The sequence below is a fragment of the Panthera onca genome, chromosome D2, assembly GCF_046562875.1.
Source record: "Panthera onca isolate mPanOnc1 chromosome D2, mPanOnc1 haplotype 2, whole genome shotgun sequence".
Lineage (NCBI taxonomy): Eukaryota > Metazoa > Chordata > Mammalia > Carnivora > Felidae > Panthera > Panthera onca.
Window position 1 is genome coordinate 76,247,149 of NC_138349.1, and position 288,358 is coordinate 76,535,506.

Below are 288,358 nucleotides of genomic sequence, written 5' to 3' on the forward strand. Positions count from 1 at the left end.
TCTCACCTGGTTCCATTGAGGACATTCCCATCACAATGGGATTTCCTGCTTATGGACCATTTAATTCTGATTACAAACTATTCCTACACACACACACACACACACACAAAGGTGTAAGAATAAAGAACATTTGAACCAATACAATGGGAGCACATCAAGGAAGGGCATTTCAACCCCTCTTCATTATAATCCTGGGAAGAAATGTGTCCTACTAATGGCTGAGTGGCCCAGGGGGCAAAGGGCTGGCCTAGAAATCATGAGTGCCAACGAACATGAAAACCAATGGGTTGTTAAAAGTATTCTCTATATCTACCTAGTGAAAGCCTGCTGGGAAGTTCCTCTTCCTTCCTTCATCTGCTGCCTGGGATGCAGATGTGCTAGCTGGAGCTCAGCAGTTGATTGAAACCATGAGGTGTGAAACCATGAGGGAGAGTGCTGCAAGCTGCAAGGACCCCAAGGACTGCATGGACCCCCACTGCCTGCACTGGTGACCTCTGGACTTCTCTCATGTGAGAAAAGAATCAGAGTGAAGGGCCGAGTCCAACAAAGGGGATCAATCACAGAGAGTCTCTTGCAGAGTGTACCCCAACCCCTCATAGCTGATGGCACAAGCTTCCTCTGCAGGGTACATCCTGATTCTCATCTTTTCCAATGCTTGCAGGTTGGAGCTGGACTTTGGTCTGATAGGAGGCCTTGTACAGGATCCGGTCTGGAATGAGGGTATGGTAGAGGGTATGGTAGAGAGGAAACAACACCTACACGGTCACTAACGTATTAGTGCAGGTGCCTGCCTGGAGGAGAGCTTTTCAATCTGCGCATGGGGAAGGATTAGCTTTTATTTTATTTTCCTTTTATTTTTTAAAAATATTTATTTATTTTTAGAGAGAGAGAGACACAGAATGCCAGCAGAGGGGAGAGAGAGAGAGAGAGAGAGAGACAGACAGACAGACTCAGAAGGAGGCTCTAGGCTCTTAGCTGTCAGCACAGACCCCAACGCGGCGTTCAAACCCACGAACCATGAGATCATGACCTGAGCTTAAGCCAGATGCTCAACCAACTAAGACACCTAGGTGCCCCAAGGATTAGTTTTTAAATGCCCGATCTGTAGTGGACTGATACTTCTATTTTTTTTCAATTTTTTTTTTTTAATTTATTTTTTTTGGGACAGAGAGAGACAGAGCATGAACGGGGGAGGGGCAGAGAGAGAGAGGGAGACACAGAATCGGAAACAGGCTCCAGGCTCCGAGCCATCAGCCCAGAGCCTGACGCGGGGCTCGAACTCACGGACCGCGAGATCGTGACCTGGCTGAAGTCGGACGCTTAACCGACTGCGCCACCCAGGCGCCCCACTGATACTTTTATAAAAAACAACGAAAATGAAAAAATTTTTAAGTGCTAAAACTCATACTTTTAATTACTAGATTGAACAGATACAAAATTACTCCATCAAATTGCTATAAAACTTTCTAATCACAGATGCTCTCAGGTTGTGTACTTGTATCGCTGAGTACTGGTCACAATCCACAGACTAATTCTGGTCTGTAGACCACACTTTGGATAGCATGGACCTTTTAACCTATACCCAAAAGGAATACCGTGTGTGTGTGTGTGTGTGTGTGTGTGTGTGTGTGTGTGTGATGTATATTAATTGAAATGTCTCATCAAGATAGAGTGAATAATCCTATGTTAGATCATTTTTATACTGAACAATGCTATAATAAATGTAAGTAATCTGACAAGGTCACCACTGGTTAGTTTTCACCAGCTTGTTGGAGGCAGTGAAGTGAGTGAAAGACAATTCACTAAAGGTCTTAGACTCCCATAGCTAAACACATTGTTGGGCCAATGAATCCACCCGCCCTGCCTCCAGCTTTCTGGTTATGTGAGATAATATAAATTACCTTTTGGCTCAAGCCATTTTGAGTAGGGGTTTCATTTACTCGTAGGCAAAAACTTCTTAAAAGTTCTGGATGCTGACCTTCAGTCCATATGCTGATCCTTAAATAATGTGGCCATGCCCTCAGTCGGTAGCACTAAAGGTCTGCTTATAGTCTCTCTCAAAGAGAGAGGTTTGCTGGTTAATAGTCAGGAGCCTGGTTGAAAGTTGTGGTTTTAAGGCTGGGTTTTCCTACTCATTCTTCTGATAACCTTGGAACATTCTGGAACATCAGAAAGCTGTACACTTTGATCAGGTTGTTTGGACCCATACATGGTTGTTCCCACTGTGTTGTGACTTGGCTTAGATATAGTTGTCTCTGGCTCACAAAAGGGGATTCTGGAAGAGACACCTGTAGGAATCACTCACATTTATCACCTGTACCTTGTTGAGGATATGGCTTACAATATTACCCAGAGCCTTAGATTGCCATTAAATCCAAATGCCAGGAAAATCTTCATCTTCCCTAAGGTACTAATATGGGTTTTCTTCCAGAAATTTAACTATTTTCTTTTTTGTTCCATCTGCTCAAGGAACTATGAGGGCAAAATATAAGGTGCAGACCTTATATTTATAACTGCAGACCCTACGTATTAGCTCCTTTAGCATTTCTCCCATCTTGATCTTCCACTCCCATCTATATTATTCTCATTCTCAATTTTCAAATTTGTTGTAATTTTAATTGTAAAGCTCCTCAGATCAAACCTGCTAACCCTCTTTTCAATTTCTGACTACAGATTAAATCAGATTACTATGAAATTCAAGGGCAGGTTTGAAGAAAAAATAATTCATAAACATAAGCCATCCTTAAGGGTGTGGGGAGGGCAAAGGGATGATTTTTGGTGATGGAAGGGGGATGGAAAATAGATGTCAGGTGACAACTTAAGCAGGTCCTCTACCAAAGAATTGGAAACCATCTGATGGGCAAATGGATTTGTTACCTACAGTTAAAGCTGTAGGCCCCCTTGGGATGCCTGGGTAGCTCAGTCAGTTAGGTGTCCAACTTCGGCTCAGGTCATGATCTTGTGGTTCGTGAGTTCGAGCCCCACGTTGGGCTCTGTACTGATAGCTCAGAGCCTGAGGCCTGTTTCAGATTCTGTGCCTCCCTCTCTCTCTGCCCCTCCCCTGCTCATGCTTTGCATACCCTCCCCCACCCCCACCTCAAAAATAAATAAACATTAAAAAAATTGTTTTTAAGCTGCAGGCGTTCTTAATACCATACTAGTATTTTAAGTATTTACTTGAAGCCCAGAAGGTGTTCACACTCCCAAGTCGATACACCAAAGCAGGCTTTGGCAAAGGTGAAGAGAATGCCTTCCTTTTGTAAAGTGAGAGGATAGTAGTTTTGAAAAGATTGCTAGAAAAGGAAAACTAGTGTGTATGGGCTGAACTGTATCTCCCCCAAACTTCATACGTTGAAGGCCTAAGCCCCAGTATATCAGATATGACTATATTTGGAGATAGGGCCTTTAAAGAAATAATTAAGTTAACATGTGGCCATTAGGATGGACCCTAATAATGACTAATGTCCTTATAAGAGGAAATTCGGACACCCAAGGAAATACCAGGAGTGCACAGAGGAAAAACCATGTGGAAAGGCATCACGATGGCAGCCATCTTTAAGCCAAAGAGAGAGCCCTCGTGGGAAACTAACCGTGCTGACGCCTTGAACATTTCCTCCAACATTTCCAGAAATAAATGTCCGCTGTTTAAGCTCCCAAGTGTGCTAGCGAACTAAGACACAGTGTGACACCTCAACTTTCTGAGTTTTCTCAGTCACATCTTTCTTTTTAAGTCTGTGCATTATGACTATGTAAGAACATATACCAAGACAAAAAAGACTGGAAAGAAATCAGCCACATGCTAACGACGTATGCATTAGGATGTATATACGTACACAAATTATTTTTATATCTTCTATTTTTAAAAATGTGACATAGTTGTATTCTTTTTCCTGCTTTAAAAATAACTTATTTCAAAACTGCTTAAAACTCACAAATAGGTGGATCATTTTTTTTTTAAATTTTTTTTTTTAACGTTTATTTATTTTTGAGACAGAGAGAGACAGAGCATGAACGGGGGAGGGTCACAGAGAGAGGGAGACACAGAATCTGAAACAGGCTCCAGGCTCTGAGCTGTCAGCACAGAGCCCGACACGGGGCTCGAACCCACAGACCGTGAGATCATGACCTGAGCCGAAGTCGGACGCTCAACCGACCGAGCCACCCAGGAGCCCCATAGGTGGATCATTTTTAAAAAGGAATGCAATGGAACTGGAGGATCTAGCATGGATTCCTTTGAAACCACCCAAGTTTGTGTAGGCCTTGGAGGGTATACCCGACACAAACCCCAGTTGGAGGCCCTGCCGATTACATAACTTATTTGACCCATTTTGACCCATTTACTCTTTACATCCCATTCTGCATCCATCTGATAATAACCACTTGGACTGCTTGTCCAGCCACTTTCACCTGTTGTCAGCATCTTGCTCATTCTAGGTCTAGATCTTATGCTCTGAATCCCATGAGTCTTGATCTCCCCCAACCCGGCAATGAATAGTCCTACCTTGTCCTACCTGTCTTTTATAGTGTGATTACTCTGATTTGTATCATACTTAGTTCTCTATGTTTTTGTGCTCTCTTCATTGCACAAATGTTTGCTGAGTAGCTACTATGTATAAGCATGGATCTGAGGAAATAGGGAACAAAACAAAGTCCCTCCTCTGATGATGCTTCTTACAGGTGGGAAGACAGATAATAAACAAACGAAAACCTACAGTGTCCAGTAGTGACCCAGGCTGTGAAGAATAATGGAGCAGGGTGAGAAGCCAGAGAGAGGGAGGTGTGGGTAAGAAGGCATGCTAGTTGGATAGGGGCATGAGGAAGACCATGCTAGTTGGATAGGGGCATTGAGGAAGGAACCCCTAATGAGGGGACACTAGCCCAGTGGTTTTCGAAATGTGGGACCAGCAGCATCAGCAGCATTTGGGAACTTATTAAAATGCACATTCTCAGGGCCCTAACCTAGACCTAACGAATCAGACACCCTAGGAGTGAGCCCCATATCTGTGTTTTAAGAAACCTTCCAGGGCATTCCGATGCTGGCTAAAGCCTGAGACCCACTATGTAAGTCCATAAGACTCATCAGCTGGCATTTACACAGCCATCTCCGAATTATCCTCTAGAATTCTCCTCTGGTGCAGGGCCCTGCACACATATCAGGTGGTCCATGAATGTCTTTAGGCTGGATGGAGTAAGGCACTTTTCTTTGCTCAAGCTGTTCACCCCAGCCTCCATGAGGAATAGTGATGCTTTTGTCGCACATCCATGATGCCTTGGTTTCATAATCTCTTCTCACTTTTCCTTGCCCTCTTTCAATTCTCCTTCTAATTTCCCTTTACACTATTACCTTTTTACTTTTACTCTGTTTGACATGTACCTTCTCTTTCCTCTCATATTCTCTAATAAACAAGAGACATACCCACGTACTTCCCCTTTGATCCAGGTAATTCTGAAAATCAAATTCCTCCTAAACACAGCCACACAGTTCCTGTTTGAGTTCAACTGAAAGTAAAATCGTAGTCATTCAGTCATTCACTCATTCATTCATTTGTTCTTTCAGCATCTACTATGTGCTGGACATGGTTTCAGGCAGGGGTAGATAAAATCTATCTGTAAAGGGCCAGAGAGTAAATATTTTAGGCTTTGCAGGCCAAGAAGCAATGTCCTCAACTCTTTTTTTTTTCAAGATTTTTATTTTTAAGTAATCTCTCCACCCAACATGATGTGGGGGGGGGGGATGGTTCTGATCTACAACCCCAAGATCAAGAGCTGCATGCTCTACTGAGCCAGCCAGGCGCCCCAGTAATGTCCTCAATTCCTGAAGCAGCTTCTCTCACCAAAAAGCCAGTAGTGGTTTTGTTTTTGTGTGTATGTGTGGTTTTTTTGTGTTTTTTGTTTTGTTTTGTTTTTTTCAGATTTTAAAATGTAAAAACCATTCTTAGCTTGCTGGCTACATAAATACTAGGTTTGGGCTGGATTTGACCCTGGGCTATTGTTTGCTGACCCCTGGTTTTAGACACTGGCGATACAACATTGAATGGGATAGATGAACACGACTTCTGTCATGGAACTTACATTATGGTTGAGGGAGACAGGAAATAAATATAATAAATTAAATAATATGTAAGAAATGCTTAGTGCTATGGGGAAAATAGAGAAAAGTGGAAACACTGGGAATGTGACGGGAGGGAACTATGAATTTTAAATAAGGTGGTGAGGAAAAGCTTCAATGAAAAAGTGTCAATTGAGCAAAGACTAAAAGAAAGTCAAGGAATGATCCATGAGGCTGTGCAGAGGAAGCGTATACCAGGCGGAGAAACAGTCAGTACAAAGGTCCTGAGGTTAGAGTATGCCTGGTATGGGAAGTGGCCAGAGGAGCCAGAGAAAGAATGAGAGAGGAGAGTGGTAGGTGAGGTCAGTGTGTATAGTCATGTGTTGTATGTGTGCATGTGCTTGTGTGGTGTTTGGGATGTGAGCAGAGGAGCAGTTGTTGAAAAAGGGATGTTCAGGAGCACCTCCTGGTCCCTGAACTCTGTCTTACATCCTGAGCCTGATCCCAGTTTGCTCCTCCCAATTAAATCAGAAAGGATCTGATATCAGCCCCTGTCCAGAGTCATTCCAGCTGATTCTCTGTCATGGCTGAACCCGGGCCAGCGGTGGGAGTACAAGCTGCTGAACAGGGCCTCGGTTCTAAGGGAGAACTGAAAACTCCACTAGAACATTCAGGTAACCTCTCAGATTTGAAATGAAGGGAAAAAATAAAGGATTTCCTGTTAGAGTTGAAAGGTTCTGGCTTTGAAAGGACCACATCGGAAAGGACTGGGTGTTTTGGGTGGTTGTTTACAGGATCTTTACTGGAGGAGAGAAAATAAACCACTTCCTAGGAAAGGAAAGACCTCCCCTCCACCCCCCAATCAATGTGCATCATGAGGAAGGGAACGCAGGTGGCTCTGGTTTAGGGCATCCTTAGGCATATCCAGGCCAGCTGTGACTTGGCTTGCCAGAATTCAGGCTTAAGAGGGCGCGCTCTTACGCTGAAATACAAACAGAAATGGACTTTGGGAATTGGGACCCTCGTTAACTCTGGTCTTGATCCTAAGTTATCCCCAGTGGGCCCACTACCACCCATCCTCCATACCACTGCCAGCGTGAGCTTTCAGACAAGACAATCCAGTTCCCACGATTCTTCAATTGTCCCCTCCTATCTCTTTTAGTGACTCCCAGAATTATAGAATTCCTAAGCCTGTGAAAGTTTAAGCAAAAATTGAGGGGGCCAATGTTGAATTGCCAATTTTTTATTGTTACTATTGCTTACTGATGGGCCATTTTACCACCAAAATAGAGGAATGATGTAATCTCAAAATAAAAAAAGAGTCTTTTTTAATTGAATATGGTTAACCACGAAACATTGGCTTTATATAAACTTGCTTTACTTACATAAAATTCACCTATTTATATGGATAACTATGTGATTATACACATATAATATGCAATGATAATGCATGTAATTTTAGACAATCTTACAGATAGAGTAGGCAGTTAGACATGCGCTAGAGGCTACAATCGTGATAAGTTACACATTAGAAACCTGGGGACACAACATCCTGATTTTGAGGCTTCCAAGACCTCAGTGCTAAAAGACCAGGAGCCACAGATGCAGAACATGTACCCTCCTCCTCAACCTTTGTCCCAGGGTAACCTATAGCTTCATTATATTTACTTGGGGTTTCGACCTCCCCCCCCCCCCCCAGAAGGGGAAGTTGGCCATGACACTTTGGACAAGGACCTTGTAGGGCCTAAAGCTCCCCCACCCAACTGGTGGGGAGGCGTCCCTGAGATGATTGGAAACAACCTAGCTATGACCCATAACCTGTGCAAACATATAACCCGGTGCGGACGCCACCTCTGGGCCTGCCCGCTCTCCCACCTTGAGAATGTACTGTCCTTAATAAACTGCTTTGTGCTTGCCACCTTCTTTCTGGTTGTCTTTACTTGAGCGTGGATGTCACATAAACCTTTCCTGGGAAATCCAACAACCAAGACCCGAACAAGGCCGGCCCCAGAACAGTGCCTGTGAGCACTAAGCCCAGCGTGAGCTCGGTGACAGCCCACGAGGCCCTCCCCCAGCCCTCACGACCCACCCGTCACGCTAGACGCACCAGCTATTCTGCACCCCTGTCTGCCAGATTCCTGAGCTTCACCCTTTCTCCTCCCAGCCTTTGGGTAAGCTCCTGCTCGTCTCTCAAACCCTGCTCAGTTACCTTATTGGGTTTTCTTTGTTTCTGCCTCTTAGAAAACAGACTTGATTGGGCAGGTGCTCGGCGTGCTCCCGGCGGGCCCCGCGCGGCGGCCGCGTGCTCCCGGCGGGCCCCGCGCGGCGGCCGCGTGCTCCCGGCGGGCCCCGCGCGGCGGCCGCGTGCTCCCGGCGGGCCCCGCGCGGCGGCCGCGTGCTCCCGGCGGGCCCCGCGCGGCGGCCGCGTGCTCCCGGCGGGCCCCGCGCGGCGGCCGCGTGCTCCCGGCGGGCCCCGCGCGGCGGCGGGGGGACTTGTCCTGCTTATACTTGCGCGTGAGGAGCCCTGGCCAGCTGTGCGCGCCAGAGGCCGCGTCGCAAGGTAAGATATAGTCCTAATCACCAGCTAAGGAGGCAGAGAGAGGGTTGGGTGCCTGCCAGACCTTGGAAAGCGAGGGCCCTTTGGACCAGCTTCCCTTCAGAGACCCAGGGTCTCTTAGCCAACGTGCTGTTGCTGTCAGGCAAGGTTCTGTGAGGGGCGGCCCCGCGCGGTCTAGAATGGTTAGCAGCAAACATGGTCACCACCCGCTAGATGCCGGGCAACCACAAATGCCCCCAATTTTGCCACCTGTCACCAATTGCTCCTTCCCTGGAGAACGACTGTGGTGGGGTGATGCAAGCCAAACACTTCTAGTAGGATCTACTGGTGTTTAACTTTCTGGCACCGGCTTGCTTGACCAGACCATAGGAGTCCAAATCCACTGGCAATCTTGAGTAGCACTCGTTGACCTCGTGTTGTGTAGCAGTGAACCCTGTGAAGTGGGCACTGGCATCTTTTATACACAGGAAGAAGGAAAATAGCCTGACGCCCTTAAATCAACTGAGGAAGTCGTTGAAGACAAGGCAAGGCTATCCTCTCCTACCTTGGGTCCTACTTTTGAGTCCCCGGAGGTTCAACCAGGGGTGGGAGCCTATTTAAAGGGTAGAGCCTGGACCCAACTCAGGTGTGATCCCAAAGGCCTTCTGTTTTCTGGTTCTAAAAGTGTGAATATTTCTTCTGTATAACAGCATAAGGATATATCTTTTATAGCACTGATTAAAAGGTGTTTGGAAAATAGCTATGTACTCCTGCTTGTGTACTGAACAGAGAGCATTAATTAGAAAGCCTGGCAACTCCACGGAAAGACCGTTATAGGAGTATTACACTATTCCAATATGTTAGGAAAAAAGTGCTTTTCTGCAACATAACTACTTTTTGAAGTATCATTTCTTTGCCTAAAAAATGCATATTTGGAACCTATTGTATATCACAACCTAGAAGTAATGGTATGCATGCATATTTAAAAAAAATTTTTTTTAATGTTTATTTACTTTTGAGAGAGAGCACAAGCTGGGGAGGGGCAGAGGGAGAAGGAAACACAGAATCTGAAGCAGGATCCAGGCTCGATGAGCTGTCAGTACAGACACAGGCACGTGAACTCACAGACCGCAAGATGGTGACCTGAGCTGGTGGGACGCTTAACTGACTGAGCCACCCAGGCACCCCCATGTTTCTTTTTTTTTTAATGTTTATTTATTTTAAGAGAGAGAGAGAGCATGCACAAGTGCATGTGCAAGTGGGAGAGAAGCAGAGAGAGAGAGAGAGAGAGAGAGAGAGAATCCCAAGCAGGCTCCACAATCACCATGGAGCCTGATGTGGGGCTCAATCCCATGATGGGGCTCTGTCCCACAACCATGAGATCAAGACCAGAGCCGAAATGAAGAGTTGGACGCTCAACTGACTGAGCCACCCAGGAACCCCTGCATGTATTTTTCTATAAATAATTACACAAGACTGCATGCCTCATTGCACATTGTTTTGTATATTTAGCTTAAGAAACCGGGTTAGTGGACCCGGGTTAGTGGAAACCACAGTTAGCAGACCTGACTCTTCTTGTGAGGCAGGACATGGTAACCAAGGCGGGAGACCCCTGTAGCCACACCACTTCTGCAATCTTCATCCACTATCACAACTGCTGAGGGGTCTTGCCTGAAGTCCTACCCAGAGTCTCCTGAGAACACACCTCATCCTACATCAACAGCTCCATCATCTGGATCACAGCACTCAAGGAAAACTGCATCAGGATCCCAAGGGAATGGGAGTGCTGGGTAAGACTCCACTAAAGCCAAGCAAAGGAAAAGAAAAAAGAGTGCTTCAAGCCTGTGTGGTGTTGAGGCTTACGGCGATGCGAGCCAGCGCTGCCACATCAGAGCGGCCGTTGGATGCTACAACCACAGTGTGGGTTCCCTTTCCCCATTCACAAGTGCTTACTACAGGAATGGGATGGCTTTCCTGGCCTGTTGATGGGACTGTGACTGCAACAAAGGAAAGGCAATGTTATATTAAGGTGATTTCTATCCCCCTCTTTGCACAGAATACATACAAGTTTACCTTTTCTGTAATAAAAAAAAAAAAACAACCCACAAAAAACAAAACAAACCCAAAACATAAAACTTTGGTAATATGTCTAAACAGTGGGGTGCCTGGGTGGCTCAGTCAGTTAACTTGATTTCGGCTCAGGCCACAACCTCGTGGTTTCTGAGATGGAGCTTTGCATGGGGCTCCGTGCTGACCGTGCCAGAGACTGCTTGGGATTCTCTCTCTCCCTCCCTCTCCCTGCCCCTGCCTTGCTCGTGAGTGTCCCCCCACTCAAGATAAATAAATAAACGTTAAAAAAATCTAAACATTAGCAAAGTATGTAACATTCAGAGTATCATAAATGTTGGCGTTTTAAAATGTTATATCACTCTTTGAAAAATATTGAGATAAACCTAAATTTAATGGTAGTTTGAAAACTGTCAACATCTATGTTAAATTATATGAGTAAATTAATTAAAAGACAGGAAAAAAAGATTTTTAATTCATGCCCTAGAATAGTATCATTTTTATATCTTTGTTATCATGTTGATAGAAAAAGAGAGTCCTTTTCCCTGACTAGACTCAACATTCCAGGTTTATTTCTAGGTCCTGTCACAGAAGGAGCATAGTAGGTGCTCATGAAATTCATACCAAACTGAACTGATTTTGAGCGAAAATTATCCTGTTCAAAGCAAAGTTTCCTTAATGAGAATGACTCAGACACGAGTCCATTAGGTAACAAAACCACCTCCCTGGGGTATTAACATCAAATCCTACATGAGAGACCAAGTAACTATTCTCCATCCAGAAGGGTCCTGAGAAAAAAATGATAGGTGTCCATACAGGTTACAAGCAAATACAGTTTTAGGGTGCCTTGGTAGCTCAGTTGGTCAACTCCAACTCTTGATTTTGGCTCAGGTCATCATCTCACGGTTTGTGGGGTTTGAGCCCCACATCCGCTTGGGATTCTCCCTCTCTCTCTGCCCCTCTCTGGCTCTGTATCTTTCTCTCTCTCAAAATAAATAAACTTTTTAAAAAAATTTAAAAATACATAATTTTAAATTGTTGCCCACAAAATAGAATCATTTGGTAAGATGATATTCCATAGATAATGCTAAGAAATAAAACACAGCTGATTGTCATATTGTTGGGGGAGGGGAAAGCAAATGAGTAAAACAGCAATCATGAAACTGTTGCTAACATCATCTTTAAAAGACATAATGTGTTATGGGTAGAGTTTTTTAACCTAACGTGAAAACCTAAAAAGAAAATATCATTTTCTATAAGTAGTCTAACCTAGGTGCAAACTGTAGTTTTCACTTAAAACCTGCTGGCTTAGGGCTTACATGGGCTTCTGTGTAGTGCGTATGCATTTCCTGTCAGCCAGGAAGCCCTGCAGATAAATAAATGCACAGAAACTCCTAAGTGCTGTTAGTCTTGCAAATCCAGTAACTGTGTGGACTTAATATCCTTCATTCCAGTTAGAAGATCTGAAACTAAAACAATCAGCAAGCCACTCTTTTCAGTTCATATATGGTGTGACATTTTGTCTCGGCACACCCCCCGCAGAGTTGTTATGCAGCACAGGAGGGTTTACAAAAGGCAAGACTCATCTTCTTCCAGGAACTAGAGGGCTAAATATTTACAAACGCAAAGAGAGACTGTATGTCTGAGACCCTCTCAAGGGAGGAGTGGTTGACTGAGAGGGTCTTTTTTTTCCCCTTTCTAGGTTTACGTTGAAGATATATCATAGCAAAACAAATGATGAAAAATGAGAAATGTGTCCAACTGCTTGTTTGGACAACAGCAGCATCAGCTGGCTGGTTTGGCCCATCTGTGGAGCATTTTCAGACTTATTCTGCTGTCTTTGCATCAGATCCGTTCTTTACCAGTGTCTTGTGATATTAGGGCTCAGCACAGATCAGCTTTCCTGCTGTCTTTGAGCCTGAGCAATTAGGCCTGAAAAGTGAATTTTTTCTTCTTTTTATGAGTTTTATTTTAAGTTAATGACACCACTACATTGTGGTTATTTTTTACCAAAATATCTAGATTTAGAAAAAAAAACTTTTATAAATTACAAAAATAATGCAAGGCTGTTATAAAAAAATTCAAACATTCAGAAAAGCGTAAAAAGGAGACTTTTTCCTTTTCCCTCCATATATTCCACATCCAGAGGTAATTTGGGATTTGTATTAGGAACATAGCCTCTGGAGTGCGTGTCCCAACTCTGCCACTCTTATTGGGAGACCTTTGGCAAGTTCCTTGGCCTCCTTGTGTCTTAGTTTTCTCATCTGTAGAATAGGGACAGTTACGGAACTCAACTCATAGGGTTGTTGTGAGGGTTAAATTCGTTATTACATGTGAAGTACCTGGAACAGTGCTTGGCACACAATAAGCACTGGATGTGTGAGTTACAGTTCTCAGTAGTGGTAATACTGTCAACGTGTTCTGTGTTACTTAGGATACAGGATTAGCTGCTGTAACAGAGACTCCAAACTACAGTGGCTCAAACACTATAGAGGTTTCCTCCTCTTTCTAGAAGCATTTGGAGGAGTGAGCAGGTAGTTGCCTCTGTTCCACGAAGGGGTTCTGGTCTGCATCAAAGGGTTATCTGTGGGTCCAGCTGCAGGAAGAAACAAAGGAAGTGAAAGACAACCAGCTTCCTTTTGAAGGATGTGACCTTTACTTGCATGCATCATTTCTGCTCACGTCCCTTTGGCCCGAATTTAGACCCTCTGCCAAACCTGGCTAAAGAAGGAGGCTTTGGTCATCCATGTACATGTAGGATTGGGCTACATTGCCCCCTGGGATCTCTATACCCACCCAAGCTAATGTAGTCTTTAGATGCCCATTTAAAACGTACAGGATTGGCAGGAGACCAGAATTCTATTACTAAATGAAATAAAGCAGGGATGCTGAAAAACAATTAGCAAGCTCTGCCCCACAAGCTTTGTTTTTTTAATGGTATCATTTCACGCATATTGCTCTACACATAGATTTTTCTCTTAGCAATATGTTGGGCAGGTCTCCCTATGTCAGTATGTAAATATTTATGTTGCCTGTCAGTTCATTGTATTCCGGGAGCAGAGGTCTCTTAACTCACTGAACCAAGCCTTATTGATGGGCATTAAGACTGTTTTCAATTCTTACTCTTATGGAGTTTCCATGTGCATCCTTCTACTTAGATATTTTTTGCAGGTTTTTTGCTGGCACTTCTTTAACATAGGTTTGTAGAAGTGTATATGGGCTTAAAATTTTGTTACATACTATAAAATTCTACTCTGAAATTATTGTGTCAATTTGAGCTTTTCCAATAACGTATGATAGTCTTCTTATCTATAGAGGAGAGAACTCCCCTTTAGAGAGACAACCATTTCTATCTGACAGCCTTGTCTGGAGGGACTGTGGTAAGAACCCCCACCCCACCCGTAAATGATAGTCCTGATTTATAGCTGGCTCAGTCTTATGGTACAGAAAAGGGACAAAAGACAAGAGGAAGAAACCTGACATTTATTGAGGACTAGGTATTATTATTATATATATGGAAATAGAGACACAGAACTGTTATGTAACTTGCCTACTTCACCTACCTAGTAAGGCCTTGCTCCCCTCTCTTTGCTACCTCTTTTTGGGAAGCTTTCTTTATGTTTTCTCCTCTTAAATTAGCTTTATTGATGTATTACTTACATGCAGTACAGTTCAGTAACCTTAAATATGCAGTTTGGCAAATTTTAACAAATAGATACAGTCATGTAACCACCATCACAATTATGCTATGGAACATTTCCATCACGCCAAAAAGATCCTTTGTGGTTTTTGTTTTTGTTTTTGTTTTACAGTCAGTCCCTGTCTTCCACCCAGCCACTTCTCCATCTCAGTTTCCTCTTTTGTTAAATTGGCTAATAATAGCGCCTACCTTCTATGGTGTTTGCAAGGATTAAGTTATTCCATATAAAGTACTTAAAACAATGCCTGGTCCTTTAAGCATTAAGGATGTGTTTGGTATTCTTCTTTCATGATCATCCTTATCACTTGTTACTGTGTACCTGTAAGTTAACTAAACTTGGTTTCATTGGCACTCTGAGATTTCCTTGCCCAGTACCAAATATAACTGTCTGGATTATACAGAGGAGGCAGCCTCAGGAAAATGGGGGACAAGGGCTATCGTAAGGCAGCTACCCCAGCCTTTGATTCTGGGACAAAGTTGTCTAATCCATAGAGGGAGCTATTGGGAGCATTTTTTGCAGATTTGCACTAATATGCCCTTTCATCACAGTGGGGGGGGGGGGGGGGGGGCGGGGTGGGATTTGACAAAGGTTCAGGAGAGTTATAGCTCTACACTAACCTGCTGAGTTAGTGAGCAAGTATTAAGTGTCCCCATCCACTAGTTCCCACTCAATCTCAGAACATGTGGCTCTCTTTGATTAGATTACATGAATCCAGCTTTTTGCATACCCTAGACATGTATAGCACATTGTTGCAAAACTAGACATGCTTTAAAGTTAATTTGAAATCCATGTATCTTTTTCAATGCACAAGATTGTTGTTAAAGTAGCTACATTACATTCCCACAGACCTGCAACACTTACTTCCTTCCTGGCCAGAGTATTTGACTCACTTCTCAAAGCACTGGCTGTGTGGGGCAGTGTGCCACAGTAGACTGGGAGGAAGCTCTACAGAACCGGAAGGCAACACAGGACATCTGGTCTGGCCTGGCCCCACCACATAATGCTTTCCGGAGACCTGCTGTCTACACGAGGGCTGAGCCCGTGTGTAGCTACCCTATAAGCAAAGACAGAGATGGGCAGAGAAATTGCAAGTGAAAATTATTTATTCATAAAGAAGAGAGAAGATGGAAAAGAGGCAACTAAAACAGAATTGCAGTCCATTACAATGTGGTTTTTGAAGCTCCTGGAGCTTTCCTGTAAGTTCTGTGAGGGCCAGGCTGGTGTCTTACTTCTCTTTATGAGCTGCTCAGCAGAAAGCAGGCACACAGTGGGTTCTGGGTGAACTGTCTTCTCCCTTGGAAGCACTGCGAGTGGACAGTCTCCCTCTTCCATCTGCGACAATCCCCAGGATCCTTGTCCAGCGCTCTTCTTTGTACCCCCTCTACATGTTGGTGTTCTCTGAGTTTCCTCCTCTTACTACTCTAATACCCCTTTTCAATTGATTATACATCTTCTACTGATTTAAATGTCCTTGTTTGTGCTGTGAATCCTCTAAATCTTCCTCTCCAGCCCCGATCTCTCTACTGAATGCCCAGTGGACATTTCCATTCCTGTCCCATAGACATCTTAAATTCAACATTTCCAAAACTGGAAATTAAAATTCTTTCCCTCAAGTGTGTTCTTCCACCTGATTCTTCATCTGGGTCCGTGACACCATCTTTCCCTACTTAAAGGGAGTAGGTAAAGATGCTTTGTCTAGAAACCTAAGTCTTCGATTTCTCCTTTTCCATCTCCACTCCCCACGCCTAATCAGTAGTCATAATTGTAGCTAATATTGATTGAGCACATCCTATGTGTCAGACATTATACTAATCCCTAATATTTTAATTTAGTACACTAACTATATGAGGTAGGTACTCTTAGCATCATTTGATAGGTGAGGAAACTGAGGCACAGATTGCTTGCTCAAGGTCACAGAGTGAATGGATAGCTGAACTGAAACTTGGATCTGTTTAATTCTAAAACTTGAGTTCATCATTGCCACTGTGCACCACCTTTGATCACATGTCCTAAACCCTCCTCACATCTGCATCTCTCTCTCCAACCCCTGCCCTGGGCTGGCCTTTTTGATACTTGCATCATTTCTCATGTGGACTAATGCCACCTTCTATTAATGTCTGCAGCTTCCAGCCTGCACTTCCATATGGCTAATGCAGAGTTCTAAAACTTTTCAGTGGTTTGGCATTGCCTGTAGGAGACAGCCTGACCTCCTAAGAGTGGCAAAAGGAAAACAGAGCTCTTCACCCAGATTTTTGCCATCATCTCTCTGCTTGCCCACACATGTCCTGTATTTCCATCTACTCCATGATGGGTCATGATCTTTCATTTCTTAGGGACTTTGCCCCCTTTGTTCTTTTTTGTGGACTGACCTTTTTACCTACACATCTGTGAATTCTACTTGTCCCTTAAAATTCAGCTCAAATGGTAACTTCCCTATAAAGACATCTGTGATATTGTGCTTTATAATAAGAAATATATTACTTAGTCTTTGTCCTTTTTCTGGCACAGAGCTCCTTAAACCCTTGGAATTTCCTAAGTGATAAGAGTCATAAAGATCTCTTTGTTATTCATAACAAGCTCTTTTCAACCACACTGGGTTTATGTTAATAAGGTGACTTTTTGAAAGACCCTGAGGATGGGGGCTGGATGCCAAATATAACTAGATTTGGAACTTTCAGTCCCACCTCCAGACCTTTGGGGACTCCAGTGGGACTGGAGGTTGGATCAATCACCAATGGCCAGTGATATAATCAATCATGTCAACATGATGAAGCCTCCATAAAAATTCCTAATTTAGAGTTCATTCATTCATCTGATAAACATTTAACACTTGCTCTGAACATGTCTTACACTAGGCATTTGGAGAGCTTCTGGGTTGGTGGACATAGGGAGGTGTTGGAAGGGTGTGGGAGCATCATGTCCCTTCCTCCATACCTGGTGCTGTGTGTCCCTTCCTGCATACCTGGTGCACATATATATTAAGCAGCCTGTTTTCCTGTTCTTCAAGCTATTCTAGAAAACTATCAAACTTGAGACGGGGGAGGTGGGAGGAACCTCTGATTTTATAGCTGGTCAGAAGCACAGGTGACAACCGGGGCTTGCAATTGGTATCTGAAGTGAGGACAGTCCTGTGGGACTGAACCCTTAACCTGTGGGATCTGACATTATCTTCAGGTAGATAGTGTCAGGACTGAGTGAATTGTAGGACACCTAGCTGGTGTTGGAGAATTGCTTGGTGTGAGAACCGCCCCCCCCCCCCCACACACATGTTTGATGCCAGAATTATTGACAGTAGAATGGTAAATAGAGGAGAAACAATGAGTTCCTCCCTTTCGACATCACAGCCCTCCTAGGCACAATGAAATGTTCTTTCCTCTGTGCTATGTTCCTCTTATTTCTTTAATAAGCTGCAGCAATAACTCCTTTATTTGCATGTTACCACAGAGTCCTTGCTGAGAACATACCGTTGCCATGTCCCGTCTAAAGAGGACGCATTGCCATCGTTACAAGTGGATTCTTAATCATTGGCCATTTATTCATTCAATAAAGTCTTACTGAGCTCCTTCACTTAAATCTCAGTGCTAAGTACAGGGGGTAGAAAATTAGTAAGACCGGGAACCATGCATTAAAGAGCTCTTAGCTCGTTAGTACACTTTCATTATTATGTACCTTATCTCTTAGGGCAGGGACCAGGTTCTAATCATACATGTGTTTCCAATTCCTAATATAAGGTGTGCTCAGGGCAAGTAAATGTTTGTCAAATGAATGAATGAACCTGAACTCTACTTCTGTTCCAACTTATGGATTAAAAACAGAAGTGAGGAGTAAGGATAAAATCTCTCTCCAGAGCCTGACATCTTGCTTTCCAGTGAACATCCTCAGAGGATTCCAAAAACCCAAAGCACACTTCCAGAACCAGCACTTGCAGCATGGACCCCACCCACATGATCCATGTAGGGGCCCCTGGCTTGAGGCCCAGATAAAATTATTGTGATCATGATGCTAATGGATAGGACTTTCATAAACCATGGAAGGGTAGGATTTTGTTTTCTCCTGTGTCTAGAACATATCAACCTTAGTGAAGCCTTTAACATAAAAATGGGACCTGCATGGGGTCCCTGGATGGCTTAGTGGTTAAGTGTCTGACTCCTGATTTCAGCGCAGGTCATGATCTCATGGTTCGTGAATTTCAGCCCTGCATTGGGCTCCATGCTCAGCATGGAGTCTGCTTGGGATTCTCTCTCTCCCTCCCTCTCTGCTCCTCCCCGACTTGTTCTCTGTCTCTCACAATAAACAAGTAAACTTTGAAAAAAATGGACCTGCAGTTTACTTCCAACCCCTGAAATTACTGCCTTGGTTCTCATGTTCTAAAAACCCAAAAGGAATTACTCATTGGTATTTGTGGGTCATTATCGGAGTCATTATGTGGTCATTATCAGGATAAACAGTCATTGTCAGAGGAAGAAAGAGAAGGGTACATGAGGATGACAGTGTGGGTCACAAGCAGAGTGTCCTCTAGATTAAGCCAGTTGAGGGGCACCTGGGTGGCTCAGTCGGTTAAGCTCCCGACTTTGGCTCAGGTCATGATCTCGTAGTTCATGAGTTTGAGCCCCACGTCAGGCTCTGTGCTGACAGCTCAGGGCTTGGAGCCTGCTTCTGATTCTGTGTTTCCCTCTCTCTCTCTGCCCCTCCCCTACTCGTACTCTCTCTCTCTTAAAAAAATAAATAAATAGATTAAGCCAGGAGTTTCTGCCATCACCATGGAGCAATTTCAGTGTCCACTGTCCCATCTCCAAGAAGGTTGGGAAACCCCAGGAAACATAGAAGTAACTCCCAGGACTATAATTCATCAGGCCCCTTGGTTCCAGAAACTAGGCAGAGCTGCCACACTGGTCCAAGCCAGTGACACCAGATAGCCCCAGGCTTGGTCCTAGCAAAGCTCAAACAAGGCTAGAGTATGGAAAAATAGGAAGAGACAGTCCTTTGTCATCCCTCAGTTTTGGAGAAAACCTTCATGAATCTCAGCATCGTCAGTAGCAATGTGACTTGCTCCTCAGGTCTCAGGTGGAGGCAGGCCTCTGGAGCAGCCCCAGGAAAACTGAGGATGGAGAGGGTCTGAGGGTCTTCCTCTGTGAGTGTGTATGTTTGTGTGTGACTGAGGGTAGGTGTGTGTGTGGGTATAACTTTCTGATCCCAAATCATCCCTCACATCTGCTCTTCCACTTAGAGGCCCTATTAAAGGCCACCTGAGCACTCCTCTGTCCCTCCCCTGCCAACCAAAGGGACGTCTCTCCTCTGTGTCTCCTAGCACACTTTGTCCTGTGATAGCGACCATTTCCTGCTATGCGTTGTGGCCATTTAACTTCTCTGCCTTACCTGACTGAAAGCCCCCTGAAGACGGTATGAGATCCAGTCTGGCTTAGGGCTCCCAGCACATAGTAGGTATTTGACGAGTATGTCATGACACTTGAATCAATCCCATGCTCAGCTGCCAGTGTTCTTCAGTACAGACTTGGAGAGTTTTCTCTCCCTACATCCGTCCCTTCAGCTCCAGAGAGCACCTGCTCAGGCAGCCTGGCACGGGGATGGGAACAGCAGCTGGCCCAGGCTTTGTCCTTACCACTGCACACAACGGAAGCCCCACCTGGCCCGGGGTCTTACAGGGCACCGGGTGACTGAAGGCCCAGCCTGGGAGCCAGAGGTGCTGGTCTGTGGGGTCTGGACAACATATCAGCCCTCCTGGAGCCTTAGTTTCTCTTTGGTGGCTAGAAGATCAGCCCCTTTCTACCTTCCTCACAGGGTATTGGGAGGTGACAGCAATGGCAGCTTTTAAAAAGCATTAAGCGAGGGGCATCTGGGTGGGTCAGTCAGTTAAGCGTCTAACTTCGGCTCAGGTCATGATCTCATGGTTCATGGGTTTGAGCCCCATGCTGGGTTCTGTGCTGACAGCTGGGAGCCTGGAGCCTGCTTCGGATTCTGTGTCTCCTTCTCTCTCTGCCCCTCTCCTGTGTGCACTCTCTCTCTCTCTCAAAAATAAATAAACGTTATAAAAAATGTAAAAATAAAAAGCATCAAGTGATGCACTAATACCAAGTAATATTACGATGAAAATAATTTTGGTCTGACCTTTTTGGGGAGAGAAAAGTGTAGTTATCAGTGTCCTACAAATAAGCCATTGAAAATGAATGTGAATGAAGTAAAACTCAAAAGAGGAAGAAGAGAAAAGAATCCTGAGCCTTTCTGAAGCTGCTCCTTGGTGTGGAAATGAAGCCAAGACACTTAGCATTAACAGATCAGGCTCCCCAGGTGTGACTTGCCCAGACCAATGGTGAAGGTCTGTCCCTGACCCAGGAGGCCCGGACTATCGTGGGGAGAAACTTTCCAGCAAAGCTGCTGCTGGGTGTCTGGCTTGTTGGTACACGCAGCTGGCATATCTTTTCTTGTTGTCATTTTTTTTTTTTTTTTTTTTTTTTTTTTTGCTGTGGTTATCTCATGTTAGAAGTTGCTGGAAGTACATTTTTCTCTCTCTCCTGAGAGAGAAGGTTATGCTGGCTTTGCATGTAGAATCACTTCTCAGTTTCTCCAGACCAGTGGCCTTTCCTTTTCCCATTTTTCTTTCTCTAGTCTTTGGCTATTCTACTAGATGTTAGTATTTGAAGGGAGGGTAGATTGGAGGGGAACGTAAGTAGAGTTAAAATTACATCTGACAGTGGATTTGATAAATGTTCTAGTAGGGGAGAAGTTAGTATTTAACTAATGTTTTATTAAATTTGTTTCCCATATTTTTTCTTTTTTTAAAAAAAAATTTTAATGTTTAATTTTTTTCTATTTTTTTAAATGAAATTTATTGTCAAACTGGTTTCCATACAACACCCAGTGCTCATCCCAACAGGTGCCCTCCTCAGTGCCCATCACCCACCCCTCCCCTCCCTCTCACCCCCCATCAACCCTCCGTTCTCAATTTTTAAGAGTCTCTTATTTTTAATGTTTAATTTTGAGAGAGAGAGACAGACCATGAGCAGGGGAGGGGGAGAGAGGGAGACACAAATCTGAAGCAGCTCCACAGGCTCTGAGTTGTCAGCACATGCAGGGCTGGAACCCACGAACCTCGAGATCATGACCTGAGCTAAAGTCTGATGCTTAACTGACTGAGCCGCCCAGGCACCCCTCCCATATTTTTTCTTATAGGAGATTTTCAAAATTGGCCATTTATCAGAGAACAGAATACAAAATATCCATCGTATCAACTTTAGTAAATTCATACATGGCATGTAAAAACAGGAGCTTCCAGAAGGTGGTGCCAAAGTCTGCCTTTTCTCCACCTCCTTCCTCACTCTTTAGAGTTTCAGTCTGCACATTTCACTCTCAAGAAAATGAAGTTTCTGTATCAGCACAGCCCAGCTCTAGTGAGAGATCCACAGCAGAAGATGTTGAGGGGGGAAAAATAGCCTCAAGAGGCGTAGCCGTAGTTGACACAGCTAAGAACTTCCAGGTTTCCCGATTGTTGATGGATTTTGTGCCAATTTAGGTTTGAAGAAATGTACCAGCAGGTGAAGGTCAGCCTCGCTTCCCATCTGCCACCTCTGCCTCCCACCGACCTCAGGGAGGTCAGATGTTTTGCTTAACAGTGAGGTACTGGGACCCCAGGGTAGAAGAAGGCTCTAAATTTGAGAGTAAGAGACTGTAAATGTAAGACAGGAGATCCTGAGCCCCAGTGGCTGCCACTGTTGTCTTCAGGCTCATGACTCTGCCCCAGGCCACGGCAAGGACACAAATGGAGATGAAAGAAAGGGAAACCATCCAAGTGACAGGATTGTCTCTATGCATTCCCTCAAGTCTGGGGAAAAGGGCTGTGCAGGTGAGGAAACCAAAGAGAGTGAGAAATTGCAAAGCCAGGCTAACTAAACATTGACACCAAGCCTAAGCATCTGTTAATTGCTATCTAGGCACGTGGCATTATGAAAACGGAAAAGAGATGCAGTCCCTGGCCTCCAGGAATTAATAATTAGGGGGAAGGAAAGATTATTCCATCCAGGAGTATGTTAAAGCTAGCTGGCACCTGTGTGCTAAGTGTGGCCATCTGTGTTCAGTAATACCGCGTCAGTAGCTTCATATCAGCGGTGGTGGGAGTATTTACACCAGGGAAATCAGTCAACACCGCAAATCATGGCTCCCCCTCACCCAGAGCTGAATGTTAACCATTTACCAGCACACAGATTATTTGTCCCACAGCACAAACTGCTTAAATAAAGGGGGAGCGGGACATGCCAAGGCCGGGAAGCAATGGAGAGTGTTGTGGGTTTGCATTCAAGGTCAAGCTCTCCCACTTGTTGACCGGCTGACCCTAGCCTCAGTTTCTATCTGTCTTTGGGACTAAAATCCTATGCTCATTACCAAGGTGACAGGGGTGACCTTGTAAAATTTGTGAAATGATGCATGTCTCATCCCAGTTTTATGAGAAATACAGAAGATAATGAACATTTATTTTTTCAATTATTCAATAATGTTCATTGATTTTTCCTATATGCCAGACATTGTGCTACCTGGGCAGTCATAAAACATAAAAATACTTTGTAGATTATAAGGCTTTTGTACAAAATCCTTTATAAACTAGAAGGTGTCATCCATGGTTTTTTTTCCTCCGCTTTCTTCATGTCTCCCAGTCTGGATACACTCAAGTTTGCCCTATGACACATTCTGCAACTCATTGTACTCTGATGCCTTCATTTAAACTACAACACATGGCAGCCATCAAGAACAATGGTATGGAGACAAAACTGAGCCAAGAAAATATCCTTGAAGTATTTCATTGACTGGAAATACGTAATAACAAAATTTGTACCAAATTATCTCTACATGTATATATGAACCCAAGAGAATATACATTAAAATATTCACAGTAGCTTTCTCTAGGTGGTGAGATTGAGGATTTTGATTTTTCTTCCTTGCTTAGATGTAATTTTACTTTTTCTACAAAAATTACCCATGTAATTTTTGAGTTAAAGATGAAGAAAAACATAAAAAATTTTCATTTAGCTATTTGTTTTATAAAATATTAAATTTAGATTTGAAAGGAGCCTTAGAGATCTTTACAGACGAGGAAACTGAGGTCCAGGGAGATGAGAACTGAACTAGTTGAACTTCCTTCTCTAAATTGGACATTTTCTCTCCCCTCTTTCCAAATGTGTTTGCAGAGCTCTTGATTATTAGTCTGAATCTATGCACTTTGTAATTAGATTCTCATCTTTAATTATCTTTCTGACTTTTTGATGTCTCTCCTTACCCTAGTATGGTAGTTTTTCTTTGACTTGTTTCTTTCTTTTCTTTCTTTCTTTCTTTTTTTCTTTCTTTCTTTCTTCCTTTCTTTTTCTTTTCTTTTTTTTTTTTTTTTTTTTAATAATGTTCAAGTGGCTGCTTGGTTTCTTTGACTTTTGTCTTTGAAAGACTCCTGAGGTAAATAAGCATTTTATCCTAATCAGTAGCCTCTTTAATTATATCTTCTCACATTTGCCCTTTCGTCTCTACCAACTAATTTTCTCAGAAATTTCCAAGGATGAATCATAATTCCTCAAAGCCATCATTCCTGGAATCAGAATATTTTTTTTCTTTATCTGATGTAGGCTCAAGTAAGAGTTCTTGTATTATTAATACAAAGGTTTTTGCCTTCTGGGCCTCAGTTTCCATCTGCTAAGTGGATATTTTCTCTACTCACTTGATGACTATTTCTTACTGAAAACATCTTGGAAAATCTGAAGCCCCTCCAGCTTCAACTGACAGACACTTGACTCCTTAGATTGCATCTGAGTGAATGGATCTGGGCCAGGGGTTGTGATGGAAGCTAAAGAATCAGAGCTGCCTCTCAAGATGGGGAAGCTTGGACTGTACGTGGGGGAAGCCCAAAGGGCCACAGACAGGGTCAGAGCAAGTGAATTTGAATTCGACTTTTTTTTTTTTTTAACTAAAGCCTCTTCTCTGACTGATGTCCCACACCCACTTACCCTGCTCAGGCCACCTGTGACTACAGTTTGCTCCCTTTTCTGTGGCCATTCATGAGACTTAAAACACACACACACACACACACACACACACACAGAGAAAATGAATTGATGTAAGCTTTCAGGTTTTCTCTGAGAGTCAAGGGTGACAGTGTCAAGTACAAATATATTTCTGTATATTCTATATATATGTTATATGGAGAATATGTAGGTGTTTATATTATAGATATTATATATATTTAATATATATAATGTGTAATGAATCTATATAATTAACACATATTAAATTAACATTTATATTTATATACTATGTACGCAAACCACAAAGGTAAGCTGCATATGTAATTTCAAGTTTTTTTTAGCAGCCTTGTTAAAAAAAAAGGAAAATGAGATGTGACAGTAATTTTAGTAATACACTTTATTTAACCCGGTATATCCTAAATATTATCATTGTCACATGTAATGAATAGTAAAAAAATATATAATCAAGATAGTTTACATTCTCTTGTTCCTACCAAGTCTTTGAAATCCAGTGTTCATTCCACATTGAGAGTACCTCTCAATTCGGACATTTTAAGTGTTCATTAGTCACATGTGGTTAGTGGCTACACATTGGAGAACACAGTTTGGAGGTGTATCTATATGAATTGCCAAGGTTTGTAAGATGGAGAAGAATATAAAATGGGACTTCCAAGTGCATTTAATCTTATTAAAGGTGCCCCTCTGTGGAATTGGATACAGGGAATGAAGTTTTATGCAGTTATTTTTGTGTATAAATCAAAACTCCCAACAACCGTATAAGACGAGTAGAGAATGCTTATTTTACAAGTGAGGAAAATGAAACTCAGGTAGTCTAGATGGCTACCTAAAGGTGCCCCAGCAAGCAACTGGAGGAGGCAGGATACAAACCCAGGTCTTTGTAGTGCCAGAGCACAGAGGTTTTCCCTCCCCCACACCCTCAGTGTTCCAAGCACACAGATGTCCTGGGTATCTGGTGGGAGACAAGCAAGTAACCAAGTGTGGTAAGGTTGCTCAAGGCCAGTGTGAGAACACTAAGAAAGGGCATCCAGCTCAGACTGGGTCAGGAACAGCTTCTTGAAACCTACTGAGTCTGCTGAGGGTGACGGGGCTGAAGGAAAGGCCACCTCAGAGAGCTGCTGCAGGAAGGTGTCAAGGGTGGCTCTTTGGGGACCGCAGATGTCTCCAGGTGGCTAGAACAGGGCCTCCATGTGCTGTGGCAGATACATGGGCTGAAAGCAGAGAAGTCAGTGAAGGGTATAGAACCAAGGGATTTTACCCCCCAACGGCTATGGGGTTTTAAGCATGTGATTGATACTGAAGGGATTTGACTTACATGGCCCAACACCCTGGACACAGAATGGAGGGTGAACGAGGGACCCTGCCTGGGTATGATCCCACTTGTACGTTTCTTTTGTAAATTTAAATTTCAAGTCTAACCAAAGGGGGTAACCCCCAGAGGTTAGGACCTGCCCGATCAACAGAATGAAGCAAGAACTCTGGGAGGTGCTTGATGTTCATGCCAGGATTTGGGGCCAGACAAATCTAAACTCAAGTCCTGGCTTTGCTATTCTCTAGCTGTGCCACCTCCGCCAAGACTCAATTTCTACATCTGTAAAGTGGGAACCACACAGGGACTAACCCGGTAGAGCTCTTGTGAGGATTAAGTGAAACAGTAGTGGCCAAATGTTTAGCAGAGTAGCTGGTACCTGGCCAAGGCTGAATCAAGCGTGCCCGATGGTGTCACTGTTACCAAAGCAGTGACACAGCCAAGCATCTAGGACCATGGGTGGATGGCAGCACACGGTCTTCCCAAGTCACTTCCTGTGTCACATGCACCTTGGCATGTAGCCAGGTACAGGATACCTGTCCCATGACTGAGGTTAGTTAAATGATACAAACAATATGTAAAGTACAACTGTGGCCAGTGTTTCAGGGGAGAACTGTGCTCTAGTTAGAAGTGAAGAAACGTGCTCAGTGTAGTTTGCCAGGGCTGTGGTAACAAAGTACCACAAACTGGGTGGCTTGATACAACGGAAAGGTTTTCTCCCAGCTCTGGAGGCTGGAAGTCTGAAATCAAGGCATCCACAGCCATGCTCCCTCTGAAGGCTCTAGGGGACAATCCTTCCCTGCCTCTTCCAGCTTCTGGTGGTGGCTGGCGACCCAGCATTCTTGGCTTGCAGCGCCGGCTGCAAAGGGTGCACCTGCATCCCATTAGCAGGTGTGGGCGCAGAGGCTCGAACAGGTGGAGGAACATGGCGGCTCCTGTTCTTCCTCTCCTGTGTCCTGTTTACACTTAGTTCTGCCTTCTCTCCCTCTTTTTTTTTTTTAATTTTTTTTTGAAAGACAGAGAACGTGACCAGGGGAGGGGCAGAGGGAGAGGGAGACACAGGATCTGAAGCAGATTCCAGGCTCCGAGCTGTCAGCACAGAGCCCGACGTGGGGCTCGAACTCACAAATCGCGAGATCATGACCTGAGCCGAAGTCGGACACTCAACCGACTGAGCTACCCAGGCGCCCCTGTCACTCTTTTTAATATCACCCAACATGGAGTCGAATATATTTTAAAATATTTTTGTACTTGCTGAAAAAAATCATCATGCCCTCTTCTCTAGCTATCTGGTGCATGAAAAAAGTGAGTTAGCTTTCAGAATATACGTTGCTAATCCTTCCCTGCAATTTGTCAGGAGATATCAAGAAACTTGGAGGCAGGAATTTCAGTCTGGGGACCTACTCTGAGGATAAAGATATGTTCATTAAGATGTTTTCCATGTCAATATAAAACTTTTTTAGGAAGTGTACTTTATCTTTCTTTTAAATAAAACAGCTTTATTAGGCTATAATTGACATGAAGTAAACTGCACATATTTAAAGCATACGGTTTGATAAATCCTGGCACATGAATAAACTCATCATTATGATAACATTTTGTAACTTATTTTTGTCCACTAGTTTATAACGTAGAATGTGCATTTTGTCAAGTTATGAAATATTATTTTAGAAAATTATTTAGATGGATAGGAAGATGGCGGCATAGGAGGACGCTGGGCTCACGTCGCATCCTGCTGATCACTTAGATTCCACCTACACCTGCCTAAAGAACCCAGAAAACCGCCAGAGGATTAGCAGAACGGAGTCTCCGGAGCCAAGCGCAGACGAGAGGCCCACGGAAGAGGGTAGGAAGGGCGGCGAGGCGGTGCGCGCTCCACGGACTGGCGGGAGGGAGCCGGGGCGGAGGGGCGGCCCGCCGGCCAAGCAGAGCCCCCGAGTCGGGCTGGCAAAAGCGGAGGGGCCGGACGGACTGTGTTCCGACAGCAAGCGCGACTTAGCGTCTGGGAGGTCAGAAGTTAACAGCTCTGCTCAGAAAGCGGGAAGGCTGGAGGACAAAGGGAGGGAGAGCTGCTGAGCCCCCGGACGACAGAGCTCACTTTGGTGGGGAACAAAGGCGCTCGCCAGCGCCATCTCCCCCGCCCATCCCCCAGCCAAAATCCCAAAGGGAACCAGTTCCTGCCGGGGAACTTGCTCGCTCTGCGCAAACAACCAACTCTGTGCTTCTGCGGAGCCAAACCTCCGGCAGTGGATCTGACTCCCTTACTGCCACAGGGCCCCTCCTGAAGTGGATCACCTAAGGAGAAGTGAGCTAAGCCTGCCCCCCCTGCCCCCGTGCACCTCGCCTACCCACCCCAGCTAATACGCCAGATCCCCAGCACCACAAGCCTGGCAGTGTGCAAGTAGCCCAGACGGGCCACGCCAACCCACAGGGAATCCCGCCCCTAGGAGAGGGGAAGAGAAGGCACACACCAGTCTGACTGTGGCCCCAGCGGTGGGCTGGGGGCAAACATCAGGTCGGACTGCAGCCCCGCCCACCAACTCCAGTTATACACCACAGCACAGGGGAAGTGCCCTGCAGGTCCTCACCACTCCAGGGACTATCCAAAATGACCAAAGGGAAGAATTCCCCTCAAAAGAATCTCCAGGAAATAACAACAGCTAATGAACTGATCAAAAAGTATTTAAATAATATAACAGAAAGTGAATTTAGAATAATAGTCATAAAATTAATCGCTGGGCTTGAAAACAGTATAGAGGACAGCAGAGAATCTCTTGCTACAGAGATCAAGGGACTAAGGAACAGTCGCGAGGAGCTGAAAAGCGCTTTAAACGAAATGCAAAACAAAATGGAAACAACGACAGCTCGGCTTGAAGAGGCAGAGGAGAGAATAGGTGAACTAGAAGATAAAGTTATGGAAAAAGAGGAAGCTGAGAAAAAGATAAAAAAATCCAGGAGTATGAGGGGAAAATTAGAGAACTAAGTGATACACTAAAAAGAAATAATATACACATAATTGGTATCCCAGAGGAGGAAGAGAGAGGGAAAGGTGCTGAAGGGGTACTTGAAGAAATTATAGCTGAGAACTTCCCTGAACTGGGGAAGGAAAAAGGCATTGAAATCCAAGAGGCACAGAGAACTCCCTTCAGACGTAACTTGAATCGATCTTCTGCACGACATATCATAGTGAAACTGGCAAAATACAAGGATAAAGAGAAAATTCTGAAAGCAGCAAGGGATAAACGTGCCCTCACATATAAAGGGAGACCTATAAGACTCGTGACTGATCTCTCTTTTGAAACTTGGCAGGCCAGAAAGGACTGGCATGATATCTTCAGTATGCTAAACAGAAAAAATATGCAGCCGAGAATCCTTTATCCAGCAAGTCTGTCATTTAGAATAGAAGGAGAGATAAAGGTCTTCCCAAACAAACAAAAACTGAAGGAATTTGTCACCACTAAACCAGCCCTACAAGAGATCCTAAGGGGGATCCTGTGAGACAAAGTACCAGAGACATCACTACAAGCATAAAACATACAGACATCACAATGACTCTAAACCCGTATCTTTCTATTATAACACTGAATGTAAATGGATTAAATGCACCAACCAAAAGACATAGGGTATCAGAATGGATAAAAAAACAAGACCCATCTATTTGCTGTCTACAAGAGACTCATTTTAGACCTGAGGACACCTTTAGATTGAGAGTGAGGGGATGGAGAACTATTTATCATGCTACTGGAAGCCAAAAGAAAGCTGGAGAAGCCATACTTATATCAGACAAACTAGACTTTAAATTAAAGGCTGTAACAAGAGATGAACAAGGGCATTATATAATAATTACAGGGTCTATCCATCAGGAAGAGCTAACAATTATAAATGTCTATGCGCCGAATACCAGAGCCCCCAAATATATAAAACAATTACTCATAAACATAAGCAACCTTATTGATAAGAATGTGGTAATTGCAGGGGACTTTAACACCCCACTTACAGAAATGGATAGATCATCTAGACACACGGTCAATAAAGAAACAAGGGCCCTGAATGCTACATTGGATCAGATGGACTTGACAGATATATTTAGAACTCTGCATCCCAAAGCAACAGAATATACTTTCTTCTCGAGTGCACATGGAACATTCTCCAAGATAGATCATATACTGGGTCACAAAACAGCCCTTCATAAGTTTACAAGAATTGAAATTATACCATGCATACTTTCAGACGATAATGCTATGAAGCTTGAAATCAACCACAGGAAAAAGTCTGGAAAACCTCCAAAAGCGTGGAGGTTAAAGAACACCCTACTAAAGAATGAGTGGGTCAACCAGGCAATTAGAGAAGACATTAAAAAATATATGGAAACAAATGAAAATGAAAATACAACAATCCAAACGCTTTGGGACGCAGCGAAGGCAGTCCTGAGAGGAAAATACATTGCAATCCAGGCCTATCTCAAGAAACAAGAAAAATCCCAAATACAAAATCTAACAGCACACCTAAAGGAAATAGAAGCAGAACAGCAAAGGCAGCCTAAACCCAGCAGAAGAAGAGAAATAATAAAGATCAGAGCAGAAATAAACAATATAGAATCTAAAAACACTGTAGAGCAGATCAACGAAACCAAGAGTTGGTTTTTTGAAAAAATAAACAAAACTGACAAACCTCTAGCCAGGCTTCTCAAAAAGAAAAGGGAGATGACCCAAATAGATAAAATCATGAATGAAAATGGAATTATTACAACCAATCCCTCAGAGATGCAAACAATTATCAGGGAATACTATGAAAAATTATATGTCAACAAACTGGACAACCTGGAAGAAATGGACAAATTCCTAAACACCCACACTCTTCCAAAACTCAATCAGGAGGAAATAGAAAGCTTGAACAGACCCATAACCAGCGAAGAAATTGAATCGGTTATCAAAAATCTCCCAACAAATAAGAGTCCAGGACCAGATGGCTTCCCAGGGGAGTTCTACCAGACGTTTAAAGCAAAGATAATACCTATCCTTCTCAAGCTATTCCAAGAAATAGAAAGGGAAGGAAAACTTCCAGACTCATTCTATGAAGCCAGTATTACTTTGGTTCCTAAACCAGACAGAGACCCAGTAAAAAAAGAGAACTACAGGCCAATATCCCTGATGAATATGGATGCAAAAATTCTCAATAAGATACTAGCAAATCGAATTCAACAACATATAAAAAGAATTATTCACCATGATCAAGTGGGATTCATTCCTGGGATGCAGGGCTGGTTCAACATTCGCAAATCAATCAACGTGATACATCATATTAATAAAAAAAAAGAGAAGAACCATATGATCCTGTCAATCGATGCAGAAAAGGCCTTTGACAAAATCCAGCACCCTTTCTTAATAAAAACCCTTGAGAAAGTCGGGATAGAAGGAACATACTTAAAGATCATAAAAGCCATTTATGAAAAGCCCACAGCTAACATCATCCTCAGTGGGGAAAAACTGAGAGCTTTTTCCCTGAGATCAGGAACACGACAGGGATGCCCACTCTCACCGCTGTTGTTTAATATAGTGTTGGAAGCTCTAGCATCAGCAATCAGACAACAAAAGGAACTCAAAGGCATCAAAATTGGCAAAGATGAAGTCAGGCTTTCGCTTTTTGCAGATGACATGATATTATACATGGAAAATCCGATAGACTCCACCAAAAGTCTGCTAGAACTGATACATGAATTCAGCAAAGTTGCAGGATACAAAATCAATGTACAGAAATCAGTTGCATTCTTATACACTAACAATGAAGCAACAGAAAGACAAATAAAGAAACTGATCCCATTCACAATTGCACCAAGAAGCATAAAATACCTAGGAATAAATCTAACCAAAGATGTAAAAGATCTGTATGCTGAAAACTATAGAAAGCTTATGAAGGTAATTGAAGAAGATATAAAGAAATGGAAAGACATTCCCTGCTCATGGTTTGGAAGAATAAATATTGTCAAAATGTCAATACTACCCAAAGCTATCTACACATTCAATGCAATCCCAGTCAAAATTGCACCAGCATTCTTCTCGAAACTAGAACAAGCAATTCTAAAATTCATATGGAACCACAAAAGGCCCCGAATAGCCAAAGTAATTTTGGAGACGAAGACCAAAGCAGGAGGCATCACAATCCCAGACTTTAGCCTCTACTACAAAGCTATAATCATCAACACAGCATGGTATTGGCCCCAAAACAGACACATAGACCAATGGAATAGAATAGAAACCCCAGAACTAGACCCACAAACGTATGGCCAACTCATCTTTGACAAAGCAGGAAAGAACATCCAATGGAAAAAAGACAGTCTCTTTAACAAATGGTGCTGGGAGAACTGGACAGCAACATGCAGAAGGTTGAAACTAGACCACTTTCTCACACCATTCACAAAAATAAACTCAAAATGGATAAAGGACCTGAATGTGAGACAGGAAACCATCAAAACCCTAGAGGAGAAAGCAGGAAAAGACCTCTCTGACCTCAGCCGTAGCAATCTCTTACTCGACACATCCCCAAAGGCAAGGGAATTAAAAGCAAAAATGAATTACTGGGACCTTATGAAGATAAAAAGCTTCTGCACAGCAAAGGAAACAACCAACAAAACTAAAAGGCAACCAACGGAATGGGAAAAGATATCTGCAAATGACACATCGGACAAAGGGCTAGTATCCAAAATCTATAAAGAGCTCACCAAACTCCACACCCGAAAAACAAATAACCCAGTGAAGAAATGGGCAGAAAACATGAATAGACACTTCTCTAAAGAAGACATCCAGATGGCCAACAGGCACATGAAAAGATGCTCAACGTCGCTCCTTATCAGGGAAATACAAATCAAAACCACATTCAGATATCACCTCACGCCAGTCAGAGTGGCCAAAATGAAGAAATCAGGAGACTATAGATGCTGGAGAGAATGTGGAGAAACGGGAACCCTCTTGCACTGTTGGTGGGAATGCAAACTGGTGCAGCCGCTCTGGAAAGCAGTGTGGAGGTTCCTCAGAAAATTAAAAATAGACCTACCCTATGACCCAGCAATAGCACTGCTAGGAATTTACCCAAGGGATACAGGAGTACTGATGCACAGGGGCACTTGTACCCCAATGTTTATAGCAGCACTCTCAACAATAGCCAAATGATGGAAAGAGCCTAAATGTCCATCAACTGATGAATGGATAAAGAAAGTGTGGTGTATATACACAATGGAATACTACGTGGCAATGAGAAAGAATGAAATATGGCCTTTTGTAGCAACGTGGATGGAACTGGAGAGTGTGATGCTAAGTGAAATAAGTCATACAGAGAAAGACAGATACCATATGGTTTCACTCTTATGTGGATCCTGAGAAACTTAACAGAAACCCATGGGGGAGGGGAAGGAAAAAAAAAAAGAGGTTAGAGTGGGAGAGAGCCAAAGCATAAGAGACTGTTAAAAACTGAGAACAAACTGAGGGTTGATGGGGGGTGGGAGGGAGGGTAGGGTGGGTGATGGGTATTGAGGAGGGCACCTTTTGGGATGAGCACTGGGTGTTGTATGGAAACCAATTTGACAATAAATTTCATATATTGGAAAAAAAATTATTTTAATGATTACATAGTATCCTATGGGATATAACTTATAATATTGAAAAATGATAGATGATTGAAGTATCCAACAAGAGAGAATTGTTATTGGCGAGTGAATATACACACACAAGCATGCACACACATACAGAGGAAAAGACTGAAAAAAATTTTAACTGCTAACAGTGACTATCTAGGTGGTAGGATTCCAGGAGGCTTTTTCTCTGTTTCTGTTTTTCTATGTTTTATGCACAGAACCATCATAATTAATTTTAAAAAACAAAAATAATTCATTTTTTTCTGAAAATTAAAAACTTAAATGTCTAAAAGTAGAATTTTACACACATCAGTGGGATATATTGTCATTTAAAATGTTTAGGTGACTCAGTTAAGCAGCTCACTTTGGCTCAGGTCATGATCTCATGGCTCAGTGAGTTCAAGCCCCTCGTCAGGCTCTATGATGACAGCTCAGAGCTGGAGCCTGCTTTGGATTCTGTGTCTCCCTCTCTCTCTGCCCTTCCCCCATTCACACTCTGTCTCTCTCAAAATATGAACATTAAAAATAATAATAATAATAAATTTTTAAAAGAATATTTCATAATATGAGAAAACATGTTATATTTAGTAAAATAAACAGCTTACAAAATAATACAGCTTAATTAAAATTTTTCAATGTTTATTTTTGAGAGAGAGAGAGAGGCAAAGCGCGAGAACTGCGAGATCATGACCTGAGCCCAAGTTGGATGCTTAACTGACTGAACCACCAGGCGCCCCAATAGTTTAAAGAGCATTGAAAAGACAAACTATCATTAATATGCCAAATGATCTCTAGACAGTGGGATTATGGGAGATCTGAATTTCCTGTATTTCCCAGATTTTCAACAATGGATATAAATATATCAACTGTAAGAAAAGTTATTAAAAGTCATGTTATAAAATTCAGTATTTTCAGGTTGTGAAGCAGTGGTTAATTTTTATCCTATTTGATAGGTTTCTATATTTTCAAATACTCAGTGAAAATAAAAATGAGCTTAAACTGTATCAGTTACTGCAATACAAAATAGTAAGATCAGGGGAACACTAATAATAACGTACCTCATGATCGTTTGACACGCATTGTGTTATCCAGTGTTTTCGTGTATAGCTTCTCACTTGACCTCAAAGGAAGTCTGAACAGGTGAAAACAACCGTGTGGCTCTGAAAAGATGCTGCCTCCCTGTGCTGGTTGCCCAGCCAGCATGTCCTACAGGACATGTCCAAATCTGCAGCCGAAGGCCGGTGCATGCTGCTTCTAAGCCTTCTACATAAGTAAACAAAATTGTACGGAATGCTTCAGTTTTCTGTAAGCTGGGTTTTTTTTTAACCTGTTAAAGATCGAAATAGATACAACATAAAATTTACCATTTTCACCATTTTTTAAAGTGTACATTTCAGTGGCATTAAGTGCATTCACACTGTTATGCAGCTGTCGCCTCCATCCACCCCCAGGACATTTTCGTCCACAGCCAAGGGATCGTAAAGGGTTCTGAATGGATAGTCACATAACACATTTTACTCCTGTCCTAATGGTCAGGTAAAGAAACCGAGATCTTCTAGCTGTCCTTGCCTTGCCTTTCCCATTTTCTTCTCAACACCTGCAGTCTGGCTTCTGCCCACAGCTGCCTTGGAACTGGTCCCATCACAGGGCTGTCAGCATGTCCTGGTGGCAGAATGTCCTGGGCTGCTTACTTCTGGTCTGCAGGATTGGAAAATCTGTTTTCTAATCCCTCCTGGAAATTTTCTCCTTCTGAAATTTCTTTAACACCCTCTCTCCTAGGTTTCCTCTTACCTCTTGGATCTTTCTTCTGACTTCTCGTCCTGGCTCAGGAACTCACCTCCACTCCCAGAACCACCTGTCTGGTTTCCCTGCCTCTAGGCCTGCCCTGCCAACCAGTATGATATTTCTTAGAGGGAAATCGGATCCTGCCTCAAGTCTACAAATGTGACGTGAGTTGACAGGATAAAACCCAAGCTCCTTACTTAGATATAGAATGCTCCTTCTAACCTGGCTGTCCATGACCTCAAACACCGTCCTCAGTAGCACCCCTTTAAAGTCTGCAGCATAGAACCATTTGTAGTTCCAGTGTTGGAGAACTAGGCTGCTTATACATCGTCAGCATACGTGTAGTCCCTCTACTCTAGAATGTAAGTTATGATTGCTTGTGTGGCTGTCTCCCACCACAGGGCAATCTCCTGGAGGGCAGGGATCTTGCTTGCCCTCTTATATCTCAGTGTTTAGTATGATACCTTATAGTTGGACAAAAAGTTAATAAATGTAAGCAGCTCTAGAAAATAGATTGATGTCTTGATGGAGATCTCAAAATCATTAAAGGGTACAGCTAGGACTGAAAGCCAGGTCTTCAAAAGTCCCGCCCTTCCACTATAAATATTCTTAGTACTGAGCGACCTGGTCCAGGGACAAGATGCCGAGAGGAAATGGATGCAGTTCCTGCACGGTCCTAGGAAAATAAGAAAACAGAGTAAGTGCTGTAGCCCTAGACTAGGGTAGAAAGACTTACTACCAGAAATCATTTTATAGGCAGCCCAAACTGAGGAGTTTTATTATAGCTGGTATTATAAAGCCACACCACAACAGTGAAGAAGACCAGCATCTGGTGGGAGCCCCTCTCCCACCTCCTGCTGTATGTTCTGGAACAAGAGCCAGCACTGTGCTTCAGCAGAGGATGTCACTCTGTCCTCCCCCAGACTAGGGGGTCTGCTTGTCCCCGATCACAGCCTACAAGAGCTTGTGGCTGCATATGGGCTCACACAAGACAGAAAGGCAGAGTGCTATAGCTGAAAGAGATCTTAGCTACATCGGGGTCCTCAAGTCTTCTTTTCTAGATCGGCCACTAACTGGCTGCATGACCTCATAATGCCCAGGAGCCTTCTTCATGTGTACACCAAAGGGATATTTAGAGATCTTTCAACTCTGACATTCAGAAAGAGGAAAATATTGGCAGTTAAAGATTGTTCAGTACTTTTAAGGTTGAACTGATTCACATTTTCCAAACTATCAAAGGAATGGCTGAATCCTCTTAGGGTGCGGGTAGTCACAGACTTCTCTCCACTCGCCCATGACTACGACCCGAGTCTTGATTACTGTTGCTTATGTAAATGCCCAATTTATTTGAGGTGCTTCTTGGGAAGAAAGGACTTTCACTGCACTCTTGGTTTTAACTATTTTCACATGTTATGAGTTGGGATAAATGACATAATTGATTCATCTGTGTGATATAGAACCTGCTCAGAGTTCTTTGAAAGATGGCTGTACTGAATGAGAGATCTGGCCAGCGCCACTGCTGAGAGGGAAAGGAGAGAGAAAAACAGAGAGAGACAGATTACCTCTTACAAACCCAGATGGTTTCCTTAGTGGTTGTGAGCAGTTTCCACAAAACCCACCTATCATTTAGTCAAGACTGTTAATTAGGGGGCACAGATTTGGACTGCTGTCTGTACCCCCCAAGCTGGTTATTAACCAGGAGGCTGAGCTCGTGGCTGCAGCAAACACTGGAAATTCACCAAGTGCTGCCCCAGGGGAGATGGTCCACCTCCATGTCCTAGACGGCCATGGGGTTCAGGCATTTCATTGTCCACAGTCCTACATGTATCTTACGTTACTTAATATTCACAACCACAAAAGGGGTAGAAAATACAAGATTTAATCGCCAGATTAGGAAACTGAGGGTCAGAGAGAAAAAAGAACTCACCCAACATTACACAACTGGGGATTCAAAACCATTCCTGACCCTAAGACCATACTCTGCCTCTCCGATAGCCTGATCCACCTGCTTCCTTTCCCTGCCTGCTAGGTTTTCTGCATTTCACCATCTACCAAACGAATACAGCCACTTACATCCCTCCTTCTGTCTCCCCAATCTCATGATTCTCTCTGACTCTGATTGTTTCATGGGTTACTTACCACCTGGTAAGTTTCCTGAGGCCAAGGAGCATGGCTCCTACTTCATTTTTCATCCCAAATTACTAGATAGCAAGCTGGGCACATTTGATGGTCAATGGGGCAACACAGAACCCACAAATGACATGTTCAAAGACCACAGATTTTTGACTCATGGAATGACCCGTCCCTTTGTGTCCTCAACTTTTTTCTTTCCCACAATCTTGTTTGTGTTTCACAGACCCTCCTGCAGCTCTTTGGATGTCAACCAAAATGTCATTCCACCAGAGTCTTCCCTGACCACTGGATTTCAAGTTTTACCCTGGTTATTCCCTTTCATGGTCTCCCTCTGTCTCTCTCTCTCTCTGTCTTTAATTTCTCTATAAATGTATTGTTCTTTGTTTATGTTATAGAACCCAAAGTTCTAAGCCACATCTTTGAATTATTCTGTCCCATGTACATGTGAGATGTGAGATATACATGTTAATAAACTTGGGTTTGGGGAGTTTTATTTGTTTTTGCCTTGTTAATCTTGCTTTTATTATACAATGTCATCTGAAATCTATGATGAGTAGAAGAAAATTCTTTCCCTACTGTGTGTCCCGATTGTTTTTTTTTTTTTCATTTGTGTATTTACTTGATAAGCTCCTGGTTGTCCCGAATGGCCTCTGCTGTAACAACAGCCTCCCTTTCTAGTGTTGATAGGTTTCAACCGTAGAGTGCTGGGGTCCACTGCAGTATTGCTAATAAGTACAAAAAAAACTTTGAATTTTCTGCTTGGGAAAAAAAAAAATCTCCCAAGAAATGTGTTTAGGCCTATTAAGTGTCACTGTCTGTTGACATGCTAAAAGTCTCTTCCTTGAAACCAGTTGTCACAGATCAGGATGCCAGCCCCATTGCTTCACTCACCTGTGACCATGACCTGCATCTAGATTACTGCATTGGACATAGATTTGCTTTGGTATTTTTTCAAGGCATCTCAACATAATAAATTATGTTTTTATTCAAGTATAATTAACACAGTGCTATATTAGTTCAGGTGTACAATATAATGATTCAACAATTCCATAGAGTTCTTAGTGCTCATCAAGATAAACGTACTCTTAATTCCCTTTATCTATTTTACTCGTAACTCCTCCTACCTCCTCTCTGGCAATCACAAGTTTGTTCTGCATATTTAAGAGTCCGGTTTTTGTCGTTTCTCTTTTTTTGTTTGTTTGTTTTGTCTCTTTAAATTCCACATGAGTGAAATTACATGGTATTTGTCTTTCTCTTACTGATTTATTTCACTTAGCATTAGAATTAGACTCCTAGAAGATTCTCGGTCCATCCATGTTGTTGCAAATGGCAAGATTTTATTCTCTTCTATGGCCGAGTAGTATTCCATTGTATGTATTACACCACTTCTTTATCCATTCATGTACCGATGGACACTTGGATTGCTTCCCCATCTTGACTATTGTAAATAACACTGCAATAAATATAGGGGGGCATATATCTTTTCTAATTAATGTTTTCATTTTCTTTGGGTAAATAACCAGTAGTGGATCGTATGGTAATTCTATTTTTAATTTTTTGAGGAGATTCTAGACTGTTTTCCACAGGGGCTACACCAATTTGCATTCCCACCAACAGTGCATGAGGGTTCCTTTTTCTCACATCCTCACCAACAACACTTGATATTCCTTATATTTTTTATTCTAGCCATTCTGACTAGAGAAAAAAAGTGATTTTCATTGTGGTTTTAATTTGCATTTCCCTAATGATTAATGATGTTGAGCATCTTTTCATGTGTCTGTTGGCCATCTTTATGTCTTCTTGGGAAAAATGTCTCCTATTCACATCCTCTGCCCATTTTTTAATCAGATTGCTTAGTTGTTGTTGTTGTTGTTGTTGTTGTTGTTGTTGGCTTTTTTGGTGTGGAGTTGTATAAATTCTTTAGATATTTTGAATATTAACCTCTTACCAGATATATCATTTGCAAATATCTTCTCTCAGTAGGGTGCACTTTTGTTGGTGGTTTCCTTCACTATGCAGAAGTTTTCATTTTGGTGCAGTGTCTATAGTTTAATTTTGCTTTACTTTCCCTTGCCAAAGGAGACATACCTAGAAAAATGTTTCTACAGCTGATGTCCAAGAAATTACTGCCTATGTTTTCTTCTAGGAACTTTATATTTCCAGGTCTCACATTAGGTCTTTAATCCATTTTGAGTTTATTTTTGTGTATGGTGTCAGAAAGTGGTCTAGATTCATTCTTCTGTATGTAGCTATCCAGTTTTCCGAACACCGTTTGCTGAAGAGACTGTCTTTTCTTCATTGCATAGTCTTGCCTCTTTATCATAGATTAATTGACCATATAATCGTGGATTTATTTCTGAGTTCTCGGTTCTGTTGATCTATGTGTCTGTTTTTATGCCGGTACCATACTGTTTGGATTACTACACATTTGTAGTATATCTTATAGTCTGGGATTGTCATACCTCCAGCTTCATTCTTTTCCAAAATTGCTTTGGCTATTCAGTCTTTTGTGGTTCCATACAGATTTTAGTATCATTCATTTTAGTTTTGTGGTGTATGTGCTCAGTATTTTTTAACATTTTTAAAAATGTTTATTTATTTAAGTAATCTCTACACCCAATGTGGGGCTTGAACTCACAACCCAGAGAATCAAGAGTCACATGCTCTTCTGACTGAGCCAGCCAGATGCCCTTATACTATTGGTATTCTGATAGAGATTGCATTAAATCTGTAGATTGCTTTGGGTAATATGGACTTTTAAACAATGTTAATTATTCTAATCCATGAGCCTGGAATATCTTTCCATTTATTTGTGTTGTCTTCAATTTTTTTAAATCAGTGTTTTATAGTTTTCGGAATATAGGCCTTTCACCTCCTTGGTTAAGTTTATTCCTAGATATTTTATTATTCTTGGTACAATTGTAAATGGGACTTTTTTTTTTAATTTCTCTATCTGCAACTTTATTATTAGTGTATATAGAAATGCAACAGGTTTCTGTACATTAATTTTATATCCTGTAACTTTGCTGAATTTATTTATCAATTCTATTAGTTTCTTGGTGGAGTCTTTAGGGTTTTCTGTGTATAGTAGCATGTCATCAGCAAATAGTGAAAGTTTTGCTTCCTATCCAATTTGGATGCCTTTTATTTCTTTTTCTTGTCTGATTGCAGTGGCTAGGACTTCCAGTATTATGATGAATAAATGGTGAAAGTGGATGTCTTTGTCTTGTTCCTAATCTTAGAAGAAAAGCTCTCAGTTTTTCATCATTGAATATCATGTTAGCTGTGGATTTTTCATATATGGCCTTTATTATGTTGAGGTGTGGTCTCTCTGAAACTACTTCGTTGAGTTTTTTCATAAGTGGATGTCGTACTTTGTCAAATGCTTTTTCTACATCTATTTATATAAATCATATTGTTTTTATCCTTTCTCTTGTTAATGTGGTTGATTGACTTGTGAATATTGAACCACTATTGCATCCCTAGAATAAATCCTACTTGGTTGTGGTGAATGAGTTTTTCAATGTATTGCTGAATTTGGCTTGTTGATATTTTGTTGAGGGTTTTTTATCTATGTTCATCAGAGATACTGGCTTGTAGTTCTTTTTTCATAGTCTCTTTATCTGGCTTTGTTGTCAGAGTAATGCTCATAGAATGAATTTGGAAGCTTTTCTTCGTCTTCTATGTTTTTGGAATAGTTTGAGAAGAATAGGTATTAACTCTTCCTTAAATGTTTGGTAGAATTCGCCTGTGAAGGCATCTGGTCTGGACTTTGGCTTGTTGAGAGTTTTTTGATTACTGATTTGATTTCTTTGCTAGTAATTGGTATGTTAAAATTTTTTATTTCTTCTTGATTCAGTTTTGGAAAGTTACACATTTCTAGGAATTTATCCATTTCTTCTAGATTCTTTAATTTGTTGGCATATAATTTTTCATAGTATTCTCTTGTAACACTTTGTATTTCTGTGTTGTCAGTTTTTATTTCTCCTCCTTTATTTCTGATTTTATTTAATTTACTCCTTTCTTTTTCTTGATGGGTGTAGTCCAAGTTTTATCAATTTTGTTTAATTTTTCAAAGAACCAGCTCCTGGTTTTATTGATCTGTTGTGTTGTTTTTTAAATCCTGATTTCATTTATTTTTGCTCTAATCTTTACTGTCTCTTTCCATCTACTGGCTTTGGGATTTGTTTGTTGTTCTTTTTCTAGCTCCATTAGGTATAAGGTTAGGTTGTTTGAAATTCTTCTTGCTTCTTAAGGTAGGCTTGTATTGCCATAACCTCCCCTCTTAGAACAGCTTTGCTGCATCCCAGAGGTTTTGGACTGATGTGTTTTCTTTTTCATTTGGCTCTATGTATTTTTTTTTTTTTTTATTTCCTCATAGAAAGAAATTGTTTAGCAGCATGTTAGTTAGCCTTGATGTATTTGTGTGTTGTCCAGATTTTTTCTTGTAATTGACACCTGGTTTCATACTGTTGTATTTGGAAAAGTTGCATGATGAATTCTTTATTCAGTGTTTTTGAATTCACTGAGATTTGTTTTATGGCCTAATGTGTGGTCTGTTCTGGAGAATGTTCCATGTGCACTTGAAAAGAATGTGTATTCCACCGTTTTCAGATGGAATATTCTGAATATATCTGTTAGGTCCATCTGTTCCAATGTGTCCAAAGCCACTGTTGTCTTGTTCATTTTCAGTCTAGATGATCTATCCATTGATGTAAGTAGGGTGTTGAAGTCCCTTACTATTATATATTACTGTCAATTTCTTCCTTTATGTCTGTTAATAGTTGCTTTATGTATTTAGGTGTTTCTGTGTTGGGTGCGTGAATTTTTGTAGTTGTTGTATCTTCTTATTGGATTGTTCCCTTTATCATTAGGTAGTGGCCTTCTTTGTCTCTTGTTACAGTCTTTGTTTTAAGGTCTATTTCGTCCAATATAAATATTGCTACCCCACCTTTCTTTTTGCTTCCATTTGCATGATAAATGTTTTCCCATCCCTTCACTTTCAAGCTGCATGTGTCCTTAGGTCCGAAGTGAGTCTCCTGTAGGCAACATATAGATGGGTCTTGCTTTTTTATCTATCCAGTCACCCTGCCTTTTGACTGGATCATTTAGTCCACTTACATTCAAAGTGATTGTTGATTGGTATGTTCTTATAGCTATTTTGTAACATGCTCTATGGTTGATTTTTAGTTCTTTATTCCTTTCTTCTCTTGTTCTTTTCCTTTGTGATTTGATGGCTTTTTTTATTGATATGCTTGGATCTTTATTTTTTGTACATCTATTACAGTGTTTGACTTGTGGTTACCATTGGGTTCATATATAACATCTTATGCATACAGCAGTCTGTATTAAATTGGTGGTCACCTAAAAACACTACATTTTTACTCACCATCTTATGTTTTATGTATATGATACTGTACTTTACATTCTGCTTTTTTGTGAATTCCTTGGCTGATTCTTACAGATATAATTGATTTTACTGCTTTTGTGCTTTAACCTTCATAGTGGTATTGTAAGTGATTAATCTACTACACCTGTGATATTTTTTCTTTTCCTAATTTTCTTACTCCTGATTATGACCTTTTCTTTCCACACAAAGAATTCCCTTTAACATTTCTTGTATGGCTGGTATAGTGGTCATTAACTCCTTTAACTTTCATTTGTCTGGGAAACTCTTTATTTCTCCTTCTATTCTAAATGATAGCCTTACTAGGTATTCTTGGTTGCAGGTTTCTTTCCTTTCAGCACTTTGAATATATCATGACACTCCCTTCTAGCCTCAAAGTTTCTGCTGAAAAATCCACTAATAGCCTTATGGGATTTTCCTTGTACATAACTGTTTTCTTTTCTCTTGATACTTTAAAAATTCTCTCTTTATCACTACTGTTTATCTTGGTGTGGATCCCCTTGGGTTGATTTTGTTGGGGGCTCTCTGTGCCTCCTGGATCTGGATATCCATTTCCTTGCTCAGATGTGGGAATTTGTCAGCATTATTTCTTCAAATAAATTTCTTGCCCCCTTTTCTCTCTCTTCTCCTGGGATCCCTATAATACAAACGTTATTATGCATGATTCTGAGTTCTCTTAACCTATTCTCATTTTTTATTATTCTTTTTTCTTTTTGCTGTTCATGGTTGCTTTCCATTACTGTCTTCCAGCTCACTGATGCATTCTTCCACCTCCTCTAATCTGTTTGATTCCCTCTAATGTATTTAATTTCATCTCTGAAATTTTCATCTCTGATTGATTCTTTTTTATATTTTCTTTCTCTTTGCTTCACTGGGATCGTCCACTCCACTCAAGTCCAGTGATTACCTTTTTTGTTTTTTCCCAGTGACTATTTTTATGACCATTACTTTGAATTCTTTATCAGGCATGTTGCCTATCTTTGTTTCTTTAGCTCTTTTGCTATGGTTTTGTCCTGTTCTTTCATTTGGGACATATTCCTTGGTCTCCTCATTTTGTCTAACTTTCTGTATTTGCTTCTGTGTGTTAGGAAAATCAGCTGTGTCTCCTGATCTTGAAAGCAGTGGCCTTATGAAGAAGAGGTCCTGGGGTGCCCTGTAGCACAATGTCCCCTGTTCACCAGAACCACGTGCTTCAGGGGTGTCTCCTGTGTGGGTTGAGTGCGCCCTGCTGTTGTGATTGAGCCACATTTGCCTTCAGGCTAGTGGCCTGCCATGGCCCACTTTGCCTTTCATAGGCACACTGGGCAGGGTTTGGAGCCTGTGCTGTTAAGGGGCCAGCTTGGGGCTGTTGTGGGCTTGTAGTCGGGTGATGTCAGCAGTCTGACCAGAGGCCTGCCCCTAACCTGTCTGCTGGGGCTGCAGTCGTAGTGTTGTGTGAGGTCATCTTCCCCTGTCCCCAGGGCAGCTGTCACTTTGGAGTGGCACTGAACCCCACCAGAGCTGTTTTCAGGATGTGTTGTAGCAGGAGTCACTTCGGGGGGACACCTGCTGAGTGAGGTGAGTTGGATAGAGCAGACACAGAGGAGAACACTGGGTCAGGGCTGTGGTGTTGGCAAGATGGGTGGCGGGTGTTCACGCTGGTTTCTGGAAGTGTCAGTCTATCCACGCGGGGGTTGGATGGGGGAGAAATGACCTCCGCCAGCTCTCTTGTTCTTGGAGAAGTCTCCAAAAGATCCCTTTCCTTCCAGCACACATTCTGAGATTAGTATAAATCAGTGTTCACATATACCACAAGTGCTTTTCAAACTGTGCTTCTAATGCTGGATCGTGGTAGAGCTGTTTGTTATGCTTTTTCTTTAAGAGCAGGGACTCAGTTTCCTATCACTCTCCAGCTCTTCTAGAGCTAAGCCCCCTGACTTTTGAAGTACCCTCAGTTAAGCCCCACTGATTGTAAAATCTCGCAAAGCTAAGCCCCACCAGTTTTCAAAGCCAGATGTTATGGGGACTTGTCTTCCCAGAGCAGGTCCCCTGTGTCTGGGATGCTGGGGGTGGGGTCGGCTCCTCATCTTTCTCCATGCTTGGGGCGTCCCTCCTGTTTGTGGTTAGTCCTTTCAGAAGTTTGCTTCCTGACCATGTTTCTGCCCCTTCTACCCTTCTCACCTCTTCTCTGCGAGTAACCGTAGAAAGTCTGTTCTGTCAGGATTCAGGTCATTTCCTGAGTTTGTTGCACTGATGTGCGTGTTTTCCACATGTGTCTGTGGGTTGAGGTGACCTTGGGATCCTCCTACATTCCACCATCTTCTCCCCTGCTCAGTGCATCTCTTTTCTTCTTTGTAGAACTTACCACCACATGTAATGATATGCTCACTTGAGTCTCTGCCTGTTTTTCCCCCTAGAACATAAACCCCCAAAGGTCAGGGACCGTGTACATTTTGTTTGCCAGAGACTCAAAATGTAGTTGTTGAATGAATGATGATGGTATCTTTCATTATCTTCTTTCTCTAAGGACCAACTAGGTATGTGGTGAGGAGGGGCCCAAATTAGAAATCGGAGAATCAGGCCCCCAGTTTAGGCTCAGTTACCCCCGTGTTGAGTGATCAGTGCACACACTCTCTCTTGGGCTCAGCTTTTTACCCACAAAGCAAGGATAATGGTTCCAGTCACACACGTTCTGAGGCTACTGGGTGAAGAAGGTGGGATAATTTTAGATTTACCTCACTGTTAGTTAAAGCCTGATCTTTTATTATCACTTTTTAAAAGTTTTTAAATGTTTATTTATTTTTAAGAAAGAGAGAGAGATACAGAGAGACAGAGCACGAGCTCTGAGAGGGGCAGAGAGAGAGAGGGAGACACAGAATCAGAAGCAGGCTCCAGGCTCTGAACTGTCAGTGCAGAGCCCGACACAGGGCTCGAACCCATGAGCTGTGAGATCATGACCTGGACCCAAGTTGGACATTTAACCGACTAAGCCACCCCAGTTAAAGCCTGATCTAAAAGTGACAAATTATAGATGCCTTGGTGGGATGGGGAGGGAGGCAGGGGGGGTGCAGAGCTCACATCTAACTTTTATTTATTTATTTATTAAAAAAAATTTTTTTTTTAACGTTTTTATTTTTGATACAGAGAGAGACAAAGCATGAACAGGGGAGGGTCAGAGAGAGGGAGACACAGAATCCAAAACAGGCTCCAGGCTCTGAGCTGTCAGCACAGAGCCCGACGTGGGGCTTGAACTCACGGACCGCGAGATCATGACCTGAGCCGAAGTCAGCCGCTTAACCGACTGAGCCACCCAGGCGCCCCACATCTAACTTTTTTTAACCTAATTTTTGTGAATAGGCCATCCAGATATATGGTTCAGAAAATATCAAAACCTACAAAAAGGGATACAGTGACAATCCTCCAGGCCTCTGTTACCATGGGCCCAATCCCACCCTCAGCTAACCATTGCTATTTGTTTCTTTTATAGCATTCCAGAGTTTCTTTATCCATATACAAGCAAACATGGAAATATTTCGCCCACAGGATTATGTCTTATACCTGCAAGTTTTCTAACTATCTTCCTCTCTGCCCAGTACTGAGTAAATCTTCCATAGATATCTGTTGATGAAAGTGATTAACAGGTATTATAACAAAAAAAAATTGGGCAAGAAGGAGTATGACTTTGCAGTGTACTTTAAGGAGGGCAGTCAATGTACGTGCTGAATATGGACCATTAAAATGAACAGTCTGCCTGCACCATTCCTGCTCTCTTCCAAGACCATTGCCTACATCTGAGCCTTTGTTTGGTTTTGCTTTTTGTTTTTTATTTTTTTTTAACGTTTATTTACTTTTGAGAGACATAGACAGAGGATGAGTGGGGGAGGGGCAGAGAGAGAGAGGAAGATAGAGAATCCAAAGCAGGCTCCAGGCTCTGAGCTGTCAGCACAGAGCCCAACGTGGGGCTCGAACTCACAAACCGTTAGATCATGACCTGAGCCGAAGTTGGACGCCCAACCGACTGGGCCACCCAGGCACCCCTTGCTTTTTGTTTTTTAATGGATGTCAGAAGTTTATTGGGAAATCGTAATTCATTGATTGTTACAAGGATAAAATTAGTTACTTCATGAAAAGGTCTTAGTCTTACAACAGTGTCTGGCACAAAGACAGAACCCAATGAGCACTAGAAATTGATATCATGTGCATTCTTACCTCCTAGTCACAATTCACCTCGGATGCCCTGTTATTCCTGTCCCCCCCGAGAGTCATACGTGCAAGTCCTAACCCCCTGTACCTTAGAATGTAACTGTATTGGGAGGTTGGAACTTTAAAAGGGAAAATGAGCTCATGTGGGATGGTCGTAATCCAGTATGACTCGTGTCCTTAAAAGAATAGGACACAGACAACTCAGAGGAAGACCATGTGAGGACACAGTGACGAGTGGCCATCTGCCAGCCGAGAAGAGAGGCCTCAGAAAGAAACTAACCCTGTGGACACCTTGCTCGTGGACTTCCTTCCAGCCTCCAGAAAAGTGAGGGAACGAACTTCTATGGTTGAAGCCACCCACCCTGTGGGACTTTGTTTCAGGGGTCAAACGTATCCAACTAGAGAAGTTCCTTGTCTTGTGTTTTAGAGCCAGCCGCCACGCCACCCTGAGGCACAAGGCTCCGCCAGCCACCTGTGAAGGAGTTTCTGCCCAGAAGGGGAGGGAGGAGTATGTGTCCCCACTGTGCCTGGGGACAGAAGCCATCTTCCCGGCCAACTCTTAGAAGGTGCGTGTGCACAGCAGCAGCCACAGCCCTGCTGTGGGGAGAAGCTGACCTGCGATGAGGGGACCTCCGGGGGCCCGCCCAGGCTTCACCCCAACACCCTGAAGGCCAACCCCACCTCTGCCCCCCTAAGCTCTGTTCATTGGACGTGGTTTGGGATGTTCGCAACTTAGAGCGTCCTGACTAATGCCGTCTCTGCAGAATGATCCTAACTCAGCAGCTCCTGGTCAATGCTGCTGGCCAGGCTCCTCTCTCACTGCTGCCCCCTCTCTAGTGCAGGGGACGCTCCATGGGCTGGACAGACGGGGGTCTGCTTTCACCTCTGAGCCCCCAGATGGTTCTCCAACCAAAACCGCCACCCTCAGCTCTGCAAGTTCCTGCTGACACCCCCCAAGCCACCCCGGCTGGAGAGTCCACCCAAGTTCCCCACCCGCAGGCTGAACCTCCCGCCTCTGAGCTTCCCCGGCTACGTGGTGTTTGTGAGCATCTCTGCCTTGGGCTCCTCAAGGCCAAGGCCTGTGTAGTAAATACCTCTGCATTCTCAGAACCTGCCTCAGTGCCTGATGCCTGTGTTGCAGGTGACCAGCTGGGCGGGCCTGCTGGGGACCGGCTCGTCCGTGGTGCTTTGGCCGTTAGCTCCTGGGAGCCCACCAGTGCTCACAGAGATGCAGCCTACAGGCCAGTTTTGAGTCTCCTACAACTTGCTGTTGCAGAGTCATGTGGGATCCAGACTGAGGCCGAGCCCGAAAAGCAGCTCATAGTTAAAATGCCATTGCCAAGTGGTCACTTGAGCAGCTCTTACTGAAGCGTGACAGATTGGGCTGCCCCCTGGCCCGGGGGCTCGCTGCCCTTGCTGCGCTGACCAGAGTCCAGCACGTGGCTACATATTAAAGGAAGCAGGCCAGGTGGGGCAAGTTACAGTTTATAAAGTCACCTGCCCTGGTGCTGGGGTGGTGGGGGGTGGTGTGTGTGTGTGTGTGTGTGTGTGTGTGTGTGTGTGTGGGGTGATCATCACTGTGCTTTTGGGCAGAACTGTACAGCATTTCAGAGCTAAATGCGAGACTTCCCGGGCCGGCTCTGCCCTCAGTGAGCTGTGTGACTTCAGGGACTCTCCTACCCTCTCTGAGCCTTTCATCACCCAGAGAGAACAGTATGTTAAATTAACGGGAATATGCTTAGGAATGCATGAAATGCTATGCCTGAAAATGTTTTCTTTTAACACCTTAGAGATGATCGTTGTTGGTTTGTTTGCCTGTTTGCTTCTCCTCAAGCATTTTTAATTCCCATGCTCAGCCCTCCTCCCCCCGCCTTCTCAGGTTCCAGCCTCCTCTGGTGATCCCAGGGCTGCTTCCCATTCCCCCTAACAGCCCACACGACCTGTGAGACCGGACCCCTCTTCTGTTCCGTCCGCCAAACCTTGTTCTGTGTACTCCTCGTTCTTCCGTGTCCCCTGAGCCTTCCCTCATGCTGCACTTCCTTCTCTTTCCCTCTTGACCTTGTGGTTCTCAGCCCTGTTGCTGAGGGGTCATACGTCTCCTACGTGACTGCTCGCTTCAGGGCACGTGTGGCTGAGTCACTTCCATCACAGTGGGAATGAGGTCGGAGGGGACCGACAGAGCGGAATACACCTCTCACCACTGACGGTCCCCCATCACCACCCTGGAACTTTCAACAGCAGCACCGTTCACTGCTCCCAACTGGCGGAATCTTCTAGATACAGGGCTAAGAGCTCACATGCATATTTTATTTCACTTTTTCACAGTAGCCCTGTGGGTTGATCACCTAGTTTGGACAGAAGAGCCATGGTTATCAGCAAGGCTATGTTTATTAAAGTTTATTTATTTATTTTGACAGAGACAGAGAGAGCATGAGCTGGGGAGAGGGGCAGAGAGAGAAAGAGAGAGAAAATCCCAAGCAGGCTCTGTGCTGTCCGCGTTAAGTCACAAACCGTGAGATCGTGACCTGAACTGAAATCAAGAGTCAGACGCTTAACCAACTGAGCCACCCAGGCGCCCTAGCAAGTCTATGTTTCAAGCAGTGAGGCACGGTACTTGTCCATCCCACACAGGTTCCAGAGTGACCCATTTCTGGCCTCAGCAGCTTAGCGCTGGGCTTGCGAATGTCCTTCTTCCTCCTCTGGGGCTTCCGTGTGCTCCAGAAAGCCACGCGGCTCAGCCATCTACTCAGCTGACGGGCAGGGGCTCAGGCTGCATGCCCTCTGGTGGAGGGCTCTCACTGCATCGTCATGGGAGATTGTTCTGAAGCTTGGTCATTGAGTTCGTCCAAGCAGAGGGCTGGCGCTGTTCCCATGACCCAGATGCGCTGAGGCAGCATGTGGTGGACGGGCCAGGGCCGCTGTGGCTGTGGTGTGGCTTTGTGCTGTTCCTATGGGCAGAGGGGGGCAGCTCACCCACCCGCTAGCTCCCCAGACTGGCTCTCACTGCCTGTGTGACTCCACTTCTCCCCCACTCGTTTGAGCCCTGTGATTCCCTGGGCTTTACCCTTTCCTTCATTTATATGCTGCTATGAACTGAATGCTGTCTCCCCCAAAAGTCATGTGTCGAAAGCCCAACCCCCAGTGTGATGGTATTTGGAGTTGGGGACTTTGGGAGATAATTGGGTTAGGAGAGGTCACGAGGGTGGGGCTCTCATGGTGGGATTAGTGCCCTTATGAGAAGAAACACCAGAGCTTACTTTCACTCGGGCATGTGAGGACACAGCAAGAAGGTGACCACCCACAAGCCAGGAAGAGTCCTCACCGTGGACCCCTGGCCTCTGGGACCGTGAGAAAGTCCATTTCTGTTGTTTAAGCCACATACTCTTTGGTACCTTGTTATGACAGCCCGAGCAGACGAACACTGTTAGTTTCCTTATCCTCAGTTCAGGACAAGCGATCGGGCATGACTGCTGTTAGAATTCTTCTCCCCAGTGCTGCTTCCCCCTTCAAGAGCCCAGTTGGCAAGCATTTTGTTTAGGATCTGCTGCTAAATACTCTTGTGCCAGGTTTCAATTCTCTGTCTACTCTAGAAGGCATCCGTCCAGATCCAGGCCTCTGCTGGTGACGTCCTACCATCCCTGACCGCGCGGCCCGGCCCTGCCCACCGCACGGTCCTCAGTTTGCCTTCCGTCCTCCTCTTTCGCTCCCTCCTGCCCTGGTCTCCAGACGGCTGATGGTGGAGGCCGCTCCCTGGCACCGTGGGCCGGGAGCTCATGCTTCCCTCTCCAAGCACAAAGCATCACTATGCACTGCCTCACAGGAGAAACGCAAATGAATCTCTGGGTGTGGCCCAGCCTGGGGCCCCAAGTGCCGGCCTGCATTTTTTCTTACTGTGGCCTTTGTTTTCCCTTCCAACAGGCTGGACCTGACATATAAAGATAGCCTGAAATTTTAATACACCCCAACAGGGACATCACAACCAACTGGGTAACGAGGGCCCTTGATTCAAAGACCACTTAACATTCAGCACTGCACAAGAAAGCTTGAGATGCCCTACAAGCTATGGATTGTAAGTGAAAGAAAAGTTCATTGAAGTTTTCCCAAACGGACAAGAATCTTAAAGATCTACATGACTAACATTACCAAGTGAGGAAGCTGAAACCCCCCTGAACTTTGGTAATAAAAACAGTATTTGATTAATCATGTTCGAGGAAAGAATTATCTTTCTCTTCTCTCCACAGAAGATTATACTGCAGAATCATTCTTATGTGAAGAGGCGTATACAGCCAGAAAATAAAGGGAACAAAGTATTTAGAAATGCCTCAGGCAATTAATTAGTAAAATCCCTGCATTGTTCTTCTGGATTTTGTGATATTTGTGGTGCTGATTGGCTTCTTAAATTTTGTAATTTGTTGTTCAAGTAAATATTCACTTTACCTGGTTTTGTATTAGTAGTTTTGTTTTTCTTTCCTTAAAGAGGGTTTCCAACATTGAGGAAGCTTCAGGCCCCACAAAACCTGGATCGAGCCCAGCCTCTGGAACTGCTTTCTCAGAATGACTCCGAACACACACCTCTCACCCTTTTGCCCTGCTCTGTGGCTATCGGCGAGCCATTCTACAGAATTCGCTGGAACAGACATTCCAGCCACCCTCCATGGCTAAATGTGTGTGTGCCCAGCAGACCCGTGGTCTAATCCTAATAGCTCATTCTCCCTGCTGTGCACGCACCTTCCACTCCTGAAAATAAGATATGGTTATTCCCAGGCCCTGCGGAATCTGCTTTCGCTTCTCCGTGTCCTGTTCAAGCGCTACGTTCTCCGGAGACGATAATGGGCTACAAAGAGGAATATGGAGCATAGCAGGCAGCTTGGGTGCCTTTCCAAGAAATCCTGGAAGGAACTGGATCTAGTTCCCCTCCCCACCAAAACTTGAGCAAACCCCTGAAAAGTACTCCCCTGGAGCAGAGTGTGATGTTGCCAGGCTTTTGGGGATTCACTGGTAGTTCCGTTTCCAGGCAAGTAGGCAATATTCCATGCTCTTGAGCGCTGTGGGCCTCAGTGTGCACTAAGTTCCCTTTTTGCCCCAGATCCACTTAATGCCAAAGTTTTAATGCGGTTACTGAATAACCCCGGGAGGCCTGCACCATCTGCCTGTTTGCTTAGATACCGGTTCAGCATTGTCCTAGATTTGGAGTTTGTTACAAATAATCCCACTCTGGCTACCTGACTGAATTTAAATCTGATACGCTGCTTGTGGGGGAGGGATGAAACATTCGAACACAGTTTTATGGAGATGGTTGCACTGCGAGGTGATGAAAAATCACTGAATTGTACATTTGAAATGGGTGAATTTTCAAATCCACTCATTTGGTGGATCCAATAAAGTCGTTTAAAAAAATCTGATATGTTTTGTAGTCTTTTAATTTAGGAAGTACAAGCATGAGAGCAAAAGAAAAAAAGAGGTGTGTAAGTCACTTTTTGTGTATTTCACAAAAAGTGAGATTTGTTTGCTGAAATCTTGCCTAAGAATAATCTCAGCTTACAAAACCCTTCTCATTCATGGTATTTCACCTACTCCCCCATGAATGTCTCAGCGTTCCTGAAATGTTTGAAACTCTTAGCTTTCAAAGTTTAAGAATGCAAATGAGACCAGAAACCCACAAGAAATGGCTAAGAACAAACACTGCAGCCATCAAACATCTAATACGTGCTGATCACGAAAATGAAGCGATCACTATGCTTTTCTGTAAGTTTAGGTTTGCTGAGGCAGGACAAACCTATCATCTCTTACAGCAAAACGAAACCTTTCAGGAGTGGAATGTAGAGACTGACGGCCACATGACACAAAGTTTTCAGGCGCTGAGTTTTAAAAATGTGAAACGACAATAATTCTGGGGCTACTGGAACCAATGAGGTAGTTTTCACCTAACAATTCACATCTATTAATGTGAATAAGGATGGTTTCTGTTGCCTCGAGGGCCATGCCTTCTTCAGTTGACTGCTTCTCCCCGTTAGTGTGTGTGCCTTCCCAGGGCCTTTATTAATATGGTCAGGCTGTGGTGGTTATGTGGTTTCTAACTCTCATGCATTTCCGTAGCTGCAATCATCAGTACCGAATAGGACAGCGTGCATTCTCTCAGCAAAGTACCAGCAAGGATTTGTTTAAGTGAGCTACTTACTACCTTGGAAATTCTAGTCCTCTGAAGTGGAACACAGATGCATTTTATGGGGCTTGGAGCATGGGGTGGGGGGGGGGGGTGGGGGGGTGCTGGAAAGGCCTGGAGGGTGGGCACGCTGTGGTCAGTAGGTCTGGGGCAGCTGTGCGGCTGCAGGTTCCTGGATACCTGCACCCTCAGTCAAGACAGAAAGTACAGAGCCGGAAGAGAAGCCTGGTGGTAAGCTGGACCTCAGCAACAAGCCAAGGTGCAGAACAGATTTCCTTCTTTGGAGTGCTGCCTTCTCACCCTTTAAGTATTTAAAAGAATATCTGAGGACAGCTGACAGATAATTAAAAAATAATAATTTCATGCAAATATTCTGTTTCCCCAAAAAAGTTCATTCTAAACTTGTAACTGCATGCAGACGATAATCTGGGAAGGTCTACAACGATGTAGGAAGGAAGATGTCTGTCACCGTTGGGGCCCCTCCAGCATCTGAACTCTCTTCCTACATTGGGGAATGTCCTGCTTTAGGAAGTAGAAACTCCCACCTTGGCCGCTCGCTGAAGATGCTAGATGCTTATGCTTCCAGCCGCCATTGCTGCTAGGATGTGGGAACATGGCCAAGGCTCTACCAAACAGATGGCCTTGCCCCAGACTTTGACTTAGAAGTTCTTGACTCAAAGAAGCATGAGCTGCATAATCTATTCTAGAGAGAGATTCCCTCACCCAACAGCCCTGTACAGCCTTTACAACCCCTTGCCTGCCCCTACTATATAGAGCCTGGTCCTGCCAAGTATGTATGTTCTCAGATTCCTTTTTGTCACTAGATGACTGTTCGGCACACTTCTGGCCAGGCTAATATAGGTGGAGTTTTGTCTTGAGATTTCTGGGAAAACTCTTGCCTTCCTGATATGAGAGTCACGCTTTCTGTCTTCTCCCAGTTTCTGCCTTGACAACACAAATGTCTTATCTGGGGCTTCAGCAGCCATGTTGCAACCATGAGGTTGCAACCACGAGGTAACAACTCTCAGGATTGTTAGAGCCAATATACTAAGGGTGGTAGAACAGATCCAAAGAGCCAGAGTCCTTGGCAGATTTTTTGGATACTTGAATCCATGCTTGCAACCACTGACTTCTAGATATGTGAGAAAAATAAGCATTTATTTGTAACCTATTTATTAACCAGGTTTTCTGTTATCTGCAACCGTTTTCATCCCCAGTGGATACAGGCAGCTTCCAGTGTCCAGCATTGGTATAGCCTGTGACACAAACTTCCACGTCAAACTGACACCAGGAGTGATGGCAGCAACATACCCTCGGGAAATGGGAGAGAATTTGAGACTGATCATCTAGCCTGTTTGGATCTCATGACAAAGGAAATTCAAGCAGTATTAAGACAGTTCATGTGCAAATGATGCCTTGTTGTCACTTGCAGTGGCCGTCCAGTACAGTGAAGGTCCCACTGAGGTTAGGGCATTGAGAAACCAAGCCATTGCTTCCAGAAAACAGCAAGAAGGGAGCAAAGAATTCAAGAACTGTGGGGTGGAGTGGTTGATCCTAATGGCTGGAAAGATTAAGAAGCAAATGGCAAGGTCTTAACTTCTCGTCCAAGGCACAGTCTGAAAACAAGGGGCTTTCAATGACTACGGAAAGAATACCTTATCTTTTTGCAACCGCAACTGAAACCAGCAGGCAGATTCTGTGGGTTCCTGATTTGCAACATCTGTTAGCTTCACAACCTCCTCTCGTCTCTCATTGGTAGTTAAGGGACTGGTTGGAGAGAGTGAGAAATGGGACACACGGGGCGGAGGACTCACAGAACACAAAGCTTCCCTTGTTTTACAAAGTAGCCTTCTCCCTGCTGTTCATCATGTGCTTGAAGACCTATAATGTTCCTGCCTGAGAAGTCACTTTGCCACCTCTCATGGTCTTCAGACCAAAACCAGAGCTAAATGCCAACACGTGTCTCATGTAATAAAGCCAAACCTGGATGGAAGAGACTTCTACACCAAAGTAAGTGCAAGATTTTGCTCTTTATCTTGGCAAAAGTCTTGGAAATACATGTGGGGATCAATTCTGAGGGTGTTAAACCGGGGAGGGAGGAACTGGATGTCTCCTTCCCAAGAGATTCTCGCCCAGTGTGCTTCCTGGAGCAGGGGGAGTGGTTCTAAGCCTTGGCTTGCTTGCTTGGTTGAATGAAACCCGGTGGCCCACACCAAGAGAGGTTGAAAGGCATCAATTCCTTTGGCATGGTGGAGAAGCGGGAGCCCAAGGAAATAGGAACGTCGGTGTGGATATCCTGCGTCTGAGCCATTCACCAATCCCCTAACTCTGTTCCCTAAGGGGGACCAGGAGATACCCCTTTCATCGAGGCACTGAGAAATACACGGGTGGGGGAAATGCCACCACCTCTCAAAAGCACTGCCATGGCCGTTTTATGTACATCAGGGATGCTGTTCAGAGCTGCTGGAGTCAAATCGACTCCCTCACATTTGCCAGGATTCCGGGCGTCAGAGGTCAGTGGGGGCACAACCACCAGGAGAGGCAAGGTCATCTCAGTGGAAGGGCTGCTGACTGGCTCAGGGCCAGTCTGGGAATCAGAATTATCTACGCATCAGATCTCTCTGGCAGAAACTAATTGACCATGAGTCCTAGCACCGAAATAGATGGGTAGTCCTCCATGGCCCTACGCAATCCACACCAGGATGCTCCAGCTTGGACACGTCATCAACAGACAACTTGTACCCATATGCAATTCTTAGGCCTGAACTTGAACGCTTCAGAAGTGGTAACTTCCGACAACGTCCACATTTAACAGTCCAGCTGATGTAGAAGATGGACGGGTCTTAGCGATAATGAGTCATCATGAGCTTCACAAGGTGGTAACTTTGTACAGCAAATCCACACAGCTCCTGGAGGAAGATGCTTTTTTCTCATTCCCATTAAGCAAAGAACTCCAAAACTGCTTTCTCTCATCTGGCAAGGACGGCTTCCCATCTTGCTTCAGTATTATGTCAACTCCGACTCCACATCACAGTTTGGTCTATAGAAATTGTAATCAGCTCAACATTCTTTAGGACAACACAGTGATTACTCCATTGATGATATCATGCTCGAGGGGCCCAACAGCACAAATCATATATATTCTAGATGTGTTGGTAAGAAACATGCAAATCATAGTGTGGGAAATACGTTGCATGAATATACAGGGACTTGTGACCTTAGGAGACAATTTTATTTATTTTTAAAATGCTTGTTTATTTATTTTTGTTTATTTTTTATTTAAAAAAATTTTTTTTAACGTTTATTTATTTTTGAGACAGAGAGAGACAGAGCATGAACAGGGGAGGGGCAGAGAGAGAGGGAGACACAGAATCTGAAACAGGCTCCAGGCTCTGAGCTGTCAGCACAGAGCCCGACGCGGGGCTCGAACTCACAGACCGTGAGATCATGACCTGAGCCGAAGTCGGACGCTTAACCGACCGAGCCACCCAGGCGCCCCTTGTTTATTTATTTTTGAGAGAGAGAGGAGAGAGAGCAAACTCGTGCAAGTGGGGGAGAGGCAAAGAGAGAGGGAGACATAGAATCTGAAGAAGGCTCCAGGCTCTGAGCTGTCAGCACAGAGCCTGATGCAGGGCTTGAACCCGTGATCTGTGAGATCATGACCTGAGCCAAAGTCGGATGCTTAACCAACTGAGCCACCCAGGCGCCACCCCACCCCCCTTTGGAGCCAATTTTAGAGAGTCTAGTGATCTCAGCAGGCTGAGATAGCTTCTCCAAAGCGAAGGATGAGCGGTTGTACCTTACACAACCTCCTATAGGAAAGAGAGACAATGCTTTGAAGTCCTCAATGGAAGCAACATTTGTCACATTGGGTGAGTTAGTGGGTGACTCAAAGGGTGCTAATTTTGAGGAATGGCCCAGAGATACAGAACACTCTCCATCTTGTTCATGCTGCAGTACAATCTGTTCTGCTGCCTTCGACTCAGTGGATCCAATGGTGTTCCAAGTGCCAATGGCAGATTGGACATATGTGTGGTACTCGTGACAAGCCCTATTAGGAGAATCACAGTGTCAACTCTCAGTGATACCTTCTTTGTCAAATAACTATTTTCCTTTTGAGAAAAACACTTGGCTTGCTACTGGGCCATGAAAGAAACTGAATGCCTTATGAAGAAACTCAGATTACCATGGAGTCTAGAGCTGCCCATTTGAGCCTAATGTTATTTTGGTCCATCAAGCCACCAAGTCAGGTCACCAAAAGACCCAGTTACACTGGAGACGCTCAGTATTCAAGAGGAGAGGTTAGCTAGCACCATGAATGTAAGTCAGCTTCTTTCCCCAGCTAGTCCACTGCTTATTCAGTGGGTTCATGGACACAGTGACCGTGTAGGCAGAGACTTAGCCTTGTTTTAAGCAACTTAGACTTCCCCTTCCACGGTTGACCTGGCTTCTTTCCAGCATCACTAACCAAATGAGTCTTGCAAAAGGCACCAAATTCAGAGGCGGTCCTACACAGACACCTGGAAGCAGATTATTATATAGACTTCTTTCATCACGGAGGGGGATCCGTGATTTGTCCTCACTGAAAGAGACAATGCTTCTGAACTTGGACTTCTTTTCCCACCATGCCTATGCTATCATGCTCAGACTTTCTGAATGGCATGTTCATCATCGTGGTATTCCACACAATATTGCTTCTGACTAAGAACCTCACTTTGTACCAAAAGAAGAAATAAGGTGGGCTAATTTCTGTCCCTTAGAAGCAGCTGGGCCTAAAGAATAATGGAATGACAGTTGTAGACTTGGTGATATTGCCTGCTGGAAGACACACCTGCAAGGACAATATGACTGTCCTACACACATAGGATATCTTCTGATCTCAAGGCCAATATATGGTGTTTCTCCTGCCAGGATACGTGGGTACAGGATCCAAGGGGATGGCATCTCTAATATGCCAAATGACCCACTTGCAAAGTTTTTGTTTCTGTTCCCTTCTCCTTTGGGCTTTGTGAGTTTGAAGGTCATAGCGACTGAGGAGGAAGTCTTCTCCCAGGGGACTCCAGCATAGCTCCCTTGAGATCGAAATGGAGATACTGGCTATTCCAGACTCTTCATGCCAGGGGCTGAAATTGCATGAAAGGTCACTTCTACTGTTGGCTGTGATGATAGTGACACTCAAGGGGATGTAAGATTGCCATCACACAATGGGCAAAAGGAGGCCCATAGAAGCTAGCCGTGCTGGTGTCTCTTACTGTGAGATGTCCAATGGGAAATAACTTTTTGTTAAAAAAAAATTAACATACTCAGGGTGCCTGGGTGGCTCAGTCGGTTAAGTGTTTGGCTCTTGATTTTGGCTCAGGTCATGATCTCATGGTTCGTGGGTTTGAGCCCTGTGTTAGGCTCTGTGCTGACAGCTCAGAGCCTGGAGCCTGCTTTGGATTCTTTGTTTCCCTCTCTGTCTCTGCCCCTCCCCCACTCATTCTCTCTCTCTCTCTCTCTCTCTCTCTCTCTCTCTCTCAAATAAATAAAAAAACCTTAAAATAAAAATTAACATACTCAGATCCCTCAGACATGAGGGTTATCTCCGGATTAGCTGAGATGCTTGATAAAGAGAAATGGAGATTTTGTAATATGCATTGAAGAGAGGAGTCATAAATTGGTATCGTTTTATGACTTATAGCTTTGTGACGAGTTGCAAAAATAATGAACTCTAACTTCTACTTATATTTTCTTCCTTGCTGTGCCTTATGTGTGTTTATATCTATTTTAACTAATTGCCTTGTATTTTTATTTCTCTTCTGTTTATATAAGATAAATTAGGACTAGACAACTTAATCTAGATCAGAATATTGAGATGGGCAGTGGCAGAATGAAAGGAAGAATGACTGTCCCCCACAGGTGCTGGACTCCAAGCTGGACCCAGGAAATGGCCTTTCAGTGTGACCCCTTGGTGAGGAGGAGTGAAGGTATTTTTCAAGTGTACAAGGCATGTTGCATTCTTTTAAAAAAATTTTTTTTTAATATTTATTTATTATTGAGAGAGGGAGAGAGGGAGAGAGACAGAGCGACAGAGCAGGAGTGGGAGAGGGGCAAAGAGAGAGGGAGACACAGAATCTGAAGCAGGCTCCAGGCTCTGAGCTGTCAGCACAGAGCCCGATGTGGGGCTTGAACCCAGGAACTGTGAGATCATGACCTGAGCTGAAATCGGACACTTAAAGGACTGAGCCACCCAGGTGCCCCAGGCATGTTGCATTCTATTAAGTGCAAGTATTTTTATTTTACATAGTTTTTATTTTCAAAAGGGTTAAGAATAGTGAGAAGCACATTTGATGCTGGTAGAGACTGCTAATTCCTCCCCAAATCCATTCTCCTCTTCATCCATAATCACAGAACCTTGACTTCTAGCTGTGCATGTTGCCATATGGAATAAAAACTACATTTCCCAATCTCTCTTGCAGTTGCCTCTTTAAGGTAACTAAGTTTTAACAATGAGGGGAAAGCGGATGCATTCTGTGGTATTTCTGGGAAGGCTCCATAAACAGGAAAGGACAAGGGCCCTCTAGTTCTCCCCTGTTCTTCCTAAGGCCAGCCTGGGAGGTGGATGCAATGGTTGGAGAGCTGGCAGCCATATTGGGTCCTAAGGTAGTCTTGTGAATAGAGGTCTCACATGGTGAAAGAGAAATATCAGAGCCTGGGCCTCTGATGACAAACTATATTCTTTCAGTATAATAAGGTAATAACAGATATTTTTTTAATCTCCAGGCAAACACAGGGAAGACATTGATAAACAAGGCATCATTTCTAGCTGAAGGAAACTTACAGACAACTGGGGTGACTGACAAATTGTGCAAGGTTGCTCTGTAATCACACAGGTGGTGCATTTAATCTAATCCTGAGCAGATGGTGGGTGGCATAGTCTGGGGAGACTTTCAGGAGGAAGTCACCTCCTTATACATGAATAGGATTTGGCTAGTTGTTGGAGGAAAGGGTGGAAAGAGTTTTCTAGGTGTAGGGGAGTTAAAAGTTGTTTAACACTCTGTAACACCTGTTAGAGAGACAAGTCAGGGAGGTACGCTTGGGTAGGGGTGTGGGCTTTATCCTCAGATCGGTGAGGGACAAGTGAATATTATTAAGCCTGGGAGCAACATGGTCAGACTTACTCTTCAGAGAGCTCACTCCAGTTGCTCTGTGCAGAAGGGATTGAGGGGAACAAGATGACAGGTGGGGGATTATTTCCTCTCTACTTATTTTTTATTTTAGAGAGAGAGAGCATGAGCACGTGAGCAGGGGAGAGGGGCAGAGGGGAAGAGAGAGAGGGAGAGAGGGAGAATCTTAAGCAAATTCAACGCTCAGTTCAGAGCCTGAGGTGGGGCTTGATCCCACAACCCTGGGATCCTGAACTGAGCAGAAATCAAGAGTCTAGATGCTCGACCTACTGAGCCACCCAGGCACCGCGGTATTTCCTCTTCAAATGGCGATGAGAAGGGAAAGTTGGAGAAGCTGGAACAGGAGCCTGACGCACCTGGAATATATCGGGAAAGTGTAAACACTAATTTGAAGGAAAAACAGGGCTGGATCCAGGCTCCGCGGGGCCAGTTTTAGAAAAACCCACAATTTCGCTTGAAGTTGACTCTACAGATGAGAAAAGGAGTCACAAGAAATTACTGGAGCCTTGGAGATTCGGGCCTCTTTCTTCTGTTTACCCGAACTGCTTGTCTGGAGTGCTTCCAGGGGTCAGCCTGGCCTCCCCTCTCTGTCCCCAGCACTCCACGACTGCCGGCATCCCGGGGTAACCTGGAGAGATGGCCTGGGGTGTAAACTAAGTCAAGTTTCCTGGGAGCATCGATCCTCTCTGGCGCCACAAATGAGGGGTCTGGGGGTCTGGCGGACAGAACACCCCGCTGGCTGGACTGGAACGTGAGGCAGCACACCCAGGGCAGTCACGCTTCACTCCTGAGTCCTGTGGCCTCCGTGGCGCTGACCCAGCCTCCCCCCGCCCACGCTCCTCCTGTCCTAACTGCGCCGTTGGGAGGCGAGGGGCGCTGTGAGGGGCGCAGTGTATGCATCTCCGGGAGAAAAATGCCCCGGTTACCAGGTTACCGGGACCAGGCAGCAGCCACAGAACCATTCCCTTCCTCACTCGCGGTATACGTGACCTCAAAAACACAAACTTTATCTTGGGCATTTTCTGGATTTAGAAATAAATGTCACCCCAGCCTGAGATTTCCAAGGAAAAGCGCCACCACTTCATAGCCGGAGTCGTACAGTTATATATTTTAATTTAAAAAAAAGACTGAGTTTGTTGTTTTGAAATAAAAGAATTAACTTGTGCGAAACAAATAATCATCAGCAGGTAGCGGGAGGCAGTGAGAAGCACCAACCGAGGGCAGGCGGTTGGTGGGGGGGCTTCGGGTGCTGGACGGAGCGGGGGAGGGGAGCGGGGTGGCGTGCCGTGCCGCAGGCAGAGCCTAGAGTCCGCCTGGCGGCGGTGCGGAGTGGAGACCCAGTGGCGGAAGGCAGTGCGGTGCTGGGGCGCGCGGCGCGGTGTCTGGCCGGGGGCTCTGCGGTGCTGGGGCGCGCCGTGCGGTGTCTGGCGGTGCGGGACCAGGGGACGGGTGCGCTGCTGGGGCGCGCGGGCGCGGTGTCTGGCCGGGAGGGCTGTGCGGTGCTGGGGCGCGCGGAGCCCGGCGGGGCAGGGGGCGGTACGGTGATGGGGCGCCCCACACAGTATCCTGCGGCTGGAGGTGCGGTGCTGGGGCGCGCGGCGCGGTGTCTGGCGGGGGCGGGGCAGGAGGCGGTGCGGTGCTGGGGCGCGCGGCGCCGACTCTGGCGGGGGCGAGACAAAGGGCGGTGCGGTGATGGGGCGCGCGGCGTCTGGCGGGGGCGGGCAGGGGGCGGTGCGGTGCTGGGGCGCGCGGCGCGGTGTCTGGCGGGGGCGGGGCAGGAGGCGGTGCGGTGATGGGGCGCGCGCCGTCTGGCGGGGGCGGGCAAGGGGCGGTGCGGTGCTGGGGCGCGCGGCGCGGTGTCTGGCGGGGGCGGGGCAGGAGGCGGTGCGGTGCTGGGGCGCGCGGCGCGGTGTCTGGCGGGGGCGGGACAGGGGGCGGTGCGGTGCTGGGGCGCGCGGCGCGGCGTCTGGCGGGGGCGGGACAGGGGGCGGTGCGGTGCCGGGGCGCGTCGCGCGGAGCCGGGGGGCGGGGCAGAGTAGTGGCGCGGTGTCTGGAGGGGGGCGGGGCGGCGCCGGGGACGCGCAGTGCGGGGGGCGGGGCGGGGCCACGCGGGGCGAGAGGGCGTGCGGCTCGGGGCCGCGGGGTGGGCGCCCGCGGGCGCGCGGGGCGGCGCAGGGGCGCGCGGGGGCGGCGGGCGCGGCGCTGCCAATCGCAGACAAAGGCCGCCCCAGTGAATCATGTGGTGCCGGGGGAGGAAGTGCGGCTTGTTTTCTTTCCTCCAGTCGCCGGGCTCCGGGCGGAGCGCGATGCTCGGAGACCCCCGCGGGGGCGGCCGCGGCGGCGAGCCCCGATGAGGCCCGAGCGCCCCCGGCCCCGCTGCAGCGCCCCCGGCCCGATGGAGGCTCCGCCGTGGGACCCTCTCCGCAACGACTCCCTGCCGCCCACGCTGACCCCGGCCGTGCCCCCCTACGTGAAGCTCGGCCTCACCATCGTCTACACCGTGTTCTACTCGCTGCTCTTCGTGTTCATCTACGTCCAGCTCTGGCTGGTGCTGCGCTACCGCCACAAGCGGCTTAGCTACCAGAGCGTCTTCCTCTTCCTCTGCCTCTTCTGGGCCTCCCTGCGGACGGTCCTCTTCTCCTTCTACTTCAAAGATTTCGTGGCGGCCAATGCGCTCAGCCCCTTCGTCTTCTGGCTGCTCTACTGCTTTCCCGTGTGCCTCCAGTTCTTCACCCTCACGCTGATGAACTTGTATTTCACGCAGGTGAGTCGCGGAACGCAGCGCCGCGAGCGGGAGGCACCTGGGCGGGCGCTCACCTGGCAGGTGGCTCCCCGCCCTGCTCGGCGCCAGATGCCGGGGCGACGGCTGCCAGGGGGCGGTCACGGAGCCCCAGGGCTGACAGTGTATGGGAAAAGGCACTGGGCTGGGGTCACCCGAGCCCTGTCCTACCTGCAGGCCATTCTCTCAGGTATCGCCCTCCTATTCCCAAAAAAAGGCGAAAGCGAAAGGAAGTCAGGGCCGGAGGCCACCACGTCTGTCTCTGCCCTTGGCTCAACATGGTCCAGTGGGTGTCGGGCCCTCACTGTCCGGACACAGCCGCATCTTCCCTCACACACACATCAGGGTCGGTACCGTGGGAAGCGTGTCCGCCAGGAAGACTTGAACTGTAGAATTTCTCCTCCATCCCGTCATCCCAGGGCACCTAACTCTGAGCCTGGAAAGGTCATCCGCATGTTGGCCTCCAGATTTGGGCCAGACGCCGATTTTTTTTTTCTTTTCTTTTTTTTTTTTTTTTCTTTTGAGTGATGGCGGGGTGGGATTGTCCCGTTTCGGGTAAGATGTTTTTCATCTCCAGCTTAGGAGCCCTCTTGAATGAACTAGAGCTTACTAATTCATTTCACAGGGTTGCTAAACAGCAGTCTGGGGTTACACCCAGCTCCCCAGCTGCTGCGGCAGGAGGTCGGGCTTGCTGTCTGAGCCGGTCTGAGAGGCCCCCAAGAAAAAGCCATAAAGTTTACTGGGTTTCTTTTACGGGCACAGAGGAACCAGTTTATGAGGCATGTTGTTAATAAGCTAATGGGAGACCATGTGAATCGACTTGGCTGCTGTGACGGCTGCCTTGAGAAAAGGACAGCTATTGTAAAGTGCTGTGCAAATACCGTGTAAAGAATTGCATAAAGGTTTAGTAGCACAATGCCATCACCATCATCTCTGATTCTCATTAGCTTTCCAAGCACTAAAGCATGCATTTTCACTAGGACTCTGCCCATGTCACCTGTTGATTTAAGAGCTCTCTCATGGGCAGAGGCTTTGTGCAAGCAGGCATTACATTCCTTTTCACAGCGTCCCTGTTTCTCTGAAGAAAATGCCCTTGCTTAAAAAAAAGAAAGGCCAGAAAAGGTAGAAGCAGCCCATGACTGGAAATCTGGTGGAAATACGTTCTGACTGCAAAATAGCACATGTACCATTTAGTAGCTGTTATAACCTTATAAAAATGGATCCACACTTGAAGTCTGCTGATATGTTCTATGTAGCACCCTGTTTTCCAGTCCACAAGTGGTGGGTTTTATCTCTCCAGCTACTACTTTTAAGCTCCCAAACTGGTTGAGGCAGTCAGCTACATTGCAGACTACTCCAGCTTTTTAGTGGGATCAGAAAGAGATAGTTCCTGCAAGATACAAAAGTCAGATGGGTTGATGTTACTTCCAGCACTGTGACAGCGATCGTGTTTTGTACTGAGATCGTTTGTGCCCCTTTTTGAAGAAAAAAAAAGAAAAGGGAAACGTAGGGCAGTGCCATAGCTCTCTGCTAATCACATGCAAATCCTCCGCTCGGCTGGATTAGGGCCAGGGCCACAGTTTCTGCACCATCTGCTGGTTGGCAAGTAAATGCTGAGTGAGGGAAAGAGTGACCAGGCAGACAGAGCTGCTCAGGCCAAGAGGCCTCAAGCTCTGGCCTCTTTATATCTTCCCAGTCTTTTTTTCCCCTTTATATATCCAGGGTGGCTGGCGGAGGAAGGTGGTGCCTCCGTGCTGGCATCCGAGACCCTGCAGAGCCATCCCTTGGCTTCCTGACAAATGCTCTGATATTTCTGGGGAGTTCTAAAGGGAGTCACCCTTTGGGGCTCAGCTCGGCGCCCAGCTCTGACGTCACTCTCTTCCTCTTCCCTCCCGTGTACCTTCTCTTATTTAAAAAAAATTTTTTTATGTTTATTTTGGAGAGAGAGAGAGACAGAGCATGAGCATGAGCGTGGGAGGGGCAGAGAGAGAGGGAGACACAGAATCCGAAGCAGGCTCCAGAGCTGTCAGCACAGAGCCCGACACGGGGCTCGAACCCACGAACTGTGAGATCACGACCTGACCTGGAGCCGGACGCTTAACTGACTGAGCCCCGCAGGTGCCCCCCTCCTCCATGTGCCTTCTCTTAGACAAGGTTCTCAACCACTGGAATTGCCAGGAGAGAGAGCCTTAAGAATTCCTGCTGCCCGGTCCCATCTCAGAACAAGTACATCATATTTTGGGGGTGGGGTAGCAGGAAATAATTAAGAAGCGCCTACTGTGTGCTAGGCACAGTTCTGAGTGGTTTGCCTTATGCTTCACGGCAGTCCTCAGATAGTGTTCCCTTTTTGGGGAAGGTCAGAGAGGTTCAGTGACTCACTCAGGGTCACATGGTCAGTGCACGGAAGAGCCGGGAGACCCACCCACACTTCTGACATCTGAGTGTCAGGCCTGTCCCGTGTGGTACAGTATTTCTGGGAGAACGTAGCCTATTGCGTACGTGACACCTGTTCTGCGAGGGCGAACACCTGGCTGGGGAGACACAAAATGTACTGTGTACCACACAGTTAAGCAATGATCTTCAGGGATCTAGGGGAGCGTATGCTTAAGCTTCAGGAGGCTTGAGTGGGAGCCGAGTCCTCAGAGAAGAGGTGGGTTTGGGGCAGTTTGGGAGGCTGCTTGGGAAGGAGAGGGCAGTGGCAGGCGACCGGCGTGGCAAAAGCCTGGGGAGGAACTGGAAGGTGGTTCTGGAGCTGGAGGAAGTTTTTACTGTCGTTGTCATCTGTGTCTGGCCCTGCGCCTGGGGCTCAGTGACGTGTCTGTGGATCCTCCTTGACGACCCGTGAGAAGGATCTTCTCACTCTCTCCTCCGAGGGTCGGAGAGGTGAAGACGCAGCCTGTGCAGCACCCGGTGAGGTGCCCTGACCATCCGAGTGCCGCGGTCCGGTCCCTCAGGGGCTGCACTCTTAAGTCTCTCCCCTTCCGTCTTCGGAATCTGGCTCTTCTGGGACTGGCCCAAGGTGGGGGTGGGGGGGTGGGGCGTGGACAGGGTTGTCTCAAGTGACTCCCTGCCTGTTCACCTCCAGCTTGTTCGCCTCTGGCTCTGTGGGTAACCCTGCCATGTGGCCATGTGGCCATGTCTACATCGTGGACTTGGTTTTGTCCTGGCCCCCTCTGCCCGCCCCCCTTCCGTCCAATCCTGGCTTTGGGTGGGGCCACACAGGTCATGGGCTGGTGCCCACACGAGGTCTCCTCCCAGGCCCCCACCTGCCCCTTTCCTCTCTTTGCCCGCCTGGGGGCCCCGCCACCCACACAGGTCCCAGGTGGAGGCAGGTGCTGCTCCTGAGTCCCTGGTGTCCTCAGACCTCCATGGCACAGGCTGGCCTCTGGCAGGACTCTCTCCACAACCCGTTTTGTTCTCAGGTCTCCACCTCTTAGGACTGAGCGTTCCCAGCGCGGCTCCTGCCCGGGGAGCAGGGTGGCCAGGTCCCCTGCTTCCTGATCCCCCTGAGCAGTTCCCTTGGAGTTTTGTCTCCAGTGAACTGGGGCGACGGTCACATCTTCCACCATGAATGCTGCCCTCCTGCCGGCAGGCTGATTGATGACTCCTTGTCTCCACTCTCTGCCCTGTCATATGGCCTGGAAGGTGGGGAGTCGGCTAGTGGTAGTGGTGGTTGTGCCCACTCTGAGCAGGCCCTGTGAAGGGTGTGAACGGCCGGCCCAGATGTCTGGGGCTCTCTTCAGAACACGGAGTACCTTTCGTTTCTGGCTCCGGGCCCCAGCAGCCGTGCCGGCCCCCACCAAGCTCCCCCTCGGCTCCTTGCTGGCTCGGAAGGGGTGGGGCCGAGGCATGAACCGAGGCCTTTCCTCCAGAGCCTGCTCTTCTAGCACCATTTGCCCTTCCATTTGCCCTTCACATAGGGGTTTCCATCAGAGCAGGACCCTGACACCCGAGGCACGTGGGGCTGAGGTATTGCGGTGCCTCCCACCCCAGCTCCTGGGCCAGGGCAGCCCCTGGGCAGGGCGGGTCTGTCTGCAGACGTGGTGGTGTGGCCGTGGGCTCGGTGATCCCTGGGCAGCTGTGTCTTCCAGCCATTCTCACTGGGAATTACGAGTCTGGACCCCAGACTCTTGGGGGTCCCTGAGTTTGGTTGAGTGGAGGGGGCTCAGCTTCTTGCTGCTACAGCTTTGTCTTGAGCCCGGTGACAGATTCCTGCCATCACAGTAGGGTGGTTTGAGGAAGGAAAAGGAGAGGTGCGCTCTCTCGGTGGGGGGAGATGTGGTGTGATTAATGGATGCTGAGGCAGGAGCCAGGACCGTTGCACGTCTTACGGGGCAGCTGGAAAGCTGCAAGGGGGGTTTGGGGGGGCGGGGCGCTGAGACTCATGGGAGGTGTCGGAGTCACCGTGGGGACCGGGGCTCATCCTGGGGGTCTGGGGGCCGTGGTGGGTGTCGGAGCACATCGTGGGGGCCTGGGGCTCGTGATGTGCCAGTAAAGGCCTATGAATCAGGAGGCATCACTGGGAATGGAAGGAGCAGGGACTCTGGGCAGAGCTGGGTTCGAATCCTGGCTTCACCCCGAGTGTGGCTCCCGTGGCCGGTTATTGACCTTCCTCCCTGGGGAAGCGGCCACCATGGTGCCCATCCCCCTGGTTGGAGGTCAAAGGAATACTGTCTGTGCGGCATCTCTCTGCACCTCAGTTAAGGTCCTCTTTCTGCCTCTAGCGGCAGGGACCACACCCCAGTGCTGGCTCTCCTTTTATCACCCCATCGGGTCACCAAAATGACTTTGACCACCGCGTGGCGGCATTTGTGTTTGTAATACGGTCGTGGCGCATGGCCTGGCCTCAGGGAGAGTGTGGAAGAGCCAGGAGCCGGGGAGAGTGGGAGGCTCAGCCGCCCGGCCCTTCATTTTGCAGGTGAGCCGACCGAGGCCAGGAGAATTCTAATGACTTGTCCAGGGTCACCCAGCCTGGCGTGAAGAGCCGGGATGAGACCTAGGACCTGTGAGCCTGTGCTTGGTGCACACACGCCCCCCAACTCAAAATGCATCCCTGTCCTCGGCCCTGCTGACAGGAAGCCAGGAGGCAGCCAGAATCGAGTCCAGGGATCCTCTCTCCCCCCGCCTCCCCCACCAGGAAAAGGGAGGTGTTGATCTTAGGAAGAAACAAGTCTTAGCACATTTAATCAAGAAATATTTACTAAATACCTGTTGTGTGCCAGGCTCTGATCCAGGAGTTGAGCGGGGGGACGCTTGTAGGCTTGTTGGTGATTATGAAGAAGTAAGAAGCTTAGGAACACACAAGGCAAGCCTTTCACAGCCCCCAGGTACCTTATTTCAAAGCTGGGACCCGTCACACCAAGGCAGGGCATATGCTCGGCCTTACCTCTGTGCACTGCACCCATGATCTCCTTGTCCTTGGCACAGGCTCCTTGTGGTCAGTCAGTGGACTAACAGCCTCCAGAGCTGTGTGTGTACCTGTGTGCATGCCTGTGTGTGTACATCTGTGTGCATGTCTTTCTGTGTGTACCTGTGTGTGCGTGCCTGTGTGCATGCCTCTGTGTGTGTATGTACCTGCATGTCTTCCTGTGTGTGTGTGTGTAAGCGTCTGTGTATATGTCTGTGTATGTGCCTCTACGAGGGCATGGGCACACAGAGCCCAGGACAAGTTTCCTTATTTACCTTGTGTACCGCCCGGCACCAGCCTCTCCCAGGAAGTAGCTTCCCAGCTTTCTAAAAATTTCCCCCAGGAAGAAGGCTTCTAATTCCACAGCCTGGCTTCCAAGATCTCTCCTTGCAGCCCAAGCTTTTAATTCTCCCTGCTCCCATTATTACTGCTTTGGTGCCGACCTAAGGTGAACCATATTTCATTAATGCCCTCGGCGCTCCTGGGAATGGTTAGACTCACACAGTATATGTGAAATCAAACCCCACTGACCACGAAGCCTTGATTTCCCAACAGCAGAGTCCGACCCAAGCGCTGCCGGCTTCATCCGTGTGCACCGAGCCCAGACCTGCGGCTCCTGTCCCCACTGGGAGCTTTGGTCTGGGTCCCACACACCCTGCTACCTACAGGGTTTTGTGGCATCTTTTTCCTCCCTGTCTTTCCCCAGGTCAGATGAGCAGGGCCTGTGGGGTTGGGGGTGGAGGCAGGGAGAGAGCACTGTCCCCAGGTGGGTATCATTCCTTGGCGGGTGCCCTCCCCAAGGACAGGGCTTTCATGTGTCCCCCATCTAAATGCCTGAGGCTTCCAGTGCCTGGGAGGGGCTCTTCCTGGAGGTGCTGGGCTGGGCAGTGAGGGCCGGGCTGTCTAGACGACAGACACTGACGGGCTCAAAGGCTGCTCACCCCCGTGACATCACCCTGAACTTCTTCGGTTTTCGAGAACAACACATCATGTGATCTGGAGCGCTGCTGTCGGCCGTCGGTTCCTGTTCTTGCAGCTCCAGTGAGAGGAGAAGAGGCTCTTCCTGGTTTGTGGGCCTGTCTCAGCCCTGACGTTCCGGCAGGTCGGTTTTCCTGGGACAGAAATAGCCTCAGCAAACAATTTCAGCCCATACCTGGCACGTTGGCATTCACGGAGGTTTGCAAAGGCTTGTAAATATTTTACCGTTTATTTATCCTGGGGCTGAAGTGTGGAGTCTGGTAACCAGTGGGGACAGATTGAGGCCGAGTGGTTTTTCTCTACAAGTGGGTTGATTTCCTCAAATTTGTGCGTGGAGGGCCCCGAGGAAGGAAGTGGTGCTGGGTGTGCACGTCAGTGTTTTAGGCCTTTTGAGCTGCATACGGTTTCTGCTGCGTATTCTTTTATTTATATATATATATATATATATATATATATATATACACACACACACATATATATGTGTGTGTGTGTGTGTGTGTGTATATATATATATATATGTATCTTTTAAAAGGTAAAAGCTATTCTTAGCTCACAGGCCATACAAAAACAGACCGCGGGCTGCATTTGGTCCTTGGGACGAGGTTAGAACAAACCCAGCATTTACCACCAAGCTCCCGCCCCATCTTTATCTTGTTATTTTTGCTGGGACCCATTGGAAATGGACTCAGATTTTCATATGTCTCATGGTTAGAGAGCATCATTCACTCTCCCCTCCCCTGCCAGGGGCTGGGGAGAGACAGATGAGGGGCCTCGACCGGCTCGATGTCTTGTGACATCATCGGCTCTCTACCCCTTTAATTGCAGACATACTTGCTAAACGTGATCCACGGAGTAAAATTGCACACATGCAACGGAATCGGCTCCCAGGCTGCACCTGCCTCACGCTGCTCTCCTGGGCTTGCTGTTGGGGGCTGTGTCGTCCATCAGGCATGGTGCACGAACGGTGGTCACAGGGAGAGAAGGGTGCAGAATGTGAACACCACCAGCTCCCCTCCACAACCCCTCCCCCCCACCGTGGCTAGGTGGCTAGGCCCCCGTCAGGGCCGCACTCCTGTCGTGAGGGGACAGCACAAGCACAAAGCTGTGTCCACATACAGCTTTCACACACCTTTGCACCGGAACCCAGAGATTCACTTCATTCATTCAACAAGGTATGTTTTTAAAATTAAGGTGGGGAGCACCCGGGTGGCTCTGTCACTTCAGCGTCTGACTTCAGCTCAGGTCATGATCTCGCAGTTCGTGGGTTCGAGCCCCACATCGAGCTCTGTGCTGACAGCTTGTAGCCTGGAGCCTGCTTCGGATTCTGTGTCTCCCTCTTTCTCTGCCCCTCCCCCACTCATGCCTCTGTCTCTCAAAAATAAACGTTAAAAAATAAAATTAAGGTGAACTGCACATAACATACAACTAATTTGTGTTGTGTACTGTTTAGTGGCATTTAGGCCATTCGTGCTATGCAGCTGTCATCTTTCTTTAATTCTAGAATGTTTCCATTACTCCAAACCCATCGGGTAGGCGCTCTCTGGGCAGCCACGGAGTGCCCTCTGTCTCTGCGAGTTGACCTGTTCTGGATATTTCTCATCAGAGGAACCACCCAGCAAGTGCCCTGGTGTGCCTGCTTCTCTCACCGAGCATAATGTTTTCGGGGTTCATCCACGTCATAGCTGGTATCATGACATCATTTCTTTCTTTTTTAAAGTTTTTAAATGTCTTTTTATTTTTGAGAGAGAGAGAGAGTGGGGGAGGGACAGAGAATGAGAGGGGGACAGAGGATCTGAAGTGGGCTCAGCGCTGACAGCCGACAGCACGACCTGGGGCTCAAACTCACGACTGCGAGGTCATGACCTGAGCCAAAGTCGGACGCTTAACCGTCGGAGCTATCCAGGTGCCCCACGACATCATTCCTTTTCAAGGCTGGATAATGCTCGGTTGTGGGCGTCTGCCACGGATGGTTACCCTTTCCTCTGTGGATGGACGTTGGGGTTGCCTGGTCTCATGTTTCTGAGCACCTGTTACTCTCTAGATGCCGTGTAGACAAGATTAAGGTCGAACATGGCTCCTGCCTTGAAGGAACTTGGTGTTGAGGGGGAAGCAGACTACCTGACGAACATCTCTCGTGCCATTGGCCGACATTACTTGGTCACAGTCCTCACAGCGGTGACGCAAAGTGGGATGTCTCCAACAGAAGGTTGAACCAGTGGCTTTTGTTACCGTTGAAGTGTAGGGCAAATCTTGTTTGCTCCGGTTTGTTCATGGTGGCAGCTTCCTGGGGCCCAGAGCAGTATCGGGACAGAAGGGTGGTACTTGGGGGGGATGGCTGGTTAGCTCCCATTTCTCCCCATGGGGTCATGCCGAACAGATAGAGTCCTTCCTCCCAGGACAGCCCTTCACAGATGTATCCTCCCGGGTCCTGTCCACTTGGGGTGGGACATTCTCAGTTCCTTTCATTGTTTCTGATGGGATGTGGGTTTGTCCCTCCCCATCCTGGTCCCTGTCGGCCCCGCCCCGTGTCCCACGGTGAGCGGTGAGCCGGGGTGGGGGGGGGGGCAGCTCCAGGAGCACGAGGCCGCCCTCCCCTTGAGCCGTTTCTCCCTGCCAGACGGCATTGCTTTCTTAGGACAGACGGATGGCGGCTGTCTCCGGGCAGGATGCAGGGAGCATCGTCTCTGCCGTCTTCGTGTGCTCAGGCTGCAGGAACAGAACCGCACCGACTCTGCAGCTTGACAGAAATTTGCTGCTCACGGTTCTGGAGCTGGGAGTCTGAGATCAGGGCGTCGCTGTGGCCGGGCTGTGGCGAGAGCCGCTTTCTGGTTGCAGATGGTGACTCCTCTGAGTCCCCACCTGGCGGAGAGCAGAGAGAGCTCTCTGGGGTCCACTGAAGGAGGACCCTGCTGACACCATCACATTGAGGGGCAGGACTTCAGCACGTGAATTTGGGGGAACGCAAGTTGTCAGTCAGTAGCAGGTACCGCACTGCCCCCAGCAAGGGCCAGAGTTCCCAGGAAATGTCAGGATCCTCCTCATTTCTGAGGCAGAAGGTTGTTCTGTGGGGGGAACCCCCGAGGCATTTTCACCGCTAACCTATTCTGTAGCTCTGCGTACCTTCCTGCAAGGATCCGTGGCGTAGCGAGACGTGGTGCACTGGAGGGGCGCGGGGACCTGCCTTCTTGGAGCCTTTGGGCCCGGCCGGCCGGTAACCCCCGGCTGAGCTTCCCGTGCTGGACAGAGTGGCCTCCGCGCTGCTGAGGTGTTACTTATTTCAGCACATCCGGAACAATTACAGGCAGGGCCTTGACTGGCAAATCGGGAATGGCCTCTGTTGCCAGGGGAGTGGTTCAGAAACCTAGTAACGATAATGGCGCCTTATGTGGCCCAGGTCATTCCTATACATGAGGCTGAAGAGAGAGAATCCTGCCAGGGAGGCCGATCCGCATTGTCAGTCCCCGCCTGTCCCACAGGGAGGGAGGCCGCCTCTCCCTGTGGCCTCTGCCCAGCGGCCTTGGCAGGCCAGGGTGGGTCTCTGCTGCTGGGGGCCGTGGGACCCACCTCCTTCCTCCCCTGCAGGTGGGGCACATGTGCACCTGGACGCAAGGCTGCAGCAGTCACGGTGGGCTTCCCGGGGCGGAGGACGCAGGCTGCCCTCCAGAAAGGCACTTCATGTTCCAGAGTTTCTTTTCTTTCTTTCTTTCTTTTTTAACGTTTTACTTATTTTAGAGAGGACGGGGAGGGGCGGAGAGGGAGGGAGACACAGAATCCAAAGCAGGCTGTAGGCCCTAAGCTGTCAGCAGAGAGCCCGACGTGGGGCTCGAACCCACGAACCGTGAGATCGTGACCTGAGCCAAAGTCGGTGGCTTAACTGACTGAGCCACCCAGGCGCCAAGTCCTAGAGTTTTAAAGGTAGAAGGCACCTTCGTGGATGTTGGGACTTTGTCTCACTGATAGACGCGGAAGGTAAAGAGGGGTCCTCGGGGCTGAGCAAAGCAGGTTCACGGCCATCTGGCCAGCTGCGCCCCTGAATCCAGATACTCAGGTGACAGACGACAAGGAGAGGCGGTAAAACTGAGGGCCAGGGTTCGGTGCGTCGTCAGGGGAGGGCCTCCGGACAGAGGTGCACGCTCCCGGGCACCGCTGCCCCTCCTGGGCTGCCTGCCAGCCTGCCTTAATCAGTGTGGGGCCCGGAGCCTTCTGGAGCGGCCTGGCCGGTGTGGGCACTGTCAGGTGGAAGCGAGGTTGTGTTGACGAAGGACAGGGAGGGGTAGAGACGGAGCAGACTCGGCCTGACCAGTGGGAAGTGCAAACAGGAGAGGAAGGGAGGAGGCAGGTAGAGACGGTGAGGCCTTTCCCCGAGCCGTTCAGAGGAGGGCCGAGTGTCGGGGGCAGTTTAGGTGTGAGGCCCGGCCCCTGCCGCACAGAGCTCCTAGTCGGGCTGCGGGGGTAACACAGACACGCACGTGCATGCACGCGCAGACGCCCGGAAAGGCATCTGTGGCTCTGGGTCCGCTGGACAGGACAGGACAGCACAGCAGACTCTCAGGGGACCGACCCACTGTCGGTACTTGCAGGGAGTTCTGGGCTTTACAGACGTGCAGACGGGGAGGCAGCATCACTGTCGGTCCTGAGATCACGTAGGAAAGAAGCTTGCCTGGTGCTGGGGGCTCCCGTGTTCCTCAGGTCAGCGTGAGGCTGAGCAGGACTCACTCCTGGGGCCGTGAGCTTGCCAAGTTCAAAAGCAGGCGTTGGGGAGGTGGAGACCTGACCCTGGCCCCCTGTCACCTCCCTGCGGGTCCCTCACAACCTGGCCAGCCCAGGACCCAGACGGAGCACACCTTGCCTCCAGGCTACCGCACCCCAGAATTACAAGGCACGAACAGCATACACCTTTTTCTTTCATGGGGTTCTGTGGCTTTAAAGACACAGACAGCGGGACGCCTGGGTGGCCCAGTCAGTTAAGCGTCCGACTTCGGCTCAGTTGTGATTTCGTGGTTCGTGAGTGCAAGCCCTGCATCGGGCTCTGCGCTGATAGCACAGAGCTTGGAACTCTTTTGGATTCTGTGTCTCCCTCTCTCTGCCCCTCCCCCACTGGCACTGGGTCTCTCTCTCTCTCTGTCTCTCAAAAATAAACGTTAAAAAAATTAAAAATTAAAAAAAAAATAAAGACACGGACAGTCTCTGCAAAGATAGAGACACCGTGCTTGCCCTTGTTTTCATAGAGAGCAGACCTGAACAGCTGATCTCCCTAGAGCTGTCTTTTGCTCATCTCCAGGATTGCCACAGAAAGGGAGAAATCCCACATTTGGGTCTCAGGGACTTTGTCCTGTCACCCTGCTCTGGTGAATGAGGGTGCTCAGCATGGGGAAACACTGAGGCAGCTGACTAATGACTGTCACCTGGGGAGAACAGGCCCCCGGGTTTGCATAATTTCCCCAATATGTCAGGAAGTGGGCACCACAGAGGGACCTTAATAAGAGCAAAGAGCGAATGTGTCATGGTTCCTAATCTTTTCGAGTGTGAAAGTTCCTTTTATGGTCAAGAAAGCCTCCGTGGTCACAGTTTAGAAGTTGTGCATTTAGAATCGTGGCTTGAGAACATAACACAAGGACTAACAATAGTAACAGCAGCAGGGGGTAGCAAACACACAGTGCCTGCAGGGTGGCCACGGTTGTCTAAGTGCTGTGTGTGTGTGTGTGTTAATCCACCTAACCGTCACAGAAACCTATGAGGTGGGCACTGTTATTAATTTCATTTTACAGATGCGGTACATGAGGCACAGAGAGGTTAGGTGACTTTTCCAAAGTCACCCAGCTGATAATTAGTGGAGCCATGATTCAAGTCCAGGGGAGCCAGCGCGAGTCCACACTCTTCACCAGCTTTACATGTCTCTGTGCCAGAGACAGACACACAGCTGTGGCCTGTGGACAGTGGGATACCCGGCCGTAGGGAGAATGCATGAAGCAGGGTGTGTGTTTCAGCCTTCGAATGTTGCAGACACGTCACAGCGGGTGAACAAAGAAGTTGCACAAAGGTAGGGAAGGTGGTAACATGTTCAGATGAAGTGAAAAACCAGGCAAGAAGGTACTATGTATTCATTATATGTGATAGGTGTTACTTTGTGGACACGTACGTATTTATTTATATGCGATGTGTTATTTGGGAATACCTACCTACATAGTAAAAGTATAACCTCTCCTGGGTATAGTAATGCTAGATTCAGAAAGCAATGATCTGTGCAGAGGAGGGAGGGGTCAGAGTGGGGGGGAGAGATGCTGGGAGCATCGTGTTTATCTTTTTGATTTATTAAAAATAAAACAGACCTGGAGCAAACCTTGCAGGTCGTAACAGGTGGCCTGACCTGCGTGGTGGGTACATGAGTACTGGCTGTGTTACTGTGTTACTTCTTTGGGTATACGTGACATATTCTGTAATGAAGCTTAAACAGCCGTAAGTTTGCGAAGTTTTCAAATGAACGTGCCTACATGCATTTAAAAGTAGTGCGTGTGTGAGCGAGAGAGACCTCCTGGTTTCTTCCGACCTCAGCCTGCGTGGTGCACACAGTGTCAGCCCCACTCCGTTCCTGCGAGACTCTCCCAGGGACCACGGCACTGAGGATCCGGGGTGCAGCTGGGGCGGTGGGGTCTGGAGGCTGTTATGGGTGGGAAAGTTGGGGGGTGTCCGCCCTGCGTGTTCATTTCCAAGCGGCAGAGCTTCCGGGGATATGGAGCCCCGGAGACACAGGTCGTGTTTGGTGGGAGTTCATCAGGCGGGATGTCTGCATGAGACTCTGAATCAGGTGCACGTTTGGAAGTTCAGTCGGTCGTCGCAGACGGTTCCTCTGGGGCCAGAGAGCTTTTGTTTAGTTTCGCTGAATGCACAAGGGAGACCGTCCTACACGCAAAGAGTAGCATGGGGAGTTTCTGCCAGAAGCAGCCAACGTGACATTAGGAAAAATGATTGTAAGGCAGCAAATGCCAACTTGAGTCAGTAGGAGGAAAAGTAGGCAGGAGTTCAAAAGGTCGAGCGGGGTGGGTGAGAGGGTCAGGGACTGTAATTTACCAGGGGAAGGAGGCAGAGGTCAGCAGCCGCTCTCGAGCCTTTCTGCTTCTGTCCAAGCAAGTACGTCATCTATAGCCCTCCTGCGTCATCTGAAAGGTGATGCAAAGGGCCTGGGGTTACCAAGGGGACCTCGGAGGGCCCACAGTGGGGGGGGGGGGTCACATTCTGCCCCAGCCACAGGGGCCAACTGGGGGACAGCTTCCAGCTTCACCCCATGTCTACCTGGAACTGGGTCTTAAATCAGAATCTGAGGAGCCAGGTTTGCGCAGTGACGTCCGCAACCCCAGATGACATCTTGGGAAAGTCCGCTAGCTTTCCTCCCGTGGGCACCCGTTCTGGGCAGGACTTTCTACAGTGGTGAGAATGATGCTGAGCCCGTGGGGCGTCTGCGATGGGAAACACTGTATTTCTGTGATGGAGCAGCCACCTTCCAGGGCAGCAGCTGTGTGCTCCTGCCCTACCCTGTCCTCCCAGCCCTCACCGCCATGGGGCCCCCCTGAAAACCCTGGTGTTTTCACCGACTGTGTAGACACCAAAGGGATGTCGGGGAAAGGAGACCTGACCCCTTCGTTCACCCTTCTCATTCCCCAAGAGGCAGCTGGGGCTCTCCCTTCATCAGAGCTCTAGCCAGACCTCACAGTCCCCCGGGGCCACCACCCCCTGCTGTCCCTGTGATACCATGCGGCCCCTCCTTCCTGTCTCAGTTTCTCTGCCATGGGCCTCCCTCTGAGGGTGCCCTCCACCACCCCCCATCATCTAGCCTCTCTCTCACACCTCCTGTCTCCAGGCCCCTCTCCCTGGGGCCTGTCCCCTCCCCAGGCCCCTCTCCCGTGGCCTGTCCCCTCCCCAGGCCCCTGTCTTGGCCTGCTGCTCGCTTCCTTCCTGCTCCTGCACTTGGGTGGGGACACAACCCGCTCCACACGGCCACCGCCCTGTGAGATTTACAACACTGTTACCACTCCTAAGGAGACCCCTATAGCCTGAAGCTCCCTGTGTCTCCCCAGATGCCCAGACCTGGGTCACCAATTACCTGCCTTCTGCCTTGCATTTGCCTTCACTTTCACCTCCCCTCTCAAGCCCCCGGCGGGCCCTTTGCTTCTCGTCCCCCTGCTGCCCCCACCCCGATTCTCGTCATCCCTGCTGCCCCCCCCGCCCCCTGAAAGCACAGCTCCCATGTCCATTTCCCCCGGTGAACACCTTCTGTGATGTCCCACCCGGGGACACACGTGCCTTCCTGCCCACGGGCTGCTGCTTCCCAGCCCTGCCGCTGTGCCACTGCCGTCCTGGAGCCGTAAGGTGCCCCCCTCGGCCGTCCTCCTCTCCTCACGTCATCTCAGGTCTGCTCCTGCCTCCTCGTGCCACATCCTGCCTCCTCATAGCCACTTGCACCCCCTCGCACCCCCTCATACCTCCTTACACCCCTCACACCCCCTCACACCTCCCTATACTTCCCTACACCCGTTCACACCCCCTCAAATCACTCATGCCTCTCCACACCTCTGCCCTCCTCACATCACTGGCATGTCTGTGTCTGGTTGTGAGTTTCTGGAGGTCAGGGGCCAACTTTTCTCCATCTCACAGTTCTTGAGTCCGGATTCCGTGCGCCATGTCCGGTGACCTGATGTGAACGCCATCAATCTGAAAGCGGGAATGACACGGATTTTTGTCTGGTCTCAGATTTTCCTTAGCTATTCACACAGTCCCTGACTTCCTCCTCTCTGATTTTATGGGTCTGGCTTTGTACTGAGCAGGCAGGGCCTCTGCCGTCAGGAGCACCATAAAATAGGCAAGGATAATTAATCTTTGTGTGCCTGCCCTTCAGGAGCTGTCTCCTCTCCCGACCGAGTTCCTGGCCGAGGTCAGCGGGAGCTAGCAGTGGCCTGGAGGAGATGGGCAGCCTGATAAGGGATCCCTGGCGGGCCAGAGAGCAGGGATTACCCAGAATGCTTAGCTCCACTTCTGGGCACTAACCAACCTTTAATGACGTCTCTTGGAGCACAGATTGGATTAGGGGTGAGTGGAAGAGTTTGGATTTATTTTGCTGGAAATTTGGTCCGGACATTTATGCACTTTTCATTAATGGAGGCAGAAACTGTGCTGTAAAAAATATACACGTACGTGTATTTATATGCACACGTGTGTTTGTACGTGTGTGGGGGGGTGATATATAATAATGGAATGTATATATTGCGCTTTAAAATGGCAGGAATTTAAATACAGCTTTAAGGAACTTGACTTTTGGAGGATTAACTTGAAGGATAAAGGAAGATGTTCTCAGCATGGCTTGACTAGATTCAATTGCATTCGAGGCACACACTCATCACAAATTGTCAGCAGCGGGTTGAGTTTTTACAAATCATGGACAAGCCTTGTATTTTGATGTGGTTATCACCTTGGCTTTGAGTTTAGAGAGGATCAGATGATTTACGATCAGATTGTGCCTTTCCCTGGTGATGACCTTGTCCCTCCGGGCAAGGCGGGAGTTTGAGTTTTGTGGGGTTTCCCCCTCTTTTATTGCACAAGTCATTCCGTGGTCCCTCAGGGTGGAACCCCTCACCCACGGGCCCCCGTGCTCAGCGCACTCCTTGGCTGCTGTCTGTGTTTAAGGGGAAAAAGTCTGAGTATCATTTAAAAGTTATCCTTCCTTCTTGTTTGTTGTGACTATTATTATTGCCATCATTAATCTTACTAAGTCCGCAGTGAACAGTCCATGCTTAGTGCCGAACTCTTTTCCCGAACTCTCTTCCCGAACTCTTTTCCCTGGAACACTCATTCAGAAGACCTTACGTGGCCAAGTAAGTTTGGAAAACTGTTGCCTACCGTATGTTTTGCTCAAAGATTTACAGCAGATCGGAGTCTTTTCCAGACTCTGGGACGTTCCTGCAGGGAAAAACTGTTTAGCCTAGCAGTTCCTAAACGTGTTTGATCCCGTGACATTTATTTCCCTAACACTGATGAATTCTCAGTTCTGTGGGAACACCTTGGAAAGCTGTGCCTCCGAGGAAATTTCTTAGAAGCGGAACTGTTGGAGCAAAGCGTGTGACTGCTTATGAGGCTTGCATCCTGGACCGAGTTTTTGATGGTCGCGGCTGGGCACGCCGCCCTTCACCACGCTCCGAGGGGGGTGTTCTGGGGTCCAGGCTGGCCTCGGAGGCAGTCCCCCCGCACCTGACTCTGTGCAGTCTACGAACGTATGCAGGCGAGCTACAGAGGCAGGGGGCTGTGGGAAGTGGAGAAACGTCTGTTTGGTTTGTAAAGAAGGTGGGCAGGTGGGGACTCCTTCCGCGCATCCAGCCTGAAGACCCAGCACTGGCTGGTGGTGGGAGCAGCAGGGAGCCCTGGTCGCCTGAGTTGACCCTGATCCACCCAGACTCCCTCCTGTTGTCTCTGAGCCACCAGGAGCTGCAAGGACCAGAGGGGGCAGTACTCCGGGCGAGACAAGAGGAGGCCGAGGTGCCCACCGCTGGAGCCCATGGCTTGCATGTCGGCTCCCAGCGCTCAGACCCGCTGAGGCCAGAGCCTCTTTCTGGTCTGCGTCCCATCTTGTCTCCTCTGGGTGTCTCCCCTCCAGCTGTAGGCCTGTTGAAGGCACTTGGCACAGAGCCGAGTCCACAGGATGCGACCACCTAGTCGTGCCCCGTCCGGGGGACGCTATCCCATGGAGTGCCCTTGGGCCATGCCCGGGAGCACCGGGATAGGCCCGGTGTGTACGAGTAAACTGAGTCACTCAGGCCGAAGTTACCTGCCGCTGACCAAGCCCCACTAAGTGTGGCACAACGTTAAAAATATTTGCACATTGACTTGACAAGGTCAGGCACTTTTTCAAAATATTGTAGTTTCGGGACACCTGGGTGGCTCAGTTGGTTCAGGGTCCAAGTTTGTGAGTTTGAGCCTGGCATCAGCCTCTGCTCTGACAGTGGAGAGCCTGCTTGAGATTCTCTCTCTCCTCCTCTCTCTGCCTCTCCCCTACTCGTTCTCTCTCTCTCTCTCAAAATAAGTAAATAAACTTCATAAAAAAAATACTGTGGTTTTTTCCACACTTTGATATCTATGAATTCTTAATTTTTATTATTATTATTATATTTTTAGATGTATGTTTATTTTTGAGAGAGAGACAGAGCACAAATGGGGGAGGGGCAGAGAGAGAGGGAGACAGAGAATCTGAAGCAGGTCCAGGCTCTGAGCTGTCAGCACAGAGCCCGATGCGGGGCTCGAACTCACAAGCCATGAGATCATGACCTGAGCCGAAGTCAGACGCTTAACCGACTGAGCCACCTGAAAATGCGTTTTAAAAGGAGGGTTGGTAGTTCTGCTGATTGTAAAGCCTGTGGGAACAGGTGTGGTCCCTCCTCCCCCAGATACAGAGTCTGTGCCTGAGGGTCCCCGTTGGCAGCCTGTTATTGGAGACTTGAGGGAGGGCAGGAGTGTATATGTCTGGGGGGCTGTCCACGGGCCCTGAGCATCCCCTGATCTTTGTTCTTTGCATCATACCTCTCAGTGTCGTGTGATTCTCGTGGTGGCCTCTTCCAGTGTGTTTTAAATTAATGATTGCCGAGCTAGTCAAGAGTAGCGCTTTTTCTCAGGAGGTGGTCCTTGGACGAGCTGGATCAGAATCACCTGGGGTCGGGAATGTATTACAATGCGGATTCCTGGGCCCCTCCCCAGACCCAGCAGGTTGGCACCTCTAAGGGTGGGGCTGTGGGATTTGCATCTTTAACAAGTTCCCTGGGTGATTTTTTTTTTCCTTTTAATTGAAATATAGTTGACACACAATGTTACGTTAGTTTTCCAGAGTACAACATAGTGATTTGACAAGTCTCTACACTACTCTGGGCTCCCCATGGCGAGCATAGTGACCGTCCCCATACCACGTTATTACCTCATTTACTGTCTTCCCTATGCTGTACTTTTCATCTCTGTAACTTACTAATTTTCTAACTGGGAGCTTATACTTCTGAATATCCCCTTCACCTATTTTGCCCATCCCCCCCCTCCACCCCAAGTTCTCTGCATGTAAGAGTCTGCTTGTCTGTTGTTGTTTTGCTTTCTCAGATTCCACATCTGTATGAAATCACACGGTGTTGGTCTTTCTCTTTTCTCTGACCTATTTCACTTAGCATAATACCCTATAGGTCCGTCCATGTTGTCGCAAATGGCAAGATTTTATGCTTTTTTATGGTCAAGAAATGTTCCATTGTGTATGCATACCACTTCTTTATCCGTTCATCTGTCAGTGGGCATTTAGGTTGCTTCTGTATCTTGGCTATTGGAAATAATCCTGCAGTAAGGGGTGTGTGTTATCTTTTCAGAGTAGTATTTTTGTTTTCTTTGGGTAAATACTCAGTAGTGGAATTAGTGGATTGTATGATACTTTTTTTAATGTTTTGGAGGATTTCTACACTGTTTTCCACAGTGGTGGAGAGAGGGCATTAACTACTGAAGGTCCTCAGAAGAAGGCCTTTTAGAAGGCTCCCAGAGGGAAATTGCATACGTGTTCTGGGAACTGGCCCTTAGAGCCATCACGGAGGCTCCGTTGTGACATCTGCATCCGCAGAGTTGGCCAGGCACTTGGGATCCACCGAGGAATTTCCTGGGATTACTTTCAGATATCCCTCTTGCAAACGGGTTTCTCACTGCGTCTTCCTCAGACCCGGGGGTTCGGGGGGGGGGGGGGGGGGGAGGCGCCAATATTTAACCTGTGTGACCTCTCAGATCCCAGAGCTGCCCCCGCACCCCCCCCCCAACTATGCCCACCCCGTTCTCCCTTTGCCCCTCCTTCACTCTTTCCAGCTCTGGCAACGTATCTGCCCCTTAGATATTTTCAGGAACTGAGCAAAATCCACGAGACGTCCCAAGTACAAAGAGAGCTGCAAAGCTGGAGAGCATGTTCGGGAGCTCGGTGCAGAGGGGTCGCTCGGTAGCGGGGAATGCGGGGCTTCCCATACTCCCCATCCACGGCAAGGTCATCCCTGGAAAAGGGTCCCCCCTTCTCTACTCTCCCATACCCTCCCTTCTCCCAGAGTCACCCCCGCCCTGCAAACACCAGGGGTCCAGGAGAGCCAGGGCATGAGCTCGTGTGCTGCAGTGTCCTAGCCCCGCGCGGTACCCGGCACCCGCCCGAGCTTGTCCCCGAAGCCCCTGCGCGCATGCGCACTATGTGTCGTGGCCGTGTCACGGCTGGGCTGAAGGGAGCTGCCGCCTGCTTTCTCTGCTCATCGCCTCTCAGAGTCTCTGCCAGGACGGCCGCTGCACCCTGCATGGACGCATTAGCAATTGTGCAGGACGCAAAAGTTGTGGTGAATCCCCAACACGTGACCTTTCTCCTATAGATAATGGTTGTTTGATGCTTCTAGAGACCAGGGACATTAACAAAGTGGGCTGCAAAGTGTGAGGCCTGGGTGCGTGGATGCTTATGTTCAGACAGCATGAATTTGGTGCCAGTGAAAATTCTAATAAAGGGTAAGGGTAGACTGTTTATCTCTGGTGAGAGTATGGGCTCAAATATGAGTCTTTATTAAATTTTTTTAATGTTTATTTTTTAGAGAGAGAGAATGCGAGTGGGTTGGGGCAGAGAGAGAGGGAGGCACAGAATCCGAAGCAGGCTCCAGGCACAGAGCTTGATGTGGGGCTCGAACTCACGAACTGTGAGATCATGACCTGAGCCGAAGTCGGCCGCTCAACCAACTGAGCCACCCAGGCGCCCTTCAAATATGAATCTTATCATAAGAGAAACACCTTGGCACCGGTAGACCAGTAATACCTTTACATTTTCTCCCCTTTTTACCATTTTCATCATTAAAAAAAATTTTTTTTAAGTTTTATTTACTTTTGAGAGAGAGAGAGAGAGAGAGAGAGAACAAGGTTGGGGGCAGAGAGAGAACCCCCAGCAGGCTCCATACTGTCAGCATGGAGCCAGTTGCAGGGCTTGAACTCACCAACCGTGAGATCATGACCTGAATCAAAACGAAAAGTCAGATGCTGAACTGACTGAGCCACCCAGGTGTCCCCCCACCCCCATTTTCACCATTTTTAAATACCTTTGTCTTGAAAATTGTATGGATGGCTTAAAAAATCTTTAGCTTAACAAACATTCTCACAAAGCAGATGTCTGCATTTCAGAAGCTGTGCCCCGGCACCTGGGTATAAAGGGAAAGGGGCGTTCAAGCGATGATGTTGGTTTGTTGGTGTCAATGTATCGCATCCCCAACCCGCCATGTTGTTCTGTCATTGCAGGTGATTTTCAAAGCCAAGTCAAAATATTCTCCAGAATTACTCAAATACCGGTAAGTACCCCGGGGGAATTTCCATCCGCGTCCAGCAAATATGTTTTTGACTAGTTAGTACTCGGCGAGGCACCCTGAGGCAGAAATGTGGTCCTCGTCCTTGAGAACAAAACACTCTGTAAAGAGGTCCTTAAACAACACAAAAACTCACAGAATCAGGCAAAGCAGTGGTTGTTCAGGAGCAGGAGCAGTCTCTGCCTCGGGCTCTGTGCACTGTGAGAGTCACGGGAATTTTGTGGAAGAAGTCAGTCTGTGCTGAGCTGAGAGGAGAGGCTCATAATCTGGAAGGAAATGCCTTAAATCACATGCCACGTTTACGTGAAGAGGTCGATAGGCATGTTTTTCTGTGGAGAGGGCTCATGGGTTTCCCAAAATTTTCAGAGAGGTCTGTGACCCCAACACCCTCCACCCCAACAGCAAAGAACCAGTGGCTTCAAGAATGGGAGACTTGGTCAGAGGGAAAGGGAGACCAGGCATTCGGAAGGGGTGAGGCCAGCATACGGTGTTCTGATGTCCTTGCCCAGGAGGGCCCCACTGCCATGGGCGGACGTTTCTGAAAAGGCGACTTTGGCCAGTTACCTCCTTGAATCAAAATGAGAACGTATTTCCTTTGTTCCTTGAAAAGTGTGTAAAAATGTGTGCCTATTATGTTTTATGTAAATATATAATTTTAAATGTATAAATGCTTTCTGTTTCAAATTCCAAAGATGTACTTTTATTCAGATGTAATTGACATGCAATGTCGTATTAGTTTCAGGTGTACCACAGAATGATTTGATATTGGTATATGTGTATTGCAAAACGATCGCCTCAGTAAGTCTAGTTAACCTGCGTTACCATCCATGGTTACAAAAATTGTTGTTTCTTGTGATGAGGACTTTTAAGGTCATGGAAGTGCGTATTTTGATCTCCCCTTTTATATCCAAGAAAACTGAAATCGAGGAAGTGATACGACAGTACTCAGATCAAGAGACAAGTCTTGGCCACGTTTCTTTTTTTTCAGCTCATCTTGATGTCTTTGTTCACTACTTTGTGCATGTTTCTACCAGACTACTCAACTGGGATTTTAGGGTCCACCATGAAATAATGTTATTATTATAATATAATAATAATAATAATAATAATAATAAATGTTATATAATAGTAAATGTAATATGATATGATATGATATAATATAACATAACATAACATAATATAATATAATATAATATAATATAATTAATATAATAATATTATAATAAGGAGAACCATTTAAAGGAGCAGTTCCCAAGTTAACTTCTCCGGAAGCAAAGTACCTGGCCTTTCCTCCGCACCCATAATCTCTGCCTCCATCCTCTTGACTCTGGAAATGTAGATCGGCTTTGGGGACTGGGGAGCCAAGAATGGATGAAGATTGGGGTGGAGGAAGAATGTTCTGATTGGATCACGGAGCTGGTCTTGTCTTGGAAGCAGTTGGTTGAGCCTGGGGTAGTAAGGTGTCTTCTCGAAGTGAAATCCCAAAGCACCGGTCAGAAAATTTTCAGCCTGAGCACTTGGGGGATGGGATTCCTTTCGGTCAGAAGACGAGTGTGTGGGGACTGTACTTGATTCTGGAACCAAAGTGCAGACAGTAGGATAGGCTGTTTCCAGTGGGAGGGGATTTGCGGAAATGAAGGGAGGGGACCAGGAGAAACCCGGCTGGATGCGATGCTTGGGCTGGAGAAGGCATAAGAGTTTCTTGAAGCCAGGAAGGGTAAGGTTTCAGTGGGAGGAGCCTGTTAACTCCGGTCTAATAATAAATCCTCAGAGTTATTTGCGTGTATCTCTTCTACCTCCTCTGCTTGATTCCCCATTTCCTTAAGCCAGATGCCCCTGAGACATTTCAGGCCATGATTTATCCCTTGAGATGCTTTGATACATTGGCTTGTAAATAGACTGGCTTTTCTAATTGAATCATGACTCATTTGAAATGAAACAGTAGCCCTTAGTCTAGAACTAGTTGCAACTCCTCACCCCAAGCTGCTCCCATAGCAGTTCGATGTTGTTGTTGTTTCTTAAGTTTATTTATTTATTTTGAGAGAGAGGGAGGGAGGGAGGGGCAGAGAGAGGAAGAGAGGAAGAGAGAATCCCAAGCAAGCACTGTCAGTGCAGAGCCCGATGCAGGGCTTGAACCTACGGGGCTGGGTGCTCGAGAACGCTTTGACTTTAAGCCTTTTATTTATTTTTTTTTTTAATTTTTTTTTTAACGTTTATTTATTTTTGAGACAGAGAGAGACACAGCATGAACGGGGGAGGGGCAGAGAGAGAGGGAGACACAGAATCGGAAGCAGGCTCCAGGCTCCGAACCATCAGCCCAGAGCCCGACGTGGGGCTCGAACTCGCGGACCGCGAGATCGTGACCTGAGCTGAAGTCGGACGCTTAACCGACTGAGCCACCCAGGCGCCCCGACTTTAAGCCTTTTAAACTGTTTTCCCTCCACCTTTGATTTTTTTTTTGTTGTTGGTAAGTAAAAATGTAATGAGCCAGGCTTTGCTTTTCCGGTTCTGTAAGGAATCTGAGATCTAAGAAGAGAAATGGAAACGACGCTCTCTAATCTGTTAGCGCCATCCCCTCCCCGAAGGAGGTAGCCAAGGTAGCAAAGTTCTGTCATGTTGCATTAGCTGGCACTTCTGTCCCCAGGCCCGTGTGGGCAGGACTCTAGGAGCCACCTCAAAGGCTCACCGTCTCTGCGCTTGGGGACTAGCCAGAAGCTGATCCCTCTGGGTTCATGAGCAAAGTCGTCTTCCCAGATGCAGGGCCCCACTGATTTTCTTCTCCTTTGGCCTTTTTTCTCATCATAGGCTGTTTATCCTGACCCTATGGTTTGAATTGAAAGGCAGTAATTCTGGGGGAGAGTGTACAATGTTGTTGCCATGGAAACACACATTTGCCCTAGGATCTGTTCTGCACCCCTGCCCACCACCTAAATCTCTTTTCTGCAGAGCTGCAGACCCAGGAGGAAAAGTGAAGTTTTGTAAGCGTTCTTTTTTTTTTTTTTTGTAAAAAATGATAAAATAGAAAAAGATTGAAAGTTTGGAATGTGGACCTGTGGAAAGAAAGAAACCAAATCTACTGAGCTCCCCCACTCTCCTCCCCACATAACCCCCCTCCAGCCCTGAGGAAACACAGTGATGTTTTCCATCATAGGTTTTCATATACATTTCCCAGGACGGAGTTGTTTTACCACATTGACGATTTAGCTGACTTTTACCTTAATGTTGGAGCAAAAGTACTTTTTCCATATTGTTTCACGTCTCACAACACAGCTCATTTAAGACAAAAACAGGCTTCGGTGCATCTGGGTGGCTCAGTCGGTTAAGCATCGGACTTCGGCCCAAGTCGTGATCTCACAGTTTGTGGGTTCGAGCCCTGCATGGGGCTCTGTTCTCTCAGCACAGAGCCTGCTTCATATGCTCGCTCTCTCTCTCTTTCTGCCTCTCCCCACCCCCCGTCTCAAAAATAAATAAACATTAAAAAGAGAAAAAAGACAATAACAGGTTTCTGTTTGGCAGGTGGTCTTAGAAGCACTCAGAGCAGGCTGGGATAGAAATTACGGGGCAGGAAGGTTTTAGGCAGAAAGATCAGCTTGGGTAAAGACAGGGGGAGATGGGGACATCTGTGGGCTTCACGACAACACACAGACTGGCTTAATTAGCATGTGGGGCACCCACCGATTGACCTGGCTCCGTAGACTGATTGGGAGTGTGGCGGAGTAGAGGGTTTAGGGTGGGGTTTAGGGTGAGGGTCAATCTGGACACCAGCTCGTTGGTTCTAGACAGAAGGCATGGGACCATGTGGTTGGTGAGGACGGGGAGGGGGGCACACCGGGGAGCAGGAATAAAGAATCTGTTGACTTTGACAGCTCAGTAAACCGGGGTTGTAATCAAGGAAGATCTTTATAGTTTAGGAGTCTGCAAAAAAAATGACGGTGCCTTTCATAGAAACAGGAAAAGAGAGAAGTGCTGGAGGAGGACCGTCGGGAATTAGGCTTGGACACGGTCTGAGGTGACAGGGTGGCAGCTGTTTGGAATGTGGGTCTGGTCGTAGGACGGGGGCAGTGGCTCAAGACAAGATCTTTATGAACCTGGTCGTACAGAAGCTGTAAGAGTGAACGTATTTCCCAGGGAACGGGGGGTAGAGGAAAGAGCCAAGGATGTCATCACTTTGGGGGAGGAAGGGGAGGAAGAGGAACCAGGGGCTATCCAAGGGGCAGGCTCAGACAGGGGAACGTGAGGCAGGTGAGGGCTGTGGAGTGATGGACAAGGGAGCACCAGGAAGGTGGGGCAAGATGGCGGCCGAGAGTTGGCTCCTTTGGGTTTGATGAGTGGGTCATGGGGGCCTGGGAGAACGTGGGGTCAGCAGGGGAGGACCTGCGGAGGAAGGAATGACAGGAAGAGGTGAAGACTCTGTGGACAATAGGAGAGGCTGGGGTGAGACCTTGAGGCTCCGTGGGGTGAGGACAGAGGAGAAACCAGAAGGGGCAGGACCCTTCTGCCGGATTCCCACAGCAGCTCTTTGAGGCAGAATAGGAATCCTCACCTCTGTTTGTCGGATAAGGACACGCAGCCCAGAGTGGCCCAGAGACTCGCCTGACGTCCCAGCTCCATGTGTCGCCCACACCCTTCTTCTCTGGGTCACGCCAGGCAGGTGAGGGCAGGGCAGGGTGATGGAAAGGAGGGAGGGTGTGGCGGAGGCTTGGTTGCAAACCCAAGGTGGAAACGTGTGGCAGGGAGGCACCCCATACCAGCTGCCCTGGGTGCCACACGGTCAGTGTTGAGTTATGTCTGGCTTCCTCACCCTTTACTTACACTCTCTTTCTCCCTCTGCCCCTCCCTCCGTGGGTCCCGTCAGTGCCATGAGGTCCGGAGCTGGGACTACGATCCGGGATTCTGGGTCCCGGTCTGTAACAGCTCTTGAAGACACCGGTGTCATTCTGTAGCTTCCAGACCACTTGGAGCCGACGGTTTCCATCTTTTGGATTTCCAAATGTAGTCCAGTTAGACCAGTCTGGTTTTGAGCCAAGCAGGTCCGTTCCTTGTTTGCATATCTGCCGAAGGAAGTGAAGGGTATGGACAGTCTTGAAGATAAGTGTGAGGCTGCTGATTTTGGTTCTAGTAAATCCGAGAAGTCTTTCTGTAGACCTTGCACCAGTCACCCAGGACGTGAGGAGATCTGGGAAGCTACAAGGTAAAACTGACAGCGACCTAGGCATTTTGCATCCGTTCAGCCTCGGGCAAGATGCTTGGGCAGATTTGCATCGCCGCAGAATACTGCCTCAGTAGTGAGTGTTTCCGGGTCAATGTGAGCACCACCCAGACTCCCCCCTCCATCCATGACTTTTTTGGGGGGTACAGCCTTGTATACACACACACTTAGTCCTCAGCAACACCCTGCAAAGCAGGTGTTATTTAGTCTGCGTTCAGATGACGAGGCTAAGGCTCCCACAGGGTGGTTTTGCCCAGGGTCACCGAGCGCAGCCTTGTTGGTGCCCCCCTGAGACCCTCCTCTGACCTGGAGCCCATGCGCTTCACTCTCAGCGTGTCCTCGTGAGGAGTGAGCGCTCAGCGGGGGCTTCAGTCCAGACGTGCACTGTCCCACCCAGTCCGCATGGCCTCCCGGACGCAGGGAAGGGTGGCTCCGAGGGCACCTTCCTGAGGGTACAACTTGTAGTTTTATCTGTAATTTGTTATTTTTTTGTTATTTTTTTTTAACCTTTATTTATTTTTGAGACAGAGAGAGACAGAGCATGAACGGGGGAGGGTCAGAGAGAGGGAGACACAGAATCTGAAACAGGCTCCAGGCTCTGAGAAGTCAGCACAGAGCCCGACGCGGGGCTCGAACTCACGGACCGCGAGATCGTGACCTGAGCCGAAGTCGGACGCTTAACCGACTGAGCCACCCAGGCGCCCCTTTTATCTGTAATTTGAATCGTGGAACAGCCACCTCCGAAATCTGCCCTCGTAGGTGTTGGATAACTCTGGTACGTTCTGCTTCTGGCAGCCAACCAGAAAATACCGCGGTTTCCTTCTGGATGGATCCAGAACGTACAGCCAGCGTGCAGGCAGCGTCTGACGTTTCTCACTGGTCCCTTCCAGGTTACCCCTCTACCTGGCCTCACTCTTCATCAGCCTCGTTTTCCTGTTGGTGAATTTAACCTGTGCGGTGTTGGTGAAGACGGGAAACTGGGAGAGGAAGGTCATTGTCTCCGTGCGTGTGGCCATTAATGACACTCTCTTTGTGCTGTGTGCCGTCTCGCTCTCCATCTGTCTCTACAAAATCTCGAAGATGTCCTTAGCCAACATTTACTTGGAGTCTAAGGTAGGTGGGATGACGGTCGAGATCCCCTCAGTAAACTTACTCTGAAAATAGTTTCCTGGTTGCAAACAGACAACTCAACAAATACCTTTCACACCTGCCCTAGAAATGATTAGCCGTGCCGTGGTTGCCAAAACACAGAGCTGTGTAGTTCGTGAACTTTGTATGCGAGGAGGGTTCCGTTCGAGCTGGCTCAACGGAACCAAGAGTGCAGAATTCCTGGCAGAGACGTCATCTCTGGCTTATAGATACAGTGTTTAAAGGACTTGGCAGGATTGACTGCGCTGATAATATTGGTAGAAACACACACCCAGTGGCCCCTGTGCTCCAGGCACTTTTATAGAAGATAAGCGTTCTACACGGGGAAGCTAATGTAATCCTCACAAATCCCTGGGGGGAGGTATTATCCCCACTTCATAGACCGGGGGACCAGGGCGCAGAGGTCAGGAGCTCGCCCTGGGTTGCACACTCAGTGGATGCTCAGCTCAACTTGGGACCCGGCAGGCTGGCCCCGGGGTCTGTCAGGTGCGATTCACGCTCCCCTCGGGACCGGCCTGCGTGTCAGGGGATGGTGGACATCCCAGTGTGGACAGCGCCCCCTGGGGTTCAGAACAACGTCTCTCTCCTGCTGACTGGTCAGGGATGGAGGCAGATGCTATGAGAGGGAGGCTCCTGGCCCCTTCCCTCGCTTTGCTGCTGTATGGCACACCCTCCAGTCTCTGTTTTCTCCTTCCTTTCCCTGGAGTTAGAAAGGACAGGGGCGCCTGGGGGGCTCAGACCGTTGAGCTCAGACCGTCTGACTTCAGCTCGGGTCATGATCTCGCGGTTCGTGAGTTCGAGCCCCACGTCGGGCTCTTTGCCGACGGCTCGGAGCCTGGAGCCTGCTTTGGTTCTGTGTCTCCCTCTATCTGCCCCTCCCCCATTCACGCTCTGTCTCTGTCTCTCAAAAATGAATATTAAAAAAAAAGGGGGGGTGTGGATATGCTCCTGGGGCTGTGGTGCCCAGGTGCCCCTGAGCGGCTTGATCCCAAGTTTCCCTTTGTCGAGAAGCTCAGTGAAGTGTGGAGGCTGGGGAGGGGCCCCAGCACACCAGTCACTTGACCTCTGTGGACCTTGGCTTTTCTCATTTGTAAAATGGTTGAGTGACTTCTCACCTTCCGCGACCGTGTCCTGCGGCAGACCCCCTTGGCTGCCTTCTGTGCCCCGAGGCCCAGCTGGCTGCGGTAAATGTTCGGTCTGCAGACCGTGAGGCAGCTCTGTCTCCACAGTGTCGTGTCCTCAGCAGTGACCAATAGATTAAAATCTGTGCCTGACTTCAGAAATATAGAGCCGTGGGGCACCTGGGTGGCTCAGTCGGTTAAGCGTCCGACTTCGGCTCAGCTCATGATCTCACGGTCCGTGGGTTCGAGCCCTGCGTCGGGCTCTGTGCTGACAGCTCAGCCTGTTTCAGATTCTGTGTCTCCCTCTCTCTGACCCTCCCCTGTTCATTCTCTGTCTCTCTCTGTCTCAAAAATAAATAAACATAAAAAAAAAAAAAAAAAAGAAATACAGAGCCATCACCAGGCATTCTGTGAGTGGCTGACCTCTTGCAAAATCCCAAAAGACTTTGGTACAACCATAGTTCCCACTTATAAGTTCTCTCCCTCCATGCTTTACCTGTGCATTCTCTCTCTTTCTCTCTCTCTCTCTCTCTCTGTCTCTCTCTAAATAAGTAAACATTAAAAAAATTTTTTTTACAGAAAAAAACCCCACAAAAATCAGAATTGTGGTTTTTACAGGAAGGGTTAAATTTCAGACTGCCAAAAGACCATTTAGGTCACCCCTGTGGCAAACAAGCGAATAACCTACTACTGACAAAATAAAATACTATCTCGTTAACTAGTGACTTCCAAATGCAAATCTCAAAAATCGATTTCAGTTTTTTGGTTATGTTTGTCAACTGTGTGTTTCTAGCTGGCACCCATTGACTGTAAATCGACAGCTTCCTAAATTGGGGCACAAATCACCAATTTCCATGTACTTCCAAGTCCAGAGTGACACTGCGACTCCAGAGCTTCCGGCTTAGAAGATTCTGGACTTTGAGGCAGCACTCCCTGCCCAGAGCCACCATCAGCGAGATCGCACTCTCCCAGCTACCATCCTGCTGAGATGGGCTCTCCCTGGGCCACAGGCTGTGCACTGGGCTCATAAGTCAGGGGTCGTCTTGCAAATTGAACAACATAAGCCACTTGACTTTGCATTAAGCAAATAGCCCATATTTAAGGCATCTCCAAATTGACTTCCAGATTTTGAAGCATCTATTTGAAGATAATCTGAAATTTGCAGAGGGGAGGGGCACCTGGGTGGCTCAGTCGGTGAAGCGGCCGACTTCGGCTCAGGTCATGATCTTGCGTTTGTGGGTTCGGGCCTCTCATCAGGCTCTGTGTTGACAGCTCAGAGCGTGGAACCTGTTTCGGCTTCTGCGTCTCCCTCTCTCTCTGCCCCTCCCCTGCTCATGCTGTCTCTTTCACTCTCTCTCAAAAATACATTAAAAAATATTTTTTTTAATTGAAAATTTTTAGGGGGATGTGGGATGCAATGAAGCTTGGGCTTGGGTCTGACGTCTGAGGGTGGAGGCTTTGATGGGGCTCGTGGGCACCATAGCGCATGCCTCTGAGGCATTAGGCTGAACACAGGCCGGGTTCCGGGAGGAGGCCGGTGTCCCGGACCCGGATCGGGCGCAGCCCTCATGGCTCCCGCTCTTCCAGGGCTCCTCCGTGTGTCAAGTGACTGCCATCGGAGTGACCGTCATCCTCCTGTACGCCTCCCGGGCCTGCTACAACCTGTTCATCCTCTCGTTTTCTCAGAGCAAGAACGTCCATTCCTTTGATTACGACTGGTACAATGTATCAGACCAGGTCAGTGGGTGCCGGCGATCTGTCACCTGAACGGCGACTCTTTGCTTCGCAGCATCCCATGTGGCAGAGAGGTATAAGCTCCTTGCTTCTGCGGCTAAATAGCTGGGTGACCTTGCCGGTCGCTAACCTGTGTGGTATCTGCATCCTCATCTGTAAAATGGGATCGTAGCACCTGCCTTGTTCCAGCTCACATTTCTGAGAGAACTAGGGTATATATGTGCACACACACACAGAGACATGCACACGCAGACATGCAGGCACACACATGCATACACTTCTCCTTTCTCCTTTCTCCTTTCTGGGGCTCTTGTCAAGCAGTACTTAAAAAAAAATTTAAGTGCTTCCATATAAATGTGAGATGGTTTCCTTAAAGGGTGAAATTTGCCAAGGGAAAACAGTGTATGCAGGTTTCAGAAAATACATAAAACCATGACTTAAAAAAAAAAAAATGGAGCCTATAAACAACAACATTTGAGGAACTCGAGACAAAAATGACTGGGGTATTAAGGTGTTAGTAAAAGCTCCTTTTAGCAGTTGTCTCCATCTGATATTCTTCTCATTTAATATATCCTAGAAGCTCATAAATTATAAAGCCACAAACAAAGGTAGCGACGTATCATTTGGGATTCTTGTCCAAATGAGAAAGACTGAACGTAAGTCATCCCCTCACTTGGGAAATAGCGACGCTTTGTCCAAATGAGAAAGACTGAACGTAAGTCATCACCTCATTTGGGAACTAGCGACGCTTTGTCCTCAGCCGTGGACGGGGTGCTGGGGACACAAACGTTCACAGACTCCCTCCCTGCCTGGGGGAGCGACTTATGTCCACTGAGGAGAACACACACACAGGCCATTACAAGAGAGAAACAGAACTTCTGTTTTATGACAGGAGTCTACTGGATTGAATTGCAAAAGCCCTTAACTTTTCCTGGAAAAATACTGAATATTCAACCATATACAAACGCACTTCTAAAAATCCCAGCGGTGCTCAGAACCTGGGCCGGATTAAGACCCTGGAGGAAGGCACTAAATGACCACAATAAACACGTGAGGACAAAGGGAAATTCAGGACAGGCACATGGAAGGTGTCATAATTAGAAAAGATTAAAACAGCCACCACCACCCAAACCAATTCCACACGTGCAGGATGGTAGAAAGTTGAGCACTGCTGAAGGTGCTCCCTGTTTTGAGAAAATCAAACATAAAAATGTATTTTTCCTGTCGGTGAATTTAACCTGTGCAGTTAGCCAGTGTGTTAGCTAAGGGCAAAGTGGGTTTAGGATAAAATCTAGACAGAGAGGTGTGCCTGGGTGGCTCAGTTAGGTTAAGCGTCCAGCTCTTGGTTTCAGCTCAGGTCATGATCTCACGGTTTGTGGGTTTGAGCCCCACATCGGGCTCTGTGCTGACAGCGTGGGGCCTGCTTGGGGTTCTCTGTCTCCCTCTCTCTCTGTCCCACTCCTGCTCTCTCTCTCAAAATAAATATACTTCAAATACACACACACACACATAAACTTTAAGCAATAATAAATTAGAGACTTATTCGTAAGACAAAGGCTCTCATGGAGTAAAATATACATAAAACTTACAATTGTAACCATTTTTAAGTGTACAGATCACTGGCATTAAGCACATTCCCATTGTTGGGCAACCATCACCACCTTCTGTCTCCAGAACTTGTTCATCTTCCCAAACTGAAACTTCATATCCATTAAACAACAGAGATTAGGTTTTAACAAAATAATTATTTCAATTTTTCTTTCAGTTAAGGGCTTCTGGTGATAACAAATTTAAAATACCACGACCTTGAAAGCTCTGTTGTTTTTTTAGGGGGATGGTTGTTCATGAGTAGCTAGACCTGTGGGGTTGCAACTGAGAGAATCTAGGCGCAAATCTAACAGGTGGCCGCAAGCTGCCCGCTATTCGTGTAGAATGAATAGAAGGACAGCGTGCTACGGAGATGTAGCAGAGATGGGACTGGAGATGCAAAGCTCGAGAGGGATCCTTCCGAGAGTGGCATGGTTAGTGCTGGTTACTGTACTTCGAATCCCACGTAATGGAGAAGGCAGAAGGATCGAGTTGAGGTGATCGGCCAGCTGTGGCCCGATTTTGGCACACTGTCTAGGTTTGAGATGCTGGCCTCTCTGGTGGAGTTGCCCAGACACGACCATGTGTGCTTCTCACAGGCCGTGTGCCCTGCGGGAAGGGAGGGACGACGCACCAGGCCCATTCAGCTGTCTCACTGGTCCGGACAAACGTTCTGGACTCTGAACAGTTGTTTCCAGACAATCTAGCCTGCGCAATTGATGGGTTGGGGCTCCTGGGTGGCTCAGTTGGTTGAGCATCCGACTCTTGATTTTGGCTTGGGTCACAGTCCTGGGGTTATGGAGCCCATAGGGGATTCTCCCTCTCTCTCTCTCTCTGCCCCTCTCCCCCGCTTAAAAAATTCACGTGTTTATCCTAGGGATGAGACAAAGGGTCACAGTTACATGCTGCTCTTAAAAATTGAGGAGGGGGTGACATAACGTCTCATGATTTGATTGCTGAAGGAAAGAAAATCAACTTAAATTCAGGAGACTTAATTAGGATATGAGGAAGATTTTGGAGGCTGGAGTACTAAAACATCAGAGACGGGCAGTTTCTGTCCTTGATTCTCTTGCAGGTGATAACTGTCTCTCCTGTGTGGCTGAAATAAGCCCCCACCTGAGGTCTGGACCATTAGTTTTGCCTGATTTCAGCACGCACATCGTAGCATTAGAATTAGTCTCTGTTCACGTTAGGAAGAATCAGATGAGACTTCTTTCCTCCGCCCTCAGTCTGGTGACTCCATTTCCTCTCTTTTCCGCAGGCGGATCTGAAAAACCAGCTGGGGGATGCCGGATATGTGGTGTTTGGAGTGGTTCTTTTCGTGTGGGAGCTCTTACCCACCACCTTGGTCGTCTACTTCTTCCGAGTTAGAAACCCTACAAAGGACCTTGTGAGTAGACCATTTGATGTTTGCAGAAAAGATCTGCCTCTAGTCACAAAACACGCAATCAGATTTTCTTCTCAGATTTTCAGTAGCGTGCCTCTTCTGTCCTGTCGTGTTATAAAAATTTCCCATGTCTGTCTGTGACTGTCTCTTTGCGTAACTCTTTTCGAAGCAAATTCATTCTTCAGCTAATGCTTTTAGTTGTATCTCAGGCCTTGAGCTAGTGATCAGCTGTTTTTCCTAAAGCAACAACAGTGTCATTAGTATCTTAGCCTTGCCTTGGGGCGAACCCCATCTATAAGCTTTGATTTTAGCAAAAGGGAAATAGAAAATGGGGCTCCAGTTCCTCACCCCGTGTTATGCCGGAGGCGCGGTGATACGGAAACACCGTGAGGAGTGTTGACCCCACTGTCCCAGTTTGGTCCCATTTCTGCTCAGCCAGCTTCATATAAATGTCTTTATGAGGACGGGACAGAACGTGCACGACTTCCCAGAGTGAGGAAACTCCTGGGAGTGTCGGCTTCGTGAATTATTCCAGCCACGCTAACCGGCGCTGGAATTTTGAGTCGCTGATCTATGAAACCCGTGGAAAAGTAGAGTAAGTGGGTCTTGGCCAATGTGAGCCAAGCGTGGGCGGTAAAGAAGGCAGCGATCCGATAACCAGCCCGCCGTGTTTCCCCCCAGCACAGCCTGACCGAGGCCCCCGCAGACCAGGCAGGTGGGCAGTGTTTTTTAGGCCTCGGGATCCGTTTCCTCCCCTTGCATGATTTTTTAGGAAGCCGCCCTGCACTTCCTCTGACCTTTACTTGATTTGGGAACAGCCAGAGGCGTCTGTACGGTCAGACCCTAAACACTTTGGGGTCACCGGCGAAGAGACAGGACCGGACGGGCAGGCAGCGGATTCTAGGCCGGGAGTCCAGCTGCATTGCTTTGTCTCCTTTCCTGAAGTTTTCTGGGCGCCTTGCTTGCCTGACTGAGGGACAGGGCGGGGTCTCTTAATCACACTCCCGTGCCCAGCGAGGCCTCACCCAGGCATCATGTGCCTTTTCGTCACTTCCCTGTGTTTCAGGGACTTCAGAACTGGGCTCCCTAAGCCCAAGGCAGCCTGAAGGAGAGAGTAGGTGTCCAAATTTAACGAGAGAAAGGCTAACGCGATAGTGTTCAAGGTACTATTTTCTTAAATGAATGCAGAATAATGTCTCAGTTTGTACTCTCAGATCTCAGTGTCCAGGGAAATAGGTCACCCTTAACATACTCTGTGTAGCTGGGGTTACTTGGTTGTAGTGCCTTGAATAGCTCTGCTGTTGAGGGCATTTTCTAGAGCAGTGGTTCTTTTTTTTTTTTTTAATTTTTTTTCAACGTTTTTTATTTATTTTTGGGACAGAGAGACAGAGCATGAACGGGGGAGGGGCAGAGAGAGAGGGAGACACAGAATCGGAAACAGGCTCCAGGCTCCGAGCCATCAGCCCAGAGCCTGACGCGGGGCTCAAACTCACGGACCGCGAGATCGTGACCTGGCTGAAGTCGGACGCTTAACCGACTGCGCCACCCAGGCGCCCCTAGAGCAGTGGTTCTTAAACTTTTCAGTCTCAGGATACTTTACACGGATTCTTTTTTTTTTTTTTTTTTTTTTTTTTTACTGATCTGTAACTGACATATCAATATTTCAGGGGTACAGTGTAATGGTTTGATATCTGCATATATTGCAAAATGATCACTGTAAGTCCGGCTGACATCCATCACTGTGTAGTTACAGGGTTTTTTTTTTTTTCTTGTGATGAGAACTTTCGAGGTCCCTGCTCTGAACTACGTTCAAATACGCAGTCCACTATTAGTAACTCTGGACCCCGTGCTATGCGTGACATCCCCAGGACTTACTTCATCACTGGAAGTTTGTACCTCTTGGCCCCCTTCGCCCATTTTGCCCACCCCCTATCCTCCACCTCAGGCCAGCACCCGTCTGATCTTTACATCCATGTGGGTTTTCTTGGTTTACTTTTAGAGTCCACCTAGGTGAGATCTTATGGTATTTATCATCTTCTGTCTGACTTATTTCACTTAGCATAACGCCCTCAAGGTTTATCCATGTTGTTGCAAGTGGCAAGATTTTGTTCTTTTTCTTGGTTGAGTAATACTCCAGCGCGAATAGCTTTTCCTTAGCTTTTCATCCATTGATGAACTTTTAGGTGGTTTCCATGTCCTGGCTATTGTCAATAATGCTACAGTGAACACGAGGGTGCATGTGTCTTTTCAAGTTAATGTTTTTTATTTTCTTCAGATAAACAGGTAGAAGTGGAATTGTGGGATTGTAGGGTAGTTCAATTTTAATTTTTTGAGGAACCTCCGTACTGTTTTCCACAGCTGCACCAGTTTGCATTCCCACCAGGAGTGTACAAGGATTTCCTTTTCTTCACATCCTAGCCGATACTTGTTACTTTTTGTCTTTTTCATTGTAGCCATTCTGACAGGTGTGAGGCGGTCGCGCACTGTGGTTTTGATTTGTTTTGATGACTAGTGAGGTTCACATCTTTTCACGTGCCTGTTGGCCATCTGTAGGTCTCTGGGAAAATGCTCAGGTCCTTTGCCTGTTTTTAATTGGGTTTTTGCTATTGAGTTGTAGGAGTTCATATATTTTGGAGATTGGATATATGATTGGATATATTGGATATTTTGGATATTGGATATATGATTTGCAGAAATCTTCTCCTATTCAGTATGTTGTCTTTTCATTTTGTTTATGGTTTCCTTTGCTGTGTGGAAGGAAGCTTTTTAGTTGATGTCCCGCTTGTTTGGTTTTGCTTTTGTGTCATTTACTTTTGGTGCCAGATCATTGCCAGGACTGACATCAGGGAGATTACCACCTGTGTTTTCTTTTAGGAGGAGTTTTATGGTTTTGATTCTCACATTCAAGTAGTTAATCCATTTTGAGTTAATTTTTGTATTTAGTATAAGATAGTCGTCCAGTTCCATTCTTTTCCATGTGACTGTCCAGTTTTCCCAACACCATCTATTGAAAAGGCTGTTCTCTTTCCATTATGTATTCATGGTTGCTCTGTTATAAAGTGATTGACCATGTAAGCATGGGGTTCTTTCTGCGCCCTCAGTTCTGTTCCATTGATCTAGGTGTCTGTTTTTTTTTTTTTAATTTTTTTTTTAACATTTATTTATTTTTGAGACAGAGACAGAGCATGAACGGGGGAGGGTCAGAGAGAGAGGGAGACACAGAATCCGAAACAGGCTCCAGGCTCTGAGTGGTCAGCACAGAGCCCGACGCGGGGCTGGAACCCACGGGCAGTGAGATCGTGACCTGAGCCGAAGTCGGACGCTTAACCGACTGAGCCACCCAGGCGCCCCTCTAGGTGTCTGTTTTTATGGCAATACCATACTGTTTTGATTACCGTATCTTTGTAATATAGTTTGAAATCAGGGAGCGTGACACAGCTTTGTTGTTCTTTTTCAAGATTGCTTTGGCTCTTAGGGGTTACACCGATAAATTATTGAGCACCCCAGAGGCTCTTGTTTGGAGGTGTGTGTGTGTAATTTAAAACCAGCGGAGCCTGGGTGGCTCAGCTGAGCATCCAACTTCAGCTTAGGTCATGATCTCACAGTTCATGAGTTCAAGCCCTGCATCAGGCTCGCTGCTCTCAGCACAGAGCCTGCTTCAGATCCTCTGTGCCCCCTCTCTCTGCCCCTCCCCCATCTATCCTCTCTCTCTCTCTCTTTCTCGGTCTCCTCTTTCTCTCAAAAATGAATAAACATTAAAAAATGCACTAAAAATAATAAACATTACCCTAATTTTTTTTATGAGAAAGAACATTATCCAAACCAAAATAGAAGAGTAGCATTGTTTTAAACTTGGGGGGGGGTTTGACCTGCTTTTAATAGGAGACATCTGGATTCTGCTTCTGTTGTAATAGGTTGTTTTCGTTGAGTATATGAAGAAAATTCCCCTCACAGAAAGATGTGGTTGCAGTGAAGTGGAGTGTTCTAATAAGTTTGAACGTAATTGTGGATATTTTTCTTTGATACACATCAAAACTGACAAGTTGTGGTTTCTTTTTTTTTATTTTTTATTTATTTTTTAATTTTTTTTTTTAACATTTATTTATTTTTGAGACAGAGAGAGACAGAGCATGAACGGGGGAGGGTCAGAGAGAGGGAGACACAGAATCTGAAACAGGCTCCAGGCTCTGAGCTGTCAGCACAGAGCCTGACGCGGGGCTCGAACTCACGGGCCGGGCCGTGAGATCATGACCTGAGCCGAAGTCGGCCGCTTAACCGACTGAGCCACCCAGGCGCCCCCAAGTTGTGGTTTCTTAAAAGGTACCTGCAGTGTGGACTCTAGAACCATACCAGTGAACTTTCTGGATTGTTGGACACGGACATCCATCAGTTTGTCTTGTGCTTTCAATGGATCTCTTACCCACGCATCGTTTGTAATATGCATCAGTCATCAGGAAAACACTGGCTTACTGAGTTATGCAGATCTTCTAAAATTCATTCATTAAATATCACCACTGATCTCATCAGGAAACTCTTTAAGTATTGGGATGCCCTCTAGCTCATGGTGGGGAATACAGGTTTTCCAAAGCTTTATTGGGCTTAAAAGCTCAAATTTGATCAGTGATAACAAATTCCATCCACACATTCTCTTTCATTTACTTTCAAGCGTCCGTCACATACCCACGTCCAAAAAAGCATGGTCTGAGTTAAGCTGCACAGAAAGAGGTAGTTAAACTCACACTGCTGTGAGTCTATTCCCAAAAACAGCTCTCTCACAGCAGAAGCGCCGTGTGCATATGTCCCATTTTGTCACATCACATAGTAAAATGACAGGTCCGAGGGGCACCTGGGTGGCTCAGTCTTTAAGCACCTGACTTTGGCTCAGGTCATGACCTCATGCTTCATGAGTTCGAGCCCCACATTGGGGGAGCACGACACCTGCTTTGGGGAAAAAAAAAACACGATCCCTGCTTCAGGTCAGCCCCACTTCTCTCTCTCTTTCTCCCCGCCCCCAAAATAAAAAAGGCCCAAGGGTTAAGATTTAATACAACTAATAACTTCCTCTTTGTCAAAGGCAATCTTTTTTTTTTTTTTGAGGGAGAGAAAGCGGGGTGGGGGGCAGAGAGAGAGGGGGGACAGAGGATCTGAAGCTGGCTCTGAGCCATCAGCACAGAGCCCAGTGCGGGGCTCGAACTCATGAATTGTCAGATGCCCTGAGACAAATGCTCAACCGCCTGAGCCACCCAGACGCCCCGAAGACCATCTTCACTGGACCTGCTTTACCTGACTGTGCAGTGTGGGGAAGGACGCAGTGATGGCCGGTGCAGTCGATGCCACAGCACTTTGATTCTCCATTAGTGCCAGTGTTGAGACCACGGAAAAGGCAGATTCAATCTTAACACACGAGTTATGAAAACAGTCATGACCTTGCAGAAGAAGATCTCCGGGACTTCGAGTCCGTGCACCACACTCACGAGAAGCTCCCACCGACAGTAGCAGATTAGTGAGTTACAGCGACCCTTTATGCCCCCAAGGATATTTTCTCCTAATTTACCACGAGGAAGTGACTTCAGTACGAACGATGCATGATCCTGAATACAAAAACACCCTCCCTTTTCTACACACGGACTAACTCCAACGAGCAGGTGGCGCGAGTGTCAGACTGGGCTTGGCAAAGCACCAGTGTGCCTAAAACATCCTCAGGCAGAGGACTGCAGAGTTAATGCCATTATCGCGTGCAGAGTTTGCTGGAAGTAGCTGACGGCTGGACGGTGCAGTGCATGTGCGTGCTGAGCCCGATTCTGATCGGTGCTTTAATCCTTTACCCTCTGTAAACCAACAGTTTACAGTATGGTAAACTGTTACCATACTTAGATGAGGACACTGAGGCTCAGGGTCCACACGGCCAGTCGGAGACAGAGCCGGGACCAAATGCAGTCTGGCTCCCGAGTCCATAATGCTCATTACTGTGGTGAGCGGTGGCTCTCCTTGGCATACGGTTTGGGGCAGCTACATTGCTAATATGCATGGCTCAGTAATAATCTGATTACTGTCTGTAATTCCTGTCGTTGCTTGGAGAAAAAACAGTCTAATGTTGCTTTGGGGCCGGGGGGCGGGGGGGAGGGTTGGATTTAAAATACAACTTGTGTTTCGTTGACTTTAAAAGCACACGCTGCAGGTGGAGGCATTTCTTTAAAACGTTATCTACCGCTTGTACCTATCGTCCAGTCGGTATAAACAAGCCTCTGCACTAAAGCCAATGTGACCGTCCTCGCAGTGTGGCTCCCTCCCGTCCCCATGGAGTCCCAAGGGCGCTCAGTGTCAGCACTGACTCTTAGGCCACGTTCCAGACCCAGGTGAGGATCTCCCGGGTAGGTTCAGGGAATCCACGTTTTCAATAAAAAGCACCCCAGGTGATTTGGATGCACTGTGAAGTTTGAGAATCTCGGTATTTTTGTTGTTGCTTAAACAGCTTTAATGGGCTAGAATCCCCATAGTGTGCAGTTTCCCCATTTCGTGTCTACAGTTCCGTGGTTTTTGGTGTATTCAGATACGTACGTCCGTCACCACGCTTTTGAGAACGTTTTTTATCACCTCAGAAAGAAACCTGTACCCATTAGCTATCACTGCCCATCCCCTGCCCCCAGCCCCTGAGCAACTGTTAATCTGTGTCTATTCATCTCTCTCTTGTGGACTTTCACAGGAATGGGATCATACCGCGCGGTGTTCCGTGACTGGCTTCTTTCCCTCGGCATGATGTTTTCAGGGTTCATCCGTGTTGCAGTATGTGTTAGTACTTTGTTCCTTTTTAGGGCTGAATAACATTTCATCGTATGGATAGATCACATCTTGTTTATCCAATTACCCATTGTTTCCATTTCTTAGCTTTATAAAAACATTTTTTAATGTTTATTTTTGAGAGATGAAGAGAGAGAGAGTGCAAGCAGTGCAGGGGCAGAGACAGAGTGAGACACAGATTCCAAAGCAGGCTCCAGAGTCTGAGCTGTCAGCACGGAGCCTGACGTGGGGCTCGAACTCACGAATCATGAGATCATGACCTGAGCTGAAGTCAGATGTCCAACTGAGCCACCCAGGTGCCCCTCCGTTTCTTAGCTCTCAAGAACAGTGCTTCTGTAAACATTAACGTACAAGTTTCTGTGTGAACATAGGTCTCTATTTCTCTTAAGTATATATCTAGGAATGCAACTGCTAGGTCATGTGGTAACTCTATGTGGAACTTTTTAAAAATTTCAGTATGGTTAACATATAGTGTTGTATTAGTTTCAGGTGTATAATATTGGCAGGTTGACATTCCATCCGTGTCTTAGTGCCCATCAAGATAAGTGTACTTACAATTCCCCTCCCCCATTTCCCCCATCCCCCACCCATCTTCCCTGTGATAACTGTTCTCTATAGTTAAGAGTCTGTTTTTTGGTTTGTTGTTCTTTTTTTCCCCCCCCTTTGCTCATTTGTTTTGAGTGAAAATCACATGGTATTTGTCTTTCTCCGACTGGTTTATTTTGCTTAGCATAATACTATCTAGCACCATCCATGTTGTTGCAAATGGCAAGAGTTCATTCTTTTTTATGGCTGCATAATATTCCACTGTATATATATACCACATCTTCTTTATCCATTCATCTGTCAGTGGATACTTGGGCTGCTTCCATAATTTGGCTATTGTAAATAATGCTGCAGTAAACATAGGCTTGCATATATCCCTTTGAATTAGTGTTTTTGTATTCTTTTGGTAAATGCCTAGTAGTGCAATTACTGGGTCATGGGGTAGTTCTATTTTTAATTTTTTGAGGGAACTTCCATATTGTTTTCCACAGTGACTACATCAGTTTGCATTTCCACCAACAGCGCACGAGAGTTCCTTTTCCTCCACATTCTTGCCAACACTTGTTTCTTGTGTTTTTGAGTTTAGTCATTCTGACAGGTGTGAGGTGATATCTCATTGTGGTTTTGATTTGCATTTCCCTAATGGCGAGTGATGTTGAGCATCTTTTCATGTGTGTGTTTGCCATCTGGATGTCTTCTTTGGAGAAATGTCCTTTCATGTCTTCTGCCCATTTAAAAAAAAATGTTTATTTATTTTGAGAGAGAATCCCAAGTAGACTGCACACTGCCAGCACAGAGCCCAACACAGGGCTCAATCTCATGAACCACGGGATCAGGACCTGAACAGAAACCAAGAGTCAGACGCTTAACCAGCTGAGCCACCCAGGCACCCCTTTAGTTGGATTGTTTGGTTTTTGGATGTTGCATTTTATAACTTCTTTAAAATTATTTTTTTAACGTTTATTAATTTTTGAGAGACAGAGCACGAGGAGGAGAGGGAGACACAGAATCCAAAGCAGGCTCCAGCTCCAAGCTGTGAGCACAGAGCCCGACGCGGGATTTGAACTCACAAATTGCGAGATCATGACCTGAGCCCGAGTTGGTCGCCCAACCCACCTAGCCACCCGGACGCCCCTATAACTTCTTTATATAATTTAGATAGTAACCGTATCTGTTGGTTTTGTTGGTTGTTTCCTTTGCTGTGCAGAAGCGTTTTATTTTGATGTGGTCCCAATAGTTCATTTTCGCTCTTGTTTCCCTTACCTCAGGAGGCATATCTAGAAAAATGATGCTGTGGGTGAGGTCAGAGAAATTACTACCTGTGTTCTAGGATGTTTATGGTTTCAGGTCTCACATTTAGGTCTTTACTCCATCTTGAGTTTACTTTGTGTATGGTGTAAAAATGTGGCCCCGTTTTCCTAATACTATTTGTTAAAGGGACTGTCTTTTTCCTATTGTGTATTCTTGCCGCCTTTGTTGAATTTTAATTGACCATATAATTGTGGATTTATTTCTGGGTTTTGGCCTATGTGTCTGTTTTGTGCCAGCACCACGCTGTTTGGATGCCTACAGCTTTGTAATATAACTTGTCTGGAGTTGTGATCCCTCCAGCTTTGCTTTGCTTTTGCAAGATTGCATGGACTGTTTGGGGTCTTTGTGGTTCCATACAAATTTTAGGATTATTTGTTGAGTATTCTTGATGGCAGATTTTTTCCTTTGAATATATCATGCCATTCCCTTCTGGCCTGCAAAGTTTGTGTTGAAAAGGCAGCGGATGGCCTTATCGGGTTTCTCTGGCATGTAACAGTCCTTTCTTTTGCTGCTTTTAAAATCTTTTATCACTGTTTTGCCATTTTGATCACCATACGTCCTGGTGTGGACCTCCTTTGGTTGATTTTTTTGAGGGATCTGTACGCCTCCTGGATCTGGGTATCTGTTTCCTTCCTCACATTACAGAGGTTTCAGTTATTATTTCTTCAAATACATTTCCTGCTCCCTTTTCTCTTTCTTCTTTTTCTGGGATCCCTGTCATGCAACGTTATGATGCTTGATGGAGTTGCTGAGCTTCAAACTCTGTTCTCATTTTGCACAGTTTGTTTTTTCTTCTCACCTGCTCAGATTGGTTACTTTCCAACACTCTGCCCTCCGGTGACTAATGTGTTCCTCTGCTTCCTCTAGCCTTTTTTTTTTTTTTTTTATGTTGAGAGTATGAGTGGGGGAGGGGCAGAGAAAGACTCCCAAGCAGGCCTGGTGCTCAGAGCAGAGCCTGATGCAGGGCTCAGTCCCCCAACTGTGAGATCATGACCTGAGTTGAAATCAAGCATTGGATGCTCAACTGAGCCACCCAGGTGCCTCAGGCTGGCTACTTATTAAATCTAATGTATTTTTAGATTATCTTGTCTTATCTCTGATTGATTCTATTTTATCTCTGTGTTAAGGGTCTCACTGATGTTTCCCACTCTTTTCTCAAGTCCAGTGAGTAGCTTTAAGATCATTAAAGTTTCTATGAGGCATATGACATATATTGGTTTCGCTTAGGTGTTTTGCTGAGGTTTTGTCCTGTTCTTTCATTTGGGACATGTTCCTATCTCCTCATTTTGTCTACTTCTGTTTTTTTTTTAATTTTCATTTTTTTAAATATTTATTTTTGAGAGAGAGCGAGAGCACGAGCAGAGGGAGAGGGAGACAGAACCCGAAGCAGGCTCCAGGTTCCGAGCTGTCAGCACCGGACGAACTGTGAGATCATGACCTGAGCCAAAGTCGGGTGCTTAATTGACTGAGCCACCCAGGCACCCCTGATTCTGTTAGAAAAGTCAGTTACTTTTCCTGCCCTTGAAAGTAGTAGTGGGCTGTGTACTTTTAAGAAGGTGGAACTGGCCCTTTTACAGAGGGGATGTCCCTCCACCGCCAAGCCCCGCCAGCCTGGATTGCTCCGCAAAGTGCACAAGTGGAATGTGCGTTGCCCGTGCAGTTTCGCGTGCGGGTCCTCTTCCACAGGGGACACGCAGCCTTGCGGAGACAGGCTGGCCAGGGCCGCTCTGCAGTGTGTACAGAGGGCAGGACGTGCAGCTTCCACGAGATGCAAGCATGCTCCGTGGGGGGTGACCCACCACTGCTGCCAGGACCCAGGCCCTGCCAAGACACACAGTAGGGACACTCGGCTTTGGCAACGTTTGTGACTGTCTTCTGGAGGAGGGGACCCGCGGCACCAGGGCTGAGGCAGGCCGTGGGTGCTGGCACGGTGCTGGCTCCCCCAGGTGGCTGTTTACTGGTGGGGGTGGGGGTGGGATAGGGAGGCTGTGTCTGCAGCCCCTTTGCTCCTGGAGGCGTCTCCCAGTGAAATCTGGCCCTCGGGTACGGGCCCTGAGGTTAGTGACCAACTGTCGCTCCCGTGAGCCCCAGGCAGACTCTTTTCCACAGTAGGTGCCCCATTTTACATTCACACCTGTCGCGTGTGAACCTTCTGGCTCCTCCACCTCTTCCCCAGCGCTTGTTATTTGGTTTTTTGATTCTCGATACCCTGGATGGCTAGTACCTCGCTGTGTCTTTTGATTTGCATTTCCCTGATCACTGACAATGTTCAGCATCTTTTCACATGCTCATTGGGCATTTGTACATCGTCCTTGGAGAAATGTCTATTCAAATCCTTTGCTTCCCTTGCTTTTATAAAATAAGGAATCTTTAATGTTTATTTTTGAGAGAGAGACACAGAGTGTGAGTGGGGGAGGGGCAGAGAGAGAGAGAGACAGAGACACAATCCAAAGCAGGCTCCAGGCTCTGAGCTGGCAGCCCAGAGCCCGACACGGGGCTTGAACTCACGGACCGCGAGATCATGACCTGAGCTGAAGTCGGACGCTTAACCGACAGCCACCCAGGTGCCCTGATCCTTTGCCCATTTTTAAATGGAGTTATTATTGAGTCGTAAGAGTTCTTTGTGTATTTTACATACAAGTCCCTTGTCATATAAGGGATTTTGCAAATATTTGCTCCCATTTTTGGGCTGTTTCTTCACTTTTTTGATGGTATCTTTTGAAGTTTTTAATTTTAATCATGTTTTTTTCTTTTGTTGCTCATGCTTTTGGTACCATTTCTGAGAATCCTTTGCCAAATTTCCTGGGTCACAAAGATCCGTACCTTTATTATTCTTCTCAACAATTTACAGGTTTTACTCTTACATTTAGGCCCTTGATCCGTTTTGAGTTACTTTTTTTATCTGTGTGAGGTTAGGGATCCAAATTCATTCTTCTGCAAAGACATTCTTGAACTGCTACAAATTGATACATTTTCAGGCATCCCACCTTGTGTAAGTTGTTTCCTGTATTTGCTAGATTAGTCTTAGAAAAGGAGGCATTTCCATATAGATACCATCATATAGCAACCTTGTTTCAGACTCTTGTTTAACTCTAAAACAGACAGTAGTGATACGCACAAGGATGTCAAACAAATTCTGTATTTTATGCCAGCTTTGGTTTGCCATATGATGCAGTTCTGATCTTCTGCTTAATGAAACTAGTCATTTGAAATCTTTTGAAAGGTGAGCTCAGCATGGGGAAACAGGATGAAAGGATTATAGAAGCAGGATATGGAAACTGGATACAAAACCTTCTCAAAATTATTTCATCATTATCTTTTCACTATTTTAACTTGTGGTAAATGCCCACATGTTTATAGAGGTTTGTAGCTAATTCGGGACTATGGAGTTTGGCTACTGTGGGCAGTGCCTGGTGTTTCAGTAAGGGATTGAAACAGTAATTCATTGTTGCAAGCAGAACTCTGAAAGAAGATTTTGTCCATACTGAGAAAAGAAAAAGTTAACACCTCTTAAATATAAAAGCAACTAAAATGAACACTGTAGTTGAACAGGTACATCCTCCACTCAGATGGGCACAGAATCTTCAATTTCCAACAAGAAAGAATCTTCCTGGTCTTTGTCTAGAGGAAGGCATAGTGTCTCAAAGTAACTGAACAATTAACTGTCTTTCTAGACGAACCCTGGGATGGTCCCCAGCCACGGATTCAGCCCCAGATCTTACTTCTTTGACAACCCTCGAAGATACGATAGTGATGATGACCTTGCCTGGAACATCGCCCCTCAGGGACTTCAGGGAAGGTGAGACCCCAGTTCAAGGTAGAGAGGCATGGTTAGTAGGCTGAGGACTGCACTGGTGAAATCGATTCAACCCAAGAGAAAACGCCCATGTAAAATAGCCCTGGAGCTGGAGGCTGTGTGGCAAAGAGGAAACGGAGGGAGGAGAAGCCCCTGACTAGCAGACTAAGTGCAGCCTGAGAGGCCCGCCCCCAGGATTATGCTTCCTTACTCTGCAGCAGACAGGAGGGGCGGGAGCTTCTGGGAGCTACTGGGGTTCCCTTCCCCCTTTTCAGCCTGTGATGCTTAGCTACTCCCCAGGGCCCAGTGATCATCGTGTCCCCTCTTGCGGCCTGTGAACCTGGGACTTCAGGGCCAGCAGCAGGGAGAGAAGCAAAAAGGGCTGAGCTGGTGCTTACCTAGCGCCTCTCTGCTGGGGCTTGTGGTCCCAGGACCCCGTTCGCTTGCTGTGAAAGGGAGGCTTCAGGCCTCGTTTCTTGGAAGTGTGTTTCTTGGAAGTGAAAGCTTATTATTATTATTTTTGCAATCCTTTGTACATTTAAAGGGTGATCATTAACATTTTAACATAAATTACCCCCCCCCCCGCCAACTCCACCCTCAGGATGGAATGATAGAAGATAAGCTAGCTTTTTTACTCCTTATTACGAACAATAAATGTCCTTGGAAAACGTGAGAGGCGCCCTTGTGTTAGGGACACAGAACTGAGGAAAAGCTTGGGGGACACATGGTTTGCTCACTAGATGAGGGAGCAGCGAACCAGACAGAATCCAAGATGGTGCTTGGGGAAAGCACAGCAACCCACAGACCACAGCAGCAGATGTGTAGAACACAGAAATCTGGAGGGGAGCCAATAACCAAGGACTTCCCGAGGTCAAAAGTTGTTCTCACCCTCCTCCCTAGAATGTTCTCTCATCCCTTTCCCCCACCACATTTCCCTCTCGCTGTGTGTGTCCCTCCCTGTCCTGCTGGAGCTGCCTTGGCCTCTCACCTGCCAAAGGCAGCCTAGAGCTGAGAGGGTCCTCACTCCCCTTGTGGAAGATGATCCCTTTTCTATTACATGGAAGGTGAGAAGAATATAAAAAGTACACTGTTGAGGGCTTACTAGACGCTGAGATACTGTTCTAAGCACTTTACAGGTATTAACTCACAGAAGCCCAACAGGGCAGTTATTGATTCTACGAGTGTTCGACACATGACAAAAATCAGTGCGAAGTTACCTGTCCAGAGCTGTCAGACACAATTTGCTGGTGGAATATTTTGTTATACGTAGTGATTGGCTTACGGTTCTAATACGATGCTTCTGGGCTGCACAGCGTTCAGTAGGTTTTTGCGGGTGAACTTCTGGCCACTGCACATGGACTTCAAGAAGCTACTTTAAAAAACTGGGCTTGTCTACACTATCCACAAAACCCCCAGTTCTGTCCATCTAAAATAGGTCATCAGGAGGAAGTACAGCGTTCCAAGTCACCAATATGTCTTTTTCTTTTTAAGTTTTGCTCCAGACTACTATGACTGGGGACAGCAAACAAACAGCTTCCTGGCACAGGTGGGAACTTTCCAACCAGACTCCATGTTGGATCCTGACAAGCCAAGCCAGGGGCAGCATCAGTAAAAAATTTTATGGAAGATTCCTCAAGTGAGAGGCTTCAGAGAGACTAACTTAATGACAGCTGAATTTTTAATAAGGCACTTTTCCTTAAGAAATAGGACTTGATTTTTATTTGTTACAGGTTTCTAATGGCTCCATAGGACTAAGCAATAATTTAGATTGATAAAAACCTTATTTTAGTACTAAAAAGTGAGCCTGGCCACCTATTTCAGTGGGTATAATTTAAACTTTAAAAAAATTCTGTACTTTTATAAAGATGTATTTTATATAACTTAATAATGCTAAAATATATACTAGGATTTTTTGAGAATGTTATTGCAATATATGTTTGTAGTTTGCACAGACTTTTATGCATAATTCACTTTAAAAGCATACAGTACATGGTCTGATGGTTGTTTAAGGCTTTTGGACTAAAGTGTTCTTTAGGTCCTCACCTCTTCGGGTCATGCAGATCCGAAGCTTCTGAATCAACTCGAAATACAGTTGACATCTCGGAAAGCCAGTTGCAACTCCAGTGTTAAAAGTTATGATGTAGGAGAATGTCCAGGACTTGTACCAGGTAATTGGCCCCTTCCTCTGAGTTAAGATCCAGGCAGTTGTTCCCTCAACTAATCTCCTAAATTTTGCCAAAAAGGTGGTATCAACAGGGCACTAATGCATACGCTTCGGTGATGAGTCGGTGTGTTAAAAACCGAGTGGACTCACACTATTAAACGTGCTCTGCTCTATGTGGAAACTTTGCCTGGTTTTTCAGCCCGGTGAAATCTGATAAGCGGTACCTGAGGGCCTCTGCAGGACAGCGCCATTCCCAAAGCACCGATGGTTCCTTACCTTCAAGGAACAAAGGAGAGGTTCTCGCAAGGGGATGAGTCATAAATGCCCTTGATCCAGAAGACTCAACAGGTTTCCTGTAATTTCCCACCGTATCTCCATATCTCGAGTAATGCCCTTTATTTTTAAATAGCGCTGCGAGCAGCCTATTAGAAACTGCAACTTTAAAAAGGGCAGTTTTCTGTAGCAGGATTCCTGCCTCTTAGCCACGCAAAAGGGTGTGTTCCAGACGATTGCTTAGAAGTCCTCTTCCGTTTAAATGAGACCCCTGTCCTCAAATACTGGTTCCCCAGCCACAGGTGCTACTCTGAAACCTCCAAGATCTTCTAGAAGTAAAACCGCCTCTAATGCAAAACCGTGCTGCATGGCTCTGTCAGTTGAATGCTCTGATCTTCTGTAAATCGGAGAGAAGGTACTAGAGGAAGTGCTGTTACCAGAAAGTATCTGCTCTGCCTACGAAATCTTACATCTCGGGACAGGAGGAGGAGATGAAGAGAAAGTTATATTAATAAGCTCTGCCTTCAGGATGAAACCCATTTCAAAATGTCTTTTTTTTTTTTTTGTGGTCTTCAGAAATAACTTATCTCTGGGCACTGATTTCATTCACAGAGATCAAGTCTACTTTCTCTTGATAGTATTTAAAATTGCCATCTCGAGTCATAAATGGTTTGTGATTGGGTTATGTCATTTGTACAGAACACGTTTATCCTGCAGAATCCCACATAACAGCATTCTTGCCTTTTAGTATATGGAAGAATTGGGGTCACACATCATTGAAAATAGTTACTGTCAGGGAAAATTGTACACTGAAGCAAAATTTGCACTGATTACTTGGGTTGCCTATTATATTGTAAGTTGTCATTCTAAATAACTTTAAGAACACCTGACTTGTCATACTGTCTTTGTTACTAATACTTAGGAAAATTTAAAGGCAGCCCCGGCATATGCTTAAAACTTTAGATCATGCTTTCAGAAAGTACTTAAGATCATTCAAGGGTAGGTATATTTTTTTAATATAATAATAAATCACTAAAATCATCCAATTATTCTACTCCTGCTGTATCAACACATTATTCTATCACTACTGGCAGGAAAATTAAATACCCAGCATTAACCGATAAAAGCCAAAATTCTATTTTTATGATAAAGCTATTTGAACTATTTTTTTTTACTGGAAAAGATAAAAATGTTCTAAGAGCCTATATTTCTCTTCCCCTTTCTAAAAAGTATTGCTAAAGCACAAGTATTGTAAACACATTTAGAATGTAAAAAATAGGATTGTATCAAACTCTCTCCTAGTAAATGACCACGTGTACCCTGTGAAATGTTACAGGTATGGTATGAAAAGGGAAATGAAAATTTCCTTTAGTTTCCTAAGTGTTGTGAAATAGGTACACTAACAAAGCTACTACTGCTTACGTGAAATATGAAAGGCTGGGGCGCCTGGGTGGCTCAGTCGGTTAAGTGGCCGGCTTCGGCTCAGGTCATGATCTCACGGTCCGTGAGTTCAAGCCCTGCGTCGGGCTCTGTGCTGACAGCTCAGAGCCTGGAGCCTGTTTCAGATTCTGTGTATCCCTCTCTCTCTGACCCTCCCCTGTTCATGCTCTGTCTCTATCTCAACAATAAATATTAAAAAAATTAAAAAAAATATATGAAAGGCTAAGAGAAGACAAGGAGTAGGGATTACTGGTTGTAAAATATCCACGTGTCCTCCTGTTTTAAGGCAACATGATGAAATTTAAACCCTGGTCGTTTAAAAGTTAAAAATGGGGAAGAGGCAGAGTCACTGAAAATTGTGGACTAAGTCTGATTCTGCTCTAAAAGGCTAAGTATTTCTGTGCACCTGCTGGAGATCTTGCAGAATGGGTGTGCACCCCTGCAGGTAACGGTCTACAGGTGCCAGCTGAGTCGTGTGGATACCTTTCATCGGCTCTTTTTTTCTTTCTACAATTAACCTGTTTAATTGAGCCAGTGATTGTGATACACGGAGCTGGGACTGTAAGAAGTTTTGACGGTTGCACTCTACACATCAATCATATTTAGTTATGCCAGTTCTCTCTTGAATGTATCAGGCACGTTGTTAAAACTGGGCTTGTTTAGCTGCGTAAATCAGGGACACCTGCAAGTGCGTCCCCAGATACCCTTTTACCAAAATCCAACAGAACTGCTCTTTGTTGGCCTTGAACACTTAATTCCTATTAAGAGGAAAGGAATAAGCATTAGTAAATCCTAGAGCACGAAAAGTGCTTGGAGGAAAAGGTTCTCATTTATATTTACTCATAGTAGATATTACTAGAATATTCTTTTTATTTTTTTAGAACATTGCTTTTATTTTTTCAATAAAGGTAAATTTACATTAGAATTAAATGGGTTTAAGTATTTGAACCTTTTTTGAAGGTTTCCAACTGAAGAAACTTTGTTTAAAAAATACCTTTTCACTTTAGAGGATGTATAATAAAACCTAGACAAGTGTCAGGTCCATCAAAGACCTAACTCCTAGGCCTTTCCATTTTTTGTCCCAGGTTAGTGAGAATTTCACTAATTAAAAAAGTTTCTAACTGTGCACAATGCTATTTTAAGGCTTCTCATGGTCCAGAGAGAGGAGCTGTTGGAAAGGATCAGGCTAAAATAATGGAATTCTCATCAGAAACCGTAAAGTGATTCAAGTGAGGAAACATTTAAGGAACGAAGGGAGTGGAACCCTGTCAGTGTCTATAGAGTGCTTATTATGTGCTGGACACTGGGATTATTGGGTGTTTGCCAGTCTGTGGGTCCAAGGTGTAAACTCAGCAGCACCCTTCCATTAACTCTCCTCTCAGCCCTTAGCAGGAATATATGCAAAGGCCTTGTGCCAGTGGGTCAGCATACCTGGAAGCAGCTAAAGATGTCCCCGTACCCCCAACCTAGATATCACTGTGGATTCCCTGTGCCGGTCACACAGCTCCTCGGGGCCTGGGCCTTCACGGAGGGTCCCTCCGTGTGGAGTTCTGAGGTGGACCGCCCCGATCATCAATTAGGGGATCCAAGTCCTCGGCTCCAAATCACCAGCTCCTGATGGAATCCACCTGGTTCCTCCAAAGCTGGATTTTCATCTTTTCTCTGACCTGTGGCTGAAACCTCTCCTCTCTCTGCCCAGAAACTGATGATACTTCATTCCAGCATAGCCTCCAAATCTGTCTTCCCTTTTGCAACGTTAAGGCTCAGAACATTAAGCCTCTTTATCTCCAGGTTTTCTGCCTCTGAACTTCAGCGTGGCCAAAACTGGAGATCAGATGCCTGCTTCCTCAAGCTAGATTTGTGACTTCCCTCTAAATCCCTCCCTTTCTCTGAACCTCAGTTTCCCGCGAATCTTGCTAACCGACAACAGCCCCTCCAGTCCCTTGGCGGTCCCCACATGGTGCTCCTTGAATTCGGGCATTAATTGAGATATAAAACGGTATGTTTAGGAAGAACAAATGTTTTGTCAGAGCCATTCAGTTTGTGTTACCGAGTACCCGTGGCCTGCTGTCCCCTTACTGAAGTTTGCAGACCCAACACCTACGCAGTGGAGAACACTTTCCCATTCGGAGGCATATTCTGTGAAGGAAATCCGTATGGAAAGTTAAATAATTTATCCGAGTGCTGCCTGAAGAATGTGGACTCTGCTGTGAGTGAGGGGTGTTACTGTGTGATTTTAATCCATCTGTGACAACTTGATGGCATCATCAGAAAGACACGAAGATGTGTTCACACTGAGGGCATCTTCTCTGCGAGACAGGTTTCTATGTTAGCTATTCCTGGGTGTGTCCTCGCTAGAAGCTAGGGATAGCCTAGTTAGGTTACGTAATTCATAAGCTACATGATGGCTGGGGTATTTGTCCCAACACCCACAACAGTGAATGAACAGTCCAATCCTGTTCTTGTGGTAGACAGTGTCTTTTTTAAGGGTAACTTCTTTGATTTGCACTTGTATCTGCTATGTATTGATTTGACAAGTATAATATTCCTATAACGGCCTATCCCTGTTTTCTGAGGAGTCTGACAGATATGTAGCTTTCGGGTAAAGAATTCATAATGGAATAAAAAAGGAAATAAGGATTTTACGTAAAGATAGCCTCTAGGAATCATTTGAGAACTCCATCTTAAAACAGGAGCATGGAGATGAAAATAGGTCTACACAGGCACCGCCTGCCCAGTCGTGGCCCTCACCTGTCTGGGCACTGGCAGGTGAAACACTGAAATAATGAACACAACAGGCAGTAAAAAGTAGATTCTTATCCGGTAAAGAATAAAAAGAGTAGGGACACATTAGGTGCTTAAAAGGGCAACTCTCCAGAGAAAACACCGAATAGGGCCAAGTTCTAGCATGGTCTGTATGTTCAAGAATGTTTTTAAAACTCATATGGAATAAAGCAAAGCTAAAGAAAACTGTTTTTTTTAAAAAAGGGGAGGTTGGGGAGAAGAGGGGACCACCACACCAGATATTTAAACACAGACCCCGAGTAATTAAAATAACCGGGGTACTGGTACCTGAGTCAACAGGCCGATGCAGCGGAGAACCCAGATACAGACCTAAATGCATGTAGGGTGTTAGATACAATAAATGTAGCATCTCAGACTGGTGAGGACAAGATGAACTGTCCAGTAATGACACTGGAACAACTGAGTAATCAGGCAGGAAGAAATTGGGTCGAATCCATAACTTACACCCCATGCCAGGACATACTCCAAAGGAATCAAATTCCGATCTAAAAAAAGCCATGAAAGTTCTAAAAGAAAAGGTAGGTGAATCACTGCTCTGAAAGTAAGAAGGTATTCCTAACTCTGACTCAAAGTCCAGAAACCACTGAGAAACTGATAAATTAGACTGCATTAAAAAAAATTGCATGGCAAAGCTATCCTAAATAAGCCAAGTCACAAGACAGACACCAAATAGAAAAAAAAAAAAAATACAAAGGATTAATATCTGTAACAAAGCACTCGCAGAAACAGAAGATCAACGGTGTAGTACAAAAATGGGTAAAAGATACGAACACAAAAGGAAAGATGTACAAACAACATGGATTTTAAACATGTTAAAAGGAGTCAGTCTCGCTGGTAATAAGAAAAATCAAAACTAAAACACACTGATACACAATTTTGTATCTATCAGAACAGCAAACATCAAACCCACATCCATGTAGGTAAGGTGGCGGGTAAGCAGGTAGATCCGTCAATCCGGTAAAATTGCCTCCGTGGAGGGAAACGGTCTATCTTTCAAAATTATAAATGTATATGGCCTGTGACCCAACAATTCCATTTTGCGGAATTTATTCTACAAGTACATATTTACATATGTGTGGAATGACACATGCCCATTAGTAGGGCGTTGGTTCATTAAACGACTGTCCATTCACACTATGGAATATCGAGCAGTTAGTAAAAAAAAAAAAAAAAAAAAAAAAGAAAAAAAAAAGTTTATTTAATGAGTGAAGTAACTAGTGATACGGGAAGACTACCAAGAAAAATTAAGTGAATAAAAGCAGATGGTATGTATAGGATGCTACTCCTGGGTAAAAATGAGAGGCAAAATGAAGACTTTACATTTGTATTTGCTTGTGTAAAGCCTAAGTAGAGTGTGGATGGAAACCTAAGAGACCAAGGGCAGAGGCTGTGGTGAGGGGTGAAGGGTGGCGGAGGTCCGCAGTATGGGAGGTTGGCCAAGGACAGAAAGAAGACATTCCACTGTATGGCCTTTCCTATTTTTTGGTTTTTCAACCATGCGAATGTATTACTTATCTGGAAAATTAAATAAAGAATATTTGAAAAGCCTTGTGACTCAAAACAAGTCCAAAAATACTCAAAGTCCCCAATTTTTAGTTGAGTATTATAAGCCAACTTCTGTGATAACACAGATACACTACATTCCGAGCAAGGGACATGGAGTCAGACTTGCTGGTTTTAAGCTTTAGTCCCACAACCTACAATTTGTGACTACGGACAAGTTAGTCATCCACTCTTCTGCGTTCTCTCCTAAAACGGATTAGTAACCGGACCTACGTACTGCTGCTGCCGCAGCGACCAGGAGCCCGAGGAAACCCTGCACGCTGGAGGCCGGTGGCTGCCATTCCGAGAAACCAGCTCTGACTGCTTCCGTCCTCTCTCAGTTCTCCACTAACTATAATCAAATCCTCAGCTCATCACAGGAAACATTTCAAAGGCGGGGCGGGGATGGAGGTGGGGGGGGGGGGGGGAAGGGAACAAGAAAAGAAAGATCGCAGAAACATTTACTTTAATTCACATTTTCTACAGTCTGGTGGGTACCACAACACATTATTAGAACGGTGTTCAAAATCAAAGCTGCACCTGTTCAGATCTGAAGCTAGAACGCACACCCACCTGCGGGCATGTCTGTGTCTGTGACGTTTCACCAAATCATTTCCGCGATCCCACGGAAGCAGTCTGCGTGCTGTGGTGGACAGCCAGGGGTTCCGCGGGCACTTCAGGCTGCAAACTGCCGAGCGCTGGACTGTCGGCTGTCCCCCAACTTCCAGCTGAAGGTGATGCTGACGTAGATGGAAACAGCTGTCCTTTCTCACAGTGGCACCTAGGTCAAGTCCAAAAATATGGCAGGGTTTCGTATACACACAGAGCTGACAAGTATTGAGTAATTCACAACGTTATCGTGTCAGCACGTTTGACTTAAATTTCAAAGCTGAAAACTTAGTATTCTGTCTGATCCTCTTGATAATCTAAGAATCAACACAGGAGAAGCATTCAAATTTTATCAGTTTTAATATATAATATTTCTAACTTATATAGATGCCACTTAAGGGGAAAAAAAATAAACCCATGCTGTTGAAGGAAGGAATTATTTTCCTTTTCTTCATTTTCATTACTTCATCAGCCGGTACAATCATTTCTGTCAGTTATAGTATCAAGTGCTGGATTTTTAAATCAGGTGACGAGAGGAAGACAAAATGTGGGAGGAGATACCAGCCACGTGTTTTCACGACACACTCAGTGCTCTAGTGTCCCTGCACAAGGGGGTCTGTGACTTAGAAAAACACATTATATCACAAAGATCATACAGTATCACCGGGCGCACAAAACAGAGGTTCCTACACATACATTTAGGAGATACACACATACGTGAAAATGTAGGCTGACCACCCCCCGCCCCCCCCCCAATCCAATTTGCGGTAAAATAAAGTTACATAAATTTCAGCTTAAGAATACTTCACTTGTTTATTTTCTTGGTAGTGAAAACATCCATTAAAACCCTGAAAAGAACTGAATCCTAACCTTTTAATTTCCTAGAACTCACTCTAATATACAATTTTTCCTAAGCTTCAAGCAAATCACATAAAGAAAAAAAGCAATAAATGGAAATGACCAAGGATTTTCTCCAGTCAACAGAATTTAAATAACAGTTTTATCTTTAACAGAGGGAACAGTAAAGTAACACTACCAAACGATTTTTTAAACTTACGGTAATAGACAAAGTGCAAAACTTTCACATTTTCTTAAACTCTGAATGAACACTAAGAATAATTCTTACTAATTTACCAATAAGATTACTTACTCACTTTTTACCTTAAGGTCCCCCTCTCCCACTGCACAATACTTACATTCCTAAGAATGAAAAGAAAAAGTAGAGAAGGCTCTCCAGTCAAGCGGGTCTGTTTTATTCGACTTAACAAACAAACAAGTCACCACCATCAACAACAAAAAACCCCTGGGTCTATAAAGGTTAGAAATTGGGTAAGAAAATAATTAACTAGTGAGACCTTACTCCCCCCTTCAGCCATATCCCTCCAAGGGATGACCGAGTATTTTTCAAAGAGGGGTGAGCCAATGAAGCACAATTTAAAACACTCCACTAAATCATCAATGAACACATTTCAGACTCTGGCAGGTGAGATGTGGGTTTAAGAGCACTTCATAAAAGACTGAAGGAGAAATGTCCCCGCATTACTTCTACACAGATGCCTCCTTCCAAATTAATCTAACAGCTTTAAAAAGAGTATTTTAAATATTAAGGATATCTAAACTCCAGCTTGAGAAAATAAGCTGAGGACTTGAGAGTCACTTGTTGGTACAAGTCCCACAAGGTACCATTTATATACAAGGGACTGAAAGGAAAAGAGAGGCAGGGACGGGGAGCATCACGGAGGTTTGAACTCCTCTACCTGCTTGAATGACCTACCGAAGATATTCAGGTTGACAGGGGATTGCATAGATTGTATTCTAAAATGAAATAAAAATAAAATTCCTTTAAAAATGCTTAATTTAAAAGAGTAAATTTTGTGCATATAATGTTTGAAGGCGGCGTTACAGATCCATATAATCCCATTCACATTTTATCAAGGCAAAACTTAAATATTTACGCAATTTTTTTGTTTTCTCAAAGTGAACAAAAATTCTGTAATTCGAGTACGGACAGAGAAATACAGAGTCAAAGGAAATGGGTATATAAGATAGGCTCTAGGTGAAGACCTGCCCACGGCACACTTGGGGGGTCCGGCCAGGCAGCCAGCACAGGGGATGGTGCTTTTTCACCTCTACAGAAGCAGGGCCTTTAGACCAAAACAGCCACAACAACAGCAACTAAAAATCTTACATAAACACCAGGGAAACTGAAGTTGAGGTCCTGGGGATGGGGATTCTTACACTGAAAGTACCATTCATCACACCGACGCCCCCATGTTACAGAGGGTGACACCCGGAATGAGGCAAAGCTAATCCAAACACGTTTCAAAGATCACTGATAAATTTTTATCACGGATATCAGCTCTAAGCAACATTTGTTCTCTAGCTCTCTTCTTCCAGAACAGACTGCTAACAGTGTTATCAGGATGGTCATATAAGTTGGACAACTGGAAATCAAGGATAATAGAGTAAGAACAAAACCAGTTCTAAACAGAATAGCAGAATATTCAACGAGTGGAAACATGAAATTAAACACAGAATTAGTATAATTTACATGTTTTAAAAGCATATACTTCATTTATAAATATCTCTAATTGACAATCTATTAAGAATCATAAATATTCAAGTGAACATTTGAATTTTCTCTTTAAGAGTTCAGAATTCTTTCTTCAAGTCTTTGAAGATTAGTCTCCTTCTGCTGAATGTCCAAGACTAACAGGCTTCACAGTCACATTATGTCTCTAATTAGACATATAAAAGCCTTTATTACCTACTGTGTTGTAATAAGACTTTAAAATTCTGTAACTCTCTTATACTTGTAGAAAGCCTAGAAAAGAAAAAAAAAAGAACATATTAGGACAGTTAATATGTGCACATATTTCAAATTATTGATACTGTGACATGAGCTATAATTTGAAAGCAAAATCCAAAATAAAAGAAGGTAAGTAACACTGAACAATGGAAGTTCCATTTTTAAATGAGCATGCTGTAATTAACGATTAAAGACTGACAAAACACACAGGTATGGTTCCTCAGTCTTGGCTTAGAAGGAGAAAAGGGAGCTATGTCACTTACTAACAACAGATTCTAGACTAATGACGGGAACCGTGATATGAATAACTCATTACAATAAAGAATCTCAAATCATTTACAGTTGGTCATATAAATTCATTGTGCACCTTCCTCTCCAAATATTCAGTCCTTCCCTGTCGCTCCCCAAACACACTATAGGTGACCCTTGAGCACAGGTTTGAACTGCAAGGGGCCACTTACACAAAGATTTTTTTCAATAAATACAGTACTGTAAATGTATTTTCTCTTATGATTTGCTTAATAACCTTTCTTCTCTCCAGCTTACTTTATTCTAAGACTACAGTACATAATACATATAATGTATGAAATAGGTGTTATTAGACTGCTTATGCTATTTTTAAGGTTTTACTGATCAACAGTAGACTATTAATAGTTACAATTTGGGGGAATCCAAAGTTATACGTGGATTTTTTACCACATGGGGGGACTATTAGCCCCACGAGGTAAAGATGGTTTATTTATCTCATGGTGAATACCTGTGCCCTATGCCCATCAATATTGAAGGTGTTCAATAAGTAATTACTGAATCAGTTAATGAATGCATGCATGCTTCTGGGTCCAGGCCCAAAAATTCTGGAATGGGAATCACAAAAAATAATTCTATAAGCTCAGTTACCCTATGTACAATTTAGGGCTGACAGAATAAAGTCTAATGTTTTTCTTTCTAGAACATAAGATGATGTAGTATGCAGTATTAAATGTCTTTCTTTCCTCTAAGTACTTAATATGTTTTCTTATATCAAAAGCTTAGGATATGCCAGGCAATGTCCTGAGCGCATCACACACATACTCTCAGTCATCAGGAAAAAATTCTACAAGGTAGATAAAATTAACCTTGATGTCCTATTTGAGGAAAACTGAGGCTCAAATAAATCAGTACTTTTTCAGGGTCACCCAACTAATAGATGGGTTCCAACCTGTCCATCATATCCCATGACCACACAGCCTCTCAAAAAGTCCATGCTCTCTAGAGTCTCAACAATGTTTTCTTTATACTCTTCTAAGATGCTTGCAAGATGTGGATTAATAGAAAATGAATTCTTACTCTTTTTTTTTTTTTTTTTTTTTTTTTTATTTATTTTTGGGACAGAGAGAGACAGAGCATGAATGGGGGAGGGGCAGAGAGAGAGGGAGACACAGAATCCAAAGCAGGCTCCAGGCTCCGAGCCATCAGCCCAGAGCCCGACGCGGGGCTCGAACTCACGGACCGCGAGATCGTGACCTGGCTGAAGTCGGACGCTTAACCGACTGCGCCACCCAGGCGCCCCATGAATTCTTACTCTAATCCTCAGAATACTAAAGGATTGAAACAGTTTTTGATTATCAGAAAAAAGCAGTATAATTATTAAACAAAATAAATGTGTAAAATCATGTGTGTTAAAGTACCTACTTCTAAAAAAAACCTGTCAAAATACATATGAAGGTACAGCAAAGAAACCAAGGCCCAAAACTAAAGAAAAGATTGCTGAGTAAATAGCAGGAGGGGTGTTCAGAATGAAAAAGCATGCTCGAAGTCTGATTTAGACACAGACGGCAGAGGATCAGAAAGCTCCAAGGTTACACACAAATTAACCACAGGGATTCCTTTCACCCAGAGACCACACACTGGCCAGCACTGCCAGGGGCCATCACAGCACAGTCTCTGTGGAGAGGAGTCCCAGACCTCACAACGTATTACCCAAGAGACGTGTGACACCTTTGTACACAGGAGGGCACGGGCGCACCTGTGTCTACCTGCTGCTTCTCTCTTTCAGAGGCGCGTTACAGGATATCGTAACACCCAACGGGTATATTAATGCCGTATGCAAACCATTTGATACAAATGTAGAAACTAGCAGAAAATGGCTGTTCGTGTAGGAAAGATACTTACAGAGTATTCAAGATACAGAAACCACATTTTCCCTGGAAAATGGCTAAAATGGCTTCAGTTCAGTGGCTAGAACTGAAGACAGTGCACATCGTATGTCCCTGCTCACCAGCATCACGTGACAGAGCAATGTGGTGCTGGGTGCCCTGAGCTAAAACTGTATTAAATAGGCTGTTGGGGGGCGCCTGGGTGGCGCAGTCGGTTAAGCGTCCGACTTCAGCCAGGTCACGATCTCGCGGTCCGTGAGTTCGAGCCCTGCGTCAGGCTCTGGGCTGATGGCTCGGAGCCTGGACCCTGTTTCCGATTCTGTGTCTCCCTCTCTCTCTGCCCCTCCCCCGTTCATGCTCTGTCTCTCTCTGTCCCAAAAATAAATAAAAAACGTTGAAAAAAAAAAATTTTTAAATAGGCTGTTGGACAGAGAAAACTATGAATTCACTTATGTAAAGCTAATGCACAACCTCCCCGAGGTATAACACAACAATTTGTATGTGTTAGTGTAGCCAGTCATTTACTATTTAAATGGACTGAGGGGCGCCTGGGTGGCTCAGTCAGTTAAGTGTCCGACTTCAGCTTAGGTCGTGATCCTACGGTTTGTGGGTTTGAGCCCTGCATTGGGCTCTGTGCTGCCAGTGTGGAGCCTGGAGCCTGCTTCGGATCCTCTGTCCTTCCCTCTCTTTGCCCCCACCCCCACTCTTGCATGCTCTCTCTCAAAAACAAGCAAGCAAACAAAGAAACAAAAACACCCAAACATTTAAAAAACAAATGGACTGATAATCAGGTAAAAGATATAATGAACAAATCCAATAACAATTAGTAACAAAAACTGTTACATTCTTTAAGAAAAAAATAAATGTACAGGATTCATATGAATTAAAAAAATAAAGCTCAACTAAGATTAAGAGGAGAGTGGGGCTAAGTTAATTGCAGTGTGTCCTTATAACAGAATATTGGCACATATTTAAAAGAGAGAGACAAGCCAAGACACAGACTCTTAACTATAAGAGAACAAACTGATGGTCACTAGAGGGGAGGGGGATAGAGGGATGGGTTAAGCAGGGATGGGAATTAAGGAATGCACTTGTGATAAGCACGTGATGTATGGAAGTGTGGAGTCACTATACTGTACAGCTGAAATTAATATAACACCGTATGTTAACTATACTGGAACTGAAAAACCTCATAAAAAATACAATAATGCTTATGTTTTTGGAAGTTGCTAAGAAAGTAAACTTTAAAGCTTGTCACAAGAACAACATTTCTGTAACTGTCGTGACGGATGTTAACTAGTCTTACTGTAGTAAAAATCCCACAATACATACAAACAGCAAATCATTATGTCGTGCACCTAAAACTAATATAATATTTTCTTCTCAAAAAGAAAAAGAATAATCCTTATTAAAAAATGTAATCGTATCAGGAAATGATTGTAATACAATGCCAAATAGAACAGGAAAATACATAAAAAGTATGCTTTCAGCACTATGAACAACAGCCAAGTTATAGAAAGAGCCCAAAATGTCCATCAACTGGCAAATGGATAAAGAAGATGTGGTTTATATACACAATGGAATACTACTCAGTGATGAAAAAGAATGAAATCTTCCCATCTGTAACTAAGTGGATGGCACTGGAGGGTATTATTGCTGAGTGAAATAAATCACTCAGAGAAAGACAAATAACACATGTTCTCACTCATATATGGGATTTGAGAAACTTAATAGGACCATGGGGAAAGGGAAGGAAAAAAAAGATAGTTACACACTGAGAGGGAGCCAAACCCTAAAAGACTCTTAAATACAGAGAACAAACTGAGGGTTGACGGGGGGCAGGGTAGAAGGGAAAATGGGTGATGGGCCTTGAGGAGGGCACTTGTTGGGATGAGCACTGGGGTGTTGTATGTAAGTGATGAATCATGGGAATCTACTCCCAAAGCCAAGAGCACACTGTATACTCTGTATGTTAGCTAACCTGACAATAATTTATATGTATAAACAAAAGTATGTTTTCAATTCTGTTAACACCTACACACATATATGCGTGCACACACAAATATTTTACTTAGAAGTAGGGGGAAAATACACATGAAAAATACAACAAATGTTGAAATAGTCCTGGGTAGTGGGAATATGAATGAGTTTTAAATTTATTTTTAAAATTATACTCTCATATGTTTTTCTAAAATTTTTTATAATGACCATGAATTACTTTTATAATTGGGAGTGGGGGGGGAAGAGGATTATTTTAAGAGCTTTAAAAAGCACATGAATAAACTAGTGTTTGTGTTTCCCTGGGGAAGAAAAAGGAGATTAAATTAGGCTGTATCCTTGTGTGACCATCCCAGCCTGAGTGTCACTGCCCTTAGCAGAAAAGTTTCCCCACATCTGGTAAGACACAAAGACAATTTTTTAAATACTCGAAAACAAGAGCACTGAACCTCCACTGGTTTGTAAATCCCCATCACCAGCACCCCTACCATGGAATTCAGGTAGCATCCTGTAGTTTTTAGAAGCACGGTCATGTCTAATCTCAGGTCATCATCATGTTAGCTCTGGGAGACGACTTTCTATCATCCATCTGTCACAGAGAGGGGCACAAGCTGGAAGAGCGAAGTCATTTGCCTGAGCTCACACGACCAGTACACGGCAGGCCTGGGATTCTAGAACTCCAAATCGCGGACTCAGAGTCCGGTTGTCTTTAAAGAACAGTAAGAGAGAACACCAGGCTCTGCATACAGAACTAGAGCCAGAAGGGTTGCATTTATGAATATTCTCTAGGAGACTCAGAGAAATCTGAGGACGTGAACATCTGTTTTTTTCCTCAATTTAATTTGGATTTAAAATGCTTAAATTGTTTAAAATCTTTTTCATTTAAGGGGTGCCTGAGTGGCTCATTTGGTTAAGCGTCCGACTTTGGCTCAGGTCATGATCTCACAGTTTGTGGGTTTGAGCCCCGCGTCAGGCTTTATGCTGACAGCTCAGAGCCTGGAGCTCGCTTCAGATTCTGTGTCTCCCTCTCTCTCTGCCCCACCCCAGCTCATGCTCTGTCTCTCTCAAAAATAAATGTTAAAAAAAAAAAATTCAAAAATCTTTTTCATTTAAATTTCATTTAAATACTTTAATTCAGTTTCTCCTGTTCCATCTTACTCATAGGCCTCATAAGTGAGTGAACTAAATTTTCCGTCAGGCACTAATCACTGATGTCTGATGTCCTATGTCCTCTGTCATATGCCTGAAATCCCAACCTACAGAGTCATCTTTAAATACACAGGAGCAACAGGTGATATCTAAGATGGGGAAGAGCCAATTTAATTTAATGGCCCCGTTTTAACTCAAAAATGCACGTTAAGAAAACCTAAGAAATTATTTCTGCATCATGTGATTCCCTATTTTTGAAAACAATTCTTCCTTGACTTGACTTTGGGATTCTTTTCCTTCTGCTCTGTATTCTCAGTTCACTGATACTGCAGGCCTCTCTGGGGGAACACTCAAATTCTGTTTGAAACCATCTGTGTGCAAACCAGAAGCGAACTCTGTGTCTGTGCTGGGAGAATGGGGTAAGAATGAACGAAGGGAAAATGCCGCCTCGGCTTAGGAAAGAGAAAGCAGTGAGAAGGTGTCGTCTGTTTCTTTGATCACCATCTCAACCCAGCTTTCCTTTCCTTACTCGTGCTGCTGTGTGCCAACAGGCTACAGCCAGCTGAAGGGAGTATTATCAGGAGACTATCTGCCCCACGACACTGAGAAGGCGATCGGACTTTACTCATTTTTCCTGGGACCTGCGCAGACCCTGGACGGTGTGGACAGGTAGGATGCCATAGAATTCTTTCTCTTTGTCAACCAAACAAAGCAAATGACATTAGCAGAGAAGATGATCTTTGTGGTCCTGCTGAAGCCGGCAAAACCCAAGAAGTCTTCACTGTGAAAACCGTTCTTACCTCCCGAAAGCATTTAAAAGAGCAACTATTTCCTGTCGGGTGAGTTGGAAGCCTTTAGATGGGCTGTTCTCTGGAAGCTTTTGGATTTCTTTTTCAGAGAATAGGATCTTCAGGGCAGTTCCTAAACCCTGAGTCTAAAGAAAATAGTGATACATGTTAACAATTAAATTCCTGTAGTAATAATTACTATAAAGGTTAAAAGGAATATGCAGTCACTGTGATGAGAGTCAAGAAATTCATATGAACTGAACTTTTCACCAAAATGTTAAACTGAAATTACAGTTTCTACTTTCTCACACATTATGTATATGATAAATGTATCTAAACTATTAAGGAACCTGAATAACTTAACACTTGTCGGACATAAATTACTAAAATGCTTTAACCTAGAAAATATCCCATTAGAATAACAGTGTTCACTATGTAACCCTGAAAGCAATCTTTATGGCCCCTAGCAATTCAAAACGTAGAAGCTATTAGTGAAAACCACACTTCAAAATTTATCAATTATTAGAACTAGAGAAAAAATTTTGTCTCTTGATCTTTCCAGGACTTCTTGTCATACTTGTAAAGAAATAAGATAAAGTATCAAACAATCCTTTTCACACTGAACAGACACAGAAATGGGCCTGCTTGGCAGAACTCCTCTTTTATGTGGGTTCAAGCCCCCCATCAGGCTCTGTGCTGACAGCTCAGAGCCTGGAGCCTGCTTCGGATTCCGTGTGTGTCTCTCCCTCTCTGCCCCAACCCTGCTCACACTCTGTCTCTCTCTCAAAAATAAACATTAAAAAAAAAAAAAGAAAAAGAAAAAATGAATCTGAGATTGTACCAATAGAAACAAATACAATAAAACCAAAATCATTAACACAGACAGGAGAGACATTCTTACACATATAATACAGATTTAATATATTCATCTTTTTCATCGAAGAAGCAGGAAATCCACACTTTCGATCCTCTATTTCAGTGAACAATGAGGGCACTGTACTAAAAACCTGCAACTTCCCGGGAGGAAAATTTAAGGTTAGTAATAGTTTTAAAACAGAAGACAAAATACAAACCTGCAATTTCCCCCATAATCTGCATTTGTCACATCCAACGCAGTCCATTATTCGGGAGATGTTCTTGAAGTGTAAGCGGAACTCCTCCTAACGTGCAGAACATATTTTTTATGCTCATTAGAGGTTTAAAATTAAACTGCATTGGTCTGAATTGTAAGAAATAAAAGTTCTGAAGCTTATTAATGAAGGAGTTTCTCAACAGCGAAGAAGAAAAATATTTGCATTTGTAGGACATAACATGGTACATAAAACGGACCACAGAAGTTTATACAAGTCATTCTATGTATTAACACAAATGTTTTATTGAGGTGCTACTCTCTACAAAGTAACACTATGGGAGAAAGGAACATAAATGATAGGTGGGTTTTACTCTGAAGGAACTTCACTGCTGCCTCCATTTGATATCTGCATAGAACAAGGGGTAAATACCTCTCTATTACGTTTGGCTTATTTTTCACATATTGCTTGTGTGAGGCCACATCGGAAAGCCGGCCTTAGACCAATGATCAATTTTCATCCTTCCCCTTAGAACCACACACTGTAACGGGTGCTCCATCAGCCCCGGTGATCACAGGGCTGTGCGATCCCCACATTTGCTAGGCAGCCTCTGCAGGGACGGCTGCCTACTGGACCTTGTATTGTGCTGTAACTCTTTCCTACACAGGAGAGACTCTAAATCATGGTTTCTAGGACTCTAAGACCAGTCTCCTCTGAGGCTAACACTAGTTAAGAGAGTTTCCTCATCTTTTGCATTTGGCAAACATAGAAAATCAATTTCATTTCATTGTACCGAGGTAAACACTTTATTGTATGAAGCTAGAGGCAAGCGGCCTGAAAACTCTGGCCACCAGAAGCCCTGTCCGGCTGCCCAAAGGGTTCCCAAGAAGCAGTATCCCAGCCACAAGACAACAGAAAGAACACAAGTCCTCTGCTCTCCATTCTCATATAGTTTGTGTTCTTAGGAGCAGATGGAAAAGTGAACTGAAGTCCCCCTTTATACCCTTTGAAAAACAGCAAACACAATTTCCAGCAATTTCTAGTTGAAAGCTAGTTCCTTTGGCACTCCCACCTTCCTCCTCCACAGAAAGATCCAGTTATCCAAAAGTATAACATTTGTATAAATACTTAGAAAATAGGCAGCAATACAAAAACATATTAATGTTGTATTACATACCACAACAGCAACATGCCCCTCAAATAATCATCAAACAAAACAATCTTCCAAAACTAAAATAGAGTTGTATTTAGTATACAGGGGACTGTTACTTCACTTCAGAAGCCCCTAGAAACCCCTTCCAGAGTGAAGCATCACTCGGTGCTAATTTAGTAGTTCTTATAGAATATCCACAACTAAGACATCTCCGAGGCAAGTGTGTTTCAGAATTCAGAATTTTCCAAATTTCAGAAATACAGTACATACAGGATTTATTACGAAACATGCCACCGGAGTGTGTGGCAAAACCTAGTCATCAAATACATTAATGTTTCTGTTGCAAAATGTAAGAATATTCATACACAGCAGAATTTTTAAAAAACACTATGAATACTCGTGTAGAAGTTCTGGTCAGGTTTTGCTAACAAATTAATTTGCACCAAACAGAAGAAAAACGTTACCGTGTTGGAGCTTTCTGGATTTCAGAACTGCTTACAAAGGACTGTGGAGCTGCACTAGAAGACTATTTGCCAGTCCATTTCCACTATTTTTATGAACATTTTAAGGGTAGAGTATATTCCCTAACATACCGTAAGCAAATGAAAATAAAGAGCTGCCAACATGAAGTTTGATAAGGTTCCTTCAATATAGTCTCCTTCTAATATCCTAGGTTAGCAGGTAATTTTTTTGCCTTTTAGGTCAGTCCATAAAGACAAAGACATAATAGTTCCAGAAACTGGAACATTCCAGAAGATATCCCATTAAATAAACTTTAGAAAAAATACAGTATTTATTGCCTTCAAAATGGCTAACAGTTCACGATTTTAGAATCAAAACAGGACACACTGCGATTTTAAAGTAAGAAAACTTGCTCTCAAGATAAAGACCTTTAAAAAGACATTTACACTGATACATGAATTCAGCAAAGTTGCAGGATACAAAATCAATGTACAGAAATCAGTTGCATTCTTATACACTAACAATGAAGCAACAGAAAGACAAAGAAACTGATCCCATTCACAACTGCACCAAGAAGCATAAAATACCTAGGAATAAATCTAACCAAAATGTAAAAGATCTGTATGCTGAAAACTATAGAAAGCTTATGAAGGTAATTGAAGAAGATATAAAGAAATGGAAAGACATTCCCTGCTCATGGATTGGAAGAATAAATATTGTCAAAATGTCAATACTACCCAAAGCTATCTACACATTCAATGCAATCCCAATCAAAATTGCACCAGCATTCTTCTCGAAAAAAGACAGTCTCTTTAACAAATGGTGCTGGGAGAACTGGACAGCAACATCCAGAAGGTTGAAACTAGACCACTTGCTCACACCATTCACAAAAATAAACTCAAAATGGATAAAGGACCTGAATGTGAGGCAGGAAACCATCAAAACCCTAGAGGAGAAAGCAGGAAAAGACCTCTCTGACCTCAGCCGTAGCAATCTCTTACTCGACACATCCCCAAAGGCAAGGGAATTAAAAGCAAAAATGAATTACTGGGACCTTATGAAGATAAAAAGCTTCTGCACAGCAAAGGAAACAACCAACAAAACTAAAAGGCAACCAACGGAATGGGAAAAGATATCTGCAAATGACATATCGGACAAAGGGCTAGTATCCAAAATCTATAAAGAGCTCACCAAACTCCACACCCGAAAAACAAATAACCCAGTGAAGAAATGGGCAGAAAACATGAATAGACACTTCTCTAAAGAAGACATCCAGATGGCCAACAGGCACATGAAAAGATGCTCAACATCGCTCCTCATCAGGGAAATACAAATCAAAACCACACTCAGATATCACCTCACGCCAGTCAGAGTGGCCAAAATGAACACATCAGGAGACTATAGATGATGGAGAGGATGTGGAGAAATGGGAACCCTCTTGCACTGTTGGTGGGAATGCAAATTGGTGCAGCCACTCTGGAAAACAGTGTGGAGGTTCCTCAAAAAATTAAAAATAGACCTACCCTATGACCCAGCAATAGCACTGCTAGGAATTTACCCAAGGGATACAGGAGTACTGATGCATAGGGGCACTTGTACCCCAATGTTTATAGCAGCACTTTCAACAATAGCCAAATGATGGAAAGAGCCTAAATATCCATCCACTGATGAATGGATAAAGAAATTGTGGTTTATATACACAATGGAGTACTACATGGCAATGAGAAAGAACGAAATATGGCCCTTTGTAGCAACGTGGATGGAACTGGAGAGTGTGATGCTAAGTGAAATAAGCCATACAGAGAAAGACAGATGCCATATGTTTTCACTCTTATGTGGATCCTGAGAAACTTAACAGAAACCCATGGGGGAGGGGAAGGAAAAAAAAAAGAAAAAAAAAGAGGTTAGAGTGGGAGAGAGCCAAAGCATAAGAGACTGTTAAAAACTGAGAACAAACTGAGGGTTGATGGGGGGTGGGAGGGAGGGAGAGGAGGGTGGGTGATGGGTATTGAGGAGGGCATCTTTTGGGATGAGCCCTGGTGTTGTATGGAAACCAATTTGACAAAAAATTTCATATACTGAAAAAAAAATAATATACCTTGGACTTCATGTAAAGGCTAATAACAATAAGATCATAAATAAAAAAAAAAAATAAAAAATAAATAAATAAAAAGACATTTACATTTACAAAGGTTCCATATTCATTGGTCAGAGTAACAAGTGAGGATTCACTGAGAGTTGGCCAGACCAGAAAGGAGAAAAGGGGAATTGAAAAGTACAGAGAAGAGGTTTTCTGTGTCATTTGTAGTAAAATCCAATCAGACCAACTTCAACAAGATAGAGAACTGGAAAGAGTTCAGATGGACAGGATTAAAACACAGCCAGTAAACTGCTCCCCACCCTAGCCCCCAAGCTCAAACTTTTTACCTTTAATGACTTGGCCCCCTTTTTGTCACCTGCAAACATGGACTTCTCATCAAAGTGCATGGGAAAGGACCTGATGAAATGACAAGACTGTAAGTTACAGACAAAAAATTCAAGTACTGTGCCGTAGAGCTCTGGCAGAGATTTTCTGTCCCTTGAACAAATGCTTACACGTCATAATTTACACGTGTGTGAAGTTCAATAGCACAGGAAGGTGGCAAACAGCTCACATGTAAACTACTCAATAAAAGAGTAAAACAACATAAACATGGCTTTGTAATTTAGAAGACCAATGTTTTAAAGAAATTACGTGATAAAAAATAATTCAAAAAATGAGTTTAAAAGCAATTTATGTGGAAAATGTGCAACGCTCTTAAAAAAAGGTTTTAAAATTTAATGCATAATTTAAACACGTTAATCCAACTTTCCTTCATGCTCATTTTAACAACCAGTAAACTCAAATTTTACAAACTCAGCATTTTTAAAAGGGGTTGTATTCTAGAAGGTAAAGCTAACAACACTCCCTCAGGTATCTACCTTCATGCTAACCCCCTTATATCAGCATCTGAATTTGAACAGCGATGGGAAGAATACAAAACTGGCAGAATACATTAAAACAGCAATAAACTTTGACACCACATAAAATGTAAAGTTATGTTTGAAAATACAGGCTATTCACAAGTGTGGACAGGCTGTTACACTTGCTCTGCTGTCCTTCTGAGCATTTTCCTTCTCACGTGTAACCCTCCCTCTTCCTAACTAGCTTTCAGGAATCAGTTTCTGTTGTATTTCAAGCACTAGCTCATTCATATTCAGAGTGCAGAATTTCAGATCGCTGATAGTCAATTCTTACCTTGTATCTTGAAAGATATTCAGTAGAAGGGTTTTTGTGTCAGCATCTTCTTCTACGTTTCCAGTGTAAAGATCAACAATTGAGCGCTCAAAATACGGGGCGACCTTTGATAAAGCTCGAAGCTCAATTAAGTATAAAAAGTACAGATTCTTAAGCCTTCTTGGACCTTCTCCCTTAGTTTCCACAGGGTCAAAGCGGCGTTTAAATTCTTTCATATTGGGTCCCCAGCTAGGTTTACCCCACGTTTCTACAGAGAAAGAGAAATACACAGCATACCTTTAATAAGTAGGTTTTTTTCCCTCTCTAGAGAATATATATCCACCCCCAACAATTTTTACATTAATAGAAGATTTCTACATAAAAATGGGATTACCTTCCAAAAGATAATTTGCACACAGATGTAAATTGATACTAGCATGAAGTCCCGATATAAGCTTATAGAAGACTCTCTTCTCCAGACACAAACCTATTCAGAAAAAAATTGAAAAAGAAATCACATCCATTTAGGTAACAGAAATACTGAATCAAGAAGATTCAGTACACAGGCTTATTTTTAAAGTGAAGGTTCAAGGAAATTAAAAACAAGGAATAACAAAATGATTAGATCAAGATTCTCTTACTAGAAGATTCTGACTTCTGAATGGAGTTATGCACATGCTAACCTAATGCAGAGTAAGACAGAAAATGCTGGGCCCTGGAGGTCCAAGCAGTATGGACGTACTTGACAAGTTCCCACGTTACTCAGAAAGCAGTGGCACAGACTTTTCATGGGTTAGGGCTAAACTGTAAGCCAATATAATTAGAAAGCCACTGCTCTGGCTTAACAACAGCTGTTTTTCCCTTTCCCTTTCCTATGGCTGTCGATTCTCCAACCCTGCTTGATTGTGGAGGAAGACGAGACCGCATTCCATGTCTCTTCTTCCTCCGGATTCTTTAGTGTGTCTTACTAATCCTCCACCCTACAATCCTCTAGTTCCACTGGACTATATGGTCCACTTGGTAAGGAGGCAAAACCTGGGAAACAGTAATCCAGGAATTTCAACCAAGGAAAAAAAGTAGGTTGGCTATTTCCTCTGAGTGGAATCAGATCAGACGGAGTACAGGAATATGATGGAAAATGATTTTATATAGCCTTAAGCCACACAGGCTTTTGCTCAAACAGAGATCAAGATAATTCCACTACCCTATCCTATCCCTACCTCCATTTTTACTCTTACTACAAAAGTAATATGCACTGTGGATGTACTTAATGCCACTAAACTAAACTTAAAATAATTAAGATGGCAAAGTTTATGTTACGCATATTTAAATGGTAAATTTTGTTATGTATATCTAACCACAAAAAAAGAAAAAAATTCTCAGAAAATATTCTTCACAGAAAATTTTTCGAATAGATAAAAATGCAAAAACCTAGATTTTAAGAATCCACTGAATGCAGAACATTTGGCTTTTTCCTTCTCTTACCATCCAACAGATTTTTTGTTTTTGTCATTTTTGCTTTTTGTTTTTTTTGTTTTTTGTAAACTCTCCCCGTGAAGGAAAAATGAACTTCAACAGTGGGAAGGAACTAAGAAAAAAACCGCACTTGTAAGCTGTGGGATTTTTTAAATGTAAGAGTACGTATGCGGCTGGCTTTGCATTTTCCCCAAGATGTTTTAGATCTTCAATTTACCTGATGTTCTACCCTATATGGCTGTGAAGCAAGTAGCTTTTAACAGGAAAATATAATTCTTTTGAGATCTCATTCCCTAATTTAGAATTCTTGCTAGAATATTCCCATTGTCATGGATGGAGACCAAAAAGTAGAAATTAAGTTCTTTTTTGCAGCCTCTTCCTACAAGTATATGGCCCAGTTTGAATGCTCATGGTAGCAAGGGATATAAACATCATGAACAAGTTTAATGAACTAACTTTTCCTCTAGTAAAACTTTTCATCAAATCTGTTACCAAGTAGCAAAATGATCAGATGTATAGTTCACTTTCTTTTCCTTCTAACGCACCTCTGTAAGCAGTGTTTACAGCCAGTAAAGTGTCTAAAGACCAGAGAAGGGAAAACAGGCAAAGCACGGCTTGTGAAAATTCACATGCCTAAAAATAAGAACACAGACTGGGAGACAATTCTAATTTGCAAAGCCCTCAAAACCCTTTACTTGGAATGGGGACAGGTGAGGAGTGAGAAGGAGTAGAAATGTCTTCCCATAAACTGTGAAAATAAGGTAACTTTAAGCAAAATGGTTAATAACAGAAGATGTGCCAACTGAGTGTACCAATAAAACACACAGCACACCTTGTGGGAAATTGCTGGCCAGCTCTTCCCTGCCTGCAGTCTGCTGGCAGGCATGACGAAGCCATCACAGTCATGTTAAGTAACATCTACAGAAGCTGATTTACAAAGGCAAAATTTACCAATTTCTATCTCTAAAAATACAGAGCAAATTCAACTATCCAATTTAGACAATGGTTCTCTTTCTTTTGGATTTAATTTCACCCAGATTCATTTTCAACAAGTGAATTACAGGACACGGATATGTAATTTTTTCTCTCACAAAAGGGCTAGATTTACTGTAACAGTATTATTTGATATTTGCACATTGTTTAGTGATTTTCAAAGGCATTTTTACAGGCATCATCTACACGTACAGTGTAGGTGAACTGGATGGCCATTGTTAATCTCATGTCCCAGATGAGGGAACTAGATCTCAGAAAAATTCAATCAGTTGCCTATATATAGGAGTGTTCTCTGAAACCACGTATCAGTATTCAGGGACTCCCATCAGTAGGACACTAGAAAAGTGGTTAATAAAGAATACCCTAGAAAATTCAATACTGCCCGTAAATTTCATTCTCATCCTCCATTATCAATATTCAGAGTCCCTTACCACCTCTCTCAACCTAAATACTACTCTTCACAATTTGTATCTTTAGAATACAGCTAATGAAATACAACTGAGAATTTTCTTCCACATAGGCCATTTATCAATATAATTCCTAGTAGTACTGGCACATCAATAATGTTCACCTTAATAATGGCCAACAAAGGTACACACTACATTAAAAAAGAGAAATCAGGGGGCTCCTGAGTGGCTCAGCTGGTTGCATGTCTGACTTTGGCTCAAGTCATGATCTCGCGGTTTCTGAGTTCCAGCCCCACATCGGGCTGTCTGCTGCCAGCACAGAGCCTACTTCTGATCTTCTGTCTCCCTCTCTCTCTGCCCCTCCCCTGCTTGCACTATCAAAAAAAAATAAACATTTAAAAATAAATAAAAATAAAAAAGAGAAATCATGTTCACAAGGTAACATCACCAATTAGCAAACATAAAATAAAGTACTTAGTTTAACTCTGCAGAGTTCCTATACGGTTATGATTTCCTGTATCATTCAACTTGCTTATCTTTCACCGACACATTTTAACTTTGCTTTCATAAATTAATGACAATTTGGTAAATTTTTAAAAAGCATATACCCAGTTTTTTTTTTAATGTTTATTTATTTTTGAGACAGAGAGAGACAGAGCATAAACGGGGGAGGGTCAGAGAGAGAGGGAGACACAGAATCTGAAATAGGCTCCAGGCTCTGAGCTGTCACCACAGAGCCCAACGCAGGGCTCAAACTCACGAGCCCTGAGATCATGACCTGAGCCTAAGCCGGATGCTTAACCGACTGAGCCACCCAGGCGCCCCTCATATATCCAGTTTTTAACTGAAGTTGTTAAAATCCTTAGAATGCTTCAGTTTTCCATTACTAGTATTTATATTTTCAACACCAAAAAATGTAAGAGTGCAAAGTATCTACTGGGAGCTATATTGCTTTATCCTTTAATTAAACAAGTTTAGACTATCTTAACATGTGTAAACATTGTTTAATCTTCTGAAATCAAATGTACCTTCCCTCATTTTCATATATATAACAAGTACTTCCTTCCAACAAGAAGGTCTCTACCTACAAAGCAAATTTGCAAAATGGTTACTAGGAAAGCAGTCTGGATGAGTGGTACAAACAGAATGAAAATAACACTGAAGAGTCAGTTATGAAAACCCGAGGACAGTATATGCCGTGTATATCTCCCTAATGCTGATTATTTTTGGCTGACCAATAACCTCAAATTTTTCAAATAATTATATCCTAAAATACAACAACCTACAATATGTTATTTTCTTTCAACACTGTAAAAATTAGTTGTCTAGGTAATGAATCCTGAACTTACAAAAATATATTCAATCAATCCATACATTTTTATAGGAGACTAATAAATTTAAAATGCAGATGTGTAAGTTTACCTTCTAGCCACGTGTAGAACGATTCTCCTTTAAAAAAAAAAAAAAGATACACACAGAATTGTGTTAAAATATTTTAAACAGTCATCTACAAATCAGAATAAATTAAGCACATAAAGTATTTCCTACGACAGATTAAGGAACACCTCTAGAAATGGCCACTGCTTCATGTGAAGTAGAAAAATAGGCATATGGTTCTAGAAAATAAAGCCCCAAAGTACTTTAAGTAACTTTGGGAAAACTTTCTTATAAATGATACCTGACTGAGGGGTTCCGGAAGATGGCGGCGTAGGAGGACGCGGGGCTCACAGCGCGTCCTGCCAATCACTTAGATTCCACCTACACCTGCCTAAAGAACCCAGAAAACCGCCAGAGGATTAGCAGAAGGGAGTCTCCGGAGTCAAGCGCAGACTAGAGGCCCACGGAAGAGGGGAGGAAGGGCGGCGAGGAGGTGCGCGCTCCACGGACTGGCGGGAGGGAGCCGGGGCGGAGGGGCGGCTCGCCGGCCAAGCGGAGCCCCCGAGTCTGGCTGGCAAAAGCGGAGGGGCCTACGGACTGTGTTCCGACAGCAAGCGCGACTTAGCGTCTGGGAGGTCAGAAGTGAACAGCTCTGCTCGGAAAGCGGGAAGGCTGGAGGACAAAGGGAGGGAGAGCTGCTGAGCCCCCGGACGGCAGAGCTCAGCTTGGCGGGGAACAAAGGCGCCAGCGCCATCTCCCCCGCCCATCCCCCAGCCAAAATCCCAAAGGGAACCGGTTCCTGCCAGGGAACTTGCTCGCTCCGCGCAAACACCCAACTCTGTGCTTCTGCGGAGCCAAACCTCCGGCAGTGGATCTGACTCCCTCCCGCTGCCACAGGGCCCCTCCTGAAGTGGATCACCTAAGGAGAAGCGAGCTAAGCCTGCCCCTCCAGCCCCCGTGCACCTTGCCTACCCACCCCAGCTAATACGCCAGATCCCCAGCAACACAAGCCTGGCAGTGTGCAAGTAGCCCAGACGGGACACGCCACCCCACAGTGAATCCCGCCCCTAGGAGAGGGGAAGAGAAGGCACACACCAGTCTGACTGTGGCCCCAGCAGTGGGCTGGGGGCAGACATCGGGTCGGACTGCGGCCCCGCCCACTAACTCCAGTTATACACCACAGCACAGGGGAAGTGCACTGCAGGTCCTCACCACTCCAGAAACTATCCAAAATGACCAAACGGAAGAATTCCCCTCAGAAGAATCTCCAGGAAATAACAACAGCTAATGAACTGATCAAAAAGGATTTAAATAATATAACAGAAAGTGAATTTAGAATAATAGTCATAAAATTAATCGCTGGGCTGGAAAACAGTATACAGGACAGCAGAGAATCTCTTGCCACAAAGATCGAGGGACTAAGGAACAGTCACGAGGAGTTGAAAAACGCTTTAAATGAATTGCAAAACAAAATGGAATCCACGATGGCTCGGCTTGAAGAGGCAGAGGAGAGAATAGGTGAACTAGAAGATAAAGTTATGGAGAAAGAGGAAGCTGAAAGAAAGAGGGATAAAAAAATCCAGGAGTATGAGGGGAAAATTAGAGAACTAAGTGATACACTAAAAAAAAATAATATACGCATAATTGGTATCCCAGAGGAGGAAGAGAGAGGGAAGGGTGCTGAAGGGGTACTTGAACAAATTATAGCTGAGAACTTCCCTGAACTGGGGAAGGAAAAAGGCATTGAAATCCAAGAGGCACAGAGAACTCCCTTCAGACGTAACTTGAATCGATCTTCTGCACGACATATCATAGTGAAACTGGCAAAATACAAGGATAAAGAGAAAATTCTGAAAGCAGCAAGGGATAAACGTGCCCTCACATATAAAGGGAGACCTATAAGACTCGTGACTGATCTCTCCTTTGAAACTTGGCAGGCCAGAAAGGCTTGGCACGATATCTACAGTGTGCTAAACAGAAAAAATATGCAGCCGAGAATCCTTTATCCAGCAAGTCTGTCATTTAGAATAGAAGGAGAGATAAAGGTCTTCCCAAACAAACAAAAACTGAAGGAATTTGTCACCACGAAACCAGCCCTACAAGAGATCCTAAGGGGGATCCTGTGAGACAAAGTACCAGAGACATCACTACAAGCATAAAACATACAGACATCACAATGACTCTAAACCCGTATCTTTCTATAATAACACTGAATGTAAATGGATTAAATGCGCCAACTAAAAGACATAGGGTATCAGAATGGATAAAAAAACAAGACCCATCTATTTGCTGTCTACAAGAGACTCATTTTAGATCTGAGGACACCTTTAGATTGAGAGTGAGGGGATGGAGAACTATTTATCATGCTCCTGGAAGCCAAAAGAAAGCTGGAGTAGCCATACTTATATCAGACAAACTAGACTTTAAATTAAAGGCTGTAACAAGAGATGAAGAAGGGCATTATATAATAATCACAGGGTCTATCCACCAGGAAGAGCTAACTATTATAAATGTCTATGCGCCAAATACCCGAGCCCCCAGATATATAAAACAATTACTCATAAACATAAGCAACCTCATTGATAAGAATGTGGTCATTGCAGGGGACTTTAACACCCCACTTACAGAAATGGATAGATCATCTAGACACACAGTCAATAAAGAAACAAGGGCCCTGAATGATACATTGGATCAGATGGACTTGACAGATATATTTAGAACTCTGCATCCCAAAGCAACAGAATATACTTTCTTCTCGAGTGCACATGGAACATTCTCCAAGATAGATCATATACTGGGTCACAAAACAGCCCTTCATAAGTTTACAAGAATTGAAATTATACCATGCATACTTTCAGACCACAATGCTATGAAGCTTGAAATCAACCACAGGAAAAAGTCTGGAAAACCTCCAAAAGCATGGAGGTTAAAGAACACCCTACTAACGAATGAGTGGGTCAACCAGGCAATTAGAGAAGAAATTAAAACATATATGGAAACAAACGAAAATGAAAATACAACAATCCAAACGCTCTGGGATGCAGCGAAGGCAGTCCTGAGAGGAAAATACATTGCAATCCAGGCCTATCTCAAGAAACAAGAAAAATCCCAAATACAAAATCTAACAGCACACCTAAAGGAAATAGAAACAGAACAGCAAAGGCAGCCTAAACCCAGCAGAAGAAGAGAAATAATAAAGATCAGAGCAGAAATAAACAATATAGAATCTAAAAAAACTGTAGAGCAGATCAATGAAACCAAGAGTTGGTTTTTTGAAAAAATAAACAAAATTGACAAACCTCTAGCCAGGCTTCTCAAAAAGAAAAGGGAGATGACCCAAATAGATAAAATCATGAAGGAAAATGGAATGATTACAACCAATCCCTCAGAGATACAAACAATTATCAGGGAATACTATGAAAAATTATATGCCAGCAAATTGGACAACCTGGAAGAAATGGACAAATTTCTAAACACCCACACTCTTCCAAAACTCAATCAGGAGGAAATAGAAAGCTTGAACAGACCCATAACCAGCGAAGAAATTGAATCGGTTATCAAAAATCTCCCAACAAATAAGAGTCCAGGACCAGATGGCTTCCCAGGGGAGTTCTACCAGACATTTAAAGCAGAGATAATACCTATCCTTCTCAAGCTATTCCAAGAAATAGAAAGGGAAGGAAAACTTCCAGACTCATTCTATGAAGCCAGTATTACTTTGATTCCTAAACCAGACAGAGACCCAGTAAAAAAAGAGAACTACAGGCCAATATCCCTGATGAATATGGATGCAAAAATTCTTAATAAGATACTAGCTAATCGAATTCAACAGCATATAAAAAGAATTATTCACCATGATCAAGTGGGATTCATTCCTGGGATGCAGGGCTGGTTCAACATTCGCAAATCGATCAACGTGATACATCACATTAACAAAAAAAAAGAGAAGAACCATATGATCCTGTCAATCGATGCAGAAAAGGCCTTTGACAAAATCCAGCACCCTTTCTTAATAAAAACCCTTGAGAAAGTCGGGATAGAAGGAACATACTTAAAGATCATAAAGGCCATTTATGAAAAGCCCACAGCTAACATCATCCTCAACGGGGAAAAACTGAGAGCTTTTTCCCTGAGATCAGGAACACGACAGGGATGCCCACTGTCACCGCTGCTGTTTAATATAGTGCTGGAAGTTCTAGCATCAGCAATCAGACAACAAAAGGAAATCGAAGGCATCAAAATTGGCAAAGATGAAGTCAAGCTTTCGCTTTTTGCAGATGACATGATATTATACATGGAAAATCCGATAGACTCCACCAAAAGTCTGCTAGAACTGATACATGAATTCAGCAAAGTTGCAGGATACAAAATCAACGTGCAGAAATCAGTTGCATTCTTATACACTAACAATGAAGCAACAGAAAGACAAATGAAGAAACTGATCCCATTCACAATTGCACCAAGAAGCATAAAATACCTAGGAATAAATCTAACCAAAGATGTAAAAGATCTGTATGCTGAAAACTATAGAAAGCTTATGCAGGTAATTGAAGAAGATATAAAGAAATGGAAAGACATTCCCTGCTCATGGATTGGAAGAATAAATATTGTCAAAATGTCAATACTACCCAAAGCTATCTACACATTCAATGCAATCCCTATCAAAATTGCACCAGCATTCTTCTCGAAACTAGAACAAGCAATCCTAAAATTCATATGGAACCACAAAAGGCCCCGAATAGCCAAAGTAATTTTAAAGAAGAAGACCAAAGCAGGAGGCATCACAATCCCAGACTTTAGCCTCTACTACAAAGCTGTCATCATCAAGACAGCATGGTATTGGCATAAAAACAGACACATAGACCAATGGAATAGAATAGAAACCCCAGAACTAGACCCACAAACGTATGGCCAACTCATCTTTGACAAAGCAGGAAAGAACATCCAATGGAAAAAAGACAGTCTCTTTAACAAATGGTGCTGGGAGAACTGGACAGCAACATGCAGAAGGTTGAAACTAGACCACTTTCTGACACCATTCACAAAAATAAACTCAAAATGGATAAAGGACCTGAATGTGAGACAGGAAACCATCAAAACCTTAGAGGAGAAAGCAGGAAAAGACCTCTCTGACCTCAGCCGTAGCAATCTCTTACTCGGCACATCCCCAAAGGCAAGGGAATTAAAAGCAAAAGTGAATTACTGGGACCTTATGAAGATAAAAAGCTTCTGCACAGCAAAGGAAACAACCAACAAAACTAAAAGGCAACCAACGGAATGGGAAAAGATATTTGCAAATGACACATCGGACAAAGGGCTAGTATCCAAAATCTATAAAGAGCTCATCAAACTCCACACCCGAAAAACAAATAACCCAGTGAAGAAATGGGCAGAAAACATGAATAGACACTTCTCTAAAGAAGACATCCGGATGGCCAACAGGCACATGAAAAGATGTTCAACGTCGCTCCTTATCAGGGAAATACAAATCAAAACCACACTCAGATACCACCTCACGCCAGTCAGAGTGGCCAAAATGAAGAAATCAGGAGACTATAGATGCTGGAGAGGATGTGGAGAAACAGGAACCCTCTTGCACTGTTGGTGGGAATGCAAATTGGTGCAGCCGCTCTGGAAAGCAGTGTGGAGGTTCCTCAGAAAATTAAAAATAGACCTACCCTATGACCCAGCAATAGCACTGCTAGGAATTTATCCAAGGGATACAGGAGTACTGATGCATAGGGGCACCTGTACCCCAATGTTTATAGCGGCACTCTCAACAATAGCCAAATTATGGAAAGAGCCTAAATGTCCATCAACTGATGAATGGATAAAGAAATTGTGGTTTATATACACAATGGAATACTACGTGGCAATGAGAAAAAATGAAATATGGCCTTTTGTAGCAACGTGGATGGAACTGGAGAGTGTGATGCTAAGTGAAATAAGCCATACAGAGAAAGACAGATACCATATGGTTTCACTCTTATGTGGATCCTGAGAAACATAACAGAAACCCATGGGGGAGGGGAAGGAAAAAAAAAAAAAAAAAGAGGTTAGAGTGGGAGAGAGCCAAAGCATTAGAGACTGTTAAAAACTGAGAACAAACTGAGGGTTGATGGGGGGTGGGAGGGAGGGCAGGGTGGGAGGGAGGGCAGGGTGGGTGATGGGTATTGAGGAGGGCACCTTTTGGGATGAGCACTGGGTGTTGTATGGAAACCAATTTGACAGTAAATTTCATATATTAAAAAATAAAAAAAAAAAAAAAATAAATGATACCTGACTAAGCAAAATTTTTAAGAAATTTTTCAGTCAAAATATTATGTAATATTTTTCATTAGAAGGCTTAAACATCCCTAAGTATGGTGGTGCAAGAGTTTAACAATCTTAAATTTGCTTTTCATAACAGCCATATAATGCCTTAAAATTTCTAGAAAAAACCAGTGAATTATAATCCAAAAATCAAATTAGTAATTATTCCATTTTTTCCTGAGCAGTAAAGCTAGATACATTTCCTCAATTATCTAGAATTCCTAAATTGCAAGAGGTAATTTTAAAATCCCTTAATTTTTAAAAAATTTTTCAGAAACATCAATGCCTAAAGTATGGAAGGACCTGACTTACCTGTGTACTAATGCTAGAAGAGCTATTTCTAGACCAATGCTGTTCTGACTAAAAAAAAAAAAAAATGGCAGCTAATAAACATCAATCTAGTTCATCAAAATAGACTTTGTGAGCTACCTATCTTTATTCTACCTGAGAAAAGCAAAGCAGAAGAAAAACTCAACACATAGATGAGCTGAGCAAGGAGTCTAGGGGGTAAATTAGATAGTGGGGAATAACTTTGTCTCCTGAGAGTCTTCATACTTGGAGAAACTACACAAACATCTTCCCACAGGTGAACTTATTCCACATGCTCTGCCTAAGGACCATTCATCATAATCTCACTTGTTTACTCAAGAAACCCCAAACGCTATTAGGAAAAGTTGAGCTCCCCAATCCTCAAGAATGTGGCCTCTGCTCCTCTCCCCCAACTTAAACTACCACTGTATGAAGCGTTCCCTACTGCTAACACGGTCTCCCCAAACACGCTTGATTCTTCTCTTCTGAACTCCTTGGTCCATGCTGTTTCCTCCTAATAGCACACAGGATCCAATTTCTATCAGCCTAAACCTGTCCCATTACTCAACACTCCTCTCAAATGCCACTTCCTCCACTAAGCCTCCAGATCAGTGGGACAGGATCTGTCCCACCTCTAAAGAGCTAGCTCACTTACTGTTTTATTATGTATGTGCAGCACTTCTTTGCCATTATTTATGAGCAGTGCTGGTCATTCCTGCTACATACTGTCAGCATCTGTAGGGCAAGGCATCATCTTTTACACATCTTTCTATCTTGCACAATGCTCATCACTGCCTTGAGCACAGAGAAGTAAACATCCACTTGAAATAACTATTTTGATTGTTTGGGGGCAATTTATGACTGATATTCATTTGGTAACCTGGAGTAATCAATTGGTGGTAAATTACTATTCATCAGATTACTTATTACTGTAACAGAGGTTACAAATTACAGAGACAATAAGAAAATAAAGGCACAAGACAAACTATCTGGTAAAACTATCTCGTCTCCATTTCTACAGAACATATTCAAGCAGATTATAATAACCGGAAAGTGGGGAACTTGTAATGTAATCCTGGTTTCTACACTCAATATTTAAGATGGAATTTATACATCTTTCAAACATAGGGTAAATATACATTATAAAACATTTATTTTTGTCACCATTCATTGGTGGCTATTTCTGGAAAAATAGGATAAACATTTTCTTTTGAATAGAGGGAAAAATCAAATTTTGATCACTAAAAACATTTTCTCTACACTTGAGGCAAACCCAAATAGAACAGTTTTAACTCACCATCATCTTCTCCTAAAAGAGAAAATAATAAACAGGATTTTAGAAACTGTCTTCCATAGTTCAGATTTTAAACCTATTTAATTAACATCAGATTAAAACTTACTGTGTTAAATTATTAATTATACTATGAACCTTGGTCGGTGTATAGTGATCTTCCAAATGAGACTTCTTGGTAAGAATGGAGGCCAAAAAGTACAAGATTTTCACAGATGTTTTATACAATAAATATCAGAAAGCCTCTGGGGGTGCCTGGGTGGCTCAGTCAGTTAAGCATCCAACTTCAACTCAGGTCATGATCTCCCGGTTAGTGGGTTCAAGCCCCGCATCGGGCTCTGTGCTGACAGCTGAGCCTGGAGCCTGCTTTGATTTTGTGTCTCTCTCTCTCTCTCTGCCCCTCCCCCGCTCACACTCTGTCGCTCAAAAATAAATAAAAAAATGTTTTAAAAGCCTCTGAAAATACTCCTGAAGATCACTAGTTTCAATAATTAACAAAGAGACCCAGCTGCTTCCTTCATCCTATGTGCACAACCCGCTCTGAACATTGCTGTTTCCATGCCGGATACTTCTCTCTTTCCAGGTACTGCTCCTCAGCACGGACACACCTTAATAAAAGTACCGCCCAAACTGTCATCCGCAAAAGCCTCACTGCAGGTGCTGCAGAGCTCCCCAGACATGGAGAAGCACTAGAAGGCTGGGCTCTAGGGATCCACAGCAGCTCTGCCTTTGTCAGCTCTGTATGTGGCATTCCGATACAAGGTTTCATTTTCAGAAAGAAAGGTTCTGCTGTGGAAACTGTTGGAAAGCCAGTTGTACATGCCTAGCTGTCTTGCTGGGGAACAGCAAGCAGCATGGTGGAGACGGTTGAGGAGGTTGAGGAGCTGTGAATCGACATCAGCAGTTTCAGCAGAGATGGTGTTCAAAGAGCATCAGCCAGAGCTACTGAATTACTGCATGGATCCCTCACCTGGTGGCTGGGCCCCCCCCCCCCCCCCCCCCCGCCCCGGTCCCTTGTCTCCCCTCTTTCTTGGCTGTTTTTTTCCCCCTTTCTCTGCCTCCCATCTTTTCCTACATGGTGCTCTCCTTCCTCTCATCTTTCCAGTGGTCTCACGCCTCTAATTTATCATAATATGGACATGAAGTATTTCTTGGGATGTGATGGTTTTATTAAATTAACTATATTTTCTACTTTAAAAGCCAGTGATCGAGGGCGCCTGGGAGGCTCAGTCGGTTAAGCGTCCGACTCTTGACTTCGGCTCAGGTCATTATCTCCTGGTTTGTGAGATGGAGCCCCATGTCAGGCTCTGTGCTAAGCAGGGGAGCCTTCTTGGGATTCTCTCTCTTCCTCTCTGCCTCTCCCTCCCCCGCCCTCAAAATAAATAAATGTTAAAAAAAAAAAAAAAAAAAAAAAAAAAAAAAGAAGTGATCATATTACTCAGCCATAAAGGAAAGAAAACCCTGTCACTGGTGACAACATGGATGGACTCTGAGTGAAAGAAAGAAGTCAGAGGACAGATAACGTATGATCTCTCTTAAATGTGGAGTCTCAAAACAAAACAGAACGAAACTCCCCAAGCTTACAGATCCAGAGAGCAGATGGGTGGCTGTCAGAGGTAGGGTGTAGGGAGTGGACAAAATGGGTGAAGGTGGTCAAAAGGTACCTACCTTCCAGGTATGAAATAAATAAGTCCTGGAGATGTAATGAACAGCTTGTCAATTACAGTTAACAGCACTGTACTGCATATTTGAAAGTTGGTAAGGATGTAGATTTTAAAAGTTTTCATCACAAGAATAAAGATTCTGTAACTACATATGGTCACAGATATTAACTAGACTTACTATGGTGATCATTTTGCAATATATACAAACATGTAAACATTGTGTTCTACACCTTAAACTAATATAATGTTGTATGTCAATTATACCTCAATTTTTAATGTTTGAACTCCAATCCTAAAAAACAAACAAAAAACTAATCATAAAAAAGGTCTGAAGAATGCCTTTCAAGATCTGCACTATGGAACAGAGTGTGTGGACCAGGGTGGGTGTGGGGGGAGCCTTCTCTTTTTACTTTATATAACTTTTGCGTTTCCACTTTTATAATAATAAATTATAAGGTCAAAGTAGCAACACAGACAAAGGATGAGAAACCATGTACACCCTTGTCATGATTCAATTCCCTTCTCCCCTAAGCAAAGAACATTTGCTACATTGTAAAAGAGTAGCTAAAAGCGGTCCATTCAGTCAACCTTTAAAGATGCCTTAAAGATACAAATCTACACCGGGGAAATTCAAGTTCTTAAAATCAATCCTGCTCTGAAGAAAACATCAAAAGCGCAAGTCAATTACAGAGTTGCTAACAGAGTTTGGCTCCTTGTTGAGAGCGGACTGACGATGTGCCCAGGTAGTTTCACGTTGATTAACCTCCAACTGTCTACAACAATGCTGTCCCATAGAAATACCACACTAGCCACATGCGTAAAGTTTTCTCTAATAAAAATTTCTACTAAAGATTTTTCGAATACCCATGTTTTAAAAAGTAAAAACTATACATGCACTACAACTGTACATTATGTGAGGCAAGAGTTAAAGCAGTCCTATCGAAAGAATAAAGTTGTTCCATGGTAGAAGTATTTTACACTGCTTCCATTTTAAAATTTAAACAAATTAAGTAAAATGTCAAACTTGGTTTTACACTAGCCATATTTCACGTCCTCGATACAGCCCAGTGTGTCAAGTGGTAAAGCCTGGACACAGCAGGTCTAGAGTAAAGCTGCAGGCAACCTAACTTTCTGACTCCTCTACATCCTTAGGACTCAAATGTGCTACATGATCAGCAAGAACCCTAGGCATCACCTGGGAGCTTGTTAGAATCTTGGGCCTTACCCAAGACCTACAGAATCAGAGCCTGTATTTCAACAAGGCCCTTAGGTACTTGGTAAGCACACCTGAAGTCTGAGAAGCACGTTATAAGCCACTGGTTCTCAAACTTGCCTGCATATTGGAATCACCTGGACAATTAAAACAAAACAATACCTGGGGCTAATCCCAAAGATTCTGACTTAAGTTGGTAGAGGATAGGGCCTGGAAATCCAGATTCTTAATAGTTCCCCAGGAAACCTCTGATATATAAGCATTACTCATATATTCTGATTTATTTCACCTAGAACTCCTACGTTAGGGAGTATCAGGCACTCACATATCAGGCAGTCAATAAATGTCAGTAATTAAATAAAACACATAGAAACCTTGAGACTCCATTATGAACTAATCTTATACTTTTTTCCAAATGTTTATTCATTTTGAGAGAGAGAGAGAGAGAGAGAGAGAGAGAGAGAGAAAGGGGTGGGGGAGGAGCAGAGACAGGGAGGGAGACAGGGGAACCAAGCAGGCTCCGCACTGTCAGTGAGGAGCCCGATGTGGGGCTCAATCCCACAAACTGTGAGATCATGACCTGAGCTGAGATCAAGAGCTGGATGCTTAGTCGACTGAGCCACCCAGGCACCCCACGAATTAATCTTATACTTCTGGTCATTCAAATTAAGAAAAACATAAAACACTTGAAAATTTACTCAAAGTTTGTTTAGTTACAAAGACATTTTGTAAATTTTGTAAATAATCTCTGAAAGCATGGAAATGTATGAAACACCCACCTCGGCTAGGCGCCAGAGGATTTAAGGGACGATAAACAGATCGAGGCCTGAAAAAGCAAGTGTGAAACTCAGTCATAAAATGGCTTGATTTTTGCATGTAATGTTTCCCTGCAGAACCATACCCCCCTTACTCCGTCCTCCCTTTAGCCCTTTTCCCTCCAGTTACTTGAAACAGTTTTCTTCGTAGATGCTGTTCCACACTCTCCATGCAGAGGACCCTTTGTAGCCGGTGTAACGCTCTGGGTTCAGCAACAGGTCGACATACTGAGCAGCCGGGGATCGCTCATCTGAACAAGAAACAAGTCATAAAAACCACCTCTATGTCACCAGTTATCTGAAATTTCACGTTATAACACAAGCAGAACCACCCACAGGTTAGAGAAAGGCCAGCTTTTCAGGTAATCTCCAATGTAAATGGTAGAATGGTTAGCACACTTGTGACTGTACTTGACCCAGGGTAACTTACACTTGAGAGAGAGGAAAAAACAACTCCTCCCTTTCCTTCCGATACTCGATACTCTCTTCAGTAATGGAATGCACCTCCCCTTCTTAGAGGCCTTCGTTATTCTTAAGTTTTAACCACCCAGGATCGAAATGACCAAACAGAATATAACTTGTTCTAGTATTTTATTTCTTCCCTATGCATACACCCACCTACACACATGCTTGCAACCATTTTTTTATTTTACTAAATATATATCGTACTAGAAATAGAAAAATTATACTGACCACGCTTCCCAAATGTATGATTCATAATGCATGAAAGCTGGAGCGTTATATATGTTGGCCCAGATGGATTCCTTTAGTTGTATGTTTCCTCCCTTTTGGTGTCATGAGATCAAATCAATGGTATACAGGCACTGACTTAAAACAGTGGCCAAACACAGTCATTAAAATACGGCCCCTCTTCTTTTCATTACCTAACAATATTCATTGACCACAGACAGAGATTACCCATAACCATTAAGAGTAAAATGGAATCCTGATGTACACCTTCCAAGAACTACTTGGCTTTTGTAAGGAAGTAGGAAGAATACAAAGATAATTACAACTTGTCATTACTAAATGAGTTATATCTAACTTACAGACAACAGAAACATGAAGAATACTGCCTCTATTTCTGGCCCTAACATTATATAGACATTCCACTATACAAGCTAAGATAGAGAAAATAGGTAATTTACAGATGAACAGAAACTGCCCATGGACATGGATTGATTCAAGATTTAAAAACAATAATTTAAAAAATCTTCCTTACAAAAAGATTCAAATTATGAAGTGAATCAAAGTGTGACTTTTATAGGAAAGTTCAAAGAAAAGTTTTACAATTCACTAGCTTCTGTTACAGATTTTTAATTTCTTTGAGTTGTTCACAAATAAACTCATTTGCAAAATTGATTTTACATAAGCTTTACAATATTAAACATATCATAAACACCTATATGCATGGATATATACGTGTATACACATGTATAAAGAATGTGTGTGTGCATGTAAGCCTACACATTTGTAGGCTCACCTCAAATGCACACAATGGACTGCTATCAACCCCTTCACCCAACAAAAGCAACTAACCAACCAATAAGGAAAAACAAACAGATTCAGATATTGAAGTACAAGGATTTAAACTGTAATTCTGGGCGCCTGCATGGCTCCGTCACTTGAGTGTCTGGCTCTTGATTTTGGCTCAGGTCATGATCTCACGGTTTGGGAGATGGAGCTCTGTGTCGGGCTCTGGGCTGACAGTGCAGAACCTGCTTGGGATTCTCTCTCTCCCCTCTCTCTGGCCCTCCCCTGCTCATGCACCCTCTCTCTCTCTCTCTGAAAAATAAACTTAAAAAAAAATGTAAGCTAAGGCAGTGACAAATCACAAAAGTCAATTATATCAACGTTTAATTTAAAACTTGCACCTCAACGTTCTTAATGTATGTTCCCTTAAATTAAATCAAAAGTGGTTTTAAAAACTTTATTACTTTTTCAAATGATGAAAAAGTGGGTCTTATTAACCTACAGAATGGGGTTGGCAAACTACAACCCAAAGGCCACATCTAGTCTAGTGTGTACTTTCTGTAAGGAAAGTTTTATGGGAACACAAGCCATATTCATTTGCTGTCTCACACTATTATGGCAGAGCTGAGTAGCTGTAATAGAAGCCGTATGGTCCATGAAGTCTAAAGTACTTACCATCTGTCCATTTACAGAAGAAAACGTTTGTCCACCCCTGACCCATACCGGCAAGAACTTTGTGACATCTAGATGGGTGGTGGGGGGCAGCATACATAGGTTGCATTCCCCCTACAAACACACCAGTGCTGGTACCCCAACTTAGTGCACAGGCTTTCTGCATATGGACACGGATAAAAAATCCTGTTGTATACTCAGGATTGAGCCTACAATCCTCCATCACCAGCTTGATCCCAGATTGCTAGTAATGCACCGTTAAAGTATACTCAGTTGAGGAGAACCTACGGTTGACAAAGTCCCCAAGTAATTCTGATACACAGCCAGATTCAGAAACTACTGTTTTAAACATTTTAAATTTACGTTATGTTTAAATTAATGTTATAATGGAGAAAATAAAAGTAAAAATCACACTATTTCAATTATATCTGAACCAACAATGTCATGCAGCAAATGTATATTGAGCATATATCACGTCCAGGCACCGTTCTGGGCACGAGGGTGGCATATACCACATAAACAACTAGGGTGGCATGTATAACATCCAGGCACTGTTCTAGGCACTAGGGTGGCATATGCCACGTCCAGGCACGGTTCTGGGCACGAGTGTGGTAGTGGACCAGAGGAGCTCTCACTGTAGCTGGAGAAGACAGACAACAAGCAGATAACCTAAACAACCCACCACGCACGCTCAGGTAGTTCTCAGTGGTCTGAGAGCAGGCAGCAGTGCAGACAGAGAGGGGCAGGGTTACCATTTCATACAGGGAGGTGACAGCAGGCTTCTCTGATGAGGTGACATGTGAGCAGAAACCTGAAGCAAAAGCAGCAGCCAGCCATGCATAAAGACAGCAACGACGACGACAAAATGAGCAGGGAAAGCAGCTTACCTTGACCTGCTAAATTATTTAAAAACCTACCGTTTGATCTATGAAGATCATCTTCCTTTCCAAACACAGAACAACAACAAAGCAGCCGAGCACACGGGCTTAGTATAAACACATTCCAGTAAATGGGGGTGACTATTCTTCAGATTTGTTGTTTTGATCCAGTGAGTTTAGATAACTGAAATTACTCAACAGTGACTCTAAAGCTTCTCTGATGGGCTTTTAAAAATTGTACGTATAATACTCTGGTTTCTCTTCAGATCGTATAAATCTTTCACCTTTTACTAAAAATTGTACGTATAAATCACTGGGAGACACACGAACATTACTACCCGGAAGAGCAGTGGTAATCCAACTAGCAGAACGGTTCATGTGTTTAAGGACTACACAAAATATAAACACCACTAATTATTTTAATTATACCGTCCTAAAAATCTTAAGCGATGATTCAATGTAAATTCTTTTAGGACACTTCTTCCATTTTTACAATATAAGTAGCTAATGTCAAAAAATTAGTTAATACCATTTATATTGATGAGGTAATTGAGTACATCAATTTAATCATATCAGGTGATCCCTGCCAATGAGTAGTATTGTTTATTAAATACCTATAAGAGAAATATATATTGATATCATTTACTGAGAGAAATATTCACAGAAATGATTTTTAATGTAAAAAACCTGTCAACTAAGTACTACTGAAAATTCTTTATTTTAATAACAAACAGGTAAAATAAGTTGGCAGGAAGTGACCATGAGTGTTGAACATTAAATGTAATTAGAATGATGACCCAAGAGCAAATGAAAGAGTAAGCAGTGATGTTAATTCTTAACCTAGGTACAGCGGCTTGCTTCGACGAAACCTTTGGCCATTCTAAATATCGTAACAGGAGTTATGACACCCAAAGACACTTTTTTCAGATCTCTTAAAAATGTCCTTGCTGAAACCATATAAACCATGGTGAGAACGTTCCACCTCCTGGCTTTGTCTCAATTTCCCGCACTACTGGAGCAGCTCACTGTAACTTACTCCATTACAGACTGGATTCACAGCACAGTTCTACAGATGAATCTTCCAAAAACCTCTAGAAAGCAGTATGACCACTCTATATGCTTTAAGAATTCAGAGGAACTTCTGCTATCTCCAAATGGGCAGGCTTTATCCCAAATTCTTTTCCACTACCCACAATATAAATTAGGCAAAAAGTGAAGAGAGGCCAAATGAATGATTTAAGCCTACTCAGCACAAAACTCTTGGAAATATTCTCCTCAGAAAAAATTCTGAGTCACTCCAATTCCCTTCTGCCATAGGAGTCATGGTAGTTATTGGTAAATAGTGCCCTCTCTTCGTACCATTCTGCAGACTCTTGGCAAGAGGGCTATGGGGAAGTCAAATTAGAGTCCTCCCCAATACTGCAGGGCATCTTTATGTTAGTTTGTTGAGACCTCCAGAAAATTCCATTGTGAACATGTTTATATGTTCACAGACCTAAACTAAGTGGCTTGAAATAGAGGTCCACAGGAGATGGTATGTCATGATGAAGAAAATACGGGATTCAGATCTGGGATCGAATCCCATCTCAGCCTCTTGCTACTGTGTGATCCTGGCTAAGCCAGTCTTTTTGAGACTCCATTTCCTTGGATATGAAATAACAGATACTTATTAAAGTAACTGCAAAGGGGCCCCTCGGTGGCTCAGTCGGATATGCATTGACTTTGGTTCAGGTCGTGATCTCACAGCTCATGACTTTGAGCCCCACATCAGGTTCTATGCTGACAACTCGGAGCCTGGAGCCTGCTTCGGATTCTGTGTCTCCCTCCCTCTCTGCCCCTCCCCCACTTGCACTGTCTCTCTCTCTCTCTCTCTCTCTCTCAAAAATAAACATGAAAAAAATTTAAAAATAAAGTAACTGCAAAGATGAGAAATAACGCACTTCAAGCACTTAGCACAGGGTCTGGAACATAAGCTCTCAATAAATGCCATTATGAACAATAGTAAGAGCCACACAGCAACATCCAGTGTGTTCAAGTTCTAATTCTGAGTATATTTTCACTGCCTTCAAGTTCTTATAAAAGGATTAGAGTGAACAGAATTTAATTACAATAGTTTATTTTATTACCATCAAGTTCACAAAAGTGATCCTGTGAATCATCATATCTTGCCCAGTCAATGAAGGCTTCTTTGCTTTGATTACTAGGGAAGGAGGGAATAAGAAAGAAAAAAAATGATTAAATCTGGAGTTGAAAATGTTTACACTGCATCTTGTATAACTGAAAACAGATAACCCAAGGTCACATCTTTAATTTAGATAGTGTCACAAATTCAATTAGTGGTCACATGAAGGAATGATGGCAAGTTTTATGAAAAACACAGATATTAACTCTCCCGTGAAGGATTTCTATTCATACTAAAGCTATTATTAGCCCTACTGCGATAATTACTTTAACTAGAAAATTTACAAATATATATGAGATTTAGTTAAACACAAAATTTAAGCTAGCCTTTTCACCTAACTTAGAAATTGTGGTATTTTTTTCTAAAGCAGGAATTGAATTTACCTTCATAATTCTTTTAACTTGTTTCTGTTATTTATAGGACAAAAACACCAAAAGCTGCATTTCCAGGATGTCCCTTCCAATGTGATATTCACTGGTAACACCAATATCATTTTTAATCAGGACGTATCATTCATTTTACATACTACCTCACATTTAACAAAATCTATGATCAAGATCTCTACTTGGAGAACTGATAAAGGAACAACCACAGTCTCTCCAATAAACTTCGACCTACATTTACTTTAACCTATGTTCAGACCTTCTCTGTCTTAAACCCAGACTGGCAACATCTATACGAGAACTATTATTACTCTTCTTTATTCACTACACAATAGGGGGAAAAAAAGATAGAAAAAATTATTTGTGTACTAAGTTTAAATCAGGTAGTTCCTAAATGTGTTACTTTTATAGCCAAGAATTTATTTTGTATTTGAAAAACTGCTACATTATATAACCACTACGAGAAGTATATAAGGCTGACTGACTGGACTACCCCAACTTTATCAATAAATGTTTTCAATTCACTGTGGGAATACCGAGTTAACTTAATAATAAAACTTAATGGAAATACTCGTATCTTAGTTGACTCAGCTGGAACACAGAATTCCATAAAACGAGAATGTCTAAGTTCCAGTTACAGCTAAAATAACTATCGTTAGGTTTAATTAGATACACCCTCCATTGAAAATAGTCAAGAACAAGGCCACTGTGACATAAATTCCAATTTTCTTGTTAACAATGTGACTTAGAAAAACAAACTTTTTTCTTTGAGCATACTTATTTGATGACACTTTGTTGTTTCATCCTAAACCCTGCCTGAAAGCCACAGCAACAGAAAAGACAGGCAACACTAACCTAATGCTAACAGAGCTGGCCCAGTTTGCTTTACAAATGAGTTAGAAGGAACCTCATCCAGGGGTACCTGGGTGGCTCAGTCGGTTAAGCATCCAACTTTGGCTCAGGTCATGATCTCATGGTTTGTGGGTTCGAGCCCTGCATCAGGCTCTGGGCTGACAGCCCAGGGTCTGGAGCCTACCTTAGATTCTGTGTCTTCCTCTCTCTCTCAGTCCCTGCCCCACTTGTGCTCACTCTCTCTCTCAAAAATAAATAAAATGTAAAAAAAAAAAAAAAAAAAAAAAAAAAAAAAAAAAAAAGAACCTTGCCCAGCTTCTCTAAAAGTCAGTTTGAAGATGGATGCCAAGCTACTTCTATAAGAATTTCCTGGGCTTAAACCAGGGCTTCCTGTCAAGATGGTGCTGTGTGTTAAAGCAGGAGCCTTCAAAGTGGGAAACGCAGGGCAGGAAAGAATGGAATGAAGGCCTTTCCAAAGGCCATGAGAGAATTTTTCAGGGTGGTGGGTAGGACAACTATCTTGATAATGCGGATTTTCATGAGTGCACACTTGTCAAAACATCAAACAGTATATTTCAAGTAGGTGCAATACACTGCATGTCAATTAAACTTCAATAAAGCTGTTTAAAAAATTACAGACCAATTGTTGGAGACGTGGAATGAGGAAATCTCGTATACTACTAGTGGCAATGTATTTTAGTGGTCATTTTGGAAGGCCACATGGCAGTATTACTTAATTCCACTTGTAGCTATGAACAGGGGCTTTACCTTAAAATCTTAGAATGACTTAAGGCCCAATCCCTTGATGACTTCTCTAGTTATATTCTCTCCTGGGTAATCTTATTCAGGTTTATAGTTTTTAAATAGCATATATTTACTGAATGACTCCCACATTTTCTCCTTCCCCCGAAACTGAGACTTGTATATCCAACTGCCTGCTTGACATCTCCAACTGGATGTCTTGTAGGCAGCTCAAACTTAACAGGTCCAAGGTTGAACTGTGATTTTCCACCAAACTTGTTCCTCCTGTAGGTATCCCAGTTCAGTAAACGGCAACTCCATTTTTCTAGTTCCAAATCTTGTAGTCATTCACAGTTCCTATCTTTTTTCAAACCTCACATCAAATCCCACAGCAAACCCTGTCCGCTCCATCTTCAAAATCCATCCAGAATCTGATCACTTGTCATCATTTCCACTGCCATTGCCCTAGTCTAAGTGAAACCACCATCATATCTTAACTGAATCACTACAATAATCACATAACAAGGCTTCCACCGTGGAACACCTGCCTCCCTCAACACCTTCTCTCAAAATCCTCCAGTGACTTTTCATTCCACTTAGCCTCAAAGCAATATTCGTAATCGTCTTCAAGGCTCTACAAGATCTCCGCCCCACCCTACTCCTACGTCCACCCCTAGGATCTTGTGACCGCTGTATTCCAGCGACACTGGACTTTCTGTGGTTCCTCAAATAATCTAGGCGTGCTTCTGCCACAGGTTCTTTTTACTAACAATTACACGTGCCTGGAACACTCATGCCCCAGGCAGCCATAACAGGACTTATGTCTTCGTGGGCATTTTGTTCAAATGTCCCATTATCACTGTGGCCTTCTCGCACCAACCCATTGGAAACAGTGCAACTCCCTCCCCTCCCTGCCCTGCCACTCTTAGCTCTCTATCATTCTTCTCAGTTTTCTTTTTCTCCCAAGCACTCATCATCATTTTACTTACGTCTGATACATTTTACTCAGTTACTGCATATCTCCAACTAGGATTAAGCTTCCTGAGAAAAAGAATTTGCCATGTACAGTGCTAAATGCCCAATATTCTAGAACACTGACTGGCATATTGCAGGCATTCATTTACTGAACGAATAAAAAACATAAATGTTCAATACACAGATCAAAAAAATGCTCAAACTCACTAGTAACAAAATATAAACAAAAATGAGGTACTACTTTACAGTCAAACATTATCCATTTTTGGCAAGGATGTGAAGAACAAAACAAGTTCTCAGTCCCGGAGGCAGTATGTAACCACACGAGTATTCTGGAAAGCCATCAGGCAGTAACACGAATAGGCGCACCTGGGCAACAGGAAGATCCAGCAGTTTTTCTAGCGTAGGACAAATTTCCCAGTGTACAGCAAAAAAAATTTCTCAAGGATGCTCAAGGTGGCATAACTTATAGAAGTAAAAATTTGAACAATTCAAGTGTTTATCAATATGGGAACAGAGATGTAAAATATGATATATTCATAAGGTAAAAACCACTCATCAGTTAAAAAAATGAGACAGATCTAGAAAAGCAAAACGTAAGTATAAAAATAAAGTTGAAGTCTGTTAAGTACAGTATTATTTTATATAAGGGAAAAGTAAAATCATACACGAAATAAAGATGATATATATGATAAAAAGAAAAACATAGGTGGGTATACAGCAAATTCATGAGAGTAGCTCCTCCTAAGGAAAAAGGAAAGAAAACAGGATTGGGGCATAGGCCAGAGAGGATTTCAAATTTATCTTTGGTATTTCCCTTTTCTTAAAGACATGGTAGAAAAAGTTAACAACTATTCATCTGGAGTGAAGGACACGGGAGTATTATTATATTATCTTCTCTAGTTTTCTAGAGAATTGTTCTTCAACAGATAATAAAACTGGTAACTTTATTAAGTGTTTAACAGTTATAGTACATAGATGCCAACCTAAACAAAAGGGGAAATTCAAAAGAAGTTCAATGATACTCCATTCCCCAGATTCAACTATAGACACAATCATTTCGTAGTGCATAATCTGAGACCACTCACAATTACACTGGCCTTCCCAAGCAGGTTTTTATTAGAATAAGGAAAAGTCAATAGGAAAAAGAATCTACGAAACTTAACAGTTATGGTAATAACTTTCCCATTCAAAATGTAACCTACAGATTGAATTACTATTTATAAAAGACTTAGAGGTTCAAGTTCCTTTTCCTATAATAACCAGGAAAAATAGACCCATAAACCCTGCTAGTTGAGCAATCTTCTAAATTTTTACTTTTTGATAAAGTCACTATTGATCATACATTCCAGCAATTTAAGAACAAATCAGCTCACAGGAGGAAGCAAAGCAATCATGGAATTTAAGATAAAAATAACTGCTTCCTTTTAAGAATTACTTGAAGCAAAATCACAAACAGAAGATTTCTGATATAAATATACTCAACAAGAGAATATTTTTTAACACTCCTAAAATAAACTTGCCTTAATGTGCTGTTAATTGCTCCCAGTTTATTAGCTTGTTCACAGTCTTCTAATTCTTTGGTGCTGTTTGCCACTTTTGAGTACTGAAAGGAAGTTCATAGGAAGTTTAGTAATAATCTCAAGTACGACTGGCAATCTGACAGTGATGACATAGATACATCAAAATCTCTCACATATGTAAGAAATACAAATCAAAATGCATCACAAATTTCCACCAACTAAGCTAAGACATTAAAAACAATTAGTACTGGTATGTTGGTGATGACCTAAACTGAGAAAACCGTCTTGGGAAAGTAATTTGACAATATTTATCTGGAGCTGCAAAAATGCATAATATCCTTGAACCAGCAGTCTTAAAACTGAAACCATATCCACAGCAACATTTAAAAACAAAACTAAAAACAAGGTACAACCACTTTAGAAAGGTATCAGGTACTATCTCATGTTGGGACAGCATAACAGATGCCCCAGCAACCTTACTTCTAAATACAGACCTAGGAAAACTCTTACATATGTACAATGAGACAAAGGACAGAAATGCTAGTGCCTCACTGTATGTAATAGCAAAAGAGTCAACACAAGTGAAATGTCCATCAACCGAGGAGGAGCTAATCAATGACATAATCATACCATTGAATACTATGCAACTATTGGGGCGCGTGGGTGGCTCAGTCGGTTGAGTGTCCGACTTGAGCTCAGGTCATATCTCACAGTCCGTGAGTTTGAGCCCCATGTCGGGCTCTGTGCTGACAGCTCAGAGCCTAGAGCCTGCTTCAGATTCTGTGTCTCCCTCTCTCTCTGCCCCTCCCCTGCTCATGCTCTGTCTCTCTCTGTCTCAAAAAAAAAAAAAAAAAAAAAAAAAAATTTAAAAAAACATTGAAAAAAAATAGAATATTACCTATTAAAATTAGCAAAGCTACATCAGAGACAAAAGCATAATGTGGAGTAAAGGTAACTGAAAAAATGTTTTTAACCTGAAGAAATAAAAAAGCATAATCTTAATGTTTAAACTTCATATTAAAAGATCTACAAATTGGGCAACTGGGTGGCTCAGTTGGTTAAGTGTCCAACTTCGGCTCAGGTCATGATCTCGTGGTTTGTGAGTTTGAGTCCCGCGTCAGGCTCTGTGCTGACAGCTCAGAGCCTGGAGCCTGCTTTGGATTCTGTGTCTCCTCCTCTCTCTGCTCCTCCCATGCTCATACTCTGTCTCTCTCTCTCTCTCAGTAATAAATAAATGTTTAAGAAAATAATAAAAAATAAAAAGATCTATATGTCACTTGTGGCTACATGTGCATTAGAAGTAGAAAAGTTAAGTAACACAGAAGGACACACGTAAGTTTCAGAAAAGTGGCTATCTCTGGGGACGGAGGAAACAGAATGGGATTGGGAAGGAGTCCAGAAGAGATTTCAAATGTCTCTAACACTGTGTATTTAGTTCAGAGCTGAAACAAAAATAAATTAAAGAGAGTGAACACAAACAAAAGACCACACGGGAGAAAACGCAAAAAGAAAATGGAAAGAGGGAACAGGGAGAGAGAGGGTATGATGATCTTTACTATGTACACATAATAGTGAAAAACTAGAAGTACACTGTTACATAAAAACATGCACGGCTAAGTAAATTACGGCATGCTTCTAAAAGGGCAAGGGTAAGGGCGCCTGGGGGCTCCATCAGTTAAGGGTCTGACTTCAGCTCAGGTCATGACCTCACAGTTTGGAGTTCGAGCCTTGCATCAGGCTCTGTGCTGACAGCTCAGAGCCTGGAGTCTGCTTCGGATTCTGTGTCTCCCTCTCCCTCTCTGACCCTCCCCTACTCACACTCTGTCTCTGTCTCTCTCTCGAGAATAAACAAACATTTAAAAAAAATTTTTTTAATTTAAAAGGGAAAGGGTAAAAAAAGGGGGGGGGGGAGGGTAATCTTTAATAAAGGAGTATTTTAATGCCGTTGAAAAGTACTATGCTCCTAATACCTTAATAGCCGTTTATACAATATAATCCTGAATATGACAGGTTGACTAGTTGAAACCGAAAACTAAAAATACATGCATGATAAAACACCTGTTGAGTAGGCCATCTGACACTGTAGTTACATTACACTACTGTAGTTCTTCTAGAGGTTCCAAAAACAGAATTGAAATATCTTAAAAAAAAAAAAAAAAAAAAGTATATAATTTAACTGTAAAAAAAATACACAAGCTCTCTGTTGCTGAAAGAATTGGAAATATGAGATTCTGGGGCAAAATGTGCCCACTCCCAACTAACCACAGTACAGTTCTCCTTCCGTAACTACTGTCAAGCAGTAAATGGTAAATTTCATAACGTAAAGCAGAAATACTCAAGGAAAAGGGACTCACCTTATTAGAACTCCCGGCTTTAATTCCGACTGGAATTTTACTCTTAAAAGAACAACAACAGCAATTTAAAAAGTGACCATCGCTTTTTTTTTTTTTTTTTTGAGATTTCTTCACAAATGATGACATTGCTCAAATAAAGGGTATTTTATTTTATTCCATGATGAGAAAATATACATTCATTCAAAATCTGTTTTCATATTACCTCTTTAAGATAAATCGTAAAGAGGTATACCAATTTACAAACTTGTAAATCATAGTATAGCAAACCAAATGACATATACAAAATAAGAGTGTCAAAATTAGCTATAATTTAAATTCTCAATGAAGTATCTAATAGTTTACATAATTTTTAGGTTAAAAAAACCTGACAAAAATCACTTTTCCATAAACTTTCTTACAACAGAAACAGAAGCTTTAAAAATTTTCAGTTATTTGAAATATCTTATGCTCAATCTTAAATTCTGCTCTAAATTGACATTTATAGTGAAGGCAGTTTGGGATTAACACTAAAAGAGTCAGTTCTTTGGTCCACAGGATTAACCTAGGGCTTATCAATGTAGGTAACCAGGGTTTACTAACAGAAGATCTGCATGTGGATCCAATTTGACTCACTTTCCTACAAAGCCAATAATTAGTTTTAGGCTTTAATAAATAAATCTAGGAATCATTACAGCTGGTTCATCAAACACAGTTTTAAAACAAAAACCATACTGAAACAGAAAATCACAGGTTGATAACTGATCAATTCAGTGGACTGATTTTCAACATCTGGATCTACGGTATAGAAAATTACCTCTTAAAATTTTTTTATGTATCATCATGATAAATTTTAACACAGGCAAACTTAACCAAATATTCAGAATAAATATCTTCCTGTCAGGTGGAAGAATGTATATAATAGTAATGATGATAAGAGATATTTCCCTCATCAATAAAAAGATTAATCAATTAAAATGTTACGTGCTGCCAGTATTTTATCATTTCAGTGCTTCCTAGGACATCTAACAGAAGGCAAAAGAGAGAAGACTATAAAACTCAAGTCAAACCTAACAGCCACAGACCCTGAATTTAAAATATGGAATAAATATTAACCAAAAGTGACTGCTGGCTACAGTGTGTCCTCTAACTAGTGTAGTATAACGTGCTAAAATCAAAATCTTCAGCAGCTTTTTTAAAGGTTTGATGCTAAATGCAGTAACTTGACTTAAGCAAATCTTAATAACAAGGCTTTTAGAAATATTGGGGTAGGCATCACAGATCACTGTCACGGATAATATGTAACAATCACAAAAGAGAATTATTAGAAGTAATGATAAATGTAAAACTAATGACTAAAATCAAGCATGAAATAAATCTGGCTGGGATTGAGGCTGGAAAGATGGTGGAGGAGGACGACGCTGGTCTCACCTCGTCCCATGGATACAACTAGGTAACACTCACCTCAGCACAAATAACCCAGAAAACAACCCAAAGACTGGCAGAACAAACTCCACAACCAAGGAAGAGAAGAGGGCGCATCTCACACTTCTCTGAGCGGGGGGCACGGAGAGGGGGAGAAATAGATGATCACACCAGGGAGCCTGCACAGGGAAGACCAATCCCAGTTAACATTGGGCTCTGAAAGCCAGGGGGTCCAAATTACAAGAGTTCCTACAACCAGCAGGATTTGAAGCCTGGAATTTTAAGAATCAGCAGCTCTGGTGTGGGAGAGCCTGAAGGGCATTAGGAAGCAGAGTTCCTGCCCTTAAAATGATAGCATGACAAACGGCCCAGGTAGATACAGCCTAGAAGCAGCAGTTTGAAAAATGCCCACGGCACATGGGACTGAGATTTATTTACTAATCACAGAGCAAGTCCAGAGAGGCAGGGATCACTGGGAGACCCTTCCAGGTACAAAGGAAGAGGCAGGTGTTATTTCCCTCCTTCCCCCGCAACCCCCTCCCACAATCCCCACTCCCTGCCCCCAGCAGAAACACACAGGCACCGGCAGGAACCAGTGCTGCACAACACTCCCTACCTAAATTGCTCACAGCAAGCCCCACCCATCCACGCCTGGCGATCTGCCCTTTTCAACAGATTTTCCTCAGTCCTGGCTGCGAATCACCTCCCCCGCAAGACCAATGTAAACATCACATCAGCAACACAGCTTCTCCTGACCCATGGGTTTTTGCAGGGCATAGGTCCCAGCAGCGTGGGCTCTGCAGAAGGTCACGGCAGATCCTGTTACAACTGGTGCCCCACCCACACACCCTCCATTCCCCCAGTGCAGGCAACAGGTTTCATCTCACAAACAGAGAAGCACACACCTTGTGAAAATGTGCGGCACAGGTCTGGGACCGAATACGGCCCACAATGGGCTAAGAGAGCCTCTGCAGACGACCGGACTAAAGGAAAAAAGTGGCCAAGGCACAAGAGCAGGGCATTTGCAACACACATAGGAGACATTCCCTGAAGTATAGGGTCGTGGAAAACAGGAGACATAGCACTGCAGGGCACTATAGGACCTCTTCCTCATAAAGCCATTACTGTCAAGAGGAGGAGATGTAGCAGACTTTCCCCAACAGACAGAAACAGATCCATAGAATTAGACAAAACGAGGAGACAAAGGAACATGTCCCAAATGAAAGAACAAGACAAAAGCACAGCAAGAGACCAAAGAGAAAAGGATAGAATATGACTGATAGAGAATTCAAAATAATGAGCATAAACATACTCACAGGACTTGAGAAAAGAGCTGAAAACATCAGTGAGACCCTTAACACAGAGATAAAAAAGAATAAATCAGAGATGAATACAATAAGTGAAATTAAAAACACACTAAATGGAATAAATAGCAGGCTAGATGAAACAGATAAATGCATTAATGACCCAGAAGCCACAATTATGGAAAGTAATCAAGCTCAGTAGGTGTGAGAAAAAAATTACACAGAATGAGAACAGACTTAGGGAACTCAGGGACTCCATCAAGCATAATAACATTCGCAATACAGGGATCCCATAAGAAGTAGAAAAAGAGGGCAAAAATTTTATCTGAAGAAATAACAGCTAAGAACTTCCTGAATGTGGGGAAGGAAACAGACATCAAGATCCAGGAGGCATATAGATCCCCCAACAAAATCAACCCAAGGATGTCCACACCGAGACACACAGTACCTAAAGTGACAAAAAGTAGTGATGAAGAAAAAAATTAAAAGCACCAAGAGAAAAGAAGACAAGTTACATACAAGGGGAAACCCTATAAAGATATCAGCTGATTTTTCAGCAGAAAATTTGCAGGCCAGAAGGGAATGGCATGATACATTCAAAGTGCTAAGAAGAAAAACTGTGCAGCCAAGAATACTCTATCCAGCAAGGCTCTCATTCAGTATACAAGGAAATACAAAGAGTTTCTCAAACAAAAACTAAAGGAGTTTATGACCACTCCACTAGCCATACAAGAAATGTTAAAGGGGACTCTTTGAGTGGCAAGGAAGACTATAAGACTTATTATAAAAAGTAGGAAACACAAAAGCAGTAAAAATAAATATATACGTAAATATCAGTCAAGAGATTCACAAAATAAAAATGACGCCATATACCTAAAATGTCAGGCAGAAAGGAAGAAAGAATAGGTTCAAACTTAAATGACCATCAACTTAATATAGACTGCTATGCAGAAGATGTTATGTATAAACCTAATGGTAACCACAAATCAAAAACCAGCAATAGATATGCAAAGAATAAAGACAAAGGAATCCAAGTATATCACTAAAGAAAGCCAAAACACTATGAAAGAGAGCAAGAGGAGTAGAGAAAAACTACAAAACAATCACAAAGCAAGTAACAACTTGGTAATAAATATATATCAATAACTACTTTGAAGGTAAATGGACTAGATGCTTTCATCCAAAGACATCGGATGACAGTGTGGGTAAAAAAAATAAGACTCATCTAATATGCTACCTACAAGAGACTCATTTCAGACCTAAAAGCACCTGCAGATTGAAAGTGAGGTGACGAAGAAACAGGCATCATGCAAATGGATGTCAAAGAAAGCCAAAGTAGCAATACTTATACTGGACAAAATAGATTTTAAAACAAGACTGTAACAAGGGACAAAGAAGAACACTATATAATAACGAAGGGGAGAATCCAACAAGAAGATACAAATATTTAGGCACCCAACTCGAGAGTGCCCAAATACACAAAACAGTTAATAACAAACATAAAAAACTGATCAATAGAAATACAATAATAGGGGACTATAACACCCCATTTACATCAATGGAAAGATCACCCAACCAGAAAATCAACAAGGGAAGAGTGTCTCTGAATGACAGATCATATCATGCATCTTTTCTGACCACAATGCTATGAAACTGGAAGTCAACCACAAACAAAAATCTGGAAAGAGCATCAATGCATGAAGATTAACTAACATGCTACTAAACAATGAATGGGTCAACTAAGAAATTGAAGAAGAAATCAAAAATTTCACGGGTACAAATAAAAAGGAAAATTTAACAGTCCAAAATCTTTGGGGTGCAGCAAAAGCAGTTCTAAGAGGGATGTTTAGGGCAATATAGGCCTACTCCAAGAAGCAAGAAAAATCTCCTTTCACATAAAGGAGCTACAAAAAGAATAACAAAACTTAAAACCAGCAAAAGGAAGGAAATAATAAAGATTAGAGCACAAATGGTACAGAAAATTTAAAAAAATAGAACAGATCTATGAAACCAGTTCTTTGTAAAGATCAACAAAATTGATAATCCTCTAGCCAGACTCATAGAGAGAGGTGGGGAAGGGGGAGAGAGGATCCAAACAAAATCACAGATGAAAGAGAAATAACAACTGACACCACAGAAATACAAGCAATTGTAGGAGAATATTATGAAACAGTATATGCCCACAAATTGGACAACCTAGAAGAAATGGATAAATTCCTAGAAACATGTAGCATACCAAAACTGAAGCAGCAATAGAAAATTTGAACAGACTGACTACCGATAAGGAAATTCAGTGATCAAAAAACTCCCAACAAACAAAAATCCAGGACCAGACAGCTTCACAGGCAAATTCTACCAAACATTCCAAGAAGAGTTACTACCTATTCTTCTCAAACTACTCCAAAAAAATAGAAGAGGAAGGAACTTCCAAATTCATTCTATGAGGGCAGCATTACCTTGTACCAAAACCACATAAAGACACCACTAAAATAGACAACTACAGGCCAGTATCTCTGATGAACTTGATGCAAAAATCCTCAACAAAATACTAGCAAACCAAATCCAACAACCGATTAAAAAAAATCATTCACCACAATCAAGTGGGATTTATTCCTGGGATGCAAGGGTGGCTCAATATTTGCAAATCAATCAGTGTGATACACCACATCAATGAGAGAAAGGACAAGAACCATACCATCATTTCAATAGATGCACAAAAAGCATTCAACAAAGTACAACATCCATCCGTGATCAATAACCCTCAACAAAGTAGGTTTAGAGGGAACATACCTCAACATAATACAGCCTTTATGTGGAAAACCCACGGCTAACATTATACTCAATAGGGAAAAATGGAGAGTTTTTTTTCCCCCCAACGTCAGGAACAGGACCAAAATATCTATTCACACTATTTTTATTCAACATAGTAATGGAAGTCCTAGCCACAGTAACCAGACAACAAAAAGGAATAAAGGGTACTCAAGTTGGTAAGGAAGAAGTCAAACTTTCACTATCAGCAGATGACATGACACTATATACAGAAACTGTAAAGACTCCACCAAAAAACTACTAGACCTGAAAAATGAATTCAATAAAGTTTCAGAACATAAAGTCAATGTACAAAAATCTGTTGCATTTGTATACACTAATAAGGAAACAACAGAAAGAGAAACTGTGAAAAAAATACCATTTACAACTGCACCAAAAATAATAGCTAGGAATAAACTTAAGCAAAGAGGTGAAGGACCCATATTCTGAAAACGATAAAACACTGATGAAAGAAACTGAAGATGACACAAAGAAGTGGAAAGACATTCTACGTTCATGGATTGGAAGAACAAATATTGTTAAAATGTTAAAAGCAACCTACATATTTAATGCAATTCCTATCAAAATACTAATAGCATTTTTCATAGAACTAGAAAAAATAATCCTAAAATTTGCATGGAACCACAAAAGCCCCAGAACAGCCAAGCAATCTTGAAAAAGAAAATCAAAACTGGAGCTACTCCAGATTTCAAGTCACATTACAAATCTATGGTAATCAAAACAATATGGTACTTATACAAAAATAGACACACAGATCAACAGAACAGAATAAAAAGCACAAAAATAAACCCACGATGTTATTGTCAATTAATCTTTGACAAAGGAGCCAAGAAGATGCAATGGGGAAGAGACAGTCTCTTCAACAATGGTATTGGAAAAACTGCACAGCTACATGCAAAAGAAGGAAACTGGGCCACTTAACACTGTGCACAATAACTCAAAATGGATTAAGGACCTAAGTGTGAGACCTGAAACCATAAAAATCCTAGACGAGCACAGGTAGTACTTTTTCTGACATTGGCCATAACAGGATCTTTCTAGATATGTCTCCTGAGGCAAGTGAAACAAAAGCAAAAATAAGCTATTAGGGGCTACATAAAAATAAAAACCTTCTGCACAGCAAAGGAAACAACCAACAAAACTAAAAGACAAACTACTGATTGGGAGAAGACATTTCCAAGTGACATATCTGATAAAAGGTTACCAAATTATATAAAGAACTTATACAACCCAACACCAAAAAAAAAAACCCCAAATAATCCCAGACATTTCTCCAAAGAAGACATCCAGATGGCCAACAAACACATGAAAAGATGTTCAGCATCACTCATTATCAGGGAAAGGCAAGTCAAAACCACAATGAGATAGCACCTCACACCTTTTAGAATGGTTAAACTCAAAAACTCAAGTAACAGGTGTTGGCGAGGATGTGGAAAAAAAAGAACCCTTGTGCACTATTGGTGGGAATGCAACCTGGTGCAGCCACTGTTGGGAGACAGCATGCAGGTTCCCTGAAAAATCAAAAATAGAACTACCCTACAATCCAGCAATTGCACCAGGAGGTATATATGCAAAGACTATAAAAACACTAATTTGAAGGGATATATGCACCCCTAGGTTATTCCAGCATGATTTACAATAAACAAACTACGGAAGCAGCCCAAGTGTCCATCGGTAGATGACTGGAAAAAGATGAAGCATATACATACGAAGGAATATTATTCAGCCATAAAAAAGAATGAAATCATGCCACTTGGCAACAACATGGATGGATCTGGAGAGTATAATGCTAAAGGAAATAAGCCAGTCAGAGAAAGACAATTACCATATGACTTCACTCGTGTGGAATTTACGAAAGCAAAACAAAAACACAAAAAAACAAAAAAGAGAGACAAACCAAAAAACAAACTCTTAACTATAGAGAACTGATAGTTACCAGAAGGGAGGTGGGGGGGAGGGGCTGAAATAGACAAAGCAGATTAAGAGTACACTATCTTGATGAGCACTAAGTAATGTATGGAACTGTTGAATCACTATTTTGTATACCTGAAATGAACACAACACTATGTTTTCACACTTTGTTTTTTAGCTATATAGCACATTATTAAGTCAGCTGCAAGGTCTACAGATTAGACATCAGTATTATAATTAATGTTAATTTCCTGATTTTGTTAATTATGTTGATACACACTCAAGTATTTAGAGGTAAAAGATCACCATGTTGGTAACTTAGACCCAAATGCTTCAGAAAATATTAACATATGTGTATAGAGAGAATAATGAAGCAAACATGATGAACATTTAGGGAATCTGAATAAAAAGTATATGAGGACTGCTATTATTATTCTTGCAATTTTTCTGTAGGTCTGAAATTATTTCAAACTAAAAAGTTAAAACATTTTATTCTTAAAGGAAAATTAGAGTTTTTTAAAATTGTCCCTTTAGGAAGGACGTTGCTTCAGATAAGGCTCCCCCCCCCCCCAATTTTTAAGGGTAACAAACTATAGACTGATTAGGTAAGAAAAGAAAAAAGTGAATGAAAATATAGCTCATAACTAATTACCGTTTAAGAATTAATTGTATCAACTGATGAATGGATAAAGAAATTGTGGTTTATATACACAATGGAGTACTATGTGGCAATGAGAAAGAATGAAATAATGGCCCTTTGCAGCACCTGGAAGGAACTGGAGAGTGTTATGCTAAGTGAAATAAGCCATACAGAGAAAGACAGATACCATATGTTTTCACTCTTATGTGGATCCTGAGAAACTTAACAGGAACCCATGGGGGAAGGGGAAGGAAAAAAAAAAAGAGAGAGAGAGAGAGAGGTTAGAGTGGGAGAGAGCCAAAGCATAAGAGAGTCTTAAAAAATAAGAACAAACTGAGGGCTGATGGGGGGGTGGGGGGAGGGGGGAGGGAAGGGTAGGTGATGGGCATTGAAGAGGGCATCTTTTGGGATGGGCACTGGGTGTTGTATAGAAACCAATCTGACAAGAAATTTCATACATTAAAAAAAAAAAAAAGAATTAATTGTGCTAGATGCCAAAAAATGAAGTCTAAAATATAAGTATAGCTATATTTTTTTTTTAATATAACAAGACCAAGTGCAAACCTGATACCAAGCCTGAGATTCTCCCACTTTACCCATGGTAATTCCCACTCTAAATGTAAAATTGAAGGTCCAGTAGCATTACTTTTCTTTTTACTTGAGAGGGAGAGGGAGAGGGAGGGAGGGAGGTAGAGAGACAGAGAGTACAAGACAAGGAGAGGGGCAGGGGGAGGAGAGAGATGGAGACAGAATCTTAAGCAGGCTCCACGCTCAGCACAGAGCCCAACACGTGGCTGGATCCCATGACCCTGGGATCATGACCTGAGCTGAAATCAAGAGTCGGACGCTCAGCCAACTGAGCCACCCAGGCGCCCCTGGTAGCATTACTTTTCTTATGAAACAAGATGCACATCCAATAAAGCATGAAATAAGCGTTAGACATTGTAGACCCAATCCTAGAACAGGCCCCTGATTTTCCATCTGTTTTAGAATCATACTATACTTCCATATCCAATCATCAATACCACTGGATACAAGCGTCTTCAAACCCATTTTGGTAATGAGTATAAAATCTTTAATAATCTCAGTAAAAAGGAGAGAGCTAGGGGCACCTGGGTGGCTCAGTCAATTAAGCATCCAACTCTTGATTTCAGCTCAGGTCATGATCCCAGGGTTATGAGATTAAGCCCCACGATGGACTCCGTGCTGAGTGTGGAGCCTGCCCAGGATTCTCTCTCTCTCCCCCTCCCTGTCCCTCCCCTGCACTCTCTCTCAAAATAAATAAATAAAATAAAAATACTTAAAAAGGAGAGATCTAACAGTTTATGAATTTGATGACAGGTCTAAATCCATCAATAAAATATAAAGTTCATGTCTGTCTAAAAGCCCAAGAGGAAGCAATGTTTTCCTTATTCATATTTTTTAAATTTATTTTACCTCTGGACAGGGCTCCACATGGCAGTCTTTTATTGAACAATGGCCATCTTCTGCCCAGAAAGGACATGGTCGCTTCAGATTAACCTTGAGAGAGAGATTGGATTAACATTAGGATAGAAGGGTCACAGTCCGCACGCTAAGTGTCACTGTGTGGGCGCCAATGACATGCTGGTGAGTAAGAAGAAAAAGCTTCCTCTCCCGTGTCATTTATAGAGTTCAGAATCTTAAATGACTGCAGGTTTTCGGACACCCAGGTGTAATATTAATGTAAAAAATAACTGTTATTAGTCCTCTGACACTTCCCAAAAGGAATACAGTCCAAGCACACTGCTCATCTGCAGACCCTGGAAAGCATTTTCACAACTGTCGGCACCATGCCGTTACCTTACCCGTGAGGATTCGCTCATGCGCCCAGCCACCTAAACGTGCACCGAGCACCCACTATCTGCCTGGCACCATGGAGGTTCTGGGGCAAAAAGAGACGCAAAAAGCACTTTCCCCCTGGAACTGATAATCTACTGGAGGGAATGAATGTTTAATTACAAACAAAAATCCAGAGTTTCGCGATGGAAAATAATGGGGCTGGTGGATGGCAGCCTCTGAGGAGGTAGTATCTCAGGATGGATCAAAGTTGGAGAAATTGTGCATCTGGATAAGGTGACAGAGCTTGAACAGTTGTGGGAACTGGAAAACAAAACAAAACAGTTTAACCAACTTTTAGTGGGAGAATGAGTGCAGACGTAGGAAAGGGATGGACCGTTTTATTTTTTTAAATTAAAAACAATTTTTTTTTTTTACGTTTATTTATTTTTGAGACAGAGAGAGATAATGCATGGGCACGGGAGGGGTGGAGAAAGAGACAGAATCGGAAACAGGCTCCAGGCTCTGAGCCGTCAGCACAGAGCCCGACGCGGGGCTCGAACTCAATGGACTGCGAGATCGTGACCTGAGCCGAAGTCGGACGCCCAACCGACTGAGACACCCAGGCGCCCCAGGGATGGACCATTTTAACCATGTTGTTAAAAACTCTGGATTTTCTTATCTTGAACTTAACAGAAAGTGATTCAACAGGACTGCCAGATGGATTGCCTGAGCCAAAAATCAAAGTTTTATTCTTGTTTCTTCCCTCTGCTACCTCCATGCACAATTCATTATCCACTTCTTCCCACCACCTCCACTGCTTTTTTTTTTTTTTTTAATTTTATTTATTTTGAGAGAGAGAGAGAGAGAGAGAGAGGGAGGGAGGGGAATCCCAGGACTACCCCATGCTCCCTGCTTCTGCTGTACAGCAGCCACAGCGATCCCTCTGAAACATAATTCAGACGGTACCAATCCCTGCTCAACACCTTCCTGTGGCTTCCCGGCACCTTCAGAAGGAATCCCAGCTCTGTAGCAAGCGCCACTAGGCCCTCCCTCACCTGGTCTCCTGTGCACCTCCAGCCACGCTGGCCCTCCTGCCTGGAACATACCCAGCTCCTGGTCTCCAGGCCTCTACAGTGGCTCCTCTTTGCCTGGCCTGTTGCTCCTCCAGGTCTCACGGCCTGCTCCCCTCACCTCGGCCGGGGCTCTCTCAGATACCACCTCGGCAAAGAGTTTCCCTGACCAGACTCTCCAAAGCAGCACTCAGTATGCACCCTACACCCTGTTTTTATTCTTTTCTAGCACTCTCCACTACCTATTTCTGATTTACTTATTGCCTGCATCTCCCATTGTAAGGACTGAGATTTCACCTTCTTCATTATTCTATCCCCAGTGCCTGGGATACTTAATAGACAGCTCAATCAATAGCCGTTAAATGAAGTGAATAACACCTACGTCACAGAGGAAGAGGCAAAAACACGTGGAACTGGTGACACAAGGAGAGCGAGGTCAGCTCTGACCGTGGAGTTAATCAGGGGAGGCCTCCGTTCAGTTACATATAAAATGGGGAGGACTCGGATACAGGTTCCCTACAGAAAGAGACTTCCAGGCAGAGGGTTCGGGATGTCCGAAGACAACCTCTTTGGGGAACTGCAGGTTCCCTGAACTCCTGGCTTATGCGTCCAATGCCTCTTGGATCTGTCCACAGGACATTCTTCTTGCCATCTCAGAAAACAGCAACCCCATTACTCTAGATCCTCGGGCCAAAATCCCAGCATCACTCTTGACTCCTTACTTTCTCACTCCACATCCAATACTTCTAAAAATTGGGTTAGTTCAAAACCCAAGTCCCTGTAACGGTCAGGAATGCCTTACGTGGCCTGTCCGTCTGCTCTCTGCCCCTTATTCACTGGCTCCCGGGTTGTTCCTCAAAACAGGAGGCACACTGTAGTGTCAGGGCCTCTGCTCCCACTGGTCCCTCTGCACGGAGTGTGCTCCCTCCAGATATCGACATGGCTTGCTCTCCTACTCTCTTTAGGTCTTCCCCAAATCCCACCTTCTCAGTTTGCTGCTTTATGTTGCTACATTTTAAACATTTAAAAAAATGTTTTTTTTTTAATGTTTATTTATTTTTTTTTTTTAATTTTTTTTTTTTCAACGTTTTTTATTTATTTTTGGGACAGAGAGAGACAGAGCATGAACGGGGGAGGGGCAGAGAGAGAGGGAGACACAGAATCTGAAACAGGCTCCAGGCTCCGAGCCATCAGCCCAGAGCCTGACGCGGGGCTCGAACTCACAGACCGCGAGATCGTGACCTGGCTGAAGTCGGACGCTTAACCGACTGCGCCACCCAGGCGCCCCAATGTTTATTTATTTTTGAGAGAGACAGAGCACAAGCAGGGGAGCAGCAGAGAGAGGGAGACACAGAATCTGAAACAGGCTCCAGGCTCTGAGCTGTCAGCACAGAACCCAATGTGGGGCTCGAACTCAGGAGCGGCGAGATCATGACCCGAGCTGAAGTCCAGTGCTTAACCAACTTAGCCACCCAGGCGCCCCTAAGTTGCTACATTGTAGACTAATCTGTCATGCAGCAACAGAAAACTAGTAACACAGAGCAAGGAGTGGACTGTGGTGGACACTGGAACATGCTGCTAACGTCATCCTTCAGGAAGGGCTTATTACCCCGGGCTTCCAAAAACATTGCAGGCAGCTGGCCTCAGCCGAAGACAGCCACTTAGCACAAGGTCACACCACTCCTTCCAATGGCGGCCTGCAAATGACCGATGGAGGGCTGCAGAGGCCTAGGTCTCTCTGGCAAGGGGGGAGAGTTCTGGAGGGCCATCCCGTCTCCAGGGCTCCCAGAGGGTCACCTGAGGTTTCCACAGAGGCGGACTCCCAGAGCTTCGCCTCCCTTCCGCCCGGTCCTTCCCTGAGCCGTCGCTTCCACGAGCAGTCCCTCAGTAACCTCTTGCACACCAACCACGGTCTCACCTGCTGCCCAGAGAACTGAGGCTGCAACGACTTGTCCAGGTCCAGGAAAAAAATATTGGTCCTTTTACTAGGATCACACTGAACGTATACGCCAACATGGAGAGAACCAACCTCTTGAGCTATAGACACACCTGTCCATTTCTTGAAGGCTACTTTTGGGTCTCCCAGTAGGGTTTTGAGGCTTCCTCCTCTAGGTCTTGCACATTTTTTGACTCACTCCTATATACTTCACCTTTTTTCACTGCTTATGTAAATGGGGATTTCTTTTCCATCATATCCTCTAACTTGTTGTTGTTTGTATTTATGAAGATATTGATTTTTGTACATTAACTTTATAGCCTGCGAGCTTAATGCATTTCTTATCACTTTTGTTCATTTTGTTACTTGAGTTTTCTGGTATACTTCTGTCATTTATAAAAGGAGACCGTTTTCCTTATTCTTTAAAAATGTTTATCCTCTAGCTGTTGTGATATACTAATCCCTCCAACAGTAAAGGAGATATGGGTGCCTCTGTCTTGGTCCCTCACCTAAGTGTGAACTCCTCTATTATTTCCCAGCAAGTAAGAGGTTGGCAATGCTCATGTTAGGATTAAAATGTTCATGTTTAGGAAGTATCCATCATTCCTATTTTTAAAAAAATCAAGAATGTGTGTTTAATTGTGTTAAAGACCTAAAAGCCTTGTCCTTGCATTCTTAGAATAAGATGAACTTGGTCAGGACATACTTTTTTGTAGTATGCTCACAACTCAGCATTATCTTTGATTTCACCTCTACCCTCAGAGCTTACATTCACACCATCAGACAAGTTTTTGGTGTTACCTCTTAGATATAATGCTCATTTGCTCACTTTTCACCTCTTCCAAGGCTACTGCCCTATTCCAAACCCGTTACCTTCCATCTGCAGAAGCCTCCTACGTGGTTTTTCTCTATTTCCTGTCTCACACCCTTAGTCTATTTTGTACAAATCCCTCCAGAAACTGATCACACCTACACTAAAATTCAACATCCTTATGTGGTGAATAGGGCCTTCTAATTTTTTTTTTAATCTGGCCCCTACCCACTTTTCCAACTCTCCATCTCACTCACTTTGCTCCAGCCTATCCCTGTCTTCTTATTCCTCAAACACTCTAGACCTTTACACCTGCAGTTCTTCTCCCCTTCCCTGGAATGTTCTTTCCCCATATCTCGTCATGGCTTTCACGTCACGTAGGTCTTCACTCAAATGGCACAGTAGGAATACCTTCCTTTCCTGGTCATCCTCGTCAAAGATAAAGCTACCTACCATCCCCACCCCATTAATTACTCTGTATCTCCTACTTTATTTTTCTCCATAGCACTTACCGTATAACCATATGAAATTATATTTCATTGTTGATTGTTTGCCTTCCTAATCAGAATAAAAGCTTCATGAAGTCAGAGTCTTTGTGTTATTCACTATTGTATCCACAGCACTTAGAATAGGGCCTCCCACAGAATAATCATTCAATAAATACTCCATGACTAAAGGAATGGAATGGATAGTACAAGAAATTGTAAACACCAACTACAACAGCCAGCTGACCAGTCGACAGGGGCAGACTGGTGCCTCAACCTGTACACCCTTGTGTGCTCAATCACCAGTAGGTATGTGCATGTTTACAGTTCACCTCTTCGCTTTCCTTTCTGCCACTGGTGAACGTACAAGATACTGTGGTGATAAAATGTCCCTTTAGTTTAATTCATAGGTTGACAGAACTAGAAAAGGAGTGGGTATCACTGCTATCCTTACCATGGAGATAAATCCATTAACGAGATTACTGCATGACCCTCCCTTGGGAGAACAGGAGTATGTTCCCATTACACATGGAGCAATTTTGTTAAATTGGGTAGAACGTTTTTTTAGAACATTGTTCTTTCTGCCTGTCCAACTTTCATTTTTCCTTCTTCTGTAACATCCTCTAATATTCCTTTAAGAAACAATCACTTCCCTTATATTTACGCAAATAGGATTGCTAACCAAAGTGTCTTTCCCTCTTTTGGTCAATTAGACACTTATAGAAGTGTTCTGCCAGAAATTTGACACCTGTACAAAGTGTTGCAAAAATATGGGAAATTGATTCAAGATTTTGGTGGTACCATAAAAAGAATGGCCATTAGTTCCTCCTCTAAATTTTTTTATCCTCAAAAATATTTAAAGACTAAGATAGCCTATGTAGGATAAGGATTAAAAAAAAGTGTAAAATCATGCTCAATTTTTAAAATAAACTAAAAATGAAAATCAGAGAACTTATGAGCACAAGAGCATAGGCTAAGCAGAACAGCAGCTTCTAAAATATCGTTCTTAAATTTAAAATACCGTTCTTTTGAATGTTGCCTCATTTCTCCTCCCTTTAAGTTGTTATGGTTATACTTGGAGACGACTATTAGGTTTAAGAACCGATTCTGCAGTTTTACTATGAATGGTGCTTGTACCCTCAGCCTGGGGGCCAGCCCTTCTGGTGAATGTCTGCCGCAGGGGTACTTTGTACAGCTAACAATGCTAACACAGACCACTGCCATCAGCACAGCAGAGAACCTGGGTCGGTGTCTAGATGGAGGAGGCAACGTCACAAGGAAGGCTGACCAAGGAAGTCTGGCATTTTGAGCTTCCGTGGAATGAGTCTCTGTCTCAAAAACAAAACTTGAAAGATGACGAATCCCCCAGACACAGCAAGAGGCTTCAGATTCTTTGTGTTCAAAAAGACTATCAGGTTTCACCACAATACTTAATACATTCCAACGATAAAACACACAGAGGGTGCTGAGAAGAGTCAAAATGGGCTTTCAAAAGGGTCATAAAAGTCACATCTGTAGACGGCTGTGTAAAAACCTTTGCTACGAATGGAATCAAAAATTGTAACTGTACCTTGTAATAACGGAAGTAGTCTCTCTCTTGCAATTTTTTTATTTTGGGGAAGATTTTGAAGGTGTTAAAGTTATCAATGCTATCAATATCACACAAGCAATCATCCAGGACTCCGGTGACCTGTGGGGTGGAAAATACATACACAAACATAAAACTTTAAATATGTGCATTACTGATATTCCAACCTTAACAAATCTGTAATATTATATAAAAGAGATAATTTGTTAATTCAAGGTAACAAGTCTTCATTAACTGAGATATAAAACACTAAAGCAATCATTTACTTTTTACTATGGCCAATTAAGACACAATAGAAGGATCAGATACACCTATTCTGAAGAACTAAGCATTAATGTTTAATGCCTAAAGAGAAGTATATGAAACATACAGAAATTCCAACAAGTATTTGGAATGCTAAAGCCATTTCTTCCAAGATTAACCTAGAAGTCACAGACTGTAAGAATATTGCTGTAGTAGCCTTATCTTTCTTTTCCACTGCCATTTATGGAACACTTATATGATAGGCATGGTGATAAGAACATTACGTTACCTCTTTTTTAAAAAAGTATTCTATGAAATAGGTATTATCCTCATTTTACACCTAAGAAAATCAAGGCTGAGCATGGTTAAAATAATTTTTCCCAAGTAGCAATGAGACTTAGTCCTAAGTCAATCACACTTAAAAATACATGCTTTATCCACTACTCAAAGTATCCATTAAGGCAACAGAAACTGATATTTACAAAGGGAGTTCAGAATCCAAAACTTCCATAAAACATTCTTCCGCTAAATTTAAAAATGGGACTCACTGACATCCACGTCTTGGATGAACCTTCAGGGAATCAGGCTGAGTGAAAAAAGCCAACCCCAAAAGGTTACATACTATGTGGTTTCATTTTTACATTTTGGAAACGGAGAACAGGTTATTGGTTGCCAGGTTAAAGACTGGAGGAGGGAAGGAGGCGGAGTGGGGGCATAGGTTGGAAAGGAGGTCAAGTGTGGTTATAAAAGGGCAAGAAGAAGGATCCCTGTGGTGATCAAATTATTCAGTATCTTGACCATCGTGGTGGATACACAAACCTAAACGTGATAAAAGTGAAAAGAATACATACACACACAAACGAGACAAGGGGGAATCTGAAGACCAGCAGATTGAATCAGTGCCAATGTCCTGGTGATAATACTGCACTGTACGTTTATAAAATGTTACCATTGGGGAAAACTAGATGAATTGTAGGTGGCATTTCTTTGTATTATTGCTTACAACTGCATGGAACCTACAATTATCTCAATTGAAATTAAAATTTAAAAACAAAAAGGGGACCCAGTCTTTTAAAGGTCATTCACATGATCCACTGGAGGAATCTATGCAAAGAATGACCAGAACCTGGAAACCAGAACATCCCAGTTGTTTCTTTCTCAGGCTTTGCCCCTAGGGCTGTAAATAAGTCTCCAAACTCTCTACAACATAAAGAGTCAGAGGTACATTCTCTTTAAAGAACAAAGGATCATTAACAAGAATTTTAGCTCTAGAATTCCATATGCTTTACTATCCTAGTTACTAAGATCCTGTCACCAACTCTACTGAAATTCATTCCATTTCTCAAGCTTACTATTTATAAAACCTCAAATTCTAAGTAATAGGGATGGGGGGGGGGGGGTAGAAATAAGAACCAAAAGCTTTCTATGTTTTAAAAATATTTTCTCCAGACATTTCTCTTTCGTATAAATTTTTCTTAAATTGTTTATTTTTAGTTAGTAAACCACCACGGTTTATTTTTTAAAGATGTTTTAATTGTGGTAGGGGTTGGGGTAAGGTATACAAAATTGTCACGTACCTACTTCTAACTCTTAAAGACAACTACTAAGACAAAAACCTGTATATCACCAAAACTTTTTAAAAAATACAAATACAGCTATTTTTTAAAGTCCCTTTCTAATTACATTCATCTTCCTCCTTACGGAGGTAGAATATCTTATTTTTGTTATTTTTCTTTGTAATTTCATCACATGTGATATACATCCTGAAGCAATATACTTAAGAGCTCATTTTTGAACTTTAATATTAATGGAATCTATTGTGGGAATTATGTTGTAATATACTTCTTTTGCTAACATTTTGACATCTACCCAAAATAATGAGTTTTCTAGTAGCTCATTCATTTTCCCTGCTGTAAATGTTACATTACATGAAAATATCATAATGTATTTGTTCTACTGTTGACCCATAAGGTAGGCAGAATGATGCCCCCCAAAGATATCCATACCCTAATTCCTAAAACCTGTAAATCTGTTATTGTAGGCAGTGGAAGGGACTTTGCAGACATGATTAAGTTAAGGATCCTGAGATGGTAAGATTATACTGGATTATTTGGGTGGACTCAATACTAAGAACCTTGAAAGAGGAAGACAAGAGTGTGAGTCAGAGAGACACTGGAAGATGTTACACTACTGGCTTCTAAGATAGAAGAGGCCACATGCCAGAAGCACTGCAGCCTCTAGAAGCTTGGAAAAGGCAAGGAATGATTCTCCCCTAGAGCCTCCAAAAAAAAAAAAAAAAAAAAAAAAAAAAAAAAAGGCAGCCTTGATTTTATCCCTGTGAAACCCACGTTAAACCACTAAGTTCGTGGTAATTTGTTAGAGCAGTAACAGGAAACTAATACAAAACATATGTAGGTTGTTTCCAGATTTAGCTAAATAATGCTACACAAAGGTTTGCCATGATCTCGTTACGTATATGTATAAGAATTTCTCCAGTTTATATGCTTAAAGTGGAATTACTATAGCTTATTTTCAAAATAGGTTACCAATTTACAACCCTATCCAACAGCAGATGGAATTACTGCTGAATTATCTCCTTACCAATATTGGATATTGAATTTTTGCCAATCTAGTAAGAACGAAAGGGTATCTGATTTTTGTACTAATGAGGTATAATGTTTTATAAGACATTTGTAATTGTTCCTTGTGTGAAATACCTGTTTGTCCTTTCTCATTTTTCTTTTTTTAAAGATTTTTTAAAGTTCATTTATTTTGAGAGAGAGAGAGAGAGAGCGAGCGCGCGCTGGGGAAGGGCAGAAAGAGAAGGAGAGAGAATCCTAAGCAGGCTCCACACTGCCGGCACGAAGCTCAATGCAGGGCTTGAACCCACAAACCATGAGATCATGACCTGAGCCAAAACAGAGAGTCGGACGCTTAACCAACTGAGCCACCCGGATGCCCCTTTTTTTCATTTTTTTACTGGGTTGTCTTTTTCATACTGACCTGCAGGAATCAGTACCGCTTTCCCCACTCTATTACATTCTTCTGGAACTCCAATCACACAAATTAGACCATGTCTCATAAGCTCTCTTTAAAATCTACTATCCCATTATTTTTCTGGGCTTCATTCTGAATTTGCATTTATTTTCCCTTCATTTATTCATTCATTCATTCACTCAACCTATTTGAGGACCTACCTAACATGAGCCTTGCACTGTTCTAAGTGCTGAGGATGCAGAAGGAAAAAAAAAAAAAAGGCAAAAATCTCTGCCCTCCAGGGGCTTCCAGATGGTAATAAAGGGACAGGAAAACTAGGGAATGGAGACCATCAGTGCAGAACTGAGCTCCTACTATTTTAGAAAGTATAATTTAAAAAGGTCTCAGTGAAATTTTGGCAAATTTTGGTAATACTTCAAGGGGGAAAAGGAACAAGCCGCGCTATGTGGGGGGTGTGCTATGTGGGAGCGTGGGGGCACGCATGCCAGGCACTGGGAATACAAAGCTCAAGGCCCTGAGGCAGTATGCTCACCTGAAGTTCCTGAGGAAATAGGACAAGGACTATGTCGTATGTAAAAAGGAGAAACAGGAGACCATTTTAAGACTCTGGCCTTTACTGGAACCTGGCGTTTTCTTACACCAACCAATTCTCCCACTCTCCAACGCAAACTGGGCGCCCAATTCAGTTCTGATGCTATCTGGAGTTAGAGCAGACCTCACAGATTAGGGGTTCAGTCACACACCACGATCCCCACTTTAGGTATCACCGCCAAGCTCCAGGCCACCTGTACGTCTGACTGACCGGCTATGAACTGGGGGTTCCAATGACTCTCAAGTTCAGTAATTTGCAATGGCATATAGAACCAGAGAAACACTTACCTTATATCTACTGGTTTATTGTTAAGATACAACTCAGGAAGCACCAAATGGAATAGGTGCAGAGGGAAAGCTACTGGGAGTGCAAGTTCAGGGCTTCCATGCCTCTGAGCCACCCTCCCAGAAAGTCTATGTTTCGCCCACCTGGAAGCTCATCCATCTTGTTTTAAGAGCTTTTATATTTTTCAAAATTTTTTTATGTTTATTTTTGAGAGAGTGCTAGCAGGAGAGGGGCAGAGAGAGAGGGAGGCAGATTCTGAAGGAGGCTCTAGGCTCTGAGCTCGAACTCAGGAACTGTGAGGTCATGACCTGAGTGGAGTCAGAGGCTCACCCAAATGAGCCACCCAGACGCCCCAAGAGCTTTTACGGAGCTCTGTCTCCAGCATCCCTCTCCCCGTCCCAGTGGTCATGGGTGGGGCTAAAATTCCAATGCTCTAATCACTTGGTGTGTCTGATGATCAGTACCACCCTGAGGTGATCTAGGGGTTCCCATTAGGATAAATAGGTGTGATTAAAAGGGGCTCATTATAAATAACAAAAGGCATTCCGATTATTCTGGAAATTCCAAGGTTTTTCTTTTTTTAGTATTTATTTTTGAGAGAGAAGAGAACAGAGCAGGGGAGGAACAGAGAGAGGCAGAGAGAGAATCCCAAGCAGGCTCCACACTGTCAGCACTGAGCCCAATGAGGGGCTCCATCCCACTAACCGTGAGATCATGACCTGAGCCAAGATCAAAAGTGGGACGCTCAACCAAATGAGCCACTCGGGTGCCCTGCCTATCCAGATCTAAAGATGAGAATCCTGTTCTGGAGATTTTGACAATCAGTTATATAGGTGGTATTTAAAGCTGAGAAACCAAACGAGAGAACCAAGATAGAGAAGGGAAAGAGTACACGACCTGAAACCTGAGGCTGAAATAACTAGCGGTCAGTAGTAGCAGAGGAGAAGTAAGCAAAGGACACTAGTACAGCCAGCCTAAAAGAAAGGAAGAAAATCAGAAAAGTACAGTATCCTGAAAGCCCAAAGAAATAAGGTATTTCAAGGAGAGTAAGCCATGAGCTGTGGGGAAAAAAATGCTGTCTATAGGTAAAGCTAAGGTTTAAAAACTATTGGCTTTAGTGACAAGACAGACATTAATGACCTTGACAAGAACAGTTTCGGAGAGGTAGGGGCGAAAGTCTGACTGGAATAGGCTGGCGAGAGGACCAGAATAGGACGAATAAAGATAATTCCTTTGAGGAGTTTTTCCATAAGGGGAACAGAAAAAGGAAGCAGAGCCAGAAAAGATGGGTGGGTCAAGACAGAACTTTAAAATAGAATTAACAGTATGTTTTAGGATGACAGTAACAATCCATCAGACAAGGAAAAATTAATGATCCAGGAGAGAAAAAAGATTTGCTCAAAACATGATCTTGAAAGAAGGAACTGGGACCTAATATATGAGAGGGATTGGCTTTTGATAAGAGTTCACAGTTCATCTATGGCAATCCATTGGAAGGCAAAATGTCAGGGAACAGAGACAAATGGGTGCATAAATATGGATTACATTGTTAGTGTGAAGTATGAAACGAAGAAAAGGAAAAGTGGGGCACCTGGGTGGCTCAGTCGGTCAAGCACCCAACTTCGGCTCAGGTCATGATCTTGGGGTCTGTGAGTTCAAGGCCCTGCATCCGGCTCTGTGCCGACAGCTCAGAGCCTGGAGCCTGCTTCGGATTCTGTGTCTCCCTCTGTCTCTGTCTCTCAAAAATAAATAAACATTAAAAAAAAAAAAAAAAAGGAAAAGTATCGGAGGATTAGAAAAAGACATAAAATGGTTGCCTGATTCAGGAATCATTTCTTCTGCTGGATATAATCAGCTATTTAATCCATCCATGGAGTTTTTAATTTCATCTCTAGAAATCCTATCACACTGTTTTAATCTTTTTGATCATTCTTTAAAATCTCTTGTTCCCTTTTCACAGTTTCAGGTCAGTGTCCCTATCTGTGCCCCCCTCCCCTTTGTATTTAAATTCACTATGTCTCCTGTGTTTAAATTATGTCTGATATTTTCAGAATCTAAGGTTATCACAGGTCTTTTTCTATAGGCTATATTTCCATTATCTCATTCACAGTGCCTTGTGTTTTGTGATTTTTGACTATTAGCTGCTTATTCTCCTTGGCACGGGCTCTTGAAGACTTCTTTAGGGTTTGGGTTGAAAATAAATTCCTCCAGAGGGGATGGACATTTGCTATTACCAGTAAGCTGGGGGCATACCAACCTGGGTCTGCTATAAATCAAATTTTCCACTTGAAGCTTTTCCCAGCATAGGTGGCATGAATTTGGCCTGCAAACCTTTATAGGAACAAGTTCATGGTTACAAATTCTCGAGGGAGTTCCCCGCCCCCCCCCCCTTCCCTGGCAAGTTTCTTACTCTCCCCTTATTCCTGGTAGGATTCATTTCTCATGTTGAGGCCGTAGCTCTTTGGAGTTCAAGCTTTATGATGGGGTCTTTTAGTTTCCTCTCTTTGGGCACACAACCCTTATTTCTTGTCCATTCCACACCAAGGAGCAATTAAAGCAGAAACCCAGGGTCTTCAGGGTTTGGGGGAAATCCTCAGGGTCATGGACTGGAGCAGCACTGTTTGAGTCTGAAGATCTGACTTTCCACTGGGGGCTGGGGAGCTCTATGTATTCTTTGATTTCATGCCACCTCAGAAATGCATTTAGAAAGATTTAAAAATACATCTGACTAAAATTACTTCTTTACAGGAAGATTAACTTGTCATATCATTTGTATGCACAAGGTCTTTAGTTTCTAGTGCCTTCCAGACTACAAAGCCCATTCGCATTTAATTTATAAGAAAACAGAGTATGAGATATACAAATGCCTATCATTTTAAGGGTTCAAAAATAACTTTATGCTTTCATTGCAAGGAGACGTAGTCGATATAGTCCTCTCCTTAAATGATTTCTTTTAAATGGAGGTGTTTTCTTTTAAAAAAAAAAAAAATTTTTTTTTAACGTTTTTATTTATTTTTGAAACAGAGAGAGATAGAGCATGAATGGGGCAGAGTCAGAGAGAGAAGGAGACACAGAATCTGAAACAGGCTCCAGGCTCTGAGCTGTCAGCACAGAGCCTGACGCGGGGCTCGAACCCACGAACTGCGAGACCGTGACCTGAGTTGAAGTCGGAAGCTTAGCCGACTGAGCCACCCAGGCGCCCCAGGTGTTTTCTTTTTTAAATCGAATTCTTCCCTTTATGCTTTATTGGGCTTCCTCCCCCCCACCCCCCACCCCCCACCCCCCACCAAGAAAGAACTTAGTTGCACTTTTTTTATCTTCCTGGGTCTCCCTCAGATTTCTATACCCCCAAGAAGCAGGCATACAGAGATGTACTGCACAGAAGAAAACGGGGCCTACGAGGGGCCCAGTTCAACCTTGTTCACTTAACAAGTGTGGTATTAGTCATGTAAGCTTTTTGAACTTCAGTTACCTCAATAGCCCCACTTCTGAGAAGTATCCAATAAAATGAGATAATGTATATTTAAACGTGTTAAAGATTAAAGTACTATCTAAAATGTGCTCCAACTTCTATATTAGAAAGTACCACTGGAAACAAAAACCAAACGTATCCACTTTGGAGGACCGTTTGGAACAATGTTACTTTGAATATGCACAAATCTTTAATTTTTAAACTACAGGTATTCATTTGGACATGATGAAATGACATATATTCATTTAAATACAATAAAATAAAAATTTTACCTTAATAAATTGCATGTGTAACGTGCAATTATAAAACATTAACACATGTAACTAGCAGATAAAGATGACTAAAATGAAGCTTCTAGATTGATGGCAACGTATACAATTAATATAAGGCATAAAAAGGAAAAACGACAAGAATCCCATTTTAGAAAAATATCTAAATGTACATGCCACTCAAAAACAATCACCCAACCAGTGATTAGAAAATAATTTTGCTAAAGGTAATTTGGGAAATTTACTTTTTATTAATATAGTAGATACTCCCACCCAGATTTCCGCTACTTCAGTGTTTTCTAGGTGGGGTTCAAAAGGTACCTCACAGGATAATTGCATTACAGCTACTTACACGGCTCATTTAAAATTGCTGATCCCTGGGGCACATCCGGATCCACTAAATCAGAACATGTGGCGGCGGCAGGGCCAGAGAATCTGCATTCTAACACGCTCACCAATACCAAAACCAAGTCTGCCCCCTTTTATTTTTAGCACATCAATTCATTTGAAAAAAATACCCAAACGCGAACAAAACAGGCTATTCGGGCATTCTGGGACTGAGCGCAGGACACCCTAACGCCCTGAAAACAGCGTGCGAACCGTCAGAAAAACATGTTTACACGGCTCCGCTCACAGCTTCGGTTTTTCTCAGCAGTGAGTATTAATTGCCTACAATGACATCTCCCCTCATTATCGAGCCACCTGAGACACGGTTCCTTCCTCTCTCTCTCTCTTAGCAGTTTTGCCACTTTGCAGCAGGTGCAGACGAGGCGCGGCTGCACCTGGCAGTCTATTCAGAACCTTCTGTAGAAAAGCAGTCAGCACCGCTCTCCAGGCACAAGGCTGTGTGGTCAGCTAACCTTCCCACGTCCGGCGTGTTGACAACACGTCTGTAGTAACACTGTTTCACAAAGGCAGCCCCTCAACTCTAGCCCACCCTCCTGCCATCACCTCGCTGCTCACAGACCTGCAAAGGCCAGCTCCCCACCCCCGCCCCCCCCCCCCCACGTCTCTTGCTTGGGCTCATCCGGAGATGCCACAAGTTGGGTGGAAATACAGCAGTGCCAAGGAAAGATGCCAGAGCGAGGGTAGCAGCCGAGGGGCTTAGAGAGCCCCAGAAGTTCAAGCAAGTTGGTGAGTCCCGTCCCCTCCCTATGCACCCCACTTCTGCGGGGCGCGGGGTCCACCTCCCCTCCCTCCTGGGAGGGACGGGAGGGCTTCACCGTTTCTACGCGTGTTGTCTCCCCCCCAAACCGCGGATGACGTTTTCATTCCCGTCTCCTCTCCCGCCACACTCCCAGCCGCTTAAAAAAAAAATCAGAAAAGGAAAACGAAAACACCTCAGGGGACCGTCACCATCTTCCTCTTTTTGCTGCCATCACCCCGCGAGCGTCGCCATCCCCCGCACACGGCACGCGGCTCGCGGACGTTTCCTGGACGTGACGGTTCGGTTCCAGACCCCGGCCCCTTTCCGCTCGCCAGAAATCCCCCTCGGGGTCCGGCGCCGGCCCTCTCCCGGAGCCCCAGCCCCGGCCCGTTCGCCACCGCCGCGGGCGTTCGGCCGGCGTCCCCGCCCCGCCATCACTCGGGCTCACCTGGGCCTCGACGACGCTCGGGAGGAAGCTCAGGGTGACCAGCAGCTGCACTGCGGCCGCCGCCCCCTGCCCGGCGCCGGCCCGCCGGGGCCCCCGGCTCATGCTGACCTCTCCCCCCACCGCGGCCGGCCGGGCCCCTCGGGGCCGGGGAACGGCGGGCGGCCCGGGCGACGACCCAAGGGGACGGCTCCCGGCGGCTAAGAGGCTCCAGGGTCAGAGGTCTGCACGCCCGTCCCGAGGAGGGGGCCGCTCTCCCCAGCTCCCGGCAGCTGCGAGTGAGGCTGAAGAGCCGAGCGCCCCCACTTCATCCCCTAGGCGGCCCCGCCCCCGGCTTCCCCTTCGCCCCGGCCACGCCCCCTCCGAGCGCGGGGCCTTGTGGGAGTTGTGGTCTCGCGCGGCCGCGAGGGGGCCTCCTGCCGGAAGGCGGGGCAGGGGGCCGCGAGAACCCGGGAACTACAGCTGCGGAGGCCGCTCCGCCTCCCCGGGGCCTTGGGCTCCACGGCGGCCAATGAGGCAGGACCACGAGGGCCTCCAAAACAAGAGGAGGTGGCGCGGGGAGCGCTCCTCCCGGCCGGCCGCCGTCTCCTCTCCCCCTCCCCGGGCGGTTGCTCCTGGAAACCGGGGGGAGGGGGGGCCGCCCCGCCCCGCCCCGCCCCGCCCCGCCCCGTACGGTTGCTCCTTAACATCGCACAGCCGCCAGGCTTCGGGATCCGCCCGCTACCTAAGCAAATGAGGAACCAGTGGTGCAGGATCTTCGACTTTCGAGCCGAAGCGTTTTCTTGGTTCATTCAGTGTTCTGTGGCTTCACATCTACTGCAAGTGCATTATAAGAATCAGCCACCTCCACCTGCTACTTGGAGAGGAGACTTCGGCTCCTCTTTTATTTTATACGCCCCGGACGTGGATGTCCTCTCTTCCCCGGCCCACTCCCTCTCCTCTGATGAGAGAAACACAATGCACGTTGAAGAATGGGAACAAACCCAATCGTTTATAATGATGTATTGGAACGGGGCTATACGCATAGAAGAACTGGAAGTGATACAGAGCGGGTTCAATTCCCGCCTCTAAAACATCCTAGTTTGTTATGTGTCTTTAGACAAGTTACTTAACCTCTGTGAGCCTCAATTTGTTCATCTGTAAGTGAAGACAATAATACCCACCTCAGATATTCTAGGATTACGTAAGATTACATAGATTACATACATAAAGGGCTTAGTAGGGTGCCTAGCACAAAGAAGTGTTCAATAAATGATGGCTGCTACTCGTTTTATTAATAGCCTTGATTTCTAGAGAATTAGTAATGCAACACCATACATTTATGTAGTGTGTATTACTTTCCCACCGCTTCTATAACAAATTAGCATAAATTTAGTGACCTAAGCTTCCGAAGACCGGAACCCCAAATTATATCAGCCAGGCTGCATTTCTTCTAAAGGCTTTAGGGGGCAATATGTTTCCTCCCCCATTCCAGCCTCTAAAAGCCACCTGCATTCCTCAGGTCATGACTGTGCCCCACATTATCACATTTCACTCCCTCCGCTTCCATTGTCACATGCCTTGTCTTGCTGACCCTAACTCTTCTGCCTCCCTCTGATAAAGACCCCTGTGATTACATGGGGCCCACCCAGATAATCCAGGGTAATCTCCCCATCTCAATTTTTTTTGAGAGCTTGTTTATTGGGCAGGTGGATGGGTGGGTGCCAGCCCTTAAAATTCTTAATCATTTCTTCAAAGTCCTTTTTGGCCTATAAGGTAATACACTCACAGCTTTGGGGATTAGGGTGTGCACACATCTTTGGGGACCTTAATCAGTCAACACAGTGTGTTATACCTTTCTGAGCATTTTCATAATTTGTGGAGCCTAGTGCAAAACGAAAATGCAGGGTCCTGGTTCAAAACGTGGTAAGAATTTCAAGACAGTGATATTAGGTCATTAAACCAAGTGCAGGGTCCTTCTTTTAAAAAAAAATATAATGTTTATTTTTGAGAGAGAGAGACAAAGCGCCAACGGGGGAGGGGCAGAGAGCGAGATACAGAATCTGAAGCAATTATTATTAATTGTTATTAATTATATTGCGATAATTAATAACAATTAATTATATTAATGTTGATGTTATTATTAATATTAATTATTGATGTTATTATTAATATAATTAATAATAATTGTTCTGTGTGCTGCAGGTTTTCAATGAGTAGTGTCATAATGGGCTTAAATCAAGATGAATGGTTCTTTTGGTTGTTGTTGTTTAAGTAGGCTCCATATCCAGCGTGGACCCCAATGCCCCAATGTGGGGCTTGAACTCACGACCCTGATATCAAGACCTGAGCTGAGATCAAGAGTCGGACGCTTAACCGACTGAGTCACTTAGGCGCCCCAAGTCAAGATTAGTCTTATTCAGAATATTGGTACTTGAAATGTAGTCACATTGACAACATGCACAAAACCAAGTTTCTATTCATCGCAGATTTTTTCCATTTTGCTCTCAAATACAAATGATTCCCCGTCCCTCTTATCTCTTTGTTTTCTCTCCCCTCCTCTCCGCTCCATACCTCTCTCCTCTCTGAGAGGGTGGCCTAATTATGTCAACCCCAAAGTCTAGAGTGGGTCATCCAGATTCCTATTGCAGTTCCTACCCATGACATTCATTTAACTCTAACAGTCTGCCTGCTCTGTATTAGGGTTAGCTTTTCCAGTGTATATGCATATTATAGGTGTCTAGAGTGTAAAGTTTCAGAGGACTCTATCTTTTTATACTATATTCTCTTTAGGGGCTATGTCAGTTCGCATGAACAGTAATTGATACACATTTGTTATTTGGTTGATATTACTTACGATCTCAATTTACTTTAGAAGACATCTGTCTCAGAACCAATCCTGGATGGGTGCCCCTAAACGTTTCCTGTGGACAGCTGGGAAGTAGTTTCATTGGACAGGAATATTCCTGGAGAAGCCAGGAAGATGAAACGGGCAGCCTTTCATTAAGGCAAGGGATTACATGTGCTCAAACAGAGGTGTATTTGGGCATTATCGAAAAGACTGAGGAGAGTAATGGACTTGTCAGAGGATTGGTTGAGACCAATTACTGGAAATCTGTTACTTCAAGCATTTTGGTTTTTCCTCAAGCATTATTTGAAATGTCTTTACTCGTGGTGGTTGAAGCAATGGCTTGAGACTGGTCTTGAACAGATTACTGTAACACAAGAGACTTTGGGAGTTAGCAACACTGCACTGTCTTCGGGCTTCCAAGATACCATCAAATGTATTGTGTTTCTTTGATGATTTTTTGGCTGGGTTAACTTGTGACTTCTAATGAAGGAAATCGTTGATGAATGGTTCTAAATAAAAGCCAAGGTAATGGGGTGGAAATTTAATAACATCAATAATTTTCACTTCTGATGGCAAGCTGAATTGTGGTTAACAAACCTGCTGAGTAGTGGCAATCTGTTGTGTTTAAACAAGTGTATTTGTACTGGTGTATTAACAACCTGCCACGGCAATTTTGTTTTGAAAGTAGATTTCCACCTGCAACTTAGTTATAAAGGGAATTTTTGGGTGATGATAGGATTTCTCAATTTTACTGAGGGAATTTCTTCCCCTTTTCTTCTGACAAGTAATAGGGATTAAAAGTAATTAAAATGAAAGACCTTGGCCAGCCTGTGGCCTGTTATTAGTTACCTACCTAAAGCATTCACTGTTTTTCTTTAATATTTACTCAGCTGTGACACTCTCAAGCATTTTCACTTAACAGCATTAAAGCTGATAAACTGGAGTAAGTTGGAATTATTTCCACTTCTAAAGGAGTTTGCACGGAGATATATGCAGTTTGGATAAAACCTTCTTTTATGTAACAAACACATGGCATTATGCTAAAAGTTAATATGTAATGCAATCAGAGGGAAAATCTCCTAAATGTAAATAATTGAGAAAACCAGAATCAGGATTCTGCCAATTTCACTCTCCCACCTAATTTCTATGATGCAAAAGACTGCACATAATCACAAAGTCCTATGTAACTGGCCTGCATATTGGGACTGTGTGACTTTTTTTTTTAAATTTTTTCAACGTTTTTTATTTATTTTTGGGACAGAGAGAGACAGAGCATGAACGGGGGAGGGGCAGAGAGAGAGGGAGACACAGAATCGGAAGCAGGCTCCAGGCTCCGAGCCATCAGCCCAGAGCCTGACGCGGGGCTCGAACCCACGGACCGCGAGATCGTGACCTGGCTGAAGTCGGACGCTTAACCGACTGCACCACCCAGGCGCCCCAAGGGACTGTGTGACTTTATTCCAGCTGCTACTCCGGTCCACTCCACATAGGGTCTAGGGCACGTCACAGAAGGGCTAACACTGAGCATGTTCTTATGATGTGAAAATGAACATTACAGGAAGTAGAGGGGGACAAGGTCATGGAAATGGTGATGGCAGGGAGGGAAAAGCAGAGAAGGTCATAGGTGGTCATAAGTGGCTGCTGGAAGTGTGTTTCTGCATTGGCACTGACTGAGCTCTTCCTTCCGGTCAGTCTGTTCCCCCCAGCCACTGGAACCTCAAGAAGTTTCGTTTTTCCAAATTCGGTTGCTTTTTCCTTAGTTCAATCAAGTAGGTATATCGAGTCCAGCCAGTTGCTTCATCCTGGCTTTGTGCTGCTGCTTCTTTTCCAAGGATCACATTCATACTTCCTCCCCCACCACTGCCCTGCCAGCCCCTCTTCTCCATCCCCGACCCCTAGCAGAATCTGGTTCTTATCGTGTAGGATCCTAACCTCCTGTGCATCATTCTCTCTCATTTGCCAACATCTTGATTCAGATTTGGATTCCATTTGGCCTTAACAGAATCACATACTTGCTGGTTTCCATTTTGTATTATTCCCCTTTGTTCCATCTAGGGGCTTTTGATCATCCCTCATAGATACACAGTCTCCAAGGATGATCTTCTACTTGAGCGGAATGGCCATCTTGCATTCACAATGTTACACATAAACTCTGTGCTCTTTTCTAAAACACAAAAAAAGAGGAGCATGGCATATACTATGCAAGGCGCCATAAGTACCTCTTACCTGATACCTCTTAGGGTTGGAATCCCAGCGGGGTTCTCCTTGTTTGCAACTGTCCACAGTCACCCACAGAAACAGGTTGAGCCACCAACCTAAATTTCTTTCTTAGGAGTCTCCTCGTCCCCCAAGAATGAAATGGGTCATTTACGCTTCTCCTTTCTTTCATGATCCCAGGGATTCACTCTCTATTCTGCTATCTAATAAAATCAACTACAATTTCCTACAAAATACTACCAATTTTTACCATGCTGCAATTGTCACTGGATTGTAAAACAATCAGAAAACCCAGAGAAAATGTTCAGTTATTTTAAAGATAACTTTGCAATTACTCGAGAGAATCTTTCCCCCAGTTTTCAGGTTCTTTTTTTAAAATGTCTTGAAATCTCACGCTCCTGGTCTGTGTTGCTTTTCTCAGACTTCCCTGAATTTATCATACGACTAAATTAGAGTGATTCTTCACTATACAAAATAATTTATCAAAGAAGTCCCCTTATCAAGTTGCCATGTATAAAAATTTACTAATTTATCAAGAATGGCTCTAAGGGTTTTTTTTAATATTTATATGTATATATTTTTTGCATTTTTATTTTATTTTATTTTAATTTTTTAAAAATTTACATCCAAATTAGTTAGCATATAGTGCAACAATGATTTCAGGAGTAGATGCCTTAGTGCCCCTTCCCCATTTAGCCCATCCCCCTTCCCACAACCTCTCCACTAACCCTCAGTTTGTTCTCCATATTTATGAGTCTCCTCTGTTTTGTCCCCCTCCCTGTTTTTATATTATTTTTGCCTCCCTTCCCTTATGTTCATCTGTTTTGTCTCTTAAAGTCCTCATATGAGTGAAGTCATAGGATTTTTGTCTTTCTCTGACTAATTTCACTTAGCATAATACCCTCCAGTTCTATCCACATAGTTGCAAATGGCAAGATTTCATTCTTTTTGATTGCCGAGTAATATTCCATTGTATATATATATATATGTACCACATCTTCTTTATCCATTCATCCACCGATGGACATTTGAGCTCTTTCCATACTTTGGCTATTGTTGATAGCGCTGCTATAAACAAGGGGGTGCATGTGTCCCTTCTAAACAGCACACCTGTATCCTGTGGATAAATGCCTAGTAGTGCAATTGCTGGGTCATAGGGTAGTTCTATTTTTAGTTTTTTGAGGACCCTCCATACTGTTTTCCAGAGTGGCTGCACCAGCTTGCATTCCCAAGGTTTTGTGGGTTTTTTTTTTATTATTAAGTATATATATTTGGTGGGGAGGGGTAGAGAGAAGGGGGAGAGAGAATCTCACACAGGCTCCGTGCTTAGCGTGGAGCCTGACGTGGGACTTGATCTCACCATTCGGAGATCATGACCTGAGCCAAAATCAAGAGTTGGATGCTTAACTGACTGAGCCACCTACATGCCCCCAAAATGGCTCTAAGATTTTTAATAACAAAAGAATACTTTGGAAATTAGAAGTCCTGCTTATCGAAAACCGTATGTTTGTATCTGAAAACTTTGTGAAATTACTTTTTAATAGAGCAGTTTTAGGTTCACAGCAAAACTGAGCTGAAAATACAGTTCCCATACACCCTTCCCACCAACCTGCACAGCCTTCCCTACTGTCAACATCCCCCGCCCCCCTCAGAATGGTACATTTGTTACAATCAATGAACCAATATTGACACATCATTATCACCCAAAGCCCATAGTTTATATTAGGGTTCATTTTTTTGTGTTAGTCATTCCATGAATTTTGACAAATGTGTAATGACATGTGTCCACGTTTGTGGTATCCCGTGGAATAGTTTCACTGCCTTAAAAAATCCCCTGTCCCACCTATTCATTCTCTCTCCCCAGTGAAATTATTTTTTAATAAGCCTTCCTGCCCTGAGGTTCATGTCACAAATGGCAAAGTCCGTATCAGTTGGAATTAATTCTAACGATGTAGAATAAAGCGAAACGAGCCCCAAATTCATTAACCCAAAATGGTGTCTCTTCACTCTGCTGACCAAAATTATGCATCTCCTGACCAAAATTATGCATCGGCAGGGTGGGATTTTCAAGGTAGCAATACAGATTTCTTGCGCTAAATCAGAGACAAGAGATGTGTCTGTGACACTGTCAAGGTTACGAAAGAAAATGAAGGTCGACATAAGACCTTCCTCGGTAGCTTTGGGATAGATAGCACCCTATAGCTCAGACTTCCCACCTGTGAAGTGACTGGTGCTTCAGACCAGAATTAGCTGGGGTTCTCAGCATCTCAGCCCGCTGCACAAGGTATTTATACTATCTGTATGTCCCATTTTGTATCTATGTAAAAAGGTTTAATTCTGATTTATATATTTTTTTGCATAACAAATGGAAAACCTCTTGACTGTCCTGAAAAGTAATTTTAAATAAAAGCTACGAATGTGTTTTTTGTTTGCTAATTTCTATGATGTAGAGGAGTAAAGTAGTCACTTCCCTGGACACTGGACAACCTCTCAGCAGGGGTGTTGTAAGGGAGTTTGAGCGTGAAATGAATTGGGCCAGAAAATTTTTGAGACTTTTTCAATCCTGACTTCCAGGGATTCCACCTAAAAAACAGAACTGTACCAAACCTTTTTTTAAAAACCAATGGACAAGCAAAAAGCCTTCTTCTAACATCTTTTAAATATTTTAGCATTCTCCCTTCCCATTTTCAGTATGAGCATCAGTATCAGCAATTCAGTAAATGGCCTATTATCCCATGTTCCCACATTTAATAGCTTGAACAAGAAAATAGCTATAAATTGCAAATTGAGTGAATGGAGCAATCAGCAGGCAGATATTACCAACTTTTGAAATAGACTAGACTACGTTTAATAATGCCCAGGAAACAAGAATGCAGCATACCGTGAGAAAAAAAAAATAGCAAGAAAAACTTTCGGACTCAAAGATCTAAACTAACACATAGCTGGTGTTTATCTAAGAACTAATCATTGTGGGCTTATTTTAATAGAGTTGATCGTTAAGGAAACACTTTAAAACATCCAGATAACTGTCAGAAAGAACTATTTGGGAGAAAATCCACCGTGCTATCTTGGAATATTAGTACACCATTTTTCTCATTGTTCACAGCAACCACATTAGCAACATTAGGACTTTTCAGATTATAAAGATAGCGTTTTCAGGGCACCTGGGTGGCTCAGTCGGTTGTGTCTGACTGCGGCTCAGGTCGTGATCTCACGGTTTGTGAGTTCAAGCCCTGCATCAGGCTCTCTGCTGTTAGCATAGAGCCTGCTTCAGAACCTCTGTCCCGCTCTCTTGCCCCTTCCCAACTCATGCTCTCTCTCTCAAAAATAAATAAGCATATACATAAGTAGAGAGAGAGAGAGAGAGGGAGAGAGAGAGAGAGAGAGAGGGAGAGGGGGAGAGAGAGAGAGAGAGAGAGAGAGAGAGAGAGAGATTTTTTTATCCCAAGGTGAGTACCTCAGCCATTGCTATCTTTGTATTTAAAGCAGGAGTATGTTAACCAGAAATTTTATTTCATTTGCAGAAAGCATACAGAAACCAAAGTATAGCCATGTTTCACACCCCCTCATCTATCACTGACCTGTGTCTGCCTTTCATCTTTTGCCCACCCCTCCCCTTACACCCTAGCTCTGTTCCCCTTACCAACTAAAGTGCATTGCTCTAACAATTCTCTCATGTTACTGCATGCTGACTTTCCCACTCTGCAGACGGATTCTAACAATATGTAACAACGTGTAAGTACTCCCACCTTTTTTTTAAAGTTTATTTATTTTGAAAGACAGTGTGTGAGCTCTGGGGAGGGGCAAACAGAGAAGGAGAGAGATATCCTAAGCAGGCTCCACGCTGTCAGCACAGAGACTGACACGGGGCTCAATCTCACAAACCATGAGACCATGACCCAAACCAAAATCAAGAGTTGGATACTTAACTGACTGAGTTACGCAGGCGTTCCTACTCCCATCTTTTATTTATTTATTTATTTTTATATGAAATTTATTGTCAAATTGGTTTCCATACAACACTCAGTGCTCATCCCAACAGATTCTCTCCTCAGTGCCCATCACCCCCTTTCCCCTCCCCCCACCCCCACAACAAAGTTTTTTTCTCAGTATTTAAGAGTCTCTTATGGTTTGCCTCCTTTGTTTTCTGTAACTTTTTTTCCCCCTTCCCCTTCCCCCTGGTCTTTTGTTGAGTTTCTCAGGATCCACATATGAGTGAAAACATATGGTATCTGTCTTTCTCTGCCTGACTTATCTCACTTAGCATAACACTTTCCAGTTCCATCCATGTTGCTACAAAAGGCCAGATTTCATTCTTTCTCATTGCCAAGTAGTATTCCATTGTATATATAAACCATATCTTCTTTATCCATTCGTCAGTTGATGGACATTTAGGCTCTTTCCATAATTTGGCTATTGTTGAGAGTGCTGCTATAAACATTGGGGTACAAGTGCCCCTATGCATCAGCACTCCTGTATCCCTTGGGTAAATTCCTAGCAGTGCTATTGCTGGGTCATAGGGTAGATCTATATTTAATTTTTTGAGGAACCTCCACACTGTTTTCCAGAGTGTCTGCACCAGTTTGCATTCCCACCAACAGTATAAAAGGGTTCCTGTTTCTCCACATCCTCACCAGCACCTATAGTCTCCTGATTTGTTTATTTTAGCCACCCTGATGGGCGTGAGGTGCTGTCTCAGTGTGGTTTTGATTTGTATTTCCCTGATGAGGCGTGACGTTGAGCATCTTTTCATGTGCCTGTTGGCCATTTGGATGTCTTCTTTAGAGAAGTGTCTATTCATGTCTTCTGCCCATTTCTTCACTGGATTATTTGTTTTTCGGGTGTGGAGTTTGGTGAGTTCTTTATAGATTTTGGGTAAAAGCCCTTTATCCGACATGTCATTTGCAAATATATTTTCCCATTCCGTCAGTTGCCTTTTAGTTTTGTTGATTGTTTCCTTTGCAGTGCAGAAGCTTTTTGTCTTCGTGAGGTCCCAATAGTTCACTTTTGCTTTTAATTCCCTTGCCTTTGGAGATGTGTCCAGGAAGAAATTGCTGCGGCTGAGGTCAGAGAGGTCTTTTCCTGCTTTCTCCTCTAGGGTTTTGATGGTTTCCTGTCTCACATTCAGGTCCTTCATCCATTTTGAGTTTATCTTTGTGAATGGTGTGAGAAAGTGGTCTAGTTTCATTCTTCTGCATGTTGCTTCTTGACCCTATATCTGCCATGACTTCCTTTTTACGGAACACTCCTTAACATAGTTATCTATGTTTGCTGTGTCCAATTCTGCTCATCCTGTTCTCTCATGAACCCACTTTAATTATTTGCCCCCGCTGCCCCACCAACACTGCTCTTATGGAAGCTCCCCCACTGACTTCTGTATTGCTACATCCAAGGTCAGTTCTCAGTCCTCATTTACCTGACCTAAAGTAGCATTTGGCACCGCTGATCACCTTCTCCTTGGAACACTTTCTTCACTTGACTTCCCCTGGTTTTGCTTCTACCCCTCGGTTTCTTTCCTCTAAGTCTCCTTTGCGGGTTCATTATCATCTCCATAAATATGGCCTCTCTTTCGTTATTTACTCTCACTTCCTTGTCGATTTCTTGCCGCCTCTTTAAATGCCGCCATTGGTTGATGGCTCCCAGATATTGATCTCTGGCCTAGACTCCCTCGCGTTCAACTGCAGATGTCTAACGAGCATCCTGCTCCAGTGGGCTTCTCTGCCATCTTCCCCACGTCAGAAAATGACAACTCCCTACTTCTCGTGATTCAGCCCCAAATTCTCGACATTATGTTGTTGTCTTTTCTCTCTCTTCTTCTCTCACCCCACCCTGATCCAATAGCAACTCATGCTGCTGTTCGAAACGCATCCAGAATCTGGTCCCTTCTCACCACTTCTATCAGCACTGCCCTAGTTCAAGCCGCCATCGTTTCTCACATGGATTATTGCAAAAGCCTCCTAGCTGGTCCTCCTGCTTCTTTTCTTACCTGCCTTTAATTTTTTCTCAACAAAACAATCATGGTACTCTTGTCAAAATATACATCAGATCATGTCATTCCTCTGTTTACAACCCTTCGATGGCCCTCTCCTCACTCATCACACGAGCCCAAGTGTTTACAGTGACCTCACATGATCTGACGCTCATTATTCTCTAACCTCATCTCTGTTTACTTTCTCATTGGCTCGTTCATCATCAGCCGTGTTTGCCTTCTTACTCTTCTTCAGATATACTGAGCAAGCTTCCGCCGTCCTTTGCAGCTGAACCATCTGCCTGCCACACTCTCTTCCAAATACGAAACACCTACATGGCCTGCTGCTTCACCTTCTTCAGATACTCACCCAAAATCCAACTTCTCAGTGAGCCTTCCATGCCTAGAATTGTCATTCCCCTTGCCCTGATACTTCCTCTCTTTTCTCTGCTTTATTTTCTCCTTAGCACTATATGTAAATACGATCTGTTTATTTATCTTGCTCATTTCCTTCTTTAAAAAAAAAGTTTATTTATTTATTTTGAGAGAGATAGAGAGAGACAGAATCCCAAGCAGGCTTGTGCTATCACTGCAGAGCCTGACACAGGGTTCGATCTCATGACCCGTGAGATCATTTCAAGAGCTGAAGTTAAGACTCAGACCTTAATTGACTGAGCCACTCAGGTGCCCCATATTTCCTTTCTTTTCAACTAAAAAAGTAAGATTTGGGGTGCCTGGGTGGCTCAGTCGGTTAAGCATCCGACTTCGGCTCAGGTCATGATTTCACGGTCCATGAGTTCGAGCCCCGCGTCAGGCTCTGTGCTGACAGCTCAGAGCCTGGAGCCTGCTTCAGATTGTGTCTCCTTCTCTCTGCCCCGCCCCCATGCATGCTCTGTCTCTGTCTCAAAAATAAATAAACATCAAAGAAAAAAATTTTTTAAAAATATTTTTTTTTTAAAAAGTAAGATTTGTCCTCTGCTGTGTCCTCAGCATACAGAATAGCACCTGACGCACAGGAATCACAATAAATATTTGTTGAACAGACGTGGTGTAGACTTTATGCCAAATACTTTCTAACCCATGATGCACAAATGTCCTACAATCCTCATTTACAAAAATAAGCTCGTGAGCACTTAGGCTAATACAATTGCCCTGGCCAAGGATGGGAGTAGGGTTCCCGTTCAGAATAGCTAAAACAATGTACAGGAACAAATAGTGAAAGCAACCTGTGAGTGATTTTTTTCTGGTGCTCCAGGTCACGGGAGAGTACTGAGGGAAAGTACCATCCAAGATCTCTATACTGTTGCTGGTTCAGACTCGGGAGGTAAGATGTAGTGTCACAACATAAGTATAATTAACCCAATGTTGTATAATTTGTTATTTGATACACGACTAAGGATTCCCTACTGCATTTCTTCAAGTTCTCTCAGAATGGGGACTCATTTGGTGGGCCCACAAATGGAGTAAGGCAGAAAAGGAAGACTTACAAAAGTCAAATTGATCCCTGAAGCTTAGTGACTTTTGCCAAGATCGCTAGGCCTACTCATGGTTCTTAGATGGCGCAGAGCTGATCAAGACACAGACGTTTACAGTTCTAATTTTCCTTTTCAGCCTTTGGCAAACAGAAAAAACATTTCCTGCAGGCATAATTAGTGATTCCAATTTTATGTCAGTGCAAAATTAATAGAGAGCTACCTGAACAAGCTTAAGCAAGGAGGAATGTATTACAAGGACACGGGAGTGATTCATGGACCACAAGAGCAAAGAAGCTAGACTGCAGGACTACACTGGAATTAGGACCCAAATTCCTCTGGAATCTCAGTGTTTCTCATCTCTGTGCCCTTTGCTGGCTATCAACTCTTCTCTTTCACCACCCAGCAGCTTTCTCTGCTTATCCTTCTATATACGCAAAACATAGCAGAAGCCCTACCTCTCTCTCGTTCCTTTCTAGAATGAGAATGTAATCGCCTAGTCCCAATTCCAAATTTTCAGAAACTGATGGAGCCAAGTAACCACCTCTGATTCACCATATGTGTATCATCATGGATACTGTTATTTGAACGGGGTGGACGAAAGTGGACAGTTGCCAAATCACTTGGGAGTGGACTGGGGAGCAGATTGATCGAGGCAACCCAGCAGATAGCTACTATATTTGGGTTTCGTGGAAATTCATGATAAAAAATGTTTTATTTGTGGGACGCCTGGGTGGCTGAGTCAGTTAGGCGTCCGACTTTGGCTCAGGTCACGATTTCACAGTTCATAGGTTCGAGCCCCGTGTCAGGCTCTGGGCTGACAGCTCAGAGCCTGGAGCCTGCTTCAGATTCTCTGTCTTTCTCTCTCTCTGCCCCTCCCCACTGGCACTCTGTCTTTCTCTCTCTCAAAAATAAATAAACATTTAAAAAAAAAAAAAGAGTTACAAGAGAGAAGACAACACAGTGTCCTCAGTAAAAAAGCCTTGATGGCACAGATATTTCTGTTTCTCTGACCTCATTATAGAACCAAAGCACGTTGTGATGGTAGCAACAGACAAGGGCCAGGAGGGTTTATCATTATGAGGGATCATTGCAATAGAACAAGAGAAATTCAAACAAACAAATAAACAGCGAGGTAAAGAGGCTGCATTGACATGCTCATGGTGTATTTCAACAATCTGAAATAGACTTGGCCACCACCGGCCCCTCATATCTCTTCAATCAGTACATCCAGAGATGGCCACGGTGTCCATCTCTCTAATTCTTTTAACCTGTGTTTGTAGTCTGGGATAGGATTTTCCCTTGTGGCAATCTTCTGTGCATACTTATCACAATAAACAGACATCTGAAGGGAAGATCGGATATCACTCAGTGTTTACTCTTGGCTTCATTTCCCTCTCACATTTGATGCATTAACAGAAACAGTAACAAAAACAACACACCTTTGTTTTACCTGGTGGAAAACAGGAGCTCCAAGCAGGAATTCGCTCTCTACGTCTATCGCTGTTGCCTCACCGCGTCTCCTGTCTTTCCTCCAAGGACAAGGGAAAGGAGACTCTCTTAACCCCAGGGATGGTGAACACTCACGTAATCAAAAGGAGACAAAACAAAACAAGGTCTTACCCTGCCAGTAACAGGAAGTGGCCCTACTGTACTTCATATTGTGAGGAAGTTATTCCAAACAAAAGACTGAGAGCCAAAGGAAAGTAAAGCTATTAAAAGGCTTAGTGAGGTGAAAGTGAATTGAAAGTTGTCTTTTCCCTGGGGCAATTGTAGGTAACATTTCTATGATTAGTAGGCTAAGCCTGTGGCTCATTGCTTGACGAAATAGTCCAACCTGAGGCTGCCCATTTAAACCAAGATCCGCAAATGAAAGTCAAGTGATTCCATGTTGGTAGCTACTAACTCAAAAGCTCTCTTGATGGAAGATAACTCCGATTGAGGCATTCTGGATTCCCACCTGTTCACTCTAGTCATGGGTGAATCACAATTTCAAAAAATCACCAGACATACATGAATCATCTGCTATCAATAAAAGTCAACAGAAAAAAACAAATAACAGATTGATGCCTCAAGACTCCAAGGGTGGGAATTTTTACCAGATTCTGAATATAAAATAACTACGTAAGACAGGGTTCAAGAATAATCAAATTAAGTGAAGACAAAATTCTAAAAATAAATGAACAGCAAGGGATGATTGAAATTGACATAAAAACAATAACCAAAAAAAAAAAAACATTAAAAAATGAAAAATATAAGCAGGGATATTTCAAATTCAAACTGGATTAAAAACTATACACAGGTGAGAGAATTAGTTAGCTGGAAGATAATTCTGAGAAAGTCCCCAGATTTCAGCACAGAAACTAGAAGATGGAGAATATGAGAAAGAGGTAAGAGACATAAAATCTACCATGAGGAGTTCCAACAAACATTGAATCAAAAATGTCAAGAGGAGAGAAAGAAGAAAATGAAAGGAAGGGAATATTCAAATAGATAGTGACCAAGAATTTTCTAGAAATGATAAAAATACACATACTCACAAATTTAATACTCCAGTGAATCTCAAGCAAGATGAATAAAAAGAAACCTACATGCAGGGGTGCATGGGTGGCTCAGTTGGTTGGGTGTCCAACTCCAGCTCAGGTCATGATCTCACAGTTTGAGTCCCATGTCAGGCTCTGCGCTGACAGCTCAGAGCCTGGAGCCTGCTTCAGATTCTGTGTCTCCCTCTCTCTCTGCCCCTTCCCCGCTTGTGCTGTCTCCTCTCTCTCTCTCCCTCTGAGAAATAAATAAACACTAGAAAAATTAAAAAAAAAAAAGAACCCCACATGCAGATGCTTTGTAGTGAAATTGCAGAAATGAGAAAAAAATCTTAAAAGCAAACACAGAGACAAGGCAGATCACTTCCGAAGGAAAGACAAACAAATATGCTGCAGACTTCTCAAAGCAGCAGTGTAAGTGAGAACAGAGCGGAATAAACAACTTCAAAGTCTGAGAGAAAATAAGTGGCCACCTAGAATTATGTGCCATCAAATCTATCTTCCAAAACTGAGCGCAAAATAAAGACATTTTTATAGTAACTAAAACCAGAGAGATTATCTCTAACACATACTAAAACAAACCTTATAGACAAAGTTTCCTCCAAAGGAAAGTCTGAGCTACAAAAATGGGTAAGTAATTGGTAAATACAAATTAATATAAACACACACTATCTGTTTTTTGTTTTTTGTTTTTTTTTTTAAGTAACATTAATGTCTGTCTCATGCGGAGTTTAAAAAGACGTTAATAGCAATTAAATTGGGGAGGAGTGATCGGGTAATGTTCTGTTTCTTGATCAAGTGATTACAAGAGTAAAGTTACTTTGTGAAAATAAAGGTATACATTTATGTCTTTTGCACGCTTTTGGATGTATGTTATACTTCTGTAAACATATACACACATATGTATGTGTATGTATACATACATGTCTATTTCCTTATTATGTTTTTTTTTTCCCCTGACAAAAGAAAAATGCCTGCCTCTGGCCAGTTTAAAAGTAGTTTTACCAAAACTTGAAAGGAATACATCATTCCAATTTCTAAAACCTCCCAGGATGCCTGGGTGGCCCAGTCTATTGAGCATCTGAGTCTTGATTTCTGCTCACAATTCCAAGGTTGTGGGATCGAGCCCCACATCAGTCTCTGCACTGAGCATGGAGCCTGCTTAAGGTTCTCTCTGTCTCTCTCTCTCTCTCTCTCTCTCTCTCTCTCTCCCTCTGCCCTTTCTCCCCCACTAGCATTCTCTCTCTCTCCCTAAAATAAAAAAAATTAAATTAAAATTTAAAAAGTTGTAAAAGTTCTGGAAAATAAAGACAGGAAATCGTCTCTAATCTGTTCTGCTAGACTAGTATAACTTTAATAGTAAAGCCAGACAAGGACAATATGAAAAAGGAAAATGTATCCACCAGGACATAAAGGAGATTAGATAAAATTTAGTTTGTTCCTAGAATATAAGAGTGGAATAACATTAAGTAATCAATTAATACAGACTGGAGGAGAAAACCTATATAATCATCAATAGATATAGAAAAAAATAAAACTCAGCTATTAGTTTTAAGAGGGGAAAAAACTCTTAGCAAATTAAGAATAGAAAACGTCTTTTATTCAATAAAGTTTCTATACCAAAACTACTGCAAAAATTATACTTAATGGAAAATCTTTAAGATACCTTTAAGATAGTAAGTGAGAGAAGTGATACCTGACATCATCGCTACCGTTTAACATAGTATTTTGAGGTCCTGACCAACACTATGTGGGAAGTAAGAGATAAGAGATGTATACTTGATTAGAAGATGGTCTGAAGGAAAAAAAAAGGAACGATATCCCATGATTTGGGAGGGAATACATCTATACTACAAAAATATCAATTCTCCCCAAGTTAATCTTTAAATCTAGTGCCATCCCAAACAAAAATCCAGTTGTAGTTTTCTTGAGAAACCAAATAAATTTATTCTAAGCTTTATATACATAAACATCCATAAATAATTAAGTCAATCTTTAAAAAGAAGAAAAGAGAAAGAACTTGCTTTTCTAGGTATTATGACGTATTCCAAAGCCATTTAAATACATTTTCAAATGATGATATTAGCCCAAGAACAGAGAAATCACTCAACGGGACAGAAGAGAGAGCTTGGAGATGGAATGTATAAGTATGGAACCAAACATACCATAAACGTGGTACCATAAACCAATGGAGAAAAGACAGATCACATACTACCTGCTGTTGAGAAACCCAATTTATTATGGGGGAAAATTAAACTATTTCTACATAACACCATACAAAAGGACTCTCAGTGGATAAAATATCTAATCTTGAAAGGCAAACCTATCAAGTTAATAGTAAATGATATAGGACAGCACCTTTGGAACTAAGAGGTGGCAAAGGAATCATTAAACAATTTCAAAACAACAAAGCAAATTGGTAAATTTTATCACAACAAAATTAAGGGTTTCCATTCAATGAAAGATGCTGTCCGCAAAGTTATGGTAGGTAACAGAACCGTCATAGCATCCTTAATGTCCCCGTAGTGTGTGAAAAGTAAGCTCAGTCTGGCATGACTTATTACATGTAAATGTAAGCATTACAATTGTCAGATTGTGTATAGTTTTTGTGACCACTTGTACTAAGTGTGCAGCCATTCAATACCATGGTTAGATGGTTACGTGGCTAGGCCACTGTGGAACGAGTTTATTATTAGCAGCACCCTGGGAGCACTGGGATCCTGTTCACTGGAAATTCTATAAAGACATTTCATAAAGCCAAGGAATAGCACGTACTGCTCCAGTACAGCCACCCCGTGGAAGAAAGACCAAATACAAAGCTGAACGCTTGGTCAAGGAATGACGCATATACTCACTTGTTTCCCTTGTTGGTGCCACCGTTAAGGCTCACAGCATACACTCAGGCAGTTATTAATGGCATTATCTTATCGACTAGAGAGTACCCCAAAAAGCTGTAGTTCTCGGCTCAGCATTCGCAGTATTACGAGGGGAAATGGGATTTAACTCAGTTTGTAAACCTTCTCCACTTAAGTTACCGTTCAATGAAATAGCTTTGTACAAAGTTAACATAAAATAGAGGAATACTAAAATAAAAACCATGCGGAAAGGAATTTTTTGTGTGCAGTTCTTCAACCCCCATGTGCTGCGTAAGGCTAGGCTTTGGGTCTGGAACATGTCTAACCAAGAGAAAAAAGTCACCATATCCTGTGTTGAACTTGTTACCTGGTATGGGAATATTTCTCTCTGTTTTAAACTCAATGTGTAATCCTTTATCCTGCTTAAGCGTGTGTATAATATGGCACCTGGCTGATCCTGCTGCTAGATCTGTCTCCTGTGGAGAGGGGACAGGGTCCTTCTGCTGTGGCTCAGAGGGGTGTCTGAGAGCCAGTTGTTTAGGGGGCAGGGTCTGCTGGCCATAGGAGACCAAAACCCACTACTGAAGATAATCTTACTTATCTCTTCCCCTTGTGAGCAAAGGGGTATTCCATCCCGTGCTAGACTGTACTGCGTTCTCCTTGGTGACTCCAACACCAAGATACAGTGGGCAGAAGTGTTCACTTTTACTCCTGATAATAAGCAACCAATGCTACTGGCTCGACAAAAGTGAAAGCAAACCATAAAGCAAATATATTATACAAAGCAGAGACAAATTTGGAATTGTGAATAGTGGTCCTCAGACTGTTGAACTAAAATATTGTTGCCTAGAAATTCTGAATTATTGTGATCGCTAGATTGGGAGTTATTATTTTGTTATTTGTTGTCATGTCAGATGAACATTAGTCCCCTATTTTTAATTTAGTATAAAGACAGAACACTCTAAGCGTATACCATGCCTCAAGAAATCCTTCACTCATTCGTCTCCATTCAATAGGAAAAATCGGAGAAGAATCCTTCCATGGAGCCCGGGAGCTACTTCCGTAAAGTTGCCAGGGAGCAGAAGCGGGCACCATATTGGTAAATCCTAAGACACTGGGATGTGTTTTGGTCTAGTGCTTCTCAAACTCTAATGAGCATTTTTGTCACTAGAGAATCTCATTAAAGTGCGGATTCAGATTCAGGAGGTCTGCAGGGAGCCTAAGATTCTGCATTTCTAACAAGCTCCTAGGTGCGGTTGGTCCTGCCAGTCTACCCCGGCGATCTGAGTAGCAAGGTCCTAGTCTGTCTTACAGTTCTTGGTTTTACCAGTGGTGGTTTTGGGTGGTCTAAAGAGGTACGAAGAGCCTCGGCATACAACGTTCAGTCTTTCTGAGGAGCAAATCTAAAATCTACTGCACTTAAGGCTACAGGGAGGGAGGGACTTATATATAATGAGTGAGCACAGAATCTACATCCAACAGAGCCCCTTCCCCTTCTTCTGCTCACCATGCTGGACATTTTATGAGGAAGGTTTTAGACTTTGAAGATTCAGGACACGTGCTTTGCCAGTTCCAAACCAGCAGTATTCATTTCTTGCATTTATATCTTATCTAAGATTCTTCAGGGAAAGAATGGCCACCTTAAAGGAGAGAGAAACTTCAGGAGAAGAATATAGATTGCGAAGCCATCATTAGCGCTCTGCGTTATGGTATCTTCTCAGGTGAGACGTGACTTTTCCTGCTAAAGTGGCTATTCTCCATCATGGAGCTACACAGGTAATTCATTACAAGACAGTACGTCTTCAAAAAATTCTTCTTTAAGTTTATTTATTTATTTTGAGAGAGAAAGAAACAGAACACAAGCAGGGGAGGGGCAGAGAGAGAGAGAACCCCAAGCAGGCTCCAAGTTGTCAGTGCAGAGCCTGGCACAGGGCTTGAAGTCATGAACCTCCAGATCAAGACCTGAGCTGAAATCAAGAGTCAGATGCTCAACTGACTGAGCCACCCAGCTTCCCCAAGACAACACATCTTCAAAAGTGCATGTTTTGATGTAAATAATATTATGCTCCCCTATATTTGCCATTTTAACAAAATTCTGATATAAGAGAGCATTTAAATCAATATTTCCTCCTTTTTTTAAACTTTAGACTAATTTTTTTAATGTTTATTTATTTTTGAGAGACAGAGAGACAGAGCATGAGCAGGGGAGGGACAGAAAGAGAGGGAGACACAGAATCCGAAGCAGGCTCCAGGCTCCGAGCTGTCAGCACACAGCCAGATGTGGGGCTCGAATCCACAAATGGTGAGATCATTAACTGAGCCAAAGTTGGACACCCAACCAACTGAGCCACCCAAGTGCCCTTAGACTAATTTTTAATGGGTCATTTATTTCCTCTCTTTCTCAAAGGTTTTTATTTTTTGTTCCACTTGGACGTATAATCTCACTTCAAAGTACTTCCCGTGCCTAAATGCAAATCTGGTGCACACCTCCCTTCTCCTCCCTCTGACCCACAAAGGAAAGAATTTCTTACAAAGACTTCATTCTTCAGTTGAGGGTTCAAGTGTAGAGCAATGGTCTTTGATTTTTCCTTCATTTCTATCCGTACTAAGTCTTGTAAGTAAATACAATGAGTGTTTAAGTCAGCTAGGGTATTATTACTTACTAAATTTTTAAAAAATAAAATTCAGGGGTGCCTGGGTGCTGTCAGTTGAGTATCTGACTCTTGGTTTCGGCTCTGGTCATGATCCCAGGGTACAGGGATCCAGCCCTACGTTGGGCTCAGTGCTCAGTGTGGAGCCTGCTTAAAACTCTCTCTCTCTCTTCCTCTGAGCCCCCGCCCCCGCTCTTGCTCACTCCCTGTAAAATAAAAAAACAAACAAACCAATAAATAATAAATTTGTAAAAATATTAAAGTTAGTGATGACACTAAAAATGTCATACTGGCTAGAGAAAAAGATAGGATCTTTTTCTGAAGATTGTGATCTTTTCTTTTTTTGAGAGAGAGAGAGAGAGAGAATGAGTAGGGGAGGAGCAGAGAGAGAGAGAGAGAGAGAGAGAATCCCAAGCAGGCTCTGCCTTCCAAGCTGAGCCCGATGCTGAGTCTGATCTCACAGACCACGAGATAATGAACTAAGCCAAAATCAGAGTTGGTGGCTTAATTGCCTGAGCCACCCACATGCCCCTGAAGGTTGTGATCTTTTAAACCGAGGGAAATGTTGAACTGTCTACATGCCCTTTCCAGCTCTTGAAGTTCCACTAGCAACTCTAGGAAACAGTCCTAAGTCCACACTTCCAGAACATGGGAAGTCTCTGGAAAAGATTTCTTGAAGGGGGAATTTGATAAGACAACTGCGTAAAGGGGCTGGAAGAGACGCCAATTCTGATAATGCTCAACGTCCACTGCAGGTGATGAACTAGAACTTTTCTTTTCAGGCAATGGTGAGCACTTTGGAGGGAAACAGAAAGTAGACTTTGAACAAAAAGAGCAAAAAACAACGATGTCACTCACTGTAACCTGCCTGGCACGCACCCAAAATTCTAGTGCTTTAGGGAGGGAGAGGGAGAGAGAGAATCCCAAACGGGCTCCGGCTGTCGGCACAGAGCCTGATCTCACAAAGTGTAAGATCACGACCCTAGCCGAAATCAAGAGTCAGACACTTAACCACTGAGCCACCCAGGTATTTCCTCAACCACCAGGTAGCTTTTAGTGACCTCTACCAAGTCATCTTACCTTTCTGTGCATCCTCATCTAGAAAGTGAGGGCAAATACAGCCGCCTTCCTCAAGCCTGATAAAGCCACTGCAAGAGTAAAATGAAGTAAGGTAGGATTTGTGTGTACAGCCTCTTTGCCATGTCTGCATACTTTTCCTTTCATTTCAAGAATTGTCCAAGCTTTGTCGGCAGATCCAGTTGCCTAATAAAGACAGGGGCTAAAACAGAACCATATTGTGGATTACAAGAATTCCAAAAGTAAGCTTCGTGACAAACTTTCCACCAAATGACACCAAGCTCTTAACCTCCGTGGAGGCAGGAGCAGGGTCTTTACTGATTCCAACTGAATGCTCAGCCCCAAGACAAGAGGCTAATATAAAAGTGGTCATCAGACACTTGTCGAATGGACGTGGAGATTGGTCTTCACTGTTATCTCTATGGAGAAGCTGATGAGAAGATTGCCCATATTTGGGTCTGAATGCAGTGCTCGATGTTATACGGGAATATTCTACCAGGGAAGGTAGCCCAAACCGGGAGAAGTTTGGAAAGTATATACTAATGGCTGTTTGGTTAAGCAATATTTTATGTTTGACTTTGAACCCTACATGCTGTGTAACTGTGGATATGAGCCACGTGGGCGGAGATTTCACGAAATAGCATATGTTGCTTGATGCATTATATAGCGTTAAGGAAATCATTGGCTCTTCAAACCTCATAGGCAATTAGCAGACAGTAGTTTGGTGCAAGTCAGAGTATTTGCTGGATGGATTGTTGTTCATGGTTCATTCAGTTCTGGTTACAGGGCCTAATAACTATTCTTTGTCTTTACCACCTTACATAGCTTTATAATAATGCATAAATAATATCCAGACAAACACACCTTGGATCTTTGGAGCAAACATTTCCTTCTCCCCAAAAACTAAAAGGGGAAATGACAAAGAGGAAAGAGAAAGCTCATATTTTACGATTGGAGCCAAATCTGATCCTCGCATTGGTGGTACTGAGCCGAGCCTGGCCAGAGACACCAGGAACTGAGGGCCCCACTGCTTTCCTGAGTGCAGGCTGGCAGGCAGAACTTCACGATGGTCTGTCACAATTTATTCAACCAAAACTAATTTAAAATAGGAATACAGTATTACAAAATATGTTAGTTCAAGCCTTCTGCTCTGTCATCACTTACTTGTATTTGTCATTAGCCCATATATGAGTTTTAGAAATTTCAGGGGGTGGGCGCCTGAGTGCCTCAGTCGGTTAAGTGTCCGACTTAGGCTCAGGATATGATCTCACAGTTCATGAGTTCAAGCCCCACGTCCGGCTCTGTGGTGACAGCTCGGAGACTGGAGCCTGCTTCGGATTCTGTGTCTCCCTCTCTGCCCCTCCCCAGCTCATCCTCTGTCTCTATAAAAAATAAAATAAACATTAAAAAATTCTTTTAGAGATTTCATGTTTGTCTTTTCTGCCTAACCAATACTTGCTGAGGAGTAAATCTTTATCCACAAAGAAGTTCTTTATGAAAGACACTGGTTCCATTTTTAAATTAAAATTGTTGTGCCGAATAAGAGCTATTGGTAATTAGATTGGACGAATGTTCTATATGTTTTTCAGTAGCTGGTGTTACTGGTGATGTTATCCACACAGGTTTAAGAGAATGATTTTTACTTAAGAAGAATGATGGATCATCATTTCATCATTAGTTTAAGTTACACTGTGAACCCACAGTTCCTGACACGATAAGAGATTTTTTAATACCTCGTTTTCCAAATATACATTTAAATAATGCCACATTTAAAATATAACATCAGGGGGGCCTGGGTGGCTCAGTCGGTTAAGTGTCAGACTCTTGATTTCGGCTCAGGTCACGATCTTGCGGTTCTCAAGACCTGAGCCCTAAGTCGGGCTGTGTGCTTAGCATGGAACCTGCTTGGGATTCTCTCCCTCTCTCTCTGCCTCTGTCCCGCTCACACTCTCTCTCTCAAAATAAATACAAATGAATTTTTTTAAACAAGAGGACATAATTTAAGAACTCCAGTCCTTTTTTATATGCTATTACTTATATACCCCATAGGTTAAAATACAGTCTCTTTAAAAGAATTATTCACCCTTGATATTGCCGTACAAGACGCTCTCTAATGGAAATACTGAAGAAAAGAGGGTAAACACTTAATCTATTAGAACCTTTCTTCCTATTTTCACACCCATTTTGCAGATGAGGCGATGGAGGTATGGGAAACCAGCCCAGGGGGAGGACCAGGAAAAACAGCCAAGCTGACTGGTTAGGAGGCGGGAACGAAGGTAGCTCAGCCAACTGGGTCCATCCCTGTCTTCTTCTGGCTGGGAGCACTAGGAGGGGAGGGGAATCAGCCATCAGGCTGGAATTGTGGGGGTGGATAGCACACCCTGCCTCTCCCTCATTCGCCCTGGAAATTGGCTTGCATCTGTCTGTGGTGCTCCCCTAGACCCTCACTCCCACTCTCTGAAGAGGAGGTACAAATAGAGGGAAGAGTCGTTTTATAGAGTCTCACCTAGGAAGATAAGCCTATGATCTAAAATGACCAAATCCACGGGGCTAGGTGATGCTATGGAAGAGAGAAAATAAAGGGACTCACCTAGGAGAAAACAGAGGTAAACAGAGCAAACAGGGCAGAACTCTGTATGATTTAAAAGTGTAATTAGTCTTCAAACACTGAAGAGATCACATACAGGAAAGGTTATTATACATTTCAAAATGTTTCGAGATCTCGGAAAGTAAATATCTAGTTGCTTACAAATCACACTGGGTCATCAACAGATGAATGGATAAACTAAATGTGATATATGCATACAATGGAATACTTTTCAGCCTTGATAAGGAAGGGAATTCTTTTTTTTTTTTAAGTCTATTTATTTATTTTGAGAGAGACAATGCAAGCGGGGGAGAGGCAGAGACAGAGGGAGAGAGAAAATCCCAAGCAGGCTCTGTCAGCTCAGAGCCCAGCTCGGGGCTTGATCCCATGAACTACGAGATCATGACCTGAGCCCAAACCAAGAGTCAGACGCTTAACCGACTGAGCCATCCAGGCGCCCGGATAAGGAAGGGAATTTTGACACATGCTACAACATAGACAAACTCTGAAGACCTGCTAAGTGAAGCGAGCCAGACACAAAAGAGCAAAAATTGTATGACTCCTTCTACATGAGGTACCTAGAACAGGCAAATTCATAATGGCAGAAAGTGGAGTAAAAGTTACAGCGGCCAGGAGGGAGGGTGGAAGAATGGAGACTTAGTGTTTAACGGATACAGAGCTTCAGTTTGGGATGATGGGAAAGTTCTGGAAATGAACAGTGGTGACGTTTGCAAGAGCATTATGAATGCACCAGGGCCACTGAATTGTGCGCTTAAAAATGGCTGAAATGGCAATCTTTGTATCATGTATATTTTACCACACACACGCAAAAACACTTTGGGTTATATAGGAGAACGAGCTTAGCAGCTAATGACGAATTTCACCCAAAGATAAGAGGCATGGCAGATACATTTAAAAGTTCCAGTACTGGGGCGCCTGGGTGGCTCAGTCGGTTGAGCGTCCGACTTCGGCTCAGGGCATGATCTCAAGTTTCGAGGGCTCGAGCCCCATGTCTGGCTCTGGGCTGACGGCTCAGAGCCTGGAGCCTGCTTTGGGTTCTGTGTCTCCCTCTCTCCCTGCCCCTCCTTCCCTCTCAAGAATAAATAAACATTAAAAGGAAAAAAAAAACTTCTAGTACTAATTTGCCTACATTTTAGTGACTTTATCGGCGTCATTTCTCATCAACTTCTCTACCAGAGAAATCACCCTAAGGGCCTAGCCCCTTCCCACCCACCCACTGTAGTCCTGGCTGCACTTGGCACCTGTCCCTGCCCTCGCCTCCCCGTGCCTCAGAGGAGCCCCTCGAAGCCAGCACTACCAGCAGCCCCTCGACAACCTACCGAGGGGGGAACACCTCCGTGGCCCAGCCGGTACTGTTCGACAGCGCGCGTCTCAGGAGACGAGAGACTGCAGAATCAGTGTTTCAATCACTAGAAGTTGCAAAAACTCTTCCTCCGGCTTCCGGTGGCCCCGGATGAAAGCTGAAAGGTCAAGTGTCCTCCCTTCTTCCTCTGCAGGTCCCAGCTTACTAACTTCTCCCTCAGCCAGACCCTTCTGGGACCGTCCCCTTGTAGCTGGAGTTCTCTCTCTCTCGGTATCTCCAGGTTCCCCCAGCAGACTAGGGAGGAAGCAGTCGTGGGTAGGAAGAAGGGGGAGCCTGTGACCTGGGGCACACAAGGAGGGAGCCGAGGGACCTGCAAGTCAGGCCGAAAGCTGCTAGCCTGGATGAAAGGAGCACGCGAGCCCAAATGTGCCGGGGTAGCCTCCAGGCTGACCACTGTGCTGAGACCCTGTTTGGCACCCACTGTTCACGAGCTCAGTGCCCCCGAGCGACCTGTTCCAGGAGACGACCAGTGCCAGGCCTGATTATACCAGCAGGTGCCAGTTGCCCATGGCTTTACTGCTTTGAGCGGATGTGGGGGTGCGGATAGAAAGGTCTGGAAGTTCCTTTCTAAATCAGCCCAACAAAACGGTCCATTCTAATCATTTATTCATGAAATGACTGATCTGTGACTGTGTAGCTGGCCTCCAATAATGTCAGCAGCAGAGGCATTGGAGTGTTCGCTGCCCGCCAGATTTTATGGGGTTTCTTGCGGATCATGTCATCGGATCGACCAAATGAGGCAAGCACTGCTCTTTGTCCTGCTGTTGAAATGAGGACGTGGAAGTCCAGAAACAGTTCACGGTTCCCCCCAGGACGTACTAGAGGAAGCACGAGGTGATGTCAGATGTGGCTCCGTGCGATCCGATTCCAGGGTCATGGCCCTAACTGCCAATATCCGTGTTCTTGAAATCTAACTTTAATTCGGCTTCGATTCAGCTGTGTGACCTTGAGCAAGTCATTTCTCTGTCCCGGCCTCGCTTTCCTTATCTGTGAGCGATCACGAAGCTGCTTTTGAGCTGAGGTTTTATGACTACGATTTGAACACTTGTTATGTATAAGGCCTTTGCTGATAGACGTTGAACTAATAAAAATGTTTTTGAGTGAACTCTTTGGTGTCCATTAAGTTTGCAAGGCCATTTAGTCCAAGAGGCCTCTTTTGATTTCTAGACTTTACTACCCAGTTTGCCCCTCAACCCCAAGTTGTTCTTGCACACCCCAAAACAAGTACCAGGTAATAAGCTTTTCGTTTTCTCTCCTTTTGGACAAACCTTTTTATTTGGGGTCCGATGTTTCTGGAGAGGCTTTTTCCTCCCCTGCCTTTTGGGTTATAGGACCTGTACCAGCTTTGCCTTATGAATCTTTCCTTATTGCCTTGAACCTGTCTTCCTCTTTGAAGAGCTCAAACAGTCATTTGTAAGGATACTTACTGCAGTTGATTCCTATAATATACTGAATTCCAGTGTGACCGGGATTTGTAGCAAAACCTGGTTACGTACAAATCACGAGCATTCAATTTTATTTTATTTATTTGTTTTTCATGTTTATTTATTTTTGAGAGAGACAGAGAGAGAGAGACAGAGAGACAGAGCACGAGCGGGGGAGGGGCAGAGACGGAGGGAGACACAGAATCTGAAGCAGACTCCAGGCTCTGAGCCATCAGCACAGAGCCTGATGCGGCGCTCGAACTCACAGACCGCGAGATCGTGACCTGAGCTGAAGTGGGATGCTCAGCTGCCTGAGCCCCCCTGGCGCCCCACAAATCACATATATTAAGCAATCACACAAACTCAACATCATTATGACAAGATTGGGGGGTGGGGTAAATAGCCCAGAGGACTATGTTTAGATTTATACTGGAATTCAAATTTCGGCACCTAGTTTTTCTATTTTTTTTTTTTTTTTTTTTGAAGTGGTATGACTTTGGGCAAGTCGGTTAGCTTCTCTGAGGCCCAGCTTTCCTCACATTTCCAAAATAACATTTTTCTGATAATAGCAAGCTGTATGGTGCACTGAGTATTCACTTAATCCTCACAACAACCTCATAAATAGGTAGTTGATTATCCCCATTTTACAGATGGGTTAAGCACAGGCAGGTACTAAGGAAACAGTGGAGTCACAATTTGAACCAGACAGTTGGTTCCGGAGCTCGGGTTCTGTAACCACTGCAGAACCTTAACTGGCTTAGTAGCGGGTTTCTAACACCAACTCCCTGGCGCGTTTTTTTTCCTTTTTATTAAAGTGTACTTAATATACGATGTTATATATTAGTGCCAGGTGTATAACATATGGATTCGATAATTCTGTACATTACAAAATGCTCGTGGCAGGTGCTGTCACCATCTGTTATTCCAACGTTATTGACTATAGTCCCTGTGCTGTACTCTTCTTCTCCGTGACTTGGTCATTTTATGACTGGAAGTTTGTACCTTTCAATCCCCTTTTCCTATTTCACCCATTCCCTCCCCCACCCACCTCACCTCTGGCAACCACTGTATTTAAGAGTCTGGTTGGGAGCGCGCGGGTGGCTCAGTCGGTTAAGCATCTGACTTCGGCTCAGGTCATGATCTCACGGTTTGTGAGTTCGAGCCCCACATCGGGCTTTCTGCTGTCAGGACAGAGCCCACTATGATCCTCCGTCCCCCCCCCTCTCTATCCCTCCCCCATTCACCCTCTCTCTCTCAAAAATAAACAAACATTTTAAAAAAGCTATTTGGGGGAGCCTGGGTGGCTCAGTCGGTTAAGCATTGGACTCTGGCTCAGGTCATGATCTCACCGTTCGTGAGTTTGAGCCCCGTGTCAGGCTCTGGGCTGACAGCTCAGAGCCTGGAGCCTGCTTCGGATTCTGTGTCTCCCTCTCTCTCTGCCCCTCCTTCACTCATGCTCTGTCTCTCTCAAGAATAAATAAGCATTAAAAACATTTTAAAAGAAATCTGTTGGAATGAGTACTGGGTGGTGTATGTAAGCCAATTTGACAATAAATTATATTCAAAAAAAAAGAGTCTGTCTGGCCTGACTTTTATTCTCCAAGCTCTCAGTGATTTGTTACTGAAGAACCTAAGTACTAATCAGTATATAGGAGCAAAGTGGAATAAGGGAAATATGTTTCGTGCTCTTAGATCCCTGGCAGAAGTAGAAGCAGCTGCATTTCCCATAATTTTATTCAACGCAGAAGATTTACTTGTGCCTTCTGGGAAAGGAAGGGCCTCTGCTGGTTCCGAAAATGGTGAGGGATCGAGCATTGATTGACTTTGAACACCAGCTTCAGGGAAGGAGCTGGCCGGGTGCACAGAGACATTGTGTGAAGCTTAATCATGGAGAGTCCACAAAAGCAGAGGGGAGAATCCCTAATGTCGTTAGCCCTAGGCTTAGCTAAGAAGAGGTCAACCTCAACGCTCAGTATTCTTCAGCTTCCTTTGGGAAATGTTCCACTGTGAGGGTTTCAGACCCCTCTGGCCCAACCCATCTGGCTTGCAAATTGTTGACCTACAGACTATTTAAAAATGTAGTTAGTTGTCAAAATTTATTCACATTTATATCCAAGTTGCTGGATTATTGCAAAATCTGAAAGTCTGACCCGTCCCACCTGTCAACCGCTCAGCAGATGCTGCCGCCATGAGAATGAGTCGGTGCACCACTCCCCTAGACCCCCTTCATGCCACCCCCAGCCGCCTGGTTCACTAGTGTCCACACCTCCTGGACTCCTAATAGCCACTGAAGTGGCCATCCTTTTTCCAGCCTTTTAGGATTTTTCCTTGACATCATCCCTTTTCACCAGATGCCTAGTATGTTTCACCAGATTCATTTACTCAATTAGGGGCTCTTTCCAGGTTAAAAAACACTTAGCCTTGCTAAAATGCACACATCTCCTTACAGGACATTAAGGTAATGGTGTTATTAATAAAGATTCTAGGCATCCAGAAAATCCATTTTGTCAAATGGTCTTTTGGCAGGGCTTGCTTGATAACAAATCATCTTCAGAGCATAAAATATTTACATTTATTTATTTTTTTATTATTTAATTTTATTTTTTAAAAGTTTATTTATTTATTTTGAGAAAGAGAGACCATGAACAGGGGAGGAGCAGAGAGAGAGGGAGAGAGAGAATCCTAATCTGGTTCTGAACTGTCAGTACAGAGCTCAACGTGGGGCTTGAACTCATGAACCATGAGATCATGACCTGAGCTGAAACCACGAGTCAGTTCACTTAACCAACTGAGCCACTCAGGCATCCCTATTTTTTTTATTTGAGAGAGAGAGAGAGAAAGAGAGGGATCGTGTAAGTGAGGGAGAGGGGCAGAGGGAGACAGAGAGAATCTTAAGCAGGTTTTATGCTCAGTGTGGTGCTGATGCAGGGCTCAATCCCATGGCCCTGGGATCATGACCTGAGTGGAAATCAAGAGTCTCATGCTCAATTGACTGAGCTACCCAAGTGCCTCTAAAATATATACATTTTAAAACTATACGTTTAAAAAAATTTTTTAATGTTTATTTTATTTATTTTCAGAGAGAGAGATAGAGCATGAGCAGGAAAGTGGTAGAGATAGAAAGAGGGAGAGAATCTTGTGCTAACAGACAGAGCCTGATGAGGGGCTCGAACCCATGAACCATGATAACGACCTAAGCCGAAACCAAGAGTCAAATGCTTAACCAACTGAGCCACCCAGGTGCCCCAAGACCATAGTTTTTTAAAGTTTTTATTTCACAAGTGAAGCTTTTGAAAAATGAGAAGTCCAAATTCCAGAGTTATTTAGATAATATGTTCCAAATGTCATGCTTGCAGAAAACTATAATGATGATCAACATAGAGCTAGCTTATGAAGTGACTATTCCTTGAAAACTCTTAAAATAGTCTGGACATAAGTGAATAAAATACAGTCTTTCAAGAGAGAATTTTATTCATGATAACTCTTCATGAGGAAATTTTCAAACCTCTAAGTTGGTATATATGGTCCGAGATTTTATATTTTTATATATTTATAGTATTTAATATATAACATATAAATGTTATATAGATAGATAGATTGATAGATAGATATGTAGATAGAGAGATACTTTCTAAGGGAATATCCTAGTCTGGATTACTTTTAGATATCCTTCACTGTTTATTATTCTTGACAATAGTTAAACCATGCTAAATCAAGACCTCTGGAAATCTAGAACTATAGTCCCATATATAATGAAAACCCATTCAGATGTAAGTGGCTATGAACCAAGAGAGTAATATCACCAAAACCACAATTAAGAATATAGCTTCTCCCATTACTAACCAGTAATTACAGATTTATGCTCTATTTAGCATCTTTTAGAGCATGTACTTTATAGTATAAGAAGCATTATAATTTCACTTCTCCATCAAGAATGAGAAAACAAAACAAAACAAAAAGAATGAGAAAGCAGTCTGACAAGCAGGTGTGCTCTCCGACAAGAATAAGAAGGGCTAGGGGTGCCTGGCTGGCTCATTGGGCTAAGCACTGACTCTTGATTTTGGCTCATTTCATGATCTCATGGTTGTGAGGGGGAGACCTGAGAGAGCACTTGTGGAGCCCTGCTTAAGATTCTCTCTCTCTCTCTCCCTTCCCCTCTGCCCCTCCCCCCATTCACGTGAGTGTGTGAGCTCAAAAGAATAAATAAATAAGTAAATAGGAAAAAACAGTGCTAAATAGAATCACAAATGAGAGAGAAATAACAACCAACACCACAGAAATACCAACAATTATAATATTATATAATATATGTATATATAATATATAATATTATATATAGCAACAAATTGGACAACCCAGAAGAAATGGGTAACTTCTTAGAAACGTATAAACTATCAAAACTGAAACAGAAAGAAATCGAAAACTTGAACAGACCAATAACCAGCAAAGAAATTGAATCAGTAATCAAAAAACTCCCAACAAATGAAAGTCCAGGACCAGATGGCTTCACAGGCCAAACATTCCAAGAAGAGTTAATACCTACTCTTCTCAAACTATTCCAAAAAAACATAGAAAAGGAAGGAAAACTTCCAAATTCATTCTATGAGGCCAGCATTACCCTGATACCCAAGCCAGGTAAAGGCACCACTAAAAAACAGAACTACAGGCCAATATCCCTGATGAACATAGATACAAAATTTCTCAATAAAATACCAACAAATGCAATCAAAAAATACATTAAAAATCATTTACCAGATCAAGTGGGATATTTTCCTGGGTTGCAGGAGAGGCTCAGTGTTTGAAAACATACCAATGTGATACATTACATCAATAAGAGAAAGGAAAAGAGCCATATGATCATTTCAATAGACACAGAAAAAGCATTTGACAAAGTACAACATCCATTCATGATAAATAACCCTCAACAAAGTAGGTTTAGAGGGAACATACCTCAACATAATAAAGACCATATATGAAAAACCCACAGCTAACATCATCCTCAATGGGGAAATCTGAGAGATTTTATTCTACAGTCAGGAACATGACAGGGATGCCCACTCTCACCACTTCTATTCAACATAGTAATGGAAGTCATAGCCACAGCAGTTAGACAACAGAAAGGAATAAAAGGCATCCAAATTGGTAAGGAAGAAGCCAAACTTTCACTGTTTGTGGATGACATGATACTTTATATTAGAAAACCTGAAAGACTACCAAAACACTGCTAGGACTGATAGACGAATTCAGTAAAGTTGCAGGATACAAAATCAATGTACAGAAATCTGTTGCATTCCTATACACTAATAAAGAAGCAACAGAAAGAGAAATTAAGGAATCAATCCCATTTATGACTGCACCCAAAAAGGTAAAATACCTAGGAATGAACCTAACCAAAGCAGTGAAAGACCTGTACTGTGCAAACTATAAAACACTGATGAAAGAAATTGAAGACAACACAAAGAAATGGAAGAACGTTTCATGCTCATGGATTAGAAAACAAATATTGCTAAAATGTCTATACCACCCCAAGCAATCTGCACATTTAATACAATCCTTATTAAAACACCAATAGCATTTTTCACAGAGCTAGAGCAAACAATCCCCAAATTTGTATGGAACCACAAAAGACCCTGATTCAATCAGCCAAAGCAACCTTGAAAAACAAAAACAGGGGTGCCTGGGTGGCTCAGTTGGTTAAGCATCTGACTCTTGATCTCAGTGTTGTGAGTTCAAGCCCTGAATTGGGGCATGGAGCCTACTTTAAAAAAACAAAAAAAGAAAGAAAAGAAAAGAAAAACAAAGCTGGAGCTGTAGTAATCAAAACAGTATGGTACTGGCACAAAAATAGACACATAGATTGAACAGAATAAAAATCCCAGAAATGAACCTACAACTATAGAGTCAATCTTTGACAAAGCAGGAAAGAATATCCAATGGGCAAAAGACAGTCTCTTCAACAAACGATGTTGGGAAAACTGGACAGCAACATGCAAAAGAATGAAACTAGACCACTTTCTTGCATCATACACAAAAATAAATTCAAAATGGGGGGCACCTGGGTGACTCAGTCAGTTAAGCATCCTACTCTTCTCTTGGTTTTGGCTCAGGTCGTGATCTCACAGCTTCGTGGGTTCAAGCCCCGTGTCCGGTTCTGTGCTTATGGCGTGGAGCCTGCTTAGGATTCTCTCTCTCCCTCTCTCTCTCTGTCCTCCCCCACTTGCACTGTCTCTGTTTCTCTCAAACTAAATAAATAAACTTAAAAAAAATAAACTCAAAATGGATTAAAGACCTAACTATGAGACCTGAAGCAATAAAAAGCCAAGAAGAGAACACAGGTGGTAGCTTTTTTGACATCAGCTACAGCAACTTCTTTCCAGATATGTCTCCTAATGCAAGAGAAATAAAATAAAAAATAAACTATTGAAATCATATAAAAATAAAAAGCTTCTGCACGATGAAGGAAAAAAATCAACAAAACTAACAGGCAACCTAGTGAATGGGAAAAGTTATTTGCAGATAACATATCCAGTAAAGGGTTAGTATCCAAAATATATAAAGAACTTATGGAATTCAACACCCCCAAAATGAATAATCGATTTATAAATGGGCGGAAGACATGAATAGACAATTTTCCAAAGAAAACATATGGGAGCCCAAAAGACACATGAAAAGGTGCTCAACATCACTTATCATCAGGGAAATGGCAAATCAAAACTACAATGAGATATCACCTCACATCTGCCAGAATGGCTAAAACCAACAACACCAGAAACAACAGGTGTTGGCAAGGATGTGGAGACAGGGGAACCCTCTTACATTGTCGGTGGGAATGCAAACTGATGAAGCCACTCTGGAAAACGGTATGAAGATTCATCAAAAACTTAAAAATAGAACTACCCTACAATCCAGCAATTGCACTACTAGGTATTTACCCAAAGGATACAAAAATACTAATTCAAAAGGATACATGCACCCCCATGTTTATATCAGCATTATTTACAATAGCCAAAGTATGGAAACAGCCCAAGTGCCCATCAATTGATAAATGGATAAAGAAAAAGTGGCATGTGTGTGTGTGTGTGTGTGTGTGTGTGTGTGTGTGTGTAATATCCATTATATACAATGGGATATTACTCAGCCATAAAAAGTGAAATCTTGCCATTTGCAAACACATGGAAGGAGCTAGAGAGTATCATGCTAAGCGAGATAATACGGTCAGAGAAAGACAAATATATATTATTTCACTCATATTTGGGATTTAAGAAACAAAACAAATAAGCAAAGGGAAAAAGAGAGAGAGAGAAACCAAGAAACAGCCTCTTAATTATAAAGAAGGAACTAATGGGTACCAGAGGGGAGGGGGTGGGGGGATGGGTGACATAGGTGCTGGAGATTAAGGAGTACACTTGTCATGAGCACCGGGTGATGTACAAGTGTTGAATCACTGCACTGAACACCTGAAACTAATATTATGCTGTATGTTAACTAACTTGAATTTAAATAAAAACTTGTAAAGAAAAGAATAAGAAGTGCACACGGTAGTTTGAAGTCAATCCTAGTCCTCGATGTACCACATTTGATGCAGTTAAAATTACTTTCTGTCCTTTAAATATTTAAAAAAGAACTTGCAATTTTGGTTAACTTGGATGTTCACAAAATCCTTTAACTACAGCACATCAGAAAGAAAGAAGGCAGCATCTACTTATTATACTGTGTAGGACACCCAAGCTCCCTGCCACTCAACATCACTAGACTTTGACAGTCCCCGAAATCACAGCTATTGGAGACACACAGTGATGCCAACAAGATCTGTACACTCTCCCACATAGGTGTCATCTCAACTCATAATCCCACATTTCTGTCAGTCTATCTGAAATCTCTGTCACCTCTGATATACTCCACCTGCGGTAAGCAATACAAATCAGTGTCTTCTCTATTTCACATTTCTCCATCAGTTACGCTATTACTGTGTCTAGTATTTCCTACTCTATGTAGACCAGTAGTCTCCAAACATTTTTTGTGATAATAGCCTTATTGAGATATAATTTATATACCATATAATCCACCCATTTAAAGTGCACAGTCCAATGTCTTTAGTATATTGACAATATTGTGAAAACATCACCACAATCAATTTTGGAACATTTCCATCATCCCCCAAAGAAACCCTATGCCCACTGGCATGCATCCCCCCTTTCCCTCCAACCCCTCAGCCCCTGGAAATCATTAATTTACTTTCTGTCTTGGTCACTTTCCCTATTCTGGGCATTTTATACAAATGGAATCCTATAATATGTAGTCTTTTGGGACGTGCTTCTTTCATTTAGCATAGTATTTTCAGGGTTCACTTGTGTTGTAGTATGTATCAGTTAATTTCTTTTTACTGTCAAATAATGTTCCATTTTGTAAGTATGCCATAATTAAGAATCTAAAGATACCAAGTATTTCAATGATGTGGAACAATGAGAAATTTGCTGTATTCCTAAAGAAAGAGAGTAAAATTTTCAACCACTATGAAGAGCAATTGGCAATACCCTTATAGTTAAAGAAGTGGGTACCTTAAGACACAGCAGTTACATTCTTAGGTATGACTTCTACAGGAATGTTTGTATAGGTGCACAAAAGACACATACATGTACTCTCAGCTTTGTAATTGCAAAAAGGTATAACTCTTCTTACTGTTCATGAAGAAAAGAATGGGTATACCATTCTCATGAACAGTATATTCCATCAGTGGAGTATTTCGTAATGAACTATAGACATAGATGAAATCTGAAACGTATACTAAACAAAAAAACAGCTTTCCAGAACACATAATATCATGTATGTAATTTTTAAAGATTTTTGTTTATTTTTAAAATTTTCAATGTTTATTTTTGAGAGAGAAAGAGAGAGAGACAGAGCACGAGCAGGGGAGGGGCAGAGAGAGGGAGACACAGAATCCAAAGCAGGCTCCAGGCTCTGTGCTGTCAGCACAGAGCCCAACATGGGGCTCAAACTCAAGAACCATGACATCATGACCTGAGCCTAAGTCAGATGCTTAACCAACTGAGCCACCCAGGCACCCCATGTAATTTTTAAAGATTTTTACACTTATGTACCATGTATGAACTTTTATATTTCTCTAAAAGCACTTCTCTATTTTCAAAAACTAGCCCCTTTCACCCACCTCAGCTATGATTCTTTGACATATACAAGCAATAGAAAATAATTCCAAAATTTTTCAAAAGAAAGGGATGTATTACAATTATACTGAACAGTTCATATAGTCAAAGAAAGTGCTGAACCAAAAAAATCTTGAAATTGATTATGGCAGCACCAAAGTCTTCAGCAGCAGGAACCTTCCTGTGGGTCCTGCCATAGTGTGACTCTGCTTCTGACCTTAAGTCTGTTGTGGGTTTTCTCCTTGGGAATCGAAATTCCTGCAAGGGTATGTCATTGACCTGCTTAGTCTCACTTCCTTTGGAGTGGGAGTGGATAGGCTGGCATGTTCCCTTCTCTTACTGATCGTGCAGGCAAGGAGAATGGACCTCTCAGATCTCAGAGATGCTGTGCTCTGGAACCTATCGCTAGGTTAGCTCAGAGCCCATGCTGCCCGCAGGCTGCTCCCCAGCCCACCAGTGAGCTCAGCACAGCTGTGAGACAAGCTCATTCCTGGGAGTATCCAGGTCTGACAGCTCTCCCAGCTTCTCCCATCCTCTTCCTGCTCCCTCCCCATATCAAGTACCATATGGAGTGGGTACTCTCCAAAGGATGGGTGCTGGGCAGGAAAAAACACACCTATATTCCAACATCACCACATTATAGTACTTAACTTGCCAGAATACACACATGTGTACACTATAAATCCTTCTTCTGAGGCTTCCCCAAAATGTTCCTGAGATTCTGCAAATTTCCATATGCAACTTGTAAACACTTTCGTTCCCTGACCGATGAAAAACAACCCAAAGTCATGCCTACCTCTCGCATCTAGAATAAAGACTTAGATGTTTTTAGAGTTTACGAGCTCCCAATCAAGTACATTCCATTTCTTATTCCATCCAAATACTTTCTTACTTTTTTTTTAAAGTTTATTTATTTTGAGAGAGGGAGAGGGAGTGTGTGTGTGTGCGCGAATGCGTGCATGCATAAGTGGGGGAGGCGCAGAGAGAGAGAATCCCAAGCAGGCTCCACGCAGCACAGAGCCTGATGCTGGGCTCGAATTCATGAATCCTGAGATCATGACCCCAGCCGCCATCAAGAGTTGGACGCTTAACACACTGAGCTACCCAGGCACCCCCCCCCCCCCAGTATTTTCTTAATATGCTGAAATCCACGGTGAATTTAACCATTGCCCAAACTCCTGCTAATGATGTGAGAGGTAGGCATAAAGAGAAGGACAATTTTTTAAATAAACAGAAGACAAAGAAAAGCAGGAAGTACAGATTGAAGTAAAACGTGGTCAGAGGGTACAGCTGGTGTCCACGTCTTCCTTCCCCCATCAGGCCAGCAGCTCTGCTGGTCAGGGATCTGTGCTTAGCAGAGTGCCTGAAGTTTTATTCCTGAGGGCTGAATTCAGGGTCTTTTTGCCAGTGTAAAGTAAGAGTAGTCCTCATGCATTTTTGCTATTAGGACTAGTAATTAAGGAAGATCCCAGAATGGACTTCAGAGGGTCACTCTTCTCTTCATGACCTCATTGTATCACAAAATATCAATTTAGAGGCTTTGGGGGAGACAGTGGGCAGATAACAAAATCTCCATTTAGAACTGAATAAAAAAAACAATGAATTTTATTTTCTCATGAACGGGAAGTGAGAAAGTAGATTAGGTTTCAGGCACATTTTTATCAAAGCCCTGCTCAGTTTCTGGAATCTTCTCTTTGGTCTGCCCTCCCTTGTGAGTCTGCTTTATCTATGCTACCAAGAGCGACTATAATGGGGGATTGGCTGCTGCCTTTCAGATGCCTTGAGTTAGTGACACATACAGTTTTATTTTTCCCCACAGAAGAATGCAGAGATATAGGAACCCAAGAGGAGAGCTGGATGAGGGAAAGACAAGAGAATTCTTCCCAGAGTTACAGCTCATGAATCATCTGCTTCCTTTCCCCTGGACCCTTCGTTCTCCAGGTCCAAAGGTTTTACTGATGTGTTCTTCCTCTCTCTATACCACCCCCAGGACATAGTAAGTTTTTTGCTGAAATAGGTGTTGCCATTGACTAGTTTCGGCTTTTTGCTCAACCAGGAAAACAGACAAGAAGGAGAGAGTTAGAGTTAGTGTTGGCACTGACTCTCACAACAAGGGAAAGAGAATTTGCTCCTTGCGAACACTCTTCCCTCAGCAACTATCCATCCCCACCTCTTTTACATCAGATCCCCCATTTTCATCAATCATTTGTACCCCCTTATGATCCATGTGATTCTAGAGATAATAATCTCTCTCCTAGCCACAGGGCTCGAAGCCAAATATGCTGAGTCCATTGGTCTTATGGTAATAGAACCAGAAACCACAGTTAGCACCAATCAACGCATGACAACCCCAGACAATTATCATTGGTTCAAGGTTGGGTAGGTGACCAATGTTGGTCGAGTCAGACTTCTGGAAGGAGCTTTCATCCTATGACCAGGATAGAGGTAAGCAAAGAAGTCCTTTCTTAGAAGCTATTAGCAGCTATCTTGTGATCTGCAGGGAAGGTAGTCTGCAATCTTTTCTGCAGCATTACTTAAAAATTTAATAAAGGTTATGAGATTTGTATTCTTGTGTTTACACAATTCATTTTTTTAAAAAAAAATTATTTTCGGGGCGCCTGGGTGGCTCAGTCGGTTAAGCGTCCGACTTCAGCTCAGGTCACGATCTCGCGGTCCGTGGGTTCGAGCCCCGCGTCGGGCCCTGGGCTGATGGCTCGGAGCCTGGAGCCTGCTTCCGATTCTGTGTCTCGCTCTCTCTCTGCCCCTCCCCCATTCATGCTCTGTCTCTCTCTGTCCCAAAAATAAATAAACGTTAAAAAAAAAAATTAAAAAAAATTATTTTATTTGATCCAAGTTAGTTAACATATAGTGTAGTATTGGTTTCAGGAGTAGAATCCAGTGATTCATCACTTACTTTCAACACCCAGTGCTCATCCCAACAAGTGTCCTCCTTAATGCCCATCCCCCACTTAGCCCATTCCCCCCCCCCCCCCACTCCCCTCTCCTCCAGTAACCTTCAGCTTGTTCTCTGTATTTAAGAGTTTCTTTTGGTTTGCCTCCCTTTCTCTTTTTATCTTATTTTCCTTTCCTCCCCCTATGTTCATCTGTTTTGTTTCTCAAATTTCACATATGAGTGAAGTCACATGATATTTGTCTTTCCCTAACTTATTTCACTTAGCATAGTGCGTTTTAGTTCCATCCACATAGTTGCACATGTTAAGATTTCATTCTTTTTGATCACTAATATTCTATTACATATATACCACATCTTCTTCATCCATCCATCAGTCAATGGACATTTGGGCTCTTTCCATAATTTGGCTATCGTTGATAGTACTGCTATGTACATTGGGGTGAATGTGCCCCTTCGAACCAGCACTCCTCTATCCTCTGGATAAATACCTGGTGTTGCAATTGCTGGGTTGCAGGGTAGTTCTATTTTTAATTTTTTGAGGAACAGCTATACCGTTCTCCAGAGTGGCTGTATCAGTTTGCATTCCCACCAGCAGTGCAAAAGGATTCCTCTTTCTCCGCATCCCCGTCAACATCTGTTGTTTCCTGAGTGGTTAATTTCAGCCATTCTGGCGGGTGTAAGGTGGTATCTCATTGTGGTTTGGATTTGTATTTCCCTGATGATGAGTGATGTCGAGCATCTTTTCATCTATGTTAACCATCCGGATGTCTCCTTTTGGAAAAGTGTCTTACACAATTCATTTCTAATTTGCTTTAAAAGCACACTTCTCAAAACAGAATTGTTTTTCCAAATTAATCGACAGAAAGTCAGTACTTAATCTGTTCTTTAACATTTCAACTACTGATCAAACACCTATTTAAGTGGTGCAACAGATCTCTTGCAATTTAATAGTATTTCTTTTACACAAGCCATGATAAAATAATTTTTAATTAAAAATTTTATTTATTTAAAAAAATAATCTTTTTTTTAAGTTTTGATACCAGAATTTATTCCTTATGTTGTGTATACATTACAGATTTTTGTGGTTATGATTATTCCCAAACATTTGCTCATTTTCTTGTGCACTAGTGTTATAATTTATTTATCCACCACTATCAGACAATTCCAATACTCTGCTTATATATATATATATATTTACTGTAACCAGTGATATTTGTACTTTAATAAGATCTTTTGTTGCTTTTCCTGTCCATTTATTCCAATTAAAACTACTTCTTTTATCCCCTCTTTAAACCAGGTTTAGTGATAAATTACATCCAATTTTGTTTAATGAGGGTAATCGTTATAAAACTGTCCTTTAAACCAGGAGATATAACAATCTGATTTATAATCTTAAAAAATCTTTTGATTATTCTTTCTAATGTGTTCCACTGTGGGGTTTTTTTTTAAGATTTTTAATATTTTTTCTTAATGTTTATTTATTTTTGAGAGAGGGAAAGAGAGACAGAGTACGAGTGAGGGAGGAGCAGAGAGAGACAGAGATACAGATCCGAAGCAGGCCCCAGGCTCTGAGCTGTCAGCACAGAGCCCAATATGGGGCTTGAACTCACCAACCATGAGATCATGACCTGAGCCAAAGTCTGACGCCCAACCAACCGAGCCACCCAGGCACCCCTGTTCTGCTGTGTTTTATAGTCCAAAACGGCTTGTCCCATTACTTGAGTCTTGATCATTTCCTGCTACAAAAGACAATCCTCAGATAATGATGCTGGGGGAGGCAGGGCAGACAGAAAAGGCAAATCCAAATGCAGAACATGTCTGTCCTGGTGAAGGAAAAATTCCTCCTTTTTCCAAGAAGAATGAAGTCCAAAGTCACTGGCATTCTACGAGGTAGCTGGCTGGTCATCTCAGACCAGGGCGCCAGGTTGGGGTTCGGTGTGAATGACGGTGGCCAGCAAATTAGGCATCACACAGCGGCAACACTGGGGACCAGAAGTCCCTATTACTGAACTTGCACATAACTTGAATCCCTGCCACAGGATGATGGATTCATGAGTGTTCTGGGTTGGCCAAGGAAACAGGACACTAACATCCAGACCCCAGGTTGTCTTGTGTCTTTAATTAAAAAGTTCTCTCTGCAAGAGATAAAAATAATTTTCTTGTCCTTTTGGGACCATAGCAAGGGCATGAATGAAAATAACATTCATGTGGCTCAAAGCCAATATTCTCATCATGCCAAGTCTTGGTAATCCTTCCTCTACATCAGGATTTCTCAACCTTGGCACTACAGTCATTGGGGCCCAGATAATTCTTTGGTATGGGGGGGGGGGGGGGGCTGTCCTGCTCAGTGTAGGATGTTGAGCGGCACCTCTGACCTCTATCCATGAGGCCTTGAGTGCTGTCTCAGTTGTGACAATCAAAAATGCCCATAGACAACTGTCAAATTGTCTGAGAATCACTGTTCCATTGTGCCAACAGATTTCTTATCTATTTATACCATTCAACCTGAGCACCACGAGGTCTAAGCTTACAAGAGGTAACCCAGAAAACTGTTGAAATGTAACTGACTTTTATGGTGAGCATATTGGATGCACGCTGGGGTGATTATGCCCATAGCAATACTTTTCTCCGGATTCAAAATTATTATCCTCTTGGTCAAACACTTTAAAATTCAGGTCCCACAGAAATTCCCCCAATTTCTTAGAAATAAAGTAGTGGATTCTTACAGTTTTTTTTTTAAATCCCTGCTCTGAGATTCTGCAAACTCCTCCCCCCCCACATACACACACCAAGGGTATGTTGACATCCATGAAACTGGATTGCATGGTAAGCAAGTATTACTTTTGCTATAGCTGTTACGTGCCAGACATCGTCCTTTTCCCTTTACAAGTATTAACTTACTTAATTCTTCCAACAGTCCCATGGGGTTAGTACCAAAATACCAAGAAGTTACTCTAGTTGCCTGAAATCACACCACAAATTTGTGGCAATGCAGTGGGTGGGAGATCCTTTGCTTTTCCTAGTGAGGAAGCCAACCCCAGCTACCAAAGACTGAGGAGGTGAGAGGGGACATGTTCTCTTTCTCCTGAGTTTTCAACAACAGGGGGTCCGTGAGGAGTGTTTGTGTAGAGGCAGACACTTGTGTAATTTTTTTTTTTAAGTTTATTTATTTATTTTGGGAGAGAAAGGGAGAGTGCAGGAGAGGGGCAGAGTGGGAGAGAATCCCAAGCAGGTTCTGGGCTGACTGGGCAGAGTCCCACATGGGGCTTGAACTGAAGAACAGTAAGATCTTGACCTGAGCTGAAATCAAGAGTCGGACACTGAACCCACTGAGCCACCCGGGCACCCGGACACTTGTGTTATTCTTTCCTAAATTCTTAAATTCAATTATTTTATTTCTGGAGCCCTCTATATTCTTTGTTCTGATCCTAACAAAATCATGGCTCAAGTTTGAGACTGCAAATCCCTGATTAGCAAATCTGTAATTAATGACAGTTTGGGAAGTAAAATGATCAGCGACCCAGGTAGTGTTAGAAGGCAAAATTCTGAGCAGGACTGCAACTTAGAAGATCGTGAAATAGATGAAAGCTGAGAATTTTCTTTAAAACTTGGTGATGGTAAGATTATAGAACCTAATCCACATTGAAGCAAAGCATTGGGTACAGGAGAGAAGGGGTGGCTTGAAAGCCTAGGACACAAGAGATTAAGGATGAGGGAAGTCCTAGGGCAGGGCCATTTCAATATGACCATGGCAATTGCCCAGTGGCTCTGGATTGGACCAAGAAAGTCAACCACACATACTTCACCTTCACACACTTGTTGGTAAGTATCTGTTGATTGAACCATTGATATTGTTTAAATTTTCCATTTAATCCCAAAGGCTTCCTCAGGTGACCATCCTAGAATTGGTGCCTCTTGTGGAAAGAAAAAGTATAAACCCTAAATACTTTGATTTAGCTTCTATTCAATTTAAATTTAATTTAAAAAACCCTAGTATATTTCCCTGAGAGGGTAAGATCAATGATGCAAGCACTTTTGAGAAAGCAACACTGAACTTGTTATTCTTGGATAGAGAGAAAAAAGGGGGAGGGAAAATATTGACTTTATCAGTCATCATAATGACACAAAGAGCAAAGAACATTAGCCAAGTGGGGTTAAGGCATAGCTGAATATACTGTGATTTTTAGCATTATGAAACTGAGTTTCTGGCTAATTTTCTTCTATGAAGGGCAAACAGTCTCTTGTAATAATCTATTTTTAAGTACAAAATTTTTTCCTTCTCCTATGGAATTTAATTCTTTTTTTTTTTTTTAATTTTTTTTTAATGTTTATTTATTTTTGAGACAGGGAGAGACAGAGCATGAATGGGGGAGGGGCAGAGAGAGAGGGAGACACAGAATCGGAAGCAGGCTCCAGGCTCTGAGCCATCAGACCAGAGCCTGACGCGGGGCTCGAACTCACGGACCGCAAGATCGTGACCTGAGCTGAAGTCGGACACTCAACCGACTGAGCCACCCAGGCGCCCCCGGAATTTAATTCTTTAAAAAAAATTCTTTTTTGAGAAAGAGAGAGAGAGCGAGCACACGAGCAGTAGAGAGGGGCAGACAGAGAATCTTAAGCAGGCTCCACACTCAGCACGGAGCCCAACACAGGGCTCACTCCCACGACCCTGGGATCGTGACCTGAGCCAAAACCAAGAGTCAGCCACTCAACCGACTGAGCCACCCCCTGGAATTTAATTCTTAATCTTGAGTGTAGGGTTACATGTTTGTTGTAAAATACTATATTATGTTTTGCTACAGGGAAATATAATCTTTAAATTCATATTTTGTAGAAATTGAATTTATTCACCCAAGCTTTAATGTATATACCATCACCATGATGATTAGTGTATCTTTGTTCTATAACTTCACCAGTATATATGTGGCATGAATTCGCTTTCTAGGAAGAAAGTACTAAGATACTTTGTCTTGACATTCTTCCTCAAGGCTTATTTCAGAAAAGTACATTTCATGATTATAAGAGACTTACCTAAGTAAAAGATGAATCTGATTTCTCCAATATCCTAAATATTTCTCTTAGATGGCTTACATTTGGCATTTCTTGAAGAGGCAGTAAGATGAAAAGTGATCTTTCATTAGCAAAGGATGTACAGTAAAACCTCGGTTTGCAAGCATAATTCATTCCAGAAACATGCTTGTAATCCAAAGCACTTGTATATCAAAGTGAATCTCCCCGTAAGAAATAAGGGAAACTCAGATGATTTGTTGCACAACTCAAAAACATTCACATAAAAATGATTACAATACTGTCATATAATACAAAATAATAAGAAAATACAAAATATAAAGCAAAGTAAACAAATTCACCTGCACTTACCTTTGAAAAGCTTCGTGGCTGGTGTGACAGAGACAAGAGAGAGGAGGGTATTGTGTAGGATGACTTTCACTATCACTAATGGAATCACTGCTATCTATTGGCTCAATGGAATCTCTTTCTTTTCATGCAACTTCAACAAGGAACACATGCAAAATTTGGCACTGTGTCAACCATTTTACACATCTCCCTAATCTCATTTGAACAGGGATTTCTCCACCTTTTTCTCCTCCTCCTCTGCAGACGAGATGCAGACGTAGACTTCTTATAAAATCTTGCAAGTTTGGTCACTCGCATACCTCAGTCCTATTTCTTGACGATTTCCATTTTAACTTCCACTGTAATCATCTCCTTCTTCTTACCGCCTTTCTTTTCAACCTTTTTCTGCATGGGGGCCATTGCATATGCTTGCACAGTTGTTGACTACAGTACAGTATTAATAAACTCTTGCCATATACTGTATTTCGTGTAACCGGCAATAAGGCAGCAGAGGAAAGGGTCTATATCTGCAGGCAAGCTCACTCTTGTATGGAAAAACAAAGGACTGTCCATAGGCACTTTGAAGTGACAAAAAATACACTAGTGCCAGTTGTGGGCACCTCCCAACATTCTGAAAAATCACTGATTTCGGCCAAACAGCATGGCCTGCCAGCCAGCATCCGAGCAAGGGAGACGACCAACTACAAGCCCGCAGCACGTGCACACGAGAGAGGAGAACCATTGGCTCAGTTGTAATCATGTGATGTTTCACATCAGATACTACTTGCGTTGCAAGACATCGTTCGTTTATCAAGTTAAAATGTAATAGAAATGTTAGCTCGTCTTGTGGAACACTCGCAGAACAAGTTACTCGCAATCCAGGGTTTTGCTGTACCTTCTTCCAAGAAGTTCATCGGAGTCGGAATGTCTAAATGATCATCCTACCTGTTGCTGGGTAACCAAACCCAAGTGTGCCAGCCTGACGCACAGGGAAGACGATCCCTGGAAGACGATCCCTGGGAAGACGATTCCATGGAATCTGCAGCAAGGAAAGAGTTTATTGGAGAGGCAGCCAAAGGAGGAGACCCGAAGGAGAGCCTCAAATCTGCCTCACCTAAGCAGAGTCAGGGAAATGCAAAGGCAAATGAACGTGACCTGGGTAAAAAGTTGCAGCTCTGCTTATTAGTCTACAGCTGTGTTTATTAGTCCCGTTAACCTTTTGGTTACTGGTTTCAGTATTAGTACATAGAATCCCATCAGCTAGAGGTTTTCTCTGAAGCACCATGTTAAAGGGCTAACAATTTTTTTTAAATAACAAAGGCTCCAGAACTCCTTGTTAGGTTACTACAGTGTTAAGAGATTGTGCGACTTCAAATGCACCGTCTGCATTTTCATGATGCTAGCAAACGTATTGCCATTCTACCGTGACTGTGTTTTGGTTGACTTGTCTTTTTAATGAAAGAGGAAACAGTCGACGGGGTGTTCTACTTCAACCTGACAGTGTTGGGACGAAAATATAATAACATACTTTGTATTTTTAATGGCAAGACTAATTTGTGAGAGTGAACCAGCTGGATATTGGTGCTTACCCACACTGTACTGTAAATGGGACACTGGTGATTTGTGTCTGTGACTTATACGAGTGACCTTTTGCTTGACATTAGGTTTTTCTGGCCTTTTCTCAAGACATTTCTCTTTCTTTTAAACAATAATAGGAATGGGACACTCGGGTGGCTCAGTTGGTTAAATGTCCAACTCTTGATTTCGGCTCAGGTCATGATCCTAGGGTTGTGGGATCGAGCCCACATCGGGCTCTGTGCAGGCAGCATGGAGCTTACTTGGGATTCTCTTTCTCTCTCTCTCTCTCTCTCTGCCCCTCCCCTACTGGCTCATGCTTGCCTCTCTCTCTCTCTAAAAAAACAAAAAATCAAATGCAGAATAAAAAAATAATAATAGGAATGGAGAGTAACCAAAATGAAAGAGACCATTTTTTTGCCCTAAAGTATTTCTTGAAAATAAAACTTTCGGGGCGCCTGGGTGGCTCAGTCGGTTAAGTGGACGACTTCAGCTCAGGTCACGATTTCACGGTCCGTGAGTTCGAGCCCCGCGTCGGGCTCTGGGCTGATGGCTCAGAGCCTGGAGCCTGCTTCCAATTCTGTGTCTCCCTCTCTCTCTGCCCCTCCCCCGTTCATGCTCTGTCTCTCTCTGTCTCAAAAATAAATAAACGTTAAAAAAAAATTTAAAAAAAAAAGAAAATAAAACTTTCTTCTCTTTATCATACAACAGAGAAAAACATGAAATAATTCAGAATCATTAATAATGCTGAGTTTATATAATATGAAATGTCACATGGAGAAAGATCTTTTTAAAATCACCAACATAATGAGTTTGGCTAGCTAGCGTTCAATGTGCCACACATGTTCAAGATACTCTAAGATTTAAAAAACTGGTAAAATTCATGCCACAATTCTGCCCCATTTCTTCACACATTAACTTGTATGATGCAACTCTTTTTTGTTAATGTTTATTTATTTTTAATGTTATTTTTTCACTTATTTTTGAGAGAGTGAGAGAGAGCATGAGCAGGGGAGGGGCAGAGAGAGAGGAAGACACATAATCTGAAGCAGGTGCCAGGCTCCGAGCTGTCAGCATAGAGCCCAACATGGGGCTTGAACCCACAAACCATGAGATCAGGACCTGAGCTGAAGTCGGGTGCTTAACCGAGTGAGTCACCCAGGTACCCCTATTTATTTGTTTTTGAGAGAGTACCTGTGCGCATGAGTGGGGGAATGGCAGAGAGAGAGAGACAGAGAGAGAGAGAGAGAGAGAGAGAGAGAGAATCTCAAGCAGGCTCCATGCTCAGCACAGAGCCCCCCACAGAGAGAGAGAGAGAGAGAGAGAGAGAGAGAGAGAGAGAGAGAGAGAGAATCTCAAGCAGGCTCCATGCTCAGCACAGAGCCCCCCACAGGGGCTCACAACCCTGAGATCGAGATCATGACCTGGGCTGAAATCACGAGTTGGACGCTTAACCCACGGAGCCACACAGGTGCCCCTATGTTGCAACTCTTAATAAGACTGAAACAGATCAGGGAGTAATGTAACAGAACCCTTTACATTAGGACCCTTTTCTTAACTCCTCCCGCTTTCCAACTCTAGCCTGCTCCACCCTGGGGAGGTCACAGTGAGGACTAGTACCGCTGTGGGGGACAAGGCAAAAGAAAAAATTAAATTTTCTTAGTACTTACAGCCCATTGACAAGTCCTTGAAACAGGCAGAGTGACCTTCTTCTAGGAGCTCAGCTGAGTCCGTGTTGATACTTTGCTAAGCGCAAAAGGCAATCTTAGCTTAACATCCCAAGCTCCAGGACACTGTAAATCTACCTTAACATATAAAAATTCCTTTGGAAACTTCCTTTATCTCTAACCCCCCAAGAGATATGTTAGCAATCATCCTCCAAGCATATGGCCCCCTGTATACATATGAAGGGTCTCATAACTAAGGTTTTAGTAGACAGTAGTAAACGACCTTTTCCTAACAACAGCCAGCCCCCTCAAGGTCCTGGAAACCTTGCTTCCAAAATTCCTTGGAGGTTTACACTATCTCTAACTCCTTCCCAGCTTGAAAGTAGATAATCAGTCACCCGTCACAACCCCAGTGCAGTGCAGCTCTTTCTACCCACGGGCCCTGTCCTCATGCTTTAATAAAGCCACCTTTTTGTACCAAAGACGTCTCAGGAATTCTTTCTTGGCTGTCGGCTCCAAAACCCAACATTTCCACATCAGCACCACTGATATTTAGACAGTGGGAAGTAAACATCACCGGGGGTAGCACGGGACAAGGTCATGGAGCTATTGACTGCAGACAGGGAAAGGCTGAATGCACAGCCATTCGAGTCATAGGAGGCTGATGGAGGGGAGTTTGTGTTGGCCCTGAGTTTCTCCCTCCTGTCAATCTGTACCCCAAGGCATCGGGAACCTCGCAACACTGGGTTTCCACACGAGCCTGGAACTTTTTAAGTTCACTGCCTTTTCCCTTGGTTCATTCAAAACCACGTTTATTGGTTTTATGTGGTTGCTCCCTTTTGCTTGGTGCTGCTGCTTCTCCAAGGGTCAGACCCGTGAACCCCCTGAAGAGTCTGGTGCTTCCTGTGCAGGCTCAGTGGGGCAAAGTTCTGTTCCCCACCATCTGTGCCCCAATCTCCACTCAGGGGTAGAATCCCTTCTGCCTTGTCACAGTCCTTGATCACTGGTTTCCATTTTCCGATTCCCTTCAAGGACTCCACCTTCTCCTTAAGAAGATTGTAGCTTAGGGGCACCTGGGTGGCTCAGTCGGTTGAGGCTCCAACTCGGCTCAGGTGTTCGTGGGTTCGAGCCCCTTATTGGGCTTGCTGCTGTCAGCAAGGATCCTGCTTTGGATCCCCTGTCCCCATCTCTCTCTGCCCCTCCCCCACTCGCATGCGCGCGCACGCGCTTTCTCTCTCTTTCTCAAAAAAAAACATTAAGAGAAAAAGAAAATTGTAGCTTATATTTCAAATGCTTTGCTCTCGTTTGGAAAAAAGACAAGAGTACCTATTCTAGAGGTCTTTAAAACAGTCCTTTGCACTTGGTCCTTAAATGAGTGCTTAATAGGATTTTCGTTTTTCCATATCACTAATAGGAGTGACTGCCAGGCCGAATCACATTCCTGAAATGCGCGTGTCCCCCAGTGTGACAACAGTCATCTATGCCACCTCTTTCCTTCCAGCCCCTCCCCCATACATCAGCCATCCAGCACAATTGATAGATTTCTAATTTTACTATCTGGCTTTTTAACATATTCAAAATATGGAGTTTTGAAATAAAAAATTTTAGTTCTTTAATAAAAGCTGCACAGAAAACAAAGTATCATAAGATACAGATTATACCCATTATAATTATTACATGCAGTTATATGCATTATATAAATATAAATATAAAAATATATACTTATATATATTTAAGTGAATGCTCTGCAATGATGGGTGACCAACAGCCTCCTCTAAGGGAGCTATGAGAAGAAGTTGTTTTTATTTTTTTTCATTTTTTAAAATGTATTTATTTTTTAATTAATTAATTAATTTTTTAATTTACACCAAAGTTAGTTAGCATACAGGGCAACAATGATTTCAGGAGTAGATGCCTTAATGCCCCTTACCTATTTAGCCCATCCCCCCCCCCACAACCGCTCCAGCAACCCTCTGTTTGTTCTCCATATTTAAGAGTCTCTCCTGTTTTCTCGCCCTCCCTGTTTTAATATTATTTTTGCTTCCCTTCCCTTATGTTCATCTGTTTCGTATCTTAAATTCCTCATGTGAGTGAAGTCATATGGTATTTGTCCTTCTCTGACTAATTTCACTTAGCATAATACCCTCTAGTTCCATCCACACAGTTGTGAATGGCAAGATTTCATTCTTTTTGATTGCTGAGTAATACTCCATTGTGTATATATATATATATAAATATATATATTTATATAATTGTACATATATTATAAATATATATATAAATATATAAATATATATATATATAAATAAGATGTGGTATATATATATATATATACCACATCTTATTTATCCATTCATCTGTTGATGGACACTTGGCTCTTTCCATACTTTGACTATTGTTGATCATGATGCTCTAAACATTGGAGTGCATGTGTCCCTTCAAACAGCACACCTGGCAACTGACGGAATGGGAGAAGATATTTGCAAATGACATATCAGATAAGGGGTTAGTATCCAAAATCTATAAAGAACTTACCAATTCAACGCCCCCAAAAACAAATAATCCAGAGAAGTTGTTTTTGAAGTATTGCTAACATTGCTGGCTCTGACTCAAATAGCACTCACTTGGAGTTCTGATTGATCACTGGACAGTTCTAGAGTGCAGAGCATCTATTGCGGGGTGGGGAAAGGGTATAAATGACCCCTTGTACTCTGTCCTGGCAAGGGGAGAACACAGCATGGCCTGGGCAATGGTAGCTCCCATTTATTCAGCATTTTTCTGTGTGCCGGACTGTTCTCAGAGCCTTACAGGTACTGAACATTTTTAATCCTCCAGCAACCTTTAGAGTTTTCTTTCCTTGGAAAAGCATAGTAACTCATCCAAGGTCACAGTCCTGTGAAGTTGTGGACCCAGGACCAGGATAGTTCTACCTCAATCATTACACCTTATACTGGATTTTACCTTTCTTCTAAGGGAGTGGTGTGGAAGGAGGAGAAGGCATCTAATTCCAAAATATCAATGACTCCTGGAATATACTAGCATTGATTTTGAAACAAGTGCTTCTGATTTTTGTCTTCTCTCCAGTGTTTAGTAAACAGGAAAGTATTTTCTTTGAAATATGGGAGTCTGGTCTTTAGCGTTCTGGTTGCGGAAGTTGGCTTACTTGCGAATGGGGGTTGCGGGACATCTAATCCCAGAAACACACCAGAAGTGGGCAACCAAACACCACCAGGATCCACACTCTCGTACCCCTGTTCCTCTCTGAACATCTGTCTCCTCTTCCCCTCGTACCGCGGACTAGCCTTTTCGGCTTCTCAGTTTATACAGCAGGACATGGACACTCCCAGGTGCCAGGCTCCTACTCCCTCCCTTTTCAAACCCACCTGGGTCTGTGAAGGGATATCTTGGTAATCCCTCCAAATTCTCAGCAAATGGATTTGGTTGGTTCAGCATGGTAAGGGGTTAACTCTTGTACCAGGTTCAAGGCCCTGTTATCCAAATGTGGCCGCTCCCTTAGCCAACCTGTAGTTATGAATGAGCAGTTTTCTGAAAAGGGATGCAGGTTGGGGGTGGCAGTGGAGAAAGATAAAAACACCACCTAATAGGTACCTACTACATTTAGATTTCACTGAAACTCAACTGGGAAATAATTGTTAGTCCCCCATCCCTTCCTGAACCCATTGGCGTAGGCTTGGCTTTGTGAGTTCACAGAATAAGCGATTGTCATTTGAAAGTAGGATCAGAAGCCATTTCCCCCAGTGGCACTAAATAATGCCTTTAAAAACCAAAACAAGGACATTCAACGAGAATAGTGAGCTTTATTCAGTTTCTTTAAATGGAAGATGCTCATCTTGTTCTATGAGATCCTCGATCCTACAGCCTGCCCTGACACAGAGTAGACATTCAGTAAACATTAGCTGATATTTTAATTTTTTTAAATGTTTTGTTTATTTTTGAAAGGAGAGCGTGAGTGGGGGAGAGGCAGAGAGAAAGAAAGCAGGCCAGAGGACCTGAAGTGGGTTCCGCACCAACAGCACAGAGCCCAATGTGGGGCTTGAACTCACGAACTGCAAGATCACGACCTGAGCCGAAGTCCGACACTCAACTGACTGAACCACCCAGGTGCCCCACTGCTATTTTAATTTTTATAGAAGGCATGGAATGAAGAGTATTTAATGTTGCCGAAGTGGGGGTACTGAAATTGATGCTGTACCTTGACCTTCTCAGCACTTCTCCAGACCAAGACCTACCATAGAGGTATCAGCTGACAATACTCAGTAAAACATAATATTATTGAGGACCATGTTATCAGGACATGAAAATTTAAAACAATATTTAAAAGACCAAGATTATATAAACCATGCTGTATGTTAATATCAAATTTACAGCAAGTTCTTTAACTACGTGTGTTTCCTTCCAATAATTTGACATCTCCCTTGCTATCCGGCTTGTCCATCTCCTGGTATCTTACAATGTGCATACGTAAATTCCATAAAATGCTTATTAGTTTCTATTATCTTGAAGCATTAATGTCACAAAAAATTACTATCTCAAATTAAAAAACTAGCTTAAAATCTTAAATTACTAATATCAATCATATAGTTACTAATACATTAGTTAAGGATTGCTAATAATAGTTTTAAATGGTTTGTGTCTTGACACAGAGCGGGGAGGAGGGGCAGGGGGGAGCCAAGACGGTGGAAGAGCTTGGAAGTTTTTTGTGTGTCTCACGTCCATGAAACGCAGCCAGACCAACACTAAACCATCCTACACACCTAGAAAACTGATTGGAGGGTTAACACAACAATCTGCACAACCTGAACCACAGAATTCAGCAGGTACATGGCGGAGAGAGGTGAACTTGGGGAGCGAGAAGCCACAGCGGGCAGGCAGCCACTTTTGCCGTCGGAGAGAGGACAGAGGCTGGGGGGAGGGGGGATGGGGGATACAGGAAAAGCCCCGCTTCCCAAAAGCAGCTGGAGAGAAAGTAGAAAATGAGGAACAGCCGCAGGGACTAAACTAAAAAGGGAGAAAGGAAGAAGGAGAGGATTTAAATTCCATTAAGACCGTAAACAAGGAGAGCGCATTGTCTGCAACTCTGCAGCTCCCTACCTGGCGGTGCTCTGGTGGGAAGGGCGAATCCCCAGGAGCAGAGTGGGTTCTGGGAGGTTCTTGGGCCACACAGGGAAGAGTGGTTCCACTGCTGGAAGGATATTTTGTAGAGACTGTTGAGGCCACCTGGTCCCAACAGACCCCAGAGAACAGCCACATTCACTGGTGCTGGAACAAGGTCAGTAAGGGTGAAGCCTGGTGCCAGATGTGTGTTGTGATTTTCCACAGTCCCTGAGGCGCTGCTGCTACACTATCTCGCGAACTTTTTCTGGGGCGGGTGGCACCTGGCCGCAGTCTCGGGGCACTGGCAGCAGAAGGGTCCAGCAAGCGTTCCTGGGTGCAGCCGACATTCATTCGGCCATTGCTCGGTGAGACCCTCCCACAGAGGGTTTGAAAAGAATCAAAGCCGCGGTCCTTCAGAAGTAAGGGGCCGGGGAAAACAGCCACATCTGAAACAAAACTCGGGAGGTATTGCCTGGGGCTTGGTCATGGACAGTGAAAAAGGAGGGGGTGGATGAGAGCTGAAGACAGAGCACGGGTGCACGATTGCTGATCAGGGAGAACAGAGGTCTGATACTAGAGACTGGGTAGCTGGGTGATGCCATTTTCACCGCTCCCGCGCATGCGCATACGCACTTAGGAGCGCCACAACACTCCACCCCAGTAGTGTAGCAGCGCCATCTAGTGTAGAACGGAGCTGTTACACTGAGCCCCGCCCAATGGGGCCAACCTTGCTCTTCAAGAACACAAGTCTCACCGCCTGCTTAGTTTATGGACTATAAAGCACTTCATAGTCTGACTCATAGGGGAAAATGAAGTAATTTCAGTCCTATTTCAATCTGTTAGCAGGTCCATCTATTCAATTTTCTTTCTTTTTTTCTCCCCTATTTTTCACTTCTTTTCTTTTTCTTGGATACAGAAAGAGAAAAAATTCATTTTTATTTTCAATTTTTATTAAAAATATTTTTCTTTAATTTTTTGTACCATATTTTTTACTGTTATGTAAATTTTTTCAAATTCTATTTTACTTCCATCATTTTATTTTAGTCTACTACAGTGTATTCACTTTTTCAAATTTTCAAACAATTTCCTTTTTTACTTTTCTTGTTTCTCTTTTTCATTTCTTTTATTTTTCTTGAATACAGAGAGAAAAAATCATTTTTATTTTTAGTTTTTATTATAAATATTTTTATTTAATTTTTTCTACTATATTCTTTACTTTTGTGTAAATTTTCTCAAATTCTATTTTACTTCCATTATTTCATTTTAGTCTACTCCAGTGTATTCATTTTTTCAAATTCTCAAATGATTTCCTTCCCCCCCCCTTTTTTCTCTAATCTATCAAGCCACTTTCAACACCCAGACCAAAACACACCTAGGATCTAGCATCATTTATTCAATTTTGTGTGTGTGTGTTTTTAATTTTTTAATCTTAATATTTTTTAATTTTAATTTTTTTCATTTTAATTTTTCTACCTCATTGATTCCTTTTCTCCCTTCAAAATGAGGAAACGAAGGAATTCACCCCAAAAGAAAGAGGACGAAGAAATGACAGCCAAGGATTTAACCAACACAGACACAAGCAAGATGTCTGACCCAGAATTTAGAATCACGATAATAAGAATACTAGCTGGAGTCCAAAATAGACTAGGATCCCTATCTGTGGAGATAAAAGAAGTAAAAATTAGTCAGGATGAAATAAAAAATGCTCTAACTGAGCTGCAATCACAGATGGATGCCCTGGTGGCAAGGACGGACGAGGCAGAACAGACAATCAGCGATATAGAGGACAAACTTATGGAGAATAATGAAGCAGGAAAAAAGAGGGAGATTAAGGCAAAAGAGTACAATTTAAGAATTAGAGAAATCAGTGACTCATTAAAAAGGAGCAACATCAGAATCATAGGGGTCCCAGAAGAGGAAGAGAGAGAAATAGGGGTAGAAGGGTTATGTGAGCAAATCATAGCAGAAAACTTTCCTAACCTGGGGAAAGACACAGACATCAAAATCCAGGAAGCACAGAGGACCCCCATTAGATTCAACAAAAAACCAACCATCAACAAGGCATATCATAGTCAAATTCACAAAATACTCAGGCAAGGAGAGAATCATGAAAGCAGCAAGGGGAAAAAAAGTCCCTAACGTACAAGGGAAGACAGATCAGGTTCACAGCAGACCTATCCACAGAAACTTGGCAGGCCAGAAAGGAGTGGCAGGATATATTCAATGTGCTCAATCAGAAAAATATGCAGCCAAGAATTCTTTATCCAGCAAGGCTGTCATTCAAAATAGAAGGAGAGATCAAAAGTTCCCCAAACAAAAATTAAAGGAGTTTGTGACCACTAAACAAGCCCTGCAAGAAATTTTAAGGGGGACTCTCTGAGGGGAGAAAAGATGAAAATATATTAAAAAATAATAAATAAATAAATAAATAAATAAATAAATAAATAAATAAATACCAAAAGCAACAAAGATTAGAAAGGACCAGAGAACACCACCAGAAACTCCAACTCTACAAGCTATAGAGTAAGAATTGGCATATTGGCAATAAATTCATATCTTTCAATACTAACTCTAAACATTAGTGGACTCAATGCTCCAATCAAAAGACATGGGGTAACAGAATGGATAAGAAAACAACACCCATCTATATGCTGTTTACAAGAGACCCACTTTAGACCTAAAGACACCTTCAGATTGAAGGTAAGGGGATAGAGAACCATCTGTCATGCTAATGGTCAACAAAAGAAAGCCAGAGTAGTCATACTTATATCAGACAATCTAGACTTTAAAAATAAAAACTGTATCAAGAGAAGCAGAAGGGCATTATATCATAATCAAGGGGTCTATCCACCAAGAAGACCTAACAATTGTAAACATTTATGCACCAAATGTGAGAACACCCAAATATATAAATCAATTAATCACAAACATAAAGAAACTCATTGATAGTAATACCATAATAGTAGGAGACTTCAACACCCCACTCACAGCAATGGACAGATCATCTAATCAAAAAAATCAACAAGAAAACAATGGCTTTGAATGACACACTGGACCAGATGGACTCAACAGATATATTCAAAACATTTCATCCTAAAGCAGCAGAATATACATTCTTCTCCAGTGGATATGGAATATTCTCCAGAACAGACCACATATTGGGACACAAATCAGCCCTCAGCAAGTCAAAAATATCAAGATCACACCGTGCATAATTTCTCTATGAAACTCGAAATCAACCACAAGAAAAAGTTTGGAAAGGTAACAATTGAGACTGAAGAACATACTACTAAAGAATGAATGGGCTAACCAAGAAGTTAAAGAGGAAATTAAGAAGTATATGGAAGCCAATGAAAATGATAACACCACAACCCCAAACCTCTGGAACACAGCAAAGGCAGTCATAAGAGGAAAGTATATAGGAATCCAGGCCTTCCTAAAGAAAGAAGAAAGATCTTTGATACACAACCTAACCTTATGCCTTAAAGAGCTGGAAAAAGAACAGCAAATAAAACCCCAAACCAGCAGAAGACAGGAAATAATAAAGATTAGAGCAGAAATTAATGGTATTGAAACCAAAAAAAAATAATAATAATAATAATAGTAGAACACATCAATGAAACCAGAAGCTGGTTCTTTGAAAGAATTAACAAAATTGATAAACTACTACCAAGTTTGATCAAAAAGAAAAAGGAAAGGACCCAAATAAATAAAATCAAGAATGAAAGAGGAGAGATCACAACCAACACAGCACAAATAAAAACAATAATAAGAGAATATTATGAGCAATTATATGCCAATAAAATGGGCAATCTGGAAGAAATGCACAAATTCCTAGAAACATATACATTACCAAAACTGAAACAAGAAGAAATAGGAAATTTGAACAGACCCATAACCAGTAAGGAAATCGAATTAGTAATCAAAAATCTGCCAAAAAACAGGAGTCCAGGCCCAGATGGCTTTCCAGGAGAATTCTACCAAACATTTAAGGAAGAGTTAATACCTATTCTCTTGAAGATGTTCCAATAAATAGAAATGGAAGGAAAACTTCCAAACTCTTTCTATGAAGCCAGCATTACCTTGATTCCAAAACCAGACAGAGACCCCACTAAAAAGGAGAACTATAGACCAATTTCCCTGATGAACGTGGATGCAAAAATCTTCAACAAGATATTAGCCAACTGGATCCAACGATACATTAAACAAATTATCCACCACGACCAAGTGGGATTTATACCTGGGATGCAGAGCTGGTTTAATATCCGCAAAACAATTAACGTGATTCATCACATCAATAAAAGAAAGGACAAGAACCATAGGATCCTCTCAATAGATGCAGAGAAAGCATTTGACAAAATACAGCATCCTTTCTTGGTAAAAACCCTCAAGAAAGTAGGGGTAGAAGGAGCATACCTTGAGATCATAAACGCCATATATGAATGACCCAATGCTAATATCATTCTCAATCGGGAAAAACTGAGAGCTTTCCCCCTAAGGTCAGGAACAAGACAGGGATGTCCACTCTCTCCACTGTTATTCAACATAGTATTGGAAGTCTTAGCCTCTGCAATAAGACAACACAAAGAAATAAAAGGCATCCAAATCGGCCAGGAGGAGATCAAACTTTCCCTCTTCACAGATGACATGATACTCTATGTGGAAAACCCAAAAGATTCCACCAAAAAACTGCTAGAGTTGATTCATGAATTCAGCACAGTTGCAGGATATAAAATCAACACACAGAAATCAGCTGCATTCCTATACACCAACAATGAAGCAACAGAAAGAGAAGTCAAGGAATCGATCCCATTTACAATTGCACCAAAAACCATAAAATACCTAGGAATAAATCTAATCAAAGAGGTGAAAAATCTATACACTGAAAACTATAGAAAGCTTATGAAAGAAATTGAAGAAGACACAAAAAAAATGGAAAAAGTTTCCATGCTCCTGGATAGGAAGAACAAATATTGTTAAAATGTTGATACTACCCAAAGCAATCTACATATTCAATGCAATCCCTACCAAAATAACACCAGCATTCTTCACAGAGCTAGAACAAAGAATCCTAAAATTCGTATGGAACCAGAAAAGACCCTGAAGAGCCAAAGCACTCTTGAAAAAGAAATCCAAAGCAGGAGGCATCACAATCCCAGACTTCAAGCTATACTATAAAGCTGTCATCATCAAGACAGTATGGTACTGGCACAAGAACAGACACATCAATGGAACAGAATAGAGAACCCAGAAATGGACCCACAAATGTATGGCCAACTAATCTTTGACAAAGCAGGAAAGAATATCCAGTGAAATAAAGACAGTCTCTTTAGCAAGTGGTGCTGGGAGAACTGGACAGCGACATGCAGAAGAATGAACCTAGACCACTTTCTTACACCATGCACAAAAATAAACTCAAAGTGGATGAAAGACCTCAACGTAAGACAGGAAGCCATCAAAATCCTCGAGGAGACAGCAGGCAAAAACCTCTTTGATCTTGGCCGTAGCAACTTCTTACTCAACACATCTCCGGAGGCAAGGGAAACAAAAGCAAAAATGAACCTCATCAAAGTAAAAAGCTTCTGCACAGCAAAGGAAACAATCAGCAAAACTAAAAGTCAACCGACAGAATGGGAGAAGATATTTGCAAACGACATATCAGATAAAGGGTTAGTATTCAAAATCTATAAAGAATTTATCAAACTCAACACCGAAAAAACAAATAATCCAGTGAAGAAATGGGTAAAAGACATGAATAGACACTTCTCCAAAGAAGACATCCAGATGGCCAACCGACACATGAAAAAATGCTCCACATCACTCATCATCAGGGAAATACAAATCAAAACCACAAGGAGATACCACCTCACACCTGTCAGAATGGCTAACATTAAGAACTCAGGCAACAACAGATATTGGTGAGGATGCAGAGAAAGAGGATCTCTTTTGCATTGTTGGTGGCAATGCAAGCTGGTGCAGCCACTCTGGAAAACAGTATGGAGGTTCCTCAAAAAACTAAAAATAGAACTACCCTACGACCCAGCAATTGCACTGCTAGGCATTTAGTCAAGGGATACAGGTGTGCTGTTTCGAAGGGACACATGCACCCCTTTGTTTATAGCAGCACTATCAACAATAGCCAAAGTATGGAAAGAGCCCAAATGTCCATCGATGGATGAATGGATAAAGAAGGTGTGGTATATATATACAATGGAGTATTACTCGGCAATCAAAAAGAACGAAATCTTGCCATTTGCAACTACGTGGATGGAACTGGAGAGTATGATGCTAAGTGAAATTAGTCAGTCAGAGAAAGGCAAAAATCCTATGACTTCACTCATATGATGACTTTAAGAGACCAAACAAATGAATGTAAGGGAAGGGAAGCAAAAATAATATAAAAACAGGGAGGCGGACAAAACAGAAGAGTCTCATAAATATGGAGAACAAACTGAGGGTTACTGGAGGGGTTGTGGGAGGGGGGATGAGCTAAATGGGTAAAGGGCACTAAGGAATCTACTCCTGACATCATTGTTGCACTACATGCTAACCAATTTGGATGTAAATTTAAAAAAAATTAAATAAAAAAAATATATAAATATAATAAACAAACAAACAAACAAATAAATAAATAGTTTGTGTCTTGGGGCACCTGGGTGGCTCAGTTGGTTAAAGATCTAACTCCGGCTCAGGTCATGATCTCACGGTACATGGGTTCGAGTGCCATGTCAGGCTGTGTCCTGACAGTGTGGAGCCTGCTTGAGATTCTCTCTCTCTCCCTCTCTCTTTGCCCCTCCCTTGCTCACGCTGTCTCTGTCTCTCTCAAAATAAATAAATAAATGTAAATAAATTTTTAAATACTTTGTGTCTTTTTGCACCTGAACTCAAGTTACAGACATTTCCCAATAAACTACAATTATGTGGAGCAGGATGAGGGCCCCCACAGAGGACATTTGTTCTTCAAGCCTGCTGCTGTCATGCTTTAGCCTCCCTCCGTCTCCGCCCTGTGGTTGGTATGGATTCTGGCAAAGGCTGAGTTAGGACTAATGGTGGCGCCTTCTGCCCTGTACTACTCGGGGATAACGATCTCATCCTTCTTGCATCCTTCCTTCATCCACTCTCTGGTCCAGGTGAAAGGAAATGAAGCCCTTCCTCCAGTGAATTCTGCTAAGGTGAAAACACTGCTGGGGTCTAGTCTTTTATACGTGGAGGAAGTCATACTAACGATAGGTGACAAATCAGAGCACTTGGGTACAGGATATGGCTGCCCTAAACGAGCATCTCAGATCATACGGTTACAGAAATCAAGAATTACGGACCAACCACGATCACACAAGCAGAGGGTAAGACCATATTTCTTAAGTTATAGCACAGCAGAGAACTCCTCAGGGTGCAGTTGGCTCCAAATGTCCTCTTTCATGGAGGGGCGGGGGTGGGGGGGGGGCGCAGGATCAAACCATTTTATTGCAGGGCTTCAGGGCAAGGTCAAAGGGCTAGGAGGAAATGAAATCCAAAATCCTCAGCCAGGCCAGGATCTCCCCAGCTTCCCAGTTGCCGACAGAAAAGCCAAAAGGCCAACATTCTATACTGTCCTTTTGGCACTTGGCCTTCTGGTAACTATTCGCTTAAGGATCACCAGTGTGGGGGGAGCCTGGATGGCTCAGTTGGTTGAGCGTCAGACTTCAGCTTAGGTTAGGATCTCGTGGTTTATGAGTTTGAGCCCAGCATCAGGCTCGTGGCTGTCAGCTCAGAGTCAGCTTCGGATCCTCTGTCCCCTCTCTCTGTCTGCCCCTCCCCCGCTTGTGTGAGCGTGTGCACATGCTCTCTCTCCCTCTCTCTCTCTCTCAAAGATGAATAAACATTAAAAAAAAATCACCAGAGTGGTGCCAATGATGATATCGGCTTCTCATAGCAAAGGACTTCCAAGCTTCCCAACCCTGTTCACAATCTTCCTAGCTATCCTTACCTAAAATTAATATTTCCCTTCTTTCTTTTTCTTTCTTTCTTTCTTTCTTTCTTTCTTTCTTTCTTTCTTTCTTTCTTTCTTTCCTTCTTTCTTTCCTTCTTTCTTTCTTTCTTTCTCCCTTTCTCTCTCTCTTTCTTTCTTTCTGAAGTTTATTTATTTAGTTTGAGAGGGACAGAGACAGCGTAAGTGGGGAGGGACAGAGAGAGAGTGAGAGAGAGAATCCAAGCAGGATCCGCGCTATCAGCACAGAGCCCAATGGGGGGCTCCATCTCATGAACCATGAGATCGTGACCTGAGCCAAAACCAAGATTCTGCCGCTTGCTTAACCGACTGAGCCACCCAGGTGCCCCTAAAATTAATATTTTCAAGCCCAAATAACAAGACAGGCATTCTACTTTTTAGATGGGAGAAAGGAGCATAGCTCAGATCGCAGGCCACAGAAAGCCGTGGAGCACAGTGGTGGGCGCCTTGGTCTGTGGGCTGTGGGGAGACTGCCCACCTGTGGCTGGCCGGCAGGATTCAGCCACCCCAGTAGCCCCACACGCCAGTGTCTTCTTCACAGCAGTGGGGCCCCCATGCCAGGTACCTGCACTGGAGTCAAGAAATTGTCCCTAGACTGAGTGCTAGGGGCCATTCTAGGAGCCACATCCTGACTGTCCCGTCTCTCAGGGGCTGTCATCTGTGTCACTTTGGCACAACGTATGGAAACTATTGCCTCATGTATTTTGTCTAGTTTTGTAAAATTTCCTCTCTGTTGGAAGGGAAGAAGAGAGGGAATTTCCAAAAAGGAAAATACTATGTGTTTACAATCTTGGGGAGTCTGATCCTGCCCTTGGCATAAGCCCGCTAGAATACAATTTTATTATTAAAAAAAATTAATGCATTTGAAGGACAGTAATATAAAAGAGAAATATTATATTTGAATCTTGTTAGTTCAAGCTTTTCCATAAGACTAAGCTTGAGCTGTGGAGAACTATATGTGCCCTTGGCTGTCTACCTGAAGGGTACCAAGAACCCCTCCCCAAGAAGCATGAATAGACAGAAGAATTCTGAGCTCAACTTAAAACATATTTCAATTTTATGTGGATTCAGAGATTCATGTTACTGGTAGGATTCAAATTAATAATTGTATTTCATCAGCATTCAAGATTTTTATTGGAAGGGTTGCTAACACAAAAGCTTCAAGAGAAATCTAGAAAGATAGAGGATCTGTCTGTTGCTACTTTAAGTATCAATTAAGAACTCAATGGGGCACCTGGGTGGCTCAGTCGGTTGAGCAGCCGACTTCGGCTCAGGTCATGATCTCGCGGTCTGTGAGTTCGAGCCCCGCTTCGGGCTCTGTGCTGACAGCTCAGAGCCTGGAGCCTGTTTCGGATTCTGTGTCTCCCTCTCTCTGACCCTCCCCTGTTCATGCTCTGTCTCTCTCTGTCTCAAAAATAAATAAACGTTAAAAAAAATTTAAAAAAAAGAACTGGAGAAGAATATTCTCTATGATTACATGAAGACAGCTTTTGGATCTATAAGATGACTTAAAAGAAATCAATTCTTTCTATATTTGACAATGCAAAGTATTTTTTCTGCATAGCAGTTTCTATAAAAGAGCCCAAAGTAATGTTTAATATTTTATGTTTTTTTATTCGGCATCCCCATAATATATGCCTGTTCACTTCTAAGCTATGAAGACACAATAAAAATACAATTTTTTTTTGACGTATCAGATCATCCTATCATCACCTTGACATAAAGTTGGAAAGTGCCCCATGAAGGCTTCATGTCTCACTTTGAGCCAGGCAGCAGCATGAAAAGGGTCTGCCTTCAGGCACGACTTCCTCCCAGGCCACCCTCTGTGGTGCAGAGAGCACAAGGTATCAGGGACTCTCAAGTCAGATTTGTTAATAACCAACCATCACAAGACTTTGAGGAAAAACTGACACCATGAAAGAGATGTGACAATCTCTATAAATGGAGAATCTGTTTTTAAAGGCAGAACGGGGCTCTACAATACCTGTAGTTAACATTTTTAGTGGGCTAAGAGACAATGGCACATGCAGAAAATAGACTAGGTATTGAGACGAGATCTTGAGAGGGGAAGGGAGTTTTCGCAGTTCAAGAATTTGCCAGATTGGGCTGAGTAGCAGAAAAGACACAACACGAGAGTAAGTCAACGAACAGGAATATTGAGCCCAAAGTTTGTTTGAGAGCACAATACCGAGAGAGGGAAGCCAGGAGAGAAAGTTGAGATATATAAGACCATCCTTCAAGTTCCAACATCATTCTTTAGTTGTTTTATTTACATTGCCGTCATGTCCTTCCGGGCCGAAAATAAGTCACCTCGACCAGCCGTTTCTCTTTCCAAGATTGTGGCGCTGCACAGCCCCCCACAGGGGTCAAAGGCACCGCTGTGCCTGATGGACTGCGCCCACTTGTACGTCAACACAGAGGAGGAACCAGCCTGGCTACAGAGTCTGCACCCCGCCCTCTTGGGTCCTACGGTCTGTGGGTCCCTCCTTCTGGACCCCACTCTGCTCCTCTTCCTTCCCAAATGCTAGTCTCAAATTAAGGATCACTCCTGGAGGAGGAGCACAAGGAAATGAGGCCCAGGAGGGCTTCCCTGCATGGAGTCTCCATCTGCTGAATGCACAGCTCTAGCATTTTGCCCAGACTTTCAAAAACTAGAGAGGCAGATTTTTTTTTCTTTCTTTCTTTCTCTCCCTCTAGCCTCATAGCGACTGAGAGTTCTTGGAACTTTCTCCAGCGACTTCTGGGTGCAGCTTTGACACCATTTTCACTGAAAGCCCAGTGGACGGCTTTTGTGATTGCCACCATTCAAACACATGGATAAGCAATTCATTAAAAACAACAACAACAACAAGAAGCCAATGTACACGAACCCTTTGGCAGAAGCACAGGGTGCAGGAAAGACTGGAGTCCCTACCTTGTGAAATAGCAAAGAGACTGGGGTCAGCGACCTCGGACCCTGGACCTTTGGCAGTTCCTATGGTTGGAGATACAAAAGTACCAAATTCTGAAGGACGATGTACTAACTCGAAAAGGGCCAAAATGTATCAGGATTAAAAAAGTGGAGATCAGTTTGTGCTGAAGATGGGAGAAACAGCCATGCTGAGAATTAGGCCGGGAGGCCAGGCGCAGATAAGGGCAGGTGCCCAGGTCACAGGAATCACTGTTTCTCCAAGGTCACACGATAACTGTAAAATGCTGCGAGGACTCCCATCTTGAGGAATTACTGGTCTCTTACCAGTGATGCCCCCTGATCTGCTTTGCTAGTCCCATGTGTTACTGGGGATACCCAATGCTAGGCTACCCTGTCCTCATGGACAACGCCTGTCATGGACTGAATGTTGTGTCTTCCCCAAGTTCGTTATGTCGGAATCCTAACGCTCATTGGGAGGTATGGCCTTTCAGACTAGGTCATGGGATTGGAGCCCCCGTGAATGAGATGAATGCCTGTCTAAGAAAAGATGTGAGAGCTCGTTCTCCAGCCACCTGCCATGCGAGGACACCACAGGAAGACAGCTGTCTGCAAACAACAAAGCAGGCTCTCTCCAGACATCAGATCTGCCAGGACCTTGATCTTGAACTTCCCAGCCTCTAGAACTTCAAGTAATAGTAAATGTTTGCTGTTTAAGCCACCCAATCTATGGTCACCTGTTTTGGCAGCCTGACCTGACTAAGGCAGCACCCAAGTCCTGATTAATTCCTGCCTCTACTAATTTCGCCTCTGAAAGAGCATCCAATCCAGAACTGACCTCTGCTTCCCATGCACCTGTCTCAGGCTCCTTCAGTGGGAGCCCAACTTTGAAAAAGATGCTTTTCTCCTCACTTGTGACGAGTGGCACTCTATGGTTCCTGTGGAATGTTCTCCCTCACCTTATTGAGTCAAGAATCTGATTTTAACAGACCACAGGCTTGTCCTAGGTGGTCTTTGGAAGATAAGGTGTTATCTTAGAGAAATCTCCTGAAGTTTTCTCTAGATGCTTCATGAAGAGGCAAACAGCCTCATGTCCCCACAGCCTGTTTTGTCACCTTCTAATCATGGATGCACAGCTGAGACAAAACCTCCCAGGAGCTGGTTTCTCGTAGCCTTTATGCTTTAGCGTAGGAGTTCCTAATATGACGGTTCTGCTTTTATCAGTTTTTGACAAAACAGCCAATTGGTGGTGGGTACAAAGTGCACTGATAAGTAATGTTAATATTAGGAAACAGTTTTTTGAGTGCTGTGTGTGTGCATGTGTGTGTGCACGCACGTTGTCAGCTTTGTGGTAAATGTCTGACAAGGATTAAAACATTGAAAAGTCAGAATAACCCATTAGCCAATATTGTTATTATCCCCATTTCCTAAATTACGAAACAGGGTCTGAGAAGAAGTAGCAAAAAGAACCAAGATTTGGGGCAGCTCGATTTCACAGCCATTCTTAACCAAGAAGCACATACACCTGGGTCTAAGTTCCTTGCCATAACCTTGGATAAGCTGTTCATCTCTAAGGTTCAGACTCTTCATCTGCACATGAGGGATGTTTCAGGACCTGTAAGCCCCAGACCGTTCCTCTGAACTCCCTATCTAGAAATTCAACTGCCTACTTTACTTTTTATCAGGAATTGTGAAGAGTCTGAAATTTTTACTGTGGCTAGCCTGCCACAATGTCACGGATGCTAGCAGAAAACAAGGTATTTAGGTCAGAAACGAAGGACTTTATTACTAACGGCACAACAAATAGCATGAACTTCATGTTCACGTTGCTTGCCCCATTCCCCAGGTACCATGAAGGTAACATGGGGCAGCCCTGGCCGATGCTGTGCACACGGCTGGCTTGCATTTCAGAGGATCCCTGAGACTAGGGACCCCAAGTGTTTTATAATGGACAGTAAGTCTGGTTGAACTTTTCCTAGAGGGAGACATTATCATCATTATTATACGGGACAAGAAGCAAACCTGTCATCTGTTCTGGAAAGAGATACTCTTTCAATATTTTAAGGATATTCACTATATAAACATCCTTGAAAAGACAGTCTGGAACAAAGACTTTCAATGCCTCTACACACAAGATGTGCAGAAATAGAAAGATCTGTGAAGAGAACCATCTCCCGTAGTATCTACTCCTTATTTCTATATTCTCCTGGCTTCTTGTGAATTTTCCTTCAAGTAAGAAACTCTGACCAATAGAGGCTAGGAGCAAATCCATTCCTGTGGTCTCATATAGCATTTAAAGTTACTATCAATAGGACCTAAGCAGCAGGATGAGGCCATCTCGTGGTATTAAGCTCAGCCATGCCCTCTAGGGTCCTAGACCCAACCAGTTGAACAAATCTTATACACCATTATTGTCATTAAGGTTCTGTACTGACCTTTCCATGGGGTGCAAGGCATTAACCCAGGTGTAGCAGGATGTATTTGTGATTGCACAGCCTTTGCCTTGGTCCTCAAGGAAGGAGTCTAGGGTATTTCTGACATCCATAATAACCCCAGGCAGTGGGTTTAGGCTGGCCTGACGGCTTCCCCCGGCCAAACTGGTGATCAGTCCATTTAAGTCAGGAACAAGTTTTGTACCACCTTTCATGACTAGATGACTCCCATTTAGGGAAAACTGTCTGCAATATGTGCATACGTAATAAGTCAGTTATTCTTCTGAAATACTCTCCTGAGTAACCGAAGAGTAGCCTTATTGTAGGTAGATCCCTGCAATCATCTTAGGGCTACATGACATCTTGGTGGTGTATCCTTAAACACTTGAAGGTCTCTTAGGCCCACCCCAAAAATACAAGTCCATATGTTTTCAGGAAGGAGGCAAATTAGTGCCTGAATTACACACAAAGAGTGCAGTGCCAGAGGTCCACGTGGGGCCCCTAGAAAGAAAGTGCTTGTTGGAAACCCCCAAGTGAAGCCCACATCTGTGGAAGGGCAAAGGTTAAGTGCCTCCAGGGTGATTTCCTGGCAGGCTGGTAAATCCTAGAGTTCCCAGCTCAGTTTCAGTCATTAAAGCTATCCCTTGTTTTACTGAAGGCCCAGCTTGTCTGGTGTGTCCATACCACCAACCAGCAGCATTTGTCTATCCCATGTAACGACTAAGTGACATTTACAAGAATAGGGGTGGGGAAGATGTCCATAGGTGCTGACAGATGTTCTGCATGGAAGGTGCGGGAGCTGGGGCCATCACCTGCTGTTTCCAGCAGCCTCCTCTGTCCAGTTAAAATAAGTGGCAATCAAATCATGATCAGAGCTATCTGGCAGGGAATAGCAGACCCAGCAGTCAGTTAAATTTAAGGGGCTTGCCAAAGTTTAGGAGCACCACACTAGGACATTTTTCTTTGTGAGGAAGGTTCAGGGGCAGTTATGAAGACAAGGATTATTAATATCTCTCCCTCTCCCATTCCTCGTAGGGTCAAGAATACTCACTCCACTCACCTACACCCCTGGCCCTGTATGTGGGTGTTGCTTTCTTTCCACCAACCACAAAATCGGTGAGTAGCTATAACTTCACCTTTTCCCATCATCCTACTCCCACCCAGACCTTTTGTCTCCAATGGCCATGTGCAACGGGGACAAAGGCATCTTTAAAAACTTACAGAAACGTATTATGCTCCATCACCTTGGCCCACATGGGCCACTATAAAGGGACTCTGTGAACAGTGTACTCAGATGAGTGGTCATTATCTTCAGAAAGGCAGGAGCTATAGTAGATCCAGGAACCAAGAAAGCAAGAATGAATGGACCATCGGAATAATGGAACACCAACCCCTTCTCATCTTTGGTTTGAATCTTCAAGATCCAATTTCTCATCAGAATTTTAATGTTGGCCTCATCTGACTCACTTGCCCACCCCTGGGCCAGCTGGCAGTTCTACCAAGCATTGGAATTGAGGAGGATAGTACCTTGGAGGAAGAAGAAAAGAATATTTGTCAGGTAAACCCAACAAATGGCCATTAAAGGAAGTTATGCTTTTTGTCATGGTTCTCCATTAGCATCTTCTTGACTATTAAGACAAAAACAAATTACTCAGGACACATACTAAAGGCAGTAGTGAAGATTTTATTCAAGGGATGCTACTACCATGGGATTTTGTAATATGGGAGAGATCTGGCTCAACTCTGAATAGAGCAAGGACAAGTGGAGATTTATAGCCAAAGAGCATGGTGAGAGTCATTGGATGGAAAGTTAAGAGGGAACACCGGGAGTAAGAGTCAGGGGATTCTGGCTCAACCAATGGGACAGGATTATTGCTGAAGGCAGGCCATGGTCATAAAATATTGAAGGTGGGGGATAAGGAATTTGATCAGATATCAAGGGCAGGGTAGGAGATTTCTGATAAATTGACTCGGCAGGATTCTTGTTAAAACTGGACTAAACAGGCAGAGTCCAAGGTCAGGGTCTGGGCAGAAAGTGGACTCAGAGGAACCTGACTCAAGTTTGGTCGAGGAGAAAGTCTTTGTCATGCACGCCTCATCATGTTTTCTGTAGTCGCACATTTCACTAATTCTTTTATCAAACATTCAGTGAACAAGAAACATTAAAAAAATAACTATAATAGTAACAACAACGGATGTAAGCACCGTAGCAGAGACCAGGACAATGTGGGAATCCGCCTCCTCAGGTGCATGATGCATGATGCCATGACTGAGTTACTGCCACCACTTGACTGAATTGTTGAAATTAAGATGTAGCATAACTCACAACATGCTCTGAGTGGAAGAACATGTGGACTTGCTAGCAAGTCCAACTACTTGCACTGTCCAAATACTGTGGCCAGCAGCCACGTGTGGCTATTGACCACTTGAAGGGTGGCCAGTTCAAACTGAGAAATGCTGTAAATGTAAAATACACACTGGCTTTCAAAGACGTGTTATGACCAAACGTCAGATAGTATCGCAACCCTGAGCTTGCAGACGTTGCAAGTAATCTACAACCAAGTGGACCCGAGATGGGAGAGATCAACCTGAAAGTCCACGGTGTCAGAACACGGGGGGAGAAATACGTATAATTCTGGAGTGAGTACTGAGGCCAGTCAGGACGACTCTTTTTGCGGTTCTGGTCACGGACAAAGAGAATTCACTGGGGATGACATCTGTGTGCCTCACATTTTCAAAGGAAAATTATCAAAATGCATACAGACCACAGCCATAGGTTAATTATGAGTGAAATGTATTCAGACCTATCCCAGTCCAGTAAAATGTGTCCTGTCATGGCTTAGCCTCTCAATTTTGCTCTTTGGCTTCTCTTGTTCTTGAAATCCCAACACAAATCCCAGCCCTTGCTTGACGACCATGAACTACCTCACTATCAAAGGCCATGCTGATTCATTGAAAACAACTTAATCTTGACTGATGTTTCAGGTGCTGCTCTAGGGGCAGGTGACACAGCAGTGAACAAACAGGTAACAATCTTGCTCTCATGGAGCCTCCGTTGTATTCAGGGGAAAATCCTTTCTTTATCAACATGAATAGACTTCTGATGGGTGTTATTTAGAATTTCAGCTTTTTTTCTTGGAGATATCTCAGGTGATCATCTTGGAGGTGGTTCTTCTGAAAATTCCCTTGGAGGACTGATTCGACCTTCTGAGTCGAAGACAGGAGTAACAGGTTAAGGTGACACTGTCACTCTTGCATTAAGAAAAAGGATCACAATGCTTGAAACACAGATATGCTGTTCAGCTGTCAAAAAGTCCACAAGGCTGCCAAATGCGTGTGGCCAACTAATGGAACCTGTCTTTTGAGGGGTTATCATCCTGAAGAGCAATCCCTCTAGTTAATGATTCTCCTTGAATCATTAACAATTAATGATTAATAACTGTTAATCATTAACAATTAATTAACAAGGCTTGACAATGGCCTTGATTCATGATGTCTAAGTAATTGCACAAATTCAGAAAAATGCACTGGTCTCTTACATTTCCATGATACAATCAAGGATATTGTTGTTCTATTAAAATTTTGTGTATAGAGCGGTAATGTATAGAATTGCTAACTCGTGATGTGGTACAGGTGAGACTAAACTAACGTTGTGCGTCAGCTATACTTACATAAAAAAAGAAAATTTGTGTGTGTGTGTGGAGTCACCTGGTTAACAATTCTATATCAGTGTCCAGGTAACAAGGTAAACATGTAACAATTTATTTATGCTTCTGGGAGTAAGCTGAATTGTGATCAATGAGTCAGCTGGGTTCTGGTAACTACCTATTTATATGGAATAATAGAGATATTAGAGGGTAAAAGCCTTCTGAGGAGGTTGATGATTTATATATTTAATAACATCTTGACAGGTATAAATTGCAATTTGTGAAAACAAATAATAAATTGCAATTTGTGCTTGGTGATAAGATTTTCTCTTTCCCTTGGCAAGTCAACAGGATTAAAAAGTAACTAGAGTGAGCCCATTGTTTTTCTTAAATGTTTACAGAGCTATGAAACTCTCAAGCTTTCTTTACTAGACAGGATAAGATATATTTGGGATAACGTGTAGAATGATTTATATTGCTAAAAGAGGTTACAAAATGAGAAATGTCAGTTTGAAGAAAGCACGTTTTTATAACCAACAGATCAACTAGGCTAGAGATTAAGAAGTGCTGTGCTCAGGGTAAAAAAAAAGTGATAACTTCATTGGCTGGTCAAACTTGATCCATATTTCTCCCCCTTTGTTCCACAGACCATCTTCATTAGCACACGGCACTTCCCATAATTGCATTCAGAAAATCAGTTAACAGAACTGGGCTACTAGGATTGCTTTTAAACCCCAAGCCCATCTGCACACCATGCCTGTCATCTTCTGGTAACTGACCACATTCTTGAATCTGCTTGTCACACAAGAGTGGGAAATATTGCTCAGGACCTGCTCTTCCTCCACGATCTCCGGCTCCCTTTCCCCAGTGTTTTTTTTTTTTTTTTTCCTGATGTTTATTTATTTATTTTGAAAGAGAGCACATGAGCAGAGGAGAGGGACAGAGAGAGGGGGAGAGAGAATCTCTCTCAACGTGGGGCTCAATCCCACGACTGTGAGATCATGACCTGAGCCGAAATCAAGAGTCAGATGCTCGGGGCACCTGGGTGGGTCAGTCAGTTAAGTGTCCGACTCTTGGGTTTCGGCTCAGGTCATGATCTCATGGTTCATGAGTTCGAGCCCCACATCAGGTTTAGCGCTGACGGTGCAGAGTCTGCTTGGGATTCTCTCTCTCTGCCCCTCCCCCCCCCTCAAAATAAATAAATTTTAAAAAGGAAAAAGAGTTGGATGCTCAATTGACTGAGCCACCCAGGTGCCCCTCCCTTTCCCCACTCTTATCTCACACTTAACAACTTGGCCACGCCAGATAATTTCACCAATTTCTGGTAACCAGACACCATCCCCAGATTATAAAATCGCCAGCTAATGGAAAGAAGAAATGTCCTGCCTTTTCTCCCACCATTCAAGGCAGAGCCAACTTGATGAGCTCACTGAGGACACTGAAGTCCTTTCACAGGACACTTCCAACCCTGTAGGTGCTTGATGGGGTTGCACAGTGGCCGGAGAAGACACAATGGGAATAGGACAAAGCGAGTGGTGGGTTTCAGCTTCACGGGAACGGATCCCACAGCTATTTGTATTCCTATCTCTCCGCCGTAAACCCAGGTCATAGCACAGTGCCTGGAGCAGAGCAGCGTAAGCTCTCCAACACTGATAACTGTTGCTATTTATACCACTAAAATTCCCTCCACAAAGGGCTAAATGTCACAGCTGCCCCCAGGTCTCCACACTGTGCTGCAGCCAGGCCCACTGGACTTCATGCAATGAAGAATAATACTAGTAGATTAAAGATGGCGAGACCACCATCTTAACAGGACCAAAACCACAGGTGCCATATTGTATTGCCAGACTTGTGGTCTTACCAATGACTGGGTGTTCACTTCTCTTATTAAGAGGCTAGCTCCCCAGATCTCCCTCTTCAACTCTTTGAACCTATGTCTGGACTCCGACACTAGCACCCCATTTACAATCACATTGAATCTCTTAACATCACAGAAGAGATCTCATCAGATACAAAAAAAAAAAATGTTACTTATCCTCCTTGTTTCAAATTTAATGCATTCTCTCCCTCCCCCTCTCTCTCTGCCCCCACTCTCTCTCTCATACACACACGCTCACAAAGTCAAAAACAATAACAAGGTATTTCCCAATATAACTAAGTCACTGTGAGCTTAAGCGCAACAAAGTCACTATGCCTGTTACTGCTCCATAGCTCACTGCCCCCTACTCTGCCCCCAAGCACGATCTGTGACTGAAACAGAACTCCCGGTGGCAACTTCCACCCTCCCTCTGCAAAGGCTGTCATCAGCACATTCTTGTCCCTGCCTCCACTCCTACTGGCTGGATTTGCCCTAGTGCTCTGCCCTCTCTTAGAGCCTTTCCATTCTCCCCAAGGGGAAGAGGACCATGACATCTCACCAGTGGTTGTGCCTCATATACTGTGATGGTCAGCCCCAGTAAGAGATTGGGAACCAAAGGACCTGCATCTGGTTACGGAAAAAAAAACGAACTCTGGGGTTTGGGACACATGACACCATCAGGTAGAATTTAGACGGTTAAGGAATTACCTGAGGTTTCACATCTGGGTCGCAGCGACCCAAGAGGACACCAAGAACAGTGCTATCTCCCAGAACAGTGCTCTTTAAGTCACTTACAGCACCATACCTCTCAGGCTTTGGGAGTGGCACTTTTCCCAACCCCAGAGTCCTGATTCAAATGCGGCACTTTAGGCTCTGAGAGATGCTCACTTCCGAATCACCACTGGCTGGAAGTAATGGCTGGCAGAGGATTCCCAAAGACCTTCCCTTCGGGGTTACCCTTGCATCAAACTCCAAAGGGTGGAAGATGTGGGACTTTCCCACTGGCCTCTAGCACCAACACCCAAATGGACTTCGGAAGTGCTTTTTTACACCCACTTACCTTACAACGTCCCACTGTGATTACTCTAGAATTCATTCCATGGGTTGTTGTTTTGTTTTTTTTCCCTGCACTGATTATTATAGACTGAATTGTGTCCCCCAGGCCATATGTAGCATTCCTAATCCCCTAGATGACTGCTTTTGGAGATAGGGCCTATATGGATGTGATAATGGTTAAATGAGGACCTAAGGATCCTGAACTGCTAGCACTGGTGTCCTCACAAGAAGGGGGAGAGACACCGTGGCTCCCTCTGCCCACCTTGCCTGTGAGTGCCCGCAGAGAAGAGGCCACCTGAGGACGTGGTGAAAAGATAGCTATCTATCAGCCAAGCAGAGAAGGCTCGCCAGAACCCAGCCTTGCTGGCACGTTGATCTTGGACTTCTAACCTCAAGAACTGAGAGAAAGAAAGAGAGAGAGAGAGAAAGACAGAGAGAGAGAGAGAGAGAGGATCTTAAGCAGACTCCACACTCTGCGTGGAGCCCCACATGGGGCTCAATCCCACGACCCTGGGATCAGGACCTGAGCCTAAATTGGCTACACCGACTGAGCCACTCATGTCCCTCTTTTTTTTTTTTTTTTTTGAGAGAAAGAGAATTTGCAAAAGAAAAGTGATCAAGACTTTAACATTGGTATAATTAAAATAATCATAGGGATAAGCAAGAATATCACATCATGAAATGAGAGCAAGCGGTTAGGAAAAGAATTAACCGAGATCTCGGGAATCCAAACAGCTACTGAAATAAGAAGAGATGGCCTGAACAGCAGAACAGGCACTGCTCAAAACCAAACCAGAGAGATGGGATATCAAGCTAAGGAATTCTTCCAGAAGGCAACACAAAGCATACAAAGACAAAAGCTATGGTTGGCAGGTAAAGAATTACGAAAATCAGATCTAACAGTTCCAGCAGACGTCCCATTGGTTTGGTTGCCATCTTCCCTTCTTTTCAGCCGAAAGTAAAGGACTTTAGCGGTTGGGCTTTCTCGCAGTTATTGTTAGCTTCGGGCTCCTAGTCTTAAATGCTGGTTTGGGCTCCGATTTTCCCCCGGGATTCCCCTACCAGCACCTGTAACTTCCTCAGGCTCCCCAGGCAGCCCAGGACTAGCAGCAGCTTCAATGCCACCCAGTCGCCAGCACTGTGCCTCCCCAACCAACACTTAGGCACACGCAGCCCATCGAGCGCCGGTTCGAGACGACGCTCCCGGACTTGAGTGACTCCAGGTGTCCCGTGCTTCTGGACGCCCGGTGGGGAGGCCGAGATGCTGAGCGCCGTGACTGTACCTGCCCCGCAGCCTCGACCCACCGCGCAGACCCCGCCCCTTCGCCCCGGCCACGCCCCCTCCGAGCGCGGGGCCTTGTGGGAGTTGTGGTCTCGCGCGACCGCGAGGGGGCCTCCCGCCGGAAGGCGGGGCAGGGGGCGGGCAGAACCCGGGAACTACAGCTGCGGAGGCCGCTCCGCCTCCCTGGGACTTCGGGCTCCACGGCGGCAAATGAGGTAGGACCACGAGGGCCTCCAAAACAAGAGGAGGTGCGCGCGGGGAGTCCTTCTCTCGGCCGGCAGCCCTCTCCCCGGGTCCCTCCTTGCGCACTGCCGTCAGCGACCCCACAGGCTCGAAATTGAGCCCCTCTCCTGCCCCGCCCCGGCGCATCCCCCGGGGCCCCAGATTTGGCCCCGACCTTCCAAAGTGGGGCTCTTCTCCTCCCAGTGTTGTTTTGTGGCCTCTTACCTCCAGGCGCTTACCAGCTGCACCCCGACGGGGCTGAGAACTTTCTCCAGGTGGTGCTGTGACAACTAGGGCTCATCATCTTTGTTTTCTCGCTCAGAGATCATTGTTCTTTGCTGGATTAATGGTTAATTGAAACCCATTGTTTCATCTATGTTGTCTGTTTAGGGGCTTGTTCAGGCTGGACAATGAATCAAGTCCATATCACTGTATCCTTGCTAGAAACAGAAACTAAGGGTGTTTTCTTCCTTTGTTTTTTTTTTTTTAAATATACTGTCTGAAACATTTTATGAAATCAACAAATCAGGATTCCAGAAAAACAGAGTGCACCAGAATTCATTCCTGCTGACGAAATGATCCATTTAACTCTTCACTATATCCTTGAGATTGAGGCTGATAATATCTAAGTTTGTGCCTGACACGGAAGTCTACACAGACAGGGTGGCAATATTATTCAAACCCCAAACTAGGATGTTTGGACTATGATTTTTCAGCTTACAGTGAATAATTCATAGGAAGAGGCCTGCTCAGACACTACTGTGGATACACATTTAATAAACTGACTCTGGTAGAAAATAGAGAAAACAGGGGCGCCTGGGTGGCTCAGTCGGGTAAGTGTCCGACTTCGGCTCAGGTCACGACCTCACGGTTAGTGAGTTTGAGTCCCCAGTCAGGTGAGCCCCTCTTCTCTCTCTCCCTCTCTCTCTGCCCCTAGCTCACTTGCCCCCTCCATCTCTTTCAAAATAAGAAAGAAAGAAAGAAAGAAAGAAAGAAAGAAAGAAAGAAAGAAAGAAATAAAATAGAGAAAACATAGTTTTGAACGAAAGAAAAAGAAAAGAAAGAAAATAGAGAACATAAAAATTGACAGTTCACATCACGATGTTATTTTCTATTTAGAATCCTGTCCTTCGAATCGATAATCTTTCACTACAGATTCAGGTTACTTTTGTATCACTAAAGCACATATTCTACAAAAACAAGAAGAAGAAAAAGTTTATCATGTAAAACCAGATTATATTACAATTAAAGAAATAATGCTGAAGAGTAGATGTGCTCTTCAGAAGGAACAAGATGAAACATACATGTGTCTAGTCCTTAATTTCCAATCCCAATACCTATTGTAAAGCATTCATAATCCAAGTAATATTAATTTCTGTGATTCTAAAATTTCATCCCAAAAAGATGTCATCATGTAACCCATCATACTTAACACTTTCAACGGTACTAACAGGTTGCTGGCTGGGATTTAGGGTCCTCTTCAGTTGGGCCCCTCCTCTTCTTTCTAACCTTTTCTCCCTTAATAATCTTTAAGAAAATGTTCTCTCATTATTGTTTGCTTTCTCACTGTATGACTCTCTACACCGTCTCCTTGTCTGCTCCCACCTCTGCTCACCCCAACTCCCATCCAGTCATTCAAAGGCCAACGAGAGTTTCGGCTCTTGTTGGTTTTGTGAACTTTACAACTGGGAAGGATCTCTTTCTCTCGTATTTCTGTCTCTACTGAACGTGATAGCACTTACTCTCTGTATCAGTCATTTGACGATCTATTATCCAGCTCTAGACACTTCTATCTCACTATATATGTCTTATCAAGAATAAGTAAATTTTTTGAGGTAAGGGATATACCTTTTTAGGGAAGTGATACTTCAATTTTGAAATTATCATTCACATTATAGACAAAAAGATTTGCTAATTAATTAGTTGGGGCATAAAAGGTTCTAATTTAAATTACTGTATTTTTAGAGAAGGCCAACATTTTCTAACCACTGACCCCATAGTGTATGGCCTTCCATCATTAATGAAGGTTTTGATAACAAGAAACATCACTAGTAACTTTTGATTATGGGAAATAAGCTGAATTACACTTGGGAGACCACAACGAGTGCCCTGGGTAGTCCAAAGGGGCCTGAGGGCTCATGGGGAAAAGCAACACCCCAAAGAGGAGCTGGAAGCTATGGGAACAATGGAGAAGGCCTGGAATGCGTTTTGCAGAAAGCTGTCTCCTGCTGGGTGTGAGCTGATGACTCTTCGAGCTGCTCAAGTGATGCCAAAAATCGTTGTCGTGGTCCTCCATCCCTGGGAAGATTCACTGCCTTCGATGGGGAGCAACAAGGTTGTTCTGGAGGTGAAATGCCCAGTGACTGATCCTCAATGCTATGTCAAGTTTCAAAGAAAGAAGTGGTTACTGTAAGACGCCGGGTTTCACCTCTGTCCCAGCTGCTTTAGTTGTGGTTCCTACCCAAGTTTTGGATCTTCCTCCTTCACCAACTTCTTCCCTCCAACCTAATTCTCAAGAGTTCAAGGTTGCTCAGCTCCCTTGCAACACCCTAGTGCCAGCCTCAGGCAGGGGTCCCTCAGACAAAGGCAGAGCGCCTCTCAGCACCTGCTGCTCTCCTCTCCCAGTGGTTTTTCCACGAGGGGTCTTATCTCTTTTCTAGATCTTCTAGCAGGATGTGCGCACTTCCCATCTGCCCCTGTTGCCAGACCAACCCTTATCTGCAGGGTCAGACCCATCTGGCTTTTTGTCTGTTCTCCTCTCCGTGGATAGTTTGTCATAAACATTGTGGCCTGCTTCTGCCAGGACTTTACCCCTGAGCTATCAAAACCCATTCCTTGTGCCAGGGAAGCCTATGAAACATTTCTGATGAGTGAACCAGGAACCCAAAATAGATTACATTGACCCTGAATGTTCTGTCCCAAATGAACAATATTTAATTTTCTGAGGAGCCCAAAGATCTCTGAGAAGTGAAATTTCAGACTCTGCCTCCTAGTGGCATACATGAACATTCACCCCGATTCTGTGTTTGTCAATTTCCCTACTCTTCCGGTTAGTAGTTCTCTACCCCAGAAAGCCCACTCTCCACCCTTTCCTCTCCGAAAGGCCATTGCTCGCAGAATCTGTACATGGCACATGGCCCCTGATGGCACTGGCTGCCCTCTGCACCTTGCGTGTAACTGCTATGGAATGTCAGGAAGGGAAGGATACCCTTCCCTTGTTCCCTTGGCAGGTCTCTTGTTCTAAGAGTTAAGGTAGTTTGGGGCACATACTAAACAATAATCGGTGTCTTGGTTTTTCCAGATGTTCACCCTTTCTAAATTATTCTATGACTATAATTTGTTGGTTCCAGGATTTGTCTCCCCACCCCCCAATTTTAATACCCCTTAAGGCCGCATGCATCTTGTACTTCACAATGTCATAGTTCAACTGACAGTGTTTCCCTTTCCTAGCAGTACGTAAAACATAGCGCATCTTACCATTGATAAGAGCTAAGATTCAATGAAATACTCTATTACGATTATGATTCTGCACTCCCACAGTGTAGTATCTCAATTCGTCAATGTAGCATACAAACCATCTCACCCCTAAGTTCATGCTCTGGGCTTAGCGGCAGTCACCAACCTCCCCCTCCAACCCATCCCCCTCCCACCAGATGCTGTGACCCGTTGTCCAGAACTTGCGGTCGTTTCGCAGATGCACTGTGCTGCCTCCTGGCACGTTCGTACTCCTTCTTTCGGGTGGCATTCACGCATCACCTCCCCTGAAAATCTGTTGCTAACTTAGTGGCTCCCACCCAGCTCCATCCCTTGGCAGCCTTTCAACTCCCTCTGTTAAAGAGCTTGTCACACTGCACTGTGGACATGCCGGTCTTCCCCTGAGAAGAGGAAGGAGCAGTGAGGGCCCTGAGCATTTTCAGCTCCAGTCGGAGCCCCATGCCTGGCTCTCAGGAAATGCTGGGTGCTGGTGACAAAGGGTGGCTATGCTCTGGCTTCAGTGGGCCCTTTGCCCACCACAGGTGGTTCATTCAGTTGACTTAGCACAGGGTCTGGGTCAATAAACAGTCGGTGTTATTACTGCTGTTGTTCTAGGGTTTTTTCCCTCAAAATTTCCCAGGTCTTTCCCCAAAATTTCCACACCCAGAGTGGAGCCTGATGCAGTGCTCGATCCCACAAACCATGAGATCATGACCTGAGCTGAAATCAAGAGTTGGACCCTCAACTGACTGAGCCACCCAGGTGCCCTACATTACTTTAATTCAGGCCTCAACCACTTCTTGATCAGATCAGGTGAAAACATTTTCCTTGCTGCACCCTCTATATATTCTATTCCTAGTAATTTATAATTTACATGATCTTACTGTATCAAATAGTTCCATCTTCTAAAAATCTAATTTTGATCTTGTCATTCGCCCTTCTTAGAACCATGTTATACCTTTAGTAGCAAACTTGAAATCTTGGCCATTGGTTTTTATTTTGATTTAGGTTTGGGGTTTTTTTTTGGGGGGGGGGGGCAGGGGCATGGTAACTTTAAAAATCCCTCCAGCCCTTGGCTCTGTCTACCTGACTGCTTTCATCTGTTTCTGCAATAAAATTGTTCTGCTAGCAAAAACTATCATTGTTGTCAGTGGCTCCCCCTACTGAACATTTCATTAGTAGAATTTTGTTTTCTTTTTGCTATGTTAAATTTGTAACAGCAAGGAGACGTTTCAGTAGAGAGGTTTCACAGATAACTTTCTCTAACTGTGGGAATTTTACAAGATTTTTTCAAGACACTGATAATTATAACTTTACGTAACTCATTGTTACTGTACTCTTAACTGGCCAAACATTTGTTGGCACACAAGAAAGAGTAACATGGTTCTACAGACATTCCAGTACAGGGTCCCTTGGTCTAGAGGCCTAGATTCTAGCTCATCACTGTACAAGGCATGAGGCCTGTTAGTGATTTTATTTCCTCCTCTGCAAAATGGGCCCCCAGGTCCTTTCCACCCAAATAAATAATGTGGTAATTCTCTGAGTGAGTTACACTTTTTGTTTAAATAGTCAACTGTCTTTTAAAAGGATGTCAATCATTTTTTTAAATCCCATATATTAACTCCCATCCTGAAAATTTGTCATTTTGATCCTCTCTGCTGAATAAAATATTCTAAAACTTCAGGGGTGTCTCGGTGGCTCAGTCCATTAAGCATCCGACTTTGGCTCAGGTCATGATCTCATAGTTTGTGAGTTCAAGCCCCGTGTCCATCTCTGTACTGAAAGCTCAGAGCCTGGAATGTGCTTTGGCTTCTGTGTCTCCCTCTGTCTCTCTCCCCTTCCCCCACTTATGCTCACGCTCTCTCTCTCTCAAAAATAAATACACATTAAAAATATATATAGTCTAAAACTTCAATTGTTTGCAGGTGTTTGCAGTGTAAACATTCTATATGTATTTAAAAAAAAAATCAATTTACCAGCTTCATTTACTATGGCAATACCAAGAGGCCTTAGTGAAAATCTCAGAAATGTCAAAGAGTACCATTTTCTATTCATCAAATAGTTATTGAGTCTCCACTAAGTGCCAGGGTGTCAGAGAGTGAGAGCTGACAGGGATGTAGCATTTTCCCATCTTCTGCTACCATATTCATTTCTTCATTACTCAGAGGGGTCTTCTTTGTATTATCTGATCTTTTAAAAATCATAAATTTAAATTTAATTTCAGCTTTCATTCCCCTTCATTCCCCACAACGCTTATAAACCTAGAAATATTGGATAGACAGCAATTTTGTTCCATTTCTTAAGAGCTCATAGATGGCAATTTTAAATGTTATATGTTTGAGTTTTCATTACTATGTGTTTATGTTACTTCTGCTTTGAACAGATAAACAATTGTTAATGACTGCGTGAACTTCTTACAAATGTACAACCAAAAATCCCCGGTACACATTACTCAAGCTTTTTGTCCTCATTTAAATATTATTTCTCTCTTGATATGCATTCTTGTTTTGTATGGTCTTGCATAATAAAGATCTTTTTTAAAAAATACGGACTTTAATTTTTGGAGTTTGGGGTTCACAGTAATTGAGCAGAAGGTAGGGATTTTCCATTTATTCCCATTCTCCACATTTACACAGCCTTCTCCACTACCAACATCCTGCACCACAGTGATACATCTGTCACATTCACTGACCCTACACTGATACATCATTGTCACCCAAGGTCCACAGCTTACATTAGGGTTCACTCTTGGTATTGTAAATTGTATGTGTTTTGACAAATGTGTAGTGATATGTATCTACTATTACAGTATCATACAGAATAGTGTCGCTGCCCTAAAAATCCTCTGTGCTCTGCCTATCCATCCTTCTTTTCCCTAACCACTACAAACCACTGCTCTTTTTACTGTCTCCACAGTTCTGCCCTTTCCAGAAGGTCATATGGTTGTAGTCATACAGCATCTTCTTCAGATTGACTTCTTTGACTTATTAATATGAATTTTAAGTTTCTTCCATGTCTCTTCATTGCTTGGTAGCCATTTCTTTTTATTGCTGAATAATATCCCACTGTCTAGATGGACCACAGTTCATTTATCCATTTTCTCACCAAAGGACATCTTGGTTGCTTCCAACTTTCAGCAATTATGAGTAAAGCAATTATAAACATCTGTGTGCAGATTTTTGCATGCATATAGTTTTCAACTCTTGAATAAGTACCAAGGAACACAACTGCTGGATCATATGGTAAGAGTATGTTCAGTTTTATAAGAAACTGCCTAACTGTCTTCCAAAGTGGCTGTACCATTTTGTGTTCTCGCCAGCAACAGATGGGAGTTTCTCTTGTTCCACATCATCAACAGCATTTTATGTTGTCAGTGTTTTGGATTTTTGTCATTCTAATAGATGTATTATTGTTATGGGTGTAATTGTAATTTACAGTTCCCTCATGACACACAATGTGGAGCATCAGAGCATCTTTTCATATGCTTATTTCCATCTCTATATCTTTTTCAGTGAGGTATCTGTTCAAGTCCTTTGCCAGCTTTTAAATCAGGTTGTTCATTTTCTTATGGTTGAGTTTTAATAGCTCTTTGTATATTTTGAATAATAGTCCTCTATAAGATATGTCTTTTGCAATTATTCTTCTCCCAGTAAGTGGCTTGTGTTCTTTCTCTTGACAGTGTCTTTTGCAGAGCAGAAGTTCTTAGTTTTAGTGAAGTCCAGCTTATCAATTATTTCTTTCATGGATCATGCCTTTGGTGTTGTATCTAAAAAGCCATTGCCATACCCCAGGTCCTTTTGGTTTTCTCCAGTGTTGCCACCTGTCTTAGAATTGTGCATTTACATTTAGGTATATAATCCATTTTGAGTTAATTTTGAAGGGTGTAAGATCTCTGTCTAGATTCTTTTTTTTTTCTTTTTTTCGATTTTCTCTTTTTCTTTTTTTTTCTTTTCTTTTTGGTATATGCATGTCCAGTTGTTCCAGCACCATTTGTTGAAAAGAATATTTTTGCTCCTTTGTCAAAGATCAGTTGACTATATGACTATATTCATGTGGGTCTATTGATGGGCTCTTTATTCTGTTTAATTGATGTGTTTGTCTCTTCTTTTGCCAATCCTACTGTCTTGATTACTGTAGTTTTACAGTAAGTCTTGAAGTTGATTTTTGTCAATTTGACTTCGCTGTTCTCCTTCAATATTGTGTTGGCTATACTGAGTCTTTGACCTCTCCATCTAAAATAAAGAATCAATATGGTGATATCCACAAAATAACTTTCTGGAACTTTTATTGGGATTCTGTTGCATCTATAGATCAAATTGAGAATAGCTGACATCTTGACAATATTGAGTCTTCCTATCCATGAACATGGAATATCTCTCCACTTACCTAGTTATTCTCTGATTATTTTCATTTGGGTTTTATAATTTACCTCCCATAGATTTTATACATATTTTGTTACATTTATAACTAAGTATTTCATTTTTGGAGGTGCTAATGCAAAAGGTATTGTATTTGTAATTTCTAATTCCAATTATTCATTGCTCGTATACAGAAAAGTGATTGACTTTTGTGTTTTAACCTTGTATCCTACAACCTTGCAATGATTGCTTGTTGGTTCCAGGAGTTTTTTGACAATTTTTTTTCCTAAATAAATTATCATGTCATCTGCAAACAGACAGTTTTATTTCTTCCTTCCCAATCAGTATATTTTAATTTCCTTTTCTTGTCTTATTGCATCAGCTAAAACTTCCAATATGATGTTGACAAGGAGTGTTGAGAAGGGACATCCTTATCTTGTGCCTGATCTTAGCAGCAAAACTTACAGTTTCTCACCATTAAGTATTGTTTTTTATACGTGTTCTTTATCAAGAATTCTGCTGTACTTGAATAAAATAGTTGATAGATGTAGATTATGTCCACTTGATTAATGGTGCTATTGAATTCAACTGTGTCCTTACTGGTTTTCTACTGGATCTGCCCATCTCTGACAGAGGATGTGGAATTCTCCAACTGTAATAATGAATTCATCTATTTCTCCTTATACTCTAGCAGTTTTTTGCCTCATGCATCATTAGACACATACACATTAAGAGTTGTTAAGTCTTCCTGGAAAATTGATCCCTTTATTATTATGTAATTCTCTCTGATAACTTTCTTTGCTCTGGAGTCTGCTCTGTCAGAAATTAATACAGCTACTTCTGCATTCTTTTTATTAGTGTTAACATGGTATATATCTCTCCATTCCATTACTTTTAATCTATGTATGTTTCTTTATGTTTAAAATAAGTTTCCGGTTAGAAACTTATTTTATATATATTTATTTTTATTTATATGTTTATTTATATTTTATTTTATATATGTTTATATATATGTTAGACAACATATAGTTGAATCTTGTTTTTTGATCCACTCTGACAATCTCTTTTAGTTGGTGTATTTAGACCATTAACCTTTAAAGTGATTATTTGATATCGTTGTACTTTTAAAAAAAATTTTTAAATGTTTATTTTTGAGAGGTGGGGGAGGGGCAGAGAGAGAGGGAGACAAATAATCTGAAGTAGGCTCCAGGTTCTGAGCTATCAGCACAGAGCCCAACACAGGGCTTGAACCCACGAACTGTGAGATCATGACCTGAGCTGAAGTTGGATGTTTAACCCACTGAACCACCCAGGTGCCGTGATATTTTTGTGCTGATATCTCCTGTATTTGTCACTATTTTCCATTTGTTGCCTTTCTTCTTTGTTCCTGTTTTTATCTTCCTCTGCCTTTTGTAGTTTTAATTGAGCATTTTATGTGATTACATTTTCTCTTCCTTCTTAGCATAGCAATTATATTACTTTTTCTGAAAACTTTTTTTAGTGGTTGTCCTAGAGTTTGCAATATAATAACTAATACAAGCCACTTACTTTCAAATAGTGCAGATAAGTATCTTATAATAATAAAGTAATCCTAATTCCTTCCACACATCCTTGTATCATTGCTGTCACTCATTTCACTTATACAACAAGCATACATAAACCTGTATGTGTACATAAGCATACATAATTGAATACATTGTTGCTCTTGTTATTTTGAACAACTTGTTATTAGTTAGATCAATTAAAAATAAGAAAAATAAGTTTTTATTTTACCTTCACATATTGCTTGCCTGATGTTCTTCCTTTTTTTTATGTGGATCTGAGTTTTTGATCTATATTATTTTCCTTTTCTCTAAAGAACTTCTTTTAATATTTCTTGTAAGGCAGGTCTACTGGTAATAAATTTCCTTAATTTTTGTTTACTTGAGAAACTCTTTACTTCTCTTTCAATTTTGAAGAATAAGTGTGCAGGGCACAGAATTCTAGGTTACATACTGCACTCCACTGTCTTCTTTATTTCGCTGTTTTTTTTTTGTTTTTTTTTTTTTTTTGTTTTTTTTGTTTTTTTTTTTTTTAAGTAGGCTCCATGCCCAACATGAGGCTCGAATTCATGACCCTGAGATCAAGAGTCACATGCTCTACTGATTGAGCCAGCCAGGCGCCCTCCACTATCTTCTTGCTTGCATAGTTTCTGAGCAAAAGTTGGATGCAATTCTTAATTTTATTCCTCTACAGATAAGGTATTTTTATTCTCTGACTTATTTTTTCTTTGTCATTGCTTTTCTGAAGTTTGAATATAATATGCTTAGGTATACTTTTTGTTCGTTTTGTTTTGGTATTTGTTTTTGGCATTTATCCTGCTTGGTGTTCTCTGAGATTCCTGGATCTGTGGGGTGGTGTCTGACATTAATGTAGGAATTTTCTCAGTTAGGATCACTTCATATATTTCTTTTGTTCCTTTTTCTCTTTCTTCTCCTTCTGATATTCCATTACATGTGTGTTAAAACTTTTTCAGCTATTTTTTGGTTCCTGAATATTTTGTTTTAGGGTTTCTTTCTTTCTTTCTTTCTTTTTTTTTCTGTCTTCTTTCCCTTTTCCATTTTGGAATTTTCTACTGACTTATCTTGAAACTCTGAGTTTTTCTCCTCAGCCAAATTCCATCTGCTAATGAGCCAATCAAAAGCATTCTTCATTTCTGTTAGTGGTTTGGTGTTTCATGTTTTTTTTTTTTTTTTTTTTTTTTAATTTCTAGCATTTAAAAAGTTTTTTTCAGAGAATTTACATCTCCTTGATTAAATTGTCAACGTGTTCTTGCGTGCCGTCTACTTTATCCATTAGAGCCCACAACATATTCATCATAGTTTTCAGTTTTCTGGTTGATCATTCCCAAATCCTTGCCCTATCTGAGGTGAGGCTGGTTCTCCTACTTGTTCTCTTTCTTCAGACTGTGTTGTTTGCCTTGTTAGTATGCTATGTCATTTTTTTCTTGATAGCCAGACATGAAGGACTAGGTAAACGGGACTGCAGTCCATAGGCCTTCAGTACATGCCCTTCAGTAATGTGGTGGTGAGTGTGGGGGAGAGGAAGCACTCTGCAGTCCTGTTATTTGCTGTCGGTCTTGCAGTAACTCTGTGCCTCTGGACTGCCAACTTCACAAATGCTTCTCAGTCCGCTCTCCCCCCTAGAAGAGACAAAATTGCTAGAGAGGGTTGGAGTTGGGTATCTCCTTTCCCCACGTGGAGGGTTAGAGCCAGCTGAAATTGGACATTTCCTTCCTCCGAGTTGGCTAGGCTGTGATAAAACCCCCATAGTTTAGGCTCTGGAGGGCTTGTTCAGAATAGATTTCTATGAGTATTTCAAAATGATTCCTTTTCTCCTCTTGGTGCTGATATTCACGGTGAGAACCTGGTCAGACTCCTGGAGGTAAACTTCGTAAACGTGTGTGGTTGCCCCTGGAGTTTTTATTTCTCAGAAGTCCACGCTGAGCCTTCAGTAATTCATCGATTACAGTTCTCGTTTTCCTGTCTTGGTACTAGTTCCGCTGAAGGTCTCTGCTGTTGGTTTCTGTTCTGGTGGATTGTAATCCTCTGTACTTGATTCCCCCGGATACGAAAGCAGTGGACCCCACTGTGACCCCACTTCTCTGATGGATCCAAGGAGGGCTGTTGACTTTGCAGTTGGTTGAGCTTTTTACTTGTTGTCAGGGAGGAGTGATGACTTTCAGGCTGCATGCTGGCCATTATAAAGTTTTCAGTATTTGAAAGCAAAATAATGATTTTATTGTTGTATCAGTATACCTTTGTGACCCATCATTCGTGTATCCTAAATCAACCACTCTACTATCATTGCACATTTAGGTACTACTACTTTTCCTTTATTTCTTAGTTATACTTCAGCTAAAGTGACTATTTTTGTGCACTTAAAATTCTTCTTCTCTAGATTATTTTCTTCTTATACCCAAATTCACATCCATAATTCTCAATCCCATACTCTGTTGAGAACATGACTAGAGCACCTGAGTGGCTCAGTTGGTTAAGCATCCAGTTCTTGGTTTCAGCTTGGCTTATGGTCTCCCAGTTCATGGGTTCAAGCTCCACATCAGGCTCTGTGCTGACAGTGCAGAGCCTGCTGGGGATTCTCTCTCTCCTTCTCTCTTTGCCCCTTCCCCACTCACTCTCTGTCGAAATAAATACATTTTATTAAAAGAAGAAAAAAGCTTTAAAAAAAAACATGACTTTAGTATTCATAATTGGTTGGATCGTTTGGCTGGGGGAGGAGGTGGGGGAGGAAAGGGATGAGGATTAGACCTCTTTCCATACCTTCAAGTCTTCACCCTGACTGCAATGGAAAATGTCGGAGTATCATAAGAAGTTGCCCGTCAAAACAGATAAAGTGACAATCCCTCCTCTCAACAAAAGGAATAAGGAGTCCTAAAGCTGAGAGAGCTTTTATCAAAATACTGGTGATGGGCATTTCCAAAATGCAAGTTTTTTTTTTAATGTTTTTATTTTGGGGGGCGTGCAGAGGATCTGAAGCGGGCTGTGTACTGAGAGCAGAGAGTCCAACGTGGGGCTTGACCTCACCAACCGTGAGATCACGACCCGAGCCAAAGTTGGACGCTTAACCGACTGAGCCACCCAGGCGCCCCTCAAATGCAAGTGCTTAATGATCACGAAAGAAAGATCAACGGAATTCTGTTAACCTATAAGAAATGATATTCCTCAATGTGCAGCTTAGACCTCCCCTTCTGTCTCAACTGAATTAAACTGACCTCCATGCCATTTGCACCAACTGTAACTTAACTGATAAGAAAAGTACAAGCGTCTTCCACAGAAACCACAATGTTCCAGATGTTGGTTTGAGATTGTTCACGCACACGTCCTGTGTACTTGTGCTTGCCTTTGGTGCCCTCTGCCTATCTCCTGGTGCACTCCCTTGCTCCTCTTCATTATTTCCTCTCTTCCTAGTGCTCCCATGTTCCCCAGAGAAAACCTGATTGGATAAAAATAATTGTTCATGGCATGAAACTATTTGCATTAAAACTTTTTTTTTTTAACATTTATTCATTTTTGAGAGTGAGGGAGACAGAGCGTGAGTGGGGGAGGGGCAGAGAGAGTGGGAGACACACAATCTGAAGCAGGCTCCAGGCTCTGAGCTGTCAGCATGGAGCCTGACAGGATTCGAACCCACGGACCGTGAGATCATGACTTCAGCGGAAGTCGGATGCTTAACCGACTGAGCCACCCGGGCGTCCCTGCATCTTAAAAGAGATCAAAATATTGTGACACAAAGGAATGAAATGCTAATGGTGTAATCTCAGATAGGAAATGTCTCAAATGATTTCAAATATGCTAACCACCACTTAGTCTGTAAAATAGATTTAAAAAATCAATGGTTACTTTCATATTCATTTCACAGTCTGCAATGTCGAACAATTCAAAGTCTGGAAAAGGAGGAGAATGACGGATAGTTTTTCAAGTGACTGAATCTTTGCAAACAGATCAGTCCGGGAGACAATGTTTATGGGGGGGTGAGGCAAGTCAAGACTGATTTTGTTAAGCAGATACCTTTATAAAATTATTTCCAAATTTTCTATATAAAATTTTTTAAATAATATATACATAAATAAATATTTACATATAAAGTTAGAACACTACCAAAAAAGCTGAAGCCTCTGTAAGCATTAATCTCTTCCAGCCCTGGTCCTTTCCCTGTTGCCCAGAGATAGCCCTTATTAGACACTGTTATGAGTTTGGCAAGTATCCATCCTTAAAAAAAAAACAAAATGAAACAGCTTTATTGAGGTATAATTATACAACCAACTACACATATTTAAACTGTTCAGTTGGATAACTTTTGACATAATGTATACATTTATGAAGTCTTTACCCCAAACTCTATGTGGTGAACATATCCACCTCTCAAGTTTACTCATTTCTCTTTGTGATCATTCTTCCCTCCCCATCCTCAATCACAGGCACCCAAAGATCAGCTTTCTATCACTAGAGATGAGTTTGCATTTCAATAGGTTTATATACATGGAGTCATACATTAAGTACTCCTCCTTTTTTCTGGCCTCTGTCACTCAGCATAACTATTTTGAGATTCATCCATGTTGTTAGTGATAATAGTTCGTTCCTTTTTTTTTTTTAAGTTTATTTATTTTGAAAGAGAGACAGAAAGAGTGGGGGGGAGGGGCAGAGAGAGAAGGAGAGAGAGAGAATCCCAAGCAGGCTCTGCACTGACAGTGCACAGAGCCCCCACATGGGGCTTGATCTCAACCGGTGAGATCATGACCTGGGCTGAAACCAAGAGCAGGATGCTTAACCAACTGAGCCACCCAGATGCCCCAGTTCATTCCTTTTATTACCGAGTAGGCTTCCATGCTAAAGGTATACCTCAATATTTTTACCCATTCACCCATTGATGGACATCTGGGCTGTTTCCAATTTGGAGTTATTACAAATAAAGTTGCACTGAACTGTGCACCAGTCTTTGGACATGAGATTTTAAAAAACGTGGGTAAAGATGTAGAATAGCAAGATCATGTTGTAGGTATACATTTACATTTTTAAGAAACCGCCAAGTGGTTTTCCAAACAGGTTGTACTCCTTAACACTGCAACCACCAGGGCATGGGAATCCCAGCTCCTCCATATCCTTGCCAACATCTGGTATGGTCAGTCTCTTAGTTTAGCCATCCTAACACGTGTCAAGTAGTATCTCATTATGGTTTTAATTAGAATTCCCTAAAGTACTAGTGATGTGAGTATCTATCCTTGTGTTTATTTGCCAACTTCTGTGGTCAAATGATTCTTTGAATGTTTTATACATTTTCCATTGGGTTGTTTGTTTCCTTATGTTGAGGGTTCTTTTCACGTTTTGGCAAAAAGTCCTTCGTCGAACACATGTTTTACAAATATTCTCTCCCAGCAGTGGCTGCCCTTTCCATTATTCTAAGTTTCTTTAGAAAAGGAAAAGTTTTAAAATTTGATGAAGTCCAATATTTACATTTTTTAATAGGTATGTGTTTTTGGTGTTGTACCTAAGAAATCTTTGCTTAGCCCAAAGCCACAAAAATTTCTCCTCTGTTTTCTTCTAGATGTCTTATAGTTTTAGGTTTTATATTCATGCACAAATCTTTTAAATATGTTTTAATTGCTCTGGAGTGAATGAATAAGGGTGGAATGGCTGGACCATATAGTAGGTATACATTTAATTTGTATTTATTTTGAGAGAGAGAGAAAGAGTACACAGGAGGTCAGAGAAAAAGAGGGAGAGAGAGAGAATCTCAATCAGGCTCTGCACTGTCACAAAGGCAGTGGGGCTTGAACTCATAAACCATAAGATCATGACCTGAGCCGAAATCAAGAGTCGGTCACTTAACCAGCTGAAACACCCAGGTGCCCCCGCCCCGACTTTTTTTTTTTTTTTTTTTTTTTTTTTTTTTAGAGAGAGAGAGCACATGAGCAGGGAGAGGGGCAGAGGAAGAGAGAGAGAGAAAGAAAATCTTAAGCAGTCTCCACCGTCAGCATGGATTCTGATGCGGGGCTCGATCCCACCACCCTGGGATCGTGAGCTGAACTGAAATCGAAAGAGTCAGACACGCAACTGACTGAGCCACCCAGGTGCTCCTACATGTAATTTTTTAAGAAACTGCCACGCTGTATTATTTCTGACTTCGTCTTATCTCCTTTATTGGCTTATTAGCTAGCCATAAGTCTCATTCGTGTTATTTTGTTGATTGTATACATCTTTAACATATCACAGTATAGCTTTAAATGATATTTTAATAATTCCTGCATTAGAACCTTAAAAGTGTGTACTTCCATTTCTCTCCTTCCTGCTTTTGAGTCAATTTTACCTTCACATACATTATAAACTCTGCATACATTGTCACTATTTTGCTTTAAATCTATTAGCTTTCAAATACACTGACCCCTTTAGTACAGGTCTGCCAGAGATGAACTCTTTCAACTTCTACATGTCTGAAAAAAAAAAGCTTCGCCTTCATTTTTGAAATACATTTCTACTGGGTGTACAATTCTATGTCCTTTAAACATACTGATCCACTGTCTCCTGGCTTGCATGGTTTCTGATAAGAAATCTGTTGTTATTCTTAGTTTGGTCGCTCTGTCATGTATCTTTTTTTCCTGTGGCCACTTTAAGACTTAGTCTTTGTCTATGGCTTTGAGCAAATGTGGGGCTTGGTGAAGTTGTTTTCATGTTTCTGGTGCTGGGTGTTCACTGAGCATTTTTGGATCTGTGCGTTTAAGGTTTTCATCTAATTTGGAAACCTTTCAGCCATTCTTTCTGCAAACAATTTTTGGTCCCCCACCATCTTTCCATTTCAGGGATTTCATTTACATGTATTTTACATGTATATTAGGTGACTTGAAGTTGTCCCACAGTTATTTTCATTTTTATAAAATTACTTTTTCTCCCCGAGGTTCATTTTCTTTTCTTTTCTTTTTTTTTATGTTTATTTGAGAGAGAGAGAGAGAGAGACCGCATGAGCAGGGGAGGGGCAGAGAGAGGGAAGCAGAATCCAAAGCAGGCTCTAGGCTCTGAGCTGTTAGCACAGAGCCTGACGCGGGGTTCAAACCCATGGACCGCAAGATCATGACCTGAGCCAAAGTCAGACAGAGCCACCCAGGTGCCCCATCCCTGAGGTTCATTTTCAGTGCTTTCAATTGTGGTGTCTTAAAGCCACTAATCTTTTCTTTTGCAATGTCTTAGCTGCTGCTAATCCCATCTAGTCTTCTTTTTTTTTTTTTTTTTTTTTAACCTCAAGTATTATGGTTTTAATCTCTGAAAGTTTTGCTTTGGGTTTTTTAATAGTTTCCGTGTCTCTACATAGCTTGTTGAACCTATGGAATACAGGTATAATAAAAGTTTTAATGTTCTCCGTTAATTCTGGGGTTTTTTTTGAAAATTCTTTTTTTAACTTTTTTTAAATATTTATTTATTTTTGAGAGACAGAGAGAGAGAGACAGAGTATGAGCAGGAGAGGGGCAGAGAGAGAGGGAGACACAGAATTCAAAGCAGGCTGCAGGCTCCAAGCTGTCAGCACAGAGCCCGATGCCCAAACTCACAAACCGTGAGATCATGACCTGAGCTGAAGTCAGACACTCAATCGACTGAGCCACCCAGGCACCCCTAATGTTCTCCATTAATTCTAACATTTGTGTCAGGTCTGGGTTAGTTTTAATTACCTAATTTTTCTCCTCATTATTAGCCTACATTGTCCTACGTCTTGCAAGCCTAGTATCTTTATATCCCAGACACTGTGCATTTACCTTGTTGGGTACTTGATATTTTTGTACTTCTATATTTTGTATTTGTATTTATTGAGTTTTTCAGGATGCAGCTAAGTTACTTGAAAAGAGTTTGATCCTTTTGGGTCTTTTAAGATTTGTTAGGTGGGAGTGGGGCAGTGCCTGATCAGTCCAGGGGTAATTACTTACCGGTACCGAGGCAAGACTCTTCTGTGTAATCTACCAAATTCCCATGAAATGCAAGGTATTTGCAGTCTGGTTGGACTGGTAAGCACTATTCATGGCTCTGAGTGAGCCCCGGGTACTGTTCCCTCTGATCTTCTACTACAGTCCCTCTCATCATCCTCCCCAACTGTGGGTCATTTCCAACATGAACGCATCTATCAGTAAATGGTATGCTGAGTAGTCAAGAGGGACATCCCATGGATCTCTGAGGACCTTTCTGCGAAGTCTCTACAGCTTCCTGTCCTGTGACTTCTAGCCACAGTTCTTCACATCAGGGAGTCCATAAGACTCTGCCTCGATCCCTTTCTCTGCGCCACACCCTGGAAATTCTCTCAAGGCATTAAGCTGGGGCAAGCACAGGAATCACCTCGCTTATATCCTGGCTCTTAGGGATCACTGGCCTTTTTTGTCTGATGTGTAGTGCCTTAAAAACTGTTCTTTCATATATTTTATTTGGGTTTTTTGCTGTTCTTGTTTCAGGCAAGAGGGTAGATCTAGTTCCGGTTACTCTGCTTTGGTTGCAAGGTAAAGTTGGTACGTATCCATTTTTTAAAAATTAGAATGTAGTTATAGAAAACATATGGATTGGTTTGTGTCTACCCCTGATATCACTTTGCAACTTGTTTTTTCATTTAAAATGTTTTCCTAGCTTACTTTTGGTACCTTCTGTAAAATATTGCATTGCATGATTATATTATATATTTATTCATCCCCCTATTGATTGACATTTAGATTGTTTCTAATATTTGCTATGGCAAAAACACTGCATCCAGCATTCTTATGCCTGCCTCCGTGTAGCACATGCAAATATTCCTTTAGAGAAATTTTGGGTCAATGTTAGCGAATTTAGCAATTTTAGGTCAAATCGCTCTCCAATGTGACCATATAAATTAACATTCCTACAGTGTATGAAAACCTGTTTCTTCAGTCTTGCCAGTATTTGATATTGGCAAGATTTCAAGTTTTTGCCCTTCTGCTAGCTTCTTGTTGCTTGAGTTTGCATTTCTTTTATTTTTACAAGGTTGAATATCTTATATTTTTATTGACCATTTTTGTTTCTTCTGGGGATTTTCTACCTAGTGTTTGTCCAACCTTATGCTGAATTATTGTTAACATATTTTAATTTATTTAAATAAATTCTTAAAACTTTGGACTGATTTTTTATATATATAAGTTATATATTATATACTATTCTATTTTATAATTAGAAATACAAATATCTTATTTTATATTTTTACCTAAATTTTATTTATATTTTATATTTAATTAATTTTTATATTTTATAATTATAAGTTTTATAAGTTACAAAATAGAATATCATATATGTAATTAATTTCTCTAAGTTTACCCCTGTTTTATAATTTTCTATTGTCTTATGGTGCAGAATTTGAATTTTTATCCAGTTAGGTTTATCAGATTTTTCTTTCATGTCTGTTGATTTTTTTACCTTAAGAAAGCTTTTCCTGTTACTAAAGTTATTAAAACATTCTCTCTTATAGTTTCTCTTACTAATTTTAATGTTAAATAATTTACAGTTAGATATTTAATCTATTTGAAGCTTACTTTTATGTATAAGGTATGGTAGGGATATAAATCGCATTGTTCATCTAAATAGCAAAATATCCCCATACTATTTTTGAACTATCTTCTCAACATTTAAATGTTTCAATCATATAGCAAATTCCCCAAAGATACAAGAATCTGTGCTTCATTTTTTTCTGCTCCTGTTAATCCTTTTCTATACCAATACTCACTGTTTTAATTACTGTTACTTTATAATACCTTGCTATCTCATAGGGCAAATACCACCTTTTTGTTATTCTTTTTCAAAATTATCTTGAATTTACCCTTCCATATAAATTTACAACCAGTTTCATGTTCGAAGAAAATCTTATTAGTTTGATTGGGTTTCATTAACTGCATAGATTAATTAGGCAACCATGAGTATCTTTACAATATTGAGGCTTCCTATCAATTAACCTGGTATAGTTCTCTATCTACTCAGATTTATTTTCTACAGCCTTCAGGAAAGCTTTGTAGTTCTTGCGATTTTTAAGGATAGTTTTATTGAATTTATCCCCAGTAACTTTATAGCTTTATTTGCTGTTTTAATGGGATCATTTCCACCATTTCCATATTGCTGATCTATAGGAAAGCTGGTGGTGTTCCGTACGTTGAGCTTTTTCTCTCCTCCAAGCTAAATTCACCTATTAGTTCTAATAGTTCCTCATCTGACTCACTTATATCTAAGTCCACCTTCTTGTCTTAGCTCGGAATACACTCTAGAGGCATCTACATGGCTCGGTTGGTTAAGAGTCTGACTCTCGATTTCAGCTTAGCTCATGATCTCGCCGTTCATGAGATTGAGCCCCGCACTGGGCTCTGTGTGGACAGTGAGGAGTCTGCTTGGGATTCTCTCTCTCCCTCTCTCTCTGCCCCTGCCCCACTCGTGTGCTCTCTCTCTCTCTCTCTCAAAATAAATAAACATTTTTTATAAAAAAGAATACACTCTAAATGACAAGTTTTAAAATAATTTATTAAATGATGGATGATTTTGTAGATTCCCAAGTCAGCAACTTGAGCCCGTGTTCCACATTCTGAGGGTACACAGCACAGGAAACTAAACTCTCAGGTGCCGGCTACACAACTTTTAGTTGGTCGCCGATAACGCCAGGTTTTCTTCTCATCTGCCCTTTTCTCCTAACAGCAGAAATGGAACAAAATCTCTAGCTGACTTCAGTTAGTTGGGTGTCAGGTTTTGATCCATAAAGTTCATCTCTTTGATCAGATTTTCTCTTAATATCTGGAGCAAGAAATAAATTGCTATTATATATATTCACTAAGAAAGCAGCCGAACATGCTGAGGATGATGGCACCCAAGGTCAAGGTACCAGCACACACTTGTGAGTGGTGAGAGCGCAAGGCTGTAGTCAGGTTCCAGGATAAAGTGCTCATTAGACAGCCATACTTTTTCTCCCATCTCCTTACCTCTCCGTACCTCCCGCTCCCTATCCATGGCACTCAAAGTGTTTTTAGCAAGACCCACACTGAGAACCACCCACTGTTCCATTCTCTTTGTGGAAAACCAAACACAGCACAAAAATGGTGGTTTTCTGGCTCATGCGTCGTAATGGGTAAATGATTCAAAGTAAGCTGGTAGAAGTCGGCAAGAGAGATTTACTCTCCTGTACATAGAACGGCTTTTGTCCAAGTAGGTAGAAGAAACTTTAAGAACTATTCATGCTTAAGTATATGCACCAGAGTGCTGTGCCCCTGTCAAATAGGGCTCACATCAACAAAAATGATAATATTTTCCTTACATAAGTTTTCTAGTCCCTCTGTCAACATTTTGGAATACATCATTTGTAAGGAACATCTGCAAACGCATAAAGCAATCACTTCATGGGAGACAACGAATGCTTAAAAAGGCAACAAAAGAACATTTACAATTTTTAGATGTGAGTTTCAGATGTGAGTTTCCCTCACTTTTGGACAAGGATGCAAATTCAACTCTGTAATAAATTACAGTGCACTGTGAAGATTAAACGCACTCTTGGCACTCTTGGATTGAGTTCGCGCCTTCCTCCATCCTATCCTACACACAGCTGCCACACTAATCCTCCAAAAACACCAATTTTCATATGCTGCTTTTCAAAACTAGCTTCCTGGCTTCCTGTTGCACGAAAAATAGTCTCAAATGCTTTCGTCTGGCATTCAAGGCTCTCTGTGATGTGCACCCTGGCAAACATTTCACACACAAGCATGTGGTGTGGTGGAAGAAATGATCTCCGGCTAGTTATTTAGAGACCCCAACTGGCCCCACGGCCCCACTGACCCGGCAAAGGTCCCATGCACCTCCTAGACTCATTGGCTTACTCAGTAATGGTCTGAAAGGCTATTACTGGGTCACATGCCCAAACCCTAGAGTCGGGAGTCAGGGTGATGTTGCCACTGCCTAATCACATGGACTGAAAGTGGGAATGGCGGTTTTCCAGAAGAAAACTGGGGCATTATCATGAGCAGTCAGGTGGTAAAACAGCTGAGATCCCCTACAAGTGCCTTAACACACTGGACAAAATTCAAGGAGACAAGCAAACGTATTAACTCTCATTAGGCCTCTTGCATCACACACAATTCCACAGGGTTTTATCACACAGATGCAGCTGAGGGAGGCACTGTCTCATTCTGGAATGTGAGGAGTCTCCTATTGCCCCAAATCCATGCACTTCCATTATAGCTGCTTGAAAAAAACCTTTTTTTCATGTTTATTTATTTTGAGAGAGAGCACAAGCAGGAGAGGCGCGGACAGAGAGGGAGAGATATTTCAAACAGACTCCACACTGTCAGTGTGGAGCCCCACATGGAACTTGAACCCGTGAGCTGGAAGATCATGACCTGAGGCGAAATCCAGAGTCAGACACTTAACCAACTGAGCCACCCAGGCGCCCCCATTACAGCCACTTTTATATAGATGAGACCCTGTCTGGGAGCACAATTTGCTGGGTTCATTGTATGCAATGTACATACCCTCAATAATAACTTTTTATCTCAGGTTGCACAAATTTGAGTAACACTTAGCCACAATGGTGTAAAATGAACAAAAACAACATATTCTGTGACGAATCAAATAAAATATATTTTGAGTTAATGCTTTCTCTCTTTAAAGATAACATTTCTGATAACTGTCATCCGTTCGTGAAAAGACACAAGACCAACAGTTTGTGTGTGTGTGTGTGTGTGTGTGTGTGTGTGTATGTTTTTCTCTACTTAAGGCCAGATTGTCTTGAATAAAGGTCTCAAAGTTGGCCTGAAGGCTTTCAAGGCAAATTGTCAGGTTGAGGGTGGTCACCACCCAGCCAGATGGCTTGCATACATCTTCAGTGCCTTTCTTCTACACATGCTCTCTTCCTGGTTTAAACCTTCATGATCCCAGTTCTATAGTGAAACAGTATTTGCAAGTCTCTCTTGACCATAAACTCCTAAAAGTTGGGGACTTCTCACTTTGGTTTCCCGAGGGCTTGGCATTTTGTTTGGCGTTGGGGCAGGGGGAATGGGCAATTCAAAAAGTATGTTATTTGATGCTATGACTCAATCCATCCATCTATGCTATGCACAAACACTATGACAAATTTCTTATAACAAATAGGAACTTCTTGCAATAAACTAAATTCCAAGGAAAGAATGAAAACAGGAAGGTAGCTGGTTTATTTGTACCTACTATGTGAGAGGCACTGGTTTAGTTTTTTTTGGTTTGTTTGTTTTTAATGTTTACTCATTTTTGAGAGAGCATGAGCAGGGGAGGGGCACAGAGAGGGGGACAGAGGATCCGAAGTGGGCTCTATGCTGACAGCAACCAGCCCAATGGGGGCTCGAACTCATGAACCATGAGATCATGACCTGAGCTGAAGTTGGATGCTTAACTGACTGAGCCACCCAGGCGCCCCTGGTTTAGGTATCTTTATAGACACATTATTCCATTGAAGTTTCACAGTCCTATAAATTCTTACACTCAAGAGTTTGCATTGCTTGCCAGAGTAACCCAAACTCCCAGTGACAGGGGCATGAGTCATATCCAGCATGCCTGACTCCTTGATTACCAAGTCCACCATCCCCATTTACCATGATTCTGAGATTCATGAGTATGTAGGGGCTATCAGGAAATGTAAAAAAATGTCCATTTTAAAGAGTGCTTTTTAAAATTTTTTTAATGTTTATTTATTTTTGAGAGAGCAGGGGAGGGGCAGAGAGAGGAGTCACAGAATCTGAAGCAGCTTCCAGGCTCTGTGCTGCCAGCACAGAACCCGACACAGGGCTCAAACTCACGAACCATGAGATCATGGCCTGAGCTGAAGTCAGCTGAAACAAGCTGAGTCATGGCCTGAGCTGAGTGTTTTACACTCTTTAGAAGCAATAGAAGCAAAAGCCGAATGACATAATGTGAGAGCAAATAGCTTGTATGGGAATCTGTGGGAATGATGGTGGATGAGAATTGTTTTTAAATTAGTTCTTTTGTAAATTGCAAAAAAAAAAAAGTTCTCGTTTGTAGTGCACACTTTATAGTTCACAAAGCACATGGGAACAGTGAAGATAATGATGGGTTATGGTTGCAATTCATAGAAAAGGAGGTACAAGGAAATTGAATGAAAGGAGATAATAATTTACGTCCATAATCAATCCTTAAAAAAAATTTAATCTGAAAGTACATTTCTGCCACCTATCTTCTATTCAGTATAATAAAGAATGAGAGTGATACAGAAATGAATTCTAGTTCAGGGTTTTGAAAGGCCAACCAGCTTTAGGGCAGTGCTCGAGCTTACAGTGTTAACAAGATAGCACAATTTGATATGTGGTTCCTGCCAACCAACTTTAGAAATAATTCCATGTTCGTGAGAAGTCTGCAAGAACCACAAACCAAACCTCAAAATAGATTCGAAGAAAAAATACTCTTAGAAAAAATTTCCCTTCCTATCAGAAGCAGACCAGAAGGAAGCTTACGCTCCCACTTACAAGTTCCCCAGAAAGCTTCATCTAGAAGGCTGTTACTTTCTTCAGACACACAGCCGATCACTCTTTTCTGAGGCTCTTGCCTCTTCCATGGCCTCTTCCAGAGACTAAGACACCAATCTGGAGAGCGCCATGGGCCTCCGGACCACTAAACAGATGAGGAGAAGCACAAAACAAGCCTCTGGTCACCACGAGGGTATGTAGGTATTTGCTGCTTTTCTGCGTTTCTCAAAGCTGAGCTTTGGGCTGGAGGCGGCTCCTTTAATGATCAATTGCTGACACTGCGTGCTAACAGCCATTATGTTGTCTCTTACATACGTCTTTCCATCCTCACCTGCCCAGGCCGATGTGGATTCTTTAAAAACCCTTAGGAGAGTCCTGTTACATTTAAATTGCCTATAACGTTTGTGTAATAGACTTATGACTGACGATAGGTTTAATTAAAATACAACTGTCTTTGGGAAGCCTGGGTGGCTCAGTGGGTTAAGCGCCGGACGACTGCAGCTCGGGTGGGTCCTGATCTCGCGGTTCCCGAGTTCCAGCCCCGCGGAACTCAGAGCCTGGAGCCTGCTTCAGAGTCCGTGTCGCCCTCGCTCTCTGCCCCTCCCCCGCTCACGGTCTCTCGGAAAGTGAATAAACGTTGGAAAAAATTTTTAAAAATACAACTATCTCTAATGTATTCTTGGTAAACGACGCCAGTCTGTGCTCCCGTAAGTAACTGGCGCATGTTCCCCTTTAAATTAGACCTTAGTGGTTTTCTTGTAAGAACCGATTCCGCATTTCCGAGAGAACCCCGGCTATTTTTCTAGAACGGCTGTACGGGTGTGGATCAGGCGCTCTCTCGTTTCCCTCCCTTTGTGCAGCATCTATCCTGGAGGCCACGTAATAGCTATCTGCCAAAGAAAACTCCGAATCGCGGTTGTCAGCGTGTGCCACCATGCAGCGGCATTCGCTGCCCAAAGACCGGGAGACTTTAGACAGCAGATCGCGGGGCCTGCGGTGGGAGAGCTGCGTGCCGGCCCCGGCGTGATTAGGGGGCCAGCACGGCGACCCGCGACTGCAGCCGGGATTTAAGGCCACTGATTCCTTCGCAGCCAGGCCGGGACGGCGCTCGAGGGGCCGCCAGGTCGGGAGCCTGGGCGCGCGGCAGGAAGGACGCCCGCTGCGGGCGCTGCCCGAACTGGCGACGCTCCGGGCACGCGGGCGCCCCTCCCCGCGCCCCGGCCCCGGCCCGCGCCTGCCGAGGGAGGGAGGCGGCCGCGCCGAGAAGGGGCTTTGCTAATTGCCGAAGCAGGAAGTGAGCACGCGGAGGACGCTGCGGAGAGTCTGGGAGGAGGTGGAGGAGGAGGAGGAGGAGGAGGAGGAGGAGGAGGAGGAGGAGGAGGAGGAGGAGGGGCGCGCAGAGCCGCGGTGGTGAGCTCCGGGAGCGTCGGTACGGCAGGACCTGCCATCCCTGCCCTCCCGCTCTCCAACCCCGTCCCCGAGGCCGCGCAGCCCCCTTGGGCGCTCGTCTGCCCCACCCCGCCCCATGGCTTTCCCGGACGACCCTCTGCGCGCAGGTAAAGTGACACCGCGCCCTCACCTGGAGCGGGAACCGCGGCCCGCGAGCTCGCCAGGCTCCCGCAGCTACCGTGGGGCCGAGCCTCCCGCGACCCCCGGGGCTTCCCGGAACGACCTTGGACGGGGCGCCGCACCCCGGTCCGCGCGGGGTCGGGCCGGGGACCGCGGCGGCGCCCGGGGCCCCGAGGGCGCGGTGCGAGGTCCCCCCCGCGAGCGGCTGCCGATCCCCGCGGGTCTCGCCGGCCTCCTGCGCGCCCGCCGCCCCCACCCTTCGGCACCCCCACGCGTGCCTGGGACGCGCCTTCCCTCTCCCCGCGCTGTGGCCCCCGCCGCTTTTGTTCTGGACTCGGGATCCCAGTTGAAACAAGTCTCTCAAGCCTCTCTGGCAGGAAAGAGCGCAAGGAGTGGATTTCATTCTTTCCTCCCCGGCTCTTCCTTTCTCCCCACTCACAGGCCTTCTCATTTCTCCTTTTCTCTCCTCTTTTTCACTTTCATTAAATGCTTTTGTTCTGTATGTACGTTGGCCCTCAGAGCCGTTGCATGACCTGGTATCCAGGAAACCGAGAGGCTGATCCCACCTGTGGGATCCCACCTGTAGAGGCCTTTAATTAGAATGGTCTCTAGTTCTGTCCTTATGTGAAAATACTGTGTGTACCCAGGCCAGAATCTCGGTTTTTCTTTCATCTCTTACTTGATTTAAGGGCCTCCTCAGACTTCACCTTCCAGGATTTCTGCCCTTGCTCTCCCATCCTCTTGGGAGGAATGAATGAATGATCGAGCTACTCCCCGGGGCGCGCTGCGGATTTTTCTCCTTTGCTGAGGTTGGAAAGGCTGCTGAGAAAACCACATATACAGAACTGCCTGTAACTGCGTAGATAAACGTGTTTCCTATTTTCTGGCCTGGGCTTGGGCAGGGACAGAGCAACATTCCATCATTAATCTGTGGTTTGAGCAGTTAGGAGGAGACAAAGTATCTGGAGGTGAGTCAGAAGACAGCTACATTGGCATCATGGTGTGCTAAGTTTGGGAGAGTTTCCTGAAGATTTTGAAGCAAGGTCTAAATTCTTCTTCAAGTGGGGAATGGTAAATATGTTTTCCAGGGAAATGGGAGATAAATCAGTTGTCTGGATCTCCTTTCCCTCCCCCCATACCCACTGTTTGGGAAAAAACAGAAAGGGCAGCCACCCCCACTCACCTCCACATCCACGTCTTCCAAGAACCCGATGGACAGACAAGTGCCAAGAGGTGTGAGGCCCGATTTTACCAACAGTCGTCTCAGATCTCATTACATGATAGTGGCGAAGGGGCTTCAAAAAGATTGGGGGGGAGGGGGTACGGGGATCCATGGAATGGGGACAAGTGTAAAATCTGCTTGGGCCCCCCAAATTAATGGCACCAGAGAAGACAAGGCCCAGGAACTGCCCCTTAATAGTGATACAGTGTGTAAAAAGCCTCAGTGAGTCATGGTGTGAAGAGGCCACCAGGGCAGCCAACGTGGTCTTAGCGGACCACACTAGCACTACAGGATCTAGAATTCCTGTCGTGGTGTTCTTGGTCTGCCTGGCCCAGCCAAAATGGAACAAAGGACTTGGAAATCCCAGCACATGAGGCGTGACCAGAGGGGATGATGATAGGAGGGTGTCCTTCAAAAGAAACTGGTCTCCTGAACTTTAAGAGGTAGAACCCAAATCTGTACGTGAGATCTTTCTGGCTTCCCACAGAGTGGGGAGAGGCCTCCTAAGGTCGAGGTCTCCTTGTCACTCGCAAAGATATAGAAGAACCTATTCATACATTCGAAAGATGTCCCCATGTCCGTTCCCACTCTGGGAGTCTATCAGTAAGAGGAGGGTTCCTCCATCTAAAAAAAGATCGAAAATGACTTTCCCTTTCTCATTTAATGTCTATAACCTCCAGCGCATACCCGCCCACCCCTTCTATTTCTGCTATGAAGCCACAGATGGTGCCAATTTGTGGAACTCATTAAAGGGAGTCTTCCCTTCTGCATCCCTGACCCGAGCTCCCATGTTCTCTCCTGACTTCCTACACTCAGCGCTCACCTGCCGTGTTCACACCTACGCTTGCCTTTTACCCGCCGCTTCACCAAAAGGTGGCCAGAGACCTAACAGATCCTGCACTTGTCTACTTAAGAAACCTGCATGGACTTTTCTGACAGATGCTCAGTCCTTCAGAGGTTTTCATTCTCTCTACGTCCGTCTCTACCTACCCCTGCCGTCCCTGCCCCTTCGCAGACATTGTTCTCATTGTCCGGAAGGCCCTCTTCACCGCCCCTCCACCCCCACTCCCGTCTGTCCCCAACTAGACAGTAAGCTGTTGGACAGAGCTCACGCCTGTCACGGTATTCGGTGGTGTGGTTTCCGAGTGGTGGTGGGGATCCGGAACCAAAGGACACGAAGGAATTCTTGAGACATCTTTGGTGCAAAAAAAAAAAAAAAAAAAGGTGATCTTATTAAAGCACAGGGACAGGACCCGTGGGGCAGGAATCGATGCCCCGATAGTGAGGAGTGGCTGATTACATACTTGGGAGCTGGGGAGGTAAAGGCAAGAGGAAGTCTCCAACAGCATTTTCGTATGCTAAAGAAGACACAGATCCTGGAGGCCTGGCTGTCTTTGTGCTAAGGTGGTTTTCCCTTCCAGCAAAGCCTCAACATCAAGACAGTAGGGAGGTCCTGGAGAATTGTTACGCTCGATAATTGTCAATGGGCTGCAGGTTATAAGGCCATTTAATTTTGTCTACCATTTGTTTCTGCCTCTGTTTCCCACACCACTCAGTGCTTTGTAAGCCCTGGTTAAATACTTACTGCCTCACTGAATGAATGGAAGTATACAGTTTAACCACATATGCTTCAAACTGTGGGCAGTAAAAGCTCTTCTTGTTTTGAGATTCTAGAAACTTCTTCATCCAGTTAGATATGTCAACTGAGTTTACCTTGTAAAGATAAAAAAGATGTTTGTGTCTTCACGTGCAAATAACAAAGGTATATATATATATTATCATAGCAGGTTATGAGCTTGGTGTGAGGAAACAACGTTTTGCACTAAGAAAATCTACAAGACTGTTGGGGTCACACGGAAGAAAAACAGTCATGCAGGTTCTAGTAAGGCTGTCTCACTCTATCTCTGCCACTAATAAAAATCGAACACGGAATGAGTCAGATCATCTGTGTCGGAGGTGAGTCCAGTCTGGCTCACGTTCATACAGACTTCAAGCCAGAAGCAAAGAAAGAGGCTTTGAAACCTTGGGTTGAGGAGGTGGGGGTGAATCACTGCGATGAGCTAACTGCCGAAGGGCCACCAGCTCATGGGCGCATGTCCTTCCTTTGTTCTGGGGTCCCTGTTTGCACTGTGCAGTGAGGCTGCTGGTGGGGCAGCAGCTCAGGACAGCCCTGGGTGGCCCCTCGTCTCTCACTGCCCCTTCCAGCACCCCCCCCCCCCATGAGTTTAGGTGGGTCCCAGGTAGCAGTGGGAATGGAAACCGGGACAGAAGAGCCAACCGCTTCAAGGAGCACAGGTCTTTGACCAGCCAGACCAGCTAGCCCTTCTTCAGATGCACCAGAGAGCCATGGCAAGCTGGAGTTCTCCTTTCTCCTTTTCTTCTTCTTTTTTAAGTTTATTTATTTTGAGAGAAAGAGCATGCTGCAGCAGGAGAGGGGCAGACAG

The 288,358-nt window shown here is 43.4% G+C and overlaps 3 protein-coding genes across 16 annotated transcripts in view; 2 read left to right on the top strand and 1 right to left on the bottom strand.

Annotated features, from left to right (window-relative positions):
- The first annotated feature begins 62,306 nt into the window (after window positions 1-62,306).
- Window positions 62,307-116,554, top strand: GPR137B (G protein-coupled receptor 137B). 2 transcript variants are annotated; one of them, XM_060642878.3, is made up of 7 exons: window positions 62,312-62,923; window positions 83,625-83,674; window positions 89,789-90,011; window positions 92,756-92,905; window positions 95,751-95,879; window positions 108,206-108,330; window positions 109,819-116,554. In XM_060642878.3, the coding sequence occupies exons 1-7, from the start codon at window positions 62,510-62,512 to the stop codon at window positions 109,937-109,939; spliced, it is 1,212 nt and encodes a 403-aa protein (XP_060498861.1). In that variant the 5' UTR covers window positions 62,312-62,509; the 3' UTR covers window positions 109,940-116,554. The 2 variants fall into 2 exon arrangements, with proteins under 2 accessions (XP_060498862.1, XP_060498861.1); XM_060642879.3 differs by lacking the exons at window positions 108,206-108,330; window positions 109,819-116,554 and adding an exon at window positions 100,197-100,972 and having other exon boundaries at window positions 62,307-62,923.
- A 446-nt stretch (window positions 116,555-117,000) lies between these two features.
- ERO1B (endoplasmic reticulum oxidoreductase 1 beta) lies at window positions 117,001-185,437 on the bottom strand. 4 transcript variants are annotated; one of them, XM_078434183.1, is made up of 17 exons: window positions 185,099-185,437; window positions 175,628-175,747; window positions 169,393-169,476; window positions 159,871-159,912; window positions 157,517-157,599; window positions 152,987-153,060; window positions 147,968-148,088; window positions 147,802-147,848; window positions 144,152-144,163; window positions 136,279-136,305; window positions 132,375-132,467; window positions 132,002-132,248; window positions 131,152-131,221; window positions 127,113-127,199; window positions 126,052-126,185; window positions 119,928-119,984; window positions 117,001-117,332 (listed from the first exon to the last, which is right to left on the bottom strand). In XM_078434183.1, exons 1-17 carry the CDS (start codon window positions 185,198-185,200, stop codon window positions 117,161-117,163), a joined length of 1,572 nt encoding a protein of 523 aa, XP_078290309.1. In that variant the 5' UTR covers window positions 185,201-185,437; the 3' UTR covers window positions 117,001-117,160. The 4 variants fall into 4 exon arrangements, with proteins under 4 accessions (XP_078290309.1, XP_078290311.1, XP_078290310.1 ...); XM_078434185.2 differs by lacking the exon at window positions 159,871-159,912; XM_078434184.2 differs by lacking the exon at window positions 144,152-144,163 and having other exon boundaries at window positions 185,099-185,436.
- A 73,737-nt stretch (window positions 185,438-259,174) lies between these two features.
- EDARADD (EDAR associated via death domain) overlaps window positions 259,175-288,358 on the top strand; it is a 95,098-nt gene continuing 65,914 nt past the window's right edge. For 2 of the 10 annotated variants that reach the window (XM_060642892.3, XM_060642889.3), the window contains exons 1-2: window positions 259,175-259,275; window positions 277,097-277,150. Coding sequence is in view for 3 of the 10 variants with exons in the window: in XM_060642886.3 (XP_060498869.1) it covers window positions 283,253-283,316 (64 nt within the window). In the remaining 7 variants the exon portion in view is untranslated. Of the gene's footprint in view, window positions 259,276-277,096; window positions 277,151-283,094; window positions 283,317-283,917; window positions 284,457-284,498; window positions 284,680-288,358 lie in introns of those variants that run through there. The other 8 variants (XM_078434182.2, XM_078434181.2, XM_060642890.3 and 5 more) reach the window with 6 other exon arrangements.

Coding starts and splice junctions, on each gene's coding strand:
- GPR137B (XM_060642878.3), top strand. CDS start 62,510: ATGAGGCCCGAGCGCCCCCGGCCCCGCTGCAGCGCCCCCGGCCCGATG. Junction 95,880..108,205: donor GAAACCCTACAAAGGACCTT/GTGAGTAGACCA, acceptor CTGTCTTTCTAG/ACGAACCCTGGGATGGTCCC. Junction 108,331..109,818: donor CCTCAGGGACTTCAGGGAAG/GTGAGACCCCAG, acceptor TTTCTTTTTAAG/TTTTGCTCCAGACTACTATG.
- ERO1B (XM_078434183.1), bottom strand. CDS start 185,200: ATGAGCCGGGGGCCCCGGCGGGCCGGCGCCGGGCAGGGGGCGGCGGCC. Junction 157,600..159,870: donor AAGCCGGGAGTTCTAATAAG/GTGAGTCCCTTT, acceptor ACTTCCTTTCAG/TACTCAAAAGTGGCAAACAG. Junction 127,200..131,151: donor AGGGGGCCAAGTCATTAAAG/GTAAAAAGTTTG, acceptor TCTGCACGTTAG/GAGGAGTTCCGCTTACACTT.